This window comes from Pimephales promelas, chromosome 11 (assembly GCF_988280905.1).
Source record: "Pimephales promelas chromosome 11, fPimPro1.hap1.1, whole genome shotgun sequence".
NCBI classification, from domain to species: Eukaryota; Metazoa; Chordata; class Actinopteri; order Cypriniformes; family Leuciscidae; genus Pimephales; species Pimephales promelas.
In genome coordinates, this window is record NC_142779.1 from 18,214,078 (window position 1) to 18,494,723 (window position 280,646).

The window sequence follows — 280,646 nt, forward strand, 5'->3', positions numbered from 1 at the left end:
ACAGAAACACTTTTAGGGATTTTTGCAATTTAGTCATAATTCATTTGTAAAAAAAAAAAAGCCCTTTTATTATTTATTGATTTATTAATTAATGTTAATTAATGAATGCATACCTTGACACTAGGGGTCTAACAACTAAAAATCAAGTCAGGAATCTTGGTGTGTCTCTAGAGTCAGACCTTAGTTTCAATAGTCATGTCAAAACAATAACTAAATCAGCATACTATCATGTGAAAAATATTTCAAGAATTAGATGCTTTGTTTCCAGTCAAGACTTAGAGAAACTTGTGCATGCTTTCATCACCAGCAGGGTGGATTACTGTAATGGTCCCAAAAAGACCATAAGACAGTTGCAGCTCATTCAGAACGCTGCTGCCAGGATTCTGAGCAGGACCAGAAAATATGAACACATCACACCAGTCCTCAGGTCTTTACACTGGCTGCCAGTTACATTTAGGATTGATTTTAAAGTATTATTACTGGTATATAAATCATTTAATGGGTTAGGACCTCAATATATTGTAGATATGCTAACTGAATATAAACCCAACAGATCACTCAGATCATTAGGATCACATCAGCTAGAAATACCAAGGGTTCACTCTAAGCATGGAGAGTCTGCTTTTAGCTATTATGCCAGCCGCAGCTGGAACCGGCTTCCAGAAGAGATCAGGTGTGTTCCTAGAGTAGTCACATTCAAATCCAGACTCAAAACACATCTGTTTAGCTGTGCATTTACTGAATGAGCACTGTGCCACTGTTCGTCCGACTGTTACGCACTTCATTTTATTCTAAATGGTTTTAATTTACTGTATTTTATTTTTATCATAATTTTTATTTTTCATTATTTCTTATTTTTTATTCTAAACGGTTTTATTCTGATTTCTTTTTTGGATTATTTTAATTTCTTCTATGTAAAGCACTTTGAATTGCCATTGTGTATGGAATGTGCTATATAAATAAACTTGCCTTGCCTTGCCAATGTTATAGACACACACACTGCTGTTCAATTGTTAGTAAGATTTAAAGAAATGAATACTTGTATTCAGCATGGACAGGGCACAGGTGATATTACATATACTTACAAAAAAAAATTCAAATAAATGTGCATTAATCAAAGAATCCAGAATTAAAAAAAAATATATTTTTCTACAATACAATTAAGCAGCTCAACTATTTTCACCATTAATAATAATAAGAAAAAAAATCTAATTTCTAATTTCTTAAATGTTTATTGCACACCAAATCAGCATAGCATGAATAAATAACCATACACTTCTGTTGTATGAATATCTCAAATGTTTTGTGTTTGAATGAAGAAAGAGAATGATACAGAATTTGAATGCTATAGGATGAGGAATCATTTTTGAGTGAATAATTTCTGGAAGCATTCAAACAAGGAAATGAAAATCAATATATGTATACATACATTGTGAGAAGGTGACCTCCAGTTAATGAGAATTGTGTTAATGTAGAACCACCCAGCTGAAGGCCAAAACGGGAGATGGAACACTAGCCAAGCATGTGACCTCTTCAACATTCGAAATTTAATTCCAGAACTCCTGGTGATTGAACACGACATCACACCAACCCAGCCAGAAATCTATAACATCCATATCAGCCCTGCAGAACAGATGGGTTTGGGTTTAGCAAAGTGATCTGACAGCTGACAGGCAATCTTCAGATTGTGAGAAACAGGACTGCTGTGAGCTGGAAGTACTTATAGTTTCAGTGAGGGTTGGAACGCTGTCATTGTACCAGTTACATTAATCAGCAAGAAGATTGGCAATGTCGCTTTCAGGGCAGCTGCTGTATTGATTTTCTCATGTCACAAAATTATTGAATCGTTCAATTTAGTTTATCAGTGCAGTACAAATAAAATGAATCTTTATATGGTTTATCAATTATATGTGTGTTTTTGATCATTATGATCATGCCAGTGTCTAAACGTATAATGATTTGTGTCGGTGTGCGTGATCGTAAATATGACAAGATCACTTCTCCTAATGCTTAGAGTCGGGATCACCATAGAGAAACAGTGTTCACATTGATGCACCTCAACACTTCCCACAGAAAAGAAAAATCACCTCTGTGTTTAATCTAAAGCTTCAGTCACTTCTTTTCACAGCATTTTTACTCTATTTTGACCCATTGATAGATGGACAGGAGTGTGAGGTCGGGTAAGAGAGAAAAGAAGGGAAAGTGGGAGACAGAAAGAAACAGTGGGAGAAATGGAAAGAGAGACAGTATGAGGGTAAATGGGATGCGTACTGACCCATGTAGAGGAGGTGGCAAATTATTTGAGGCAGGACTTTATTCGGTGCTTGAAGATGTCATGCTTCAAAACTCACCAGTTACACTGTCATTTGGCTGGTGATTTATGCACTCATGCCTAATCTTCTGTTCAAACAAAGTTTAACTAGAAATTGTTATCAAGGTGGTTTCTCATCCAAAGAAACAAATAAGTTGACTATTACATGTGCATCACACTGCTAGATAGCTTCTCTGGTTTGCATGTGGCCTCTGTTGAGAGTCAAACAAAGTTGATTCGGTTATGCAATCGTTTATGACAATTAAGCTGCAATATAAGCTAAGGAAAGTGTTTAGAAGTGTTTGGGCTTGTTTATTGATGACAGGATTTCTGATTAAATAAAGACGAGATGAAAAATGTACAATATGATGGCAATTAAAATATTTTAAATCAAATTAAAACATTCTGTTGATGAAAATATGACTAACCCTAAGGACCAAAATGGTACTGCTAGATGAACACATTTATTCGTTGAAGAAGAAGAAAGAACATAACAAATAATTAAACCATGTCATTGTCCATTTTGAGCTTGTTTTCAACAATTATAAATTAAAAATGTCTTTAATATTTCTATTTATTATTATTCTTTGATAAATAGAAAGTTCAGAGCACCAGTTAAAGCTGCTTGTGATCCGATCATCTCTTCCTTCTATTTCTTTAGTAGTATCAAAAAAACATGAATGAACATAAGAAGGAATGTTGTTTTAACCACGGAAAGGCGTCAGTACATTCCGTTTTTCCAAGTTCAAATCCTTCCACGTTAATCTACCAACTCTCTGGACTGCTTTGTCGGACAAAATGGCGGATGGCGAAGTATGATTGGTCAGATCACCTGTCAATCAAGCTCCCTGCGAAGGCTCAATTGAACACTTCACTTCTAAAGTACCTCAGGCTTAAGTGCTGTTACTTATAGAGATGCAGTGAAGGTAACTTCACTGGTTTGTGGATTTAGCTTTCCCCTGGGTTAAACCCACATCCTAAACCACCAGCTCATATTAAGACAGTGCTGTGATTGCATATATTTTTGAAAACAACATGCTCAGATTTGTGCAGGTTGTCCAAACCAAAGCTTTGAACAAGAAATGTGACTCTCTGTGGTGGCTTCATATTTCTAGCAAAGAGGAGGGAATGAAGCCACTCTACCACAATACATTACATAAAATCAATATCTGAAAGGAAATCATTTCTTTAAACTGTTTCCTTATATATAACAACAAATAAATGAAACATTCACCTCAATCCTCCACACCACCACCAGGATAGTCCCTTTCCATACCACCCATGGGGTCGGCTGCACCCCCGCCTTCGTACCCTCGGATTGCGAGCAACAGACTATGCCAAAGAACTTCACAATACTTGTTTGCTGAGCTGTTAATAAATGTATGCTTGTTTCATTTTTTTCCCTACTGAGTCTTTCTGGTAGAACTAGCTTTCTCTCAAGCATTTTTGCACTCTGATTGTACAATCACTATCAATGGAAGCATTTGTATGAGAAGTGAAATAAAGGACGTTTCTTTTATTCATAGCCATGTTCCACTTCCCCTTGAAACATCACCAATTCTCTGAGTTTGCTCAAGCTGAAAAGGGTCAGCTGCACCATTCGTGTAAGTCATGAAGCATTCAGGTCTGCCCTTAAACACTTGAGCACACAAGCGTGACACATTGATCAATGGGCACGCCTCAAACAGAGGCCGATCTATCTAAGTTAAAGCCACTTGCCAAACGGATGCCGTTTCAGCAGTAATACATCCACCCATGGCAGACAGCCCTAACATTTGGACCTCTTTTCCTGTTCCTAATACAGCTGACATAAGTCAGCTAAAAAATGAGAGAGACAGCAAATTAGAGAGAGAATGTGTTCCCTCCATGCAGAGGACAAAAGATAGGTGAACTTGATGCTCATAAGGGATTATTGATAATGCAATAATGAATAATGCATTACTCAATAGACAAAATATAAAGTGAGAAAACCCGACCGTGAAGAAGCACTTGAAAAAGAATAAAGGAGAGATCATCAGATTTCGGCATCATTTACTCACCCGGCCTCATCATCCCAAAGCCACATGACTTTTTCCTCTGTGGAAAAAATAAGACAAAAGATATTTTGAAGAATCTCCATGCAGGCCTTTTCAGAATTATTGAGTCAGTAAAAATGTGTAATTCGTTAGATTTCTATATACGTTCAAAAATCTGGGTTCAACACTGAAATCAATTCTGCAAAGGTTCTCAAATGAAAGGAATAATGATGAAAAAGAAATAGTGTTCGGAGAATAGTGTACTACGAAATGAGGCGGTGTAAATAATATCAATTTTCATTTTTTGGTGAACTATCCCTTTAAGGTATTTCAATCCATGCAGTGATTTCAGAATGAAGCAAAGTGACTCAAATATGCTTTACATCAACACTTTATTCAACTGTAACATCTCTTCCTGCTTTCTTCTCCACTTTCTCTTGTGGCATGTCCTCACTCGTTTAAATATGCATGCAAGCTTTCTGTCTTCCCCTCTCTGATAGACACATTAGGGAGAATGGTGTACACCAACATGCCATCTGAAGTCCAGTATTTTAGATGCTCTCACTGCCTATTAAACATTTAAGCATAGTTCTTTTCCCCCAGGCACTGCAAAAAGACGTTTAATTAAATTAACAGCTTGCCCAAAGGATAAAAAACACCTGTCAATCAGTGCTATTAATTGGGAATATAGAGCATCAATGTTACTGTTAACACTGAGCTGTTGTTAAGATAGCTTCCATAGCAGGTTCTGATCCATAAATAATGGAAAGCTTGAGAAGATTTCACCCTGAGAACTAAAGAGAAAAAGTGCTGTTGATAGAAGGTCCAGGAGTTACCCAGTTAGAAACGAGAGCCTTGAGTCTTAGATTTCTTCTCGACGTGCTGCAGATCTGTCAGAGTAAGGGTGCTTTCACACCTGAGTGTTTGTTTCAGAACCTGGTGTGTTTTCTCCCTTGGTTCAGTTCATTTAGGCATTTGTGAACACAGCAATCGCACCAAAACTATTGCTTTGAGACCTGACCGAGGTGGTCTCGGCCCGATTGCAAACGGTTCGCTTGAGGTGTGAAAGCAATCCGAACCAACGGGACCACTGAACCAAATGGTATTATAATACCAGGAAATGTGCAATATAAATAGCAGTAGGGCCTGATTCTGTGAGTGAGCACATTAGTTGTTGCAGTTGAAAACCAAAAGAGCACCTGTTCATCTTAAAATTTTATGTGATGGCGGTTCTCTGTGTGAGAATGCTGTCCCTTGATTCCTGCTCAGTTGCATTATAACATTCATATACTGTTTGCTTGTGTCACTGTGTCTTGACACAGTTAACCTCTAGAATGCGCAGGGGGATTCGAGAGAGAGCGCGTTTGAATTTGCTTCAGTATTAATAAAAATGTTGAATATAATTTAACAGCGGCAATGACGGCTATATTCGTATTACTGCTGAACCGGTTTTGAAAAAAAAAAAAAAATCACATGCAGAGAAGATGCTGACCAAAAACAGGACAGTTTTCCTCACATGTGACTTTAAAGGTTACCCTTTAAAGGTTACCTTGTGAAAGCGAACCAAACCAAGAAGAAAACATACGGTATTTTACACTTAAAGCCCTGTTTTAAGAACGTTTCTAATGAAATGGAACGGTTAAGATTGAAATTTAGACACATGCTGCTGCCGAGAATTTTCGGTTTCTGTGGTAGCCCCCCACCTCCACAATGCTTGCATAAGTGCACAGGAACAATCCTTCCTAAAATGCATTAAACTTTAGTTTACGAAGACTTTAAACTCATCAAGTGGTCTGGGAGGTTCACTGATATGCTCACACAAAAATCAATAGGAAGGATTGTTCCAGTGCACCTATGCAACCATTGTGGATTTGGGGGTGGTTCAACCACAGAAACTGAAAATTCTTGGGCCAGCATCATATATCCGATTTCAATCTTAAAGGGATAGTTCACTTTGAAATAAATTTTTAATATGTTTTAGCTTACCTCAAGGGCATTCAAGATGTCTTTGTTTCTGCAGCATTTTCAATTTTGACATTTTTTGCTCAAACCGTTGTTGTCTGTCAGTCCTATAATGCAGTTTTAGGGGGTCCACCTCAAAGAGCATGCTCAGAGAAGTCCAAATTAAACATGATTTAATGACTCGTGAATGCAAGTACACACTGATGGCCTAAGACACGAAACGAGCGGTTTGTGTGAGAAAACAAACAGTATTTATATAGTTTTTACCTCTTGTTAACAGCCGTCGAACTGATCTGAATCAGAAGTCCAACTGAACCGAACTGAACCGTCTCCAGATGTTGCGCCGGAAGTGATCTCTCTCGCGTGTCTACATTACGCAATGTTTACACTGATATTTCGGGAGTTTTACCTTTCACTAAACATATTTAGATATACAGGAAATCGAAATGGAAGAGGATTTCGATATATTTAAATAGGTTTAGTAAAAGGTAAAACTCCCGAAATCTCCGTGTAAACATTGCGTGACGTAGACGCGCGAGAGATCACTTCCAGCGTAATGTTGGAGACGGTTCAGATCGGTTAAGTTGGACAACTGATTCAAATCAGTTCGACGGCTATTAACAAGAGGTAAAAACGATATAAATACTGTTCGTTTTCTCGCACAAACCGCTCGTTTCGTGTCTAAGGCCATCAGTGTGTACTTGCATTCAAGAGTCATTAAATCATGTTTAATTTTGACTTCTCTGAGCATGCTCTTTGAGGTGGACCCCTTAAACCTGCATTATATGACTGACAGACAACACCGGTTTGACTGAAAAATGTCAAAATTGAAAATGCTGTGGAAACAAAGACACCCTTGAGGTAAGCTAAAACATATCAAAAAATAATTTCAAAGTGAACTATCCCTTTAACCGTTCTATTTTATCAGAAACCATCTTAAAACAGGGCTTTAAGTGTAAAATACCGAACTTTTTGAACAAAACAAACGATCTATAGGTGTGAAAACGCCCTAAGTTTCTTCTCGTTCCATTCATTTGTGGTTGTGCATATTATCGTTTATGTCGCTTTGTCGGCCTGTGGCATTAAAGCAAGGCAGACAATTTCAGCATCTGGAATACTGGAAGCATCAGTGGCGTCTCCCTCGCTCCCTACGCTACTCCTGGAGGATACGCTGTGTGCCATAGAATTAATCTTTTGGCTGTATAGATCTCCTATATGAAGAAAAGGCATGCTGGGATGTGGCTGTTTTTCATCCTCTGACTGGAGCTGGTCAGACTCCACCAAGGCTTTCTGTCTCTGATAGTACTTTGAGAACTTGTTGAATATGATGGAGATAGGAAGGGCGACTACAAGCAGGCCGCAGATGATGCACAAGGTGGCGACGAGTTTCCCAGCCAACGTGACAGGATACGTGTCGCCATATCCCACCGTGGTCATGCTGATTGTCGCCCACCACCAGCCCACCGGTATGGTCTGTATTTCCGACTCCTCGTCCTCTCTCTCCACAAAATAGATTAGCACTGAGAAAATGGAGATTCCCACAGAGAGGAAGAGGATGAGGAGTCCGACCTCATTGTAGCTGTGACGGAGAGTCGCCCCGAGCGAACGCAACCCAACCGAATGCCTCGCCAGTTTGAGGATGCGAAAGATACGCATGAGGCGCAGGATCTGCACGACCCTTCCCACGTTCTCAAGCTCCGCGCTTTCCTCAGCATCGACGGTTTCGAAGGCCAACGTGGCATAAAACGGAACAATAGAGGCAAAGTCAATGACGTTTAGCGCATTGCACAGGAATTTACGCAAACATGGCGTAACAGCTAATCGTAGGACGAACTCGATGGAGAACCAGAGGACACAAAAGGTCTCGAATGCAGCCAAAACTGGGTCCTCCACCTCTTTCTCATTATCGTCCTTCTTGTTGAACTCGGGCATGCTATGAACGCACATGGCGGCAATACTGATCAGTACCACACTCAGCGAAAACACCGCTATTATTTTGGCAGAACACGAGTATCCAGGGTTTTCCAGTCGCAGCCAGAGTTCTTTGCGGTTCTCAGAGCACCAGGTGCCCTCGAACTTTTCCAGGTCCTTGTCATATCCTGATAGCTCCTCCATGGATGAGTCTAAGCTGTCCTGCAGCTGGTTCGGCGGGTCATCGTCATTTCCCCAGTCGTGATCTCCTGAGCCTTCTTTCTGTTCTTGAAATCTGTTGCTGCAGCAAGTGTCCAGGTGGAGCTCCTTAATGCCCCAGTATTCCAACTCCTGGCTAAAACTAAACACACACAATTGTTCCATCAGGTGGATCTTTCCAGTATAGTAGAAGTTCAACACATAGCGGAAAAAGCATGGATTGCGATCGAAATAATATTCGCGGTCGGCCGCTGCGTAGTCGTCGCAAAGCTGGAGAATAGCGGCCTCTGAGCTGCAGTAGAGCAACCGGGCCAGCCGCGTGTGGGGGAAGCGTTGGAGGACCACCCGTTCCACTTGCTGCTTAAAGCCGCCAACATTGAGGTTGATGAAGCTCTCCTCTGGCCCTCGGTGGTGCAGGACCTGCCCATACAGCATGATGGATGCCAGTACATGAAGGAGTAAGTGGGACTGTTGGGCTTAGCAGGTTTGGAGAGGCTAAAAGGGATCAGCTATGGCTTCATTCCTATATGATGGAGGAAAATAAATTTCTGATTAGCACTTTGAGAAGAAAAAGTTAACCTGTTGCTACTGAAACAACATAAATTCCTGACAATTTATTTTTTCAGTACTATTTGACAGTTTACTGTACTGTACCCAACTGTATGACAAGACAAAAACTTAATCAGATACGCAGAGAGACAGACAGACTGCTTCTAACTGTAAAAACTCTGATGTGATAAAAGCATTCCGGGGCCCAAATCAGCCTTTATAGCTGCTAATGGATATCGATTCTGTACAGTGTCGTAAACAAATCCTCAGTGATCATTATGAGCATTTTAACACGAACACTGACTTTTTCTCCTAGCAGTGCAGCTGGGCACTTCAGCAAAATCACATCAGAAATTCTGGACATTCAGCGAATGCCTGACTGTCACGACAGCAGTGCTTTTGTAAGGTTTGTAAAATGGAAATTCTTATTTTGAGATTATTAAACATTTACAGTATATGGTTTAAATGTGAGACCAAAAACGGTTGTATTAGCATTATTTTGAGAGAGTTTACATTTTTTTTTTTTTTAGAAAAACAGCAGCAAACACATTTTAGCGACAAGTGACATTATTTTCAAAAAGTCTTTTCAAACAATATTTGGTTTTCAAAAAGTATTTGGTTTGTCACTCTTCTGCTTTATTGACCGCAGCACTCTAGCTGCATGAGCTCCACAAGAACTCCTGACCATTTTTACAAATACTGATATGACTAAAGCAAACACTTCAATATTTTTTAAATTATTATTATTTTAGATTTATACTATAGAACTATAGATTTTCAAGTTGATTAACTAAAGATTTAAGACTTTTGGACCTCACATGTGTATGTAATTATTTTAAATTGTACTACATACAACGTAAAGAATATTTGGTTGCAACAGAAAAACAGCATTCACACATACCTACAAACATTTAACTGTTAAATTTGGGAATAACACCAAATTTCTGACCAACATATATGGATAATGTTAAGAAGTTTCTTGAAGACAGCACGTTGTAGAAGTCTTTCAAACTCTAGCACCAAGTTTAAAAACAACACTGCGTAACACAAACTACACTGAAGCAAACATAGCATTTTACCTCTTTTCTTAATTTTCTGATGGCATCAGTGGACTGCAAAGACGTTTGGTGTGGATATTGCCATCCTCCAGCGCCTTCCTTGGTTAAGCCGTGTCCGGTGTGTGCTCGTACGCAGTATTTGCCCCATGTCCCGCAGCGGACTGTGTCGGCTGGGACAGTTGGCACATAGTGTGCCACTAATGCACTCATGGTGCCTCGGGGCAGCTGCGCGTCCGTGCGTCACTGGCCCGTGGCAACTAGTGCGCGCAGCGCGCTTGCGCTTTGCGTTTGAGGACGCGCCTCTCAAGCTCCACGGTGCGGCTTTTCCCCTTTTGCATTAGAGGTGAAACGGGAGGGACAGTGATAGAGTGAAAAAGAATGGGAGTACGGAGGGATGAAAACAAGGCTAAAGAGAGATACTCTGACCACCCGTGAAGGGCAGCTAAAGGATTAGAAAACTAATGAAAGACTGAGATTAACGATCCCTCGAGTTTAAGGAGAAAGACAAAAGAGGTCCGTTAAAAGAAAAGTAAAGTAAAGCTATTCTGAAAAGTTTGTGGGGAAAGAATCAATCGCCATCTACCTGTTTTGATTAGCATCAGGTGTGTAATATGAGATTTAAAAATAATTTCAACACAAATGCACAAACACAAAAAGAGCAGAAAACTTTAACACTCCTTTAGTTTAAGGAGTGTCAAGTCATTATACCATAGCAGCTAGTGATTCGTCAACACGTTGACTTTCCTCAGAAGCAGGCAATGTTCTCCCTCTCACAACAGCAGCACCTGTCGCACGTGCACAGAAGAATTGACAGATGATGCCCTCTAGGGGCCGTCATGAGTGGGCTACGTGCAGACGCCTCTTTAATGTTGCCCTTTAAAACATGCAGTGTTGGTCAAGTTACTTTTAAAAAGTAATTAGTTACAGTTACTAGTTACTTCTTCCAAAAAGTAACTAAATTAGTAACTCAGTTACAAATTTTAAAAAGTAATTAGTTACTTAAGAAAGTAACTATTGCGTTACTTTCAAGTAAAATTAAATTTTAAATGCTCAAATGTGACCCCACCTCTACCCCTATTTAACAGAACTTAAAACACATGTGCATGTTCAATTATTTATGAAAAATCTGAATTTTATAATGAAATGGACACTTAATACAATACATTAACAGAAACATGAAACTCGACGCAGAAGTATAAATTGGCCTTTAGTCGACTTCCATGGCCAGCCGTTTTAGCTTAAATTGTACCCAGCCTTACTCATCATAATTTCATTTTTACTACTAAGAATTCAATTAGAGAGCTTTACAATTCAATTCTAACTAGTAACAATTATGATTAGGGAGTAATAGGGATGTAATTGCAGAGCTCTTTAATTTAATTACAGAGCTCTACAATTGCATTCTTACTAGTAGGAATCGAATTAGAGAGCTCTCTAAATCAGTTTTTATATGGCAAGCCTCGTTAGCTTAAATTGCACTTCTAACTCAAAAAATGAAATTACAATGAGTAAGGTTGGTTACACTTTAAGCTAAAACGGCTTGCCATATTAGAGAGCTCTAATTCAATTCTTACTAGTAACAACTCAGTTGCAGAGCTCTTTAATTCAATTAGGGAGCTCTCTAATTCAGTTGTTACTTGTAAGAATGTAAATGCAGATGCCTAATATTAAATTCTCAATTCGAATCAGAACAGACACGAGTGAACATGAAAGTTTGATTTATTTTAAAATAATCAAACAATAGAACAATTTGCCTGTTGCCAGGAGGCACTGTTGAATTTTTTTCATTTCTTTACTAAAAAAACCTCACATACATACCACATCATATTAGCCAGATGATTCATTCGTAACTTTCAGAATTAAAACCCATTCTTTTATAAATTGTCAAATTTAGTTGAATGTGACGATTTACGCAAGAATGTTTTACAGTGAAAAAAGTATATTATATTATATATAAAGTGAAAATAATGTAATTGCATACATAAATATATGAAAAAGACATATACAAATGTTACTTTGTTCGAACATCCAAATGACATATTTTAAGCTTACTAACCCTATGGCAGAGTTTGTATCCTACTACAGTACATCAAAAAGACATTTGATGGAGCAATAGTTGAGCTTTGGAAGGCGACAGGAACAGTTTATCCCACTGGGGAGTGACAGAGAGGACAGAAGTTGTGTTGTGTGACCTCTTGCTCCAAAGCACAGTGTTTGCACACGCTGCACATCCAGAACTGGTACTCAGATATTATTCTTCCTGTCACTATACAGGTGGGCAACTTGCCCTCCGGCCTGAGGAAAAGAACAGGAAGTAATAGAATAAAAGACAAAAAGAGAGAGAGGTTTAGTCATCAAGTCAGAATGCATCATCACACACCCTAACCTGTTTAAGCAGTTTTACATGATTTTATTTACATAATTGGAACATTTAATTTACTGCTTCACATTTATGTTTTGTGCTGATTAATGGCTGTTTCACACCAATAATGATCACTATAAGGATAACTACAAACTATAATGGCATTAGCATCCACACCAGTGGACGATATTGTTCTGTTTATTAAGCACGCACTGCAGTTTCGTTTTATGCCGCTTTAAATGCTTGAGCTCTTTAAAGCAGAATGGATTCTGGCTGTTGATGCTTTTATCGTTTATCAGCTGGAAAAAAAAAATTCTGAAAGCGATTCCAACAATATTCTCTCTCTGTGCTGTTATCTTTATAGTTGTGGTATGGACTGCAATTTTTTTTTATATTTACAATGACTTTGGAACTATTATCTTTATCGTTATCGTCCTTGGAGTGAATGGGCTTTTTTACTTGTATTCTCATCACATTAGGCCAAAATAGGTCGAAACAGAAGAACTTTGTGAGCAAATCTAATGCATTGAAATCAGTCAATTCATGGAATAATTTTACCCTGTAAATGTGTGATGTGTATTTGTAACAGAGAACTTCAGTGAGGGAACAGAAAGACTACTCAAGTAAAGTTTGGGGTCAGTAGATTTTTTTTGTTTTTGAAAAAAGCAAGGATGCATTAAATCACCAAAAGTGACAGCAAAGACTTCTACATTTCTGCAAAAAAAAAAAAAAAAATTATCAAAAAAATATCTGTTTCCACAAAAATATTTTGATCAAATTGATGACAAGAAGAAATGTTCAAATTAGCATATTAGAATGATTTCTGAAGGATCATTTGACACTGAAGACTAGAGTAATTATGCTGAAAATTCAGCTTTACCATCACAGCAATAAATTACATTTAAAATATATTACATATATATTTTTTAATTGCAATATTATTTCTAAATAGAAATATTTTGACTGTATTTTAATCAAATAAATGCAGCCATGATGAGCATAAGATACTTTTTTTTTCAAAAACATTGTAAAAAAAATTAAGGATTCCAAACTTTTAAACAGTAGTGTAATTCCCATAAATAGTTCCCACTGTTTTACTGCAGTTCTTAGAGAGAACTGTGCTGATGTATCCGGCACACTGCAGTGATACGATAAGTCATTCAAAAAAGATGAGCCTTATGCCACTCATCTCACACTATTTTTACACTTGCGTCACTGTGACCGCACATCTCCGTCAACAAGCCATAACAAAGGATCGGCTTCAATTATCGGTTAAGCGGATCCTGAGTTTCCAGCGGTTGTGAGGTTACAGCACATCTCGTCATTGCGTTCCTGGCTTACCCGTCAGTGAGGCTGTCTTGCTGGCTTTGCCGGGTGTCTCTAGGGCTGTGTTTGGTGAAGATCTCCAGGGCCAGGTCTTCATAAAGCTGCCTCTGATCTGGAGTCAGTGTTTCCAGAGATTCCAGCTTAATAAAGGCACGTGAACACGTACCAAACGCACAATTAGCAGATGAGCAGATGGCTAGCAGAGAGTAAATCTCCACAGCAGGGATAATATCCTCATAATCACGGAGATGGAGAGCTAGAAATTAAGAATAAAAGTAGTTAATGAATTGCTGTTCACTTGAGGAACAAAAGATTTTAATAAGGGATGTTGCTGCCGCCACCATCTAATGCTCACTAAAAGGAGAAATCATTTAATAACACTTTCAAATTTTATTAAATCTCAAAATGAATATACATTTTTCATCCTGTACATTCTAAAAGGTGTGATGCATTCACTTTTACAAAATTCACAATTAATTTTTAGTGCTTTATTTAGGCAAAATGGTACATAAATGTAAAACTGACCATTTATTGGTTATCTGTCATAAGATTAAAATAAATATCAGTTTAACAATATTTATCATCAGAATGTTAACCTAACTTAAATCATTTTTAATAGATCATTTTAAAGACTTTAATAAAAGTATACAATGAAAGCACAGCTTTCATTGTATACTTTTTCAAGCTTTCAGCTTTTTCATACTTTTTCAGCTTTCAAGATACAATTTGAAAGACAAAAACATTAATCCACCACAACACGTACAAGCGTGGACATAACTTGTCCAGGTGGTCCTGGATATGGATGTAATCTGTGGTTTACACATTTTGTCTAGACTTTCGTGTAAGCAAACGTCTTTTGTAATAGTGTGTGCGTGGACTAAACGCTGTAAAGACTGCACTTTGAGTTTGTTTTCTCTGTTCAGGAGAGCGGTTTAACGCTTTATGTGCGCAGACGAGGCCAGACATACCATGCATGCATTCACACGCACACAGATTTACAATACTCAGAATATTCATATGGACATCATTACTGCGGTCTGATACCAACAGAGAAAAAGTGTATGAGGTGATAATGAATTTGTTCATAAGACCAAAGTCTATGTTTCACAGCTATTTGTTTGTGTAATATTCTAACTGGATTGCAAAATGAGTGGTAAGTGAATTACATTTTACAACTACACAAGCACCGGCCACTTTACGCCTTGCTAGTACCAGGTCAGACCCACTTTTGCCTTCAGAACTGCCTTAATTCTTTGTGGCATAGATTCAACAAGGTGCTGGAAACATTTCTCAGAGATTTTGGTCCATATTAACTTGATAGCATCATGAGGTGAAGCAGATTTGTCTGCTACACATCCATGATGTGAATATCCCGTTGCACCAAGGTGCTCTAGTAGTGGACTGAGATCTGGTGACTGGGGAAGCCATTTGAGTATTTTAACTCATTGTCATGTTCAAGAAACCAGTTTGAGATGATTTGAGCTTTGTGACAGGACGCTATCCTGCTGGAAGTATCCATCAAGATACAATTGGGTCATAAAAGTGATGGACATGGTCAGCAACAATACTCTGTGGCATTTAAACCATGCTCAATTGTTACTAAGGGGCCAAAGTGTGCCAAGAAAATATCCCTCACACTATTACACCACCAGCAGCCTGAACTGATGATAAAAGGCAGGGGGGATGTTGTTTATGCCAAATACTGACCCTACCATCTGAACGTTGCAGCTGAAATCGAGACTTGAAACCATGCAACGGTTTTCGAATCTTCGATTGTTTAATTTTAGTTGGGCCTGTGTGAATTGTAGCCTCTGTTTTTCCTGTTCTCAGCTGACAGGAGTGCTGCTGTAGCTCATCTGCTTCAAGGTTTGACGTGTTGCGAGTTTAGAGATGCTCTTCAGAGGTCTGAAGATCTGGATCGATGGATGATTCAGCTGCGAGCTCCATCTTCTGGTGAGATGCGGGAACTAATTCATGCATGACCCTCACAGTGCATTATGAGTATTCTCTATCTGATGAGTGTACCTCAGTTGTACACTCGTTATTGAGGTGCATTGTGGGATCGAATGAGTGCACTCTATATTGTCCACCCTATATTGTTTGGATACCACTACAAATGGCTGTCCCCTCAAATAGTGTACTATTTAAGGGTGTAGGGGCAATTTTGGACACAGCACCTGTGTTTTAAAGACAGTTAACATTAGGGTACCAGTTGACAAACCTCAACAGATTGTGCACTAAATAATGTAACCTTTAAGAGTGTATAAGCTATCACAACTCATTGGGTTTTAATGTGTCACCTGTCCTCATGGCTGCGTCCACCTTGCCATCGTACAGCTGTCTCTGCGCAAGCAGGAAGAAATGATAGGCCTCTGCCCCTCGCCAAGCGTCATCCAGGATACGGCTGTCTGAAGACGTCTCATCTTCCTCTAACAGCCCTGCTAATGCACTGGTGGCCTGAAATAAATCACACACACAAATTACCCACCACTAGGCAGTAAATGAGCACTTTATCACAAATGATTTCCTGCCCCTCTGATGCTGTCGGACTCTGAGTCAGGCTGCAGCTGCAGACCATGGCACTGAGAGTAACTTAACAACTACCACAGCTTTTTGCGGATTAGAAAGTAGAAAAATCACAAATGATAATAAAACTGTAGTTGGTTATCCCTAAAAGCTAAACTATATACAGCAAGCAGAGCATTTGGAAACAGGAGAGTTTTAGCATGTATTGTAGGATTATGTTTGAACAGTTAAAAAGGTGCATTGCGCAAGTCTCTGCGTTTTTGCAGAACTATGCCCCCTCTGGCGACAAGCGAAACTGCAACCAGAGGTGTGCACACTCATAGACCACACGGACACGCACGCTTGCATAATGTCTTCATAGGTATTAAATTTATAAATCTGCAAGTCATTTTAAATATATGAAAGGAAAGGCATTTGAGTAAATTACACACTTATGTGTGAGGGGAAAACGGGGGTAGGAGAAAACTTCGGTTTTTGTTTCCATCTATCTCCATGTTGAACTGTTTTATGTGCGTACTGTATCCAATTATGATTGTATTATTATGGAAACACGTTCATGAACAATACAAGTTTATTACTTTGTATAGGATCCCGTTTGAGCCTAGAGCAGTCCGGAGATCTGTCCATTTGTTGAAAGCTTCCCGATGTTGACTCTCGTCTTATTCTGACGTCTGGCACTAGACAAAAGTTTTATTTTCCTTGTCTTACGTGGAGTTTGCGTTGGGGTTTGGAATGAACTACAAGCCTGTCTCTTTGAATCCATCTTCTACTTTTGTCGAAAGTTGACTAAAGTTTTGTCGCTCGAGTTGTCTTCGCTGATACGGAGAATGGCGGCGAATACACAAACCTGCCAGACATCGCCAGGTGAGCGTGAACCCGCATGAACTCACGTCCAGTCTCAAATTCCGTCCCGAACCCCTCTTATTTATGTTACTGTACAGGATTATAGAGGCAATCGAAGAGAAGGGCTCATTCAGCCCATCAGGCAATTGTTTAAGCATGTATGGATTAGAAAAAACTGTATTTTTAACATGAAATGTTGCACAATACACCTTTAAAGTACCTCTGATTTCTTTCCCTTGGTTTTGCTTTGCTGTGAGCTTTTGATCTGGGTATGGAAGTTCTCCACCAGCAAGGCGGCGAGCACATATAGTTTCTTCACTCGCAATGGTCGAGTTCTCTTTTTTGCCTCATCTTCAGCGATCTAAGGTAAAACAAAGATTGTCAATTAAAAACATTTTACAGTTACAAAAATATTTTGCCATTAAATGTTAACAGTCCACTAACAGAAAATGAAATCTCGTGACTGGGTAGGGCATAACAAAATAGTTTTAACAGAAACAAAACATTATTTTTCCATTATTTCACCATTTTGTCGCATGGAGCTAACATTGAACACGTTCCCCTGGTTTCACAGAAAAGGCTGAAGCTAGTCCCATACTAAAATGCATGTTTGAGCTGTTTTAACTGAAAGCAACTTGCACTGGCACTTTTTCTAAGGCACATTTATAAAAGCTACTTAAATGTCCTAATTGAACCAAGGTCTAATACTGGCTTAAACTAAGCCCTGTCTGCGAAACCAGGCATTTTCCTTTAAAGAACACCTATTATGTTTTTTACATACGATTTCCTTAGAGTGTAATGTGTCTGTTTCAGCATGAAAAAGGTCTGTAAATTTACAAAGCACAAAGTCCACTTCAGAAGGAGTTAGTTATTTACTATATAAGTAAGCACTGTTTCTGAACTCCCTGAATTTTTTTGATTGTAATCTTGAGGTTTCTTCTGGAAATGAACACGTCACAATATTCAGCATATAAATAATTTCAGTCTAAGGCATGTGCAAAAAAGGGGGGCGAGGCCTGGTTGAGTTGCATTAGTAGTGTGTTGAAATTTGCAGTTATGGTAAGGGGCATGACATTTCCAAATCATGCTTGAAGTGGTTGGCCAATTGGGCCTACCAATTAGAGTGCATTACGCTTTTAGGAAGGAATGGCTTCATAGAGCTAGGAATGACAGTATTCACTGGTTTCATAACCCAAGGATCTCCAATGACATTTGTTTCTTACATGAGCTAATATAGACATACCGTAAACATGAGTTTGGCAGCATCCAGGAAGTGATGGGCTTTTCTGTAGAGCTCCACAGCCTCTAGAGTTTTGTTTTTCTCCAGCAGATGTGAGGCGTATTTGGACAGAAGAGGCCCAATTTCCTTCATACTGTGGTTTTTGGCAAGTTCCACAGCTTTGTTCCACTGGGAAAAAAAGCATACAATTAAAATGTATTTTTACTGTTGCTCATTTGTTTTTAATCAAGCATCTAAACATTCATCACAGACAGGTTTCATTAGCAGGAGTATGATGATGTAACAGCTGCAACTGGATCTTTCAGTACAACTGATGATGTTCACTGTGAACTCTCTGAACCTCTCATTTAAACTAATGTGTCATTATCTCGACTCTCGAATCTCAAGAAAAGGCAGTGATTCAGAATGCATTCAGTGAAGAGAGGATGAAAAAGATGTCTTCTGGTAAATGCACATTAGAGCTGGAAATGTCTCAATTTCTTTAACACAGATAACACATTTATGTTCAATTTAAAAGGATAGAAATGCATTAACTTAAAAAACCCCACAGATGATTAATCAGGATTAAATATTGACAGCACTAATATACTGTAATATCAATACAATTAATGCGATTAATATAATATTAATACATGCTAAAAATGTACCTTCATAAGATATCAAAACCATGCAAGCTAAAGTTCTGTGTATTGATTGATTGAAGTTTGTGCATGAACTCTCACCTGGTTTAAATGCACACAGGCATCCACTGCTGCTTTGGGCTGGTTACATTTCAGAAATGCACTGACAGCCTGCTCACACATTCCCACGGTAACAAACATCTGACCAATGTCCTACACATACACACAAACATACAATAAAGCACAGTTCAAGCCATTTAAGATAATGTGAACCAAACACTGCTGATTGGTCTGCTGACAAAGCATAAGAAAGTAGGAAAGAGAGAGCACTCACTGGTAGCAGTTTATGGTTTTCTGGTAGGGAATTTGCAAGTTTCTCCAGACCATCATAGTCCTCCAGCATATAATAACATTCAGCCAGACGCTCCTGATTACGACCCTGCAGGTAATACTGCACTGCATTCAACCTGTGGAACACACATACTTCAAGTCTCTGAGTCAACTACCAAATGAAACAATTTAGCAGTACACAACCAGTCAAAAATTTGCTCACACTTTAATGTGTCACATTTGTGTTGTGTTTTCATTAATCTCTTTGGTTACTCATTGATTAGTCATTCTGTTCAGCTGGTCATTCCTTTGTCCGTTATCCTCATTGTATAGTGGTTGTGTTTGCCTGTTTTCCTGTGCTTCCGCTGCATAGATTTAATACAGTCAGTTTGTGGTTGATTTTCCTTCGTCCTCTGTAAACCACAGCCACATGTGAAAGAAGATTGGACCACAAAAATGGACTATGGAGATTGCTGCTGCTTTCTCTGCTCTCGCCTGGGAGGGACTTTCTTTTTTGGATTATTCTTTGCGTTTCTGCCAGCTCGCCCCGCGAACGGCTTTTGATGATGAGACTCTATATGTTGGATCGGGGTGAACTTCACAGCCTACAAGACCTCCTGGATATTAAGGAAACGAAACTGCTGCGATGGTCACGCATGCCGCGATGAATTAGCAAGAGCCTGAGAGGACGACGCTGATCCCGCCCATCCTCCCTTTTCTGCCTCCTCATCCTCATTCAGCCAGTCCTTCGCTGGTTCCCTTCACCTTCTCTTATAACACAATGCTGTGTGAATAAGCCTCAGGCTTTCCGTCATCCAGCTCCTACCAGCCTCCGCCTCCAGCCACTGTTCCCGTCACCCCACCATGGCCCGTTGGCCTGACTCCTTGGCTCCATCTCCATCTCCATCGGTGCTATGGTACCTCAGTTTCTCAATGAACGGTTGTCGCTGTAGATCCATCACGGTCGCCAGGACCAGCACGGTCCCATCAGTTCTCCATGTGCGCCCGGGGATCCACCACCATTGGCTCCATTTCCATTGCTCGTCCCCATGATGTCATTGAAAGCTTCTCCACCATGGCTCCTCCCTCCCTCAACAGCATTATGGGCCTCCGTCAAATTAGTGTATAACAACAAACAAATACTGTACGACAGGCATTCAGCTGCATGGCTTTGCCTGGACAAACACATACATAAATATGAGAACACCTACTTTTAAGCAACCTACCATTTCTGTCTGTCTGCAAAGTAGTCTCCAATAGCATTGTAGGCCTGCTCCAAAAGAGCATCATCAGAGTCACCTGATCCTGTCTTCAGCAACTGCAGAACCCTGAACCAATCACCGAGCTTTATACGCAAACTGATCGCCAAATCCCTAGAGACCAGAGGGAGAAATAAGAATGATGAACATTCAAAATTAATTTATTTTGTTGCTTTTTCAACTTAATTAAAATGTTGGACATTACCACATAAACAAATGTACAGAGACACATTTGGAAACTGATGTGAGTGTTTTTTTGTTTTTGTTGTTTTTTCATCTAGGTAGTCTATATAATTTAGCACTCCATTAAATTAAGAAATGGTAATTTATTGTATGCAAATTCTAGAAATATAAATTATTAACTTTTTTATATAGTGTTCAAGTAGACTTTATCAGCAAAGCATAGGTAATGCACAGTGTTTATGATATATGGTGGTGCATATATATGCAGTATATACAGGGTGTCTACAGATATACGTTTTAAGACACTTTATTAGAAAAACTTTAAGACATTTTGGAACTGCGGCCACCTTGATGTGTATTTGATATATGATATAGTTTATAATACTGTAGTTTTAGTTGTAAGTTACGATAATAACTGAATATTTCGATAACTATTTAATTCAATGGAATTATTACGGAAATATTCATTCAAATGTGTCAAAGATTCAATTGTGTAATTTTTTTCTCAATTCAATTAAATTCATTCAACATCAATATTTTTTGAATATAGAGTGGATGTTCAGAGATTTCACACAGCATGAAAACACGTATTATCTGTGTATACCTGCGGTCCATGTCCAAGTACATCCTCTCTGCCTCCTCGAACCTGCTGAAGTAAGCAGCTACCTCGGCCTGTTTCATGGCTTCACTCTGAAGGTTGCTCAGTCTCTTGACAAATTCAATGCCCTGGTAGTCCCTACAGCGCACAAACGCCTGCTCAGCCATCTTCAAATCCAGCTTCTGCAGGGCTGCTTCTGCCAACAAACGCCTGCAAGTGCACGCATACATACAACTGACTGAATTTTCATCTTACACTGAATTCCCCAAATCCCATATTTCCAGAATCTGACACATTAGTTCTGATGAAATCATTAATTTAAAGTATTATTAATGTATTTATACAGTATTTGATCTCAATAAAGATTTTCCTCAGACCTTGCAAGCTTAAACAACATCAAAATGTGGACATTCCCAAAATGATACTGATAATGATACTTTCAGTTGCATATGGCTAGATCTGTTTTACTGAAGACTGACAGAAAATGAACAAAGAGGACAAAGCGAGTCTCTCTGGGATCTTTTCATGTGCTCATTTAAAGCTGAGTAAACGTTTGACCTCTGTCACGTTGACATGTTAAGGATGAGCACAATCAAACAAAAGAGCCTCTGAGCTCTAACACTTACATCCAAGCAAACACACAGACTGAAAGAGAGAGCTGACACATGGCTCTTGCTTTCTTTACACCATATTCCGACAGGATTCCTTCTCCGGTTCCTGTCTGACAGTATAAACAGCAACTTTCCTCACTTAATAATGTACTGCCCAGTAGTACTAATGTACTACCTACATTTCACCCCAAAATCAACAAAAAAAAATAAGGATTGACATTTTTATTTAAATCTGTATGAATCAAAGGCAAAAGCAAATACTGATATACAAATACTTGCATAAAATTATATAGATATTCTTGGGCAACATTTTATTTTGATAGTCCACATTAGACATTCATAAGTAACTTTGCAACTACATGTCAACTACCAGTCACTAATAATCTAATGAGAGTTAGTTGACATGTAGTTGCAAAGTTACTTATAGTTAGCAGAATGTCTAAATTGTACATTTAATAGGGAAAAATTCTAAATGTAACTAATGAGACTTAAACAAAAAAAAGTCTTGAATATAGGGTCAAATGTGACCTGGATGTGCTCTTGACACATTACCATAAATAAATTATGATTCTTTGTTTGCGATCAGATCATTTTAAGCAGCTAACTCTGGGAAGGTTTTTAGTCAAATGATCCAGAAAGTGAATTTATTCTAACAATCAGTCCAAAACAGTGCTAATGTATAGAAAACCAGGCTGATCACATCAGAGATAGCAGAGAGAATAGAGACTCGCATTGCGTTTTCAGTGAATTATTCATTCCAGAGTGTGTCCTGTCAATTATGTATGTTAGATGAAGGTGAAGTGCTTTGAAGCACTGTTAAAGAACATTAAACCTAAGCTAACTTGACACTAGGGTTTTCCAACCTTCATCTGTAGCAAGAGCCCAATCTGAAATTCCTCCTTGTGCTGTGAGAACTGACAGAGCCACTAAAACTCCAGAGGGCTCCTAAATCAATAGAGCCGCTCCAAAACTTTATAGCTACAGTAAACATCTCTCTGTCTTAGATGAATTTATTTTTATTTTTTTTAATTAACATAACCATAAATAACTGCACATAAATGTGCTTTTTTATATTACATTTACAGCTTATTTTATTCCACTTTTTCCAGATGTCGTTCTCAATGGTCAGGCATGTATACTAGGAAATAGCACTCCAGAACTGTGCTGCCTTTTTGGTTTTATCTTGTCCCGCTAGTGCCAGGATCATCATTCAAATCATAAAACTGTACCTCACCCAATACATTCAGACTATTTAATTGCACCTCATACTTCCAGGACACACACATACACAGCCATGTTGCACACACACAAACTCACACAGCATGTTTCAGCACACGCTTCCGTACTGCCTCACTCTGCTTTTATTACCGTATTCCTCTGTGTGTGTGAAGGTTTGCTTAAATAAATAATCACACTGCCCCATTTATTGTGTGGAATGTGTGTCTGTCTCTCACCAGAGGCGCGGATGGGGATTGTCCTCAATAAACTGGGAAGCATCTTCAATTCCAACTTTCTCAATCAGAGCCCTGCTGTCCCTCAGTGAGCGGATCTCAAAGTTTATTAAATAATCTTTATTTGGAACCTCTGGATCCTAAAGAATAAAATTATATTCAGGGTTTACACAAATTTTGACAAATGTTTTATTTTTTCAAAAATAATTTTTTATAGAAACTATAACAGCTATAAATTAGCATTTTAAAATTTAGATTTCCAAGAATGACTAACACACACACACACACACACACACACACACACATGTATATAGATTTCAGTCTTGGAAATCTCAAATTCACTGACTTTCACAGGTTGAAATAAATTCACAATCAACTTTGAAATTAATCACACATATGTATGTATTAATCACACCAACCCTCATAATCTCATCCAAAAGAACAGATTTGATCTCCAGATCCTCGAAGTGGCAGATGAAGCCAGATGTTTGAATTGGTTCCTGTGTTCAAAACACAACACAAATATGAGCTTGTCAGGAGAGAATACTTACACTAACACTGCTGCAAATTAAACCAACCAAGAAATCAATTTTAGTTAGGCTGATTATTTATGAGAATACACTTTATATATATATTTTTTTAATCAATCAGTTCAAATGAATATTGAGTGGAATCCATAAACCAACTTCCTGCTATTTTTCTGTGCGGGTAGAAAAAAGCTCTGTTAAATCTCTGCAGTGGGTGGTCTGATCTACAGGCCATGTGCAGTGTGATTTACTGAGGCTGGTGTGTATGTGTGTGTGTGCGTTTCAGGTAAACCCTATGTTATGGGGACAAAATGTCCCCACAAAGATGGCAATCTTTGAATCTGAAATCCTTGTCTTTGTGTGGGGTAATTTTTTGGTTTCCATGAGGAAAACAGGTCATCAATCATACGTAGAGATGTTTTTGAAAATGTAAAAATGAAGAAAGTTTTCTGTGATTGTGGATAGGTTGTAGGGTTAGAAGATATAATATACCATTTATACAGTATAAAAATCATTATATTTATAGAATATCCCTATTAAACTTAGAAACCCAACAAACATCTTTCTTTTCTTCCATTAATGTGTTGTTTCTTTTTCTTTTCTCTTGCCACAATACTGTATATGCATGGATATGCTTATGCAACTCATTTCTCTATGTCTCACCTCAGGATCCAGGTTTCTGAAGACATACATTCTGGTTTTCTCCATCATGGAAAACAGATCTGGGTTATCATTAGCCCATTTCATATCCCAGACATCCTTGCGCTCAAATTTAGATGGGTCTCCGGCTGTGGACCCGCCTTCAGCGTCCCCTGACGAAACCCGTGTCTCTACATCCAAAAACGTCAACACACCTGTAATGTCTATTATAGCCAGTCGGCTGGAAACATAAAATACAGGCAATCTCACTATACAAGCAGTAAAAATGAATGAATAGTCTAACAATGATAGCGCCGATATGGTCGACAGTTACAATTGGATAGGACGAGAGAGGAAAAAAGAAAAGAGAGTGAGAAATCAGACCTGGAGTTACAATTCAGCGACAGCTGATATGGTCTGGACGTGAGAGAATATTTCTGCAGAAGGTTGATATTGGGTAGACTGTATCTCTGTAAGATACCAGACTCACGACCCTGCGGGCATCACAACCACATGTCAAACACAAAAAAGCTTTGGGTTGAGAAAGCGTGTGTTCTTGTGTAAATCAGACGTACCACTAGAAGCATCCTGTCTGATGCTGTGATGCAGCAGATCGGATCTCTGGTGGCCTGAAACAAATGAATCATAAACATGTTTCACTCTCATGATCCTTTCTCAAAGCCATTGTTTGAATGTAGGCCAGGGTGATATTAAAAAGGTGAACTGAAGTCTCCATAGTGCCAAGACACATTTTCTAGCATTTGCGTTCTTAGAGGAGTTTTTGATCTATATATAAAAATGAAGCAGATCAAGAAAAATACAACTAAAGTACAAAAATAATTCATAAACCAACAGAGATGGACAGTGTTTTATGACACTTTCCCCACTAATCCTCTCACGAGAGGTTGAGAGAGCCACAGGTAAGTGTATGTGAGGAGTGTACTCACTGTGAAGGCTTTGGCAAAGTTCATTGTCCCATCCGATGTTCCGCTTGGACTGTCATCGATGTGATAAACCCTAGCGAAGACAGTCATCAAGACAGAGTGAAGAGAGACAGTGTGTGGGTAAAGTGGAGCAAGAGAGGTATTGCCTCAGTATATTTCTATCATGTGGAAGGGAAACACGCCTGGTCTGTGTGGGTCACAAGATTTCATCACACAGCCTTGAACGGAACTTTTCTAAACTGCTGCCGTCATCGAGCACACCCTCACACCGCATCGATAGACAGACAGGCAGACAGGTCTACCCACAGACTGTAGGCATTAAGGAACATCACTTCATCTGATGAAAGCTCACATGTTGCAAAGATCTGTTACTTTTATTCAGACGCGGAGTCTGAGATGGGACAAAGCGTTAATAATATAAAATCGTTAATAAAATGAAACTTGTTTTGTACTGACCAGACAATAAAATAGCAACTGTATTTAATATGCGGGTTATGCAAAATATAGTGCTATATATCTGACTGCTGGTGACAACAGACAGAGCTGAAAAGCAGTTTTAAACTATCCTGTATCCTCACTTGTGAATGCTAGATTCGTCAATATTCGTGATTAATATTTGGCACATTATTTTTGTGCCTGCTAATAATGAGTGGGATGAAAAACACATTTTGTATGATAAAAGGAGCAGCAGCAGATTGATCATATATATATATATATATATATATATACACACACACACACACACACACACACACACACACACACACACACACACACACACACACACACACGCACACACACACGCTCACCTAAAGGATTATTAGGAACACCTGTTGAATTTCTTATTAATGCAATTATCTAATCAACCAATCACATGGCAGTTGCTTCACTGCATTTAGAGGTGTGTTCCTGGTCAAGACAATCTCCTGAACTCCAAACTGTCAGAATGTAAAAGAAAGGTGATTTAAGCAATTCTGAGCTTGGCATGGTTGTTGGTGCCAGACGGGCCGGTCTGAGTATTTCAAAATTTGCTCATTTATTGGGATTTTCACGCACAACCATTTCTAGGGTTTACAAAGAATGGTGTGAAAAGGGAAAAAACATCCAGTATGCGACAGTCCCGAGGGCGAAAATGCCTTGTTGATGCTAGAGGTCAGAGGAGAATGGGCCGACTGATTCAAGCTGATAGAAGAGCAACTTTGACTGAAATAACCATTCGTTACAACCGAGGTATGAAGCAAAGCATTTGTGAAGCCACAACACGCACAACCTTGAGGCGGATGGGCTACAACAGCAGAAGACCCCACCGGGTACCACTCATCTCCACTAAAAATAGGAAAAAGAGGCTACAATTTGCAAGAGCTCACCAAAATTGGACAGCTGAAGACTGGAAAAATATGTTGCCTGGTCTGATCTGTTGAGACATTCAGATGGTAGAGACAGAATTTGGTGTAAACAGAATGAGAACATGGATCCATCATGCCTTGTTACCACTGTGCAGGTTGTTGGTGGTGTAATGGTGTGGGGAATGTTTTCTTGGCACACTTTAGGGCCCTTAGTGACAATTGGGCATCGTTTAAAGCTCCACTGTGTGATTTTTTTTTTTTCCCCCATCTAGCGGTGAAAAGGTATAGGACCATCCAGTGAATATTAGTTTCTGTTCCTCTCAATTCCGATTTTTGTTTTAACTCCTACGGTGGCCAAAGTAGTCCAAGATTAACATGGCTTCCAGTTCGACCTCGCCCATGAGTGTTAACTCAAACGTAAAGGCGAAGCTTGAATTAACGGGTATGTCCCAACGGGTATGTCAAAGCTCGAATCATTTCAAATTGGTTTCTTGAACATGACAATGAGTTCACTGTACTAAAGTGGCCCTCACATTAAATTAATTTTTTAAAGATATTCAAATTGAAAGCAGTTAATATTTCACAATATTACTGTTTTACTTATTTTTTAATCAAATAAATGCAACCTTGGTGAGCATAAAAGACTTTTGAAAGGTAGTGTTTTTTTTGTTTTTATTTTATTAGACCTTTGACCCTCACCTCTCCCGACCTTCCTTTCTTGTTTTGGTGACCTGGTTGATCTCAAGAGCAGTGAGTTTCTTAGCCACACGATACTGCCAAACGTAAAACACCTCCTTAGATGCAGTGATCACGTGAGTCTTCGTCATGGTGACGTACAGAGGGTCTGTGACAGTGGAAAAGTGAACAAAAACATTAGGGAAAGAACATCTAGAATGCTATTCATTTCACACATTTCATCTATATATCAAAGCTGACTGTCAAAGGTGTGTGTGATTTCAAAGGCTGTTGAAAATTACACAAACGTCTACATTATATTCAGACTGGGATTTTTTATTTTTTTATTTTTTATGAGTAACTACAGATTCTGTTTTGTGCTGCTGTTCAGGCTCTGGAATCTGTCCAGGGTGAGAGACCAGGGTGAACGTCTGTCCCTCCCACAGATCTGCTCTCCCAACCAGGGGAGGAATTTAGCGGGATGCTAGTGAGAGTGAGAGGAAAGGAGCCAGGATTCCCACCACAGCTTTCACACTGTATGTTGGTGTTATTCATTACAACCGCAAGCCGTCAGCTTGCTTATCATCAAAGAAACAGTTCTGAATTATATATGTTAAATATAGCTCAAACCTAAGATTAATAAGACTATTCAGGCACATCCATACATCTCCGTAATAAGTCAAAGACTGGCCACTAAAGTAAAACCGTAGGTGTATCTCTTGTCTTATCACACTGTGTTGTCTAGGGTACGTTTACACAACAACGATGAGCTAAAAATGGAAAAGTTTTTTCTTCGTACAGATGACGTTATCAAAACGATCCCCGTTCACAGGGATCTGCAAAGACAACTAATAACTTATATTATACATGTCAGACAAGTTGTTGGCGATGTCACTTTTTAAAGAAAGACTACGCACCTACGCATTTTTACTTAAGTGCACTCAAGCCAAACGCACGTGGCTAAAGATACAAATGACATAATTTATCTTTTTTTTTTTTGGTCTTAATTTCATGGATGTCTATCTTGATAATACTGTATTATTACTTTGTCTCCTGGGTAAATCTCAGCTTCACAAAGCCAGAAACTTTCACTGCAATCCCAATTTTAGAATGTTCTCTTCTGATTTAAAGTCTTTTTACTTCCTTTAATAAAATGTCAAAACATTTGAACACAAAGGCTTCGGAAACATATATCACCCTTGAGTCTGTTGTAAGGAACCCTTAATTTTTCACGATGACAAAATGTTGTATTGTGTTGATTTGTGTAATTCTTTTAACGACTTGTGATGATGTCCTTGACCTTGCACTAGAGTATATTTTGCGATAATGACCGGATGACTATGCATGATCTCTTATGAATAGAATCAGTGAGTGTGTCCAATTGCTTAACTCACCGACGTCAATATATTTGGAGTCCTGTGGGGTTCCAATGGAGTTACACAACACCAGAACATACTGTGGACAGAGGACAGACAGACAAATTTACTGTCTGGGTACACTTAACTAAACAGCATTAAGGAAATATCTGAGAGGCTTCTTTTGCAGATGTTCATAATACCTTTCTCCTCCTCGACCGATCCTTTGAGGTGTTTTGATTGAACAGCTCATTAAATGTCTGTGTTAAAGCGGTTGCATCTGACGCTTAAGAATAGCTTAATAATAAGTCTAATTAAATGAAATTCAACATTCAAATATTATGTCTTTCTATTTCTCTGTCCTATGGCCTGCTGAATGAAGCTGCTTTTAGTAATTTTGTCTTTTTTTTCACAAAACATCATGATATGCAGCCTGCAGGTAATCACATCTATATATTTGATCAGGTTTCTCAGAGTTTTTGAAAATGGCTACAGTCATGTAGTACTATTAACTCTCTTCTGAATATAACTTTCAATTGTTTGTGATCAGAGTGCATATGGTATCATTTTCACAGCTTTTAACACTGGAATTAGTGTAGTAAATTATTAGTATTAATAAATGGAGTTAGTCATGAAATAGTAAAGAAGTAGGTGCCTTTACCATAGCTGATCCAGCCTCAGCCTCAGTGTCCTCCTGTTTGTGAAATGATAAAAACATCAGAGAATTTGATGCAACACAAATCACAGATATGACTAGTTAACACAATAAATCAAAAATGATTTGATTTAAAATAATATTCTGAATTATTATTATTATTTTATTTTTTTTGTAAAACAGTTTTAGTACCTGTGGATGTGTGTCATCCGCTTTGGTTGCCAAGATGCAATAATCTCCACACGTGGTGATGGACATAAGACTTTTGACATATTTTACAAACTTCTCATTATTCTTAGTGTCCCAGAACACCACACTGTACTCCAGCCTATCAGGCCGTGTGTATGCATACACCACCGTATTACAGCAGTAACCCCACTGTAGAGACAGAGCAAGATATTAGCTCAGACAGAGACACTGTTTTGTTTTGTTTTGTTTTTTACAAAACTGTATCTTATAGGCATTATTTACAGCTAAATTACTTTGTAATCTGGTCGAATGTTGGCAAAGTAAATGTAGGAATCTACAGCCAGGCCAATTCGGAGTCCTCCACCTTCCCATGATACAGCAGTCATCTGCTTGCCCGGAACCTTCAGAGTCCGCAAGTGCTAGACACATGGTGACATCAGACATGAGTGCATCAACAGGATCATTGCCATTAAAAAGTTTGGGATTTATATATTTATATATATATATATATATATATAATTTCAAATAAATTATGTTCTTTTGAACTTCAAATTATGTTCTTTTGAACTTTGTCATCAAATAACCTGCAAAAGTTATAAGTTTCCAAAATATTAAGCAGCACAACTGTTTTAATACTGATAATAATGTTACTGAAGCATCAAATCAGCATATTAGAATAATTTTGGATCATGTGACATTGATAACTTGAGAAACAGACACTGAAAATTCAGCTTAATTCAGGAATATAGGCGTAAGACCTTCATAAGTTACTTTCAAAAACATTACAAAAATCTTACCGACCGCATACATTTCAACAGTAGTGTAGGCATGCACAGATTAATTATATTTGTAGAACTTTCATACTGTTTTTCTGTACAATACATGTGTGAGATCTGAACTCACCTCTCCAAATGGTGCGTAGAACTGAACAACATTTAAGTCTTTCTCTGCTCCGCTGGTTCTGAGTGATCCTGCAATAGCTAGAACACTGCCACAGTGATTCCACTGGATACTGGCCACATGCCACATACCCGTCTCAATGATCACAGGACCTACACACAATCAATAATTACAATTTTCTATCTCCTTCGCATTCATACTCAAAAATGTACTAGAATGTATGACCCCAGCATTCACAAACAGAGATAAAAAGTCACTAAAAAATACACAAACTCACTGTCATCACTCTCATGCCGCAACACTTGGCAGTGCCCGTTAGTAAAGCAAACAGCCAGGCAGGGGCAGTCTGGCTCCAGATACCCCTCTGTGCCCGTGTACCAGTGGATACCTGCTATACTGAGAGCACCTGTTACATTTGCCAAACTACTCATGGTCATCTTCATCTGGGCATGAACACACAGACACACAAAAAGGAAATTTGTGAGTGAGAAGGCATTGAGTTACTAAAGCGCTTTTCACACTGACTGCACTTATAGTCACTCTACACCCTGCTTTTAACTACAGGTTCTGCAAACTTGTGCAGTGTAAAACGATGCATTGTTAGAATGTTACCACTAGATGCTACGCAACAGACAGACAATTGTGTGCCTCATATTAACATGCTTTGGAAAGAGTTTCAATGTTTGAGGGGGGAAAAAAATGGAGTAAAGAAGAGATTGTTCCATTCTTACTTTTTTAGTCCAAAAACTCAATATTACAGACTGCATTACATGTATAAATTAAGGATGCGCAATGCTAGAGAATTTATGTAAACAGGTCAAGAGCTGCATTCGTCCAATCAGAAAACAGCATCTTATGATTACAGAAGATTAACTGTTAACACTGGGTAAATTATGAGCAGTGTGATACGTAAAACAAGATAACCAATGAACCAGGGCTTAGAATGATCCAGGGATAAATATTTCAAGTTTGAAAAGTTGTTCCAAACCTGTATGAATTTCTTTCTTCTGCTGAACACAAAAGAAGATACCCTATTTTGAAAAATATGGGTAACCGAACAGTTGATGGGCCCCATTGACTTCCATAGTATGGAAAAAAAAAAAACATACTATGGAAGTCTGTGGGGTCCATCAACTGTTTGGTGACTGACATTCTTCCAACTATTTTCTTTCAGTACAGGTTTGGAACAACTTGAGGGTGAGTAAATGATGACAGAATTTAAATTTTTGTATTTAAATATTGTGTATTTCCAGGCTCTCCACACTCACAATGAAGTTTCCCTGGTTGTCGTAAATGTGGATCTCTCCATTGGCCATCCCAAACAGCAAGATCTTACTGTCTGGAGACCAGGCCACATGTGCCAACTGGGTCCCTTTCAGTTCTTTACCCCAGATTCTGTTCCCTGTGTGATCACAAAATTATAAAACACATAACCAGACAAACACACACATTTATAATCACACAAACAAAATGTTCATGAAAAAAAATTCAAAAACTATATGATACAACATTAAACATCTACATTTTGATGGCTTTGTTGCCTTCTAAAAATAATAATTTAAACATGAAAATAAAAAAAAATATATATCTATAATAAAATGTCCATTAGTGAGGGTAAATCTGTGCTCACCATCCACCGAGCCCACGATCACAGCTCCGTCCTCATACACAATGCAGATCTTCAAACCATCAGCGTTCCAGCTCATGCTCCTCACCACAGATTTATTCCTATTATTAATCATTTCTTCATACCATGAACCTGGTTGGTACACAAAGCCACAGTTAAAGGCAGCATTTATTCCAGAAATTGTTCACTTAAAAATGTCATCATTTACTCATATATATATATATATATATATATATATATATATATATATATATATATATATTTAAAAGAAAGTCTTTTAGGTTTTGAACAACATGGGGATGAGTAAATGGTGACAGAATTGTCATTTTTTTAATAAACATTAAGATAGAGTTTTAAATAAATTAAATGTTATAATACTTTCTTAATGTTTGGTTATAGGACTGTGCACCTTTATAAAGCATCCAGACAATGATGAGGCCGTTCTGGTCACTGGTGGTCAGTTTCTGATACTGTTCATTCCACGTCACAACCTGCACTGAACCTGCATAAGAAAATCAAAGCTTAGAGTCAGCACACACACACACACATACACACACACACACACAAACAAACTGTCAAGCATATCTTTCTTACCACTGTGGCCCTCCAGTGTCTGATTCATAGAGAGGTTGCTGGGAGCAGCCAAGCCTTTCATTTTGGCATCATCTGGGGAAAATAAACGTCATTTAATAATTAATTATTGGTTGAATGATGAATTTAATTCAAGCATTCATCAATGCTGAATATATATAAATAAACAACTGTTGCTCTTATTTTGTCCGTCTATATAAAAATACTGGTAGCTCCAGGTTCCCACCTGTGTAAGTCTCAAGTTTGAGCACTTTTAACATGCCATCCTCTCCTCCACAGGCGATGAAACCCTGATCTTTGTTCCAAGACACACACTTTAAAACGGTATTGTTCGGAATCGCAATCTGGGGACATAACAGACAGCAAAACCAACAGCCCTGATAAACTGGTCGTGTATGCAGAAACAACTGTCATTATCAGCAGCAAAGATCGCCTTTTTAAGAAAAGTAACTGAAAAATGACGACAGCTAATCTGCAACATATAAATTATCCACGCTCAATCTGGGAAAATTACCTTCTTACTGAGATAAATAAACATCTTTGCTTTAGCTTAGCCAGCTAGCCTGCCACAGCGTTTATGGAGCGTTTTTTGGATGCTATATCAGGTTTTTGGTCCCGCGGTGACTGTGGGTGATTTCAGCGCTGTATTCATTTAAAGGAACTTTATAATAAATCCGTTATTCAAAGCATTTTAATTTTCTGTGTATTTTCCATGCGTGTACGCTGCTGTGCTGAAGAACGGTAACGGTTTGCTTGGTTTCTAGGTAACCAAAACCCGGAAATGGTGTTGAATGATTGCAGCGTTCATGGTATTTGTAGTGCTCTTTGCAATTATCTACTCATTCTTTTTCCATTACTCTCGTTTGTGATGATACAGCTGTAAATTATTGTCAAATTAATTATAAAATTATTAGAATATATTCTGTTATAATTATGGGTTTCGCAAAAGTGACATTTTGAAAAGTTGACATTTCCTGCAGTGACCAGCTAAACTCCATCTCAAAGCATAGGCTATTTAAACAGCATTTTTCTAGTTATTCAGTAATGTTTAATGTGTAGTATTCAATATGTTCAATAAAACATGTTAATCACAGGGACTAGTAAAGGAAAAGTGGTAATTAAAAAATAAATAAATAAATAAAAATAAACTTGGCCAGGCTACAGTACTTTTATAGTAGTCATACCAGCAAGACTCTAAATAAAATTACTTAAAAATATACACATAACTTACCTTTATAAGTACAAAATAAAAAAAGGTTTAGGTTGTTTAGCTTATGCATTAACTAATGTATTTTCCCAATTACTCATGTATTTGAATATGCAATGCAATTAGAATATTTTAATATACATACAAATACAATCACAAACCCATCATTAAATATAAAGATATCATAGAAAATGACAGAAAATGACATCAAAGTATATTTTATTTGTTCATGTATTTGTACAAGTATCCAAGATAAAGAACAGTATAAAATAATGTGCATATACTTTACATATTACCATCATTTATATGTATTTACTTTTACTATTTGTTCCCAAAATAAAAGGAAATTTATTCTGCAAAACAATTAACACGTTGTGTCAACATGATATAGTATGTAGATAACTCAAAGATCTCATACTCAGAACATACTGAAATCTATAATAAGAGCAATTTGAAACAAGACATTTATCAGATTAAACAAAGAAAGGGAGGAATGCTTCAATGAGCGATTAAATAAAGATTTTTGTCTTTTGGGTCCCATTCTCCACTCTAGGCATGACGGATATCAAACTGCTGCACTCTGTTTGTGATGTCATCCAGTATGTAGCTACAGTTAAGAGAAACGCATCATCACACATCATGATAATCAGGGTTCGTTTCCTGAATCTTTACCCATCTTTGGACAGAAAACTAACTAAATCATGAAATGTCTAATCACTATGCAATAAATCAAAAAATTGAATAACAATGTGAGTGCTACAAAAAATCCCACAGCATTGAATGCTACTCTCTGGACACAGGACGTTTATCACACTGAGTGGTTGAGGTGCTCTATTAATCTGAAAGGATATGTCTGCTGGTGAGGGTCTGTATGCTGGTGTGAACCTTCCTCTGAAAGGCCATTTGAGCCTCACACATGCAGGCATTCTCGGTCAGATCTCCTCTGGCCTCTTCTGAAAGAGAAACAGACATGTTTTACTGTATGTTAAACATATTTCCTTCACTCCTTAATTTATAAATTACATATAAACAACGTTACTGCATGTATAATGAGAATTATAAAAACAAACTATCAGCAGATGTTCCATAGCACACATCATTTCTCATTCAACATACTTATTTAAATGATTTGATGTCAGATTATGATATTGAATTTTCTGTGTATTTTTCAAGCGTATACGCTGCCTGCTATATTGGATTTAGTTTGAGAGAAAAATATGTTCAATGTACAATAATTATCTGGATGCATTTCTTTAGAATGCATCAAATTCTTTACATTATGCATCAAATTTTTCAGACAATTTGATGCATATTTGTATATGACAAACCGTTGGCCTGCTTAGAGCATGTTTTCTTGTCAGAGTTGATGACGTATCCCTCTCTGCACTTGCAGAAATAAGACGCATTGTTGTTGACACAAATATGTTCGCAGTTGTGCCCAAGTGCACAGGCGTCGAAACCTGCAAAATCAGCTGAATGAGCAAAAATCTTCAATGAATATATTAAATATTATAATATTGTGTTATTACATAATTAAATATAGTTGCATAATAATGAAATGTTTATATAAAATATAAAAATATTTTATAATATATATATTTTTTTATTTTTATATTGCCTTATGATTCTAGATTTAAATTTGATCCAATTGAATCTGAGCTGTTTTTCCCCTTTATTCTCTTACCACAGAGTGTCTCCCTGAACTTGGATGTGAGTTTCTCAATCACGCCGTATGTTTCCACATAGAACACATGGTCATCAAGAGGCTGACTGGCCATCAGTTTAAGAGACCGCATTTCTGCTCTGTCCACTCCAATGGCGTATATTTCAATCCCAGAAGCCCTTGCTGCTGCTGCCACCTCTTCAACTTCATCTTGCGGTCTCCCATCCGTCACAATAATGGCCACTTTACCAATGTTCTTTTTTAGGGGCCGGGCCCCAGCAGTCTCTGTAAAAACCTGCTCCATGGTGGTTTTGATGGCCAGGCCAGTCATGGTTCCCGTTGAGAGCGGATCGATACGTGAGAAGGCCTGCTTGACCTCAGCCTTGCTAAAGTACTTTTTCAAGAGGAACTCAATGTTGACGGTGCTGGCGTAGTTGACCAGGGCGACTCGTGTGGCGTCGGATCCGACGTCTAGAGAGTCGACCATTTCAGAGAGGAAGATTTTGACCTTCTCGAACTCTGCAGGACGGACGCTACGAGAACTGTCGATGATAAAAACCAGGTCTAGAGGACGGCTCTTGCAAAGCTCTGCTGGAGCTGTGAAAGAGAAATAATACATTATATACTGAATATTTGTGTCACATATTATCATTAAAAACGTGTGTGATGCTGAAAGAGATTAATATGTAAAAATGTTGTTTGTTTATGAAACATAAGAGAGGCTCCTCAGTTAGCAATGCAGCACTGTGACTGGAAAATGGAAAGAAACTGATCCTGTTAAACTCGTTTGTTCTAAACATGTAAACAAAAAGCAGAATATGAGGACAATATACACAATTAGCATTAAGGCGATAAAAGATGTAGTCACAGAGGAATGATATTGTTGAGGAAAGATAAAAACATTGACAGCCAATCAGAATCCATCCTGCTTTAAAGACTTAAGCATTATTATTGCAACACATAGAGTGTTATTGTGAATTGTTGTAAATGCTGATGGTTATCGTCATAGTTATCCTTCTTAGTATGAACAGGCCTTTAATGACTAATGTACTCATGCTAATGTCTCTAGTGCTAAATTAGTTTAAAATGAATAAGCCTATTATTCCAAAAATAAATAAATATTCCACAACCCTGCTTGTTTTAAGCTAAACGACCATTCTTTTTTTCTTGAATTCTCCTTGAAAAGAGAGAGAGAAAGAAGAGAAAAATATTAAAAGGGACTGAGGAGGACCAGACGGGTCGTCTGCACCCGGTGGCGTGGGATTGGTCTACCTGGGTCAGTGGGAGGTTCGGCAGGGGCAGCAGTTGTGCCACGAGGGGTACTGACCGGCTGTGGGGTGGTTGTAGTGGTCGCAGTCTGTGTTGGAGGTGGCGGGGGGAGGGTGGCTACCGTGGTGAGTGGTATGGGCACTGTAGGGGCCGGTAACACCACTGGCATTCTGGGCAGAGTGGGCACTACTGTCCGGACAGGTGAGATGGGCTGGACAGGTAAGACAGGACGGTGGTGGATAAAGGGAGGACCCTTCCAGGGCGGCCGCTGGTGATGATGTTGATGAGGGCTGCGATGATGATAGCTGTAAAACCTGTGATTAAAGCCATGAGCTTTGTTTGGTTAGAGAGAGAGAAAGAGAGAGAGAGAGAGAGAGAGAGAGAGAGAGAGAGAGAGAGAGAGAGAGAGAGAGAGAGAGAGAGAGAGAGAGAGAGAAATGCATAGGAGGAGAGATATATCCGTAGACAGATGAAAAGGAAAAATGGAGGGGAAGCAGAGGGGGAGAGAGAGATGCAATAAAGCAATGTGATATTGATGTGGGTTTTGAAGGCACTTTTTTTGTTAGTAGCATGAGCAAAGTCAGTGGTCTGTTCAGAAGTTCTCTGTGAATGACTGTAGTTCTATATCCTGTCAACCTGAAGGAGAAACATGCACCTCCTCGTTTTTTTAAGGGACAATTATCAGGTAAAATATGACACAAGGAAAAAAGTTATTTGTAGTACAACTTTGATATGTAGAAAGTATACTTAAATGCATAAATCATGTAGATTGTAATCAATAACTTAAAATTTTGAATATAAGTTTTAAGTTTAAAGTACACTACCAGTGGACTACACAAAAATGTACATTATCAGAATTAGGAACATATCAGTTTTCAATATTTTCAAATGTATTTAAAACTATGTAAAAAAAAAGTATGAATAGGCTACTCAATCAAAAGAGTATAACAAGTCAAGTATAAGAATACAACATAATTATACTTTTAAATATATATTTGTCAGTATAAGTCAAATATTTATAATTTTAAGTATATTTCTAAGTACAAAAAGTAGCCTATATATGAGAAGTGCATAAAAAGTAGACTGAATGTATACTTTCTTAGTGTACTAAGACTGGCACAATTGAATAAACATATTTTTGTAAGGGTTGATATTTCATATTTTCCTGTAAAATAGTCAATAGAATCACTGCTCATGGTTTTAGGAGTCTAAAGGTCTCTGGTCCGTCATTAAGCCTTTGCTGACAAAGAAAACTGTAATAGGCCTACTGTAAAATGGAATGTCCAGTGTATTATTATAATTTCAAGGGACTATAGGTTAGTTTTTGTTCCTGACAAATTATATATATATATATATATATATATATATATATATGAAGAGTTCAGATGCAAAAACCTCTAAATGCCATTTGAAATTTTCTTCTAAAATGACCGTTTTTATCAAACTTGTATGTTTAAGTTCAGTAATTTCACTTAAATAACAATTAATAGGTAATTATCATTGCCATTTAAGTGAAATTACTGAACTTAAATATACAAGTTTGATAAAAATCATCATTAAAGAAGAAAATTTCAAATGGCATTTAGAGGCTTTTGCATCTGAACTCTTCATATATATATATATATATATATATATATATATATATATATATATATATATATTTCTAGTATATATATATAGTTTAGTTTCTTTCATATTTAATAGTTTAGTTTCACTCACTTGTTTTTTTTTTTTTTTTTAAATAAAAATTCAGTTCTTAAATTTAAATCAAGGCTTGAAAATAATTGCAAGCATAGATTTCGCTTGTTTTTGTTTTACTCCATCCAACGAAAAACAAGCAAAATCTATGCTTGTAATTATTTTCAAGCTCAAGCCTTAATTTAAATTATGTTTAAAAGATAAGCACTGAATATTATTATTTTTTTAATGTGTGTGTAATAATAATCATTATTATAATTAAAAAATATAAAAATAACAGAAATACAATGATTACCTCCAAAGTTGATGGAGTTGCCGTGTCCAGGAATATTGGGGGAGAGGTGAGATCTCTGCCGGTGCGGGTATAGCTGGTTCTGGTGGTTCCGTGCATAAGGGCCATACGTGCCCTGCGCCTCCATTAAAAATACAGACAGGTAAAATACAAAGATGCAAATAAAGAATGTCATGTTGATGAAGATCGATGCAGAAGTGTTGTGTGTATTCCGCCTCAAGGTGAGAGTTTTGACAGAAGGAGGCGCTCACATGATGTTTTAAAGCCGCTGGCCCCCAGATGTTCAACGCCAGCCACCAATCCAGAGAACAAGAGCGTTTGAATGGGCGGGAGTTTAGTCTTCTATAAATGTAATGGAGAATCAGTAGAACAGCATAGATAGTACAAATAGTGCACAGAGAATTCTGTAAATTCTGAAGAAAAAATAATACTACTACTAATGCTTATTAGCTGATGGACAAACAACTTTATGATATCATGCATTGTGAAAAACAATTCATCCCGACTCTAGATGGCGCTGTAATAAGGGCACTACTACAGCAGCAGCGACAGCTCTGGTGTGTTTTCCATGGTGTTTTCACTGTGCTCGTTGGTCGAGATTAGAGAGTCAAGGGGAGATATCTCAACTCAGGTAAAATTCGTCTTTATGTCGTTGTTTATCTCAAAACTGTTGATTGTGCATTTGTTGATGGTGACGTATCATTAAGTTTTGCCCTGAACAGTGGTGTGGGGAAGTAGCACATTATGAGTTGCTGTCTAATATGCAAAAATTCTAATACTGTCATGAAAATGAGTCAGATCTTTACAAACTGTAACGTTAACGTTATTACGCTATTCCTTATGTCTATGTCTGTGTCTGTATACTAAATATAATTTCGGTTCGCACTTCAAATTTAAAATTCAAAATTAGTTATATATTTATGTAACTTACGGACAAACCCAGGGCATAAAGTTTAGATTATTTGAAAGCCATGTCAATAGTGTCTGTGCCGACAGCTGCATGCCTTCCAAAACCATTTACCAAAATTGTTGATTTAGATGTAGAAATTCAGACAACTAAAAAAAATATATCATTATTTACTAGAGGCTCTGACAAAATGTTCATTTAAAATGTTTAATTAATCAGAATCAGAATGAGCTTCATTGCCAAGTATGCTTACACATACAATGAATTTGTTTTGGTGACAGAAGCATAGCAACGAGCCGTGAATAATAAGAATAAAATTAAAATAAGTGAATAGAAATAAGTATATAAAACAGTCAGAATATACAAAATCGACAATATATTTATGTACAGGTCTGTTGATCTTTTCCCCTTGTGTCTGTGTTCAGTGTGACAGTATGCAGAGCCTGTCAGTGCAGGCACTGGCTCTGCGGCAGCTGGGCAGACTAAACTCGCTGCAGCTGCTCTCACCGTGCCATGGCTCTGGCCTCATCATGTGGTGCCCACAGACTTTACATGCTCGTCAGCTGTGGGGTTCAGCCACTCCCCAGACGCATCGGACAGCCATGTGGCCAAAATCGTGGGATGCTCGGCAAAGCTGGTTGCTCCATCAAACGCGGCTCAAGAGCACGAGAAAGAAAGGGAAGCAGAAAGTAGTGCAGCAGGAGGAGGAGGAGGAGGATGAGGAGCAGCAGGATGCAGAGGCTAGTGATTATGAGGACGAGCTTCAAGATGACCCAGGCCTGCCAAAAGACTACAAAGACCATGAAAAAACTGTCCCGTCTCTACGTTTCGATCTGCTTTTGAAGGCTGGATTGGATATTGCACGACAGTAAGCCAGAAATACCGCTCGTGTTCTGAGATTAATTCTGTCTCAGTTGCAAAGTAGTGTTTTCAGGTCCAATTGCAGTTGTGATGAAGTTTCATGATCTATATTTTAGCTCTAATAACTTTGACTGTAACAGTTCGGAAAAGATAAGCTGCCTGTTATTAGGACAACTCCTCAGTTTTACCTCATAGAACCCCTCCAGAGAATGGATGAGTTATGTACACCTTCGTTGCACATATTGCTCCTTTATTTATTTTCTGTACTTTTAGTGTGTGGTGTTTTGGCCACTGGTTGTGACTAACATACTCCATGTATCTCTTTTACAGTGGAGTGGAGGATGCTTTTTATAGCCTCAAATTGAGACTGAATGGTCAAAAGCTGTCAAAAAAGAGCAAAATGGTGAGTCAGCGCCCTCTAGTGGTATGGTCAGACGAACTTTCCTTATAAATATGTAACAGTAGCTTTAATTATGAAAGCAGTAAAGAAACTTACCCTGCTTGTGGTAGACGTCCGTTACTGTCTTGACTAAATTTATCTGAGTTGTGATTAGTATAAGCAGAAATGGTACCTTATTAATATAACAGTCGATGGTCTGCTGCCTCCTACAGGTTAAAGTGGGGGATACACTGGATCTGATTCTAAATGAGGACAAGGAAATGGACACAGTCTTGCTGAAAAGAGTGATCTTAAAAAAGGTGGTTGGAGAGACAAAAGATACAGAAAAGCAGAGAGTCATTCTAAGAAGCTGGAAACACCTACAACTTCCCAGAAAGGATGTGTACAAGCAGTGAAGACCAATTCTATTATGTTTAATATGTGAAAGGTCAGAAGCTGTGACAAAAGTGGTATTTCATATTCCACTCTCCAGCATGTAATTCTGAAACTGCAGATTGTTAATTCAATGAGGTGTTTTCTCTGCACAACAAAAACTTTATCATAACTGTTCACCTGACAGTCGTTCTCATAACTTTCATACTATTGGAAGATGGATTTAATAAACTTTACAGGTCACAAATGGAACACAAATACATCCAATTATTTAGAGGTATTTTATGTTATGTGCATTTTTTTATTATTATTTAGTATTTACCAGATTCACAAAATTACTATTGTGAGATACAGTAGATCAGACAGTGTTTGTGATATCAAATGTTTTCAGGATTTCTGATCCTTTGTTCATTGCTTATTTAGCTTATACTTTATGACATTGGTAGATTTTCAGTGAGCAGTTTTTTCAGGAAAAGTACAGAGTGCCTCTGCATACAATGGAAATATATTTATAAATATTAAGCCAGACTTAAAAAATATTTTGCACCACGCAAATTATTCAAAAGTGAGTCCAAATCCAAACAAATGCAGGTTCCAAAACTGTATTTATAACACAAAGAAAACAAATTTGATCAGTCTTCATAAACATCAAAAATGCAAATTATCTGTCCTACCTTAGGTTTTGTATGATTTCCTCTGACCCTCACTTTGTATATTTGGATTTTAATAAAAAGGATCATGAAACCCATCTCAGCTAGGAAGTGATTTTTTATTTAAAAATATATAACATATAACCTGGTGCTATAGTTAAGTACAGATGAGTAAGTTTGACTTCTTGTAAGGCAAGGCATACTTCAATATGTTGATAATTAGAAAAAGCCAGTGTTGCAACATTGCTACAACTTAAAACAATATATATATATACTGTATCTTCTTACATATATATGCATCTTCTCTACCCTCACCCCAAACTAAAGTGACCTGTTATTTTTTAAAGTACTAAATGTTTACATTTAAGTTGATTTAAGGCTAACTTTAGCTTATATATTAATCATTAGAATAACATCAATAATATTTTGGCATATAAATAGTAACACTAATATCTATCAAGTGATAGTGGCTTCAATCACAAACTTTGCTGTCACCTACTATCCCATCCTGTTTAAAGGCTAAGGACTTGAACTGGACCTTAAACAAGGACAAGTTTCAATATGCTTCAGCTTATGGACTTGTGCAAATAACAGGTATGTTGTGTAAAATATAGGAAAACAGGTCTGCACTTTGCAGGAACATTGATTAAGAATAACTCACAGTGTTTGATCTCTTTGCCTTCTTTAGAATGTCACATTTCTTGCGATTGGGGCGCCTGCAGCGTTCGTCAATGCTTGGCACGCATTCATAGTGCCATACCTCCTCCATTTTGTCAACAGGGTAGACGGCCTCCACGTAATGACGAATAAGTCGGAGGCGCACAGGGTCCAGCTGTTTCTTGTTGCAGGCCCCAGAGTGGTTGTACTGCAGCCGTAAATTGTCCTGCGTGAAAAGCTCTGGGAATAGACGAACGAGAAGGCGGGCAGCAAAATTACCCACAGACAGACTCTGTTGGACAATCTCCCTCACTTCAGCATCTGTGAGCAGGTAGTCAGAAGGCACTGGGAAGTCTGGGGTAGACACCGAGAGGTCCTCCAGAGGAATCTTGCAGAAATCTTTGCTGCTTTTCTCCAGGGGTGAAGACAGGACTTCAGAGTCCTCTTTCACACGATCTGAAGTGAGAACATTGAGTTGGCCAGCAGTTAGCAGAGACTCTTTTGGGTCAGGCTCTTGGTCAGGCGAACATGCCTTCCGTTGTTGCTGGTATGAACGTCGTTGGTCAGTATCCCGTCGCCTGCAACGCTCATCAAGTTTGCCGACAAACTCAAGAGTCCACACGCGGTCGTTCTTCGCTTGTGGATAGAGTAGCTGGACGTAATGTCGGATGAGATTGATTCGTATAGGATCCAGCTGCTTCTTTCCTAGAGATCCGCTGCAGTTGTAGTATTTTCGGGCATTCTCGAAAGTGAAGAGCTCAGGGAACATGAGAACCAGGAGACGAGATGCAAAGTTCCCAATTGATAAACTGCATTCGTAGTTGCCTTTTAGCTGTTCCTTAGTAAGTAAATACTCCTGCGGAACAACAAAGTCTGGAGGAGGGATCTGTAATTTATCGAAATCAACAGGCTCGAGCCAAGATTTTTTAGACCTGCGATTTGGTTTCTCATAATCACACAGGTCACCGATCTTAACAATGGAGATGTTATCAGGGAGACGGGTGGTATCATACATCTCTCGGGTGTCACGACCACTGCCATTTACTGAAGAGTTCTCCAGTGCTTCCTCCATTCGTTGCACACACAACTGCAGCCAGGTTTCCTCTGGGATATCAGGAAAATTTGCCTCCATGTATCTTCGTATAATTTCCAGTCTGTCCGAGTCAATGATCAGCTGTCCAATGCTGTTGTGGCCCTCTGGCAACTTGCCCTCCTCAAACACCTCTGGGAAAAGTCTGTTTAACAAAAAAACAACAAGCTCCTCTGGGGACGTCAAGTCTTCAGAGTCGTCCCCAGCCGCCTCATGAGGGTCAAACGCTATATCGGAGCTGGCATTATTAGGTTGAACATCATTGTTCTCTCCAGAGTTGAGGGAAAGACTCTCGTCCTGGGCATCTTCACTGATAAAGTGGAAAGTGTGATTCGGTTCCATGTCAAACCCAACAACCATCGGAGCCTGTCTGTCACACATCTGACCACTCTCCATGTCCTTCTGAGCCCAGAAACGATTCAAGAAATCATTGATCTGCAGCAAGCACTCCGTCTGCCAGACATTTTCATTTTTTACCTGCGGGTAGCAGACTTCCACATAGTTACGTATTAACTGAAGGTGCAATGAATCTAATGTCCGTTTAGTTGTAATGCTGCATGTGCTGCAGCTGTGCATGCATTCCTTTGCTGTGAAAAGTTCTGGGAACAGTTGAACGAGGAGTCTGCAGCCAAGCTCGCCCGCAGTGGACGTGTGCTCCATCAGCTGGGTGAGCTCGTCACTAGTCAACTGGTATTCAGGAGGAGGTTGAAATTCCATGACCATCTCAGAGGGCTTCATCTGCTTTTTAATGCGCGTCACTTCCAACGAGAGCAAGTCGACCTTACTGTGCAGTTGGGTCATACTGGAATTCAGTGTGTTGAGGAGGAAGAACATCTTCTCGATGAGCGGGTAGAGGTGAGAGTCCAAGGCAGCAGGAGAACCTGTGACCCCCACAGTAGGGGAGGCCTTAAACATGTGATGCTTTCTAGAATTGCCCAGTTTTTGAAACTGGACACCATTATGGCTTGCTCTGACTCCATTGAGTGCTCCGTGCTGGTCCAGATTGGATGCAGCTTTGCGCTCAGAAATACGATGCGTGATGCTGTAGAGTGGTTTCCTGTATGAAGAGATGGATATCTGCTCCTGAGGAGATAATCTGTGGCCACGAGAGCATGACCTGCTTCCATCATCTGAACTGCCGACAGGATGTTCTCCTGCCTGGAAAGTGGGAAATTGCTGTTAATAGTTTGCACCAAAAGAAATATCAGACCAGACAGCTCCTGACAAATTCTATCCCAAATGCAATGTTTAATCTGTAGAAGAATTGAAGTCCATTTTCATCTTACCTGTGTTGTCACCTTGACCCTCTTCCCGCTAGTGGACCGTTCCACCTCGGGGCCTGCGTGTGTTGCTAAACGTTTTGTAATGCGCTTAATGAAGCTCTCCATCTTTCCCTCTGAGTTTTCAATAATATCCTCGGCATCTTTCTCGACTTTAACTTCTGAAGAAAAACCCAAGTGTTCATAACTATTCAAGAATGCTGAGAAATGCTGATATACATTATCTCACACAATTCTGCACAACTTTAATGAGGTTACAGGATAGTTGTTTACAGAAAACTTGCCTTGTTTACACCTGGTTTTAAGATCTGTCTCAAGTGATTTATCACAAATTATCAGCTTAGAAAGTTTAACATTTACAGCTGGAATAACATGCATCTCCATTTACATTTTTATCTTTATCGGGCACTTGAATTTACCAAAAAATATGATGTGCAATAGTCAACACTACAAATATTACAACATTTTTCAAATTTGATTTCATGGTGACTTTAAAGTTAAGGCAGTGGTTGATTTTACATGCAATTTCATTCCTTTATGACTCCATCTGATGTTTTCTCTGCTAAATGTTTTTGATTATACCTGTATTTAGTACTGCCTACTTGATTTTTTTTTGTCAGGTGATTTCTGTAAATTCATGCAATCACCAGTGAACCTAATACCAGGTAAACTTTCAATTCAACTTCTCCATTTGAATGCTAAGGTAAGTTACTGGATCATTTGATTTGTTTATTGTGAAAAAATGCATTTTAGTACACAGAGAAAACTGTATTGTTCAGTGAAAGTTCTAAAGGGGCATTTAGTGTGAATCGAATTTACATACTTTTATCAGGCACTTGTCCGTCTGCATTAACCATGCACACAGAGGAGCTCATATCCTGGGAAGAGACACACAAGACCCATGACTGATTACTGATATTGTCTGATAATCATACATCTAGTAGATTTCTTTTGCACTTTTCCTTACACTTGTCAATCATAGGCAGCAGATGTCCATGGAATGCAAGTTTAGGAATATCTCACTAACATATCTTTCTGTATAATGGTTTGTTTTAAAAAGAGGAAGCACTTGGCCTGCTGAAAGACAGTGAAGTCAGCTTAACACTGAGGACAGGTGTCATGGCAAGCGTGAAAAAATTATGAGGCGTATAAAACTTTACATTCCCTGAGTGATTTTTTGAAGTTCTGTGAGATTGTTTTCCTATTTGTTGTTTCATGTCTTGCACCGTGAAGTCTCGCCAGAGCACCGGAGAGGCGCTGCTTCACCGTACTGACCCCCATCCACCGGCTCCACTTCCTCATTCTTCCAGTGGAAACCCCACGGATTGGTACAACCGGGGAGTCAGACAGACAAGCGGCTCCCTGCTGCGGTCCTTCTGTGGACTGCATATGCCTTAAGGAAATAATGTACACTTTATGTTTGTTTTTGTTTTTTGCAGTAATACGGAGATCTGCCCTTCTCTCTCGTTTTTCCCCTCCCTCCCCCGTAAGCAACTCTCCCTCTTGCGTGACGCGGCAAGAAAAACATCCACCGATGAGTTTTCGCTCCGTCTCCCGCAACACGGCGCGCTAAAACTACCTGCGCGGCTGAAAACAAACTCACCTTTGCGACGCCGGGAAGCCGTGTGCTGTAAGTTAGGAGGCATCAGCCATGGTCGCGTCTTTAAATCTAGTGGATTTGTCCACGGATAACTGTTGTCCGTGTTTCTCTCCGCTGCTTTTTTTTCCTCTTCTTTCTCTAGTCAGTGCCCTCTCGCGTGACGTGACGGTACTGTGTCATTTCCGCACAGCTGTGGGTTCGCTGTGGGGTTTTTGCCAGCCCACCCCACGTGAATCCTTGAGCTGCGGCGCCGTGGCCGTGAAATGAGTGAAGTGCGCACTGTGGCGTGGGACTTCTCTCGTGACTCTCGGTCATTTCACTAGGCCCCACGAGTCGCGCGCCTCCACGAGTGTATAATCGCCCACACGTCATTGACCCGCGTGACAACACAAATATATTTCAAAGTTTATAGTTGAAGTTGTTTTAGATCACTTTAATAACTATTTTTTTATTACTACACGGCACAGAATGACTACAGTATGAATAGTCTGATGCATATGAATATATTCTCTATCACGCAAAATAGCTAAGCCTTTTTGTTCATGTCAAAAGTGCATTCCGTTTTATTCTAAAACATTAATTTGAAATTGGTGCAGTTAAATAAATGACGTTCTGCAAATTCTGAGTAATGAGATTGGAAATGTAAGCAACACCAAGAAAACCAAACGATAGGCTACCACGAATTGTTTGGGTGTAGGCTACTTTGTCCTCACAGAATTTAATATTTGAATAGTAATTTATACTAAGGACATATTTGATGGAGCAGGTCTTCATAGACTAGTAGCCTATCCTATTACTTGACTCACAATTATTACGTGTTTACTTTATGAAAAAATGTTGCCGAAAAATAAATGTAGCCTATGGGCTCTATGCACGGCGTTATTTCCGGTGAAGCATTAGGGATGCTCGATAACTTCCGCCGATCATAGAGTCCAATGCAATACCGAGAATTTATATTGAATTTTATACTCCATGGTTATACTAATGAAACGTTAGTCACAAAAACAGATAAAACAGACACCCCTCGTTGTATTTATGCTTCTTTTTAAAATTATATTAAATAAACATAACTATATATAAAATTACGTCTAAACGTATGTACGTTTCATTTCAAAGACGGGAGGACAGTAAATATTGAAGACTCTGCCATAATCCCGTTTTCTCCGGTTTTCCTCTGCTTTAATCTACACAACCGGAAATGGACGAGCATCCTTACGTCAAATGCGGAACTTATGCGTGCATATAGCCCATTGCATATCTGTAACATTCAGAAAATTTTCTTTTGTTTGAACCGTCTATTTAGACGCATTCTGTAGCTATCACATTGCAACCCGAAATACGGTTAGCTCGTATTTTAACTTTATCAGCAACATAAATAGGTTATGTGAACTTTTCAGTCTTGCCCATGATACAACTAGCGAACTATGAACTGTCCCGCTTTTATGTTGCCGTTCACTGCCAGTTTAACAAAGGGGACTGCCGTCTAGTGGATATGACAAGTAATGCATAGCAAAAATTCTATTTTATATTTGTCATTAATTTATTTATTTATATTTTTAAGCATTTGTTTATTTAATTCGTATTTTATATATTCCATTCAAGCATAGAATGTCTAATTAAACTTTACAGCATATAAATATGTAAGCTATTTATGGATGATGCAGGTTGTCTGTTACAGCACTGGCAAAGAGGTGAAAAGTCCACTGCAGCTGTCCTCGTGCGCGCACGCAAAGGCACACTCCGAGACTGTTCTCATTCAGACACTCATCAGTTTGCACCCGATGTGGCCAATGTCCCATAACGCGCATTAGTGATGTCTGCATTAAGTCACGGTCACGGAGCCGTGGCTCTTTGAAATGTGGGTGTGATGAGACGCCGGTCATTATTCAGGTAATGTGGGCTGTTTGATCCATCACGCGCTCATGCGATGGCGCTCGCGCAGTAAAACGAGAGTTTTGCGCTGCTCGTTAAAGACTAATTTTAGCATGCGCGCATCTCTTTTTTTATCTTACGAGAAAAAAAATATTTTATTGATTTAGTGACAAAATAAAGAAGAATACTACAATACGAATACATTTCAAAACTGCAGTAGGCTACTTCAAAGACTCTTAAATGGATATATCCTCAAGAGTTAACTGCTATTCAGTTCATTGTTTTTATAGGCTATTAAAAAAATGCATGCAAATGCCTATAATAGCCTACATTATTAAAAAAAACACAGATAGGCCTAGGCTGTAATTTTTTTTTATTATTATTGTTATATATATATATATATATATATATATATATATATATATATATATATATATATATATATATATATGTATAAAGGGTGTTTTTCCTTACTGTCAGCCAACTAGCCTAACAGAACACACATTAAAGGGTTTTTGAACGCAACAGGAACAGAAAATGCTCGATTCCTTGAAATAATAGGAACGAGCATTGCATGAAACACTCTTTGGGGAAACACGGTTTTCTCAGAATACTGAAGCCTGATTAGTTAAAGTTTTAAACTGCACGAACCTATGGCATTTCAGCCTGCCATACCGGGCCAAAGCCGACTATAAGTCGGTGAAGAATGCCGTAATGTCAGAATCTTTCGACTGCGGCAGCACAGACTCGTGTATAGCACGGCTGGGTACACAATGCTCGTTCCCGTCATTTCAGGGAACCGAGGTTAAGTTAGTAACCAGATCGTTCCCTTTCGAAACAGTCTCTCAAACTGCGTGAAACACGCTTTGGCGAACGATGTATTGATCAGACACCCACATTGAACACCCAGAGCGCTGCATGTCGTCCACGTGTGACAGACGCTAAAGCTAGCAGCTGTCTTCAGCGACAGGGGCCGTAATCCGGCCGCTTAGAGCAGCTCAAACGGAGGGCCTCATTGGACCCCAAGGATCACGGACAGGACCCAGATCAGAACAGTACAAGGGTTATGCGGGTTATGTCTCCTGGCTCCCCTCAAAAATTTGATGACCATGTCATTCCTTCCTACAGACTGGCCGGCCACGAGGGCGTCACATATACCTTGAGCATGGAAGGGGTACACCCCTTATTTAAAGTGGTGATGAACTGAGAAATCAAATTTTCCTTGAGCTTTTGACATCCAAGAGGTCATCATATTATAAGAATATCCTGTAATTTTCAGAACTGAAAACGTCCTTGTTAGTCCAATAAAAGCTTTTATTGACACCAGCCTCTGAAAACGACTCGTTTTTAAAAGTGGGGAACTATGACGTCGAAGGGGTTAAAACACCACCCCGCAGAAGAAGATCAACACCTACAGTACTTCAACACGGCCGGTTTAGCCCCGCCCACCGATTCGCGCATAAGTAGCCTAACATACATGCCTACCTCGTGATGACGCTCTACGATTCAGTGCGGGGATGCCAAATGGACTCTCTCTATGAGAGAGAAGGTCTTTCCTCAGCGGAATCGTCCACGATCAGCTCAGTGAACACAGATGGTTTTGCCAGAGTGGAGCCACCAAGAGAACAGAGCATCTGGTCTCCCTAATTCACCTGATGACTTGAGGGAGCAAAGGCGTACAGGCAAGCTTTAGGCCAATCCTGGGCCAGTGCGTCCTGTTCCCTTGAGAAAAAAATTGGCCACTGAGAGTTGTCTTCTGAGGCGAAGAGGTCTACCTCTGCCCTCCTGAAGATCTCCCAGATCATCTAAACCGATTGGTGGTGGAGCCCCCATTTCCCAGTCTGTGATAAGGTGCTTTTTGGATATGAAAGTAAGTATCTTTCAGATTCACAGATAAGAACCAACCCTCTGGGAAGACCTGCGTGAGGATCTGCTTCAATTTCAACATCCTGAATACCCATCTCATTAATCCGTGATTCAGGATCCTGAGGTTGAGGCCTGAGTTTAACTGATTTACAACAAAGAAAAACAAGGGTTGGTAAATTGTCTGGGGCAGAAGTCTGCATGAAACCGCAAAACAAACACATTCCCAAACATAATGAACAAGAGAAAAGCAGCAATAACACCTGGGCTTGCACTCATTTAACCCCACATGCTCCTAGGAGGAGGGAAATGGGAGAAAGCGAGGGCCGTCTTCAGTGAAGAAAGGTATCTGTGAGCACAAAGTGGAGATACTCTTGCTCCTGCAATGAGAGCAGTCTGTTACATTGAACGCTGCCTCAGTGTGAGCTCAGCCCAGGCAAGCAATACACTCACTGTGCTCGCCTGCACGAGTCACACTCGTGGCGTGGCATTTTGTATCAAAAGCTTATAGGCAGTTGGCTCTTCCCATTTGGGTGGGCTGAAATGCCATCGGTTCGTGCAGTGTAGAAACGTGAACAAATCAGTATTCTGAGAAAACAGAGTTTCCCCAAAGTGTGTTTCACAAAATGTGAGAGACTGTTTCGAAAGTGAACATGATGACGAGATGCGAGAATGGTCCTGGAGAGTTTAGATCTGTGCGTAGATGGGGAGACTAGAGCACAAATCGTCTGTCATATATTCCTGAAGCAGACTGGTTTTAAAGGTAAAGTCTAATGAGGACACAAAATGCAAGAGTCACATATAACAGTTTTACTTATAAAATAGGATAGATCTTCTTATTCATTTATTATGCTTAAGACCTAAAACACGTGTCACATTAAAATATAAGAAAAATCTAATTAATATTAAGTTTCAGAATACGAAAATCAAATTTAATCTCAGACCAGGCTCCTCATCTCTGACCCAAACACATAAACGAGAGGAAGAGCCACCTGTCTGAATGTAATAAATGAGTGTCATAATAGATTTGAGCTTTGCTGAAGTTGAGCTGGTATCCTACACGCTCTCTCTCTCACTTGCTATACCTGTGCAAATCCAGCCACCATGTCATCAGGGGCTCGGATTGCCACAAATTGCCAAACCGCAAAAATCATTTCTATGCGCAAAAACAGAGACAGTATTAGGTTACCAGGATGCTTATACTGAGTAAGTCTGTGTGTACGTCTGAATTTCGTTAGGCCGCCATCTGACCCCATAACACACACACACACACACAGTTTGTTTGTTTGTTTTTTAAGAAAATAAATGGCCAAAATACCAACTGGTTGTACATTTGTGTAAACACTGGCACTATCAATTGACCATTCTGACCAGTATCAGCTGAACCAATGTCGTGAGATTTGGGGTGGGACTATGGTTTTTTTCCTGCGGAATTGGGCTAAACTGTTGCAGCGATTTGTTTTTCCCCCTGTGGGTTTAAGGTTTAACGTGTATTATAAATTGTATTTGACTGAAATACTTTATTTGATTGATAAACCAACTGAATTGAATTGAATATAAATGAATGGTTGAAGGAGCCAGTGTGCAGAAATCAATGAAAATAACCATGAACAAGATCTTAAAACTATACAAATCTTAAAGATGACAGACTGTTTATATATTACTGTATAGTGATTTGAGTTTAAAACTTGTTTGTAATGCATAACAGACTGAAAAGTATTTTATCTATGGGACTGACATATTTTGAGTTGTGGTATTTGTGCTAGTTTTGTATCAGAGTGTTTCTGGTTTTGTTTGTTTCTTTCAGATCTGGCAACCCCGCTAGTGGAGCAGAAATTTCACTTCAGCTTAAAAAACAACCACCACCCGAGAAACCTGAGAAGTGTCAGTTTTACAAAACAAGCACATCAGTGTTGCCAAGTCTACTTATTATTATTATTATTATTATAAGCAACTTTGGGCTAGGTTTCCCACCCACTTTTAACCATTTACACATTTCATTTCTGTATTAGATATTTTATGTCATTTCAGCTGCTTGACTGTTTCCTTTTTTTTTTTTATGACGTCATTACATTGCTGACACCAGACAATCGCTGCATTGCTCATCATGATTGCGAGTATCGATATACTGTATATCTGCCCATTCCAATGAACACAAGAACATGCAGTAATATTAGACAACTTAATGAACACAAGAACATGCAGTAATATTAGACAACTTAATCCAGATATTGGTAATACTTTACAACAAAGTCTCCTTTGTTGACATTCGTCAACTACAGTAGTTAACACGAACTGACGATGAACAATACTTCAGTATTTATTCATCTTAGCTATGTTAATCTCAACATTTAGTAATCAAAAGTTCTATCTGTCAACATTAGTTAGAACTAACTTGGATTTCTTTTTATTAACAAAGGTTAAATAATGCTGTAAAAAAAGATTGCTCACTGTTAGTTTTTTTTTAAATCAAATCCGCAAATTAAAAAACTCATTTAAAGAAATTAGCCAGAGCTCGATCATCACAACTGAAGATCTGGCAAGCAGTGTTGTCTTGTGTTGTTCCTGCCAGGAATAATCAACTTTCAAAAATTAGCAGAAAATTCACCAATACATTGATCTTTAAGTGTTAGCCATGAGCCATGACTGATTAAATGATTAAAATGTGATTTGTACAATCTCAATGAGGCCCAAAACCGACTTTTCCTACAAATCTTCAACACTTTGTGAGTTTTACACAGTAATTCTAATAATAAAGTCTGAACGAACTCTGATCAGGATGAGACGGCACAAGTTTGCCTCTGACATGGTGGTGTTGTTATTGTGTCAGGAAGGGTTGCTTGTTCTTTATTTCTGTCCTTGTTCTCTTCAGTTTTTCACTGCGTGTTTTCTCAGGTCTGCTTGAGGCCAAAATGAATTTTTCATGTATGACCAGAGGGCTGTCCTGCTCCTACCGGGGAAACTTAGTGTACTATCCTGCCAACAAATCTGAGGCCAGAAAGAGACATGGAAGGAACTCTACTGATGTTCCTGCATAAATGCTCTTCTCTTCCCTCTCTGTCCTTCAAGCGTGGGTGTGTGTGGTCCAGCGGCTGCCGGCAGTGACCGTCACTCCCCTACGCCTCACTTCACACTCTAGTCGTCCCCCCCGTGGTCACCCGGGAAACCACATGCTGCCCAAGCTGGCGCCAGCTCTCTCGCTGAGCTGATCAATACTGCAGCATTTCCTGCCCATTCACTCAGGTCACACACTCACCTCATTAATTATTACTGCCAACACTGCTGCTGGAGCACCCCGGGCACCCACAACACACACACACACACAGTCATCGGTTTTCGGACCAACATTTTGGGTAATGCCACCCCCATCGTACTAATAAGTTTCTCTATCATCATATCTTACAGTCATTAATGAATCATTAACATTAATGATGTTTGTCTTTTGTAACGTGCTGTATAGATATTGACTTCCGTTAAATATCACAGGAAATCCGAAATTTTAAGAGAGATGATGCATGTTAATTTTTTTTTCTTCAAAAAGACAATTTTATTTTAAAAGATAAAGCTGATTTGGCGACCAAACGTAATCAACAGTCGTCATTACTACTGTACGTAAACATCATCATCATCATCTGTGAAGCAGGTCAGAACCACAAACATTCCAAAGAAAGTCCTCTTTATGAAGCACCAAAAAAGTGAAAACTCCAGGAGGACAATAATCAAGAGCATCAAACTGAATGGGTTCAGATTGAAACCATCTTTAGAACTTGGTGACCGCACAGGCCATGTTCTCCAGCGCCGACCGAGCCTCTGACGGTGGGAAGCACTTCATGGCCTCTAAGGCCTTGTTGCCATGGTAACTGCACAGGTCAAGTGCCTGGCTCACGCCTCTTTCCATCTTTATCATGCCCCGGAGCTGCAAAACACGCAAGAATGAGGAGAAATTTAAATATTCCATCAAACTAATAAAACTGAAACAGTAGAGGTAATATTCTTCAGAACTGAATTTAAAGGCAAGGAATTTAAAATCATGGGATTAATGGGATTAACTTGCAAAACAAACGATAGTAACACTTTATAATAAGTCAACATTAATGTGTTAGGTATCGAACTAACAGTGAACAATACTTTTACAGCTTTTATTAATCTTGGTTAAATTTTAAAATTGTAAAAAATGTCAAATTGTGTGAATGAACATTAATGTCGTATATACACTGATTGTATCTTGTACATTTGTCCCACATTAAATCAATGGCTCCTTGACATGGTTCAGGCATTCACACAACTGAATTGTAAGACTGTACAAGCGAGTTAACAAACTTGTAGCTAGCAATAGCACACATTAGCATCTTAAATGCAAAAACATAAAATAACAGTTAATTACAACATTTACTCTCTCTTCATATGCATATTGCCATAGGGAAAGCATGCTGGGAACTAACAAGCACCCAAACGAATTAAGTAAACTTCAATTTGACATATTTAAGTAGATTGAACACAATCAAATTAAGTTAGGAACAAACGTATAGCAACAACAAGCACCACTTCTTTTTTTTTTTCAGAACATAAATTAAAGTAACACCAGGTATTTTTTTACTCTCGGGGTCCCTCTACTGTTGGGAAACAGTATTATCCTCTACTGCTGTCGTAAACTCTGTCATCCTACATGCACGCGCATTTGTTGACAACAACAACCATGATATAGCCCTGAACACTGTAGTAGGAGGTCACATGCAGGTGTTCTGCTTCCGTCGCGTGTGAAATGTCTTCATGCCAGGTACAGTGACATATTTCAGTATGTCATATGAATATCATTTCATGGGTTTTATTTTTTTTCTAACGACAAATGATCACGATGCTCACGTTTACAAGCCAGCGTCATTATAGTAGCCTAGTCTATTGGTTACCGTTTTACTGAATCTATATGATACTTCAATGCAATGTTTGAGTGGTAGATAACCATATATCGTCAATATTATAAAATCAAGCTACCATAAACGAATCAGCAAAATCGATTTGCTAATATCACAGACATGTTAATAGGTATCAAAAAATATGATTTTGTACATCTTATATACACTCACCGGCCACTTTATTAGGTACCCCATGCTAGTAACGGGTTGGACCCCCTTTTGCCTTCAGAACTGCCTCAATTCTTCGTGGCATAGATTCAACAAGGTGCTGGAAGCATTCCTCAGGGAGTTTGGTCCATATTGACATGATGGCATCACACAGTTGCCGCAGATTTGTCGGCTGCACATCCATGATGCGAATCTCCCGTTCCACCACATCCCAAAGATGCTCTATTGGATTGAGATCTGGTGACTGTGGAGGCCATTTGAGTACAGCGAACTCATTGTCATGTTCAAGAAACCAGTCTGAGATGATTCCAGCTTTATGGCATGGCGCATTATCCTGCTGAAAGTAGCCATCAGAAGTTGGGTACATTGTGGTCATAAAGGGATGGACATGGTCAGCAACAATACTCAGGTAGGCTGTGGCGTTGCAACGATGCTCAATTGGTACCAAGGGGCCCAAAGAGTGGCAAGAAAATATTCCCCACACCATGACACCACCACCACCAGCCTGAACCGTTGATACAAGGCAGGATGGATCCATGCTTTCATGTTGTAGACGCCAAATTCTGACCCTACCATCCGAATGTCGCAGCAGAAATCAAGAGAGGAGATTGTCTTGACCATGTCTACTTGCCTAAATGCACTGAGTTGCCGCCATGTGATTGGCTGCTTAGAAATTAAGTGTTAACGAGCAGTTGGACAGGTGTACCTAATAAAGTGGCCGGTGAGAGTATATCTTGAAAGAAAGAATGTAGCCCCTACCAAACTTGTACACGCCGTTTAGAAGTTAAAACGCCACATAGGATAAGATATGGATAAGATAGCTTCCATAACATAGTAAGGCAGACAAAAAAACAAAGAGAATACAGATAGGCTAGTATGCAAGCAATATAGCGTACTTAGTCCATAAGCATGACAGCTAAGTACGCATCAGTTCGCCCCCATCCTCCTCCTTCAGCTCACGCCAGAAAACACTGGCTGATCCTCGATCCTCGAAGTCGATCCTCGTTCTGCCTTTAATGTTATCACTTTCTCTTTTTCTCTTTTTGCTTTCGTCCGATAAAACCTTTGCTTTCTTGTTTTTCTGCGCTGCTTCGGCCATGACTATAACATTTGGCTAGCACGTCCGATTTTAAGGAAGTGGGGTGGTGGTGGAAATGACGTATATGATGTCAAGCAGTCGAATTTTGTAGTTCTCTTTGTTCGCAGGGTTACTACCCGAAACCCGACGTTTAAAAGTACGATTAAAAACGCTACAGACCCCGTCAGGCTATGGCAGACGTGTAATTCCATGTACCATCACAAGAGACTGGAAATATATTATGAAGGTTGAAAAGTTACCTGGTGTTACTTTAACTGAGCAATAGCATATTTATTTGTTTAGTGTTTGTTCCCTAATGCATAAACTAATGTTACAAATATAATACAGTACAAATAATATACTACTGGTCAAAAGTTTGAGGTCTGTAAGATATTTAATGTTTTTGAAACATTACAAGTCCCTTCTGTTCACAGAGGCTTTATTTATTTGACCAAACATACAGTAAAATCAGTAATGTTGTGAAATCTTATGACAACAATTCTGTTTCAATCTTTGTAGAAATGTACCTTACTAATGCAAGTAGTCCTTAGTGTCAATTTTGATCAATTTGATGCATATCCTGTATATATATATATATATATATATATATATATATACACATACATATATACACACACACACACACACATATACACATATATATTTACACACACACACGCACACATATATACATATACACACACACATACATATATATATATAGAAAATTATATATAAATATATATATATATATATATATATATATATATATATATAGATATACACAAACACACAATAATTACATTTAAAGCCAGATTACTCCACTCTCTCACTCACTCAAATGGTCTTGAAGTCCTCCACTGTTCTCTATAAACATGTTTGCTGGAGGCTATTTTACCAAATGAATTCTGGGATGTGTTGTGCTAAGAAGCCCTTGGAGGCCTAGAGTTAAAAACAGCAGAGACCTGCTTTCACCAATGTGAGCGAGAGAGACACAGATGATGACATCAACTGCTGACTGATTTCTCACTGTTGTTTGTATGGCTACAGTTTTTTTTGACTAATGTACTAAAAAACTTTCATATTTTCAGTTTGACAGACCTCATGAGTCATGTCCCACCCAAGACACACTTTAACCCCCCCAAAAATAAGATATCAGAGCGAATATTGGAGAGATTAATGTGGTATTTATGTGCTGATAACAGAGATATGTGATGTGTTTGTGTGTGTGTGTGTGTGGGTGTGTGTGTGGGTGTGATGTGTCTGTCTGTGTCCTGTTGAAGGAGAATCTCGTGTGATGTTGCTGTCAAACCGTCTCTCTGTCTCCTCTACAAATAAACCTGCCACTCTATCTCCTAATATCGTGTTTCTACGGCGACCCGAGCCGCTTGTGCCCTCCTCCTCCTCTTCCTGCCCCCTCCCCACCTCATCTCTGCCTCTATCTTTCTCCCCTTCATTCTTTCTGTCCAGCTTCTCCTTCTGACTTTGGAAATCACATTTCTGAACTTGCTATCAGTTACAGAGAACAAACACCTCCAATCAACTCACTGTAACCACCAATATTCAAAGCATCGATCAACATGCTCTATCAATGACCGATTCTTAAACTTTTACCCTCCAATTTACATATTTGATTACACTCTTGAACTTGATTTGATATCCTGGTGCAGCCACTGACTAATTATTTTTATGCTGTGCTAATGATGTTTGTTGGCAACCCCCAATCCGAAATCTAACTCTTTCTTTTTTCTTTTTCTTTCTAATCTTAGACTTTCATCAAGATATTATTTATAGGGCTGTGCAAAGATCAATTGCGATTAATCACATTCAAAATAAAAGTTTGTGTATACATAATGTATGTGTGTGTGCTGTGTATAATTATTTTGTATATATATATATATATATATATATATAAATACATATGCATGCATGTATATTTTTAAGAATTATTTGCACGAATTATATATATATGAATACCACATTTTCTTAAATATATACATGCATGTGTGTGTGTATTTATATATACAAAATAATTATACACAGCACACACACATATATTATGTAAACACAAACTTTTATTTTGGATGCTATTAATCACAATTAATCTTTGCACAGTCCTAATTATTTAATATGTTTATTAATCCCCTCCTGTTTATTATTTTTTTCCTCATGGTAACCATTGGTTGTGACAATAATAGGTAATTTCAGGTTTCACTATCTTAAAAAAAATGTATAATTAAATAAACGAACAACTTTTTGGTTCATTTTTGGTATTTACTGGATCATTAACTGGATATTAATTAACCTCTCTTTTTGTGTGTTTGTAAACATTGACACACGCTGTGAGCTTGGGAACGACTGACTCCTAGGAAATCGATCTGTATCATATCTGTATGAATGTTTCATCAGACGCATTGTGGCTGGATTCATTGATTAGTGGTTTGACCAGGAGGATTGATTTCTCTTGAATTCGATAGACAATCTCACTTATTCATTGGCTGAACGAAAATAATCAAATGATATAGTGGTTTATACTGTAAAACCCATAAACACAAGTCCTCTGAATAAGAAGACACTAGGACACTAGGCTGTCGTTACATTGTTTTCCCTCTCTTCTTTTATCAAAAAATAGGATTTGCTCACCTCTGTGTAATCAATCTGTCTAGCCATATTCTGGGCCTGAAATAAAGAGAGAAAAATGTGAATCCAGAGAATGTCATGCTGACCCAATGAAATCTGAACCGTAATGGTGTTTGCCACCAGTCTAGGGGCTAAAATCCCATTGAATCACTTCAATTAATGACAAATACTGTCTACAATATCAATTATACTCCAGTAAGATTAGCTTGACTGTCTGCTAGCTGAACTGAGACATCACATAGCTCAATAAATGACATCTTGACTCACATGACTTTTTCCACCACTGTAATGTGAATAGACTCAATGAACTGTTACCAATCAAAAATTTGTGTCAATAAGGTCACTTATGCGCACTAAAGCTGCATTAATTGGGTCAAAAATACAGTAAAAACAGCAATATTGTGAAATATTATTACAATTTAAAATAACTGTTTTAATACATTTAAAACCAAAATGTATTCCAGTGATGGCATAGCTGATTTTTTTAGCATCATTACTCCAGTCTTCAGTGTCACATGATTCTTCAGAAATCATTCTTATATGCTGATTTTCAAAAGGAAAAGAAAAATGTATCATTTTTTTTGTGGAAACGGTTGATAATATCAAAAGAACAGCATATGTTTAAAAATTTTACTTTTCTAACATTATAAATGCCTTTACTGTAACTGTTGATCAATTTAATTCCTTTAAAAACATGTTGAACAGTAGTGTATGTTGTATTTTCTATTCGTTTTTTCAACATGTTATATAACTGAGTCTTTGAAGCATCACATTTGCTTCAATGTCATTTCACAGCTTTCACTTTGCTACCAGTGTTAGCGTGCTGGCTTCTACCATTTTGATATTGTTTTCTGGTACCTGTTTTAGCTGATGTCGCCATCTCTCAGGTCCTATGATCTGTCTGTGGAAGACAACAGGAGCCGAATCCAAACTAAACACAGCTGGCTCTGACTCGCTCTTCACGAACGGCTGTAGATCAGAGTTTAGCTACAAAACACACACATATATTTCCATGATTGTTATGAAACACTGTGTGTACAGTCTAAAGAAAAAAACAGGAGAATGAAACACACGCAGACAGGAGGCATAGAGAAACAGCTTGTGCCCATAATACACTTGTGCATACACACCTTGTGTCCGAGAGTGAGGTGTTTTCCGTACTGGAAAGCCAAATTCTGAGCCTCTGTACCGTGTTTGGCCAGCTTCATCGCAGCTTGACAACTCTTGGCAAGCAAAGCACCATGGGACAGGAATGTCTGGTCTTCCCAGGAAGCGAGTGTTAGACTGCCCTCCTTCAGAATACAGAAAAACTCAATCAAATAAGCATTAATGTTTTATATTTAATGATGTAGCTTACAGTAAAGACATTATTAATGTTACAAAAGATTTCTATTTTAAATAAATGCTGTGCTTTTGAATTTTCTTTTTATCAAAGAATATTGGAAAAAAATGCATTAAGGTTTCCATAAAAATATTAAGTAGCACTTACTGATTTCTGATTTCAACATTGATAATAATAATAGTAAATGCTTCTTGAACACCATATCAGCATATTAGAATGATTTCTGGGGATCACGTGACACTGAAGACTGGAGTAAAATCCAGCTTTGCGTCACAGGAAAAAATTATATTAAAAAAACATTAAAATAGAAAACACTTGTTCTTTTAAATTGTAATACTTCTTCACAAAATTATTGATCAAATAAATGCAGCATTGGTGAACATAAGAGAAAAAAATATTTTAAATAATCTTGTTGAACTTTTGAGCTGTATTGTTTGTCGAGAGAGAAGTGGAGAGTTAAATTATATCATTAAACAAGCCTTCGAAGACCACAACCAAAAGAAAGCTTTTAATTAAATTAATTTCAATTCCTAAACAAATATAATGTTGCAGGAAACTTTAAGGATGCAAAACTTAAAGGAAATTCAAAAAATGAGAGAGTAAAAAAAAAACCTGATGGTATGAGGGGGAGGGGGGTGTAACCGAAGGAAGGAAAGTTGATGCAAACATCTGCTCGGAAACGTCTCCTCTAAAAAGGGTAAAAGAAACTTGAATCTCTCTCTCTGTCCCTTGTTGCGTTTCTCTCACATAAATGCGGTCCTCTCCATCACTTTTCCTCGTTCTCGCCTCGCACAGGAAACTTTATCATTCATTATTTACTAGTGGTTTGCGATGTTTTAAGTCTTTTAAGTCAGCCTGTGTTTCGCTCTGTTTGGAGATGTTTTGCTTGTCCAGTCTTATAAAACATATAAAACATTAAACACTAAAAAAAGATTCCTCTGTAACTCAATTATAATTCATTTATGTGAAAAACAAAGCTTACCGATGAAAGATATTACATCTCATAGAAAGCACATGTATATTAAAGCAATAAACCACAGAAGCTTTGAGTGGTTGCTTTTACATAATAGGCAACACAGCTGGAATATAATAAAGCACAATGTTTCATAAACACATTACTGTTAAAAAGTTTGGGGGTTCGTAATATTTTTTTAATGCTTTTGAATCAAGTCTTTTATGCTCACCACGGTTGCATTAATATGATTAAAAAATAATAATAAATAAATAATAATTTGAAATTTTTCAACAGTTTAAAAGATAGTTAGTGTCCAAATAGTAGACACTAACACAAATAGTTAGTGTCCCATATTGTGCCTCTAGTGGCTATATGTGGTAGGTGAAGTGGGCTGAATGCCGTACCTCTGCAGAACTCGAGCTTTCGTGATAGATTCCTTGCACCACATCTCCAATAGCACTGGAGATCAGCTCCACCACCTATAACAAACATAACATCAGAACACTTAAATGAAGACTCAGAATAACACTGTTAATATCAGCCCCATCTGTTCTGAAATTAGCATTTGTTAGGCCATGAGCTGTTTGGGAATATGGTAAGACTTTTTTTCCAGTCCACTCAGTCTAAAAGAGCATCTGAGGGACAGATAGAATAACCAGCACTTCAGTTATTAAACAGATGGCCAGTCAAAACAGTGCAATGTCCAGAGGATACAGAGCTTAATGAGGACTCTGACATCTGCACTAGCTTATTGATTCAGTTTTTGACTCTTTAAAAAGACACAAGCACCAAACTGCTCACAGCACAAAAACATTCAACACCTACTGAAAATCATCTGATATTTCAGTGTTGATTGGGCTGTTCTATTGAATAGCAAAAATATGCATGATGAAGAATACACACGTAAAAAACCCTTGTCACAAAACTCTAAACAAATGCAAAAACAGAAAATGAATCCAAAAGGATGAATTTTAATTAAGACAAAGCAAAAAAAAAAAAAAAAAAAAAAAAACTTTCTAAATCTCTTAAATAGCACGGTTCCTAATAGGACTACTGCAATTAGCAAAAGGATAAATCGTCCAAACAAATATGCAAATATTTTGCAGAAACACACACACACACAATAATATACAATAATATGAAAAATAAGAATAATATAAATCAACATTTTATCTATCCATGTTTAGATGTTAATAGAGTTAATAATTAGTTTATTAACTAAATATTAGTTATACTTTTTTTCAATGATTGATTAGATAACATTTTAGTTATAAATGATTAGATTCAATTTTAGTTATCTTACGAGAGGCTCTCTCGTACTGCGTAATATCTTACGCTAAGGGAAAACCTCTTTTCCATGAGATACTGTAGCCAAAAATTACCCTTTATTTTTAAAATAATGTAAAACGTGTTACGGCAGCATGCAGACATGGGCAAGGCGGCTATTGAGAGAGGCCCTTGGTGACGTCAGATCCAATGGGGCCGCTTTGCGCATACTACGTCACGTACCGCCGAGACGGGCATGGCCTGGGTCTATAATTACAACTCGATGCGTTTCCTGCCTGGGTGAGAATCATGCAGTTCTCGTGCTCGTTGATGGCGGTTGCCATCATTGCGAGTTATTGCCTGTGGCGACTCTGAGGACTCGCCAGGCATTTTTCTCAGAGACTGCAACTCCACCCACTATAGTGCCGTGCCGTCAAAAGCGTTGCACTTAGTGGGTCTCCCTGAGCCTTCTCCAGCTTGCAAAAGCTCCCTGCTAGGTTCGCCTGTTAGCTTCACTCGGGTCGCTTACCGACGGACAGTGGCCGCTGCCATTGATGTCGACGAGGCAGCTGTATCTGCGGAGGAGACCAGATGCTCTATCCTGGCATCGGACAGTTAGGAATTGGCAAGCTCTGTGGATACCCCTGTGGAGCTATGAGGTTGAATCCTCCCAGAGCCCCATCATTCCCCATGTGGGATATTTCAACGATTTTGGAATATATATGAAAGTTGCCCTGTTCGAGCAAATCCATTTATCAGAAATGAAACATTTGTCGTTCAAGACAGTGTTTCTTATGGCTCTTGGAATTTGGGCCAAATGACTCGAAAGTCATACTCAAATCAAGGCATGGGTACGTGCCTAAATCCCTCAACAAACCGTTCAGGGATCAGGTAATTTCCCTGCCTGCCCTGTCAGTTTACAACGAGGGCGTCAGAGCGCACTCCACAGGTGGGCTTGGTCTAGCAGAATTACCCTGCAGGATATCTGTATGGCGGGAGACTGGGAGGCTACATTTATAAGATTTTATAACCTAGAGGTTCCCGCCTTACAGGCTAAACTACTTTCGGTCTAAAGATCAGTACTGTCTGCTTCGGCTCAGAATACTTAAATGAGTAAGACCCATAGTGTTACCCAGTTGAGGCTGAACATTTTCACCATGACTGTGTGGAACACTGTTGATGTAATGCTCCCTTAGGATGATACGTATTGGGAATTATGCTTCTAGCCTCTCTTCTTAGACTCCCAGTGAGTCCCTGGTGTTTATGCATAGATTCAATACCGTTTTCTTAAGCCAACGATTCGATTATTTCCGATACTTCAGAATTTCCCGCGATACGATTCGATACAATACTAGATATTTTTACATGATATCTATTAAGTTTCAAATAAATAAAAAAAATATAATCAGCCTTTTATTGAAAATGGCACAAGATTAGCAGTGTCAACTCTTAAGTATTTGAAGACGCGTCACCCCGCAGAACACGATGACAAGGGCAGAGAAGGATGAGCCGTGCCAGAATCAACAATCTCTGGAAGCTTCATTCAAACAAAACTATTTCTGGACTTTAAGTTATAAAGAGGTTATTTTCTTACATTATTTACCTATCATTTTTAGATTCCTATATTTATTTGTTACACTTTTTATACAGTTATATTGTAAATCTAAAATCAGTTTAAAGTATTACATGTGTGGCTGCATTTTAAGCTATTTTTCACTTCAAAAATAAATAATATATTGCTGTCAAGTGTATATCAGATAATAAAAATACTCTAGTTCACTGTATGCATTTGTTATGTTTAATTAAAGGATTAGTCTGATGCACACCATAAAACAATTCTATCAATTAATATAGGGCTAGTATGAATTGCAGCTGTATAAATACACACCCAGGTATCGGAACAGTACTTGGTATCAGCCAATAGCCTGAGTCCAGGTATCGGAATCGGAACCGGGAAGGGAAAAAGGGTATCGGAACATCTCTAGCGTGAAGCGCCCCCATTGGATCTGATGTCACCTAGGGCCTCTCTCGATAGGCTGCTGCAGTTGCCGCAGGACAGCCAACAGGCACGTGAGCCGTCTTGTCCTTGTCTGCATGCTGCCGCAACGCATTTTACATTAATTCAAAATTAAGGATAATTTTTGGCTTCAATATCTTGTATATCTTCTTCAATATCACAGTACTTGTTCCCTCTTCTAGAGAAAACCGAGGTTACGTTAGTAACGGAGTACGTTATATGAATTTAAAACTGAACTGCTTTGAATCATGGTTTGCATCTTTGTAAGCATCCTTCCCCATTGTTTGTAATTGAAAAGCGCTAGAACAATATATCAGAATTCCTTTTGTATTCCACAGAAGACAATAAGCTGTCATGAGGTTGAATAAAAACTGTCTGAATTTAATAAAACTATTAACGAATCGTGTAATGCCTACAGTGCTCCGGAGGGGGGCGCTACTCCGTCACAGGTACAGCTACTCCACAACAGCAACTGACAGCTCCATCTTTCATCTAATCACATGCTTCGCTATCCCTTCCTTCCATCCTTCGCCCTAGGCTACATTCTCCACCTTATTTTCACCCTCCATCATTCTTTTTCCTCTTTTCCCGAAAGACCTGCCTGTTGAATCATAAGACCACAGGCAGAATCTCCAGGGAACTAGAATAGCAGAGGCCTTCCATCCAGACACTGCTATTCCTCGGCTATTCCTCAAATTCAATATTATGTTACTCTTCTCCATTCCCCAAACTTTCTCTCTCAAACTTTGTTTTTCTCACTCTTTCCTTCTCTCTCTCTCTCTGCCCTCTGAGTAACCAGATCTTTGAGGAAACAGTGAGGAACTTGACTCCTCTACACAGAGCCCAGAGAAGACAGAGAGCCCCTATAGCGCAGCCAGATGTGCGGCTTCACACAAACTCCACACGGAGAAATTAAAGCATGTGTGTGTGTGTGTGTGTGTGTGTGTGTGTGTGTGTGTACACGAGTATAAATGTGTGTTTGAACCGTGTGTTTGTGTACGTCTGTCTTTCGTGTGAGTTTGTGTGTGTGTGTGTGCGTGTGTGGGGGGGCTTTTTTTGGAAAGTATCAGATAAGCTGCCCTCCCTCCGTCTCGTCTCATTCCCAAATCCAGCCGGAGTCGTGTTTCGCCGACAGGTCTGTGAGGAGAAGAAAGAGGAGACAGCCGCTCACGGATCCCTTTACCGTTTATACTAGTGTCGAGCCAGAATCCCACTCTCTCTCACTTACACACACACACACACACACACACAGTCTACTAAGTCAGGATCCCACTCAAGGCCACGATACATAATACAGATCAATCAGGAGGAAAAAACGCTTTGCTGTGGACTTGGAGAGAGAACGTCTGATTTCCACCGCTAATGCTCTCACGCTAACTGAATCGCTAATGCAATAGGGCCTCGCCCTCATTTACATAGACGGCAGTATGAACAGGGTGATGCGTTCGGATAGTTCTGGCTGGGTGACTGTCAGTTACATCAAGGGAGTAGGTGAAACACTTAAAACATATATTTTTTAATCACTAAAAAATATATGGAATGTTTCCATACATATATGGACGTTTAACCAGCAGCTAAAGAGTCTGATCTCTGATTGGCTGGTCATCCTGTCAGTCAGTCACTACTTCAGTGAGTCAGAACAGAGCGTATGTGGCTTTAAATCACAGTTCGTTGCACAACAGGTTCAGTTTCACACACAAAAAAGGATTTTACTCACACTCTCTTCTGTGTGTGTGTGTGTGTGTGTGTGTGTGTGTGTGTGTGTTCACTAAAAACGAGGGCTCAAAATGACCTTCTATCCACAGCTGCCAATGGTGAGTGCAGGGAGAAATTTGGCATATATATTTCTTACTGATCATGAAACATTTTGCATTATTTATTTTTTTATTTTTTTAATTCAAAAAGACACATTCTTGTTCTTGTGACAATAAGATTGAGCTGTTTTTGCATATTAGTATATAGAGTACTGTTTAAAAGTTTGGGGTTTGGTAATGTTTTTGAAAAAAGTCTCTTATGCTCACCAAGGCTACATTTTATTTGATCAAACTAAAAATAACTGCATTTATTTGAAATATAATTATTTTATAACTTTTTTAATGCACTTACTGTAACTTTTTTACCATTTAATTTTTATTTTTTTATTTTTTCAAAAATAATCTGACTGACCCGAAACTTTGAAAACTTCATGTCGCCAACTGTCTGTAAAACTACACCTGGAACAAAATCATTTACATCAGTAAGGACTTTTAACTGGGTTTTTATAAAACGTCACCGACCGCAGTAACATAAAACAATTTATTAAATGTGTATTCAAAATTAAACAAAAGAAAACAAATCTTTAATCTATAATTCTAAATCTCTAACTTTATAATCCTAATACTCTAATTTAAATATTTACACTAGTATTGAGGCATCAAAAACACACATGACCTCTAAACAGGTGAGGAATTTCCAATTTCGGCCACCAGGAGGTGCTATAGAACACGCCAATACAAACTCCTAAACTGTATTACTCCACATTATCTACCTAAAGAAGAGAGTGTGTATCAAACACAGACACAAAACCAGCAGTGAGTCTGGACTATAAGATGTATGGCTGTTTGAATGCTGAGCTCCTCTTGAGAAAAAACACAGAATCTGTTCTTTATATTAGTCACCACAATCTGCTGATCACCTTAATCCCCTGCAGTCATTTCCACGTCCACTCATGCACACATTAAAGTGCGTTTGAGTGTGCGTGCGTGTGTCTGAGGCTACGCAGAAGGAAAAGAGTTTGTTTTCCTCCACGGGGAGAGCTGCATTCTAGAGCTGCACTTGGTGACAGATCCTGTCAGCGTTCTGCCGCTTAGTGCATCTGAGTGTGTCTGTGTGTATTAGCGGGACAGAGAGAGATGAAATGTTAGGGTTTCTAAGTGCAAATCCTTTTTACTTAGTCTGTTAATATTATGATATGGCTAGCAATATCCTCGAAAAACAGTCAATCCCAACCAGGGGTATGTGTACTTAACCATTTTTTGCTTTTGCGTTGTTAAATATCTCTAAAACATAAGAAAAAAATACTTAAAAGGTTATATAATCATAAAAATGAATGAATTCATTTGCCAACAATATGCCAAACAATATGAGAGAATACTGATTATAAACACACTTCTGTTCAAACGTTAGGGGTCAGTAGGTCTTTTTTGATACATTACATTTCTAAGACTTTTACATGCTTATTTTTATTTTACACACTTGTTTTTAATTGTTTAATTTTCATGTTATCACTGTGAAGCTGCTTTGATACAATCTGTATTGCAAAAAGCGCTATATATAAATAAAGGTGACTTGTTTCAAATAAATGGTTCTTTAGAACTGAAAAAGTTTGAAAAAAAAAATGTATCACAGTTTCCACAAAAATATAAAGCAGCACAATTGTTTTAAAAATTGATAATAATAACAAATGTTACCCGAGAACTAATTTACCATATCATAACGTTTTCTGGAGGATCATGTGACACTGAAGTCTGGAGTAATGATGCTGAAAATGTATTTACATAAATTACATTTAAAAAAAAATAAGAGACTTCTGAGCATAAGAGCATAAGAGACTTTCAAATACATAAAATCATACAGACCCCAAACTTTTGATATTTTACATTCAAAACCATTCAGTCATAAAAAATGTAGTTCAAAACTAATTAAAAAACTGAAAATACCCCATATGTACTCAATATTTTGCATGCTATTCATTTTTAAACGTATTGAAGTAATGTGGTGTTAGCATAACAACATGCAAATATTATTACACTATTAGTACACTATTAATATTACAGTATTATTATTATTTTTTTATATTCCCTGTCAAGTCACATGTTTTCATTTTATGTAATTACTTGAATTGATTGATGTATATAAATTATTTCTTACAGTAACTGTTATGATTATGTAAAGCACATTGGGCTACCTAGTAGTGTTGTCAAAAAACTCGGTACTTCGGTACCAAGTCGGTACTAAAAAAAAAAAATGTTACGGTACCAGCTTTTCTAGGTACCGAATACCAGGTTCGTCCAGTTCTGTTCTAGACGCGATGTCTGAAACGTGCACAGTTGCGTCCTCTTCATAACGCTGATATGGCTCTCTCTCTCTCTCTCTCTCTGAATCCACTTGTTGAAACGAAAGGAGGAAAGAGCCACATATGGAAATATTTTGGATTAGGCTAATGTCACGTTGCCATAAGAGGCCGATTACATGCAAATTCGCAATTTCAAATATAGGCGCGAGGCAAGCGCGCTCATAATAAAAACTCGTTGGCGTTGCATAGCAACGACAGACGCCGCGTGAGAGCAAGCGCTTTGGAAAGAATAAGCACGCGCAAAAATATAATTAAAAAACACGCGCGACATGTGAACGGCCTCTAAAGTGCTTTCGGGGTAGTTTTACGAGTACATGAACACAGTAGTATCTACCCGACACCAGAGTACTATGGTATTAGTATTGTCATTTAATGTCAGTGCCAGTTCTAGGCGTATTCTTGCCTTTATAACTCAGCAGGTTTAAAAAGCCTTTTTAAAATTAAATATGAATGCAGTTTTAGATTAAATAAAAGGACAGTCAAGTCAAATAAAACATGTTTTATGGTAATGCTACAAAGATACCATTCATAAACATTACTTAGTTATCAACACATTGAGTGAACAATATATTTTTACAACATTAATTAATGTTTGAAAATGTTATTTATTACAAACACCTGATTGTTAATGTTTGTTCACTTAATTCATTGTGCATTAAATAAATAATGGATTAAAACTTTACAAACAACTTTAAAAATGTGTTAGTGTATAATATTGTTTATTTTAGGTCATTTTATCTAATCTTTTTCTAAAGTGTTTATAATACAAATGTACAGTTTCCATACTTGTAACCGTGATAAACACTTAAATATATGTAAATTTAAACTAAGCTTTGGTACCGAAATTGGTACCGAGAACCGTGAATTTTAACTGGTATCGGTACCGAATACTGAAATTTTGGTACCGTGACAACACTACTACCTAGGTATGAAAAGGGCTATATCAATAAACCTGAACCTGAACACTATGGAAATAAATAATTGAGTGTGCTTCAGATACAGTGTGCTATTTGTATAAAGCATGGAGTTGTTGCCTATGTAGAGAACTTATGAGGGTTCATTTCAGTTTGAGCCGCTAGAATGGAGCGTTAGATGTAACACACTTCAGGTTATTTGAGCCATATATTATCAATAGGGTCCAAAAGACAAAATAAGTTGTGAAACAGCGCTCTAAAATGTCCTGAGGTAGTCTTCCATCCTTCTACATCTGAACTGGCCATTCATAATGCTGTATGATATTCAGAAAGATGTTCTAGTGAGACGCTGTAACCCTTAGTGGAGAGAGGCAGTGGCCGCGTGCAGTTAGACGGTGCTTTGACTGCGACTCTAATTAGAACTGGAGGAGAACACTGACACTTAATGAGGGGTGTAGGAGACGTATGCTCACACACTCACGCACACACATAGAGTGCAAGAGAATGTGGGAGAATATGCAAGTATATGGAAATTAGCAAGAGAGGACAGCATACAGCCTGGCGAACAAAGTCTTTGAGAACTGAAGTCAGGAGCCGCTGAAATGATTGTATTTTAGTATTATTTTTCAGTGCTTTACATAAAAACAGAAATGTGATGGGAAAAAAAAGCTTACACCTCCAGCATGAAGGTAGTTTATTTTTGGTAGAAAAATACCAGAAGTAAAATCTGACAAAACCTCTATTTGGGGATGTCAAGGAGGTTCTTTGTTGGAAAAATCTTAATAGTGATATTTATATTTAATCCTGTTTTAGGGTTAATGGTAAATTAAATTTGAAAAATTAAAAAAATAATTGAAATCTATGCTTTTGTCCTCTTCTAAATTCTGAAGTTTGGGGCCGGTAAGATTTTTTTAATGATTTCGAAACAAGCCTCTTATGCTCACCAAGGCAGCATTTATTTGAAAAAGTGAAATATTATTACAATTTAGAATTATTTATATCTTAATATATTTTAAAATGCAATTTATTCCTGTGATGTCAAAGCTGATTTTTCAGCATCATTATTCCAGTCTTCAGTGTCACATGATCCTTCAGAAATCATAATAATATGCTGATTTGCTGCTCAAGAAACATTTATGTTTATTATTAAATTTGAAAACAGTTGTGCTGCTTCTTCAAAATCATGATATCATTTTTTAAGGATTTGAAATAACTTGGTTCAAAAGAGCAGTATTTATTTGAAATACAAATCATTTTTGTTCGATTGACTGAATAAAAGTATTACTTTATTTAAAAAAAAAAAAAAAATCTTACTGACCCCAAACATTTTAATGGTAGTGTATAGATTGCTAAGAAAATTTTGTAATGTTTGAAATGTCAATTTTTGAAATGTTTGTACTGCTTACTTGTGCACTTTTTTCTTTTTTTCTTTTTAATGGTGGAGCAAACTTGAAGCAGGCTTTCTTTCATTACTGATTATGTTGTAAGCAATGGAAAAAAAACCTGGATTGGACAATTTACGGAACGTATTTAGTACCTTGGTGTCATTGAGCTGGGCCAATCCAGTGCACGCATTCGCCAACAGGAAATCACCGCTCAGAACGGCCATCTTGTTCCCAAACTGCATGTCTTTGAGGGGGCCATCCGAGTTAGTCCACTCCTTCAGATTAACAATCCCACGATGCACCAGGAAGGCCGTGTGAATCAGCTCCGTGATCTCAGCCAAGTTCCGCTGACTGACAAAGAGAGAGAAAGAGAAATTTTACGATTCTGAGAGGAGATTAGATCTATAAACAGTCCAGATTCTATAGCACACTTTATACAGGAAGTAATTTTAGCCCAAATGTTCTTCTGCAGAACAAATAACCCAGAGAGAGTGTGAAGTGTCCTGGTGACCATAATGCACTTCACAAACTACCAACTGCCACTGATTATCAGATGAGCCAGATTATCACAACGCCATCACACGGACGTTATAATCAAATGTTGATTTGGGTTCAGAACCATAATCAGCTGAAACCATTGAGATCTCAGCGATAACCACCTTCCAGACACGAGAGAGAGACGTTAGCACTGATGACCACTTACCCCTCCTTAAGAGCAGACAGGGGAAGAAAAGAGGCTGAGAGAGTGAAGAAAAAGCGTCTTTGATGAAGGGATTCTCTTCAGTTTGGCAGTATGAGAGGAGCACTGTGGCATTTTCTGCTCAAACACACACACACACACACACACACACGCTAGTGCTTGGGTAATTACAATGCTCAGCAATAATTCTTGTTGTCATTAAATGCTGTTCATTAATGGACCATCTCCTGAGCTCAATCATCCCTATTGTGCAGAACTCTCGTTCACAGATCCGCTGATCCTGGTCAGATTCACGGGCGCATGTGCTGGGTAAATACTGATGTTGATGAGATTTACAATGGATAAGGATGACTGGGGAAACTCAAACATACTTTAGAGAAGTGTAATTGCATGCATCCAATATCTCAGGTCAAGAGATGTAGAGTTTACTTGTCCTTTTTTATCTAGGTGAAGTGTCCACTTTTTGTCCACTTTCTGATTCATACCCATAACCCTACACTTTTGTCAATGAAAATCCTGTTTACCACAGGCATGAAAGTGATGTTTGTGATCTCAGATCGAAAAAGTCTTAAGAAAAGGGTTATTTTCACATGTGACACTGGTCTGACACCGTGAACAGGCCAAAATGTGTTAAGTGTGATAATTGAATTAAAATTACAAAATTACATTAAATGAACAATTAAGACTAAATAAATAAAGAACAAATAAAAAAAATTGCACTAAATAATAATAATACTAAATTAAATATAGTGTGAAAAGACCAAAATCATTAACTAATTAAAATAAAATAAAAAAACAATGCAAATAAAACAAAATTCATTAAATGGGACATTTTAATTTGGATTTAATCACTATAAAAAAAATAATAATAATATAAATGCAAAAATTATATTAAATACAAAATTAAGAGTAAATTTAAAAAGTTAAAAATACAGTGAACAGTCTGAATTAATGTGGGTGTTATCCATAATAATTCACAAGCATTGGCATGCTTAATTTCTATTAGGGTGGAAGACAATGAGTCTACAGAATGGCAATAATACAATTTCAGCCTTTTTCCACCTCTTTGACCCTGTTCTTAATTGATGTGTAATTTCACCTCAGCCTCCATGGGACATCAGCTTCATAATGATTGACTCCATTTATTTAATTCAGATTAACATGCCCAGATTGATTCTTTTAATGCCACATTTAAAAATTCAGGATAAAAAAAAGAATATGATTTGGGCCACATTCAGCTGCATTGTGGATGTAGCCAAGGTGTGTGTGTGTGTGTGTGTGTGTCCTTCTCAGTCCCATGACTGCCAGTATTGAGTTGCTGATTTGATACTCATTAGTGATAGTGAAGCTATTTGTAATGAACAAAGCATTTTTGAATGAACAGTTTTCTGTCCTGTAATATTTTTTTCTTATATATAGTCTTTGTTTCCATCATCCTTGGACTAGCTGTAGTGTTTTGTGTGCAGACAGACGGATTTGAATCAAAATCTAATTTTCCCCCAAATCTGCAGCTATGCCGTTTATGCTTTTTTTTTCTTTTTTTGAAGTCAGTGGGAGGAGCAGCACAGGGAGTATAAATAGCCTCAGAACTCAGTTGCATAGCAACCGATGCCATGGCGCAGAGGGGTTCCGCCCCCTGACACGCCCCCTTTCTCAGCTTGCTCCATTTCCTTTGCCAATTTAACCCTGAAGCACAGTCAAGCGTGTGCCTGCAAGCTCACAGCACATCAGCCTTAGAGGTCAGGGTGTCAGCTGACCAAAAGCAGCACAAAACCTGTCACACACTATCTCAGCAGGTGATGTTTTAATGAAAGATCATGAAAGATTGCAAACTTATGAAACAAGTTCACCTCTTGACTCAACACACACCAAATAAGACAGTTTAGCCTGCTCTATTCAGCATGTGTATGTGATATGCACTATGTTTTAATTAAATACGAGTATAAATTCTACAAAATTTTAGGCTCAGTAAGATTTTTTTGTTTGTTTTTAAAAGAAGTCGCACCAAGGGTACATTTAAAGCAGCACTATACAGTTTTTTTTCCCTTAACTGAATAGCTTCGGAGTTATTGCAATGTTTATATGACTATTTTCAGGTTGAATGTTGGGCGTGGAAATTTAATTTATATCTTGGTCTTTCCATCCTTTCCATTTTTATGTGGAATCCCAAACTTTGCATTAAAGTATGTCAATGGAAAAACAAATGATCCACAAATGTCAGAACCACCAGAAACCTTAACCAACAAACATTTAGTGACTTCAATGCTTACCTTACAACATACCTTTAAAAGAAATGTCGCACAATTATTCAAACAGATGTCTCTCTGCGAAATGCACTTGTGCGCATATGCGATCAAACACAACCACTAACCATGATCATTTCTGTCAAAGAGAACACACACACACTTACAATCTACCTGACATGCACACAACCACACAACACTGTGTGTGTGTGTGTGTGTGTGTGTGAGAGAGAGAAAGTGACTCGAAGGGACATTTTACAAATGCTGCATGTCAAGGAGGAGGAGAGCAGCACAGCAATTCATCCATCACCACCATCAAACACACCTCTAACCAGGAACGAGAGAGCGAAAGGTGTCAGTGGAGGAGGGAGAGAAGGGGGAAAGTTGAAAGAAAAGATAAACGACCGGCAAAGAAAGAGAAAAAAAAGAGAAAGGGGGAGAGAAAAAGCTCTAGTACATGTATGTGAAAAAGATAACTATCACAGACGTGTTTAGTCTTTACTCACGCATGTTGTTTCAAGCTATGTAACTTCTATTGTTCTGCTGAACATAAAAGGAATCTTTTTCTGGTCCATAAAGGTATGAAAAAAGTGGTCCAGATGACACGTGCATCATATATAAAGCCACCTCTAGATAACGGTTAACAGAATCACTGATTCATAGAGTTGAACAGGTCAGTCATTCAGAATGATTCATTGTGAAACAGATCAGCTGATTCATTTAAAGAACAGATTCAAAAGAATGTCTGATTCATCAACAAATTAGAACGACTTCTCTCTTCTCTCTATGATTTTGGTCTATTAGTCACAAAATTATACTTTTATGGTGGAGTTTTTTCAGGATTTTGTTCAAAAATTCCCTTCTTGCATTCAAAGGAAGAATTAATTGATGTAAATTATTTTTGTTGGGCTGAACTTTCTCTTTAAATTTGTGCATTTGTGGGTCACCTCACCCTTTTTGACACACACACACACACACATACACACAATGGGTCAGTCCTGAGTATTACAAGTCTCAGGGCAACTACATCACCATCTTGTTTCCATGACACCCACATCCCAGCTGTGGAACTACTGTATGAGGTCACTTCCTGTTTGGAGGAAAACGCGGGGTTTGTATAAACAAGAGAACGAGGGGGAAAATATATAGGAGTGTAGAGATTAGTGCCGGTCCCTCCGCTCACTTGCTTTGACACTCTCTTTCCCCGTTCGGTGAGAGAGAAAGAGTTCATTCAGACAGCTTACACACACATACACATACACACATGCTGCCAAATACAACAGCCGTTTCTGGTAACTCCCTGGCACTGCAGCCAAATGACTCGCACACACACACCAGCCTGTTTAGAGCAAGAGTCCTTCAGAGGCGCAGTGATGGAGTGTGTGTGCTGGATTTCGTGTCCTTAACTGGACATAATTTACCCTGCACGCCTTCATATCCTGTTTCCGATGATCTGTCTATTACACACGCACATGCAACAACAAGGTAGTTACCATTTTCTTATAAAACATATCCTCTCAGAATTCAATGCAATGTTTTTAAAACGAAACAAGTGGAAAACACTTATGGAAAGTGAAAGCGGCTACATTTCTAATTGGCCTCAGGTGAAATCTAAACCTCATCATCTCGGAAATTAAATCTTCAAGAGCGTTCAAGGTGTCCAAATGAAAAACTTCTCTAAACCTGATGATGCCCAGATACCAGTCAAGCATACGTTGTGATTTTTAAATTCTTATTAAAATCGCTCTCCACCTTTCGCACCAACGAACACACACAAGCGGCCACTTATACACTGACATCAAATACTTTTGGGAAGTTGACATGTCCTGCGGTGTGACATGCTATACTCCTAAAACTGACATGCTATAGTACATCTAAAACTACTGTAGATGGTGGTCTGTAAAACGAAATAATTGACATACAATATTAAATCGTCTACATTAAAATAGAGCTAGAAATAAAACCACAACCAGTGCATTGCAGCTTGACGATCCTTCATAAGGGTGTGGATTTCAGCAAGCAAACTTTATTTAAAGAGTTGAAGACAACTTTAACAAACAGTGTCTGCTGAAATATAATACCCACAACTGTGTTAGATTTATTCCAGAGACTGCAAAGTCTTCTCCACAGAACTGCAGAGGTGATAACTACATCTTTTTTGATTGCTTAAACGTTTTCCAATACTTTTGTAATAACTATGACCTATCTTGCCCTTGAAAGATTGGTACTTTTAAAAATGCATTTGTCACAACACCAGACAAAGACTGATATATGAAATAAAATGTATCTTTCATTTGTTTTATGCTTGATAACATCTGGCTTTTTTATGGTATGATACAGTATGATATAGAGGGAACCGTCAGCCGGAGTGCCTGTAGTTACTCACAGTGAGTGGAAAAAACACTGAGCGGCTGTATTTGTTATTAGCGTGAATGCCGCGAAAAAGTAGGAAAGAGCTTTTCAATTGACTGTACAACTAGATTTGACAAAAAAAAAAATCAAAGGTATATTTTTACATACTGCTATAGAAAGAGGAGAAAATGGATCGCTGCAATTCACAGAAACAACTAGTCAGCGAAAAGTGGATTTGCAGTTATCATTTTGTGTCAATATGCTGAATTTAGGTGTAAAACCATTCCCATATATTTTGTATTGTTATATATATATATATATATATATAACAACTCATCAATTAAATATTTATCATTGCATATTCTGCATCATTGGATGTTTTTAATAAACACTGACCAAAAAAAAACTATAAAGTTTTAGGGCTGGACGATATGATGATATATATAGGCAATATTACACTGATATACGCAAGTGATCACGCGGTTTTAGACCTACCTATATTGTATTTATATAAAGCGTTCACAGGCAAATTTGCTTAATGTTGAGGTCTATACTGCTTTTATTTCCAAGGTGTCGAAATCAGGCAAACATAAAGGTCAGGCAACACGATTCCTGGCTGCATGTCAATATCCAAAGATCACTGGATCTTTGGTAAGTTGTAAGGTACACTATATTGAGTCCAACATTTAGTTTAAATTGAAAAAAAATGTTTGTTTTAGTTGCATTTTCGCAGTTTCCCCTATTAAATCCAGTCATGCAGCAGATCTTTTGCCACTCAGTCAGGCTGAGCGGGGTTGTTCCGGCGGGAAAGTGACGTCAATGCATTCCCTCTATAGTGAGAATATGTAGAAAAAATACCTCAAGTTAAACTAAGTGAAAATATGCAATTTGATGCAGATGTTGTTATTTACAGGGCCAAAAAGAAAGATGAAATTCTAATAGCTTGTAATAGGAATCAATGAGTAAAGTTGTGTGTAACAGTATAGCAGACTACTTAAATCAAATGCATATAGTTAGGATCCCCATGGCCCTGAGAGAAAGAAAGGCATGTCTTTACCTGGGGTAGATGCCGCTGATCATACTGTCATGAATCGGGTCGCTGGTACTGGGACTTGGACCGGCTGCTTTGGACATTAGCAGCACCACAAGACCTCGCATCTGTAGATTATTCCGGCTGTCGAACACAAACCCTCTGTGTATAAAAACAAAAAAACACAGTATTACATTTTAGAGTCGAAATGATAAAGGATTTTGAAGGCCGATACCGATACAAATATTTTTGGGTTTTAAAATCTGATATTCCGATATATTGGCCGATATTTTTTTTTTTTATTAAATATTGTTGGATTTCACACACGTGTAAAAGAAAAGTTAACTTTTCTGCACAAGATACATTTGCTACTTTTTCTCTATGTTTAAATGTTCACTCCTCGCAAGTATAACTTACATTTTACAATGCAGGGACTGTAACTAGAGATATGCTAGTTATAAATACAGTAATCATTACTTTATTTAGGCAGAAAAAGTTCACAGTGGTTTCCAAGCTCATTAATGTTAACGTTAGCGGTCTTCCACTGATGATAGTGGCATTAGCAAGCTTTGTGGTTAGCTAGTCTATGATGAGCCATAATTTAGCAATAGATGACATCATACTGCAAATTGTAAAACATACATTTTCAATATAACAGGCCAAGGAGAGATGATTGAAGCGTGTTTCGTCCGTTTTTATTTTATTTTTTAAATATTCATTTATCGGCCATTATAAATGCCGATACCGATATTTTGGAAAATGCCTAATATCGGCCGGCCGATATATCGGTCTGGCTCTATTATATTTCACATAACATAAAAAAAGATGTTTTTTACAAATACCAAGCAGAAACCCACTGATCATTTAAAAAGAAACTCAAAACTTAACATGTATGCAATTGATTATAAAAATTGTATAAATACAATACAGTTAAAAAAAAATTAGGGTAGGTAAGATTTTTTTAAGTCTCTTCTGCACACCAAGGCTGCATTTATTTAATCAAAAATACTGTGAAAAACACTAATATTGTGAAATATAACAATTTTAAATAACTGTTTTCTATTTCAATATATTTTAAAATGTTATTTTGTGATTCTTTTTTTTAATAAACAAAACAACAACTGCTTCATTTTTGTTCTCCAAAGTGTTCCAAGACAACTTCATATGCAAGATCAATTGATAAGTCAGGTTAACTGTTGCAGGCTAACTGTTCTGAATGCTGCGGCTCCCCATCAAACCTTTCAGAATGAGAACAATTGCAGATTTCTTCAGGATCTGCTCTAATCTGGATTGGCACTCCTGTTGGGACACACTGGCTCACTGAAATGATACTTGCCCTCAAGGCATATAGGAACAGCCACAATAAAGAAAAAAAATAAGAATTTTTTATTAATATGTTGTTAAATGAATCAAAGTACCGTATGCCATATATATCTTATCAAATAGCTACAACCGTCTAAAAATTGTCTGAAGTCAATATGGGTCTGGATCTGTCTAAACCTGTTGAAAGATTTAAAAACAACTATAGAGAGTTAAATATAGACATAAAATAAGTAGACTTGCACAGTATATTTCACAGTGTTTGGAATTGACAACCGTATTTACTAGCAGGTGAGACTCTCAAAATATCCTGTAACAGCAGCCAGGAACAGCTTGTGTCAAGAAGTCAATAAAGCGAATCCCCATTTCTATTCTCATCATAGCTGTAAATATGACCTGCAACCATAGTGACAGTGACTAAAGTAAATATAAAACATAAAAGGGTTAACCAAATTCCATCAACATTTGGCCATGAAACTGATGAAAGTCACTTCAGTATAACTGTGTTAACCATAAATCACCTAAAACTGGACTGACTTGGACCAATTAAAATAAGGTTATAAACAGTAACGCGATGCAAGCGCAAAGCGTCTTGTGCATGCTTACATAGAAAAGCAATGGAAAAGTAGGCTAGATGTGAATCCCCTCGGGGCCTGTACACCTGGTCACAAATAGCTATCTGATTTGTTAAAACGGTTCCATTTACACTTGGCCACATAAATGTGTCTCAGTAAAAGGAATATAAATCAGATTGAGTTCCCGACAACAGAAGCAACAGATGAGCTGCATTTCATTTATCATCAGCTAATTTTAAAATCAAAAGCCGCAACAGGAGAGAGAGACATAGCGGCTTCAGCACTGGTAAGATCATAGTCTCACTATTTTTATGAAGATGACTGTTTTTTGAGCGTCAGCTACTTTTTGCGGCAGTTTTCATGTCGGCTTGCAGAAGATATCTGAAATTGCCCCCTTAACTCTCACTATTCCCTACGTTAGTCCACTAATACTGTTCACTTGAAGGAGTGAATGAAAAGAAGAGAGCGAATTCGAACAGCTGTTGAGTGCACATCGGTGGTACACTCTGCAGTGCAATGTGGGATTGAATAAGTGCACTCAATAATGTCCACTATGGTTTCGGACACCAATAATATGTCTGTCTCCTCAAATAACGCCCTATTTGAGGTTATAGGGGGTTAATTTCTGGTTCAGCTATACTCAGCTGCAGTAGCTCGTCTAAAAACTTGTCAAAGCCTATAACACACTCTCACACGTTTATTTTTAAATATTTTAGGAGGAGTAAAATTTACATACGTGGTATCAACAACCAGATGCATTTACAATTGTCCAGTCTGGAATGAGTCACAGACAACCTCCTGAAGTGGTTTCATTTAAATGCGTCTCGAACATGTTTCGGAGGGCATGTACACCTGGTCTATTCACGATTGGATAGCTATCCGATTGGAGAAAACGCATGAAGTGACCAGTTGTAAACCAGGGGGGTAATCCACCAGCCAGAAACTGAAGCCTCCCTTGGCTACAGTAGCAAGCCTTCACCTGCTGTTAGCATTCCATTGACTACCATTCATTTTTGCATCATTTTAACAGCAAATAACTTTACATATGATGTGTTTTAAGACTCCATTTATCCATTATAGACCTTGCCCCGCCCCTTTTCAGTGCTGCGCTCATTGTCTTTTGACTTCCGGTCTGTAATTTGACAGCGATCTTGCATAGGTATGAATGAACTGCTAATAAAAAATTTCCTGGTCGACATTTGTTAAGACATCTGCTTTACAATGCTTATGATATACATTACACTGCTTATGATAACTTTTGTTAACTCTACAATAAGTAAATCCACTTCACCAGCTAATTACTCCTCGACAGCGATGCCATAGAAATATACAGAGCGACCGCGAAACCGGAAGTTCAAAGACAATATTCTAAAGATGACGCCGCCCACGTTTCTCTGGTGCATAAGGTCTATTTATTTCAAAAGAAACACGACAATGTATAAAAGGCTTACCTTGTATCTTTTGTTATGGCCTCGTAGAAGCAGTTTTTGTAAAATAGGGTAACGCTTGCGTCATATCATGCGACTCTGTCGCACAGTACAGAAAATACCGTATAAACGAGAGGAGAAGCTCGCAGGAAATCGGGGGGATGGGGAGGCATAAAGTCAAGGGAGAAGCCCATAGAGAGTCATAAAGTTGATTAGAGCACGACCGATAAAGGATTTTGAAGGCCGATATACCGAAACAAATATTTTTTGGGTTTTAAAATCCGATATTCCGATATATATCGCCCGATATTTTCTTATTTTTTTATTTCAGAAACGTGCAACAAAACATTAACAGATTTCCCTAACATTAGTTATTTGTAGTTATTTATGAGTTTTAACTAAAATAAAATGATAATGCATTTTAAAAAGACTCTTGTTTCTTTTATTGTCACAAAAGAACAGACTGATGATAGTGGCATTAGCTAGCTTTGTGATAAGCTAGTCTATGATGAGCCTTAATTTGTCAATGGTTTAGCAATTTAGCAATATTTTCAATATAAAGGAGAGATGATGCGTCTCATTGCTATAACTGTCACGCGCTATTAAAGAAATACTTCAGTCACATTGTCAAAAGTTAAAAGGACAGTCAGTCAACTACACTGTAACAACGTAACGTAACCATTACTAGCTAAATCCGCTTCACTCTCGGCTTATTTAACAGCAGCAAAACTGGACATGATAATCATAAATTTTGTCGTGCTTAATTGAGTTAAGAGAACTGAAGCAGATGTTCTTTTAATTGTTATTCAAGCAATGTATGTATCGTGCCCAACTCAACGAGTGTTGCCAACAGGAATGGTGTAGAGTGCCCTCTGGTGGACAAACTATAACTTGAACACTCATGACATGGTTCAAGCGTGTATCGTCCGTTTTTATATTATTTTTGAAATATTAATTTATCGGCCATTATAACTGCCGATACCTAGAGTTTGGAAAATGCCTAATATAATATCGATAATATCAGACCGATAATATCGGCCTGGCTCTAAAGTTGATCCTGCTACTGTAGCTCACGGACAGCTACTACTCGCGCTCTCCGTCTCTGTAATATTCGGAAGGGAATGATTCAGATTTCTCTTGGCACAGCTAGAAGACTTATAACTGTCAGACAGGTTTCTCATGTCACATCTACGTCGAATAGTTTAATATAGGGCCATTCGCACAGAATGCATTTGTGTGTTTAGCCTAGTGGAAGTGAAAACCGCAAGGACGACAGTTGAACTTGAAGATTTTTAGAACGCTGTTTCACACGTCAGGCGCAAGTGCATCAGTGAAACATACATTTAGAGACAAACAGAAAAGCAGTGCTGTGTAAAAAATGTGTTCTGTATGAACGGGACTAATTCTGTCACCTGGGAGCATTATGAAAATATACGTTTCTAGTATGCGAGTGTGTGATCAAGTGTGTGACGTTGGGCCGCCTCACCCAATCCTAATTATGTTTAAATGAAATGCACAATGCCGAACTAACGAGCCAGCATGTCGTTCCAATACAGTCTTACCCTTTTTTCACCCCCACCCCCCATCACTGTCTCTCTCTCTAAGAAGGAGGAAATAGACACACAAAGACACTCTCAGGCTTGTTAATCACAGTTCCACAAGGGGGTCTTGAAGGCAGAGGTCATCACTGTTATGAGCTGGCCTGCCTTTCAACATCATGATTAATTTGCATCTGTGTGACAGTTAGAGGCTGGTTCTGTGCAAAGGCGTCCAACCCCACCGACCCTTTACTCGGCTCAATTTAAAATATACATACAGTAATGTGCCTGAACGCGTTCATATTTTGGGAAAACGTGAACTGAAATGAACTGTGAACGCGTTCATTCTGGTGTCTGTGAACGCACGCTCTCTCAGTTTAAATTCGTGCCAGATTAAAACCCGACTAAAACACACAATATGGTGGGTGACCAATCAACACCAGCAACCAGTGTCGCTGCCAGTGTTGTGCAAGTTACTTCCAAACTGTAATACATTAGGTATTACTTGTTACTGTTATTTAAAAGTAATTCATTACCTTACAATATTACTGTCTCAGAATTGTAATGCGTTACATTACTCATGTATTACTTTTGAGTTACTTTCACCAAAATAACTAAGTAGAACTTAACTTTTGGGCTGTAGCGATATGCAATATGAAACCGAAATCGCCATTCGCCACACGACTTAAATCCACGAACCTACAGAATCGCGACACACCTCTTCCAACTCCAGCGTTATTCTCCTTACCGTCCATATCCAATGCTGCCTTATCTTTAAATTAGGCTATTAGTATTATTTGAAGTTAACATTATAAAATACGTAGACCTACACCACAAAACTAGTTGAGGATAAATTATTTAAAATTGGGGAAATCCAGCATTATGGACATGATGACATTTGCAGTCAAAACTTGAAATAAAAATTCTCAGAAAATACATGTATTGAAACGTATATACTATAGGCTACTTCCTTAAAGGACTCCAGACATTAGACAAATATCAGTCTATGTTTTATTTTTAATATTAGGGAAAAGACGCACATTCATGCGTGACAAAAAAATAGGAGGCAAAATATATTTTTTGTAATTCTGTTAATTACACTGCGCAAATCGAATGAGGAAGGGTTGGCTCTCCAGTCTCCATAGAACTTAAAATATTCATTTTATTTTAGTTTTCGTGTTCGCATTTATGAGGAAAAAACAATGTTACAGACGCGACCGCTCTGAACTGGCACTACAAGACTGCTTTAAAACTTTCTCATAGTCTGTTGCCTTTTAAGAAGTAAAAGCAGACAATACACTGTAATACAACTGTAATACAAGCCTCACTGAACATGTAACGAGTAAAATATTACTGAAAATTGATTAGTAATGCCTTACACTACTGCGTTATAGCAAAAAGTAATATGTTACTGTAATGTATTACTTTTGTAATGCGTTACTCCCAACACTGGTCGCTGCACGGTCGTTGCACGCGTCCTCAAGACAAGAAGCAGCATGTAGTCGACAAAGCATCGAGAAAGCGTTGCATCGTATGATCAGTTTTAAGACAAGGTCGGTGAGGATGGGAAAAATCGTACATTTCTGTGCAAACATTGCCCGCTGATAAAAAAAATTGTTGTAGTGGTTGTAAATGGGTTGTGGCAATAAAAAAATAAAAAATATTTTATTTTTAAAAAAGCTTGCAGCAACATATGGAAAAAAGAACTATGAACTAGTTAATTTTTTGGAACGTTGAACATGAACTATGAACTGAACTACTTCATTTTAAAATTTGTGAAATGAACTGAACTAGTTCATGTACAAAGTGAACATTCTCACTGATAATACAAATAACTTTCTTAGAATTGCCTCCTAATGTCACAGCAGCACAAAATGCCTCTTTCCTCTGAGACAAAGATTCAGCATTGTTAATAAATCTTTCAATTTCAACCAACACTCACGTCGCAACTTTTTAAAATCCCAATCCTTTTTAAAAAGAAAGTTGTCAGAAAAAGCAGAGACACGTAATTTATCCATTATATAAAAAAGAGCACCCTGCAATTCTATCATATTACAAACACACCAAACTCGGACCCCCTATTATCGATATAACATCATTTAAACCCCAGTGAAAAAAAAATGCTATATACTTGCAGCAAGACTCATTTAGAATACTTTAAGTGTGTTAATGATTAGTTACCTTGAAGCGTGTTATTTTGAAACAAGCAGCCTAACTTTGTACTAAGTATATTTTAGTTGTGAATTAAATTGCAGTAAAGCATAACTTTTAAGTGTCTAGTGTAATTTTGTGTGCTAAATTGGAACAACTTAGTTTACTTAGTATACTTTAAGTATAAGTGATATTAAAGTGTACTTTGTTTGTGTTACTAAGTACTTTACAAATTCACCTAACCAAGGCTGTCAGCGCCGACCATAAGTGTATTATATTTTAATAAGAGGTATATGCTCAGTAATACTATTGGCTTATTCCAAATACTACAATTTGCACACTTGGTCTTCAATAGCAAATGCACATTAATAAACAAAACTACTTAGCTATACTTTGGACAATATAATATTGTATACTTTAATGTATGTTGAAAGTAATACAATGATTATTTCCAGCAAGGTTAAAATTTACCTAAAAAAATATATTTGTAATAATGTGCAAATAAATACACTATAAAAAATAAACAGAATTTTCACTTCAAGCATATTTTTCTAAAATATATATTTAGAAAATATACTAAATAAAAAATATGAAAATAGTATGACGCTAATATACTTTTAATATATTTAAAGGTAGTAAAATGTGTTAGTTTATTTGCAATGTACTATTGAAAAAGGTAACATATTTCCAATACAATAAAGTATACTTTTTTCACATAGGGAACTCTAGCTTAAACAGCTTAAACAGTTCAAACGCTGTTGCTGATCATTTCCATCCCTTTATGTCTTCTAATGGCTACTTCCAGCAGGATAACACGTCATTTCTTAAACATGACAATGAGATCAAATACTCAAATGCCTCCACACTCACTAGATCTCAATTCACTAGAGCACCTTTGGGATGTGGTGGAACGGGAAATTCACATCATGGATGTCCAGCCGACAAATCAAAATCTCCAAGGAATGTTTCCAGCACCTTGCTGAATCTATACCACAAAGAATTAAGGCTGTTTTGAAGGTGAATGGGGGTCCAACCCAGTATTAGCAAGGTGTAAATAATAAAGTGGCTGGTGAGTGCTGAAAAACAATAGAAAAGCAGTGCCCCTAATAGTTCTATAATAACCTGCCGTTTCAGTGAGGAAGTTAGTCCACCAGTTGAGTGTTTCATTGGCAAATTGGGCTGCATCTTGTGCTGTATGTTTGATTGTGTGACAACTCAATATAAAGTTTAAATCCAGACTGTTATTAATCTGATGTAGTGATGTGCATATTACAAGCATTCCAGAGCTACAATAGTCTCTGGTTGCTGGGCAATGAGGCATAATGCAGCTCCTGTGACGACAAAGGCTGTAATCCCGTCTCCAGGCAGAGAGTCACTTGTCATGAATCACAACTGTGGTAATCGAGATGAGATGACACCTAGACACGCCCACTACCAAAAAGCCCAGAGAGAGAGAGAGAGAGAGAGAGAGAGAGAGAGAGAGAGAGAGAGGTGGGCAGGATATTTCATGACAGATTGAATGAATAAAGGAGAAACGGGAGACATTTAAGGTACAAACGAGAAATAGAAATACAGAAAAGTGGCATAGCAGAAGAATCAATGAATGTGGTTAGATATATCATCTTGCTTAGATTTCGCTTAAAAATAGACCAATAACATGTAGTTGTCGTAAACTGTATTATTTTATCTGGTAAAGGTCATAAATGGTTTAAGTGAAACCTGTTCAGCACACACCCGTTACTCAGTTTTCAGCGTTCTGAGTGGCCAGTGTTATTTTAGTATTTACAGTGAGGAAAATGAGTATTTGAACACTATGCTATTTTGCAAGTTCTCCCACTAAGAAATCATGGAGGGGTCTGAAATTGTCATTGTCAAATAAGTATTTGAACAGCTGAGAAAATCAATGTTAATTTTTGGTAGAGTAGCCTTTGTTTGCAATTACAGAGGTCAAACGTTTCCTGTAGTTTTTCACCAGGTTTGCACACACTGCATGAGGGATTTTTGGCCCACTCCTCCACACAGATCTTCTCTAGATCAGCCAGGTTTCCGAGCTGTCGCTGAGAAACACGGAGTTTGAGCTCCCTCCAAAGATTCTCTATTGCGTTTAGGTCTGAAGACTGGATAGGCCACGCCAGAACCTTCATATGCTTCTTACAGAGCCACTCCTTGGTTATCCTGGCAGTGTGCTTCGGGTCATTGTCATGTTGGAAGACCCAGCCTCGACCCATCTTCAATGCTCTAACTGAGGGAAGGAGGTTGTTCCCCAAAATCCCACAATAGATTGGTTCCGGTCATCGTCTCCTTAATACAGTGCAGTCGCCCAGTCCCATGTGCTGAAAAACACCTCCAAAGCATGATGCTACCACCCCCATGCTTCACAGTAGGGAATGTGTTCTTGGGATGGCACACATCATTCTTCTTCCTCCAAACACGGTTAGCGGAATTATGACCAAAAAGTTCTATTTTGGTCTCATTTGACCACATGACTTTCTCCCATGACTCCTCTGGATCATCCAAATGGTCATTGGCAAACTTAAGACGGGCCTTGACATGTGCTGGTTTAAGCAGGGGAACCTTCCGTGCCATGCATGATTTCAAACCATGATGTCTTAAGCCACGTTTCCACCGCAGGAACTTTCCCCAGGAACTAGGAACTTTGGGGTGGTTCTCGGTGTGTTTACACCGCAGGAACCAGGGTCTAAATGAAGTTCCGGGTAAAAATCCCGGAAAAAATCAATGTCCGCTGATAACAAACGTCTACTCTTATATCTAGCATTACGAGCTTTCTGAATACGCTTTGGGTGCTCGTATATTTTCAGCCGTTTTGTTAATTACCTCGTTAGCAAACCAATAGCACACTAAAGCAGCACAGCTTGAATCTCCTCCATACAAACTCAAAACAAACGCGCAGGCTAGGAGAAGCAGTCGCACGCAGTTCGTAATCTTCCCGCCCCAGACCGGTACTTTAGTATGCGGTGTAAACGCAGTAAGCAAGCAGTCTGGGGGAAAAAAAGTTCCTGTGAAAAAAAGTTCCTAGGACAAATAGTTCCTGGTAATTACGGTGGAAAATTACGTTAGTCATGTTGCCTTTAGCTAACATTTTAAAAACACTGCTAGAAAGGTCACACTAGAGAAGTATGAAATAATCTGGTCACATTCACCCCCCAGAAACGCACACCATCCTGAACCATAAGCATATTTACATGTCTTTTATACTTACAAGGCTCTAAACAAACTTCCAAGGGGGCCTCATAATGACTTAAATTGATTTTAAATAAAAGAAAAAGAAAAGCATTACAATGGGCTAAAACAACTAAAAATCACCATATTTTTATAACGAATATGGTGGGGGGGTTCATATATTGTTAACATCTTTTTTTTTAAATACACTATGCTTCATTTAGCTGCTATTACCACATTAGTGTGTCTTGTGTGAACTAAAAGCTAAAAAAGTAAACTGCTGTAAATATCATTCAAAACGCCACAGCGAATGATGTCAGTGGGAAAATGTGGCATTACATCACTGCACTCTGTTCTCTTGGAATATTATGTGTGTATGCAGCAGGGCCGTCTCTTTAATATATGGAGACGGTCAATGAGACAACATTTTACGGGTTTTCGAACTGGGGTCTGTGTACATTTACATTTTACATTTATTCATTTAGCTGACGCTTTTATCCAAAGCGACTTACAATTGCTATTTTTGTCAGAGGTCGCACGCCTCTGGAGCAACTAGGGGTTAAGTGTCTTGCTCAGAGACACATTGGTGTCTCACAGTGGATTCAAACCCGGGTATCTCACACCAAAGGCATGCGTCTTATCCACTGTGCCATCACCACACCCCTGTGTAAATAATAATAATAATAATAATAATAATAATACAATAATGAATTAAAATGTAAATACATTAATAACAGTACTATAACAAGTGGAACATTTTAATAATGTGACGTGATCAGTGTTGGGAGTAACGCATTACAAAAGTAATACATTACAGTAACATATTACTTTTTGCTATAACGCAGTAGTGTAAGGCATTACTAATCAATTTTCAGTAATATTTTACTCGTTACATGTTCAGTGAGGCTTGTATTACAGTTGTATTACAGTGTATTGTCTGCTTTTACTTCTTAAAAGGCAACAGACTATGAGAAAGTTTTAAAGCAGTCTTGTAGTGCCAGTTCAGAGCGGTCGCGTCTGTAACATTGTTTTTTCCTCATAAATGCGAACACGAAAACTAAAATAAAATGAATATTTTAAGTTCTATGGAGACTGGAGAGCCAACCCTTCCTCATTCGATTTGCGCAGTGTAATTAACAGAATTACAAAAAATATATTTTGCCTCCTATTTTTTTGTCACGCATGAATGTGCGTCTTTTCCCTAATATTAAAAATAAAACATAGACTGATATTTGTCTAATGTCTGGAGTCCTTTAAGGAAGTAGCCTATAGTATATACGTTTCAATACATGTATTTTCTGAGAATTTTTATTTCAAGTTTTGACTGCAAATGTCATCATGTCCATAATGCTGGATTTCCCCAATTTTAAATAATTTATCCTCAACTAGTTTTGTGGTGTAGGTCTACGTATTTTATAATGTTAACTTCAAATAATACTAATAGCCTAATTTAAAGATAAGGCAGCATTGGATATGGACGGTAAGGAGAATAACGCTGGAGTTGGAAGAGGTGTGTCGCGATTCTGTAGGTTCGTGGATTTAAGTCGTGTGGCGAATGGCGATTTCGGTTTCATATTGCATATCGCTACAGCCCAAAAGTTAAGTTCTACTTAGTTATTTTGGTGAAAGTAACTCAAAAGTAATACATGAGTAATGTAACGCATTACAATTCTGAGACAGTAATATTGTAAGGTAATGAATTACTTTTAAATAACAGTAACAAGTAATACCTAATGTATTACAGTTTGGAAGTAACTTGCACAACACTGGACGTGATAGACAAAATATTTTTCATATAATATTTTATTTGTAAAATTAAATTTTCACAGTGTAAATTGGACCTTTATACAAAAAACTAAATAGCTGCCTTTTAAATTTTAGGATGGCGGTCTCTCGGCGTAAAAAGATTGAAAAGCCATAGAGAACCTCTGTGAGACCACCCTGTCACAGTGCCTGTGGATGTGTGTGGAGAAAAACACATCTGCGTGTGGAACTGTGAAGGTCTTCCCCTGACGTGTCACAGACATCTCCGCAAGCTCTTGCCGCAACCGCAAACTGCTCTGAACTTCGCTGAGGTCTGTGTTTTTTTTAAAGAATGAACCGAAAGGCAAAGCGGAACGTGAGCTGGCATTGCCCGACTCACCAGCCTGCAATTGTGCATATAAATATCTGTGGCGCGTCTTAGGAGACGGCTGAATCTGCACTGATGCTGAGGAGAGAAGACAGGGTCCCCTCCCAAATGGATTGTCATATCAGATTTAGGTGTATAGGTTATTACACCCTTGGGCTACTGTTTCCAGCACTGTCGTCTGGATGGGCCAGATTGAGTTTCCGAACTCTCTCTCCCACTAAAACCAAGCGCGCGCACACACACACAAACACTCAGTCTTTATTTCCTCTTAAAACTTTCTGTATGTCATTCAGTTAGACAGCACTCAGGTGAAAAAGAGTTCAAGGGATAGTTCACCCAAAATTTAATTCTGTCATCATTAACTCACCCTTGTCTTGTTCCAAACCTGTATGACTTTCTCTCTTCTGTGGAACATAAAAAAATATGTCTATATGCTATATTTCTCTTTGCCCACACAATGGAAGTCAATGGTAACCAAAAACGTTACCAAAATTCTTCAAAATATCTTTTTTTGTGTGTTCCACAGAAGAACTAAATACATACAGGTTCAGACAGAGTACATTTGGACAAAATTAACCCTTTTTTTTTTTTTTTTTTTTGCTTCCTTTTGGAAAAAAAAATGTTTGTAATACCTAGTAATTCATGATTCAGATTCAAATTCCAGTTACGCCTCTTGAGTTCAGACTAACTGATCAGAAGGTTTGGGTCAGCTAGCTTATTACAAAAAACCTAAAGATAATATTCACACACGGCACATCACAGGCTAAATGAATGAATATAGTCTATAGAGACAAAGTGAAGCTCACAGCAGTGTAAAAATAATGGAGCATTATACTAAAAAAAAAAAGTCTAAGATCTATGGTATCACACAGTGGGCTATCGGTCTCAAAAGTTACACAAAATCAGACTGGAACTGCAAATGGCAGCCACTGGAGGGAGCCAGCTTTAATTTGGACATGGCTACTTGAAAGTGACTTTTAAGTACTCTATTTCCAGGGTCTATGTCCTAGGAGTAACCTAGAGAGGTTAAGTGCCTTGCTCAAGTGAATTCAATAAATCTCCCATTTCTAATTCGCCCCAAACCGGAACTGAACCGTTGACTTCTGCAGTCAAGATGGAAAACCATTAGGTAACGTTCACCTGTAGACCAAGGAGAGGACAAAAGTCTCATTTATTAAGCCTTCCACGCTCAATGAACATACTTTAACTGGACTAGCCTGAAAAATACAGTTTGTGCACATTATTTGACATATGATTTGTAGTTTCCATTTCATTCACCAACAAAACAGCTTTATAGTATGTGTGCTACATGATTCAATAGCACAGGAATATAGTGAGGAATTACAAGAAAACATCAGCAGCCTATTGATTTATCGAAGATATGACTAGACTTGCATTGCTTCTCAATGAACAAGCTGAACAGGTCAGCACCCAGAAAATCAGCATGATGTAAAACTCTTATGATGCCTTTTAATTTGTCCTCTGAGAGCCCAAAGCCACTTGTTTTAATGACCTGCATCTATTCTTTAACCACTATATACAGGTGATACTCTAGTGTGTAAATCAATGTGTCACTTGAATGCACATCAGGGGCTTTTTTTACACACTACCATCTTTCAAATCCTGCTAAACTGAAGGCTTGGTTCATGTAACCTGTTAAGGCTGCAACCCCACTTTTGAAAAATCCCCAGAAATTGCATACCCAAACTGAAACAGATACTGTTCATGAACCCTTTGCACTAAAAGCACAAGTATGATCTCTTTTGAAAGCTGATACCTGGCACTTTATTTTAAATATAGAATTAATTATTGTCATAATGGGAAAAAAATGTTATAAATAGCTATGAGTTATAAATAGTATACATTTAACAAATGTATTTTTATGAAACATCTTCATGAAAATAAAATTGAAGTAGGCATCGTATCGATCTAAAAATACTCTGCAGCTAAAGCCACGTCTAACCATGTTATATTTGAAAAAATTGAAGATAAGTCTAAAACTCTGTATTTAGTTAAATGTTTTTAAAGATCATGTCATTTGACTTTATTTTGATTAGACATTATAATCAATTAATAATTGATTAGCATTATAATTAATAACGAATGGCTATTCATGCTGTTTTAATCCCTAATTTCTTATATCAAAGTTCTCTCTTCACCTAAACACTATCAAATGACCTCAGCAAGCATTCGTCTTTAGAGAAAACATCATAAAAATAACAGCTAGGTGGCAGGTGCACCTAGGGCTAGCTAGCATGTTAGCTTAGCACACCATCAATACATGACAATTTCTCAGATTAAAACCATGTTTGTGTTAAAAACTTACTTTATAACGCAAGTCGAGTGTTTTAAATAACCTTCTGTGACCTGATTTGGCTTCAGATAAAAAAATAGAAAAGAATCAGACAGAAAATATATTATTTTATAATATTCAGAACGATGGCAAAGTCTATATTGATTAGCATTACATTATAAATATAATCTATTATGATGAAAATACCTGATATGTCTCAAAGAACACAGGTAATTCAATAATCATGTTTATTGTCTACAAAACATCTTTATCTGCATGTTATTGTGATCTCTGTTAGCTTTGTTTGTGTCAAGGACTACCTGGAATGTCACATGATTATGACACTTCTTCATGTGTTCCATTTATGGACTGCATGTGCATGAGGCACCCTCAGGCTGCCAGTATGCATTGAAAACACAGTACATCAGAGTATCCAGCGCTCATAATTATTCCAACGACGCATTTGGGTATAAATTCAAAAAATATTCCTGAATCCTGTAACTAATGTAAACCTAAATCTGATGTAAACCTATGAGAACCGATCAATATTTCTCCAAATCTGCACATTTTTGAGCAAAAAGCCCTGAGGCACGCTGTTTTGTAAAGCACTGTTATGACGACAGCACAGTTCTCATACTGCATAATATCTTATGCTCTAGGGAAAAACTCTTTTCCACGAGATATTGAAGCCAAAAATTATCCTTAGTTTTGAATTAATGTAAAACGTGTTGTGGCAGCATGCAGACAAAGGCAAGATGGCTCAGAGCCAATGGGGGTGCTTCGCGCCCACTACGTCACTTTCCGCCAAAGCGGGCATGGCCTGGGCCTATAAATATATCTCTATGGGCTGATATAATCTGATTTTGCATCTGCGAAGCTCACGCATCGCTGGATCCGGAAAGAAGAATCCGCGGCGTCTGAGAAAAGCTTTCTGCATGACGAGCCTTTGCATCTGAAGCCGCTGGCCTTCATCTTGCCGCCTTCAGTCGCCGTACCAGCTACTCTTTCCGGCGTTCATATCCTTTCACTCTGCCGAGTGTTTGCCACTGCGATTCACACTCTCTCTTTATCTAAAAGAGCAACGCCTTTTTTTAAGATGCCTTGTTCCTGTGGCTCACACTCAGCGGTGGGACCGCCATTTCAACTACGTTTCCTGCCTGGGTAAGGATCATGCAGCGCCCCCATTGGGTCTGACATCATCACCAAGGGCCTTTCTCGATAGGCTGCAGCAGTTGCAGGTTTTCCCAGAGCGTAAGATATTACGCAGTACTCGTTCCCTCTTCTAGAAAGAACCGAGGTTATGTTAGTAACTGAATACGTTTTTTTCTGAATGGGAGCGGCTGACGCTCATAATTTATTTTAAAGGTATCGACTCATTTTTTAATAACATAACTTCTGGCACAAATTAAGACATAACTATCAATAATTTTCTCAGAATACAATAGTGGTCAAATACTGAAACTTGAGTCTTATATTTTTTCAATGATTGTTCTGTACAAAACTTTGAACCATTTAAACCAAAAAAAAAAAAAACGCTTCAGTGAGTCCATGTTCTGGTGAAGCTTAACAGGTTTTAACCAGGTTACGCTATACTTAAAACTGATTGGCTGAAGCGCAGAAGATAGTAAATTGGCACATGGTCGGGAATTAATTTGAGCAACGCACCTATTAATTCATTAACATTAATAACCTTTTGTAAGGTAGCAACATCAAGATGACCTAATCAATATTCATGAACTAGGCCTAATCCATATAGGGTTGATAAATAGGCCCCATGACAGCTAGAAGACATTGCATGTTGGTTATGGTAAGTTTGATTTGAAAGGAACTGGTTCATTCGATCATAAGAAACAACACAATTTATTATATTTAAATACACTAATCAGAGCTGTATGTATACATCTCTCGTTAGTTGAAAACTTGCACTTAACTGTAATTGTGAAAGTCTTTATATCAAGTGATGCTTTAATTTCAATTGACAACATGTTGCAGAGTTGAAAAAAAAAAAGCTTTACAGAAAAAGCTCTTTGTCCTTGTGTGCTTATACAGTTGTCAATCCTACAATTTACACCTGCTGTACTTCTAGTAGCTCTGCTACTTTAGGTTTTTGATCACGGACTCATTTGTCTAAACTGTAATACAGTCAGAAATACAGGGCAGGATCAATGCATGCATAAAATATGAGCTGTCTGATTTGAGATATACACCGACAAATAAGTTTAAAACAATTTAGCTTGATCCTTAACATTCTTTTTTTGTTTGTTTGTTTGTTTATCAAATGTTTTTTGTTTTTTTTTTGAGGAATGTTGTTGTCTAAAACCAAACTGATGGTGGAGGAAGAGGTTACAGTTTATTAATAGTTCTGCTACAACAATCATTGACATGATTGTTGTAGCAGACATGACAACTGGTAAGATTGATATTAAATGTTAATTGGAAATCAGGCTGGAAATTGAGTTAATACAATGAAGGAGATTAATTTAATCACCAGAAATTTAAAAATAGTAAGTTACCTGAACTATATAAATTATCTTAAATTAAGTTGATTTAACAAAAGAAAAAAAAAATGTTGTGATTACAAATCATGAAACTATTTGAGCTATAATCAAGGAACTATATTTCTGAAAAAAATTAATATCCAAATTGTAGATATAATTTACTGTTGGTAATATAGTTTTACTTATATATAATATATATAATTATAAATACATTTCAAAAATAAATATATCAATATTATAAGTGTAGCTTCATTTATTGTTGAGATGGCGAAGCTGAATTTCCAGCAGTTTTCACAGTTTGCTGTAAAATAGTCTTCACACACGATCCTTCTGATTCATGCTGATTTTGTGCTCAAGAAACATTTTTTATTGCACTTTGTAATATTCATAACAACCAAAAAAAGTGTTTCTGTCTGGTGGCCAGAAAACAGTAATGAATAAAAACACAGTACCTGGCGGTGTTTAGCAGAGGATGCTTCGTCCCCACAAGCTTCCTAACATGCATGGCCACGTTGCTGAGCTCGTCACTTAGTAAACAGCGTAAACTCATGAATGAAGTTGGATATCCTACGATCTTTTCCGCATCAGACACCACTTTAGTCCAGTTAGAGGGAGAAGGGTTAGAGAAAATACTCAGATGCCTCCATCCAATGTAAGACAGCCGTGACCTCCAAGCCATTTTAAAACAAATAAAACTAATAGACTAGTTATTTAAATGCATGAATGTTCATTGGTACTTTCAGATAAATTAACATCAGGAATCTGACAGTCTTTCACTTCTTGAGTGTCAAATCCAGCAGCCTCTGTCCTCCCCAATGTCACCTCCTTATGGAAGAAAACGGCATTTTCTTCAGCATAGAAGTCTCCTTCGCTGACCGAGTGATGGTCTCTGGTTAATTCATGTACACTTGTCCAACCGGATGGTCTGTGCTGTTTATAGAGTGTCCGTTTCAAAGAAATTAACTCTCACGTTTTGACAGCTGCACCGGGTCGCCATCTTCTACGAATCAGTTTACGGTCTGTCGTAAAGACTGCGCGCTTAACCCCTTCGTCACCATAACCCTATTCACTTCAACAAAACCTTGAGACAATACATTTTGATATCAGGCTAAAGAAAAAAGTTTTACATTTCTTAATTTTTTTTAACCTTTTGGAAGTAGCAATCTTTTCAATGTTTTTGTATCCATGTTTCTTATTTTACATTGGACATTAAAGTCCCCATGAAATCAAAATTGAAGTTTTTTTTTTTTTTTTTTTGGCTTTTAGTATGTTAGCCTTACTAAATTCGCATTTAGAAGCTATAAGTATATATATATATATATATATATATATATATATATATATATTCTGCTGGGTAAGTAAAAAAATAAAATAAATAAATAAAACAATAAAACTAAAAAGTGAATTTCTTTTGTTTACAAAGTGTAATGATGTATATAAAATCTGCAGTCAAGCCATGTCATATACAACTAGTTTTGCTGGTGCTTCACTGGAAGCAGCAGTATGATAAAACGTACCAGAATCAGTCATGTAGCTACAGATAATGTTATGGGGAAAATGCATGGTAACGACAGCTATATTGAATAATGATGCAGTTTCAAGGCACTTGGGACTTTAAGGGAAAACAATGAAAACTAGATCATCTAAAAAACATCTTCATAATAAAAATGATATTAGAATAACATTGTCTACTCCTTTCTTCTTCAAACAGTAAAAATTAACTTCTTGAGTGGTAACTTTGTGGCCATAAAAGTGTCACCATCTGTGATAGGTTTTAGCAGAAACGTGAATTTCCCAACAAAGGCTGCAGTGTCCAAATAAATACACTGTCCTTCAATTACACAAATCAGGTTGTGTAAAAAGTAACTTTTGACATCATTAATGTTCTGGCGCTTAAGTGAAATTCCCTCCTGGCTTTTGACAGTTGATACAGCTGAAGCTGTTATCCCATGGGATTCATTTGACTGGCATGATCTCAATATGGGGATTATCACAAATCCAGAATAATCACTCTACAACATGCAATACAGAACAGTGTTTCTCAATCGGGTGGGTCACAACTCAAAAATGGGTCGCAAGTGTTTTCTAATAGGGTCATGCAGGCGAAACAATGGGAAGTGCAAATAATAGAATCCAACTAACCATATAATCACACATGATTAGTATGCCTTATCAACCTTAAAAGAAGGAGAAAATCCACAAATGACTTGAATTGAACTAAACTGTGACCTTGCACACTATATTTCATGCTATAAGATATAAGACAGTGAAGTTGATTAAGATTAAGATCACTGATCCAGTTAAGTCTGGTAAACTGATGCCTTGGGTCACAATGATTATGTGATCTGGTTCATTTTTGCTATTCTATTTGACTCAATTGCAGGGCATCTTTCATTTATTTAGATATTTATTAGTCTTTTAGCACCTACACCTACACCTACAGTATTAGCAGACTGGTAAGTCGACATGTAGTTGCAAAGTTACTTATAGCGTTGGAGGACCATCACAATAAAGAGTTAGCAAATATTAAGCCGACAGTACACCAATACTCTGATGAGAGTTAGTTGACATGTAGTTGCAAAGTTACTTCAAAGGACCATCAAAATTAAGTGTTACCATATTCACTCACCTTAAGGATTATTAGAATATATACAATTCAATTTCTCATTAATTATCTAATCAACCAATAACATGGCAGTTGCTTCAATGCATGCAGGGGTGTGGTCCTGGTCAAGACAATCTCCTGAACTCTAAAAATGAAAGTCAGAATTGGAAAGAAAGGTGATTTAAGCAATTTTGAGCGTGGCATGGTTGTTGGTGCCAGATGGGCCGGTCTGAGTATTTCACAATCTGCTCAGTTACTGGGATTTTCACGCTCAACCATTTATAGGGTTTATAAAGAATGGTGTGGCGGATTCTTTGTAAACCCTACAAGGCGGATGGGCTACAACAGCAGAAGACCCCACCGGGTACCACTCATCTCCACTACAAATAGGAAAAATAGGTTACAATTTGCAAGAGCTCACCAAAATTGGACAGTTGAAGACTGGACAACTGGAAAACTAGGCTACTTCCAGCAGGATAATGCACCATGTCACAAAGGATGAATCATTTCAAATTGGTTTATTGAACGTGACAATGAGTTCACTGTACTAAAACGGCCGCCACAGTCAGATCTCAACTCAATAGAGCATCTTTGGGATGTGTTGGAACGGGAGATCGTGCTCTGGATGTGCATCTCACAAATCTCCATCAACTGCAAGACGCTTTCCTATCAATATGGGCCAACATTTCTAAAGAATGCTTTCAGCACCTTGTTGAGTCAATGCCACGTCACACAGAACGCTGCTGGTATTGCATAATGATACCCCCGGACAGACACCGTCTGCAGTACCCAAACATAACGAGAATTATTGACGAGAACAGCCAGGCTGCAATGGTCTCTTGACTGTGGGGTAAAACGAGTCTGTGAGCAAACTGGCCGGTTGGCTTGTTAGCTAACTTAACACCCGCAGGCGCTCATAGAGATTCTCACTTCTGAAAACGATTGAGCACATTTTCGATTCGCCATACATTTTCGTAAAAATTTCAATATTTGAAATCTACTCAGTTGATTTTAGAAGTGAATTTAGTGATGAAATAGTGTACGCAATATTAGAAAAATGAATTACTGTATTGACCTGCCTCTCTTGCCTCGAATGCCGAATTGAATGCTGGGATATTTCTGCCGTCAAGTTAACACAAGTTACCAACCAATGCATCCTCGGTAAAATGGGTGTGTCAAGAACACATCCGAGATTTTTAACTGTTCTTGCCAAAATGCAAATTTGTGTATTGGGACAGTACTTGGGCCACAAAAGATGACGTTTCACAAGAACACAAGGACACAAGTACAGACAAGATCACAGATTGAGAAAGGCCCATTGCTATGAAGATGCAGATGCACGTAAATGCCCAACGACAACGGAAGTTCTGGGAAATTGTGGTTCAGAGACACCCTTTAGTTGAAGCATTTTTTTTGCTATGTCCACTTACATCTGTCTTTGTTGACACACCCGCCATGTATGCGCAAAAAGAGCAGAAATACTGGGCGGAAATGAACTAAAACTGCAACTATAAAATTACCTTGAGTTAAATCGCAATTCATTATTTATTCGGCAAATAACGTTTTTTTCATCAGAGTTTATCGCATAAGCCGTATATCGATCAAGATAAGATCCAATGAGACCGAACGTATATTTGAATCAATATTCGTGAAATTCAATCAAATTTTACAGTTTTCATAAGGCATTTTTACATAAGGCCGTCTGTAAATCCAGGTACACACACTTACTCACTGCACTCTACTCCAGCTTGGCAGCTTTCAAGGTAGACTGTAAAAAAATAGAGTAGTAATACATAAAACCGTTGGGTCATAGCCATTTTATCCATAGACAGTAAAAGTGTTTTATCGTGAATAATATATTGTTATATATATATATATATATATATTTGTATATATATTTGTAATATATAATATATTGTTATATATATATATATATATATATTTGTATATATATATATATATATATTTGTGTTTGATTATACAAAAATAATATTGCAAGTATATATGATCAAATATATTTATATAAGTACAGTAACTGCTACAGTACATTTCTTGCCATATACGTGGATCCCGCTGTTTAAGAGTATAATGCAAACTTGTGGCTTTGCTTTTAGCGGGGATCAAACTGGCAATTTTGACATGAAAAAAGAACCTATAGGTTTGAGAAAATTGAAAGACACTTATAAAAGCAGGAAGATGTTTAGCAGAGAACTCCATGTGAATTACACATGCTGCTTTGGGCAGAAAGAGAAGAAATTAGGGTCTCTCTGCTCTCCTCTCCCTTTGAAATTCAATAAATTCTATTTAAGACTATAGGTTGCATTACTTTAATCAACAACACATGGCACATGAATCTCAGATTCCACCAAATACCCCTCAGCTATTTTACAATTAACTGTCTAAGAAGTTATTTACCAAAAAGACTGTGGTAATGCTGGTAGATGCATGCCCTTATCATTACTGATATAACTAATATAATTTCTTAACAGTGGATCAATAAAACTGTTATGAGTTTTCAATATCTGACTAGACTGGAGCAATTTGGTGTATAAACCAGGAACCAAATCAGTCCAGCCTCAGAAACTGTTGACTTATGACATCTCTGATATATCAACAGCCCTATTTTGTAACCTTCACGTTTTGCATAAAAAGTTCTGCTCATTTAACAAACTCCTCTTCGAAGTTCAAAACATTGGTGTTTCTAATGGCACTCTACGAAATTATATCAACCCAAATAACCAACCATCTGCTACATGATTCCTGCAGAGCTCTGCTTTTTGGGTCTCCACGTTCAATTCACCTGTCGTTCTTTATTTGCTGCAGTAAAGTGTTTGCTCACAGCTTCATTTGTCTCTTCGATCTAATCCTAGTCATTCTTTCAATTGTTGTCACTTATGATTAATTAACAAATTAAAACTGTAATCATCACATAATTAAGAGGTCTGTTGTACTCCAAGAGGTAATTTAATCAAACTGAAACTTCACAAGCAACATTTGTCTTTCTATAGAGTTGTGTTTATGGGACTGGCGATAGCCTAACCAAGACAGCAAACTGTTGTCAAAAAAAGTTTGAAAGTTCCTATTCATGGTATCTGGTGTAATGGTAGATAGAGAGATAGAGAAAATAAGTTGGTTACAGTAGAAATACATAAACATATATTTGTTTAGTTTTTTTTAAATACAAAAATAGATGATATTTTGAAGAATGTTGCTAACCAGACATTTGACGGTAGCTATTGACTTCCATAGAATTTTTTTTTTTTTTCAAATACTAAGGAAGTCAGTAGCTACCGTCAAATGTTACCAACATTGTTTAAAATATCTTATTTTTGTGCTCAACTGAAGCAAGAAACTACAGGTTTGGAACAACTTGAGGGTGAGTAAAAGATGATTTTTGGGTGATCCATCTTTAAAAACCTGGGGCGCCAGTTGTTTTAATTTAAAGAAGTATGTAATTTATCTGAAGGAAAAATGGAAATTGGCACGTCATTAAACAACTAAAAAACAATCTGCACTGGAAGCCCACTCGCATGTACTTTTCAAACAGCTGCTTTTCAATTCCCTCATCTGTTGACCCTCATCTGACGGCTGTTGTGTTTTTCAATGGAAAGTTGTTTTGCATAGTGCCTGCAGGTGATCCGAGTCCCATTTAAAGATAAAGTGAGTTTCTGCCTTTAAATGAAGGGAGGAATTCACTAGTGTTGTATACAGTACGTGAAATAAAGACATCATGCTCGGCAGATGAGCCTGTTGTACGTACGCATCTCAGAGAGAAGCTTCATCTGTCCCTGTGATTGTAAAACGAATGTTTATTTTTCACAAACCAGTAACCAATTCTGCATCCAGCTGTTTTACATTTACTTTTAATTCCTTTTGTAATACTTCCCTCTTGTAGAAATCCCATAAGTATCTTTTTGAAATGGAGACCCGCTAACACACGCATTCTCTCACACACACTTCAGCGGACACAATGCACACACCATATAAACAAGCAGGGATTACAATGAGAACAGAAAAGGCTGATGTTGTCTCATGACCACACTTTTTCCACCAGGCGCTTCCCAAGAGACGAAAATTCCATCCTCTAATCTTATTTGTCATTGCATATTAGGGCCTTACTTGTGTTTACAAACCATATTCCTCTGCACTTGATACACAAGGCTAAGAGCTATGGAATCGAATCGGAGTGAAAGCCAATCCATGCTGGAGAAAACACAGTTTGGGCTGTGAGAGAAACGGGTTGAAGCACCTCCTCTAGTATCAAGAGGGGTAACAGTATCCCTGCTAGAATGTAACTGTTTATCATGGGCTAGTGTTCGGCAGGGGCTGCCAGAGCTGTGTGTGCTAAACAATGCACTCATTCAGGCCGTCGCGCATCTGCTAGTGATCTGGGACGGGACGTCGATACGCTCTCAAGGACGACGGCCTCTGGTCCGATCCAGAGGAGAGAGGAGGTCTCGTGCCACCGTGTCCTACATGTGCCATGCTTGAGATTGGAGGAGCAAAAAAAAAAAAAGATGAGGAAAAAAACTGGGAGTGATGTATTTTGGTTAAACATTCAGATTTTTCTTCCTTTTACATCGAGACAAAAAAAAAAAAAAAATCACCTGTGTGACTTTCATCTCCATCTTTACAGTCCATTAACTCTTTCTGTCAAAAGTTGTAGGCTTCACAGAATATCAGGTTTGGTTGGTGTAAGAGATCAACCTTACCTTACCTTAGAATCAGGTGGAGCTGTGTGCACTTTTATAAAATGCCCCCCGCCCCCCAAAGTGGTTATCTATGTGAGCCAAAAATGGGTCACAGGTTTGCTTTGATAAGGCTGCAGGACAGCAGGTGGAAAATTAGGTTAGGCATATTAAAATGCAACTCACCATGCAATCAGAATGAAAAATCTTTTTTTTTTTTTTTATTAGCATCAAAAGTCATCTGTCACTCAAATAATGTTTTAATATATTTTGCTGAAAATTCACTGGTCTTTAATACTAATATAATATTTGTTCAATGTTGATATACAAATGTATGAATATGAATGTATCAATTTTTATTGTCATGTTTTGCCACATTTGTTCATTGTTGGACCTTTGGGATTAGTGATAATTTAAACAAAAACAAAAAAAAACAAAAACAAAACAACCCTGATTCTTAGAACTCTCTTGTTTGTAACACATTTGTTTGGCCCCTGTAAAGTATTGTCTGTCACTCCAGCGTGGGTTTTAATTACCTGTAGATATCTCTCCATACAACCCATAATGACAATTCCACCCGTGCAAAGATGTTTAATTAAAAGCAAATGATTAGGACCCCTTGACTGTTTCATTTCAATTAATTGTCTCGTACGACAATATCAAGAACCCCCTGCGGAGCTCTGATAACGCGCGCGGGGTGAATGATAACACATCAGACAACGGCACCCATTCACTCCTATCGCGCGACAACCTCCGCCACGCGTGGAGTCCTGAGTGAAAACCGATCTGTGGAAAATTGGGGAGGAAATAGCCTTCCCGGGATCAGCGTGGCCGTATAGAGTTGCGGTGGAGGCCCCTCCCCCTGTCTGGCTCGCTCTTTTTTTTTTCTCAACCCCTTGGTTGGCTTTCCGAGAGGGCTCGATCCTGCTCACGCTCAGACCGCTGAGAAATAGCAGGCAGAAGATGGCTGACTCGAACGGGCACGGTGAGCCCGCAACACCAGCACCAGCACCAGCACCAGCATCAACTTCACTAGGGCTTCTCGCGCGCCTGCCATTCGCTGCCACTCCGCAACTCTGAAACGGCCCCGCCTCGCTCCGTGCCGTGCGCCCGCGGGGTTTTTACCCCCAAATATTGACAGAGATTTAAAGAAAACATGGCTGAGATGGAGAAAGAGGGAAGACCTCCGGAAAACAAGAGGAGCAGAAAGCCAGCTCACCCCGTGAAGAGGGAAATTAACGCAGAGATGAAGGTAGGTTGTGCGCGCGCTCACTCTCTTACTGGCGCCCATAAAGGCTTGTCATTTTTGGATGCGTTGAGCGCACCGCCGCTCCGCCCTCGGACTGAATATAGAGAACTGATTCATTCAAGCGCTGTGTGTTTGGGGTTAATCTGCTAACTTTGATTTTTTTTTTTTTTTTTTTGGGTTGGAGGGTGGGTTGCAGAACAGGTCGGCATTATTTCCCTCCCGTTTCTTTTTTAGCTTAATTAACGCATCTTCCAGACTACTCTCGTCTCGCGTTCCAGTGCTTGAGGAATATGTTTTTATATATTAAATTGTGGGTTTTTATTTAATCACATATGAGTTTATAAATCATATGCACAGTAAATCTAAAATGTCCCCAGTCACATCACGAGATGGTTTAGAGTGAAATCCCCTTGTTGGCTCCACTGTAGTTGATGGAAAATCCAGTGCGTCAGTCTCCGCGTCAAATTGCTGCGTTACTATTACTACTACTACTAGCGCGTTACTATATCTCTGGTAAACACCACGTAAACATCAGAACAGAGTAAAAACTCAATAATGAAACGGAATGCATGTTGGAAGGGTGCATCTGTCCAGCTGTTCTGATGGCAAGCGCCGGTCACTCCAGATGTGCATCTGTTCACTGACTGAGCGCTGTCTGCTCGTCACAAATGCACATTTCAAAGGGCTTTTGGGGCTATTTAAGATCTGGAATTCAAGATCTTAGTTTATTCAAGATCTGGAAGACTTTAACTTTTTTGTTCTGTTTGAGGAGAGCCGTGTGTTTGTATGTTTTGAAGGCGCACACAGGCGCTTTGTCTCCCGGTTGTGCTGTGCTCATTGTTTGAAGCGTTTGCATACGCTGCCATGCAGCCTAATGTTTTGGAAACGCCAGAATTTATTTTGTGCTCTTTATCAGAACAAGCTACATTCATTTTGATAGCAACATCGTGGTGTACAGGGATGCATTTCATTAATATTATAATTGATCTGATTATGTTTCGGTCACTGTAAACGCGCGTGTGGCTTTGGTGATTTCACTGCGTTCGCTTTCTTTCTTGTCAGTGATTATTTGACTGAACCTGCGCGAGGCTCACCGGTCCGCCGGGGCTCTAAATTTGACAGATATTGATTGACCTGTAGCGGAGATACAAGCGTGCGTCTCCCCGGTCTCCTTAAAAGCTCACACACAAACACAAACGCGCGCGCTCGCTCGCACACACACGCACACGCACACACACACACACACACACACACACACACACAGTCACAGCAATGCTGTACTTGCAGAAACTGACTTATTCCGGAGCTGTGAGGTGTGAATTATTGGGGGTTTCTGGGGTCTGAACTCCTCTGATATCATTTCCTGTTTATGTCAAATGACAACAAAACATCTGCGTGCATGCTGCATTTACTGCTTTTTATAGAAATAATAATAAAACTAATAATAAATGATGTCAATTTCATTTTTAAAAATGTACAACTTGACACCCTTTTCTTTTTTGCAGTCGTCTTACAACTGCACAATTGCAGGATGTTTATGATTATCAAAATCAATTTTAAAGCAGAAATTGAAAACTGCTCATCCAAAAAGTTATTTTAACATCAAAATTACATTTAGAAAAAAGAAAAAAAGACCAGGCCAAAAAAGTCACATCTTACCTATGAACATGGGTGTTTTTTGTATGCTTTTTTCAACGAACAGAGTAAATTAAATCATTGCCTTTATGTAACGAATTTATTTGCACTGTCTTTCACACTGCTGACCTTTCCTTTAACAAGGAATCAATTTTTGTACAGTCAGTTTGGCAGTTTGTGCTTGCCTTCCATTATGTCCTTTACATTCCTTGATATTGTACTAAAAGTAGAGTATAAACAGATTTGGTATTTGCTTAGAGCTTGAGGATGAAACCCAACTCAAGCTGTGCTTTGGGTTACTAAATAAGAGAATACAATTTGGAAATATGTGCACTTCTCTTGTTTGCCGTAATAGTGGACAATTCAGTGATTTCTCCCAATACTTCAAATCTGTAACACAGTGTTTAGTCTTTATTTTTTGCACAATGCGCATCTCCAAAGGTCTGTGGTGAGTGTTGGCCTTGTCAGCGGTGTTGTGTGTACAAGTCAGGCACAAATCTGTCATTTCATCCGTAGAGTTGTCATTTTGACCACAGGGCTGTGGATAAAGCTGATCTCTGCCTTGATTTTGACAGGGACCAATAGAGTATAGGAGGTCATCCAGCATCCAACAGTTTTAGCAATTCACCTTACTGTCGGACGAATATACATAATATGATAAAATGGTCACACACCATGACAAAACATATAGTCGGTGATAAGGCACTACTTTCTTTAGTAACATACAACATGCAAATTTAACAGCAAATCAGATGAGTCAGATGGGTAATGGGCAGTACTACTGTATATATACACTATATATACACGCACATTTAAAATAAAAAAAAGTCTGAGATATAGCCTATCAGTTTTGTTATTTATAATGTACTAGGTAAGCTTCATCATCATGGTATTCCTTAATCAATTGACTTTATGCACAGCTGCACTACTTCCTGAACTTAAGCCAGCTCCTTGTTTCCTGTATGCCATTATTGGCCAAACTTGATTAATTCAGGTGTGACTGACCTCAGTAGTCACGGCAACAATAATCAGACACACCTGAATTAATCAAGTTTGGCCAATAATGGCATACAGGAAACAAGGAGCTGGCTTAAGTTCAGGAAGTAGTGCAGTTGTGCATAAAGTCAATTCATTACAAACAATGTAACAAAAACAATTATAAAATAATGCCTGTTTTCCCATAAATTTTTTGTACAAAATTGTGTAGGTTCACTAATGACCCAAGGAGTGTAAGTGTAGGTATATTTTGAAGGATTAATTGGATATATTATATATTTGATGACTGAATAAGTGCAATTAACCTTTATTTCTTAAGGTGGCAATGTCTGATACACAAGTATGAAGTGACGTTTCACTCATGTTACTACAGACATAAAACAAAAGAATAGGAAGAATCATCAGTAAAACTTGAAATGGCAGAGAAAATACTGAACACAATCAAATATTAGTGTCACTGTCACTTGATGGTGGATGAAGAAGCTGTCAGCGATTAAAATATTGATTTTGAAGATGTTGAAAATGATAGTTTTGAGAATGTTTTTGAGTTCACGAATATGAGTCAGATGCTGAATGCACTGGGAAATGAGCTCTGACGTGAACAGTGATGATGGTATAAAACATCTGGTAAAACTGAACCCAATTCCAAACTCCAAAAATTTTATTCTTCTACTCTTGTTACTCTAATATCCAGAGAGTTTTACATTATCGCAATAGGTAGAGATCCATTTCTGTTATAACTTGATTGTTGAAACATTCATGCATTTAAGGGTTAAACGTTCTGTTTTTCTGTTCTGTAAATGAAGAGTTCAGATGCAAAAGCCTCTAAATGCCATTTGAAATTTTCTTCTAAAATGACCATTTTTATCAAGCTTGTATATTTAAGTTCAGTAATTTCACTTAAATGACAATTAATAGGTAATCTTCATTGCCATTTAAGTGAAATTACTGAACTTAAATATACAAGCTTGATAAAAATGATCATTTTAGAAGAAAATTTCAAATGGCACTTAGAGGCTTTTGCATCTGAACTCTTCAAATGAACATATTTTTACCTGAAAGATAACTTAAAATTTCATACACTCAGAATTTTTTTTTTTTACAAAAGCTGTCACTGCGGTGCTACTCTTTAAAGCTGGAGTCCGTAGCTTTTTTTTTTTTTTTGGTTTAAAAATTATTTCTAAAAAAATATATAACCAGCCAGTGTTCAAAACTATCTGCTTGCCTTAATAGCTCGATTCAAAACGGGAAGCTTGTTATAATGTTTTTAACTCCTTTTTGCGGGAGATTCAAGCATGTCTTTGCGTCATTACGTCTTGGCTAGTTGCCTATAAGCTATATTGCGTGTGAGGATTTTCTCACAGCACTGAATAATTAAACTAATCAATTTGATGGCAGATCCAGAAATATTCTAATGACAATCACCAGTGACAACAGATTCACCTGCTGTAAAATGGAAAAGACTTTGTTCGGACTTCAGAGTGGCTACAGAAAAAAAAGACTGCAACCGGACCCATGTGAAAACAAAGACAATATCGGAAGGAAATTACATGTAGTCACGCACAATGCTGACGTTGTTAACATTAACGATTTGAGAACAAAGTATAATTTGCACGGTTTTGCGATTATAAGCGATTGTTAGATTTAATCAGTGCGATTTACTGCAGTGTCAGAACCAGAACAAATGTGGATGTTTCTCACTAGTTCAGATGACATTTTCCGGTGAAAATTATTATGTTGGTCATACTTCCAAAAAGAATAATCTGTGATTCTGAATGCCAGTATCACACCGACGCGGTGACTGACAGTCCCACAGTCTCCTCAAACATTGTGTTCATCCACACTTTGCCGTGTCGAGGGTGTCGAAGTACAACTCGCGTAAAGTTGATAATTCCGCGAATGACTGTAATTGCAGATTTTGAACAGAGATGGCGACAAAGAGGAATAACTGCGGACTGCAGCTTTAAGTAGGTACTATTTAGGTACTAATATACAACCTTTAGGGGAATATAAGATACAAAGTTGTACCTTTTAAATGGGTAATGCCCCAGTTAAGGCTTTTGCACATTTGTTCTGTACCCTATAAAAATACTATGTTTACATTTAGCTGACGCTTTTATATAAAGCGACTTACAATTGCTAAATATGTCAGAGGTCGCACGCCTCTGGAGCAACTAGGGGTTAAGTGTCTTGCTCAGGGACACATTGGTATCTCACAGTAGATTCGAATCTAGGTCTCTCACACCAAGGGCATGTGTCTTATCCACTCGCCATCACCACCACTATGCGTGTATAAAGATTCTACTATAAAAGCAGGGTCGTAACCACATAGGCATTAAGTGGGACATATTTCCCATGGAATTCAAAAAAAGCAATATTCAAAATCAATGTTATTTTTTCAAATACTATTTCTTAAATAATAACTTTTGGAATTTAGAATACGTGGTCACATTCGTACATCAACATCCCATTCATCTTCACCAGACACATGCAGGTGCCCTATACCCCATGCAGATACCCCATAAAGAACTGAAGATAGACCACAGAGACACCGGGACAGCTGAGGACGGTGGTCCCCCATGCGTATGCAAACCGCACCGATGAACAATGTGCATGTCTTACGGCCCATGTAACATGAAAAACAGGAAACAGCAAAGTCATGGAGACGAAACAAAACTTTTCCCCAAACATTTGCATCAACAGACACAGATCAGGTTCTGTGGAATCAAAGCTAAATTTGATATGCGGTGTAGAGTAACCAGAGGAGGGTTTAGAGCAAGGGTCTGTTTGAGGGGTTTGAGATACACGAGCGAACAGGTGTCGGAAATCGCAGCGAGGCTGAATACTTCCATCCCATCTGTATTATCAAAATGCGTCTACCGGCTTTCACTCATTTTTTTCGTTCTTTCCCTTCCACAAACTCATTGAGTTCATGCTTTCCACTGTGAACTCTAGGAAGTCAAGTTGCTTGTTCTTTAAAGGTGAAGGAAAAGTGTTTTCTCACAGTCACTTCCTATTTGACGGCCGCCACCTATGTAAATAACTTGTGACATGCACAAACAAAGCATACTGTAACACTTAAAGAGCGTGTGTGTACAAATATAATCTGCGTTTTACTCTGCACTTCCCTTTTATTGCCTCAGTGAGAACTTGAGACCTGAGCATTATGAATTTCTCCCTCTCACGTATCAGATTTCCACCAACACACACACCCCGACTATGAGTCCCTTGCTTTGGTGTGGTTATTTCTCTGTTTAATTTTTCTCTTACTTCCAAGAAAAGAGACAAAAGAAACATGGCAAATGTAAGAACAAGAGAGATACGGAAGATTGTAAACAATGTGGCCTTGTGGAGGATTATACCTCTGAGAGAGATACAGAGAAGAGGCGTCAGACAGTGTTGCCTTCATCTCCGTCTGCTTTCATGTGCAGCATGGTAAAATAAGCCCCGTGCTGGTGATTGCCCCGATGGAGAGGGGGATGAGAGAGAGAGAGAGAGAGAAAGAGAGAGAGAGGGAGAAGAGAAAGGAATGTATACAGCAATAGGCAGCCTAAGCTGTAAAAACTGAAAGCTGAGAATACAGGCCGGATCGAATATCAAGGAAGGTAGATGGAAATGAAAGCAGAGCATAGTGGTGGGGGAGAAAAAAAAGGAGAGAGAGAGAGAGAGAGAGAGAATATGGAAGAGAGAAAAAGAGTGAGAGGGACAAGAGAAAAAAGCAAGAAGGGAATGAAAAAGTGTGGGTTGGGAGGAGAGGAGAGAGAGAGAGAGAGAAGACTGGGAAAGAGAGTTTGGTCAGAGGGAAAGTTGGTGAAGGGAGGAGGGAATTTTATCATGGTGTACAGTGACCTACTCTTGTTACTGCGCGCAGGGTGTCCGATTCCCCCCGCCGTCACAATCACGGCAAACAGAGAGGGAAGGCGGCAGAGAGGGAATGAGATTTGCTGCTTCGTATCTTGTAACTTTTCTCTCTGATGTTTCAGTTTGCCGTGAAAAGAGTTCTCTCTAAACGTGTCTGATTTGATTTCGTCTCTATAGGGGAGCAATTGTGATTTTTTTGGTTTTTATCAGAGCATGTGTAATTATTGGGCAGCCTTCAGAGGGGATGAGTGCTGGGAATTTCAGATTGTAATTTTGTGGATGGAGTGACATTTAGTGCAGAATCTAGTATATTTGACAGAAATCATGCCGATGCAACACTTAAAAAAGACAAACACACTACAATGATGCACATGAGGACGTTTTTAGTGTTAGTTTTCCTTTGTGCTTTGTAACATTTTCTAAACATATCGTAAAACGTAATCGTTTTTTTTTTATTGGTCACGTGCATGCATATTTGACTATGCAATTGGATTGAATGATTAAAAAAACATTCTAGTTTTAAAGGATACACTCTTAGAAGAAAAGGTTCTATATAGAACCTTAAAATGTTCTACACTCTTAGAAGAAATGGTTCTATTTAGAACCAGAAATGGTTCCATCCCCAGTTTCATATATGGAACTCCAAAATGGTTCTAGAACCATTTTTTTTTTGGTAAAAGGTTCTATTGGCCAAGTACGGAACCCTTTTTTTTAGAGTGTATTTAACCTTTTAGGGGTTCCAAATATGTAGCGCTGATAGAACCTTTTAAGGTTCTATAGACCATTTCACAAGATGTAAACAACACTGGTCCAGAAGCACTTCCTGTTTCAGTTTTTTAACACTAAAAGCTGGGATAAAATACAACCAACAGAACATTTACAACTGAATCAAAAGTTAAACAAACATCTTTAAGATGTTTTCTTTACATGTGAAATAAAGAAAACAGTTACAAACTGAAACAGGAAGTGTTTCTGGACCAGTGTTGTTTACATCTTGTGAAATGGTCTATATAGAACCTTTTCTTCTTAGAGTGTATCAGTGCTACGTATTTGGAACCCCTAACAGGTTCTGTACAGAACCCTTTTTAAGGGTTCAATAATAAGAACCCTTTAAGGGTAAAAGCCAGGAAAAAGGTTCTATATGGAACATTTTGAGTTCATTCATTATCATTGTTTTTGTCCTTTCCGGATTAAATACTTCATATTAATGGCAAACATCAAGACCCTAAAATGCATGTGAATGATCACAAAATTCAAGATATAGGGGTTAGAAAATGTATATATTTATATCATTTAATGTAGTTAATATCACACTACATTAGTGTGCCATTTCAGTTTTTCTCCTCCAAAAATCAGCATGATTAAAATGTGTTACAACAGTTTAATAAACTATAATTTAATTACAACTACAAAATATAGCAGAATAATGTAATATATGAATAAATAATTGCCTATAAGGAGGAATAAAAGGTTCTTTGGAGTTGAGTAAAGAACCCTATATGCTTCATATATAGAACCACAATGAATTCTAAGAGTGTAGGATAGCTTAGCATGAACTTTTTTAGCTTTAATAGAAGGTTACTTACTTTAAGTTAAACCATCAATATTTTTTTACAGTATGAATTGAAGGGTTTATAGTCCTTTTTTTTTTTTGAAGACACATGATCACTTTATAGGATGAACATGTTTAATTTAACATATAAACTTTTATCAACCCACACATCAGTTGAGGTAAACTGAAGCTCAAACATTGACGTGTGAGAACCAATTTTTTTCATTATAAAAAAAGTATCAAGCAGCACAACTGTTTCCAACATTAATAATAAATCAGCATATTAAAATGATTTCTGAAAAAAAAACGTGACATTGGCTGATAAAAACTCAGCTTTACATCACAGAAATAAATTATAATTTAAAGTATATTAAGATAGAACACTATTATTTTAAATTGTAATAATATTTCATATTTCTGTGTATTTAATCAAATAAATGAAGGCTTGAGGAGCATTAGAGCCTTCTTTTTTAAAAGCATAAAAAATAGTACATTTTGACCAGTACTGTATACATATTGTTAACGCTACAAGTCAGGTCACTGGAATTAAGGAAATTCTGTGCACCTCTGAACTCAGCTCAGACAATCAGGACTCCTGAAGTGCCCAAAAACACTTTAGAGGGGAGCTCAGGTGATTCTAGATTGATCCGCGCTGTGCTGATACTGTCTAGGAGGTTTTCCTGTGGACAGGGTGTGATTACTGCTTTGTGACTGACCTTGTGAACTCGATCCTAAAACAGAAGCCTCACCTTACAGAGACCAGAGGCAGTGGCAGGACAGACACCTGGTGGTCATACAGAGGAAGTACAAGGGAGGAGTGGAGAACTACATGTGCTGTGTGCTTAATATATGCTGTACAAATATTCAAGAGTAATGAAAAATGATTTGTTTCCTTATTATTCCTCAACAAGAGCGAATCCCTCATCCGGCCTGTTTTCTTTTAGATCATATGTGTGTGTATGTTTATTATTATTATTGTGTAGTAGTTTACGCTGGAGAGTAAAATTGTTACTGTACGGTGTGGTGGTTTACTAAATGTTAAAGCCCATGCAAACTACATTAAATAAGTATGTATCCGACAACACAGAACAACAGTAAGCCTTTGCTGCTCGACAGTTTAATGCGATTGACTGACAGTTTCTATGTTTGATTGACAGTTGTTGACTGGTGTTTCATCAGGTCCCGTCCAATCGGCCCCTCCCAGGGGTGGGGCAGGCAGGCAATCTCCATGGCAACTCGCCCTACTTGATGGTGAGAGCCTCCCTCAGATTGACTAAAACTGATAACTGACAAAAATAAATAATAAATATATAGAAATAAATAAATATCTGAATGTTTAGATGCTCATTTACTGTATGTCTTATAGATTTTAAAACAGATGGGGAAAAATAAAATTATAATTTAATATAATTTACATATTTAATGTCATTTTACAATATATTACAATTACATGTCAACTACCAGTCATTAGAGTATTAGTATGTTGTCTGCTTAATATCTGCTAACACTTTATTTTGATGCTTTCAAATCAGACACCATGGTCTAAAGCAACTTTGTAAAGCAACTTTGCAATTATAAAGTGCAATTATTATTCTACTAACCCGAACACTAACACCCAACAGTCTACTACAGTCTACTAATACTCTAATGAGAGTTAGTTGACATGTAGTTGCAAAGTTACTCGTGTAACCGTTTATTTAGACTTTTATTCATTAAGCAAACATTTACAGATATTTGACATGTATAAGTACGTTTTTGAGGTGATTCCTTAAAATTAGTCTGCTTTGAAGATTTGAATAGGGCAAATGGGTATTAAAATCTAAACTCAAAGTATGGCCCATGTTGTTTGTCTAGTATGTATGTTAAAGCTACATGATTCTGCTCTTGTCCGGTTAGCTGATTTGTTAATAATGTGTCTTCGTTCTCTGCTCTCTGGTTGTCTGGCTTAAGTGTTGTTTGCAAGATGTTTGTTTGATGCCCTGGTCAGTTCAGCCTCTCCAGATTTCATTCTTAAAGGGATATGGAGCTGAAACGACGGAAGCTATTTACAGTCAGATTTTGAAAATCCTTTTGGCCCTGGTTCACAGTATCCACGCAAACATAAGATTCCCTGTGGAGACTTTTGTTTATCAGCATTGCAAAAGCTGCCACTCACTAGTTTGTTTTCTTTTTTACATTGATTGTGTCGATGCAGCAACACCTCCCAAACAGACTGTAATTATTTACTATTTAAGATTCCCTCCGTGTGTGTGTGTGTGTGTGTGTGTTTGTTTGAAAGTGAAATCTCTATGTATCCTTGAAGTGCCTTGCTGTTTTGACCCTTCATATTTGGATCTTGTTTTCTTTGTAATGTATTTCAGATCCAAATAAAAGCATTCAAATATGTGTGTGGGTATGTTCAGTAAGAATGCATTATGAAATCAATAATTCTGTAATATTTATATAAAAAATGGTTTTAGTCGATTTAACCTATGATGCATAAGAAGTATCTTCAATGTCATAAATTTGTTGAATCCTTACAGATTAAAAAATAAATAAATCTAAATTGAAAATTGCATTTTAAATTGTTCTCTCTCTCTGCAGAGTTTTGCCGAAAACACCATGAATGAGTTGCTTGGATGGTACGGATATGACAAAGTGGAGTTACGAGACTCAGACGACATAGAGATCCGCAACTACCCTGACGGAGAAATGCGGCAACACATCTCTGTCCTGAAAGGTGAGATCTGACAGAGATAGGCCCTCACAACCCACGGCTGGCAACCACATATGATTTAGACATAGCAAAGAGATGGTCTGCACTCACAGATGAAAAACCACATTAGTACAAATTTGAAAGTTAGGGGTCAGTAAGATTTAAAAAAGAAATTAATACTTTTATTCAGCAAACATTAAACTGATCAAAAGTCACAGTAAAGAACATTCAAATCGTTCATATTTTTACTGTATCAAATAAATGCAGCCTTGGTGAGCATAAGATACTTGTTTCAAAAACAAACTTGTTTCCAAAATCGGTAACACTTTATAATAACTACATGCTAATTATCATTAGTTAAGCGTGTTAATTCATCCTTCATAGAGCATTAGACATTAATAAGAAGTTTATAAATACAGCTATAAATGCTTTCTTCTTGATTTAAAAGCATATCTATAATTTGTTTAATAATTTTATTTTCATCCTTTATTAACGATCAGTTAATCATTTCTAAATGAAGAATTGCATTTTTTTATAAACCAGTTATTTAAGAGTTTTCAGTGGTTCATAAGATGTAAAATGATTAATAAACTATTTAAATGTACATTCATACATCTTATTATTCAGACATATAGTGATGGTTACTTAGTGTGTTAATAAATGCTTTATTAACATGTATTTATTCTGTAATTAAGGATTAATTTGGGTAGTTATAAAGCATAGTAATGGTCAGTTAACTATGTTTGAGAGCTCATCTAAAGTGAGGACTATTCATGCCTTGTAAAGCAATTATAAAGGCGATTTAAAGGCTGTTAAATATTTCTATGTTCTGTATCACTGTGTTGCATTTGTTACATTTGACTGTTTAGAAGATTGATGCGCCTTTAAATCTCCTTTACAAATACTTTACAAGGCATGAATAGTCCTCACTTTAGATGAGCTCACAAACATAGTTAACCGACCACTACTAAATGCTTTATAACTACATTTACTTACACTTTCTAAGTGATCTTATGAATGACTGACAACTCTTAAATAACTGGTTTGTAAATAATGCTATACTTCATTTAGAAATTATTAATTGATTGTTAAAGTATGAAAATGCAATTATTAAACGCATTATAGATATGCTTATAAATCAAGAAAAAAAAACATTTATAGCTATATTTATAAACTGCTTATTAATGTCTATTAATGCTTTATAAATGATGAATTAACTGTTTACTCATGATTAACAAATGATTAATAGCGTGCAGTTATTATAAAGTGTTACCCAAAAATCTTACCAACCCTAACCTTCTGAATGGTAGTGTAATTTTGATTAGTTGTCAAGACAATTTGATTATTTCATGCACCATGGGTGACTGAACTCTGCAACCCAGTAATCTTCACACTTACGTATTCAGAGAAAGTTTCAGTATCTAAGAATACCTTCTGGACCCTCTGAACACTTGACACTAATATGCAGAACTTGCTTTCATTTATTTTGATCTTATCATCACTTAATTCCCCATAGATTCTTTGTATCGGGTTAATTTCACAAACCTGTTTGCAGAAAGAGCCCAGAGGGAATCCCGGGATTTAATAATAAGACACAAAATCCTGACAAGGAGAGGACCCAAAACAAGGACTGTCAGATTTTAAATGTTGTTTGAAAGAGAACGCACTGTTCAATTCCTAAACTTCCTCTGTCGTTCCCCCGAGAGCGCTCCGATTAACCCGCAGCTTTATCTTTGCACCCTCCATGGTGTCTCCTGGCTAGCCTCCGTGCCAGAGCATTAGAGAGTCTTAAACTGTCAGCCATTTTTTTTTCTACGGCCCTATGAGGACATAGAGAGAGATGCCGAAACAATGAGCTGGCTAATTCCTTGCTAAGTCCATACTCCAGCCTCCATTAATGAAAATGATGATTTATGCTTTAGACGGTTCCCAGCTAACATGCACTCAGCCACATTTCTCCAACCCACCATGCCTGCCATGTGATGCTCTCCGTAATTACTTTCCTTCCGTCAGACAAATCCACAGCCGCAGATTACGATATTTCACCATTGTTAGTTGACGTAGCTGGAAGTGGAGAGATTAGGCGAAGGACAATGAGACTTAATTAACTCGTTCAGCCGTGATCGTCTTTATACAATCCGTTAGAGTAACAAATGGGCTTTTTTCTGCTATCTACCAGTTATCTATTTGGGTGCTCATGTTGAATCTTGTCTTATTTGCTGCAGGTGGATGTACTGTATGTATGTGTAGTATGGGAATGTCTTCTCGGGACTCTGCAAGAGCTATTTAAATCAGATTTCTGTCATGTAACAGGTCAAAACAGTAATATGGGGTGTGCGTTTGAGATATCGCTAGTCTCAGGCCCCAGAGTTCTGAATGGCTTGTGAATTTAAAAATGAAACACTATGTATGTACTATAACATCTTCATACACAGTAAATATTGAACATGCATGCCAAATCTTTAGTCAGTTTTTTTACTTCTGTATTGTGATATTTTTCAGTAAAACAGCATATTCAGCAGGAAAAAAGGTAAATGCTACTAATAATACAAATTTTATCCATCAGGAAATTATTCGATAGTGTCAAATGAGTGTTATATACCAGAATAGAGCCAGACCTGAATGTGAGATTGTTAAAATAATGCCCAAATAACTATATGGCTTTTTCCAAGTTATATCAGCGGAAAAGAAGCAATTTCAGAGAGTCATTTTTTTTTTTCGGAAAATTTTGAATAACATGGACCATGGTTTGTTTAGAATGTAAATGATGATTTCTTATTGACTACAATGTAATAATCATGTCCTTTTGAATTTGACGACAGTCAAACCCACTAATGGCGTTTTGCACAATAGATCCCACTAACCTCATGTAATTCACACTGTGACCGTGTTGTGAGACATAACCAACTCGCCATTATCACTCTCTCCTCTCTAGAGAACTCTTTGCCAAAAGCATCCACAGTGGAGAACAGCAGTGGTTCTCCTCCACACGCCAACAGCTCTAGCTCTACCCCGACGTCACGGAATGGAGTGACAGGCGAAGCGTCTGTAAACCCCTCCTCCTCTAAAGAGCACGGAGGCCTGCCAATCATAGTGCCCTTAATCCCACCCCCTCTGATTAAAGCACCAGCAGGTAAGCAATACTATAGACTGTATGTGAGTATCTAACACACACACACACACAACACTGTACAGAAGGCATTACATTCTTTCTTTTTAATGCTGGGTAAATGTAATCCCAGGTTACATACTTTAACCATCAGGTGTCTAATATTCACACTGAACATTTGTGAACCATGCATTAAAGTTGTTAATTGCATTTTTATGAGATGTTGATTTAATAATTGCTTGACCATTTGTGTAAATGTCGCCATGCGTATTTGCTGTGTGGCTGTGACTGTCATTCTAGTTAACACGTTTGCCAACATTTTTAACTTTTTCCCTCAGAGGCAAATGCATGAAAGTTTCTGCGACTGTACAAATATCAATGAATATAACATCTAAGTTGACACTACCCGAGCTGGCATGTAAGTTTGCAGTCCGAATTGAATTTGAGATACCATATACCAATGGGAAGAAAACATTGATTTTTCCACTGGCTGAACGCAAAAAACAAACACAGCTTGGATATTGTTGTTTGATTCATGAACAAATGACTCTAATGAGCAAGTTCTTTTTTTACTGAATCAAAAACATTCAATGGAACCTGTGCTTTCCGACTCACAAATAGGCGACTTCTCTAGTCTTTTAATTAATCGTTCAAAAAGACTTGTGCTGCATCATAATATACACACTTCCCTACTTTAAAGGTAAAAAACTGAATGTGAAAGAAGTAGTATTTCCGAATTCATAGTCTTCATGAAACAGTAGGAAAAAAGTACTCGGAGGACCTACTAACGCTCTTCTAAAGTTGTGATTACCTGCCCGTTGCATTCAAGTGCTTTGTTTTCAGAAAGAACAGGAATCATGGAGGACACTAGGTTTATTTTTGTCTATTTATTGGGGAAATCTTCAAAATTCAAAATGATATTTAGAGTCCCATTCATTGATAACCATAAGCACATGATTTGTAATCACAACATTTTTTCTTTTGTCAAATCAACTTAGATAATTTATGTAGTTCAGATAACATAATATTTTGAGTTTCTGGTGATTAAATTAATCTCCTTCATTGTATTAACTATTTTTTTTTTCCATTTCAATGAACTTAAAATTTTAAGACAACCAGGTTACTTATTTTTTTTAAGTTAAACCAACAATATTTTTTTACAGTGTAGTTACAGGTTTGAATCGGTCTGCCGAATCCTTTATTGGATTAACTCTTTGAATCATTCGGACTGATTTCTAAATCATCATGTGATTCACTTTCAGTGAGTTCTGTCTCGAAATGAAGCATGTTTTGTGTAGAAGGTATATAAGGTATGAAACGACATGTTCAACATTCTCAGTCAGTTTTTATATTTAATATTATGCAGTATTATTTATATATAAAATTGTCCTTGATGATAAACGTAAATGAAAGTCTACATTTTTTGTTGGTTGAGAGTGTGTGTTGTTGCGCAGCAGACTACAGTTATGGTGTCTAATGGGACGGCACCATGGTGAGGTGCATCCCTAAACCAGTGTACTGTGCACTGGTGTATTTGTGTGTGTGTGTGTGCCTATGTATGTGCGCTTGTATTTATGCGTGCGTTAATGTGTGTGATGTGGTGAGAAACAGATGGTGTAGACTCGCTAACTACCACGGCAACAGAAGCCAACTCCCCCCATCCCCGCCCCTTGCCTGTGGCCCTCTTGAATAATTCATGAGCATGCGCATAGTGACAGAGGGCTTTTGAAGTGCAGGTATGTGCTGCTCTACCACTGGATGTTCCACAAACACACACACACATTTGCACAATCTCTCTTAAATTCAGGTTTCGCAATGAGGCTGTGCTGAGGAAAAACAAACAGAAATGTCATGGCAACCGTTTTATATTAGGATGTTTGTATTTTGAGGGTCTTAGAGAAACACTTTGAGTCTTTGTTGCTCTGTATGAAGCTGTTTGTTAGGCAAGCTCTTTTAATCTTATTTTTTATATATACTTTTTCCAGCCTGCTGAATCAAAGCTGCTATTGCCGTTTCTTTAAAGTAATAAAAATTGCTTTAAGGCATTTATTAAATGCACAAAAAAAACAAAAAATTACTGTATATTAGAATTTTGAATAAATATTCAATAATATTTTTAATATTGTTTTTAAGCCTGATTATTAAATAGCTTATAGTCCAAATTTTGAAATTATAAATGAATAGTTATAATTAGTCTTTTTATCATTTACTCATTCTATTTTAAAAGCAAATGACTTTCTTTCTTCTGTGGAACAAAAAAGTATTTTCTTTTGCATAATGTTCTTTTGTGCATCTGCAGCTCTTTTAAATGGCAAAAATGCACTATAAACATGTCAAACATGCACTATAACAGTGGGTGAATTCAGATAATTTGGTCCACACTGCAAAATAAATCATTTTGTATTCCATAGAAGAAAGACAATTCATTTGGAATGACTCAAGGGTATGTGCTTACAGAGTTTTTATTTTTGAGTGTTCTATATCTAGGCCATAGGGCCTAATATTAACGGGCCAGCGCTGCATCATCACCAAAATTTAAAGCCACACTCACAATGTTTAATCGCTCTCGTCACAACCTCAACTAGCTCCTCAAACGCATGAGACTGAGGTGGCGAATCCTCAGTATCACCACGCCAGCGCCATTGACCATAGCCAGCGCCATTGAGCGCCTCTGACGTTCCGTCACACCATTGGACTGATGTTACATGTACTTCAAGACATCATCACGCAAAACGCCCCCTTAGCGTCAATCGACAATCGACAGTGCGAGTTCCCTTGAAAGGGAATAGAGAATTTTCACAGATATCTAAAATTTTGGTTTCATTACTGCTTGTTTTGGCAAAAAGTTTTAGGCCCTGGTTCTATCCCTATTACTTGTCCATCTCACCATCTCACACCATTGGTGGAGCAAATGCTGTAGTTTCAACCTAGTTGGGATGCTTAAACAGATTGCAATTATACTTGATTTTGGGTTGTGGTCTGACTCTTTTCTACTCCCCTTGCACTGAATTTAATTTGGTTGGTCAGAAATGGATCTGATCACTGAAGTACATTTTATGCTCAAGTTGAAATGTTTAACATAATTCTGAATAGATTTCTATCTTAAAATATAATTTGGTCTACACACTCATTACAAAAGACACAGGAGAGAGAGAGAGAGAGAGAGAGAGAGAGAGAGAGAGAGAGAGAGAGAGAGAGAGAGAGAGGGGTGAAAGGAAAGGTTAAGTCTAATGGGCAGACATTTTCTCTCCACACACTTAGATTGATCTGATCATTAAGCAGCTGCTAGAGGGTGAGAGTGTAAAAGATCTCTGAGGAGAAATCATTTGACATGGGCAGATGCATTAAAACAATCACACACTCAATCTGAATCTGAGGTTGGGAATCTCAGAAGATTGAAAACAACAACAAAAAAATTAACAGTTTTCTGTTGTGGCAATGTCGGTTATATGTTAATCAATGTGTGTGTGTGTCTTTGTGGTCCTTTGAAACTCGCTCACCCCTATTCCCGAACACACACACACACACGTGCAAGCAACACACTTCAAACATCCAAACCCGAACACTCGTGCCCCCAAGCCTTTGGTTGTTAGTGGAGCATGATGGGAAAGATCTAATATCTTGTGGCATGTGATGTAGGCACATTGACTGACGCACACACACCAAGAAACATGTGTATATATTCTTGAAGTGTGTGGGGTGATGCATGATGACAGGGTTCTCTTAACCCTTTGTGGGTTTGTGAGGGAAAGATTCCCTTTAGTCATTAAACACACTTTACCTGGGGTTAAAAGCGAGGTTTAGAACAAGGATGTCTATGGGGTTGAGCCCTGAGTATATGTGCATCTGCGTCATATACTGCCTGTCTGTATATGTATATATGAATCAGTGTCTAAATGTGTAAGGGTGGAAAATTAAATAGTTGAGGTGACTATCTGGTATATGACATTACAATTCTTACAATTACAGAATTGTAATGTCATATACCAGAAAATCACCTTGACAACTATTTAATTTTCCATCCTTACTTCAGTCTATCTCACTTCTCTGTTTCAGTCAACATCGATGCATGTTTGTAAGCTATGTACAATTTAACTGTTTCAAATAGTTGACTGAATAGATCCTTATATATTCTTTATTTCTCTGTTTCTCTCTCTCTCTCAGAGGAGGACACCTCTAATGTTCAGATAATGTGTGCGTGGTGTCAGAAGGTGGGAGTGAAGCGTTATTCTCTCAGTATGGGCTCTGAACTGAAGAGTTTCTGTAGTGAGAAATGCTTCGCTGCCTGTCGACGTGCCTACTTCAAACGCAACAAGGTAAACGCCCAGTCTCCACCTCTTCCTGTCCCCTCAGCCAATCAGGCTCCTTCTGTCTGATGTCACTTCTTCTGTTCTGCCTTAACCTTTTTCAGTGTTACTAATCTTTGGCTCAAAACTGTAAATGACACATTATAGATTTTAAGCAGGTATGACATATAGTGATTCACTCATAACTGTTACAGTATTTTTTTTTTTCCACAAGTAGCAGTATGACTAGAGTCCTTATTAGGTTATTATTCTGATCAGCTGAAACACTAAGTTATTTTTTTAATTTTCATTCGTTGGTAGGCCTATTTGTACTTTACTGATACTTTTGAACATGGTTGGTTCCCAAAGACAAGCTGATGGCATGGGTTATTCCTATTATACAGTACATTTGATGTTCCCATCAAACATAACCGTATACAATTACAGAAATTATAACTCTCTATTATAATTATAAAAAATATAGAGATTATATATATATATATATATATATATATATATATATATTTAATGATATATATATAAATATAATATATAATTATAAAAATATAGAGAGCTAACTCTCTATATCCCTCACAGAGCAATTGCTAAATTTATTTCCATCCTGTTAATTTTCTTAGTTATGATTAATAATTTGTAATATTTCTGAAAGTCTGATTTACCCCCAAAGCAAGAATATTCAGCAATGAACCTCATTTAGAATTAGACCTCATGCCATCAGAGTGAGACAGATATTGATTGTGTGTTTTCTTTTCTATCTAAGCTTGGATATGTGAGGAATTGCAGTGTAAGTATACTGTGTTTGGATTTCTCCTCTCCTCGTGTGTGTTAAAGACCTGTGCACTTATTCACACACTGATGGAACTCATTATATCATGGACGCATGCAAACACACTCCCAGACATACATATATTATGCACATACACAAACACAGGCTTATGCACATGTATACAAAAGCAGACAAATTCACTATAACACATGCATACGTACACACACAAGAGTCTCACATGCATGCGTACACACTCCCACATGCATGCATGTTTGTTCACAGCCACCCCTCGCTTAGTGTGTGGTGTGTTTGAGGATAGAGTGGACAGCATGAAGAGACCAACAAACATGCAAACATGACCAGAGTTTTAATGAAGCTACCATACACACGTACAAACACACACGTATACAGTAGTCTCACACACACATACACAAATCATTGGGATACACAAAGCAGACACAAACAATTGTATAAATGTCATGAATAGAGCAGTGTAGTAGGCCAGGGACATAAAGAAAAAAAATGTAAAAAAAAAAACTATGGTGTGTTTTTTTTCTTGACTGTAGAAACCATAGACTGAAATGTGTAAAAATCATATCATTCACACAGCTGAATTTATAGATGTGTGGACATATAGATGTACACATATATTCTGTTTCTAAAAAAAACCACTTTTCAAAAAAAGAAATAAATCAGTCAGAAAATGAGATATAAATAAGCGCAGGCAAAAAAAAATACACGAGGGACTTATAATTTCATGAATTTACAACAACGGTCAAGCCATTTTCATAATGTTGGGTTATTTTTCAACCTAAAATAAATATTTAAATGATATTTAGTTGAAAAATGAATGGTCTACTCTAGAAATATGAAGGCTATTTTAATTAACCATTAATTTAGCATTTCATGACAGTTGAACATTAATTCATTATTCAAATATCTATTATTACCATAGTGAAAAAGATTCTCTTTCTCATTACTGTATTAGAAAGAAATCAATGAAGTAAAATATGTATACAGTATTTATCATATCTGCCCTAATTTATGCAGATTAAAAAGAATACTCATTGCACTAGAGTAATGATAATCCAACGACAAATCCAACAAAACAAAACAAAAAACCTGGATGTATTAAATAGTAAAGAGATTTTTGTGGGGGAAATGTGCTAAAATAAAAAAAAAAATAAGTATGATTTTTAGTCTATTTATTTTGTTGTTGATTTTGGGGGTGGAATGTGACCTAAGCTTTATGAGATTCGCCCCTTTTATACATTTGTGAAGTGATTTTGTGCAATGTTAGTTTGTGCAAACTGTTTCAACTTCATTAAGTCATTGCAGGAATATGGCCTGGATATGTTTTTGTGAGATTCACCTGAATATTGATTGAACCGTGTGAAGTTCACCGCGCAAGAGCGTTCACGTGCTGTCTAATTTCCATTGTCTGTGTTTTTATCGTAGAAATGTTAGTACGGCCCAGGTATTAAACGTTTTCTCGCACATAATGAAGAGAACAGATAGTGTGTGCCGTATCATGATACGGTCAGTGTAGTCTGTTATTGTTCTAGTGTAAACTGTGAGGTCGTTTTGGCACGTCTGTAGATGTTTGGATGCTGTATCTCTGAGGAGACACACGTCTGTGGAATGCCAAACGAACGTCTGGCAGGAGCATGTTCATTTCATCCCACCAATCATAGAGCTGTTTACTTCGCTCCTTTGACGATTCTCCTGGCGTTCTGCCACCACTGCGACTCCACCTTTATTTCTATAAATCATTAGGGGGGGGGGGGGGGGGGGACTTTATTACGCTCTTAGTCAGATTATATGAACATTTCCTCTTTCTCTTTTGTCATATACACCACAAGGTCAGCTGCAAAGATAAGCAGTGTTGAGTATGTGTGAAATAAGACACTGGGAGGGGCGGTGGGTCTGATGTTACTGCAGTAGATCTGCAAAACCCGTAACAGAAAAAGAGAAAGCATACACATAATACATATCCTTATTCTCTATCGTCCCACCGGCCCAACTTATAGTGAAACATCCTCACACCGGCTGCTTCAGGTGATTATAATTAAAGGTGTGTGTGTTTGTTTTATGTGTAAATATGGAGTGTCTTCCTGAGAGGAAATGTGGTAAACCTCTGTCAGACACACACACACACAAAACAGTATTGTTAATGTATTGTTTTTATTGTGTCAGATGGTGGGCTCGTTTTATGGTGTCCAAATCCTCCTATTTGTGTGTGTGTGTGTATGTGTGCTGAGGTAATGAATTTTGAAAAGATATTTTTAGGCCTCATGAAACCTTAGAATAACTGAATATTTTGAATACAGAGAAGTGTGTCCATATATGGTTGTTCTGGAGTGAGGTGAATAGGACTGCAATGTGTGTTTGTGATGAACAAGGCTGAATAAGAACGAACTTGGGTTACCGTGAGAGTTTATTGTAGGTCTTCAGTGGTAGCTGCCATTACAATTATAGTCAGAATATATCAAGGACAAGGTTGGAAAGTCTTGTGTTAGCCATCAATAGGAAATAAGTGGAAATCGTTTCTATAGTATTATTTTCTTCAGACATGTACACGTTTGGGCATGGTATTTTAAGAACTTTGGAGTACCATGTAAAATACCATTTTATAGAACAGATAGTTAGAACAGACAAGACAAGTTTCAAGTTTAATTTAAGTGAGAGAGAGAGATTATTAAATAGTATTACAATTTATTATCTTTAATATTTTTTAATGTCATTTATTAATTTGATGGAATTTGAAAAGCTACATTTTCAACATCATTAGTCTTCAGTGTCCCATGAACTTTCTGAAATTTTCTCGAAACAATAAGTTCCTATCTTTTAGTTTCTTGTTTAGGACAGATTTTAATTTCTTATTGCACATATTTGTTATGTGCAAACATTGCACTTTAACAATGTGATGAAACAGTGATGAAAACTGATGTTGATTCTTGGTGAAATTGTCTTCACAACTTCTAAATATTATTTCATTATTTGAGCCATCTCATGCAAAATGGTCATTCAGTTATCAAAATCTGTCAGACATACTGTATATGTATTTCCCATATGTGCATATTCTATTCCGGTGTACTATTGACTTTTCCTAGTAAACTTTGTTAAAATCTGTATTAAACTCTATAACTGTATTTGACACAGAATTTGACAACATTCAGCTTGACAAAGAAAAAAAAAGTAAAACAAAGATGCAAAAAAGAATTTTTCTCTTTTTTGTATTTCCCGGGCTGACTGCCATGGTGAAAAAAAAACTAACTTCGAACAGTACGGCTCACACGATGATAAACACTTTTCATTTGGGTGCCATTGGCCAATTTCCTGATACAATAACTGGTTTTAGAAGAAGTTAAATTAAATGTTCTGGCTGAGATATTATATTTTGCAATAGTTGGTACATGATACAGGATTTACAATAAATAATTATTGTAATAGATAATCTTTCTGACAATTCTAATTATTCTAACTAATGAATTCAACTATTTACTAAACATTGGTGTCTCTTAGTATAATGTTGTTGGCACCATTTTATAAAAACAAGCAGCATTACAGTGATTTTACCATTTAGGAATGCTTTAGTACAATCACTGTAATGCATGGCCTTGCCCTTGAGTTGCTTATTGCTTAAGTAAATGATAATGGGAATCATTAAGTACCATGGTACAAATCAAAATACAATGTGTTATCATTAGAAATGATCAATGTCCTCAAAACTGTCAAATTAATTAAAAAGAGTCATTCAAAGAAAAGAGTCAATTAAAGAAAACATACAAATGAACTCGAACATCTGGCCAAAACGACCATTTTACTAACAGACTAGCCGATGGACACACCGACAGACAGTCACACACCAGTTTGTGCTTCATGCCATAAAACAGAATTAAACGCATCTCTGCCTGCCAATAAGAGCAAGAGAAAAGATGCTGAAAGGATGTACTGAATACTGAATGGCCATACGCTGTGTGTGTGCGTGTGTCTTTGCATGTGTGTGTTGGAGAAAGTGTAACTCTTAAATATTAAATTTGATTACAGTGTTTAAAATCTGACGAAGCGTAAATTATCAGCCTGTAAATGGTGATGTTGATTTACACCATTTTCAGCAAATGCGAACATGCATAGATCTATAACTGTTCGACTATTTTCAATGTTGGAGTGCAGTTTCTCAGTCTCTGAAACAACTCTTTAACAATGTGTCTGTGTGTGTGTTGGAAGCTATTGGGCCCCTGCTTCCCGAGGTCTTGTTGCCATGGCGTTGTGACTCATGGTGCAGGGTGATTATTTCATAGCTTCTAGCCAAGAGAACAAACATACACACTCGGAAATCGCTCTCTCACACATATATTGACTTACACACATTACGGACACACCCTGGGCAACATGTCAGAGCAGTGGAGAAATGCTTATAAAGAGCTAAGGAGTTAATGTCAACTGCCAAAATTCAGGATTGATGGATGAATATTGTAAAATGACAGACAGACAGATAGAGACAGACAGACAGACAGACAGACAGACAGATAGATAGAGACAGACAGACAGACAGACAGACAGATAGATAGAGACAGACAGACAGATAGATAGAGACAGACAGACAGATAGAGACAGACAGACAGACAGATAGATAGATAGAGACAGACAGACAGATAGAGACAGACAGACAGACAGACAGACAGACAGACAGACAGACAGACAGACAGATAGATAGATAGATAGATAGATAGATAGATAGATAGATAGATAGATAGATAGATAGATAGATAGATAGATAGATAGATAGATAGATAGATAGATAGGTATGGACGTACGGACAGATAGAGACAGACAGACAGACAGACAGACAGACAAACAGACAGATAGAGATAGATAGATAGATAGATAGATAGATAGATAGATAGATAGATAGATAGATAGATAGATAGATAGATAGATAGATAGATAGACAGACAGACAGGTATGGACGTACGGACGGACGGACAGATAGATAGATAGATAGATAGATAGATAGATAGATAGATAGATAGATACGGACGGACAGATCTCTCTCTCTCTCTCTCTCACACACACACACACACACACACCTGGGCTGGGTTGTGTGATGCCCAGATGGTCACTGGCAGAGATGTGGTTGAAATGCTAAAGGCCCGGTGGCATAATACATACAAACTGCTAGAATTTGGGGCATGATTTACAATAAGAAGGTACAGAGTTGTTTTCATATACTATCCATCTCAGCCGCTCTGCAGTTTTGGTTACTTAAGCCGTCAGGTACATTGAGTAGTGTATGTCTGCATATGGCTTTATCTGCGTGATGGTGTATGAAAGAGGCTGCTTGGCGTGTGTGGTTATTTCTTGGAGCACCATCATGCCTCAAATCATTAAGACTGCGGATATGCCGTGTGTGTGTGTATGCAGCCTCATTAGTGCTATATGTAAATGAGTTGGCTCGAGTCCAGAGGGGTCACAGACACTACTACGCAAAATAAAGACTGAAGATTTCACAAGTGTGTGTATGAGCAGGCTGATGTTGTTGATCAGTATTTTCGTGTGTGAGATGATTGTCAGCAGTGGTCTTGAGATCCTCAGAAACCTCAGACAGAGTAAATCATTGAGAATATGAAGGATACACAGTAAACCACATTGCTTTCCTTTTGTAAGATCAGTTTTCAGTGTTTTTATGATTTTTTTTTTATTTAATATAGTGTTGCTTCTTTTTTCAGCACTGCTTTCCCCCCAATTTTCCAGAATTTTTCTGAATTAAAACAAATTGTGCTTTTGAGATATTTCAGTGTTAGTATTTAAAACATTTCTTGTTTCAATCTACCAGACTATGCAGTGTAACATTGTATTACAGACACAAATAGGCACACACTCACACACAGAATGTTTCTTTTCTCTCTATATATGTCAGTTCAGCACATGTTGTTTTTTTTTATCCTCTCACTCAATTCCCTCATTCACATCATTCTTTCTTTCTTTTCTACATCTGTTATGTATGTGTTTATTTTCAGTTTTGGCCATGCATAAAAAGGGACATTATGTTTTTCCTTTAGGCCAGAGAGGAGGAGGGCGTTCCACACCACAGCTTGTCCAAAGACACGCCCAGACTTGTCCTCAAGACAAACAGCGATGTGCTTGTAAGATATAAACCATTTAACACCCCAAAATTAGAGATGTAGAAACAGCATATGAATATTGAATAATTGAAAAATTGTGTGATTGTGACCATGTCTGAAAGTCTTAAGTCTGAAATATGGTGTGAACAAATCTTTTGACCTATTTGTTAAAAAAAAGAAAAGAAAAAGGAAGCACTTTTTTTTTTATTGTGACATTATTTTATTCAAGTATGCTGTATTAAAATCCTAGCCAATACTGATAAACCAATAATTATTGTAATGTTATGGATAATTTGGTTGATATTAAAATTAATTCTATAAATTAATGTTAAAAAAGCAGTAAAAAATAAAATCTGTCATTTTAAGTGTTACAGATTACAAATAATACATAGGCTAAATTATGAAAAATAACATGAATTTTTACAATGTATATTTAGCAGTGATATTAAATTATTAAATGAGTGTTTTTAAAGATTATTTTTAATATTGATACCTATAATAATAATAATAATAATAGGTATTATAGGTCAGATATCATTCGTTAGTCAATATTGTGATGAGACATATGCCAATCATATCAACTTTACAGCAATTATCATTATATATTTATATATATATATATATATATATATATATATATATATATTGCATTACAGTGATGAGAATAATGTCACATTCAAAAACATGATGACTCTAAATAACTTCTTAATGTGGTTGTTATATTTGGGAGTGAGATATGACCCATTATTTTATAGTGCAAAAACAGCAGAGCAAAATTGTTTTAGCTTCTGTTGATTAAGACTTGACACAAGACTGGTCATATCACAACTGCAATGTTAACTCAAGACTAGGTTATGAAGGTGTTCTGCGTATCTATTTTATTTGCTGTAAAATCAGTTTGTTATACATCTCTAACATTCCATTTTTCATGTTTTTATTTAAACATTGTCAATCTGCATTGAATGTTACTGTTTGTCACAAGAATGGATAAGTGGGATATGTGCATGTGTGTGTGTGTATAAAATCAGCATATGGCTGGTCGAGAACAGACACATTCTGGGGGCAGAGGGTGTGTGTGATGGGAAAAGAAAAGCATTAGCACGGAAACTTCCTTTCTAACATTGAGTTGGCAGCCGTACGTTAGCAGGTAATTGCAAAAGAGCGTACAGCTACACACAGCATGGTCACGGACATCGGCTTAACGGCTACAGCAGAAGTAAATGACAGTAATTACCTCTCAACCATGTTAGAGAGAGAGAAAGGCAAAATAAGGGTGAGTGAAAGATTAAGAGAAAGAGAGATAGAGAGAGAGAGAATGAAGTCCATTAGGGTAATGTGCAGTAAAATTTCTCTTAGAGAGCCATGACTCGTTAAGTGGTCTCCATCTGTCTCGCTTTTTAAACTCAGGAAATATGAAAATCATTTATAATTGAGAATATCCAGGCTCGCCTTGAGCTGGTTTGTGCTTGTTAAGCACAGCTTCTATATTTTAAACTTCATTAGAACATCACATAGATTCATGAATGAGTGGCGTCTGTCAGCCATATTTCAGGCAGCTTCTTTCATATCAAGTCGATTAAGATTGGATTACTAGGCTTATGAAAAATGTACATTTGTATGTAGATAATCTATAATATTGATTTGATCTCCTCAGGTGCTGTATGTTATGTCAAAATGGATTTGTTTATTCTTAAATCATTTTATTCATCAGTTTTTTACTGTAAAATTATCTAAACATCCTTAAAACAACATAAATGTTTTCACAAAGCACAGTAATATAATAAGACTTTTCAGAGAATATTGCTTGAAGTTTCCCAACTTATTTTAAACAAAAACCTCATTGTACTAGCAGAGCTGTGCATACAGCAAGAGAAAAAATCTATTTGTGGAGTAAAAAATATAAATAAATAATTCAATATATATTTTATATCTGAAAAGACTTATTTTATGCACTTATCTAAAGTAAAGTCATTTTGTTTTGTTTTTTGTTTTTTACTGGATGTGTTTTTGTTTTTGTTTTTGAATGTGTGAAAATGTGACCATGTCTCATCCAAGCCAGTGATTTCACATGATTCAGCTTTCCCTTCCTTCCTTCCGTCCTTCCTTCCTTCCGTCCTTCCTTCCTTCCTTCCTTCCTTCCTTCCTTCCTTCCTTCCTTCCTTCCTTCCTTCCTTCCTTCCTTCTTCCCTTCCTTCCTTCTTCCCTTCCGTCCTTCCTTCCTTCCATCCTTCTCTCTTCCTTCCTTCCTTCCTTCTTCCCTTCCGTCCTTCCTTCTTCCCTTCCTTCCTTCCTTACTTCCATCCTTCTCTCTTCCTTCCTTCCTTCCTTCCTTCCTTCTTTCCTTACATCCTTCTTTCCTTCACTCCTTCCTTCCATCCTTCTTTCCTTCCTTCCTTCCTTTTTTCCTTCCTTCCTTCCTTCCATCTTTCTTTCTTTCTTTCTTCCCTTCCTTCCTTACTTTCATCCTTTCCTTCTCCCCTTCCTTCCTTCCTTCTTCCCTTCATTCTTCCCTTCCTTCCTTCCTTCCATCCTTCTTTCCTTCCTTCCTTCCATCCTTTTTTCCTTTCTTCCATCTTTCTTTCTTTCTTTCTTTCCTTACTTCCTTCCTTTTTTACTCCCCCCTCTCTCTCTCTTTCTCTCTGTTTATCTGTGTGATGAATGTCCATCATTGACAGTAGTGGCATATGATAAATGCCTTCATTATCTTCAGTGGAACTCTGGCTTTGGCAGTCAATTCACTAGTCTTAAGAGAAATCTCTGTCTCTGCAGTCCGCTCAGGCAGGCCTGGGGCAAATCAGATTCAGATTCAAAAAAGCAGTGTTGGTTTTAAAATCAAAGGTGTACGGTTGCCAACCATACACACTTTTGAACACCACACATATCAAAATAAGCAGGCATAGGAGTTTGTTGCTATTAGATTTCTATTGTGTTCAGCGTGTGTGGAGATACGTATGGAAGCTTGTTTCCGCCACAATGAAAAATAAAAATGTAATTGCAAGATTTTTCGAGAATTTTACTTTTTTTCTCACAATTGCGAGATATAAAGTCAGAATTGCGAGATATAAAGTCGGAATTGCGGGATATAAAGTCAGAAGTGTGAGATATAAAGTCAGAATTGATTGATATAAAGTCGCAATTGCAGGTTATAAATGCAGAATTGCGAGAAATAAAGTCAGAATTGTGATATGTAAACTATTCTGAGGGGGAAAAAGTCATTTTTTAGAATTGGCCTGATAACTCGCAATTGTGAGTTTGTCTCACATTTCTGAGAAAATATGTCAGAATTTCAAGATATAAACATTTCGAGATATAAACTCGCAATTATGCGTTATAAATTCAGAACTGCAAGATATAAACTCGCAATTGTGAGAAAAAAAGTCAGAATTTTGAGATAAAAAAGTCTCAATTCTGTCTTTTTTTCTCGCAATTGCGACTTTATTTCTCAGAATTGCGACTTTATATCTTGCAATTGCAACTATATTTCTCACAATTTTGACTTCATATCTCACAAATGTGAGATAAAAAGTGGCAATTATTTTTTTTTATTTAGTGGCAGAAACAAGCTTCCAGACAAGCCTGCATTAGATTAAGAAGAGTAATTTTGTTTCTACCTGATTTTGGGGCAGATTCACCACTGCAGCACTTGCATGCAGTGTTTTAGTGCAAAACATGTCGGTTTTCTATAATAATTAGACTTGTAATGGATAGCTATACCACAATCTAGCACTTAGAACTGACTTTAGGAGAATTTTAAGTATAGGGTGTTTGCACCATTACTTAATTTTCATAAATCTTTAAGTGAATTGAAAGCTTTAAAAAAAAATCTCAAAAAGTTCATGCAAATAAACAATGTAATTCATTCTCTGCAAATTCCCTCTTCTGTCTGCAGTTAGTTGTGTTGCCAGGTCTGTCTGTGTCTACTTGTCTGTCTTTTTGACAAGCCAAATGTTTGCAAACCTCTTTCTATGTACTCTACTTGCCAGGCCTAAGGCAATTTTTTGTTTGTCTGCACTCAACTACTTCAACTGACCTCCTCTCTGGAGATTGACAGATCAACTCAAAGACACTGTTGTTGAGTGGTTAGACAGATAAAACTATCCTGACAGAAAGAATGTCAGAGAAAAAGTGAGAGACAGAATAAGTGGTTAATCATTTAGTACTTTCTTATTGGATATTCATGTCTATGTTCATCTTTCTATGTTTTGATGTTTCTATCCCCCTGTTAAATTACTCTATTCTTGGTGTTATCAGAATACATCATATCCTTTAATTACCCAGAGTTCCATCTTCCTTTCTATTCTGTCGCGCTCATACACATGCTCACGCAAACCAGGTTTAAGCCCCTCGTCCCTGTCTATCTCAGTCTGTTGTCACTGTCTTTCTCAGTTAGTGTCACCTGCTGTGCCACAGATACACACTCACAAACACACTCAGAATCCACATGCATAATTGCCCCTTGAAGGGAAAACCTTTTAGTCGTAGCTGTCAGTTTGACCCTGCAGCTTGCCTTAGGCAGCTGACTCCTGACATCTTGTAATGAGCGTGTCTATGTGAGTATGAGGATGTATGTGTTAAAAATACAGTTAGAGAACGTTAATCAGAGAAAAACTCCTTTTTAAAATTATACTCTCCTTTAGCATCTTTATGTTTATTATTTGAATATTTAATTGCAATATTAATTATCTCATTATAATGATTTATTTTATAATTCATATATTTTTTATTATAAAATATTACTTTTGTAATCTGTGAGAGATGATCATCTGAGAGCTTTTTTTATTTTAATCTTTCATGACATAAACCACATTTCTCTTTACACTTAGGTGGTTATAATGCTCTTCTTTTATCCCCTAAATCTCTTTTATCCCCTAAAACCTATAATCTTACATTGATCTGACACGGTACAGGGCACATACGCTTCACTGCGTTCTAAATGGCTCTCTTAGTCATAAAGAAGGACAACCATACTCTTTTAATGTCTTAGTCCACGGAGAGTGTTTAGATTAGAACTTGTATACTTTAAAATAGACATTGTGAAAATAAAGCTCTTGTTTACATTGTTCACTTTGCGGTTGTTCGTGTTACAGGTCTGCGATTGGTGCAAACACATCCGCCACACTAAGGAATACCTGGATTTTGGAGCGGGTGAGAGGCGGCTTCAATTCTGCAGTGCAAAGTGTCTGAACCAATATAAGATGGACATATTCTATAAAGAGACTCAGGCCGCACTGCCAGGGGGTCTGTGTAACCCTCCTCTCCCCACGAGTGATACGAAATCAGAAAGTGGAGGAGGTGTACAGCTCCTTACACCTGAGTCCTGGAGTGCACCTCTAAGCGAGCTCCGCAGTCGTAGGGTACCTTCACCAGCGGGTGCCATCACTGTGGCCGGACCTTCTGGATCCACGTCGGGGTCACCATCTGAAACCGGAACTGTGTGTTCCTCCTCGTCCTCGTCATCCTCGTCGTCATCATATACGAAAATCCCCACACCACGGCCACACGAAAGCCCCGCATTACCACCACACCCTCCACCACATATAGCAGGTTTACATCCAGCTCTGGGGATGCCTCCTGGCAGCCCGCCGATGGTCATGACACCCCGTGGCCCGGTCCCTCTCCCTCTCTTTATGGAGCACCAGATGATGCAGCAGATGCGGCCTTCGTTCTTACGTCCCCCAGGCCCCAACAGCCCTCATTCCAATCCCATGATTCCTGGCATTGGGCCGCCACCACCTCCTCGGACTTTGGGTCCTCCATCAAGCCCCATGCACCGCCCACTCCTTTCCCCCCATATACACCCGTCCTCCAACCCAAACCTTTCTGGGAATCCTACAGGTATGATGCCCCCTCACCATGCCGGCCACATGCCAGGCTTGCCTTTCCCCCCAGTTAACATGATGTCAGCTGGACCCATCCCAGTTCCGCCCATTATGAATTTTGGCATGCCTTCTCTGGCCCCCTTAGTGCCACCACCAACATTATTAGTGCCCTATCCAGTGATTGTGCCATTACCAGTCCCCATACCCATTCCGGTGCCCATACCGTTCAGTCCGCAGGCATCAGGTGACCGACCGCGAAATGACGGGACACTTCCGAATACTGCAAGCGAGCGGAGCTATTCAAAAGCGCCGCCGTCATTTTCTCCCGGCTCCTCCAGAGGGGAAGAGAGGGACTTTCACCAAAACCCTCCCACCTCAGATACACTCTCACCGGGATTTTCCAAACAGATGGACCAGGGTAGGACAAACATGGCTGATCTTTTGGTTAAAACAGAAAACTCTGGTAACAAAAGCTCTGGACACTCCCATAAAGACACACCAGCAGACGGTGTCATTGATCTAACGACCAGTTGGCGTTCCCGACAACAGCTAGTGATCCAGAGGGCTGTATCCTGCGTGCAGATAAAAGCAGAGCCCGGGTTAAGCCCACCACCTGCACTTTTAAGTGAAACTGAGGTGGATGGGTCAGCTAGTTCTAGCATAGTTGCAATAGAAGATAACATCAGAGACAGAAATGCCGAAAGCCCATTGGCTAGTGTGGCTCTGCCTTGTGCTGACCCGTCCTTCTGCAGCGGCACGCCGCCACTTTCTCAACCAGTCACGTGCAGTGCCTCCACTGTTTCTAGCAACACCACCACATCTAAAACGGAGCCTGCCTCTGCTACTCCCTGCAATGTGATCGTTAACGGGAGCTGTAACGTGCCTCCAGCAGAGAGTTCGATTAGAACGCCTTCGCTAGAGCAGCGCCCTCTGGTGGACCCCTGCCGCAGGACTCCTGCTGCGTGCGACGAGCCTGCGGGCGCAGATCTAGAAGGAGAGGACCTGAAAGAGAACAGCTGCTTGGCCACAGAAAGAGACTTGGCAGGTAAGAGAAGCTCAAATGACCAGTCTGCCATTACAGCAGGAACAGGGGAGGACAAACCTCAGAGCCCTGAAGATGACCCATCTGGTGAGGACCATGCTTATGCCCTGCCCCTAATGCCCAAACCTGGCTGTGTCATTCAGCCCGTGCCCAAACCTGCTGACAAAACTGCTGCCAACTTGCCCTGTGGCTTGACAGCACCATTAACGGGAACCGTTCCAATGGAAATGGAGCCTCCGCTGAAGAGAAGGTGTCTGCGTATCCGCAATCAGAACAAGTGAAATAGAGGACAGGTGAGAATCAGATTTTGTCAACTTTCTTGGTAGTCATACGTTTAGTCTTTTTTCACACTATGATTGCTTTGAGCACAACAAATGCTGTCAAAAATATCTGTGCTTTGTTACAAATTAGGTTTAAAGGAATTATTTACACAAAAAAAATCTTTAAAAAATATCACTAAAAAGCCCATGCTGTATCGCATACTTGGAGAGGATTTGTGAATGGCAGTGAAGTGACACAACTGATATTGCAAAGCTAAATTTTCAGCAGCCATTACTACAGTATACAGTCACAGATGTTGAAAACAACACTGCTTAATTAATATATACATGGTATGTATATATTAAGTCTTTAAAATCACTTAAATTGAATGCACCCTTGCTGAACAATGTATTCCTTAAAAAAAGATCTTACTGACTCAAGAGTAGTATATTATGCATATAGTCCTCCTATACAATAAATATGTGTTATGAACAGAGCAAAATGTTACATTATAAGATGTTATAAAACAGCGCTATTATACAGTACATGGGGAATATTCCACTCAAGTGGGTTAACCGTCTGTCAGTTGAACCCACGAAGTTTGTCAGTGAGTCAAATTAACGAATTAGCCATTTAGTCTTGTTTTTGAACTAGATCAACTGATTCATTGTTCAATACTCTATCCCTTTAATACTCTGAGAACTCCTACATTTATCTCTGAATTGTTCATTTAGCCACATGAACTATTCAAACTGATCGAAAAAGACCAACAAGGCTGAATGTAATAATTTACCCATCACTCTCTCTTTAATTTTTCCCACCTCTCTTTCATAGATGTTACCATCTCACCAAAGGGAAAAAGAGGACTGCACTATAGCAGAGACCATCAGCTGTCCACAGGCTCCACAATTCAGCCAATCAAGATGTCAGCCTAGTTTCTCCACCTTTTCAAGCCCTCACATACACACTCTGACTTAATATGCCCAAAGATCATCCAGATTGGACAGAAGTCAGCTTCGTCTCCAACCCTTTCGGCTAAACAAAGACTGACACAAAGTGTTAATCTGGGAAGTAGATCGGCTGTGATGTTTGACCTCACTTACGATGTCTTCAGGCATAGTCTGTTCTCAGTCTGCTTGTTGATGAAAGATATATTTCCCGTCCTCTTCACCCGACCCTCCACCCATGTCTTGTTGTTGAGAAGATTTTCCCCCTACTGGTTGGAGGCGGCATTGCAGTGCAAGTCTATGGTGTACATATACAGATTTCAAAGAGGGCAGAGCTAAAGCCAAACACAATAGGTCTGCCAGGCTTCCAATCAAACATGCTCATGAATATCTGAAATTGGAGCAGGGCCTGTTAAATCCTGCCACAGATGGATGGAGCAGTTTTCTGCTTTGCCTGTGCATTCGAAAAAGTTTGGTTTAATCTGTCTGCACGTTTGTCGTCTGATGCTATCAGTTTGAAAGACTAATACAGATGCAGAGCCGGTGTCAAAGATGGACAGAAACCTATCTGAAAAGTACACTCAAAACTTTCTCTCGCTCTACCCCTCACTTCCTCTGACTATATCAGTATCTGCAACACCAGCAAAACACTCTGTAGTCTTTCTTAACCTCTTTCCTTTCTGTCCTTTCTGAGGGAGAGGTGTTCCGGAACTGGACACCAAAAAAATAACAGGAAGAGAGAAACGTGCACAACCTGGAGGGAGTACCAAAATCACAGCGGGAGCACAAAAACAGAAGGATGGACTGAACTTTCATTTCATCGCTGGGAAGATGCTGGAAAGTCATCCACCGTTGGAGAAGAAAACTAGAAGATAAGTAGTCTGCACTACTGGAGAAACGTGTTTGTGGATTGTTTGCTGGTTTAGTGTGAACCAATGAAAATTCATTTACTCGTCGATTTGACTTGAGGATTACAGGGTACAGACCTCACCAAGCATTTTGGCAAACTGTAAAAATGGCTGCTAGCTTTGTAGCCATTGGCTTGGAGACTGTCCCACCCAGTCTGTTCCATCACACAAACGCTCATTGCCATGCCGCATGGCTCAACCAAGAGTCTGTCTAACACTGCTGGTGGGTTGTGTACACACTGCCCTGATGTATCAGATGGCTGGATTGAAATCAGTGTCCACAGGGGCATTTGGGTTGGATTTCTCATTATTTCTCATTGTCCATCATATTGCGGTGCTCTTATTTAAGAAAAATACCCTCCTGGGTTTCCTATCAGAGTACAATCAAAACCAGTGGAGAGGTCAGTAAGTGATTCGGGCAGCAGTGAGCTGGTGTCAAGGGTGCATTCCTGAGGTTCATTTGTGGTTTTTTTTTTTTGCTTTTTTTTTTTTTTTTTTTGCCAAATCCCAATCAGTGCTAAATTATGTTCATCACTTCCTTTCCAGCTACGGTTACAGGAACAGTTCAGTTAATTCCAAGGTGCCCTTAGTGTAGAGTTCACTTACACCAGATGCCAAGAACATTTTGCTTAAATGTGGACTGAGTTGGCTAGGTGGAAATAGAGCCAAAATGATTTTAGTTACATAGAGTACTGTAAGATCCGAATGCAGGGTGAGCACCTGAGTGCACAGGTTATTTGTTTTGACTAAAGTGGAGGAGTTAACCTTAAAGCCGTGTGTGTGTGTGTGTGTGTGTGTGTCTGAAACTCTGGGCAAAAATATGTCATGCAAGGTGATAGAAATCACAATGAGGATAAAAACAATTGACACAGATCAAACACACTCTATGGCGATTTGACAATTTACAATAAGGTTAATTGTAATTGAACAATGAGCAATACATTTGTTTCAGTATTTATTAATCTTTGTTAATATTAGTCAATAAAAATACAGCTGTTCATTGTTTGTTCATGTTAGTTCAGTGCATTAACTAATGTTAACTAATACAACCTTTGATTTTAATAACATATTAAATGTTGAAATTAATAAATGCTGAAGAAGTATTGTTTATTCGTAGTTCATGTTAATTAAGGTAGTTAACTAATGAACCTTATTGTAAAGTGTTATCGACAGTACTTATGAATTCTCTCTGAAGGGCAAACATTTCAACATTTCTGAGAGCAGAATTTAAGATTCTACATTTTTAAATACATTTGTTTACTTTCCTTTTGTATTTTTTTTTTCAATTAAGTTTTCTGTTTTTGTTTCGTTTTTTCTTTGTTTTGTCTGGTTTTTCCCCTTGTCTTTTGTCTTTGTTTTGTTTACTTTTTTATTATTCTTTTTTTATTTTAACTGGCCAACACTGACCCAAATCTCCCCTCTCTTGCCTTCAACCTTTACCACTTCTCTCTCCCTCTGTTCCCCTACCCCCCCCCCCCCCTTTTTTTTTTTTTTTGCTCTCTGCTCTTGGACGATGTACAAAGCGGAGTGCAATCCTACCCCTCTGTACTTTTTGTCGAAGGATTCAGTTTCACAGTGGTATATTTTTTTAAGAGTGGGCTCAGAGGTCTAATTGTGACTGGTTAGAGTAAGGACTTGATTTCTCTCTGGGGTTTGTATGTGGCGGAGTCTTATTCCAGTGTCAGATTTAAACACACACACATTCCTGTGTCAGATTTATTTTGTCAGTCCTGATACGGCTGGCTGACCCTACTTCTGGATTGAGGAGTTACAGAGAACAGATTGATAAAAAGGCCAAAATGTCAGCAAAGCACAAATACACACACCCAAAGTGCACAGCCAATCTCTGTGTTTGTTGTGTTTATGTGAGCGCAAGGGAGAAACAGTGAATCTCAGTGTTGATCTGTGTGTGCGGTGAAACCAAACGTACATTACATGTCTGGATTGGTCGTGAGGAGCCAGCAACAGCATCATATGTCGCTCTCATTATTGACTCAAATTTCCTCGCTTTTTCCCCCTCTCTCTCCTTCTCCTCTTTCATACTGAGCCCTTTTACTTCTCCATTCCTATTTGATTTCTTTTACTTCTCTAAGTAATATTTATTAAGTTAGCATTTCAAATATTCCATATGTACTATACTGATGAAAGCCTGTTTTAATCTTAAAAAATTGTAAAAAATAAAAAATGTAATTGTGAGAGTTTAACATAAGTACATAAATCACATTGTGAGAAAGGAAGTCACACTGTGGGATATAAATTCACAATTATGAGAATTAATCGCAATTGCTAGATTGAGGGTCCGTTTACACGAAACCGGTTTTGTCGGTTTTCGGAGCCTGAAAAAAACACAAACTTTTGAAAAATTGTTTCAACGTGCGAGTTTTTGAAAACGATACCGTGTATGAAACGAATTTGTGAAAATGGTGACGTTGTGCACAATGCTTAGGCTATTATGTGTTCAAACTATAGTTTTTCTTTACAAAGTGACATCACCAACTACGGGCCTGGCAGCATAATACAGTTTTTAGTCATTTTCTCGGTTCCATGTGCATGGAGATCGTTTTGACAACGCTGTCATCTGTATGCAAAAACGCAAATGTAAGATCGTTTCCGTTTTTAGTAGGCCTACATCGGTGTTGTGTAAATGTACCCATAATCACATTGCAAGACAGAGTTGCAATTATAAAATATTATGTCTCAATTGCAAGACATAAAGTCTCTGTTGTAAGATACACAATAGCAATTTAGCTAAATCAAAGTTGCAAAGGAAAGATAGTCACATCGTCACATTGTCAGAAAGTCGTGATTACCTTTTTATTTTTATTACTCTGATATCCAGATGTCCTGAACAAATAAGGCTGATTAAATTATTCACTCTGAACTATACTATTTTTCCCCATTTTCAAACTTGCTTCTATAATAGTTTGCTCTTAAAAGAAGCTCAGATGTTGATTGATAGGGTAAATTGAAGGACAATTTAAGGTCACATCTTAAAGAATTCACTCTTCTTAAAGCTGCACACACCACCCAAAAACCCATTGCTTATCTCACAGACATGAAATATGATTTTTATCACTTCCCTGTGTGTGTGTGTGTGTGTGTGTGTGTGTGTGTGTGACCTTGCTGTTGAAACCAGAGCAGCACAGACTGGGCTGGTACAGATATATCCCTGAAACCCAACACTGTTGTAGTGTCTGCGGTCCCACGCAGACAAGACAATGACACCAGCAAAACGCGCGTGTGTGTGTCTGTGTGTGGGACATAGCAGATGAAGTTGTCCTTGACAACAGCAGGGATACACTGTGTGTGTGTGTGTGTGTGTGTGTGTATTGCATGGAAGAGATAGTCACTGCACTCATGGTAAATACTGTAAAACTGGTGTCAACTATTATAAACGGCCTATATATACAACCATTTTTATTGGCTTTCCTTCGCTTTCTAAATGACTTGATCCTGAGTTTTCAGAGTGAGAAATATTCAGTGTGTCCATTACAGGGTAGTCAGATCATTCTAAGAAAAAAAAAAAAAAAAAAAAAAAAGTCAACCTGGTCCGATAAATCAAGCTCAAAATGTATTTCACAATTTCACTTTAGTGTTACATCCTTCAGAAATCATTCTGATATGCCGATTTGGTGCTGTAAGTCTAAAAATAAGCCGTTTTTATACTGAAAAAGGACAAAATATGGGACGAAAGGAGTAAAACAAACAGTTGTTGGAGATAATTATCAACTGCTGCTAGTGATAAGGTCACACTTTCATGTAAATAAATACAAAAATCTGGAAATGAACCCAAAGAAATTGCTGTATTTGTAAGTGACTTAAAAAAAAAAAATCAGCAAAATGGCAACATTGGCCCACTAGAGGAAAGTGAAGTGTGCTCTGTCAACAAGAGCAAAGCAGGACAGATGAGGGACTCAATGAGTTAAAATGAACTGAAATAGCAAACCATAGAGCTTGAGTGCAATACTGTAATCCAAGAGCGTTTCAAAGGATTTACATGAGAGGCGCCTGTTTTAGAGGCCAAAGTGTCTTTCAGTCCTGAGGCTGTGTACAGAGAGAGCATTTGGCTTTTTCATTCACCAAAATTAGTGAGTTTGAAATGTTTGGAGGGCTTCTGTTAATCAGACTGAGGGAACATGAGCACTGCTGTGGTGAAAGATCGGCCACATGCACAGTAACAAGATGGAGACGAGGAAACTCATACAAACCCAACTCAAATACCAGCAAAACCAATCAATCAGTGCATCCCTCATCGAGCAGTGTTACACAACTCAAACAAAACAACCACCTCAGCAATGTCAGCTCTGTTGTAATGATGCAAAATCAAGAAAACTGGAAAAACCGAGAGGCAGCTTATGTGGGTTTTCATCTTATACAGTATGTGACAAAGGGGTCAGTAATATCACAACCTGTTTTCCCACCATTCCTGTTGGCGGTATTAAGAGGATGGCTTTGACAACAGCCAGAATTATGCAACAACAAAATCTTATTTCTGCACTCTGTGTGAGAGGCACTATGTCTGTGTAAAATAACGAGAGCAAACTGCAGTTTCTAAGGAGTTTCAACTTTTTTGAGGCGAACATTTGAGCTGCCTTAATTATTCTTTGTGCTCTGTAATTAACAACGCCTGCTTGTTTTAAAAGAACACTTTGTAAACACACACATACACACACACACACACACACAAATAATAAAGTCAACTTTGTTATCTGGCTAGTATGGATGTATAGATGCTTGTCTGTCCTGTATGAATCTGAGATTTTGTTCAATTTGCCCACCCTCAATCGTCCCACCCTTATCACCCCGAAACCTTGTACATTTACCCTTGTTGTTGTTTCTCAATCTTTTTTTTTTGTGTACTTGCAAAACATTTTATAGTATTATTTATTACTGGCAAGCCTTTGCATTTGCAAATAATAAAAAGCGCGAGAGAGAGTTCTTTGAACAGGGTAGCAAGAGGCAGCAAAGCTGCTCAATGAAAAGTATGTCTGTTTGATTTTTTTTTAAATTAAGGAAATGCAAGAGAAAAGAAAAAAGATAAACTTGTCTTTTGATTATGAAGTTGTTATAAAACTTGTTGCTTTAAAATGTATCATTTTTGTGTTGTAACAGTATTTGTTTAACCCAGTGAATTGCTTATTAAAAACAAATAAATAGAGGCACACTTCAATTCTCATTTCTCCAAGAATGTTCTTCATTTTTATTCTGATCTCCAAGAATGTTTATTCATTTTAGTCATTCTCAAACAATGTTGACTTTGTAACTTGAACAACTGCTTGATTTATTCATGGCAACTATAGCATCAAAAAAAAAAAAAAAAAAAAAAAAAAACACTGATCCGACTAAAATCAATACAAAATAACATTAATTTGTTTTAATTCAATGACACAAACATGAACAGACACAGAACTCATTATAAAGTGGTCATGAACTGACTTTTTAAATTTTATTTCATTGATTTCTGAGGTGAACTTACGACGCTCGCTAGGTTTTTGCATTCAAAAACATAAAAAATGAATAACTAAAGCTATTTTCTACCCTAGTTTTGAGACCAGCTGCTCAGAAACGCATGGATTTCATGAAGACGGAAGTAAACTCCCACTGCTGAGTGGATAACAGTTTTGTATAATGAGTTTTTCAACTTACCTCGTCAACTTACCTCAAATTCGACTCAGAGTCCGTGTTGCACAATTCCTGTAAGATCCAGACGGCACAGCACCGTTCTTTACTCCTAATCGGTCTGCAAATCCAGTCTTGTTTACAAAACAATCCTCAGTGAAATGAAGCGAACAGACGGTTTTACCCTCATCAGCTGGAACGTCATTAAAAATAAAGTTAATCCATGCTCCTATTGGAATCCAGAGGAAGCATATGCAGCCACTGTCTTCTTCCACAACCAGGCACTGTACAATATTTTGTATTGCTCGGTAGCTCGATCTGAGTTGTCATCACGAGGTAGGCCTATGTTAGCTACAGTATGTTTAGCTATGCGTGTCATGCGCGAATCAGTGGGCGGGGCTAAACCGGCCGTGTTGAAGTAGGAGTTCATCTACTTCTGCAGGGGTGGTGTTTTATCCTCTTTGATGTCATAGTTCCCCACTTTTAAAAATGAGCCGTTTGCTGAGCCTGGTGTCAATAAAAGCTTTTATTGGACAAAATGTTTTGTCCAAAAATTAGTGCCAATTGGGCATCATTTAAATGCCATGGCCTACCTGAGCGTTTCTGACCATGTCCATCCCTTTATGGGCGGCAGTGGCTCAGTGGTTCATGTGGGTTGTCTACAAACCGAAAGGTTGGTGGTTCAATCCTCGGTTCCACCTGACCAAGTGTCGAGGTGTCCATTAGCAAGACACCTAACCCCAGCTGCTCCCGACGAGCTGGCTGGCGCCTTGCATGGCTGACACCGCCATCGGTGTATGAATGAGTGTGTGAATGGGTGAATGTGAGGCAAATGTAAAGCGCTTTGGTGGCCATTAGGTCTATGAAAGCGCTATATAAATGCAGTCCATTTACCATTTTTATGGCCAACATGTACCCGTCCTCTGATGGCTACTTCCAGCTGGATAATGCACCATGTCACAAAGGTCGAATCATTTCAAATTGTTTTTTTGAACATGACAATGAGTTCACTGTACTAAAATGGCCCCCACAGTCACCAGGGGCCTCATGCATAAAACTTTGCGTAGATTTCATCCTTAAAGTGTGCGTACGCACATAAGGCAGAATTTGCGTACGCACAAAAGTTTTCAGATTTATAAAACCGTTCGTACGCCAGAACCTGCGCAGAATTCACTTTATAAATCCCAGTCAGCGGGAGATTATGCGCACGTGCGTCTCCTCCCCGAAATAACCATATATGGAGATTACAACGCCTAGTTTTACTATGCATATCCTCATCTGCATATCATTTGCATACGATTATTCATCCACGTGATACCAAGTTTAACGGTACAAGACGTTAGGAAAATATGAAATGCGGATGTGCCGTCACATTATTACAAACATTTTTTTTTGTAGCCTATATCCTTGCCTTGTTTTTGAATGAATAAATCAAATAGTGTTAAATACATTTCAGAGAAAGTTTTTCTCAATCTTTTCCACTGGCCAAATAGTATTTTTAATTGATTTATATTTTAATGGATAATGGAAGAGATTTTAATGGAAGAGATAGACATGGTTGTGCATTATTTGCACGAAACAGTTTTCTCAGACAATCTCTAGTTAAAACATTAAAACACAGCATGCCAGAAGAAAAGTGTTCAAAAGCAATGTATCCACAACAAATAGGTCTTTTTCTATTTATTGAATATATATATATATATATATATATATATATATATATATATATATATATATATATATATATATATATTGTAACTTCTCAGTAATGATTTCATGTAGTTTAAGAGTTTAACTCCATTAATGAGAATGGCATATTTAATCTAAATGTTTATATCAGAAGTAAAACATAGTACCATTCTTTTATTTATTTAAACTATTATTGTGAATATGGACTGTATTTATGATTTGGACTCATAATGAAGATTTACGGTTTTACTCCATCTGCCGTTAGATTATAGGCTATATGTGCGTCAGTTTCACCAAACGGCCCAACGCGCGTGCTGGCGCGGTCATTTAAGAAGGGATGGATGTTTGCTTCAAGTGATGATAGGTTTGTGAAATTATATTTGTATTATCTTTCTGTAGATGTATAATTTTCTTTAGATTCTCTGTCTAATAGTAAGCAAAAAGACATTTGACTCCAGCTCACCATCGGTGTCGCCAAAACCCATAATCTTCTAAAAGAGTGCGTACGCACGGTCAAGAGCATCCTTACGGTGCGCACTTATTTACGCCAAGTTTATTTTTTATAAATCCCGATGTGCACGTGGAAAAATGCGTACGCATATTTCTATGCCCATTTTGTGCGTACGCAACGTTTATACATGAGGCCCCAGATCTCAACCCAATAGAGCATCTTTGGGGTTTGGTGGAACGGGAGCTTCATGCTCTGGATGTGCATCCCACAAATCTCCATCAACTGCAAGATGCTATCCTATCAATATGGGCCAATATTTCTAAAGAATGCTTTCAGCACCTTGTTGAATCAATGTCATGTAGAATTAAGGCAGTTCTGAAGGCGAAAGGGGGTCAAACACAGTATAAGTATGGTGTTCCTAATAATCCTTTAGCTGAGTGTATATTCAGTAACAGTCAAAGGTTTGTAAAACATTAGCTTACTATTTTTTGTTTTTGAAAGAAAACTCTTATGCTCATCAATCAAGCCTTTGTCAAGCCATAATTTATTTGATGAAAAATAGTCTACAGAACAAAACGTAGCTAATATTGTGAAATATAATTACAATTTAAAATAATGGTTTTATATTTTAATATACTTTAAAATATAATTTATCTCTGTGATACAAAGCTAAATTTACAGCATCATTATTTACAGCAAATTTACAGTCTCCAGTGCATGATCCTTTAGAATTCATTAATATGTTGATTTATTTATCAATGTTGCAAACAGTTGTAATTAATTGAAATAAATTATATTTAGGCCTATATTAAGATTATTAATTATTATTTTAGTTTTTTTTTTTTTTTTTTTGCTCACTCGTTAGACCTTACACTAAACCAGGGAAAATCAAGTGAGTAGATAAATTTAAATATCTGCAAAACCTAACAGTAAAAAAAGTGTTTATTATTATCATGTTTGGTTGTGTAATTGTACATTTTAAATAGAAATTTCTTATCATTTAAAAAAATGTTAATAAAGGCTCATTTGTCACCACACATGTTGCGAATGACCAGAAGGTATGTGCAAACAACAATCACCACATCACCATCACTTTCAACAACAAACAGAAGCGGTGAGCTACGGGAGCTGTGGAGGGTCAAATCTCGCGCGCTGTTGTGTGCGGAAGTGCAGTTGATTCGTGTAGTACCCCGGCTTCGTGCCAGAATCACAGAAGCGGAAAATAGAGGGGAATTAAAGGACCAGAAGTTTACAGAGATGGACGGCAACTTGACGTTGAATTTGGCCAACTTCAGCACTCTGTTTGTGTGTATGGTGCTGAAGTTCCCGCAGATATTCGTACTGATGCGGGCCAGAACGAGCGCTGGAGTCAGTTTGAACAGTCTTCTGCTGGAGCTGGTCGGGTAAGAACTTCACTGACAGTTGATTGAAATTAATATTTTAAGGACCGATGCATGACAGGTTAGAAAGAGACATCCAGAATGAGCTGCATCAAACTGCCATTTATGTGTGCGTGGCAAATGACATTGAATGAAAAATGAGTTTCGAGCATGCATACACGCTTATGTGTGTTGCATACAGCCTATTATAGAGTAATTTTCATTATGCATTTAAGTCTAATCAAATTTAGTTTTTATTATATGCACAACATTAATGTTGCACAATGCGCATATGATGTTACACCTAATGTCATATATTGTATTACAAAGCAAGCCCCAAACCATTTCAAGGTTATTTGTGATCGAGGGTTTGTAAACCGTTTTTTATAGAAATTGCGTAGACAACCATAAGATATTTAAGACCTAAAGTCTTTATGTGTGTACGTGTGTTTTAGTTTTCTAGTGTTCATGTCCTATCAGATGTACTATGACTACCCACCCCTCACATACCTGGAGTATCCCATCCTCATTGCACAAGGTGAGCCGCCATTCAGATGCTTAATCACAAATGAGACTTTTGGTTCTGAGTGCTTATGTTCAAGCTTGTGTGTATGTCCACAGATGTCATTGTGCTCCTGTTGATCCTGCACTACAACAGAAACCTGAAGCACAGCCTCATATACGCAGCACTGTATCCTTCAAGGTTCAAGCCCATATCTAATATTCTGGACAGAGTGAAAAATAAAAAAAATAATGCCCCAATAACATTCAAAACCTGCCTGATTTAAAAATATTTAATCTATATCTCCTTAACTTAGAGAATCAGGTTTGTCGGTGGATGGCAACTTCTTACAGTACAGAAGTGGGTGATTGATCTGGCCATGGTGAGAATATGCAATATAATTTTTCATTAGTTTCAAATTTACAATTGATCTTAATTTGAACATAATAGGTTAAGATTAAAGGAAAAGCGTCTTTTTGCATCATTATAGTACTAAACAGAATTAAATTACTCAACCCATTGCTTGAGCAAATGTTGTCTAGTCCAGTCATGCAAAATATAAATAAATAAATAAAAATAATAATAATAATAAAAGTTTATTGCTGCCCAAGAAACTATTATTATTATTAATATTATTAATGTCAACAACAGTTGCGCTGCTCAATTTTTTTTTTTGGGGGGGGGGGGAACGTTAAACATTTCAGAATTCTTCAATGAATTAAAATTTCAAAAGAACATTTTTTTTTTTAGTTCTTTTTAAATAGAAACATTATAAATGCCTTTACTGCAATTTCTTTCAAATCTTACTGTCCCCAAACTTTTGAACTTTTTTCTCTCAGAGTCTGTGCACATTCATCAGCGCCAGCAGTAAACTGGCACAGCTTCAGTGTCTGTGGCGCTCAAAGGACTCTGGGCAGGTTAGCACTCTCACCTGGGGTCTGGCCACATACACATGCATGGGTAAGTGACACACACACACACACACACACACACACACACACACGGAAATGAAGCACTTCTCCAGTCTGTCATGTTGATATTGAGTGTTTGCTCTATTTGTCAGCGCGGATCTTCACCACCGTCATCACCACAGCAGACACACAAGGTCAGTAATAGCTCAAGTGTTGATTGTTTGGTTAAGATGTCATCTTTACCTCTCCTCTCTTTCTTCTCCAGTCCTCATTCGGTTCGTCGTCATGACCATTCTGAACATGTGGGTCACGGTTACTGTCATCTACTACAAGCCCCATGCTATAAAACAGGATTAAGACTTCGCACTTTTTTGTTACATACCTTTTTTAAAGAAATGAACTGTATTCAGATCAGTTGCTATTGGATGTAGCACTATATGGCAACGCAAAGGATGTTGAGATTTACTGACTGGGAAAGTATGTACTACAACCAAAAACACGTTTTATCATAATGCTTTTCATATGATTTAATTAGTGCTTGCAAGGCACCATTCATACTTTTTTGTAGAGAATTTTAATCGAAGGTGAATCTGATCTATTTTTGTAAATTTAATACTTAAGAAATATTACATTTTGAAAATATCCGATTCTAAATACAACAGTGATGATGATATTTGCATATTGAATTGCAATTTCTTTTTTCATAAATCTATTTGAATAATGAACTGCAACTGTCTCTTTTTTTTGGTATTTTTCTGCCTTGCAAGCACTGGTATTTTCTTCAGGACATGCAAGTCTAGTTTGTTTTGAGATGTGGCTGGGGCAGAGAAATTTTCTTTTCAGTTTATTTGCTTTGAATCTCGGTTGTGGAAACCAAATTGATTAATTACATTTGTCACGTCAGAAGTCGGACCAAATAGTGTTATGAAACGGTGCATACGTTCCTAATACCCTCTCCTGATTTTCCATTGTTAATACTACTATTTCCAGTGAGGTTTCTTCCCTGAACTGTTGTTTCAAGCTTTTGTACAGATATACTGTTATGGTATTTAAATTAGAAGTTTGGTAATTGTCTTTTTTCTTCTTCAGAAAGGCAAATCATTTGGGACCAATTTTCTTCTGAAGAACTGTTAAAATTGATTAATGATATCAGGTTTCTGATCAGACTGTTTACTGTAGTTCAGACAGGGATGATGTTTACATATGCTGAAATATGCAGTGTTTTGTATTGAGCTGTATCACATGCTAATATAACGAAGGCAGGGTTTTCCGGACAGCTTTTACATATTACTGATGTTGTGATAAGCCTATTCACTTTATAATATAATTGAAGACTCTTTGCAAAATTGATTAATGGTGTACTCGCTCATTGTATCATTTTTGTATATTTTGAACAAAAAGTTATGGACCGCAGCTTTTAATGTTCATTAATTTTTCAATGATTTTAGGTCTAAAGCACAACGGCCTCTTTCGGAAGTACTTTAAAGGGGTAGTTCACTTTGAAATTAATTTTTGATATGTTTTAGCTTACCTCAAGGGCATCCAAGATGTAGGTGTCTTTGTTTCCACAGTATTTTCAATTTTGACATTTTTTTGGTCAAACCGTTGTTGTCTGTCAGTCACACACTGCAGGTTAAGGGGGTCCTCCCTCGGTTCACCTCAAAGAGCATGCACAGAGAAGTGAAAATTAAACATGATTTAATGACTCGTGAATGTAAGTACACATTGATGGCCTAAGACACGAAACGAGCGGTTTGTGTGAGAAAACGAACAATATTTATATAGTTTTTACCTCTTTTTAACAGCCGTCGAACTGATCTGAATCAGATGTCCAACTGAACCGAACTGAACCGTCTCCAGACACCGGAAGTGATCTCTCGCGCATCTACGTCATGCATTGTTTACACAGAGATTTCAGAAGTTTTACCTTTCACTAAACATATTCAGTTATATCGAAGACAACAACGGTTTGACCAAAAAATGTCAAAATTGAAAATGCTGTGGAAACAAAGTCATCTACATATTGGATGCCCTTGAGGTAAGCTAAAACATTATCAAAAATTAATTTCAAAGTGAACTATCCCTTTAATAGATCTTTTTTTTTTTATAAATCAAACATTCCTTTTGTGGAAATGTGTTTTTAATCATTTTCAGAGCCCAAACGAAAAACACTTACCCCAAATAATGAAAGCAAAAGATGTATTTAAAAATGTTAAAGAATAGTTTGGTTTAAAAAGACTTTTTGTGTATGCAATAGCTATCATCAGGACTGATGACATATTTGTGTTAAATATAATAGAAATAATAAATAAATATATATCCTGATGATAATTAATGGATCCACAAAAAGTCCATAAAAAAATTAAAGAATATATTATTGTGTGTGTGTTTGATATAAGCAGACAGAAAAGAATAACCACATTGTTTATATTAAAACTTTACTTCCTTTTACTACATTCACAGCTATAGACCTATTTAACTGACTACTTTTGTTTACAAAAATAAGCAAATGTTATACAAGATCTCCAAACAACACGGCTACATATGCTTTTCATTTTATGCTCAAACAGTACATCAATATAAAACATGCAAATCTGGAGGCAACGCTTTAAAATAAAAAAAGTGCCCAGACCTGTATAAATAGCAAACCACCTGTTAAGATGGCAGGTCAAATATACGCTGTATATTCATATATATATATATATAATGTGTAAAAGAACACAGATATGCATTCACAGCACACCCATAGATACACACTGTTTGCTAAGGTGAAGATACACAAAAAACAAACGGAACACTTCAAATCACAAAAAAAAAAAACTCCTCTAGTAAATTTAAACATGGTTTTTAGACATTCTACCGTCTTATGAACATTTCAGTTATGTGCTTGGAAAGGTGAATCAGTTTTTAGTCTCAAATTCATAAGATGACCAGCCCAAAACAGACTGCAGATCAATTTGAAATCTGGAAACGTTTGAAAAACTCCTGCCCACATGCACAGCTTACATCTAGATATTGGTCACTGTTAATCACATCCATTAATAAAGCTTCCTCCTCAAAATACAGTCAACTCATTCTAGGGAGTGAGCCTCACAGGTGTCCAGGAGAGCATTATGGGATGCACCCGTGATCAAAGAGGGTATGATCGGACGTGGGGGGTAAATAAAGATAAAAACACTCTACAAGAAGAAAACGGCAGAGTTGCACTTTGCATTTATGAAGGAATGAGAAACATATGTAGTGGTGTTTTCTAGCCGTTTATGTGGTGTGTTGCACTACCGTCTATATTCAGCCATGAAAAATAAAAAATAAAAGACTACGGTCAGAACCAGCTGTCGTCCACATTCTCTGGCCGGTTCAGTCTTAGCGTTCAGGTCAACTCTGGCCTTGAATGAATAAGAAGTTTGGTGTGACGCTGACCCTTCAGTTCTGTGTAGATCTGTTGTGCTCTTGAAGCCGAAGCAACCGCATGCCCAGAAAATAAAAGCCATATCACGCCAGCAAAGCCTTCCTCAACATTTGTGTATCTCTCACTTTTTTGGGATTTGCCAAAATGTGCGAAAAGTAACGTCATTTTGTTGATGTGACAGGAAGAACCCCAAATCACCATGTAGCAGCACCAGATTCCCAATATAAGGTTAACTAGAGAAAGAGGGAGAAATCGAGAAAGAGAAAGACAAAGAGATAGTTAGTTTCACTACATTTTAACCCAAGAGGAAAGAAAAATCCTTCGGTAATAATAATCATTTAAAAAAAAGCACCACAGCGTACATGCCATCACGCTCAAGAGAAGCAGATTAATACACCTCCAAACACACACAACAGTTGCAAACTTTTATTGCAAAAGGGAACAAAGAAAGACCTAAAAATAAAAATACTGTTTTGCACATGCTCTCATTCTTTTTCCTTTTACAGTACAGTTGAAATGTCTTCTAGTTTGTAAACACGGTTAGCCAATGGACTCATTTGTTCAGAATGCTGTTGGAGGAGTCTTCTCGCCTCATCTTTGGAGCGTCCATTCGAGGGGGACTAGGACAAGAGGGTCAAAGGTCAAATAAGAAACAAGCAGGCCAAATACCAATTCTCTGCACAAACCTCCTCTCCTTCAGTAGTAAATGGAAAACTATTCAGCTTTGTATTCATGAGTGCCTTCCTGTGGGTTTGGAGTGTGGAGAGGGTGTTTATGAGCAGAGGAATTGGTACAGAAACGTCTGTTTGGTGATGGAAAATTCTCCATATCCCATCTTGGCCAAATTTTTCACACCAATAAGATTAAACATCAACACTTGCATGCTTAAATTTGCTTCAACAACAAACAAATCCCACTGCACTCGCTGACTGTTCCAAAACCTTGTGTTCAGCCTAGAGTTTAGTGTAGCACTTTATTAATGACATGATACTTTAAAGATCATAAAAATACAAATATAGTCCATTTGATTTAACTTTTTATTGATTAGATTTAATAATGACATTTACATTTATGATATTTTTTCGGCTGGACTTATTACTCAGCACTGTGGAATACTTTATTCTGATTGGCCAATCGCGCCATCCAATATCTATGTTATTCCCCAATTACAACCGCTAAAAACTAACAACACAGGCTCACCCGTGTATCTGTCACTGACGTCGGCGCGATTGCTAGGAATGTTTTTTTCTTTTCTTTTGGAAGTTTTGCTTTTGGTGAGATGATAAAATATTAAAACTCCGGTCATATTTTTGGTAATATTTTGTGCAGTTATTTAAAAGGGCACTTGGCAACTCTAGTAATTTCTTCACTGATTTTCACTTTTGTTGTCGCATGTGTTGTCATCAGCGCCCCCTACAGCTGTGCGGCGTATATTTTCACAACACTGTCTTCCTCTCGCTTTCTACCGCTGCTTATGTGCTTTTCTTATTATCGGAGCCGGCCAACTTTATCGTGTGGAGCTATGTCTACCGAGTGGGTAATACAACATACCCTGTGTTATCATAGAATTATGTTGAAATGCCACAAAACACATTCTCGCTTGTTCTCGCTTCTCACAAGACTTCTATTTCCAATTTCCCAGGACGTTAGTCCCGATGTTGGGGATGCTGGAGGGAGCGGGGGAGGCCACCACTCTCTCCAGAACAAGTTATTAAACCATTCAAATTATTTCTAAATGGTTTTATTAAGTTGAAATAATTGCCAAGTGCCCCTTTAATTAGACCATCCAATATCATGGACACGTTTTCATACAAACGCAGCTTCTGCCATTTTGTGACTATTGTTTTGCACACTGTAATGAATTATAACAAACAGGTAAGATTTTAAAACAGTTTCATCTCAAATCAATATCCCTCATCCCCATAATTATTTACAGTATGTTGCCAAATGCTGTGTAATATGTGGTATGACTATCGTATCCCTTAAATGTACAATTAGTTCGAACTGCTTTCTCCGCATTTAAAGAGCTAATAAAATATTTCAACTCAGATCAATATTTCATGTGTAATTATTTACTTATGTGGCAAGTATGTTACAAGTTATGTGCCACAGCTTTGCATCGGGGTCCTGATCACCCTGTCTGGGTTTATTCTGAGGTAACAACCAGCTGGATGTACATTATCCCTTACATACAGTACTACCGTTCAAAAGTTTGAGGGTAGTATGATTTTTAATACTTTTATTTACAAAGAAAGCACGAAAATTATCAAAAGTGACGTTTTTTCTTGAGCACCAAATCAGCATATTAGAATGATTTCTGAAAGATCATGTGACTCTGAAGACAAATGTTTTCAGAAAATTCAGGAATAAATTGCATTTCAAAATATATTCACAAGAAAAGTTGAATGATAAAATATATTATAAATACTTATGAAGAGTTGCCATTTGAAATTTTCTTCTAAAATGACCATTTTTATCAAGCTAGTTAAATATACAAGCTTGATAAAAATGATCATTTTAGAAGAAAATTTCAAATGGCACTTAGAGGCTTTTGCATCTGAACTCTTCATATATTCCTTCAAAAACATTAAACTTTTGAACGGTAGTTTGTTTTATTGGTAAATGTTTGATATTAAAAAAGTAAAATTAGTTATCACAACATTATAATCTCATTAAATCACTAATGTTTTTAAAATGAGCTTAGTGTGTATTTGATGTCAATCTAAATCCAGCCAACATACTGTAGGTGGCTTACAAGGTTTTGGAACAGAGCCCCTATGTAAGCAGATACCCTGTTTCTTTCAACCCTAAACATGCTCCTCAGAAATTAAACGTGTGGTCATAATCTACATCATCCACGTCATCCAGAGCCCAGTGCCAGTCCTGAAGCTCCAAATCCAGAGGCCTGCAGGTGGAGGAGAGAGCATTCAGCCAAGCCTCCCTTCACCAGTCTCCCCACAGTGAGGTAGTTTGCTAAGGTCAAGCTTAACCTTTGCACATTAGAGGTAATTAGGCGTAAAAAAAAAAATTGTTTGTTTCCGGTTTCCGACCGACCCTGTCAATTTATGTGCGACCCAAAATTATTTTATGAGCTTGGGGAAGAAATAATAAAAATTAAATAAATACACAAATACAATTTTTTTCCATCTTCTGCTGTCTATCACTTCTTTCGCCATGTATTTGTTCGTTTCTTTCATTATTTTATGCAATCCAAAACACTCTAACCTGCCGCGGTTCGTATCTCTAGAGCCCGTCTAACTTGTCCGCTTTTCCGGGACAAATGGATTTTTGAAGGACAAGTAAAAGAGAATTTTACTCGCCCCAACGGACAAGTAGCCTGATTAGAACATCAATAACAAACAAAAAAATAACTAGGGAATCACTAAACCGAGAGAATGATTCTGATTGTATTAAATTTATTGCAAGTTGCGATCGATTGTGGATAATAAATGTAGCAGGCAGCAGCTACTGTATTACTGATGGTAAATTTGCGCTGTTGACGCTCGCGCAGAGAAATCTACACACATGAGCGGAGCACACACACACACACACACACACACACACACACACACACACACACACACACACACACACACACACAGTTAACAACATACTCTGCCTATAAAAAATCTAAATGTGGAGTTTTTATATTTTAACATATGTTAAGCACTAAGCAGCCTCAATTATTTTTCCTGAATACCATCACGATTGAAAAAGTGACATTGATTTCCTACAACAGTTCAATAAACAGTTAAGATTAAGTCACTTACTGTTTATAAGCAATATTGGGTGTTTTTGTTCCATTTCAGCAGCGAAAATAGTTCCAAAGAAAAGTCACAGCAGAACAACGACGCATCTCACAGGAACTCATCCTGTTTTCATTACTGAATGATTCAGCATTTTGAACGAATCGGTTGAGTCAAAGATTCAATGACCCATTCATAAACATCAACAGCTGTCTCATTCTTGAATGAATCAACCGTTTGAACGAATCGTTTGAATTAATGAATCAATAACTCACTCGTTAATACGGCCGCCTGCCGCCACCTATTGGCAGTTTAGTGTTATGTTTATAAGTAGCCTAGTATAATTCTTTCCAATATTTCTTATTTGCACATTTAAATCAATTTCATAACATTATTTTATGAAATTGTAATTTTTCATTGTAAATGATTTAATTTGATCAGCCCTACCTAGGGTAACAGTATGCTTCATCTTTCATTTTAAATTCCTAAATTTGATCAATAAATTCAATTATTTAGAATAATAAGACACTATAGGGCATTTAATAATATTGGTGGAGGAGATGCTCTTAAAGGTGCAGATATTACAATATGCCTTTTTAAATATCAAAGCTGATTGAACACTGATGAGAATATTGCTTCAGAATAAAAAATAAATAAATTTAAAAAATCCGGACAAGCAACTTTTTACTCAGACAAGTGATTGACAGATTTACTTGTCTGGAGGACAAGCACGTGAAAAGGCTTGAGGGGATAGTTCACTTTGATATTTTTAGTTTTGACCAAAAAATATCAAAATTGAAAATACTGCAGAAACAAAAACACCTACATATCCCTTGAGGTAAGCTAAAACATATAAAAAATAATTTTGTGAACTATCCCTTGAATTTCCTACCCATCCCTTGCTGCCACTGAAAAAAAAAAACAAAAAAAAAAAAAAAATTCCCTACCGACCCATGACCTCAACTGACAACCAACCGGAACCAAACTTTTTTTTTTTTTAGGCCTTACTATAACTGAGCTAAACCACTTCACCACTGATCAAGGACTACTGAAGCTTTGAAACCTACATACATCTGTATGCATTTGATGGCAGATGTGCATTAAAGGTGAAGATCTGTGTGAGAAGTTTTAAATCTTCTGATGCATACCGTAAGTATTTTGCCTTTAAATTCAATGTTACTATTCACAATCAAAAACCTGAGTTTGATGCAAAAGAGAAAAAGTGCTTTGTTAATGCCCAAGCTGTCACCTTGCATCCCAAGTTACAAAAAGTAGCCCAGCGTAACACTGTTCAAGCTTTACATCCGGTTAGGCATCATAAATGTTGTTAGGCTAGTTAGGCACCGAAATTCAAACCATGAATGCTCTTGTACGATGTTTCTGAAGCATCCTAACGCGTTCTGCAATAAACATCAATACTTTTTCCGTCCAACTTCCAGGTCGGTCGCGCTCTCCTCTCACCCAGTGCTGAACTGGTCTGAAGCACAGGGTCTGAGACCTTCATCTCTCTTGTCCATGTGCTCTTTGTGGCATTTGATCTGGCATCTCTGGCATTCCACAGCCAGAGGAGGTTTGAACATGTTCCACAGGGGTTTGGTACAGGCCTCACAGTTGGCAGGGAAGTGGTAGAATAAAGGGAGAAACTCATGACCCTTGTGGTAGATGAAGCCAGATTTCTCCACACATGCTGTCGGTTCCTTTACGTTGTGCACAAACCTGTGTATCATATAGAGTAGCACTCTAGTGTGTAAACCGGCGCCAAAGCTTCTGCATTGATTTTATGCACGGCCATCTTTGAATCAGACTTTACAGAGCAAGATGTTAAAGGTACAGTTCACACAAAAATGAATGTGTAAATTGTCATCATTCACTCACTCTCGTGTTGTTCCACACTCATTCCCGCAGGTCTGACATTCTAATCATTCCCGCAGGTCTCTCATTTATAACACGGGATATTCCCGTGATCGTAATCCACACAGATTATAAAATCAAATCATTCTTTTAACAACTATCTGCCAGACGCAATTCCACAAACAGCGCGAGTGTTCAGTGGTGCCGCGTCTTCCAACTCTTCTCTCAAAATGTGTTGTGCAAGGCAAGCATCAAGGGACATTACAGAATATTCACTTACACTATCGGGCCAGCAGCGCATCGTGAATGAAGTTTACCATTAGTCTTACCAGTTTAAACATTCAAGCGATTTTAAACTAATCAGTGCTCGCGCGCTGTCTGGGATGATTTTCTATATGCGCACATTCAAACAAAATACACCTCAAGAACAAGCTGGCCAGAAACAAAAGTTATTTTTCACAGATTATATTGCTTTAACACGCAAAACTGTGTCAATTTCGGTCTTCGTGGGTATACTCTACAAACAACATAGTCGGTTTTGTCTTTAATAAGCATAAAACGCATGCCAGTATAATGAAAACAGAATCCGTGCACTAGCCCTTAAAGTGACGGCAGCCATATGTGTCGGTCATTAATTTTGTCGTCAAAAGAGAGCTTTAAATTAAAGGAATCAGGATTAATAGCCTATGTTTTTTATTTATTCAGGACTAAAATACTACCCAGTGTTATTTTCCATTTGATAACTTTATTCAGTTTCTGTCTATGAATAGTGTTAGACCTATTCAAAAACTTTTCTGTAAAATCCAAAATCTCAAAACACTTCAAAAGTGCTCTGTTCTGTTTTAAAAACATTTGGTAGTGTATGTAAAAGTGGATTGGGTATTCTGCTAAAACCAGGAATGACGTGAGGTTGAGTAAATGATGACAGTTTTCATTTTTGAACAAACTGGTCTGAAAGGATCTGGTCACCAAGTGTGAATGTAAACCAGGCCTTTATGTACTCCGCTTACTCAAAAGAGTAGACAGACACTGACACAGCATAAACTCTACATTTGCCACATGAAAACACAAGATAGAGCAGAACACAGCCACATAATTACCAAAACTTTGCATAAAAATGTGAACTTCAAGGCTTACTCCTAACCTGGGTTTGCCTGAAGGTATTTGTCGGCTGGGTCTCCTCATGGATTGACTGCTTTGTACTTTAGCTGGAACTCTGGGAGAGGAGCGGTGAGGGGCGTCTGGTGCTGGAGGTTTTTTGGGAATCTTCTTCATGAGCCGACTAACCCACTTCTGCTGGTCCTCCTGAGACAAGGCTAACAGCAGCAGGTTTTTAGCAGTAGACACGTCGTAGTTCACTGGGGGGTGGAGAAAGCAAACACGGAAGTTAAACATGAGAATGGGACAAATGAGTTCAAAAAACATGTTTTTGAAATGGTCCCTCAAATGCATACCAAGGCTGAGTTTATTTGATCAAAAATACAGTAACATGTACATGTTGTGAAATATTATTACAATTTAAAATAACTTTTCTCTTTTTAATACATTTTTTGTCATGACATTAAATATCATTTATTCCTGTGATCTCCAGTCTTCAGTGTCACATGATCCTTCAGAGATCATTCTAATACACTGGTTTGCTGCTCAAGAATAATTTCTTATTATTATCAATGTGGAAAACAGTTGTACTGCCTAATAATTTTGTGGAAAACACAATACATTTTTATTCTTAGGATTCTTTGATGAATAAAGTGCTTAAAAGAACAGAATTAAATTGAAATAGAAATCTTTTGTAACAGTATAAAATGTAAGTCACTTTGATCCTGAACAGTATTACATTTTGTATTACCAATACCATTTTCACCATGAATTTTCCAGCCATGTGTGATGAATCAAGGACAAAAATGTAAAAAAATAAGTTGTTTTTTTAAGACCATTTCATAGTACTTTTGCGCTCTCAAAATGTAATTTTTCCTTGAATAAATACTGAAAAAAGCTATATATGACTATATTCCAAGGTTTCCCAGGTCCCAGGAAACCATACAGAAACATATGTAAAAAGCAATTTTGTAAATGGGTCATTTTAGTTTGAACTTTTTCACACAACATTTACTTAATGAAAATGTATATAATGTAAATAACCAGCAAGGGATGTGGTCTGGGAACCACATGTTGATTTTCTTGTATTTGTGGTTTACGAATCCCCAGAGCCATTTATTGGGTGCTACGAATGTTTATCAAATGCGCCTGTACGTAACCCATAGCCAATTGTTATGAAATTGTTTAACGCTAAAAGCTGCTCTTATTTCAAAATAAACTTGCGTTATAAACTACTTAGAACAATATCCAAGGCTGCATCTAAAGGTAACTTCGCGTTTGCTGCCATGTTGGATCCATAAAAAAACTGCTTCAGTGTGTCGGATAGACGTCGTCATCGTCTTGCTGCTCCCTCCCCATTCTGTGATTGGTCTTCTCAAAAATCGGTCAAAAATCCATGAAATCCAGGCTGCCTAGCAGCATGAATAAAATTGCGCTGCACAAAGGTAGCATGGGGAAACCCAGGCTAAGTAAGGGTAGTAAAGAAGTGAGCCTCTTCTCACCTCTACAGGGGGCGACGATTTCTTCTTTCTTGTCCATGTGGTCTTTGTGGCACTTGATATGGCATCGTCTGCATTCCAAAGCTGGAGGTGGTTTGAACATGTTCCACAGGGGTTTGGTACAGGCTTCACAGTTAGTGGGAAAGTGGTACAGGGTAGGGATGAACTCATGACCCTTATGGCAAATGTAGCTGGACTTGTCCCCAGGAAGAGGTTCCTCTTGCTCTTTCTTGCTCTCACCCTCATTAGCATACAAGATCTGGAGGAACCAATGACAAGAGATAGTCGTCACCCTTATGCCTTGTGGCTTATCTTATACAACTTCAACAGGTTTCAAGATTAAAGAAACCTTGATACCCTGCCTGTGATATCTGTGGTGTGCCATTATACCTGAAATATTCTGGGGATCTCTTTGGCGTCAGCTCGATAAACGTCCGTCTGAGTTACCGAACGCACATGGAAAAGTTTACTGAAGAAAACCAGAGAAATTAAGATAAAGAAAAGAAGACAGAGGACACAAGTCAGTCAAAATGATACAGGATAAGACTGAGACAAGCTTATTTGATTTAAAGAAATGGATTTGAAGGGTGAAAGGACTCACTCTATGTCCAACACCATGTAAGGATTGGAAAGCTCTTTGTCCTGCTCGCTGTTGTAGAAGAGAATCTTCTTGCTGCTCACCACAACATACTAGAGGAGAGAGAAGAAACAAAAGACTCACTGAATCCTGCATGATGGGGTTGGATGGGATTTCAGATGTAGAAGTATCATGGAACTGAACTGCAGTCTAACACTGCAGCTCTAGTGGTTTAGTCTTGTTCACAAAGTCATTTGAGGTTTAGTCCTAGCTATTAGTATTTGTCATGTGGTTGCAGACAACATGAAATTGGTTAATTATTCAAATAAAATGTGTTTATTTTATTCACTCACTATTATTCAGTTTTCACTATTTAAAAAAAAGTAAGCACTGATTACTTAATTGATTGGTCCATTTTGAAGTCAGGGTTCCTGCTCATTTTCCAGGTTCAAATTCCCAAACCTCTCTGTTGACTTTTCAGACCATATTTAAGAACACATTTTTCAGCATTATATTTTGTATATAAAACAGTCAACACTAAATAGTTTTTTTTTTTCATTGGTTTTCATAAAGTGATAACATGCACTTAAATGTTGAGAAGAAACATTAAATGCTTTAAAACCTGCGTTTATTCACCTCCGATACATCGGTTTGATACTGCAGTGTGTGGGTTGAGTGGCACACACACATTGGTTTAAAAGAGACCCATTTATAATAAAGACAAACAGTTTTGCACAATGAAATTGTGTGCCTTGAATCAGTTGTGTTCGACAATCACTAAACTTGTGTAATGATAACGCTCCGCTTCTACAACACATTTATTTTTAGAAATTCTTAACATACTGCGTAGGAACCCTGTTAATAGCATTTTTTAGCATCATAGCATTCATAGCTATTTGCTTGCTTTAAAAATGCAATATGCTTATCTAAAAACGTACCTTCTTTTCCCACCCAAAGCGTTTGGTGTTGTTCCTTACTGGTATAGACAGCCAACCCTCCAGTCTGATCTCTGCACAACAGAGAGGAAGACATGTATAATAAAACAGAGCAGCTTTATAAAAATACTCCAGAGAAAAGCCTGCCATGATGGCCAGTCAAGTCTTAAGAGGTCAAAAGGTCATGCACTGAATGCCATGCAGGTCACCTTCGGGCTCAGGCTCTGCAGTGAAGTGAAGGGTGAAAGTTGAACTGAATATCGGAGTAATACTAAGCAGAAAACAAGGGACGGTGACAGAAAAATGTGGAGAAAAACAAAAAGAGCAATGTAAATAAAATAAAAAGCTATGAAAGAATAGAGAGGGACAACAGAATGAAAAGAAGTTTGGAAAAGACCTCAACAGTACCTGGTAGTGACTCGTCAGTGTCCATGTCTGGGCCGCTGCTCATACTGGCCGAGTCGAGCGACTGGACGTTGAGAGAGTTCAACAGGCCACGAAGCTGCTCGATATCACTGTCTTTACTGTCGAGAGCCATCTGCAGCTCGACACGCACCTGAGACTCTTCCGCCCATTGCTGCAGAAATAAAAGAAGAGTAAGAAACGAGTATTCTGGCTGCCTGTGGAGCATTCTTCGGACACTGAATAGTGCTCATACTGCTTGCATGTCGTTGATTTCTCTCTGGTATTTGATGATGGTGCTGTTGAGTTTCTCCCTCTCAGAACGAAGCTCCAGCTGCAACTTCCTGTTTTCTTTCTCCTTCCTCCTCACGTCTGTATCATTTCCACGGCGACTGCCTCCACCTCTGACCTCCTTTCTGTTCATGATCTCTGCCAGCTTGTTCACCGCCTGATAGATAGAAAAGAGCCAACAGAAAAGAGGAAAAATAAGTATCTGACTCAAATTGAATTTGATTTGTTCATTTGCTCAAAGGAAACTGTCAGAACCGGTAGTGTTTTTGAAAAAATACCGGAACAGTTTCGGTTCTGAAAACGGTTCTGGTGCGATATGTGGGCAAAGTGCTGGGAGTAACGTTAGATTATCCTTTGCGGAAGTTGCGGTTTGCTCCCACACACGCTGCATTTGCTGCATGTATACAATGAGCGAGTGCATCATGAATGCCTTTTTTCAAATCTTGTTTTTGTCTTATCTTGAATCACTAGGTTAAGCCTGTAATAAGCGTTAATACTCGGACTTCTTGTTTAGAATGGCCGGCGGATCACAGCCGCTGAGGAGTAGCCCAATGCCTGCGTGACTCGTCATGGACATAAACAGAGAAAAGTAGCTCTGGTAACAATTTTCTTCCGCAAGACGCATGGAGTTCTGTTTATTAACTGCTAGAGTGCCGATTTATCCAGTAATGAAAAGTAAAGTCTTTATGAATCAATCATTCAAACTTTTTTAAAAGATAATCATTTCTATACACATTTTACATGTGTGTTCAAGCATATTCTACCCCTTCTGAGAGGGCATTCTTCACTGTTGGAGACAGTGGAGGTCCTAAATTATTCTAGAGAATGCAGAATTTTTTTTTCCTTCAGATTTTTTTTTGTGCAAAAATTTCTTAACAATATGTTGAATTTGTTTACATTACCAGTCTGTTAAACTCATTTGTCAAGTACTATAGGAAATAAACACAAAAAGGATTGAGGATTTTACTAATATTTTTTTTTTAATGAATGGGAACTGGAACCAGAACCGGAATCGTTTGGCGGAACCGGAAAATTTCTCACGATTCCCAACCCTAGTCATGGTGTACCTGTGTTTTGAGAGTTCTCTCTGACTGCAGCTGTTTCTCAAGGGCCAGTTTCACTTGAGTGATGGACTGCTCTTCATTCTTCAGATTCTGCAGGTCTGAAAATCAAGTTTTTACAGTTACAGTGATATCCCCAAAAGCTATCTATCCTGAGTTTGCTAAGGATGATGAGGGTCAATGTTTTTTTTCTAGGCTGTAAAAAGTTCCACACAAATGTGTAGAAAAATTTGGTATGTGCAGTGAATATCTTAAATATGCTACTGAAACTGTGGAAATGTTAAATTACTCCTATGTGAACAGCTCTGAAAATGTAAAAAATAGAATTATAAATTATTATATAGTATACATAGATGTCAACATATTCTGCCACTTACAGTCTTGTGCCTCCTTTAGCTTGTTGTTGAGCTCTTCCTTCTCATTGGCCAGGTTTGCGACATCATTTGTCAATGTGCGATTAGCTTCCTCTAACTGTATAGAGATGGGACAATTAAACCCAACAAGTTCCTCAACTCTGTGAATGGCTTATAGCTGAAATGCAGTGTAACTCACAGAGGTGATGGTGGTGTCTTTTTCAGCGAGCTCCTGTCTGTGTCTGGCCATCATCTCTTTGATCTCCAGCTCTTTCATGATCTTCTCCTTCTCCAGGTCGGAATACTGTTCCTCCGCAATGGAGCGTGCCAGTTGCTCGGAGTCAGCTTTCGTTAGTGTGATCTCCAACTGGGCCGCAAGAGAATCCCTGAAAAAGGGACAACAGAAGAAAAGGTACATAGAAATTAAACTAACATACACTTTAGTCTTTAAATTAGCAGTGTGACAAAAAGGTTATGTTTTCTGGCATTTTGACCCAGAAATGTTATATACATATGGTTTAACCATATTGTAATGCATATTATTTTTTGTTATAATTATTCAGTAGATTTAAAAACTTGTTTTGTACACTAGGCTGTGATTGTTCTGCTCGTAATTGGATATAAATCTCACCTTTCCTCCTGTAACTCCTGGAGATTCTGCTGCATGTCTTTATAGAGTTTATTTTTCTCCTCACACTCTTCCTTCAGCTCCCGCACCTGTGTCTTATACAGCGTCTACACACACACACACACACGTTAGGTTTCAATGTTTTATGTGAATTTTCCATACACATAATGATTTTTATATTGGACAAACTCCCCTAATCCCTAAATAACCATTGCAGAAAATTATCTGCATTTGTACATTTTCAAAAAGCATGATCCTATTTGATTTAAGCTCTTTTAGTCCTGGGGACCAAAACGATCGCCACACACACACAAAATCACCACTCACACACTCAATCTTGTTAGACCTTGGAGTATTAGATTTACTCTGCAAGGGAGAGAGTTTAGACTTCTTACGGAGAAATACTGCTCTGCCTCCAACTGATCCTGCAGTTCCTTCATCTGTCCATCTGAATCCTGACGCTCCCTAGAAACACACACAGAAAATTATCCAATATTTAAATGATTTAAATATATTTGTTTATACCAGCCACCAGCTATTAAGATGTGTCTTTGTGTGCACAATAAGTTCATATGCATGTGTGTTGCATACTTGCGCAGCTCCATGTTTTGTTTTTCCAGGCTGCGTTTGATTTCCAGCAGGTGGTTGATCTCCTGTTTGAGCTGTTTCTCTGATGTTCGGAGGGTGCTGAGCTGCTGGTTTTGAACCTTCAGGTCATTCTGAGTCAAAGTGCGTTTCTGAACTTCTTGCTCAATCTTCAGACTAAAATTCTTCACCTAGACAAAGAGAATATGTTAGATCTGTGTACTTTATTCCTGTGATGACAAGTAGCCATTACTTAACTTTTGTGTGTCACATGATTCTTCAGAAATCATTCTAATATGCTGATTTGTTGCTCAAGAAATTCTTATTACCTTAATTTTTTTTTTAAACCATTCAGGATTATTTGATGAATAGAAAGTTCAGAATAACAGCATTTATTTGAAATAGAAGTATCCTGTAAAATTATAAATGTCTTTACTTTCACTTTTGACCAATCTTCGAAAAACGAATCTTAATAAATGGAAAATAATAGACATTTATGGCCAGTCAATTTTCTTAATTAACCGGCCATTGGCAGGGGTAGCAAAAATACATAAATCCACTGCAGTACCTCTTCTGTGAGTCTCTCTTTATGTCGCCGCAGTTCCTCTAGTTTCTGCAGTGACTGTTTATAATCACAGTCAAGCATGGAGTTCTTCTTCTCCAGTTCTAACACCCTGTTCTCCACACGCAGTTTAGAGGAACGTTCCTCCTGCAGCTTTTGTTCCAGGTCTAGATGAACACACAAAAACAGACATGTTAACAAGCAACAAAATCCTGTAATGTTTACGAAAACCAGTAATACATCCTTTAATCAATTCTCCAATGTATGTCTGGTCTTGTCTCCCTTAATCTAAACCAACAAGCTTTTCACTGCACCCTCAGTTCAAGTTCAAGCACTATTCTTAAAATGAAATCAAAATTGTTATGTGGCTTTTAGTCCATTTCTGTTCGTTTCAAGTAGCGTCTTTAATTTGTGTAAACTCCCTGTTTTAATAAGGAAATACACCAATAGGAAATAATCTACATTCAAAATTTGTTTCATAGGATCACTAAGCTCTCCTACCCTTCACAGCCTCAGATTTTGCTCCTTCAATGGACTCGCTGATCTTGCTCTTGTCGGCAAGTCGAGCTTTTGTGGCCTTGTGTGCCGCCTCCTCCTGCTCCAAACTCTGCTGCAACACCTTCAGCTTATAGGTCATGTCAATCTGGTTATTGCTCTTCTCCTATTGGGCATACACACAGACAGATATTAGAAGAGGGGCTGACCATAAAATGCTATAATACGAGAGAAAACACCAGTACATGAACTTTATAGCCTTCTAGTGAATGCTGGGAATAAAGAAGGTATAAATGATGTTTGAATCCACAAAAAAAGTACAAAAAAGTATTTGTTTACCTTCTCCAGGTCTGTTAACTTCTCCTGAAGCTGCCTCTTCTCTGTCTCAGCTTTAGATAGGGCTTGTCTCACCTGTTTTACTTCCTCCTCCAAACCAGAGATTCGTGCTACGAATAAGAGATGGAATGTAAATGAACACTGTTGCGTGTGAATTAAGATGATACTTCCAGAAGAAGGGATCCACACTTACCCAGTAGATCAGAGATAGTCTCAGAGCCCTGGGTGTGCTCTCGTTTCTCTGAGTCCAGCGCTGCCTGCAGGCTGATGTTCTCTCTCTCCAGCGTGAGCTTGCTGTTCTCCAGCATGCAGCACTTGTCCTGCAGTTCTCTTGCATGAGCGTCCAGCTGCTGCAGCTGTTTGGAGCTCTCTGTCTGAGCTTTACGCAGCCGTGCAGCCGCATCAGATTCTGCCCGCAGTAACGCATTCGCCTCATCCAGCTGCCAGAGAGAGAGAGAGAGACACGGGTTTGTCATAGAGAAATGACAGTATAGTACTAGGACTATTCTTTTACTTTATAACACATGAGAAAGACAAATAGCAACAGGTTTCTTCAGGAAAACAGACCCATAATTCTGGGAACTTTACTTTTAAGAAAGTTGCTTTTAACAGACACTGTATTCCAAATGACACAAAATAATAAAATATTGACATAAATCTTTTGTGAATCAAATCTTGACTGAATTACTTGTCATTCAAAAAATAAATAAAATACCAAACAAACTAATATTCAATATACAATATTCATGCATAAAAAAATATTTTAAAATGTCATTTATTCCTGTCATGTCAAAACTGAATTTTCAGCATCATTACTCTAGCTTTCAGTGTCACATGATCCTTCAAAAATCATTCTAATATGCTGATTTGCTGTTAAAAAACCTTTCCTCATTATTATCAATGTTGAAAACAGTTGTACTGCTTAAAAGTTTTTGAGGAAAACCATTACTGAATAGATTTATCAATTTAATACATCTTTGTTCAATAACAGTATTACGCACTAATTTCTTAAAAAAAAACGGTAGCATGTTTAATATATAATGTATACGAGTCAAAATTGGCTAAGGGTTAGTAATCGAACAACAGTTAAAAAGTGATTTAAAAAAAAAACCAGGATCTGCATTTCCATGGGTTTAAATAAAATGTTATGAGAGAATAAAAGCAACTTCAAAACCACTTCTTTCTTGGTAAATAATAAATAAAATAAAATGTTTGCTTGATTTTCAAAAAAGTCAATGAATTTGCGACAGCTAAAATGTAACATTTTTGACAAGCCAAACATTTTCTCTTGAGTAACATGTAATTTGTTCATTTTTACAAATTACATGTAATTTGTTCAAAATAAACTTCATTCAGTAAAATAATTACATGGAACTTCACAAAAAGCAATTAGAACATCTCCAGCACATTTTATAATTACCCAAAACACAAGCATAGTTCACCCCTCACGCACATTATCACGTCCGTCAAAATCTTTGTCTGGCTGTCGGTTGGAATATTAAAACTAACATAACACACTCGTGGGCAGCAATCACTTCACTGAATACTTGCCGTCTAAGAAATAATTATTACCTTACGATCCATCTGTTTTCAAATCCACATCATTTGAATATCACGACATCGATGTCTGTCAAAAAAATAACGTGCACAATACATGGTAGTATTTACGAGAAGCAGAGGTCCAGGGAGCACACGCATTTCCTGGAAAACCCACACTACCGGATGTTTTGAATGCGTTATCACTTTCCGAGAAGAGGGTGAAAATGGCAGCCTGACCGGCTTCAACATGCTGTCTGTCAGAGATGATAACGTACCCAATACATAATACATAAATTGACTTTCATAAGCAATGATTTGGAAAGTTTGATCATTATCTTCTCAGGTTAAGGCAATCATTTTTCCATGATTTGTTACATTTGTCATGACACTGCTGGTTGCGAAGAGATTTACACACAGCTTATAACACTTTAACAAATGAAGCCACTTTGATCATCTTCAAAAAATGTTTATATGCTCTTGAATTATGAACCTGAATGACAGAGATAGCATGTTTTCTGGATGTCCTCAAACCCACAAACCTGTTTCTGCAAATGGATGTTCTTCTCATTGGAGATGTGCGAGTTCTGGTTTTTCTTCTTCATTTCATCCAGCTGATCCCTCAGACCGTTCACTTCATTCTCCAGGCAGCGTTTGCGGTCGGCTTCACTCTCCGCTCTGCGGTGACTCTCTACGCTCTTGTGCTGCAGGAGAGCTTTCTCTCTCTCCAGCTGTCTCAGAGACGTCTCCAACACTTTTCTGCCATTTATCTATAAACACATGTGCAAAGCACCAATGTAATGTAAACATCCACAAACACACAAAAAATAGACTGAGCTTGTCAAAATAGACTGAACCCTGGCAGTTGAACATCCATATCTATATTTGGACCAGAGAACTACATGTATGTCGTGACTGATGCAGTAAGATCACTGTATATTCCTACACACAACTTTGCTGAAGTTCCAGACACGAGACACGCGCTCACCTCTTCATCGAGCTCTTTGGTGATCTTTTCCATGCGGGTGCAGTTGCTTCTGAATTTTTGCTCCAGCTCATCTTTGGCCTGCATTTCAATATTGAGCTGCTCTTCTAGAGAATGAAGTTTCTTCTGGAGCTGAGTGGAAAATAAAGCGATCTTTATTTAATATGTCATCAGTCTCTTAAAATAATAAAAATTACCTAATAAGCTGTGTATTAAGGAGAGAGACTGAACACTTACTGCTAAATTGTCCTGTGTGTAAAAAAATAATAATAATGAAAAGATTAGTTACAACCAAATACACAAGAAGCACTAATCAGTTTAGTCCTGCTTCAAAAAAAAAAAAAAAAGGTTTTTTCCAAGTCTAATATGAAGTTTCTAACCAGAGTCTACTGTATGAGGTAAATCCAGTATATAAAGAACATAAAGCAGTTAAATTAAAATAAACTGATGAAGATAGGAATGAGTCCATGCCGTACCTCTCTCTTAGATACTGGGAGATCATTTTTCATTGCTGAACTGTTAACAGCATTCAACAACCTGCACAAAAACACACCAGATTATCTGTGACAGTTCTTATAGACTGGTTTTGCTTCAGAACATCAAGTGGAGATCCAACACAAACAAACAGTTTAGAGTACAGAATTAACAAAAACAGAAATCTCTTACTGGTCTTCTTTAAAGTAAGTGAACCCCACGAAGGGAAGCTGATTGCCAACAAAGGCTTTGGGTGTAGGAAAGGTCTCCACTTCTCCTTTATCCTCCTCTATTTCGTCAAAATTACTGGTGTCTATGTCACTGCTCAGCTCTGGAACCACAGGGGCTGCAGCTGGGGAGAGAACAGGGAAAAAAATGGTTCTGTGTGTGTGCTTTTAACAGCTGAGGTAAAGGGCGCTAATAGTAGCGATAGCTAACATTGCTCAAACATTAAGATCCCGCTTACAGGCTTGTTTTGGTTTCAGTTTGGTAACACTGGAACAACAAATGTGTATTAAGCACAGCTATTATAGTTATGGAACTTTTTAATTTGTATTCCCTTTTCTAGGTCAGTGTAGTGTGAAATGTGTATGACATGTATTTGAAATTGAATTCTAAAATCTGTGGTAAAGTGGGGGAAGCAGGTGTTTCACTCACTCTCTCTAATGGTGCTGAAGGTCCACTGGTCGTTTCTAAAGAAAGGATTTCTTTTAATTTCTTCTACGCCATTTCGACCCAACCGAATCTCCCTACCAAATTCAAACATCCACAAAAACACAAAAAAGAGAGAACCCTGCCAGTTGAACATCCATACAGACCAGAGAACAACATGTATGTCGATCTGTGCATGTAAAAGGTCACCTGTCAGTTAGGAAGGCACAGATGATGTTTTTGGCTTCTTGAGAGATATCAACGTCATCAGGGAAGTTAAGTGAGTTCTTATGGTCCATAATCTTACTGTAGGTCCCCACCAAAGAATCAGCATAAAACGGTGTATCACCTACGCACACACACATTTATCTCATTTAATAAATCAATACAACAGATTTATCATTAAGACAAAGACACGAATTCCTGACTCACCAACCAACATCTCATAGATAAATACTCCCACCGACCACCAGTCACACTCGCGTCCGTAGTATCCATCCCCTCCCTGAGACTTGAGAACCTCCGGCGAGATGTAATCAGGGGTACCAACCGCAGTGTCACAATGAACCATCCCCGTCTATAATCAATCAACCAATCTATGGGTTAAAGGATGCCATCTATCTATATATATAAACTCTACACAGCAATATAAACAATCTATAATAGTGAATTAGTAGTTAATAATAGTAGAACCTGAGATAATAATAGAAGAAAAAATATTCAACTTCATTTTCTTGTAGTGTTTAGTACTGCTTCTGTACTGTAGATGGCACTGTAATCTCACACAAACAGTTTGTCCAGCATTGGCACTCATGGGCAGGGGCAGAATTCAACAAGGATATTTTTTCGGGGGTGGGGGGGTTTGGTGCTGCCAATAGAAGTGACAGAAATGGCTCAAATATGTAAAATGTGGGACAAACAACATGTCCTTGAAGTGAAATTCATATACTGGTATGTTATATAACATTTGATGTATTTCATAACATTCTATTCTAAGCCCATCTAGTTTGAGTTCAGTGCCCCTGCAGACACAGTAGCTATGAAGTATCTACAGTACCATCTCAGAGGTCATTGTTGTTGAATGAATAGCTAATGTGTAATGCAGTTACATGTAATGTGGTTCATATGTTAAACGACAAAACTTACAACTTAACCGCTAAAGGTGAATAACAAATTCAGCAAACTTAATACAGCATACATATTCAAATATTACTGATAATATACAGAAGAGATCTCAGCAGACTAACAGAACAACCAGACAACGATTTCAAATGTATTCCGTTCATAATAACTAATATAATTATAATGTTCTGCACATTTAAGGCTACTTTTGTGTTCGATGTGGTGGTAGTTTGTGGACAGTGGTTCTGAGGGCTCAACAAACTTTCAAGGGGGCCACAGGATGACTTGAAGTCAATAAATTATTAAGTAAGTTGATAAATTAGTATTAATACATTCAAATAATTAACTCTAAATTAAAATGCTAAAATATATTGGTTACACTACTTCGATAGTCCACTTTAGACATTCTACTAACTATAAGTAAGTCTGCAACTACTTGTCAACTAACGCTCAGAGTATTAGTAGACTGTTAGGTTTGGGTTAGTAGAATAAATTGACATGTTATTTGCAATGTTACTTATAATCAGTAGAGTGTCTGTTGGGTGGGCCATCAAAATAAAGTGTAAGCATATATTAAACCTACACTGTGTAACTCTTTTAGTTTATTCTTAGCTAAAAACACTTAGTTCTTTCAAAAATATATGTGCTCATTAATCTATATTTACTTTGTTCAAGTAATAAAGTATTCTTGTGAGTGTATAATATGGCATTAAAAAAAAAAACGGGTAAGGGGTTCTAATGTCGGTCGCCATGTTGCCCCTCCATCTTTAAAGTACATTAGCCAAAGAGGGACATACCCATTAATTCAAGCTTCGCCTTTCGCATTTACATTTGAGTTAACACTCATGGATGAGGTCGAACTGGAAGCCATGTTAATCTTGGACTACATTGGCCACCGTAGGAGTTAAAACAAAATGGGAATTGAGAGGAACAATAAAACTAATATTCACTGGATGGTCATATACCTTTTCACCGCTAGATGGGGGTAAAAATCACACAGTGTAGCTTTAAAGGGTTTGTTTACCCGAAAAAAAAAAAATCTGTCATTAATTACCCTCATGTCGTTCCAAACCTCTTCAGAACACAAAAGATATTTTTGATGAAATCTGAGAGCTTTCGGTCCCTCCATTGACAGCTACACAAATGACACTTTGACGCTTCAAAAGGTTCATAAAGAGATCGTAAAACTAATCTATATGAATTGAGCCATTTAGTATGGTTTAGTGAAGAGACTCAGCCAATTTATATGAAGAACAGATTCAATTTAGGCTTTTATATTCACATATAAACATTCATCAACTCACACATCAGTTTCTGGTAAACAGAAGCTCAAGCATGTTAGCATGAAGTGCGAGAACCAATGAGGTTAATTCTTGTGTTATGAGCTTCCGCAAGAGGTTTGTTCTCGCACATCAAGCAGACTTGGTTGAGCTTCTGTTCATGTTCGCTGATCAATGTTAACGTGAATAAAAGCCTAAATTCAATCTGTTCATCATTTAAAGCGATAGAGTCTCTTCAGAAAATTTTGACTAATACGCTCAACTCATATGCATTAGCTTTACAATCGCTTTAGGAACATAAATGTCAAAATAATTAATGACTAGGGTTGGGTATCGTTTGAATTTGAACGATTCTGATTCCGATTCCTTGTTTCGATTCCGGTTCCTAACGATTCTCGATTCCGATTCTTTTAAGAGGCAGGGTCAAAAAAGTTTAGCTAACCAACGGTCTTTCGGAAGGAAATAATCCTTTCTGAAGGAAATACTCCTTCTGTCACAAATACTCCTTTTGTCACAAATTTTGCATTTTGCCGCGATTTCGTTATTTTTAGAAAAGTGAAGCCACACTTTGGACCGCCGACGTAAGCTACTCATGTTCGACTCGCGCGGTTATGCCAACACTTCCGGTAGACGCTTCTTCGTTGGTGTTGTTCAGCGGTTTCTTCTTCCGCTCGGCAGACTGTGAATATCGAAACTAGGAATCGAAATTTTAACTTTTGAACGATTCCGGGAAAAACGAAAAGTTAGTCCCGGTTCCAATCGATACTCGATTCTCGATACCCAACCCTATTAATGACAGAATTTTCATGTTTAGGTGAATGATCCCTTTAATTTTAATCAACATACAGTAAACAGCTTTTTAGCCCCAGTATGACCCTAAACCTCTGAAACCACCAGAGGTCTTCCTCATTCAGAGATAAAGGAATGAGAGGTTTTTCTTTGGTGCCTTGAGTTTGGACAAGAACTGGCATGTGCTCAAGGTATTTATCATGCAATTACATCCAGGAGTGAGCTAGAAATCCCTGCGCTCAGGGTGAAATGCTTGGTCAGAAGCTGACCAGAGAGAGCCTGCAGTTTTCACGGAGCCTGTGAACAACAAAACTTTTAGTATTGCAATAACTGGTGAACCCTCACCCCATCCATTTTCATGCAGGTCCCAAAGTCGGCAAGTTTGAGGTGTCCGTTGCGGTCCAGCAGCATGTTGTCTGGTTTGACGTCTCGGTGAATAAAGCCCATAGAATGAATAGCGTCCAAAGCCAACACAACCTCGGCAGTGTAGAACTTTGCCCACTTCTCTGGAACGTCGTATGTGCTGGTGAGATTGACTAGATCTCCTCCTGGCATGTATTCCATTACCATGTAGAGAGAACGGTCATCCTGGAAAGCACAGCACAGCTGAGGAGAAGATGAGAAAGAATCAAGAAAAGAGGAGAAAGGGGAGGAAAAAAGAAAATATGTTTATTTATCTCTGTAGTCTGACATTGTGTAAGTTCACAAGCTAGAGATGCACTGGCATAATATTTGTGGTCCAATAAAAATAGCACATAATTTAACTTTTAACATGTTAACTTGAGCAGCTAGCGAATTAAAAAACAACAACACTTGCATGAAACAAAATAGTTGTTGAATGAAAGCTTAAAATCTGAATGACTCACTGACCCTTAAATAAGAAATTTACTCTTAAAGGGATACTCCACTTTTTTGGAAATAGGTTCATTTTATAACTCCCTCAGAGTTAAACAGTTGAGTTTTACCGTTTTCAGATGTATTCAGCCGATTTACTGATATTTAGAAGAATATCAGTAAACAGACAGATTCTGGTCTCATTGACTTCCATAGTATATTTTTTTCCTACTATGGAAGTCAATGAGACCAGAATCTGTCTGGTTACTGATATTCTTCTAAATATCAGAAAATCGGCTGAATGCATTCGAAAACGGTAAAACTCAACTGTTTAACTCTGAGGAAGTTGTAAAATGAGCCTATTTCCAAAAAAAAGTGGAGTATCCCTTTAAAAAAAAATGTAAAAATGTTTTTGAAAGAAGCCTTCACCATGACTGCTTTTATTTGATTAGAAATACTGTGAAAAGTGCAATGCTGGGGATATTAATACAATTGAAATAACTATTTTTTTATTTTTTAGTTAAAAAATTAACTATTTTAATTTTTTTATTTATTTTAAAATGTATTACTGTGATAGCAAAGCTGAATTCTCTTTATATTACATGATTTATTTCTGAAATATTTCTAATATGCTGATTTGGTGCTCAATAAACATTTATTATTATTATTAGAAATATTTAAAACAGTTTTGTGGAGACCGTAATGCATTTTCTAGGCTTGACTGTCACTTTTAAACAATTAAATGTGTCCTTCCTGAATTAAAGTATAAAAATCTTACAGACTCTAAACTTTAGAATGGTAGTGTACACCCACATTGGATAGTCATGTGATATTTAATGTTTGGAAAGAGCACATTCTTTTTACACATATCAAACCATAGAGAGTATTTGTGTATGAAAAACCCCTGCTGCACATTTAAGGCATGCGTACACACACAGGACAAGTATGTGAGGAGAAAAAAACAAAACAAAACTAATGTCAGCACATCATACCTGTACGACCCATGGGCTGTCGGCAAATGCCATGATGTCACGTTCCTCCCAGAAGAAGGCAGAATCTGAACGTTTGATCATTTCAAACTTACTGAGCACCTTCATTGCGTACACCTTCTGAGAGGCCTTATGCCTAACCTACACAAACACATCATAACAAAAAACACATCACATACCTTCTGTGAGACTTAGGCTAATTCATTGCTAACACACTCATGGACCAACATTTGCAATTTCTGTCAGATCTTGTGCATAGCTCCCAAAATGATTTAAAAATACCACCAATGAACACTCTGTCAGAGGCTGTTTTGCCTTAGACACAGACAGCCACATTTTAAAGCACGGTCCTCTGTTGTTGTGCTTTAGGTTCAGCGCACCCACACAGCCCCTGTCAGACAACTGACAGAGGAGAATACTGGGTAATCATGTTGTTTGTGTTTGCAGGCTTGTTCAGACTCATCCCCACTGCATCTCTCCCCTGACTTTCACAAAACACACACCCAGAGTGACGACACAATACAAAACTACACATGGTCTCTCCATTGTTTATACATCTGACATGTACATATACAATTACATGGGGTCATTTAACAGGAAGCACACTGAACAGTTATACCAAATAGCCTACTGCAAGTGGTTCTCACTTAACACATACATACAGACAGACAATTACACACTACATTTATTTAAATTGTGGAAGCTAATAGATGAAATGATTGTAATTAATATGTGTAGTTAACCATTCAAACCTGCTCATATTTGTCTTAATATGTATATTGTGCTTTCAAAATGAGAATGGATACAGGAGCATATAATGTTCTATTAATGCCACAGAGATTGATTTAAAAGTATGACTTGTGTGCTTTTATACATTTGCTGAGTTTTGATAATTTTATTATATCATAAAAAGACTCTCTAATGTATTTTACCAGGTTACCTGCAGGGTTTACTTTTTATAATCAAATTTAAGGCTTTTAAGACCTGTCCTGCACAAATAAAATTAATAATGTTATGCATAGGAGGACAATGTCTATGGTAACATCCTAAACCATAAAATGACCACAATTTAAACAACTTTATAGCTCAAGAACAGGTTTGGAGAAAAACAAAAAGTTTTATAAAATGATAACACAGCCCTTTAAACAATTCTTTGCATGTATGATTGAATTTTATATATATATACACACACACACACACTCTATATAACCGTAAGGCCTATCAACAAAATTTTCCTCTGATTCCAGAGCTCATGACGATTTGATCGCACCCTCTGACATCATTTTCCGTCATAAAAATATGTCCGCCATTTTGAATTGTCCAAAAAACCTACTTTTTGCGAACTCGTCCTAGATGGTTTGTCCGATTTTCTCCAAAATTGCACCAGATCATCTACAGGCAGTGTCGACAAAAAGTTATGGAATTCAAGTTGATTCGTCAAACCGTTTTTGATAAACGCACAAACAAATTTTACGTAGTGCTTGCGAAAACAGGCTTACTGTACTTTCACACCGCCGCCAACTTGAGCTTCCAAAGCAGGCCGGAAGTCATTCATTTTCAATGGAAGCTGGCTTCTCTCAGCTGCAAGGAGCGTCAAATCCATCGGCGTTGTGTTTTAGGCATTTTGAGCGTCAAAAAAAAGTTGAAAGAAGTTCAACTTTAAGGTAATGAGCTGTGACACGGTTCAGCAGCAAGCAGCGGCAACGCCAGTAACCAATCGGAATATAGACGTCCTTTACACTGGATGATTCCGAAGAAACATACAATGTAAATGTTCGTTTCTACCAAAATATTAGTTCCAAGAAAATGGAAGAGAAGCCAATAATCGCCGTTGCTGGGCTGTCTGGTTTCCTATCAGTTATGGCATGACGTTGTTTGCTTATAGACCGCATGAGCGCAACTTTTATTTGAAATATTTACGAATACTCGTTTTAAAGCGGGAATGCAATTAATTTGCTCATGGTGACAACGATTTGGCCGCAATTAATAATAATAATAGCTAACTATATTTTTCCCGACCAAATGTGACCAAACCGGTTATAAAAACGCTGTCATTATAAAAGGTTCCTTTCTTTATCTATTGCTTGTTTTTTCTGTTTATTACATTTTATGTTGTGACACTTCTATTCTCCCTGCAACGTCGTTCAAAGCGTCCAAAACGTCAACAAGTTTCCCCGTACTGTTTGACAAGCGTCCCTGACAGAGCGGCCAGAGCTTCTTTGACGCTCAAGTCGGCGGCGGTGTGAACGTACAGTTAAGGCTGTCTCCACCACCTACTGGTCCCGAGATACGACATTGTTTTGCTCATAACTTCTGAACGGTTTGTCCAAATATCATAGTGGTCTCGTTAGATTCAGGGCATCATGCCGGGTGACTGATATCGAATTTTCCCAGATCGACCGTTTTGGCTGTCGGCCTTTTTAAATTATGTACTAAAATGCTGTATTTTTTGAACACATGAACTAATTGTTACGAAACTCGGTATGGGTCATCAGAACGATTCCCTGACGGAGACTGAGAAGTTTCGAAACAGTACCACCTAATGGTAAAATTTAATTTTAAAATGCTTATAACTCTGGGTGTGGTTGACTTATTTTCACAGGAGTCCCATCTCATTGGGTTCCTGAATCATTGCCGAGTCCACAGATACAGTAGATGCTAGGTTTCATTTTATGGTTTGTGTAGTATTGTGATTTAGCGATTAAAAAAACAGTTGCCAATATCTTTAAAACCGTTATTTTTTTAGATTTAGACCGTTAGATTTTGCCTCTTGGTGGTGCTAAAATAGAACAAAACATGAAATTCCCATTGACTTCAATACAGATTTGTGACATAAAATGCTGTACTTAGCAAATGCTTTCCCAGGTCGTTTGTCTAATTTTCACCAAATTCGAATCGTATCATCTCTAGACTGTGCTGAATAAAAGTTATGGATTTTGTGTTGATAGACGAAACCGGTTTCTTATATTGCAGCAGCATATTTAAGGAATGTGTCCAAAAGGACTATACAAGCTTTATATCTGCAATGCCTTGACATATTGACACCAAACTTTGTATGTGTCATTGTCACCTCACTTTGACCACACCACATCAATTTCGGAACTGCGCCAGCTACTAGTCGAAAGTTATAATCCATTAAATCATACTTTTTGTTATGATTTTTCAGCCATTTTACCAAAATTTTCTAAAAATGTCTTTAATTGCTCCTTTCTGCAGTTGATCTGCCACTCCCACCCATGATGGCATTTGTTGCCGCTTCTTGCGCTTGGCCCCGTTAATGACTGCTTGCAGCTCTACTTTATCCTTTATGGGCCCTGTTGCAGTCTCTTTTTTTCTGAAGCCACTCCGAAGTCTTTTGCATTTTACAACAGGTGAATCTTCAGTTGTCACTGGTGATTATCATTTGAACATTTCTGGATCCGCCATCAAATTGATCAGTTTAATTATATCAAGTGCTGTGAGAAAAGGCTATAAATCTCCACCCCCAACATCCTCACACGCAATATAGCCTACTAGCCATGACTCCTTTATGTGTACAGAAATGACGTAATGATGCAAAGACATGCTCGAATTTCCTGTGGAAATCCACCAGTACCACTGGAATAAAAAAAACGTGATGTTTTGATTAAACATTTTTTAAACAATTGTCATTGAGTATTTATAAAATAACAATGAAAAAACATCACAAATAAATAAAACTATAATAATAATACAATTCTTTGAAAATTAAGTGATTTTTTAACTGCAAAAAGTGAAGAGCTCTGTCCTAGTCTATAGTAAGTAACAGTCACAATCGCGCACCTGACCACACCACACGCTGCAAAAAATATAACTGCTATCTGCCACATAATGAAAAATCCCAACAAAAGCTCTCGTTTATACAGGCTTTATATTCTTCTTTACTTTCAAAGCTATGGGTTAACTTTAGTCCTGACGATCAAGGCGTTTTAAACTACACACAAAAAACCCAAATAACTTAAAAACAATCCTATTAATAGGCTGTAGGACCGCATATAGGTTTATTTTCGTTTTGTTGCATTATTTAGGCTATTTTCAAATGCGTCAAGTGTACAAATAAAAACGAAAACATTAAGAAAACACAATCTATTGAGTCAGCATGATATAGCCGTTAAAAGGCTGCTCACGTCTTTTGCGCGCTCAAGTTCGATTTCAAATGTAGGCGCGCGACTTGCGCGCTCATAATGGAGCAACGCGATCGCCTCCCTCAACAGTCTTGTCGTCTTTGTTTTAAAATGCAGCCAGACAAAAGATTTAGATTTCCTGGACATTTTGTCGACTAAAGCCAAAACAAGCAGTGTTGTAACTGAATGAATACAGCATCCCTTACCGAGCGCGAGCAGCAGCGCAGCCGGCCACAGGTGCGGTTCCCGAGTGCATTATGTGTGTGCGCTAAACTGTGGCGCAGTTACAAAAATAGCCTAAATTAAAGCATTTTAAAGTTGGGGACAAAGCTTAGGCTAATTATATTTAGAACACAGTAATAAAAAACTGCTTATAAATGAATAACTATCAAGGAGTAAATCATTGAAAAATTATTTCTATTGGTAAAAAAAAAAAAAAAATGCAAATGGTCGACCAATAAGAATGTCAGTCGACCAAGACGGCATCGACCGATTAGTCGACTAAACGACTAAAGTTGACAGCCCAAAAGCTAAGGCAAGCAGATAGTTTTGAACACTGGCTGGTTATGTACTTGCTCAAAAAAATTATTTTGGATAATTTTTAACCCCAAAAATTTACGGACTGCAGCTTTTAAAACATTTAACATATTTATTCTTGTAAGTTATCTTAAAAAAAAAACCCCAGAAGAACCACGTGAACCGGAAGTTGTGACGTTTTTTCTTAGAGAAACAGAATATTGAAGGGGAAAAATATAGGCCGTGGTGTGTTTTTTTCCCCCCGCTAGGAACTGATTGGATCTAGAAAAGTGGGCGTTCCATTCAGCTCGCTGTCAAAGCTCACAGGAGATCATTGGAGGGGATGTTCAAACTGACGCCATCAGAGAAGGAAGGCCATTCCAGGGAAGTACATTTTCAGATTTTGATCAAAGATTATAAGACAAAAAAAATTTGTTTTTTTGGTGTGTGAATCAACTTGCACAGATGAATTGTTCACCACAAGACAACTAACAAAACACTAACAAAGTAAATAGGGTAAATTTTGATTTAATATCAACACTTTTGAATGTACATACATATTATCCTGAAATTATCTCACACAAACACACTCACCAACTGGACTTCTCCGAATGCTCCTCTACCGATCACCTTCACTCGGTCAAAATCCTCTGGCTTCATCTGCAGCTCTCTTGTTTGGGCCATGACCTTCTCATCTGTACACAAAACACATCAAAATCACATTTCCTTGGTCATGTCATGATTAAAAAACTAGAATTTGTGTGATCTATCGGTTCTGTAAATGGTAATGATAGTTAAACATTTTAAACCTGAAGTGTTTTCAAATATTTATGAGTAAATTCTGTGTACTGTACTTCTCATTTGCTATCATTAAATTATACTAAATTATATTATCTGATACATAAACACATTTGATTTATAATCGGCCAAATTCCATAATGGTTTCTAGATATAGCAATTGGCAACTGAAAAACCCAGAATGTTTCACCACTACTTAAAGCTACACTGTGTAACTCTTTTAGTTTATTCTTAGCTAAAAACACTTAGTTCTTTCAAAAATATATGTGCTCATTAAAGTATATTAACTTTGTTCAAGTAATAAAGTATTCTCGTGTGTGTATAATATGCCATTGAAAATACATACGGGTAAGGGGTTCTAATGTCGGTCGCCATGTTGCCCCTCCATCTTGAAAGTACATTAGCCAAAGAGGGACATACCCGTTAATTCAAGCTTCGCCTTTCGCGTTTACGTTTGAGTTAACAATCAAGGACGTGGTCAAACTGGAAGCCATGTTAATCTTGGACTACATTGGCCACCGTAGGAGTTAAAACGAAATCGGAATTGAGAGGAACAGAAACTAATATTCACTGGATGACCATATACCTTTTCACCGCTAGATGGGGGTAAAAATCACACAGTGTAGCTTTAACAATGCCCAACAAAAATACCCTCACACACATTTTCAGTATTGTAAAATGGAGTAGTTATTCATTAAAATATTGAGGACATCGACATCAACATCAGGAATGACAGTTATCAAAGGCCAGTAGAGAGGGTACGCAGTCTGGATGAGAGGACCGTTGAGTCACTCTCTCATCCAAACCACACATTATTACATCCGTACAGCCCTATGGTCTCCATGACAACAAGCATAGTCAGGAACAAAATCGGGACAGAATGTGATAATTAGTGAAAAGTTTAACAGTGCATAAATAGAGCAAACAGACACAGATGCGTTCACACAGGCACTTAATTCAAACAAATATCAAAGATCTTTAATGACAACAAACTGAATATTAAAGTCAATGAATCGTTCATTTAAACCAATTTTTAATAATTCATTCAAATTAAACATTTTAAATGGAAGGCAGAAATTAACATTTTGCCAGACCTAAATTCGATGTTCAGAACCGTGGGACATTCGTGATCTCCATCCTCAATTTATCCCGAATCGTGCAGCTCTAGTATGTGCTGACAGTTCATTATTTATGTGATGAGCTTCAGTGTTTTAAAGTGAGGGATTTAAATTAGGAAGAGCCACTCAAAACATTTCAATTCATTTAAATGCTGTTGACATTGTAGCAGGAAGCAGCCTCATTGTAAAACATGATGCAACCATTAAGTATTTCCTTTACCCACAGAATAACACAGAACAACAAATCAGAGAAAATCTGAGGTCTGTTAAAAGCAGATACTCACATCTGTTCAAGAAGGTCTCAATGTTCTTATTTTTACGTAAGGCCGGAGAGTCCAGATCTAAAACCAGGGCATTCATGGAGTCCTAAAACATAAACACAAACACTTGGAGTAAAACATTAAAATAATGGCCTTTATGCAAATAATATTCATGGAAAATTAGGTCTGTTTTTATTAGAAATTTCTTATAAGATTTTAAGAAATTTCTATTCATGGATTGATCACATCCATTTTCACAATAGGCTACTTCTTATTTACTTTGACCTTTGTCAACCTAAAGCTAAAATTGTTGTTTTCTACCTGATGCAATTTCATTATTGATTTGGCCATATATATATATATATACACACACACACACACACACACACACAATCAGAATTGGTACATGAAATAACAGGCATTTTATATAATTAATAGGGCTGGACCCGAATATTCGTTTCGGCAGGTTGGTATTCGATTTGAAAATATGACATTCGAATATTAGTTTTTTGTTTGTTTTTTTGGACACTTGGCATCCCACTTGAAACGGTTCTCATTCTACTTAACATATAACTTTGTTATAGCTAATTAATAAATATATTTGCTTCTTCTTGGACTACTAAAACTGTTACTGCAACGGGAGTATTCTCCGGCTAGAGCGAAAAACAGCGAAGTTTGTATGGACAGAAGTGCATGCCTGAGCTTGTATTTTGAGCTGCGTTGCTTTGACGTTGAGGAAAATAGAATAGAAACAAAATGTCTTATCCTTTTTACCCATTATTATCAATCTAAATTAATCTACAGAGAGACTTAGAAATTTTACAGGGATGTCGCGTCAAAATTTCGTTTTACTTTATTTAAATTTCGTTTTTCTGTACTTAAAGGTTCTCTAAGCGATGTGGGGCCAAAACATTTTTTGTCACATACATCAAACGTCTCCTCACTATCGGCTAGCTGCCTGTCCCCTAAACACACTGTAAAAAAACGCGGTCTCTGTAGACACCACAGGCTCCACAAACGGCAACAAAAACAATCATGTCTCACCCGGACCATGAAACCTAACAAACAGTGTTCCAGCGTGCACATGAAGGGGGTGTGTGTGTGTGAAGGAGATAGAAGCATCAGAGGGAAGTTTGAAAAATGGCCGACACGACCAAAGAGACGTCGTTCTGAAGAACAAATTAAAAAGAAGAAGGAGTCGGATAAAGAACGTGCGAAGTTCCGAATTTACATCGGTAGCAAAGCTTTTGAACGATGCCGAGAACTCCGGCGGCAGAAGGGCTTCAAGCCCGACATTCAGGTTGCTCTGTTTTTGCTGGACAGGTGGGTAACGTTAATTGTTTTTTTCTTCTAAATTGACGCTTATGTTCGCCAAACCCACACAAGGATATAATTTGCAAGAAATGCACGTTTACAATTATTTCAAGAAGCACGGAAGGGAGGGGGAGGGAGGGTCTAGCTAGCCTCCGATTTGTTTGAAAATATTCCGAATGTCAACACCCAGGATCGCTCAGAGAACCTTTAAGTTATTTGTTTTTTATAATTATTATCGTTTTTTTTATTTTTTTTTATTTTGTTTATTAAATAGACGTGTGAGGCGCGTCACTTTATTTAAATCTACCCTACTTAGTCAGTAATTTGTTAGTGAGAAAAATATTAGACTAACCTATTAAAATATTGGTTAAGTTAACAGACCTGTGTGTGTGTGTTTGTATTGTTTTCGGAGCATAGAATCCCTGCGCGCGCCACTTCTTAACAGACCTCTGTGTGTGTGTGTGTGTGTGTTTTGCAGTGTCCGTTCTCAGAGCATAAACTCTGCTCGCGTGAGGCATGCCGCTTCCTGCTCGCGCTGTTCTGTCGTTTATTAAAAGTTTATTAATTCTGAACCTGTCGCGTCTTGCCTTTCTATCTATATTGCACCAAATACGACACTGCACTTCCTTGTAAAGTCGTTTGGATAACGGTTCTCAAAATAATCAAAATGCAAACGGACAGACAGATATCTAGAGATTCTGAAGCTTCGAATATTCTATGTTTATAGTACCAAAGCTTCAAACTGGTATTCGGACCAGCCCTAATAATTAATTGTAGCTTAAAGGGTTAGTTCACCCAAAAATGAAAATTAAGTCATTAATTACTCACCCCCATGCTGTACCAACCCCGTAAGACCTTCGTTCATCTTCGGAACACAAATAAAGATATTTTTGATTGAATCTGAGGGCTGGATGACTCTTCCATAGACAGCCTGAGGGACTGCCTCTTGACGGCCCAGAAAGTCATTAAAAGAAAAGGTTTAAATATTCCATGTGCCTACAGTGGCTCAACTATAACTTTATCAAGCGACGAGACTACTTTTTGTGCGAAAAAAAACTTAAATAACGACTTTATTCGACTTTCCATTACTTCCTTATGGGCGCATGCGCGAGAACTGAGACGAGACCGTTCTTCTTCGACTACTTTTTGTTACCGGCTGCTCACCGCTTAGGAGTTTTACCGCCCCCTACCGTATAAGATGACGTACTGCTTGTAAACAGAACGTTTTGCGCCTCCGGCTATATCAGTACGTCATCTTATACAGTAGGGGGCGGTAAAACTCCTAAGCGGTGAGCAGCCGGTAACAAAAAGTAGTCGAAGAAGAACGGTCTCGTCTCAGTTCTCGCGCATGCGCCCATAAGGAAGTAATGGAAAGTCGAATAAAGTCGTTATTTATGTTTTTTTTCGCACAAAAAGTAGTCTCGTCGCTTGATAAAGTTATAGTTGAGCCACTGTAGGCACATGGAATATTTAAACCTTTTCTTTTAATGACTTTCTGGGCCGTCAAGAGGCAGTCCCTCAGGCTGTCTATGGAAGAGTCATCCAGCCCTCAGATTCAATCAAAAATATCTTTATTTGTGTTCCGAAGATGAACGAAGGTCTTACGGGGTTGGTACAGCATGGGGGTGAGTAATTAATGACTTAATTTTCATTTTTGGGTGAACTAACCCTTTAACACAATTTAACAGTTAAGAAAACTAATCCCATCTGGTTACTGCTTTGGAAATGTCTATCTGTGTGAGAAGATATGGGTAAACAAATGCTATCGAGTGATATCTCTTATTTAAGCTCTGAGTGAAATTAGCTACAGGCATACTTCAAGGACAGAAAGTTAAATGGCTAGCAGGACTTCCAGCCTGAAGAAATCTTAAGATTGATAAGTCAGCAAGGCTTTATAAAAAGATAATAAAAGAACACACACTGCTGATGTAGCTCAAGTCATAAATAAAAAAAATAAAAAAAAAATTAACTGCCTTTGTTACCCAGAACACAGTTCACCTTTTTTGGGCATCTGGGTGATGTCCTGTCCTAAAGGAATGCAGCGTATAATGAACGGAAATGCATTTAAAATAATTAAGCAGATGTTGAGACCACCAGAGCCATACATTTGTTTCTGCACATGCAGACTGAGGTGACGGCCGGTGGTTACTGCACTGCTGCGCTTGTAAAGTGATTTGAAGCAAGACCAGGTCTGTTGTGACCAACATACCAGGCATGGTCTTGCTGGAAACCCTTACCGGAAAAGCAGTCGGAATGTCCAACAGCCACACCTCTCCCCCTCCTCTCTATTTTCACTCTCTCTCCTGCCCTGCCTTCAACTCCCAAAAAGTTCCCTTACAGCACAATGTGAAATCTTATGGACTTCTCTCTTTCTTCTTAAGTGCATCTGTCAAGTCTCACTTGACTCTATCAGACATTACTAACAACATACATTTTTTATGCATTTTTTAATTGGCATTTAAATTTAAATATAAATACTGCACCAGTAGGTACATTTTGCAACATGTCATGACTTGTGAGAACACAATATGGGTGCTTTCATGCAAGCACTTTTGGTACACACAGATTTTAGAGTTTGTTCGTTCATTCGTTTGAATGAGAGCCGCCCGATTCTGGATCATTCGAGAATCACGTTTTTTGGTTCAAATAGAGATTATGATTCTGAACAGACAACTAAACAAAGTAACGTAATTTACCAGAGGTTCTGACAAAATGTTTATTGCTGCAGTCTATTTAAAATGTTTATTTTGAATGAATTCTTTTTCTAAAAAGGTTTGTATGAATGATTCAATGACTCACTTAGAAATACTGGTTTCATTGCTGGAGGAATTATTTATTGAAATTTTTTTTTTACAGTCACTTGTTACCATCTAGTGATGTAACAATGTAAATCAATGCAATCGTTATTTGAATAATTAATCACAAAAGGTGTCTATTTTGATCATGATCGTAGATTTCCATGCATTTTATTCGTGTTTATATGAACAATAAACTTTTATCCCAGTAATTCTGTAATAATTCTGTGTAAACGAAGAAAAAAACAATACTGTGGTTGAAAAGATGATTTTCTATAGTAATAAAACTCATTTAGTTCAGTTAGAGAACAGACACTACAATTAAAAAATGAACATGTCCACTCATCAGCGTGATCTGAATGAGAGTCGCAGCACAGTCTAGCAGCATGAGTTAGATTTAATTTATCACGTGACGAGAGTGAGGCAAGCTGACTGACAAGACGGAAGATTTGGTTTCAAAGTGAAATGTAAAATCACATACTTGGCAATATTTTGCATTTAAACCCAATGCTAATAGGGAACCTGCAAATGGTTAGTTGTGTTTTTCACTAAGAATAATAATGAACCCAACATTCAATAAATTGCCGGCCTGAATTGGCGCTAATTCGGGTCCACTGGCGCAGAGCAGTGGAAGCATTTTCAGTTTATTACTATGGAAGTTAAGCTTCACGCTTGCACAACTTCCATTGGAATTAATTAAAATCTCTTTACTTTATAAAGTTTTAAATATGAATATTTTTCTTACACAAACTCAGCATTGCTTAAAAAGGCCTTAATTAGGCGCTCATGTGTATTTCACCAAACGTTTATCGACCTATTTTACGTCATGCTCTTTAAGGTCACAAAACTCTGAATATTTGTAGTACCTAGGATATCTATCTCCACTAAAGGAGGGAGAGCATTTTCACATTTGGCTCCTAAACTCTAGAACTGCATTCCTGATGATGAAAGACCCTAAGACACTACCCCAGTTTGAATCTAGATTTAAGACATCTCTTTAGCCAAGCATTCATAATATAGGCTACCTCATAAACCTTGTACTCCAGTTATCCCAGATCAAATGCACAAATGATTATCTTTGCCCAAAATGTTGAACAGCAGCTACGCTAATTATTTACCATTTACTTCTGTTTTATCTCGGGAGGCCCATCCTGAGGTAACAAGAGACTACACGCCAGCTCCAGTTTGGATCCAGCCTCTTACGAAGACTGGTGACCCAACACCTGTGAAGAGATGACTCCAACTGCTGCCAGGGACGCCAACTCTGAACCAACATACACCAATGCAAAATCTTCTTCTATTATATATATATTGTATAATATATATAATATTCTATTTAATATATTGTAATCATTGTTCAGAAATTGTAATAATTTAATTAGTTGTTGTTGTTTCTTGTATTGTGAAAAGCGGTTTCTTTCTTTTTTATTCATGCATTATTGATAATCTAGCAGTGTTATTTTTACTAGCCATTTTTTGATTAATTTTCAGAACACAGTTTTAATTGAAATATTTTCATTATCGGCCCCGCCACTGAGTATTTGTTTTTGAGCCCTATCAGTAATAGAAATAAAACCTTGACAAAAATGCCCATACCCTCGCTCTCTGTAAAATTCATTGCACGTAAAGTTAAACATATCATGCTTCCACACAAACAATTAGATATGCGCACATTCATCTTCTAGGTTAACGTTAGAGTAAACAGCCATGTAAACTGGCTAATGTTAGACTACTAACATGTTTCAAATGGTAAACCATGTCTGAGTTTGATCAATAATAGGCGAACACTTAGATTTCCTACCCAACACAACTAGGCCTATCACATCATGGACCAGCAGTGTTAACGATCTGTCCTTCCCAGAATGCGTGACTTCGCCAATTCCTGTGGAGTCTTTTTATTTTCTGTGACCAACCGCCGACTATGTAAAATTTGGTCGGCTAAACCTCTTCTCGTAGATTAACATTTGGCTGACTATGGGCAGCACTAGTTTTGACATTGTACTTATATTTGAATAGGCTAATACCTGTGTAACTTGGTCATTAAATCAATATTAACTACACTGTTTACTCTTCCCTTACAATCCACCCTTAAACTTAACCGTACCACAAAACTTGTGCCTACCCTAATCCGTATCAAACCTCAATAACAGCAAAAGTGTTTTGCTGTACAACATGAACACAAAAAGTACATTGCACCTAACAATTTACTTTTATGCAAGTACAGTATAGTTAAAGACACCAACCTAATATTAATTGGGACCAATAATGATTTATTTATTTTAAAAAAAGATTCAGAGTCGGTTCTTTGAATGAATCAATTTTGAAAGTTTGAATCAATTCAAATTGTTAATTCAGTAACTGCTCTGGATTACACTTTAGTTTAAGGAGTCATTGTTACAGTGTAAATATAGAAGTACTGAGTAATAATAATTAACATGTAATTCAGCATAATTTACTCTTATCACTGTGGTAAGTAGGCTACATTCAACATACAGTATGTAACAATGACACTGTAAAATAAAGGGTTACCCTGCTATAACATATTCAACATGTGACTGACTATTCTGCTGAACTCTGCAGGAAACGCTGTGTTGTATCATGGGACAAGAGCTGACATAATGATTGAACTCCTGTGCGTACATTATATTTTAACGATATCAATACCCTATTTCCCAGTATAGGCCACACTTCAAATATAAAACTTCTATTTAAGGAAAAACACACTGTCTATCTCAAAGCACGCACAGACAGGAAATGACACCTTCCACCAGAGGCTCCAGTGAAACTGCTGTAGTGTCACGGTGCAGTTCAGAGATGACATCATTTCTTCCTGTGGCCCCGTTCTCCTATACAGTCATCAGAGACATGAAACAGAACATACCAAAACACACCAAAGTAAACATTTAAAACATGAGGATTGTGTGAGTGCTGAAAAGCCCACTCCTCAGGCCAGAAATACAAGGGGCCACCGTTACTAGACTACCCATGAACACACATGCAGACCACCTGTACAAACACCAACATATGTCAACCACACTGGATCTTCAGGTTAAATATGCAGCTCCATTTTAAATCCAACATATGAAGAATTTAAACTGCTTTTGTCTTTGCATTGCTTAAAGTTTAACCTGAATGTGTGTCATTTTTTGCACCACTCATGTGCCATTTTGCACATTAACCTGAGACAAGCATTTTAACACTTAAACTTTAACTGAAAGTTCTTACAGAGCTGAACAAACCTCTGCTGACAAGCAAAAGGTTAAACTTGACCATCTCATTTCAGGTCTGCAGGCAAAGCAAACGCTAAAAATTAAAATATAGAAATTTAATTTAATTAAATTTTGAAAGCAATATGGGTTGCACAGTCCATTTTATGTTGACTTTTAATAATTAATTTTATTTTATGATTATACCTTGTTGTTGACTGAAGGCGTTTTTACACTGGCAGTTTAGTTCAGAACGGGGCACGGTTAGCATGAAAAATTGGTCATGTGAAAGCGGTCATGTGGACCCGGGTGCGCACTGGGGTACCGAACCCCAGACTACCTTTAGGAAGTGATCCGAGTTCGGTTGCACTCGCACTGTGGCGCGATTTATGTGAAAGCAACACAGGTTCCACACTTGTGCAGGAAGTAAAGTAACCTGCACATACGTTTTAGCCGATTACGATGTATTTAGTTCAATAAAACACATCTATGGTATGATAGTGTTGCTGATTTACCTTGGATATGAGCCAGTGTGAGCCTGCAATGTATTCGTGCATAGCAAGTGCAATCAGGGCGGCAAATGAATGATAATCCACGGTCTCCATAAAAGAGTCTTAATGCAAAGCACATACAGTAAACCCAAGTGTTTCCTCAGCTGTGCATAATCACCAAATTAATAAAAAACACAGTATATTACATTTAATGTTTGTGATGATGCAGATGAATGCAAATGCACCAGAGTTTGACTGAATCAAGTTGAGTGTGAAACTAGACCAACGCTGGAACAATCCTGCTTAGTCTCGAACATCAGCAAATGTGCCCAGTGTAAAAAAAAAAGCCTCGAGTTTCTAGTCAGTGTTATTGTGTTAAACGTTGTATCTGCGATTTCAGGCCCAAACAAAAAAAAAAAATCACATTCATCTAATCTTTCCTAACAATCCGTTAGCTGCCCGCCCCATAAGCATAACGCGTCTCTGTGGGCAGCCTAGGCTCTGAGATCTGCACACAAAAATAAATGGGTACAAACGCCACTCAAAATCAAAATAAACAGTGATCTAACCAATCACCGACAGGGGCGGGTGTTGTTAGTGCATGGCGCCTGCACGCAAAGTCGGAGCTGAAGAATATTCCAACGTCTATCAACCCTATGCTATCAACGCACCAGATACACTTAACATGGAAGAGGCAAACCGCAGGAAGAGGAGGAGGATTAGGGCGAGGGAATACCGTCGTTTTTCGTCAAAGAAACAATAATAATAATAATAATAATTGGGATGTATATAATAATAATAATAATCGGGAAGGCTTTTGAACGGTGGAGAGAACTCAAAGAATTTAACATTTTTAAATCAGACGCCGAGGTTGCACTGTTACTTCTGGACAGGTGAGTAGCTTCTAGTGCTGACTTTTTTGTATGAACTGTATGTAAAAATATAATTCTTTAAAAAACATGAGTGAAGCTCGACTAAACTTGGATAGCTCTAGCGAATATCAGATTGTAGGGATTTAGTGTGTGAGTTGTGCTTGTTATACAGTATGTGTCTACTTTGATGTGTAGCCATAACATGATTGTACTATTAGCAATAACACTAGCCTACGTTCAGGACTAACGTTAGTCGAATAATAATAATAAGCTGTTATTAAGCTAATATTATTTCAGATAGCTGTTGTTACCATGAGTTTTCCCCATAACGTTAGATCTGTAGCTATAGGACTGATTCTGGTACGTTTCATCATACTGCTGCTTCCAGTGAAGCACCAGCAAAACTAGTTGACACAACCTTTAACACTCTTGTAATTGGTGCCTTCAACAAGAAAATCTTTTTTTGTTTGTAAGTTACTATTTGCTTGTATTTATTTTTGTTTTATTGTTAATTATTTGGCAATGGATTAGAAGAGAGGTGGGTGCAATTCCATTTTGATCTTGTTTTCTCCTGTTTAAGCTAGTTGGGTACTTTACACTTTTATAGTACTTTTTTCTTTTCTTTTGTAGCCATAGTTTTGTAGTAGGTTAGTTTCTCCCTACTAGTTAGACGGTTTATGTTTGTTGTTTTGGCCTTGTCCCCTCTTGAAGCCTTGGAATCCTCCCACATTTGGTAAAATAAAAGAACCTGTTTTTGATATTGAGTTGGTTTTGGTCTTTATAAAAGCACTAGGGTTGGGAATTGAACTTTGCTGCCTTCACACATCACACAATTATTATTTAATTACATGTTCCACCATTCCTAGACTAAAATGGGGACATAACATTATTTTAATATTAGGCGTATCCTGCAGGTCTAAGCACCATCTAAGTATTTAAGAGTTGCCCAGAATCAACCAGAGGAGATGGTGGGGAAAAACCTGTTCTCTGTCTTTCAAACATAGATGCAAAGATTGCTTTTCCTCCATGAATGAATCCTTTGACTTGCATATAAGTAGAGATGCACAAATACTACATTTTTCCACCGATAACGATATTCAGAATGACATCTGGTGATAGAGATAGTTTTATTTTTTTTAAGGAAAAAAAAAAAGCTAATGCTGGAAACTACACTGGGAGCTCTATCATTTATTGGTACATTACTAAAATATTTAAGGTGAAAATGAACAATAGAGTTATTATATTCAACTGCTATTTATTTTCAGGTATAATAATAAAACAATGTTTGCATACATCTCATTTACACATTACATTTCTGTACCAGAACACTACTGTTAGACCTTTATTTGTAGCTCTGTCATTTTCTATTTATCTATGCTTGTATTTAGTGTATTGGTTCTTTTTTTATTACGAACTATTTTCTTTTATCTTTCAACTTTATTAGGCAAGTAGTTTTTGCGTCTCTGAGTGCACAGGAGGATGCCTAGAGTCCTCCTGTGAGTGTGTAAGGCTGAATCCCAATTCACCCCTTGGCCCTACCCCTTGTTTTCGAGTGTACCCCTTGGCCCTTAAAACGGAGTTATAAGGGCCAAGGGGTTGAAATATTCCCCTACGAAATGGAACAACCCTTCATGAACCCGATACGTCATCAGTCGTCGGTGATGGCTCTGCCGTTACAGAGTTTTTACAGGATATCTCCATGACAACAACTGACAGTCAGCGCAGCTGCTCTTAACTTTGAATAAACATGATGATTATAACATCCCTTTCTCGAAATATATGTCTTTTCTGAACGGAAAGGTAATTTATTATACCATTTCTTAATTTAAACGACTATAGTGTTATTATAATATCCATTCATCTCGCCGGGGATTTGTGATGCATTCTCTTAGTAACTTTCTCTGTTTGGAGTGTGCCTCTGAAAAATCTCCGTTTCGAGGGCTATGTAGCCCTACCCTGGCCAAATTTCCCCAGTGGCCTCTGTCCATCATGGCCTCCTAATCATCCCCATATGTACCAATTGGCTTCATCACTGTCTCCTCTCCACCAGTAAGCTGGTGTGTGGTGAGCGTTCTGGCGCACTATGGCAGCCGTCGCATCATCCAGGTGGATGCTGCACACTGGTGGTTGTTGAGGAGATTCCCCTCTCTATGTAAAGCGTTTTGAGTGCCGAGAAAAGCGCTATATAAATGTAATGAATTATTATTATTATTATTATTATTATTACCCCTTCGCCCTACCCCTCGATCTCAACAAGAATCGGGACACCCTACCCCTAGACGTGAACGCACAAAATGGAGGGGTAGGGCCAACGGGTAGGGCCAAGGGGTGAATTGGGATTGAGCCTAACATTGTCACTGTTTCTGTACCACAGTCTATTATAAACCACATCATGGATAAAGTTTACAAAGCCATAGCCAGGTGAGGATCAAGGGTCTTAATTTATATTATAATACACAGCAAATTTCAGGAGTTGAAAAATCATGAGTTAGGCAAAAAAGTGTGAAAGAGTTAATTTTTTGGAGTTATTTTTTTAACTCTGACTACGGTTTGTGTTATTGGATACTCCCCGGCTGTTGTTGTATTTTGGAGTTCATTCATTGGTGTTCAGGAGCGTGTTTTAACACTACACCTGGAGTTATTTTTGAGAAGTGCGCCACGACACGACCCTGCCGCTGCACAAAGGAATAATGGACTTATGCTTCGTCGTGAGGTATAGGTAAAAGTGTAACTTATATACAACTATTTAAAAAATATATTTTCTGACAAACACGTTTGGTCATTGCGTAGCTGTTACGTTACAGGCTAGTTTGTTTACTAATTAACGTCAACGACCATGACAAACTTGCTGTTGAACGCATGTTTAAATGACTTGTTTCAATTTTTGAAATGGCTATTTGCGTGGGTTTTTTGTCGATGTAAACGAGTTAACATTAGCTAACCGTCTTTCCATTCTCCGTGTTTCTGAAAATGAGTGTTTTGCCGTGAAATTGATGCATCAATGCATTACAGGCAATTGAATTGTAACAGCTATGTAACGTTAGGCTATATTAGTGGTGACCCACGATGTGCGTGATTTTCAGCTTATATATTTTTGCATTCTCAATGAATGGTGCTAGATTATATTATGCCTCATGCTGTTGTTTTTGTGATCTTCAGACGACTGTCCTGCAGCAAGCGGTTGAAGGTTACTCCTCCTCAAGTCTGAACCAAATGGATTTGCTCAAATAAGGGCAGTAAATCAAGAGTATGGTGTCCAGTGTAGTAATTTCCACACAAAACATTATATTGTGTTAAATAAATGTTAACTCTAAGAATTGTTAAACTAAACTGGTAACACTGGTAATGAGTTCATATAATTAATTTTAGAGTTACATTTACTCTCTGTAGGATTAGTATTTTAACTCCATTTTAACTCTGAAAAAAGTGTTAAAAATTCAACTCCAAGAGCAGAGTTATTTTAACTCTGTGCTGGAGTCTAATTGATGGTCTCACATGTACACTCAGATTGAGTTGATTTTAACTAACAGGGAGTTTATTCCAAAAACCAGAATTTGCTGTGTAATAGTAATCAGCTGATTGTCTCACAAACGTAACCAGCACATTTCTCTCCATAGCAAACCCATAATACAGTGAGGGAGAAGAACCACATGAAACTATGCAACTATATATTTTTTTCTAACAGGATAGTAAAAGTTTAGCTGGCTAAATATGAAAATATAAATACAAAAAAAAAATACTGTCATGTGTGGTGTTTGTCAATGTGCATTTGGATAGAAGTGAAAGTGACCACTCGACTAGTGACGATACTTCGGGAAATTAGAATTGATACCGTTCAGATATTTAAGTATCGATACTGAAATATCAATATTTTTGACAACACTACGATTTATTGAAGTCCCTGTAAAGTCAAAATTAAGTATGTGTTCTGAGTCTGTCATACCACAGAAAAATGTGTTATTAGCCACCCAGCCAAATTTGAATGATAAAAAAGCCGGCAAATACATAAAATAAGCTATCAAAATCATGAAAACGCTGGGGGCGTGTCCGCTGGCTGCGCTGAAACCACGCCCACTAGCGGGAAAGCTGTTGACGGTGATATTAGCTGATTAGCTTTTGGAGACGGGAGGATGAACACTGAGGCGGGAGATCGTCGTTTCGCCCCCGTTCACCAGTAACAGCGGATTATCAGTGAATCCAAGTTGTCTCTGAGGAAAGTTTATACAAAGATCCAGTGTAAAACGATCACTACAGAGGCAGGTGTTGGCGGTGATCCTCAGCTTTTCATTAACAAGGTTGGCTCTCTAAAAACCTCTTCTTGATGTGATCGTTTTTAGGGGAATTGAAATGAAGATACCGATCTGTTTTGTACATGATCGCATCCAGGTAGTAGCCCATGCATGTCTGTGTCGAAGGCATAGCTAGCTAGAAAACTGTAGGCTCTGCTGTAGTAACTAATAGTACTGACAGTCACTCGCGATTGAGCAGTGAATGCGAATGTGCTCGGGGAGTGTGTGTGGAGAGGGGGAGATCAGACTCTGTGCGTCATCAAATAGGGGGGTGTCCAGCAGCTCATGGGCTCCAGTGCGTCATCGAGCACTGTTTTAGCCCCGCCTAATTAATTCGTAAAATTGCAATGGTGAAAAACTGTTTAACGGTCTAACTCCACATTTCAGTACTTCACAGTTCACAAGTCTTTGTAATATGCAATACATATGTAACATTTATAATGTGTTTAGAACTTTTAGAATTGCCTTTACAGGGACTTTAAGTAAGTTCTTTATACACCACTGAAAACATAGCTATGGCTGTCTGTTAACAGGTACTCAATTTTTACACATTACACCTTTAAATGGACCACTAGTCGACTACAAAAATCTTTAGTCGGAGACAGCCCTATTTATTTTTATGTTGTTTTTTTTTTTATTTTAACTGGAGAAACTCGCACATTAATGAAAAACAACAGCATGGTTGTTATGAAAGTGCATGGAATGCTTAACAGCAATACAAGTGAATCCAAATGGCAAATGAAAACCCTGAAACCTGAGTGGGAGTTAAAAATACTGCATCTCTCTGCATTTTAACATTCCCTCATACACACACACACCACACAAACTGTGAGTCACTCCCAACTACACACAAATACACCACCTCCAACACTAACTGCAATAATGACAAATGATTATCCACGCTTCAGTTAAACCCGCAGACATCCTCTCGCTCTGACACTCCTTCTCACTCTCACACTTTCAACCTCATGTAACTAACAACCTCTTAGTTTATTAGCTCCCCTGAGTGTAACAATTAGTATATATACTGATGTAACAGGCATTTGAAATAAGTATCTGTCAATAAGATAATCTGAAGTCTGAACTGAGACCAGGGTTTATTTTTTTTTATCTCTTTTTTTATAAAGAAATTTAAAATAAAAAGGAAAGTGAAATATACAAAGATGAATATTTCTAACATTATTGCCCAAAAAAATTCATTTCAAAAACACAATTCATTTAACACACCACCTTGTGACATGTAACATATTTGACAACATGCCCCAATACAAACGTTGACAACCAATTGGTGAGTTAATTGGCGTGTTGTTTTTATTGAAAATGAGAAATCTGTCGCATCTGCATGCTTAAATACATTTTGCAGTAATCCTTCCTCACCGTTGCACATCCTGTTGTATATAGTTAAGAGTGGTTTTAGGAAGCCAAAACACTTAAAATGAACTGATGCTGATGCCAGTACATAGAGATAAGGGTGGCAGATGGCTGATGTAACATCAATGTTTATACGTAATAAACTTTTATAATAACAATCGAGTAATGCTAAAATTAAAATGCACAACGTTGCAGAATATTACCTCAAAATTAAGTACGAAAACGTTTACTATTTTAGAACAGACAAAATGGGAACTATACTTCTGTAAATCCACCATGCAGTCTTCCATCAATGTAGATAATCTCAAAATGGAAAAAAATCTGGTTGTTTAATTGGTCTAACAGATACATCAATGTGTCACTAGCACCAAGCTTACACAGTTTGTCACACTACAGTTTGGCTCATTTCCTGAAACCTATCACACATGACTCAAAAAATACCAAAACTAAAATCAGAACCTCAAAGCTTCATGATAAAATCGATTGACAAAATTGATTTTTGAGCTGTTCGCACCAATCAAATTGTCAGGGCGCGCTTTATACGGTGATGGACAGATGATCAACAGTAACAATCATCCACGTCACCAAAGAGCGCTTGGGTTGAATTTGTTTACAACAAAGGTGGCTGCCACTGGAGAATTGAGATGTAGATTCCGCCATCGCGTCTGTTATAGAAGATGTCGACAGCGCACTCATTTCAAAGGAGGAACAGAGAACTGCCTCAAGGCATTTGCCATCCTTCATACGTGATTTAACATATGTCATTTACTCCATTGCTCTGATTAGTTGTAGGTCTGTCCAATTGAGTGCAGAGGCATTTTCTTTCCTGGTTCGGTTGAAACACGCCTCATAATCATAGCCCAATGGATCAATATCAGACTCATATTCTCACTAGAATCCGAGTATGATGATGTCAGGCTAGTGATTTCCTAGCCTGGTACATTTCATTGGTACAGAGACTCTGGCCTTGCTCCATTGGCAAGCATTAACCTCCTTGTAGGCAGGTAGTCTGTTGCAGTTTAAAACTATTGGATCTCCCCAGAGGCACTCTGGATCTGCCATAACCAATCGCTAACGTTTGGTTGTGACGCATGCCGACTCAAACCACTCAAACGCACGACATTAACGTCATCGTTCTCAGCCACTCCCTCTGTTCGCTGATTGGACCAGTAAAAAATTGACCGGAGAAAACCAAAGATAGAGCGGAAGTACGTAGGAGGGCGGAGCCAAGCTAGTGATTTCCTGGACCTGGTCATTAACTATAAGCAGACAGAGAGAAAGTGTCACAGGATTTCTGTAACATTTCGAGAGCATTGGGGAAAAGGTTTCCTGGTTGTTTTGACTGAGGGGGCGAGAGGAACAACTGCTGTTCCCGGGTAAAAATGGACAAGGCCACTATCACACCACCTTATATGGCAGTGTTTCTCCTATCTGCCCAGAGAGAGAGAGAGCAAATGAAAGGAGGGAGGGAGCTGATAAGCTCTGGAAAGAATTAAAAAAAGTCAAACTTTAAAAGATCTTTTTAAATATTCATCTTCACATTGAAGACAAAATACACAGTAAAACTCCAGTGTAATAGTTTGCCCATCTCAAAATCTGCAAACAATGTCAAAGCTTCTTCATGAATTAACTTAACTTGATTCTATATCTCTCTCTCATATTGGGATCCGTTGACAAATGACAATTTCATCTGCTTCATTCCCACTTGATGACCTGTCAAAACAGACATAGGCATTCCTATCCATCAAAGTCAGAGTCGTCTCCAAGCACCCTTAGGACAAGAACTACAAATGTTTTTGTAACGCATGCCTTTGAAATGTAATTTGATAACTGTCCAACAAACTATTTCCACTTGGGGTCTCTCTTGAAACTGTGGTAGCAAAAATAAAGTGTTCCACACATCCATCAATTGATCTTTCCTGCAGCGGCTATTTAGTGAATTAAAATGTACTGATGATGAATTAGACGGAGTGCTCCTCCTCCTCCCTTTGGCTAATGAATGCGCACAGGCATGAAAAGTCCAACATACCCACCTGTGAAAAACAATGAACATTGCACCAACTATCCCAACCTTGCAAAAGAAGCACCTATAAATCAGCTGTTTTTAACAAAAGAGAGGCTTTATAGTCTCCCTCCCTTTTCCACAAAAATAAAAGCATGTTGATTTAATTCTTTGAAAATGAAAATATTCTTATTGCAATATCACTGTTGTATTGTAAAATGTAAAAAATAAATAAATAAAACTATTTTTCTTAATTACTTATTTAATTTCACAATGAAAAAAAAGAAAATTTTTATCAGCAAAAAGAAACCGCAATTGGATTTACCCAAATCATATAGGCTAGCCATGTGGAAAAGCAATCCCATAACGAACTGTGACCAGTTTAGTAAAAAAAAAAAATCTGGAATATGATCAATAAACATGGCAATATTTAAAAATGGACTACATTACCCACATGTGAGAGTACTGCATTGATTGCTCAGAAATACTGTATGCTAAAGCAAAAGCCTTTTGCGAGTTTAGTCCTAAATTTCGCTATTTGTTTTTTCGTTCATTTCAGTTATTATGATGCCACCTTAAAGACAGCAGCCTTTTATGTATGTGGACGTCTAGGTTTAAGCACAGACCAGCCGATGTATGACGCCACTACAGGGAGATCCAGTAACTAAAAAATGATTCATTATTTATGAAAAGTGACTAGAGAGCGACAAATAAACCATTAAACAGCTGCTTCAATTTAATGCAGGATTACATGATTCATCAGAGATCAGAATGCAAACAATGTACACAGGCTCGATAGAAATAGAAATGTGATGATAGGTACTGTAGGTACGCCACATCACTTCCTGCTAAGACACCTACCCACCACCCAAACACACACACACACCTAATGCAGCAGCTCAATAGGCCATGCGTTTATTAATGTCAACCAGACAGACTTCTGTACAATGTAGAGCAGTGGTTTTCCAGTGTAATAAAGATCATTAATCATATCTAATTCCAATAAAACGGTGAACTCAACAGCAAGAAGTTGGTCAGCGGAAGATTGCACCAGAGTGATTAACAGGATTTTCCATCCTCCAGTTAGTCACTTTTGTATTAGTATAATTTGCTAATGCCACTAGTCCAGTTAAAATGCATCGTTTAGTTCAACACACAAACGAGAGAGAGGATTAAGTGTACACAGTAGATACCACAAGCAATATTTCAGTGGAAACTGAGACATGCACAACGAACATTCAAAACTTCTGTTCAAAAACCCCACCGATAACGATCCGTTTCAGTCAAAATGGGAAACACCATGTCAAATTTAATAAACAAGTCAATAAACCATTTAATAAACAATTCAATAAATTTCTCGATAGGCGAAACACTGCTAATTGGGCGGAGTGATTACCACAGCACCTGGTTGGGAGCAGAGAGTTCGTTCAGAAGATTAATAGAAGCAGTGCTTCGCCTTCTGAGAATATAGTTCCCAATAATATATATAGTTAAAAGATGGCTGTGTCTCATATGACCTTGTTATTTGTACACTATGTTACTATACAAATCACTAGGGATGCACCGATACCACTTTTTTGGAAAATGAGTACGAGTAAAATAATAATAATAATAATTCGTTACATTTATATAGCGCTTTTCTGGACACTCAAAGCGCTTCACATAGAAGGGGGGGGATCTCCTCAACCACCACCAATGTGCAGCATCCACCTGGATGATGCGACGGCAGCCATATTGCGCCAGAACGCTCACCACACACCAGCTTACTGGTGGAGAGGAGACAGTGATGAAGCCAATTGGTGTATATGGGGATGATTAGGAGGCCATGATGGACAGAGGCTACTGGGCAAATTTGGCCAGGATGCCGGGGTTACACCCCTACTCTTTCGAATAACATCCTGGGATTTTTTATGACCACAGAGAGTCAGGACCTCGGTTTAACGTCTCATCCGAAGGACGGTGCTCTTTTTGACAGCATAGTGTCCCCATCACTTTACTGGGGCGTTAGGACCCACACAGACCACAGGGTGAGCACCCCCTTCTGGCCTCACTAACACCTCTACCAGCAGCAACCTGGCTTTCTCAGAAGGTCTCCCATCCAGGTACTAACCAGGCTCAGCCCTGCTTAGCTTTAATGGGCAACCAGTCTTGGGCTACAGGGTGATATGGCTGCTGAGTACGAGTACTTGCATTTCAGTACTCGCCGATACCGAGTACTTAATAAAAAAAAAAAAACATGATTTAAATATTTTTATATACGGGTTTTTAGGTCCTTGATTAAATTACTTGGGTAACACTTTATTTCGATAGTCCACTTTACTAACTATAGGTAACTTTTCAATTACATGTCAACTAACTGTCATTAGAGTATTAGTAGACTAGAGTATTAGTACGATCAGCTTAATATCCGATAACACTTTATTTAATTGGTCCCCCAACAGACATTCAACTGACTATAAGTAACTTGGCGACTACAATTAAACTTATTCTCCTAACCCAAAGCCATTCACTTTGAAATTGTTCCACGGGTTGATCCAAAATGAGCGGGTGCCTGCGCCGCGGTCACCCGCAGTTACGGGTCATCCAAAAATATTTTTAATGATATTCGGGTCGCGGTCGGTCAGGTCGTTTGGAAAAAGATGCCAATTAAACCTTTGTATTTATATAGTACTAGATACAATTTTCTATGAAATATATAGGCCGAATTTATTTATTGGCTGAATAACTGGCACGAAGATGACACACAAGCTCAGTCTAAACAGTTCTCAGTTCTGTACTGGTGTGATCCGAGAACCGCTGTACCTCTGCGTTCGTTACTACGCGGATGCGCAGTATCAGCTGCTCGTGCTCATCACTTCTCTCAGCTGTGGCAACAACATGTCTCAGTTCAGTGAACTTCAGTAAGATATAATTCGGGATATTGGTTTATTTCAACTCGGAGGGACTGTCAGGCATGTCTGAAAGTGAGTAACTGTAGTAACTTGTGGATCAGCACTGACGCAAGACGTGAACTGTTGCGAATGATTCAGTTCGATTTAGCGTACTGGTTCGACCGGTTCATTAAAAAGAACCGATTCGTTCACGAACCGGCCATGTCTATGATCACTAGTCTGCAGAGAGATGGAGGCGGCAAGAGAAAAGGTGAAGACTGGGGAGTGGAAGCTCCGCAAATACACAAATAGAAAGAGTAAGTGTGGGAGACATTTACCGAAATAATGAAAGATGATGACCAAAGTGCTGCCTTTGTTATATGTAGGCTACGTCTTCTTGCGATGCTGTGTTGTTACAAGTTTATGGCCCAATGACGCTACGATGAGCATGTACTACTTTTAAAAAATACTAGGGATGCACCGAAATGAAAATTCTTGGCCGAAACCGAAAACCGAAAAAGAGGAAACCAAGGCCGAAAACCGAAAACCGAAACACCGAAAGAAATTATGCCAATTATTAGTATCATTGCATTTATGGCTATGACTGTGTACAAACTTTACTAAAATCAAGGCATTGCAATTGTATAAATTAATATAACATTTTCAAAGAATAAATCAATTACAAATTATGCAAATATTTATTTAGCACAATGCACAGTATAAAATAAAATTCAAACTAAAATGTTTAACTTGACCCCACTCATGTGTACACTAAATAATAATCTACTGGCCTGCAGAAAGGTTTTAAAATGAAACGTTCTCTCAAAAACAAAGCCGGGCGCAAACTTCTCATCACACCAGCACCCAGTTTGCATGTCTAAATTAGTTACATTTTAAAAATTTAGCATACAATAGCATAAAAAGCCTTTTTAAATGAACAATGGTCCATGTTTAATACAAATGTACATGAAACTTAATGAAACATGTTTAGTGAATGTAGAAAATATTCAAGAGAGCATTAATTTAGTTCTATACATACATGTTCCCATACATTATTTTTTGTAATGTCACAAGTAATAATCTCAGGGTTTACTGGGTTTTACATGATTATTTTTGTATTGGTGCGGAATACTAAAAAATAAATATTGTCATGTATTTATCTGTCTTATTCTCACCGATTCCTGATGGTTAGACGACAGTTACTGAGTCGTCCCCTGTCGTTTCAAGGAATAGTACAACGGAGAGCGCGTCAAGTATAAACGCCTCGACCGTTTGGAGCGGTGCGCGCGCTGTCTGTGGAGACTCGCGCTGCCTTGTTTACTTTCGCCTGCCTCCGCAGCGCGAGTCTTATTTATAATTTTTAATTGTTTCATCCACCTATATCTGCTCTAAACAATGCGTGCCGCCATGACGACGACTCCAGTTGCGAGCAGGTCAAGAGCGATGCGCGCGCTGTCTGTGGAGACTCGCGCTGCCTTGTTTATACTTTCGCCTGCCTCCGTAGCGCGAGTCTCCACAGACAGCGCGCGCACCGCTCTTGACCCTCTCGCAACCGGAGTCGTTGTCATGGCGGCGCGCATTGTTTAGAGCAGATATAGGTGGATAAACAAGGTTTCCGTCTCATCGCGGGTTCAGATACACTGAAATACGTCCACACCACAGACATGTTGCTTCAGACAAGCACGTGCAGGTCGCGGTTTCTGTTTGCGTCATCACAACATTTCGGCCGTATTGTTTCGGTGATAAAAGTCTTTCGAAAATTTTCGGCGGCCGAATATTCGGTGCATCCCTAAAAAATACGGTCAGGAAGAGGGTCGGGTACAATATTTTCTTACTTTTTTTGCGGTCCGAGTAGCGGGCGGGTAGTTGAAAACGTTGGTAGTGTGCGGGTTGTTTATACATTGACCCGCGCATCACTGTTCCACACGGCTGACATGTCTCCCCGCTCTGAGCTGCAGCCGGAGCCTGGGGGTGGGCACTCGGCGCCTGTGATTAACCCATTTCTCAGAACATGGTATCGGTCCCCGGTATCAGGGGACTTTTAACGAGTACGAGTACTTTAGAAAATGTGGTATCGAGGCCGATACCAGATACCGGTATCGGTATCGGTGCATCCCTACAAATCACAACATGCAAATAGGAAAATGTTTGCATTATTTTGTCAGTTATTTAGGATTAGTATGTTAATCCAACCATTCACATCCAGTCTTTGTGCTAAGCTAGGCTAGCAGTGGGTGCTTCAGACGGAGTTACAGCACGCACGAAGATGAAAAAGGTATGTATGGATGACTTAGGCCACCCTTAAAAATATTCTTGTTTGCCGTAACCCGACCGACCCTGTCAATTTAGGGCCGACCCAATTTTTTATTTTTTTTTCCTTTTAGTCCGACCGACTTGCCGGTTGTAACTTGCGTTCAGACCGACCGATTTTTTTTTTTACTCTTCAAACGACTAATTCAAATTCAATAAAATAATATTAATTATATTTTAGTTAGTATTTTGAAAGTTGCTTGTGCCTACATAGCCTACAAACGTAGGCTACGTTCTTTCTTAAATAAAAACCCTTGGCGTCATATTCATCAGATTATGTTTACCATTGGTTTAACGTTAAGCGTGTCACTATATGGCTTGTACGTTCGCTCGTTTCAGTGTTCCCGCTTGGTACCCGGTATTAAAAGGGCAACGGGGCTGAATATCAACCATTTCTATATATAATAAAAATATTAAACAATTTGTCTGTGATGCAATTTTGCTATTCGCAGTCCAGAAGAGAGAGCGATCTCTCACCCGGAGCCACAGCGAGCACAGCACGACAGCCCTGCTTAATGAGTGACAATGAGGACAAAACGTGGTTACACTTTAGATCTGGGATATTATTCTAATTGTATTTTAGATTTCCGCTTTCAAAGATTATAAAAAGAAGATATTTGAGATGAAACCATTACAGTCAGACGCATTCTGTCTAGCTAGCGCAACTTCCTTCCCTTCACAGCGTTGCGCTGTCATTTCTTCCTAAACCCCAAACGTACCGTCATAATCAGCACGATCGGTGATTGTTGTAAAATGCAGTCTGTACTGTTGCTAAACTGCGGACACGTTCAATCATTAAAAGAGCTATTAAAAGCACAAAAGTCTGCGCAAGAGACGTTGTTCACGACGCCCGACAGAAAAGTAGGCTATCGCCTCATTTTGGGCTTCATGTGCGCATCTAAACCATCAAATATACATAAAATATAAAATGACCTGCTCTGAGATTCATTTAAACACAGTTTATGTCTTAATTGGACGTAAGTTGGGAGAAAATGATGGTGCATCAGTCATCTATTACAGTAGAGTTCTGCATTCGGTCTTAAAGGGGCAGTAGTCTAATAAACGTGACGATTGAGCCAATGCGAATCAAACAACAAAAGGCAGATAAAAATCACTCACAGCTCTTGAATGAATAACTTAAACTTTAATAAGCATTAATCTAACTATGATAAACTATGCAGTGTCATTTTACATTTGATTACTAGCTAAATTTAATTTCTTTTCAGAGAGAGCGACAGACTTAACTGAAAAGTAGCTAATTTTAGACCTTCCTGAAATTAAAGCACTGTGTATATAGGCTAATTTATATCTTTGTTTAATTGTATTCTTTGTTTGACCATGTGTTTGTACTTGTTTTTGCTTATCTCATGTATATATGCATAACAAATAGATATTTTATACATTTTGTGACTAGCCTAAAATGTAACTGGTCGTATTTTGCATTAACACCTAGCGGTGGATGCACAGTTTGAAGACCCAGTCAGTGACGTCACAATATGCTTTTTTTTTTTTTAAATTCACGATCACCATCTCCAAAATTGTACCTTTTTTTTTACACTGAATCTTGGAAAAAAAAATATAGACCTACCTACCGACCCTTTTTAAAAAAAAAATTGCTGTTACTGCAAACCAAAATATTTTTAAGGATGGCCTTATCTAACTCTAGGGGATATGGTGAATAAGCCAAAGTCCCAAAAAGTCGGAGTGTTCCTTTAACAACGCAACTGTTTTTTTTCTGTATTTTCTTTTGATCAAATAAATGCAGACGTGGTGACTGGTGAGCATAAGGGACTTCTTACTGACCCACAATTTGAATGGTTAAAACTATTTAATAATTAGGCTATATAACAAAGGTTTTCTTTGAACACTGCTAAAAAGAGGTCTTCAAAACACACAGCCCCTGAAGATGACACATCTCACGTCCACCAAAGCAAACTTAATGACAACGCACAACAAGGGTGTGGAACTTCTCGACAGCACAATTTCATGCCATAAAAAACAAACAAATAACGCTGTGGTTCTAACAAACATGAAACCATGTTAAAAAACAAGGTTAAGTCTAGACTACAGTGTGCATCTTTAGCTGTACTGTTGTGATTAGTCTAAGCTCTGCATTAAATTCATCTTGCTCTGAAGTACCAGTTCCCCTTAAATCACTTCTAAAACCACTGTAGGGCAGTTTTCGATGTGGTTGATGCATTCTGGTATTATATACCAACAGGTCTGGTATAAAGAAACTAGGGCTGTATTCAACCAAAGAAATCTTTAGTCGACCAAAGTCGAGTCCTGCTCGACGATTAGTCGACTAAAAAAAAAAAAAAAAAAAAAAAACGTGATATTTTGATTAAACATTTTTTAAACAATTGTCATTGAGCATTTATAAAACAACAACGAAAAAACATCACAAATAAATAAAACTATAATAATAATATAATTCTTTGAAAATTAAGTGATTTTTTAACTGCAAAAAGTGAAGAGCTCTGTCCTAGGTCTATAGTACAGTCCCAATCGCGCACCTGACCACACCACACGCTGCAAAAAATATAACTGCTATCTGCCACATAATGAAAAATCCCAACAAAAGCTCTCGTTTATACAGGCTTTATATTCTTCTTTACTTTCAAAGCTATGGGTTAACTTTAGTCCTGACGATCAAGGCGTTTTAAACAACACTCAAAAAAACCCAAATAACTTAAAAACAATCCTATAATAGGCTTTACCGCGTATAGGTTTATTTTCGTTTTGTTGCATTATTTAGGCTATTTTCAAATGCGTCAAGTGTACAAATAAAAACGAAAACATTAAGAAAACACAATCTATTGAGTCAGCATGATATAGCCGTTAAAAGGCTGCTCACGTCTTTTGCGCGCTCAAGTTCGATTTTAAATGTAGGCGCGCGACTTGCGCGCTCATAATGGCAACGCGATCACCTCCCTCCACAGTCTTGTCGTCTTTGTTTTAAAATGCAGCCAGACAAAAGATTTATATTTCCTGGACATTTTGTCGACTAAAGCCAAAACAAGCAGCGTTCTAACAGAATGAATACAGCATCCCTTACCGAGCGCGAGCAGCAGCGCAGCCAGCCACAGGTGCGGTTCCCGAGTGTATTATGTGTGTGCGCTAAACTGTGGCGCAGTTACAAAAATAGCCTAAATTAAAGCATTTTAAAGTTGGGGACAAAACATAGGCTAATTATATTTAGAATACAGTAATAAATAACTGATTATAAATGAATAAATATCAAGGAGTAAGTCATTGAAAAATTCCTTCTATTGGTAAAAAAAAAAAAAAAAATGCAACTGGTCGACCAATAAGAATGTCAGTCGACCACGACGGCATCGACCGATTAGTCGACTAAACGACTAAAGTTGACAGCCCTAAAAGAAACCACACTGGCCAAACCCTTAATTTCAGTCACCATTTCTGTTCTAGGAAGGAGGTGTCCGGAGAGAACATTTTGACAACCCAATCTTTTCACAAAAAACATATTTCAGAAACTAGAACAAGTTATATTTCATTAGAAGATTAGTTCACCCACGAATTAAAATTCTGTCATCATTTACTCACCCTTATGTTGTTCCAAACCATTAAGACTTTCTCTGGGCCGGTATTAATAAAGTTGAAAAAAACTAGGGCAAAGTAGCTACAAAAAGCATGCAAAAGCATAATAAAAATGACTACAAAGTGGTCCATGTGACTGTGCACTGTGTTAGCACTTTTTTTTTTATTTTTATTTTTTTATTCAATTTAGTTTTACAGGGACATTGTACATTAATAAAACATTCCAGTAAATGTATCAGAATTAGCCAAAGGCTATTTTTCATCCGTAGTCCCTGGCAGCTGTTAGCACAAGTCGAATTTGAAAAGTGAATTAGCTGATTCGATTTTTTTGCACAATACCCCTTTAAATGTTTTATAATAGTAAAATTACACCACATGTTAAAGTATTTAAATATCAGGTGTCAGAGCAACCTGATCATTCTTGAGACTAGTTTCAGGTTTAAAAAGAGAAACTTCGAGGAGGATCAATCCCTCTTCCGGAGACATGTTTCCATTTGCCTCCAATCACCCACCCACCCACACACACACACTCAGAAGCAAAACTTCTCTGATTCTCCTGCAAAACAGTAACACCTGCTAATGGTGTTGACATAAGCAATATGATACCCGGCTCAACCAATAAAAGACACAAAATGTTTACAAGAATATGGGGAGGCCTCATCAGCACAGCATCCAATGAAATTCCATTTCCAGTGTACAGGGAAAAACACAGGACAGGTATGGATGTTAGGCCCACGAAACCACCTCTCCTGATGAGTTTAAACCTGCTGTGGACTGATAAGATCCAACAAAGACAGCAAACAATAACAGTATCAGGGTCCAGCTGGACTCCTGCTTATCCCAGATGTTCCTGGATAAACTTTACAAACACAATAGCTTTCACAGGAGTGTGTACTCCCCGTGACAGGGAAGAGCCAGCATCAGTACTACAGCTCCGTTTTTGCTTCAGTGTGGAAGACGGGCCAGAGGTAACGCTACTGTAAGTCAGTTAGTCTATCAGTCTGCACAGATACAGTTACAGTAAGAATGAGGATTCAGAGACTCTAAGATCTAATGTCTTTATGTTTCAGACTGAGGGTGTATGTTTTGTTTTTTCAAAGAATATGTTGTTCTGAACCAAGATAAAAACAGTAACACTGTGAAATATATTATTACAATTTAAAATAATTTTCTATTTTAATTTATTTTATTAAGTAATTTATTCTTGTGATGGCAAAGCTAATTTTTTTCATTATCATTACTCCAGTCTCCAGATTCACACGATCCTTCAGAAATCATTCTAATATCCTGATGTGCTCAAAAACATTTTATATTATGATCAATATTGAAAACATTTGTGCTGCTTATTATTTTGGTGGAAAGAAACTTAGATGCTTTCAGGATTATCTGATGAATAGAAAGTTCAAAAGTATCATTTAAAGGTGCCATTAGGGATGGGACGGTATGAAAATTTCATATCACGATTATAGTGTCCAAAATAATCGTGATTATCAATATTATCACGGTTTTGTTAAAAATTTATGAAAGTGCTCAAAAAGAACTAATGCTCACACTGAAAACATTTCAACAAGTTTTATAATTGAAAATCAACAAACAACAAATAAAACAAGCCCCTCTATGCAGTTTTTTAAGCAAGATTCTATTCTATGGCATTTGCTTCTTTATAATGCCCGTCGTCAATAGCAACGCATTATTACACAGCGCACTTTCATATCACAACGGACGCGCGCTCTTGTTTCATTCAAATACAACTTGCCGTCTTGCGTCTCCTGTTTTTGATTGTATTGCAAAAATCAAATCAGAGTTGATTTATTGCTTACAGAGTTTGATAATATTGGTGTGATGTATCTTGTCTGGACGATTGTTTGACAAAATGAATTCATAAACAGATTTAAAACATTAGCTAATTTCATTATCAATTCAATATGTTCCCGTAATTATGTGGTAAAAATAAAATCGGTTTAATACGTGATGTATCTATACTTTACTATCCCTTAAAATATCACTCTTAATAATAGTCGTGTTTGAAGTTGTTCGTTCGTCTTTGGCTCAAATCCACTTGCTACAAACTTTTCTTCGCGGAAGCTTCACGTCTATTTTAAGTGAGTGACATAAAATGTTTCAACTCAAAACAACATTTCGTGCCCAATTGTTTCCCAGACGTAGTTTTGGTATTAAGGTCAAAGTTAACTTGCCTTGCGTTCGGGTGATGATCACACAAGACGACTCAGCAGATTTGAAGTGTTTCTATTGCAGTGACTTTTTGTTCGGCAGACAGGGTGACCATCCTCGATCAAGTTTCCCTCAGGACTTTTGTAAAACCCAAAATATGACCACACCTCAGATTTGGTCCTCTTAAAAGGCTGAAAAATCTCCTGAGCACGGTCACTGCCTTCCGCCATTCCTTCTCGAATAGTAATTAAAAAAACTATTGCGTGCTGCACGCCTGCGTCAGACTGGCCGACAGGATTCAGTGAGTCATTAAAATCGCGATAATCAAACACGGTTTTAATGATAATTAAATTTTGAACGATAATACTAACCGTCAGTGCATTTTATCACGGTTTATCGTGAAACCGGTTATCGTCCCATCCCTAGGTGCCATCTGTAAAAATTGAGGTTAAAATATCCCAAAAATGAGCTACACACATCAAAAGATTGAGAAGAAATAAGGTTGATGAGGTCATTAAAAAACTGACAAGTTATAGTGCTGCCGAGATATTAACCTGAATTAGCATGCTAAATTACTAGCCCCGGCCCGGCAGGTGTCGTAATACCAGTTTCGGCCATGGGAGGCGGTATGCAGGCGGGCAATGTTACCACTAGCCAAACTGCAGTACACGAGTGAGTCGCGCTCGCGCCGGCTTGTGTGTACTTGAACCTGATGTCAGTCGTGTGGAAAATACAGCCCACTACTAAATTTCAGTTCAGGGAAGAGTTAAAAAAATGATTGGTCGATATTATGCATGAGGAATACATTTTGGTAAGTTGTAACATACTGTATCTTTCAACAGTGTTCGTGTTCTTTTACCATTAGCTTGTAGAGATGATCGGTTCACGTGCGTTAGGGATCTGTTGTGTAAAGCGCCAATACTGTATTTATTGTTTGAATTGCGTAATAAAATTAACAGAACCTGAGAGCTGACATCGGTCTCCGTGTCCTTTTCTGTGCATGACAATATTGATGTGTGGCGTGAGAGTGTGTGAAAAGTGTTGTGAGATTTAGCAGCTCTGAAAGACACTAGCTTGGTCCACATCAGGGAATGCTATCTGTCAAATTAATTATAAAAATGTAATATGAACAAAACGAATATCATAAAACTAGAAATAATAGCCTGGGCTTTAATTTTCCCATATCGTCGAAATGCACCGACTTGTCTATGAGACAGCCTTTATAATTTAGTGTTGAGATGTTGTTCATTCATCTGTAAAAATCTTCAAATGCTCCACGTGAAACTGCGGTCTTCCAACCTTTTACTATCATGTCAATTGATTTGTTTAATATCCACGAGGGAGACAGAGCAACACAGCACTCGCCCGTATTGTTTGAAGACATGAGAGTGCGCGTGGCCGTGGAGGTATTTCTGGAGGTATACTGCCCCCATCTGGTATGGAATATGTTGTATAATTTGATTTTAAAACCCAGAAGGCACCTTTAATGCATCCTTGCTGAATCAAAGTATTTATATTTATTTCTTTAAAATAAAATCTATTTGACAACCAAACTTTTTTTTATGAATATGCATGGAAAAGATTTTTTAAAATGTCAATTTTTTGTTGAACGGGAAGTTATGGGTGTTTCTTCAACTATGGCATTTTTGGTCATGTGATCACAAAAACTCTAAAATGCTCTCTCTCAATATTTTTAGTTTGTCTACATACAGTGCATCAGGCATGCAATCAATCCCTAGTACTTATCCAAAGCTTAATGACAAGAAAATGTTTAATTAAAGGCAATGTACATCCAAAAAATAGAGTTACAAAACACGGGTCTAATGTGACCGTGTGGAAGAAGAGTGGTATTTGAAGACTGTGGTCAGCATCTCTTACCCACTGCAACCACACAAACACACACAAGCAGATGCTATCCACACACACCTCAAGGAAAAAAGAGAACATAGATAAGGCCCATCAACATTCCAGCCTACAGCGTGACCGCCGGTTATCTTAGCTCAGGGTTGCAAACTAAGTGTCTAAAAACACCCCGCAAGTGAAACATTCCACTTTGACCCAATCCAAACCACACGAGACATGGTTTCTATCAATAAAGAAAAGCAGTCTGGTTTTACGGTTCACCTAGGACTGTGTCCGCTAAAATTACTTTGCAAGTGTTGCCTCTCTGACAGCCACTAAATAAATGACAGACAGGTTATTCATTAACCTTCTTTCCTGAGGCTGACCTTTGCCCTATCTCTCAGACCACGCTGCCATCTGGCAATCTTAAATAAGCTATATAACTGTACAATACAACCAGCTTAATGATCATCCACCATGCCGCTATATGAAATATCATTTGTTTAAACATGCAAGAGTTTGTGGCAAACCTTCAATCACTTTATCTCAGAGACAGTGGGTCTGTTTAGCTGTTGACTTAAGTTTGCATGTCCAGCTGCTGCCCTCTAAATTTACCAGGAATATGACATGACGTTCAGGTGAAGTGGAGAAATCTGCTATCTGGAATGTTGAAACAGGTGCCATTTCTTAATTCTCTTCATTTCAACAGGTCACATCTGGATTATAATACTGTAACAGAATATGTACGTTTAAATGCATGTTAAAAGCTTGATTTCCGTCAGACTAAAACAATAATTTTTTTCTAAATACACATTTTTTTCTAAATAAATTTTCTAAAGATCTTATTATGAATGAACGATTTGTTCATGCACATGTTTAATTAATATGCTGGACTTTTTCAATCTATCAGTGTGCATAAACCCCGCCCCTTCTGCACAATCGACTGCGAGCTCACATTCAGATCTGCCTCCATCCGATTAACAATGATGAATAGAACCAAGACCTTACCTCACCCTACAGTTTTATTCTTTTCAATAATCCTTTACACTTGGATCCATTACACTACGTCACAATAGAGAATAAAAAATCTGTCGCTACCATAACACTAAGATTCGAAATGATTGGCATGAGCTGATAGATTTCTATTTGCCTGATAAGTGGTGATGGGATGGTGATGTCGCAGTGGATAAGACACACACCTTTGGTGTGAGAGACCCGGGTTTAATTCCACTGTTAGACACCCATGTGTCCCTGAGCAAGACACTTAACTAGGCATGTGCCGGTATCAAATTTTCATGCTGCGGTTAATTGATGAGCTTTTATCACGGTATACGGTATTATCACGATATTTTAATGAAATTATATTTTAATGCTCAAGAAAAACAGATGCATTGTGGGTCTCTAAAAAAACCTCAACTTGTATCACAATGTGTAATTGTGATTTTCGAAACATATGGTAACTAAACCAAATTGTTTAAAGTTTAGTGACAACATGTTACAATGACTGGTAGGTTACTGTTTGTATTATTCAATTAAATTCTTGGATTTGATTTCAGTCTTAATTCAATATTGACTCATTTGGATAAATATTAGGTAGGCCCTAGTCTGTTAATGTTTCTCAAGAAAAAAAAAACCTCACATAATGCTGTAAACATACAGAGAGAAATTAAATATAATATTTAGCAAAATACTCCTTGATATTTTTTTCTAGTCAACTAATGTGCTGGTCATTAAATGGCTTTCCTGAGGTAAATGTAACGTTTTGTGACACAACTGTTCTCCTGCAGTGTTACTGACCTCTTTCCATGTTTGAAAACACTGATTGATCGTTATTATGTACAAGTAAATATACCTTTCGGTAAGTTATACTGTATCTTTAAATAAAAACGAAAGTAACATGATGATCAGTTTACTTGAACTGAGGAGCAACGATCTGTGATCAGAAGAGCTGATTTATCAACTTCAATTTATCAATAACAACTTTCATATCAAAAGTAACCTGCTCTGTCTAGTCTGTCGGTGTCAGTGTCCTCTTTGCCCTGTGATTTTTCTCTGTGGGAGAGCGTGTGAAAAGTGTCAAATGCGTTAAGCGCCTTTCAGACAGGACGCGGAATGCGCGACGCTGCGGCCGCTTGGTTCAGCGTTGCCCTTCAGATACAACGCGATTTGCCATTTTACGAATAAAAAGTTGAACTATTTTGAACTTTAACACCGGCGTGGTCGATGCAGGTCAACGCAGCAACAAAACAACCCTGCGCGTCGCGCGCGTATTCCGCGTCCTGTCTGAAAGTCTCAAGCTTGAGTCTCAAGCGGAATGTCTGAGAGTTTGGCAGCCCTGCGGGGATAAATCGTCAGGAGTATTCCGCCATGCTTGATCCATGTGAGGACTGTTTACATTAGACTAGTGCGCACTGCTGCATGCACACAGTGCTTATACATAATGGGGATTGTTTACATCAGAGTGCGCGCGTGTTCTGCGCAGCACGCAGTGTTTGAGCAGTTGAAGGAAAATAAGCAGCTAATGCGCGCTTTAAAAGTCTAAATTCGAATCTATTATTTTTTACGGTATTTTGAAGAGCCCGCGATAACAATATCGTGCATATTCATTACCGCGATTTATCGCATTACCGAATACCGGCACATGTCTACACTTAACCCCTCTGACATGTATAACAATTGTAAGTTGCTTTGGATAAAAGCGTCAGCTAAATGAATAAATGTAAATGTAAATAAGTGTCAGAAGCAAGGCATTTATTTTGTTTTCCAGATTGTTACTTTTTATATCGTATAGACTAATAACGTATTAGAATGAACTGTTAAACAGATCAGAAACTAATAAAGACGAGAATGGGATCGCTGTGTGCTCGGGCTCGGGCTCTAAAGTCCACCGCATTGTTCCTACTGGTAGTGTAAATGCAACCAAGAAAATGGCCCGAAGGGAACAGTTCTAGGGGAACCACCCTGGTGGCTAGTTCCTTGAACTACCCTGTGCGAAAGGGGCTAAATTCTTAATGAAATCTGACAACAACTTCTCATGCATTTAAAAGTTTGTTTCTGAACACTCAATTGCTTGAACCAACAAAAATTATTGTGCAGTCATAAGCATGGGTCTTAGAACAAGTATTTATTTCAACTGGAGCTTCTAACGACAGCTGCAGTGACTTTACGAATTGATGTTTGGCTCTTTTATTTTGAAAGTGGCAATTAATCCAACGTATTGTGTGATGCACTTTCTCGCATTTAATATGAGTGCACAGTCTTTCTATTTATAGGGCCCTATTTTAAAGATCTAAGTGTATGTGTTTGAATCCACTTTAGCTAGTTTAACAACGGGAAAAAAGGTGGGCATGCGCAGCGCGTGGTCTTTAAGGGTTGTCCATATTCCCTTATGTGTAATGGGGGTGTTGTGGGCATAAGGTGAGAGTCTCACCGCCCATTCCCTTTAAAAAGCCAGTTGTGCTCACACCATGGCAGATTAATGACGGAATTTGCAAGCGGAAAGACTGAACGCTACTCCAGCGAGAGGAAACGGATCAGCTTGTACGTTAAAGTGCGCAAGCAGACCATGTAAAGGACAAAGCAGGATTCCACCATATCTTTATATACACAATAATAATCGTTTACATTATAATCCAAAAAATAGCAACACAACAACCATGCGCCTGAACACACCTCGTTTTCAGACCACCACGGACCATGGTCGCAAAAAATGCATTTGCTATTTAAACAACGTGGCGCAGGACGTGGAAATAATATCTGCGTCGGGCTGAAACTAACAAAAAAAAAAAACACTTGCATCGCTCTTGGCGCTTGGCGCCAGGTGTATGAAAGGGCCCATAAAGTTTTTTTTGTCTATATTTTACAGCCATTTCACTGTGCATTGTGTACTGTACGTGAAATTCAAGAACTTTTGGTGCCATCATGTGGGAGCAGTTTTGTGGGACTGAAGTTCAGGGTGAAAATGGGCCAACATGGCAGTAAGACAATGTAATAAATCACAGTAAAAAAAGGAAGCTTAGCTTACATTACAGTAGGGATGCTCCGATTAGGATTTACTGACTTCTGTTTTCTTGGCCATCATCGTCGTGATCAGCTGATACCAATCCTGATCATTCATACTTGACATAAGTGATATGTAAGCTCTCTGTTGACTGTCACTGTTAACACCTTACCCATTTTGATGAATGATTTTGCGTGATTTCAAGTGGCATCCTTAAAAGTAATGGCTTATAACTCTACAAAAAACAAGCTATCATAAAGTACATGGTCTTATTTGATCTAACCTTTCAAATTTGTAAGAAAATAGATTTCAATCACATTTGGAGGTTCTTATTTTACAACATAGCTGAGAAAACCCCAGAAAATGTGATGCGATTTATTTTGTTATTATTCATGCTTGGCATGATGACTATTACAAAGTATGACGGGTTGTAAAATCATTAAAATGTTTGCAATCATGTCAGCTGGGGCCAAGTTTTGTGTTGATATCTCAAAGCAATCAAAAGTTATGGCATTTGAAACCAAGGATTTATCATAAGTTCAAAAATAAAGTCAACAGCGTTTTACTGGATATAAGAAAAACATGTTTGTTAGATGAATAGATGGATAGAGGCTATTTTCATGGCAAAAATTAAATTTTCAAAATACAAATATCATAAATACAATAAAACCATGCATCACATCAAGTCATATTATCCAATTTCTTTTTCAATTGTCATATGATTACGTATGCACACTACAGCTGTAAAACAGTGTCCGATTGGTCTTGAAACATTGTACCCCGTACCCACCATATTTGAGAACCAGTTTCCATTGGTTAAACTTTCAAATGACGTTGGAAAATCATGATTGAGATGAGAACAAATCCAGGAAGTCCTATAGCTTTAGCCAAGCTTTTTCAAAGATCTACCCTACCCTACAAAGCAGAATGTGGCTCAAAAACCTAATCTGTATACTGTTTACATGCACGTCGACAGCAAGTTAATACTTTTTTTTTTTTTTACGTCATCAAATTTGTGAGATCGGCCAAATTTAGTGATTACCAATTTAATCATATAACGAGATTATCAGCTGATACCAATCTGTGGCCGATCGATCGGAGCATCCTTTGAACTAAACATATGGAAAAGTGCTTTTGGAAACAAACTTGGAAAATTCCTGATGGATTAACTTGGCATCATTCTGCCAAACACACACAGACTGGCCAAAGCGGCTATAATCTCAGGCTGAAATGCTTGTTTTAAAGGCCTGAAACCAATCGCATTATGCTGGATAACTGACAGTAATCAGCTTGGGCTAAAATTAATGACAAATTAAAGAGTTCATGAGGGAGTGAGAGCAAATAGAGAGAAAGAAGCAATGAAAATATCGGCGTAATGCGTTTTCTAGAAGCCTCTCGGTACAGCTAAACACCCTCAAACAGAGCTATCTCCTGCCCTGAGCTTAACCAGAGAGGGACTTGGGCTATAAATGGCATAGAGAAAGACAGAAAGAGAGAAAGAGAGTGAGGCTTGTTCACTCCCACTCACTGCTTCCCACTTCTCCTCTGCTCATCTCCTTCTCAGGAAACACACACATTCTTCAGCAATGGAGAAACTCTGTCACCAAAACTCACAGAATTGACAGCACGCACGCACACACACACACACATCTCTTTGATAAACACCAATTCCCTCAGAAAAGATGACCCATATCTTTCTCTCAGACAGCTTCTCAGAGTTTAGACCAAACTCAGGCCCAGATACGGTGAGTCAAATGATGCTTCATCGAGCATCTGCCGAGTATTGTTTGCTTTTGGACCAGATTAACTATAATCAGTCAAACAGATCTGACATGCCATTTTTAGATCAGTTTATACATTCAAGAACATCCAGTACCAAAAGAACAGTCTCCCTGACTGCCTAATATGAATCACTTCACTGAGAGCAGTAAGTGTTACACCAACATCCAGTACCAAAAGAACAGTCTCCCTGACTGCCTAATATGAATCACTTCACTGAGAGCAGTAAGTGTTACACCAACATGATGCATCTGCTATGATGTTCAAGCACACATGCACATGTTAAAAGTTAAGGCTTTTTATTTTAAAATACTTTCTTATATGCATACAAATAGATTCTCTTATCCAAAATAATAAGTAAGCCATTGGTAGGTTGGTTTCTCTGAACAGTGTGAACATTTGTGCTTTCAAATCATGGACTAGTTTAGTTTATGCACCACAACCAGCTCGACATTATCTGTTGGTCCAACTAATGGTTGATGAGAAAAGGGTGTGTCATCATTATTTTGTGTTTGGCATCAGCAAATATCCTAACCAGTGCTGTCAAAATGCATATTTTCGGTCCTATTTTATTTATTTATTTATTTTCTGCAAATTGCCATTTAAATGGATTACACTGCCATTTAAAAGTTTGTGGCCAGTCATTTTATTTTATTTAAATAAGTCTCTAATGCTTACCGAGGCTGCATTTTATTTAACCAAAAATATAGTAAAACTGCAATACGTTAAAATCGTATTAAAATTAAAAATGACTGCTTTCTATATTTTAATATATTTTTACAAGTAGTTTATGGCAAAGTTTAATTTTCAGCATCATTATTCCAGTTCCATTTCACATGATCCTTCAGAAATCATTTGAATATGCTGATTTGCTGCTCAAGAAACATTTAAATAACTACCAAGTTTAAAACTGTTGTGCAGCTTATATATTTGTGTGAACTGTGATACAATTTTCCCTCAGGATTTTTTGATGAATATGAAGATCAAAAGTAGACCATTTATTTGAAATAGAAATTCTACCTACAAATCTTTATTTTACTTTTGATCGATGTAATGGTTTTTGCTGAATAAAAGTGTTAAAGGGTTAGTTCACCCAAAAATGAAAATTCTTTCAGTATTTACTCACCTTCATGTTGTTCCAACCCCGTAAGACCTTCGTTTATCATCGGAACACAAATTAAGATATTTTTTATGAAACCTGAGAGCTGGATCACTCCTCGATACTAGTCCATTGGCTTCTTGAGGAATTGAAAATTGCCGTCCTCGAAAAGTTATTAAAGACATCGCTAAAATAGTCCAAGTGACTTCAGTGGCTCAATCTTAACTTTATCAAGCGACGAGAATACTTTTTGTGTGCAAAAACAAACAAAAATAACGACTTTATTTCAACTATTCACTTCTTTCTCTATGAGCCTCTAGTCAGTAAACGTAGTATGATAGCGTAGAGCTACGTCACACGTAGGCTCACTATTGGCCGATGCTGGTCGTGTGTGATGCGTGTGACGTACAATAACAGAAGCTTACGCTATTAAACTAGTAACCTGACTCGAGGCAGAGAAAGAAGTAAATGAATAGTTGAAATAAAGTCATTATTTTTGTTGTTTTCTTGCGCACAAAAAGTTTTCTCGTCGTTTGATAAAGTTAAGATTGAGCCACTTGGACTATTTTAATGATGTCTTTAATAACTTTGAGGCCAGCAAGTTTCAATTCCTCAAGAAGTCTATGGACTAGTATGCAGGAGTGATCCAGCTCTCAGATTTCATGAAAAATATCTTAATTTGTGTTCCGAAGATGAACAAAGGTCTTACGTGGTTGGAACAATATGAGGGTGAGTAAATACTAACAGAATTTTCATTTTTGGGTGAACTAACCCTTAAATTCCTTTTTTTTTTTAAATACCGATTACAAACTCCTGATTGGTAGTTGTATTCTGTATGGTAGTTGTAACTCCTAATTTAATTGTATTAGCCTAGATCACATAAATATTGCTCCAGACAGTGTCAATCACTGAAAAAACTATGTTAATCATTAAAATTGACTTCTATTGTTTGCAAATAAAGAATTTTTTCAAATTATTTCCAATTACGAATACATAAATATATGGTAATGTAAACGTAATGTTCTGTATAATGTGATGTCCCCAAAAGGAGGCATTAGCTAAATCAGAAATAAACCGATTGACAGGCTCGCCAAATATTATGACTAGGCATCAACTGTTCTGCCGTGTTATGGGCCATTACGTGCCCACAAACACACACTGAACTGGCACTATCAGTCGACCAAAAAAAAAAACATATTTAATTTGGATAGATTAGATCAGCCTGTAAATATTCCTGCGCTCCGAACTATGTGTCCAATTCCTTCACCTGCACGCGAGTTAATGGCAGAGTCTGCTTCCAGAACCAAACAACCCTTCAACAGCAGGAAGGGGGAATTACGAAATTGTCATGTTGCAGGCCAACAATATTACTATATTTGGACAGAGGCAACAGATGAACTCAGAATTTGACGCAGCAGAGTTATTCTAATATGGCAAGTGTACATGAGAATAGTTTTATACGCGGAGATTGGGACTTGAGGTTTCCCGCAAGTTGTTGACAAGGAAAGTAGGAAACGGGAGCAATGTTTGTGTACAAATGCCGAACACAATAAAAGAGACATCAACGTGCACACAGAGCTTCCTCACAGCTCATTGTGACGTTCACTACACGTTCGTTTCTGCAAAGCACCATCGCGGTTAAGTTGTTCGCGTGCTATTCCTTCCCCCCCTCGTATCACTAGGCAACGGATCTTCGAGGCGCATTAAACATTCATGAAAATGACGGTGAACTTACCAGCAAACTTTCCAAGTTGATCGCAGACCGCGGCTCTTTTATCATGGCTTCCAGTTGTCTCAGCCGGTTTTCCATCCTTCTCTCCGCTCCTAGCGACATTTTTACCTTGTCCTGGCGCCAGTATGAGCAATGAAGAGCGATCTGCACAACTTTTCTGGTTCACATTAAAGACACAATATCTTCTTTCAAGTGGTCGAGCAGCGGGCCTAGACAGCCTCCGACTCGCCGCCCTCCAAAAAGTACCCCGGGCTCGTCCAGAATAGAGCAAGAAAAAAAATAATCCAATGGGAACAACTGAGGTTTTCCAAACTTCCCCTCAAAACAGTCTGTTAAATGGTTACTTTTAAAAACTGAGCGGGATGTAACTTCTCATCCTTTCATGTGAGCGTACCGTCAATGGCGCGATAAAGTTTTAATTTTGAGAGGATTCGGCAGCAGGGCGTTTTCTGGGCGCCCCTCTCCTCTCCGCCTCTCTCGCTCTCTCTATCTCTCTTTCTCCTCCCTCCCCTCGTCTCCTCTCTCTCTCCCCCTCTCCCAGACGCTCCGGACTGGCTGAGCCTGACTTCAAATCTTCCCCAGTTCATAAACAACGCTGCTGTTGTTCAAAGGCGAGCATCTGTTGGAGTCGAACAAACTCCAACGCATTCCTGCAACACACTTAACTGCGACGTGAAACGGAACCAGCGCGTTTTATGTGTATAAGTCTTATAAAGTTAATTTTGTTAAGTAATAGACAAGCGCTTTCCTAAAGAGTCTCCGCAGGTCGCTCGCTCGCGCCAGTTCCGCGGATTAGTTCCTCTGTATTCCAGCAGGCAGCTCGAGCCTCGAGTTCGTTATGTCCGATCCGTGAGCGAATCGTTCTTTTGACTCGGATCATTTAAATGAATCATTTGATCCGGCTCAAACAAGCGATTCATGTGAGCGGAACTTCTCAAATTAGCGACTAATTGATTCAAGTTCTAAATCACGGAATTAAAAGGTAAACAGCATAATGTGCCTTAAATAAAGCTTTGTGTTAAAGTTTTACCGTTGCCATGCTAAGATATCAAGGATCACGTGATTCGCGTTCGCGTCATGACGTGAACGAATTGCTGAATCATCTTTGTAAACAATTCTATGGAATGAGTTGTTCAAAAGAGCCGATCCGCTTAAATGAATCCATCACCAACGTCGACGATAACAGCAGTTTATACCATAGGTCTTTACCCTTTTACAGTCTATGGTCTTTACCCATGAGCCCCGGCCAATTCTGTTTGTCTCGTCGATGAAGCAGGACTGGAGAATGGAAATATGTGGATAACACTCTCAAGCCTACCTCAGAAGAATCACAGAACATAATTACTCGGCTTTTGTCACATGTCATCCCAGAAGTCAATTAAGTAGTCCTATAAAATGTGAGATGACTGAAAAGTTGAACTCACAGTGAATGTTCCTTCAATGATGTACATTGTAAATTGCCTTTTTAGTTAATTATGTTTAATACATTAAAATGTATTTATTTGGTGAATGTAAGTAAGAATTGCATAGATTTTCAAATTAAATTAACATGCCGTGTTAGGTCTCCACTAATGGCCTTTTGGCTTATTCATAAACAACTCGTCCATCAAAATTGTAGAGTCCTTTGTGATTGTAGTCTTAAACTAGAATGTACATTTCCAGAAGAGAATATGAACTGGTGCTTGCAGTGGCAAATCTCATCACCCTGTTGCTATTGTGTGGTTCATGATTCCATACGAGCCAACATACATGTCTGTACGATGTTCTGGTGCTGAGATGTGGCTTATTCATGTGTTCAGTGGTTGCAAAGCGGTTGCTAGGGTGTTCTGGGTGGTTGATATAGTGTTGCTAGGGTATTCTGGGTGGTTGCTAGGGCTTTGCTAGTCGTTTGCAAGGGAGTTATCTATGGTTGATATGGTGTTGCCAGGGTATTCTTGCTAGCTTGGTGGTTGCTATGGTGTTGCTAGGCAGTTGCTATGGTGTTCTGGGTGTTTGCTAAGCGGTTGCTAGGGTATTGCTTGGCGGTTGCTAGAGTATTTTGGGTGGTTGCCATGGTGTTACTATGTAGTTGCAATAGTAACAGATGTTTACTATTGGAGTCCTTTACATTTTCTTGGGATAATTTAGCACTTACCTTTTTGCTATTAGCATGTAGCTAGTCACATTCACACTAGCATGTGTAGCATGTTGGAAGTCCTGTTTGCTAGCATGGGTCAAAAGAGCCAACCCCCATCTCTATACGATGTTCTGATGCAGAGATATAAGTCTTGTGAAATGGTTGCTAGGGTACTCTCTTTGGTTGCTAGGAAGTGGCTTGGCAGCTGCCAATCATGAAACTCCAAAGACTGAATGTCAGTGTGAATGAAACCAACCCCCATCTCTATAAGATGTTTCGATGCAGAGATTTAGGTCTCTCAAAATGGTTACTAGGGTACTCTGTTTGGTTCTTGGCAGCTGCCAGTGAAAGGCTTCTTGTCACTATGAATGATATAAACCAACTGCCATGCCTCTGTTGAATTCAGAATGGAAGACATCCCTCTTTGGATTTTGGTTGCTAAGGTGCTCAACAATGGTTGCTAGCTTGTGGCTTGATAGCTTCAGTGATCCTGAGAGACTGATTGGTCGTCTGAGTAAAATGAGCCTGCCCCCTTGTCTCTATGACATTGTGATCCAGAGCTATGTTCAATACAAAATCCATTTGCAATTTACCAGGAAAAACACATGCACTTCATGGGCCGTCCTTCACCATAGTTAGCCAGTGGAGCAACTTTGGGCAGCTCCTGCCCCCAGGGGTGCAACTTTTACCCCATTGTGAGGTATGTTCTTACAGAGCCTGCAGCCTCTTCAAATGTGATAAATTACATCTTTCTGCGTAATCATCGCTCAGAGCTAATCGCTTTGACGCCTCATTTGTGGGTCTGTAACAAAAACTGCGCGAGGGAACACTGAAGAACCAAAAAACTTCCCAATGAGCGACCTCTTGTAGGTGCAAGTACATTCTGAGGTAATGTTCACTTGTTGATACAAATTGAGGACAAATTCTTCCACTAGAGGGTGCGTTTTGTCCAGTCTATGGTTTTATCTCTAATGGCACATACAATAAATAGGCTAACCATGGCTCTACTAATATTACCTGAATGGTCTCACAAGAATGGTTAAACTGACCTGCTATTTTCTGAATTCCTAACCTCCCTCAAATTTCAACTCAGTTGCAATTATTATGCATCAAACTACTAGAAAATACAAATAAAAGTTCGAACTGTTGCTGAGCTGATGATCTGGCCTGTGCCATTTCCCATATCTCATCTACACCCCTCTTTCTTTCAAACTTCAAAGAAAAAAAAACAGGAAAATATATTAATGTTTATGACAAATATATATATATATATATATATATATAGGCTATATATATATATATATATATATATATAAAATATATTAATGTGTATTAATATTAATGACGGTGATGATCACACCTTCAGAACCAAAAAGAAGGCACACATACATGTAACCTGTTTAAAATGAGAAAACCTTTATTAGATTATAATTTGGCAAGCTTTTTTAAAACATTATAAATGTAATAGGTCTTGGCAAAAATATTCCAGTTCTATTCCTCCTAATGTTTCATGGATAACATATCTGAATTGGCTGATTATATGTAAACTTAACTGTGAAGAATAAACTAACACATCTAGCCTCTTTTTCTCTTGAGAGAAAAAATACAGAGTACAGAAAAATATACCACAGAGCTCTGACAAAATAGTTTTAATTCAAATCTGAAACTAATTTGCAAACACTGAAAAGTGTTAATCTAAAAAAATGAATACGTAAATAGTCTATTCTAAATAGGGTCATCTTTACTGCATCCACCAGCATAGTAGCCTATACTCAGAGAGATGCATAATGTCAATTGTCAACACAAAATCTAATAAAAAAAGCTCTCGATACACTGCCAAAACATACTGCAAAGACACATACACATCCAAAAATGCATCCAAAAGACAAACTGCTACCCACTGAACCCTCTTGAGTATAAAAGCAAGATGAGAGAAGGGATCAAATCTCTGCTACAGTGTTTTTAAGATCTTGTGTCTGCTAAACCTCAGCAGGGCTGCATCTCTGGATTCCTTTTGGCCTTGCGGTGGTTTGCTGTCAGGATTAGCAGGTTGTCCAGGCGAATCATCTCCTTGCCCAACTCGGTGTACAGGCCGCTGCCGAACATTTGGTTACTGGTGTTTGGGACTCTATCTGAATATAAAGACCCAGAGCTGGGGAGAGAAGTTTCTGTACGCGGATGACCCTTTGAGGTTGACAAGGGTAATACAACTAATTTAACAAGAACAACATTTGAAACTGAACATCATTAATCTGACCATGAAAATATTCGCCATGTTTTTATTATTAATTTGTTTATGTTTATTTATTTGTTAATAAAATAAATGCATTTGGATTCAGCTCTCCCTCGTTTTTTGAGTTAATATAATTACAGTATCATAAACTATATAACAGTAAAATAAACATATCAAACATGAAAACCATGAACTAGGAACAGAATGAACACACCAAAACACTGCCATGAATGAGAAAGTGAAAATAACTTTTTCAACCAAAAGATGCCGATTTTTTTTTTAAAGAAGTCTCAAAGGCTCACCAAACCTGCGTTTTCTTTTTTTAAATTGTATTTATTTATTTATTGATTTTTGTTCATTTAAAATGCAGTAAAAACAGTTATGTGGTGATTTGGAGCTCAATAACAATTTCTTATTAATGTTGAAAACAGAATTCATTGATGGATAAAAAGTTTAAAAGAACAGCAATATTTTTGAAATAAATCTTCTGTAACAAATATTTATACTGTCACTTCAGATCAATTTACACTGCTGAATAAAAGTAGCTTATTTCTATTTATTTATTTTTAACTTACTGACTCCAAACTTTTGAAAACTAGTGTAAACTAGGCTATATTTACATTTTAACAACATTCTAAAAAAAAAAGAAAAAAAAAGAAAAAAAAGTGAAACTTATCAGCAACAGATCTGTATTATTGCCAGAGACAGAGAGCATCACTGATAGAGGGTTTCTTACCAGCTGGTCAAAGTTCATGAGGAAACTCCAGTTCTTCTCCCTGTCATAAAACAACCAAGAAGAATTTACAACGGGGTATTTATATAAAGGCCTAAGCCTACCTATCTCTCCAGACGACACGATTTAGAAGCTAAATCATCATCGTTTTATTAGCCTATATGATGGTGGTTTTGTGTATGTAACCACGGCGGTGTAGCCTACTAGGCTATATTTATTTGGTAAAGAGGATGCGTAACCGTAACGCACACCGTCCAGGGGGCGCCTGGTCAACCACAATCTATCCCGTATCAAATAACGGGTCAAACAATGGCACATTTAAGAGGGGAAAGAAAAGATTAGTAACGTAACTCCAGGGAAAGTGAGTAACAAACATGCAACTCCACTGAAAGTGAATTAAATCATCTTTCTTACCATTCTTTCATACCGGTTCGCTCCGCGCGCACAAACTCTTTCCAAACCTGGTCTTGTTTTACCGGGTCTCGGGTATCATCGCCTTGCGTCGGTATGTCACTGGTGTTTCGTGTCCTGCCCGCTGAATTCCTGAACACTGAGACCGAGGACTGAGAGGCGAGGGGACCGTTTGGTCGGTCCGGTAAACGGTACCCAGCCGAAGTGGCGCGCCGCGTGTTTCCTTTTCTGTCCATCACTCACAGACCTTGAGCTTGTCAACCAAACAAGTTTAAGCCACTGTAAAGTTCATTTAACCTATTTAGCCAATTGACTTTTAAAATCAACTCAACATTGACTCAACGTAATAGACTTTCTTTTTGGAATAGAGCTCTGTGTTGGTCTAAGGTGGATGGACGTGTCGCGCGCGCAAGCAATCACAACAAGAGCCTGGGCTGCGGCTGCTGCTGCTGACGCCCGGTTGCGCGGAGATTCGCTCTTGTTTACCCAGGACGTTTCCCCGGGAGACAGCCGGGCGATGCTGGGATACCCTCTCAAAGCTTTTGTTAATTCACGAGGAGGCGAGACATCCGCTCCAGCAATGAGAACAAATGAGCATTACAAAAGAGAAAGACTGACAGGTTGGGCTACATATCAGCACATGTAGGCCTATTTAAAAGAGCACTGCTCAAACATGAACATTTAAGGGGAAAACACATTGACTATTTATCCTTATAATGTTCTAAATTAGCCTACATGCGGCAGACAAACAGTAGCCAAACCTGATGAAGTTTGTGGCAGTTAATTCATCCAACGCTGCAGTTTATGCGGGAGGACAGTTATGCCAATGAGAACAAACATGCCTGCTCAATTGAAAAAAAAAAAAAGGCTACGACTTCACACTGAGGTGATTCTGATACTGGGAAAATCCTTTCCCAAACAGATGAATTGTGCCATTAGACATTTGACCTCTAATTGAGAAGTTACTCAAAGTCCTGCTCCGTTAACATAAAATATATCTCCTGCAGCCCTTCTATTATTAACTTAAACATTAAGTGCATTTAAATAATTGAAATAAAATAAACATTAATGAAAATAAAAATATAAAAAACTTAAAACTTATTTCGTTTCAGCTATTGCTAAGGCAACATTTCTCATTGCTCTTTAGTTTAAGCAAAAGTACTGAAATTACTAAAACTAAATACAGTAAAACTATAGACTATATATTTTAAAACAAAAAATAATTAAAAAATGTCAAAAACAAAATATAAAAATAAAATCTAAAAAATAAAAACATATTTTAAATATATATATATAAATGTTAAAACTCCTATAAAACAAGGATACTAAAACAACACTGCCTTTAACAATTACATGTCTCTAACATTTTCTATTGTAAAACATTTTATAATATTTATATCAAAGTGGACCTGAGCAGTTGACCAGATTATTGACCAGCCAAGGCCCAATAATAGACCTATAGACATAGTTAAGATTCTTATGTGAGTGTGTGTTGCTTAAAATTAGTGTCTGAAATTAATTTTTATTATTTTACAATATTTTCAGTACTATGTATTATTTATTTTTTCAGGCGTCTTTATTTTAAAATGTATAGCCCTGTAGCCCTGTAGGGGGCGGTATACTCCATAATTTGCCTTCTAACTTGTAAGAAGCAGCAGGTTAATCACAAATATGTAAATGAAAGAAGAGAGTAAAAAAAAAAAAGAACAATTTAAGCAACATTTTAATTTTCATAATTAAATGCTGTGAGTTCAACAGTTTCTTCTGACATATTTTAGAGAGCAGTTTCTGATTTTCTCTTTCTTGGCTGTGGGCTGAACTGAGTTCACATACTGTATCATGGCATTAAATAATTTAGCTGAGTCCAGTAAAGCTTGTGATTCACTGTGACAGTAGTTCTGACTTCAGCTTTTGGGGTGCAGGTTGTCATGCAGTGAGTTAGATTAGAGTTAGGTCCGGTTCCGCACACCTAATAGAAATTGAAGGACAAGAAATAACATTGGACTGGACTTGAATAACCTGGTTAAAACTAATAATACAAATCTTTTCCATACATCTGGGATTTATCTAAATCAATAAAAGGAATGGCCAACTTTGTACCATAGCAGTATAGCCAGCAGCCCATCTAAATCCATTTGAAGAGTATTTTTTGCTCTGCTGTTTGACTCAATGGAATTGAATCCTAATATGACTGGGTTGCACACAGTGCTGTCATGTGCATTTATCATGCAAAAAAAAATAAAAAAATTCATGCAAACACAAACAGTTGATTTAGAAGAGATTAGCCACTGAATTCATATCACACAATGCATATCACACAATCACAAAATACCCGCCAAAAATAGTAACTTGATGATAACAGATAATATATGATGTCGAAGATTAGAAATATTGCAAATTAATATCTGATACTGTCAGACAGATTAAGTTATTCATAGAAAATGAGTTTTCATCTACAAGTTTTAAATGTCTTGACCTTTTCCTTTGAAGTTTAATACTGATATTTTTTTCAGATACATTTTCAGGATTAAGCATCTCCTAACCATTACCGATAATTGTATGGGAACCCCAGGCATGTCAGACGGTCACACCCAATGCAGGGGGAGATGTCTGTAAGTTCCATCTTTTAAACATCCTGCCAACCTCTATATTGATTTGCAAGAGCCTTGTGAGGTGGTACTATCGTCTTCAAACGCATTTTAAGCAAGGCTTACTCGTTACCCCCCCAAACAATTACTGCCTTTCACCATGAACTCATTTAATGATACGATTTAGAGCCAATTTATCCAATGGATAGATATCCGATTCCTGACGCACGACGCCCACACACATTCCCATCAGCCTCATTCAAGGTGACAATTGTTGGTAAAGGTGAAGAGAGAGTGAGGGAGATGAAATCCCTCCAAGAATTGCACAATAAGATCAGAGAATGACTATTCCAGGATGCTTGTTTATTTAAAAGTCTTTTGATTCAGACTGGCAGGTCCTCAGTTCTATCAGGACTTCGCTTCTCTGATCTGGTCTTTCGAGACTGCTAATTTAGAAAGTTTATCCTCATTTCCTCAAAGGACCTCCCACACACTGACAAAGTGACTATATCAGACCAGAGTATGATATAAAGTATGCGTGAGGCAGTGAGACAAATCAGCATTAAAAAGGCAGACAAACAGGTATAAAAAGTATGAGCATGATCTGAGTGAGTCAGTGTGTGAGTACAGACTGAAATATTCACTGGCATGAGAAATTGCATGTGGGTGTTTAGAGGAAGATGTGATTTCTTTGGTGTATCATTAATATATCTAAAAAAAATTAAACATTACTGTGTCCCAGGGCATCACCTAACATAAAGTCCTACGTGGTATGACTGTACAATACAACATGTATAAAGTATTCCACTGAAGGCAAGTTGTAGAAAGAACCCAACAAGTGCAGTTTATTTGCAAACATAAGATAAAAAAAACAAAAAAAAACATGGTGTGGCATGAACTCAAAAACATGAATGTGACACTTAACAACTGTGGAACAAAACCTAAAGACACACGGCAAACATGAGGGCTTAAATACACAAGACTAATGACAAGGGACACCTGTGAACAATGAAACAATGAACCAATGGCAGCATGACACATCAGACAAGGGAACACATGACTTGAACAGGGGATCACATGACAGACAGGAACAGAATCTGAAACAGGAACATGAAACATAAAACAAAGTCCCAGAGGGCGGTCTTGGGGGAGGGATGGTGGCGAGCGCTCTCTGGCTCTGTCTCTTCAGGCGTGACATGAACGGTCTCTGGCTCTTCAGGCGTGATGCGAGCGGTCTCTGGCTCTTCAGGCGTGATGCGAACGGTCTCTGGCTCTTCAGGCGTGATGCGAACGGTCTATGGCTCTTCAGGTGCGCCGCAAATGGTCTCTGGCTCTTCAGGCATGATGTGAGCACTCCCTGGCTCTTCAGGCGTGATGCGAACGGTCTATGGCTCTTCAGGTGCGCCGCAAATGGTCTCTGGCTCTTCAGGCATGATGTGAGCACTCCCTGGCTCTTCAGGCGTGATGCAAATGGTCTCTGGCTCTTAAGGCGTGAAGCGAACGATCTCTGGCTCTGGCTCTTTAGGCGTGACGCGAGCGCTCTCTGGCTCTTCAGGCGCGATGTGAACAGTCTCTGGCTCTTAAGGTGTGACGCGAGCACTCTCTGCCTCTTCAGACGCACGCCAGCGCTCTCTGGCTCTTCAGACGTGACGCGGGCGCTCTCTGGCTCTTCAGGCGCGATGCAAATGGTCTCTGGCTCTTAAGGCGTGACGCGAGCACTCTCTGACTCTTCAGGCATGACGCAAGGCATGGTCTCTGGCTCTTCATGAACGATGTGAATAGTCTCTGTCTCTGCCTCTTCAGACGCGACGCCAGCGCTCTCTGGCTCTGGCTCTTCAGTCGTGATGCGAGTCCTTTCTCGCTCTTCAGATGTGACGCAAGCACTCTCTGGCACTTCAAACGTGACGCGAGCACTCTCTCGCTCTACCTCTTCAGACGTGCCGTGAGCGCTCTCCGGCTCTTTAGCCGTGACGCGAGTGCTCTCTGGCTCTTCAGACGTGACGCGAGTGCTCTCTGGCTTTGGCTCTTCAGACGCGACACGAACGCTCTCTGACTTTGGCTCTTCAGACGCAACGTGAGCACTCTCTGGCTCTTCAGACGTGACGCGAGCGCTCTCTTGCTCTTCAGACGTGACGCGAGCGCTCTCTGGCTCTTCAGCCGTGACGCGAGTGCTCTCTGGCTTTGGCTCTTCAGACGCGACGCGAACGCTCTCTGACTTTGGCTCTTCAGACGCAACGTGAGCACTCTCTGGCTCTTCAGACGTGACACGGGCGCTCTCTGGCTCTTCAGACGTGACACGGGCGCTCTCTGGCTCTTCAGACGTGACGCGAGCGCTCTCTGGCTCTTCAGACGTGACGCGAACGCTCTCTGGCTCTTCAGACGTGACGCGAGCGCTCTCTGGCTCTTCAGACGTGACGCGAGCGCTCTCTGGCTCTTCAGACGTGACGCGAGCGCTCTCTGGCTCTTCAGACGTGACGCGGGCGCTCTCTGGCTCTTCAGACGTGACGCGAGCGCTCTCTGGCTCTTCAGACGTGACACGAGCGCTCTCTGGCTCTTCAGACGTGACACGAGCGCTCTCTGGCTCTTCAGACGTGACACGGGCGCTCTCTGGCTCTTCAGACGTGACACGGGCGCTCTCTGGCTCTTCAGACGTGACGCGAGCGCTCTCTGGCTCTTCAGACGTGACGCGAGCGCTCTCTGGCTCTTCAGACGTGACGCGAGCGCTCTCTGGCTCTTCAGAGGTGATGCGAGCGTTCTCTGGCTCTTCAGACGTGACGCGAGCGCTCTCTGGCTCTTCAGAGGTGACGCGAGCGCTCTCTGGCTCTTCAGCCGTGACGCGAGTGCTCTCTGGCTTTGGCTCTTCAGACGCGACGCGAACGCTCTCTGACTTTGGCTCTTCAGACGCAACGTGAGCACTCTCTGGCTCTTCAGACGTGACACGGGCGCTCTCTGGCTCTTCAGACGTGACACGGGCGCTCTCTGGCTCTTCAGACGTGACGCGAGCGCTCTCTGGCTCTTCAGACGTGACGCGAACGCTCTCTGGCTCTTCAGACGTGACGCGAGCGCTCTCTGGCTCTTCAGACGTGACGCGAGCGCTCTCTGGCTCTTCAGACGTGACGCGAGCGCTCTCTGGCTCTTCAGACGTGACGCGGGCGCTCTCTGGCTCTTCAGACGTGACGCGAGCGCTCTCTGGCTCTTCAGACGTGACACGAGCGCTCTCTGGCTCTTCAGACGTGACACGAGCGCTCTCTGGCTCTTCAGACGTGACACGGGCGCTCTCTGGCTCTTCAGACGTGACACGGGCGCTCTCTGGCTCTTCAGACGTGACGCGAGCGCTCTCTGGCTCTTCAGACGTGACGCGAGCGCTCTCTGGCTCTTCAGACGTGACGCGAGCGCTCTCTGGCTCTTCAGAGGTGATGCGAGCGTTCTCTGGCTCTTCAGACGTGACGCGAGCGCTCTCTGGCTCTTCAGAGGTGACGCGAGCGTTCTCTGGCTCTTCAGACGTGACGCGAGCGCTCTCTGGCTCTTCAGACGTGACGCGAGCGCTCTCTGGCTCTTCAGACGTGACGCGAGTGCTCTCTGACTTTGGCTCTTCAGACGCGACGCGAACGCTCTCTGACTTTGGCTCTTCAGACGCAACGTGAGCACTCTCTGGCTCTTCAGACGTGACACGAGCGCTCTCTGGCTCTTCAGACGTGACGCGAGCGCTCTCTGGCTCTTCAGACGTGACACGGGCGCTCTCTGGCTCTTCAGACGTGACGCGAGTGCTCTCTGGCTTTGGCTCTTCAGACGCGACGCGAACGCTCTCTGACTTTGGCTCTTCAGACGCAACGTGAGCACTCTCTGGCTCTTCAGACGTGACACGGGCGCTCTCTGGCTCTTCAGACGTGACGCGAGCGCTCTCTGGCTCTTCAGACGTGACGCGAGCGCTCTCTGGCTCTTCAGACGTGACACGGGCGCTCTCTGGCTCTTCAGACGTGACGCGAGCGCTCTCTGGCTCTTCAGAGGTGATGCGAGCGTTCTCTGGCTCTTCAGACGTGACGCGAGCGCTCTCTGGCTCTTCAGAGGTGACGCGAGCGTTCTCTGGCTCTTCAGACGTGACGCGAGCGCTCTCTGGCTCTTCAGACGTGACGCGAGCGCTCTCTGGCTCTTCAGACGTGACGCGAGTGCTCTCTGACTTTGGCTCTTCAGACGCGACGCGAACGCTCTCTGACTTTGGCTCTTCAGACGCAACGTGAGCACTCTCTGGCTCTTCAGACGTGACACGAGCGCTCTCTGGCTCTTCAGACGTGACGCGAGCGCTCTCTGGCTCTTCAGACGTGACACGGGCGCTCTCTGGCTCTTCAGCCGTGACGCGAGTGCTCTCTGGCTTTGGCTCTTCAGACGCGACGCGAACGCTCTCTGACTTTGGCTCTTCAGACGCAACGTGAGCACTCTCTGGCTCTTCAGACGTGACACGGGCGCTCTCTGGCTCTTCAGACGTGACGCGAGCGCTCTCTGGCTCTTCAGACGTGACGCGAGCGCTCTCTGGCTCTTCAGACGTGACACGGGCGCTCTCTGGCTCTTCAGACGTGACGCGAGCGCTCTCTGGCTCTTCAGACGTGACACGAGCGCTCTCTGGCTCTTCAGACGTGACACGGGCGCTCTCTGGCTCTTCAGACGTGACACGAGCGCTCTCTGGCTCTTCAGACGTGACGCGAGCGCTCTCTGGCTCTTCAGACGTGACGCGAGCACTCTCTGGCAATGGCTCTTCAGACGTGACGCGAGCGCTCTCTGGCTCTTCAGACGTGACGCGAGCGCTCTCTGGCTCTTCAGACGTGACGCGAGCGCTCTCTGGCTCTTCAGAGGTGATGCAAGCGTTCTCTGGCTCTTCAGACGTGACGCGAGCGCTCTCTGGCTCTTCAGAGGTGACGCGAGCGCTCTCTGGCTCTTCAGACGTGACGCGAGCGCTCTCTGGCTCTTCAGAGGTGATGCAAGCGTTCTCTGGCTCTTCAGACGTGACGCGAGCGCTCTCTGGCTCTTCAGAGGTGACGCGAGCGCTCTCTGGCTCTTCAGAGGTGACGCGAGCGTTCTCTGGCTCTTCAGACGTGACGCGAGCGCTCTCTGGCTCTTCAGACGTGACGCGAGCGCTCTCTGGCTCTTCAGACGTGACACGGGCGCTCTCTGGCTCTTCAGACGTGACGCGAGCGCTCTCTGGCTCTTCAGAGGTGATGCGAGCGTTCTCTGGCTCTTCAGACGTGACGCGAGCGCTCTCTGGCTCTTCAGAGGTGACGCGAGCGTTCTCTGGCTCTTCAGACGTGACGCGAGCGCTCTCTGGCTCTTCAGACGTGACACGGGCGCTCTCTGGCTCTTCAGACGTGACGCGAGCGCTCTCTGGCTCTTCAGACGTGACGCGAGCGCTCTCTGGCTCTTCAGACGTGACGCGAGCGCTCTCTGGCTCTTCAGACGTGACGCGAGCGCTCTCTGGCTCTTCAGACGTGACGCGAGCGCTCTCTGGCTCTTCAGACGTGACGCGGGCGCTCTCTGGCTCTTCAGACGTGACACGGGCGCTCTCTGGCTCTTCAGACGTGATGCGAGCGTTCTCTGGCTCTTCAGACGTGACGCGAGCGCTCTCTGGCTCTTCAGACGTGACGCGAGCGCTCTCTGGCTCTTCAGACGTGACGCGAGCGCTCTCTGGCTCTTCAGACGTGACGCGAGCGCTCTCTGGCTCTTCAGACGTGACGCGAGCGTTCTCTGGCTCTTCAGACGTGATGCGAGGGTTCTCTGGCTCTTCAGACGTGACGCGAGCGCTCTCTGGCTCTTCAGACGTGACGCGAGCGCTCTCTGGCTCTTCAGACGTGACGCGAGCGCTCTCTGGCTCTTCAGACGTGACGCGAGCGCTCTCTGGCTCTTCAGACGTGACGCGAGCGCTCTCTGGCTCTTCAGACGTGACGCGAGCGCTCTCTGGCTCTTCAGACGTGACGCGAGCGCTCTCTGGCTCTTCAGATGTGATGCGAGCGCTCTCTGGCTCTTCAGACGTGACGCGAGCGCTCTTTGGTTTGGAAGGACTGACGTGAACAGTCTCTGACTCTTCAGGCGTGACGTGAACGGTCTCTGGCTCGGAAGGGTGGCTCAGAAGCACTGAAGTGAAGAGGCTGAGCAGGCACTATAGAATTGTGGGGCTCCTCGATCCGCAAAACCCAAGGTTAATGAGGAGCCACTCAGCAGAAGTCAACATGACACATCAGACAAGGGAACACAAATAATATATAAAAGATATAAAAATCAACAAAAAGTTGACAATGTCACTATTGGCTGTAAAACCAAAAATAGATAAAAAAAAAAGAAAATGGAAAGGTTGACTGAAAGGTTATATCTAGTTTAAGGGATCTAAGTGATTCATTAATTCACATTATAAATCACAATGCCTAAAAATGTCCTGTCAGTTTGCAATAGCCTACTACATGTTGGTTTGATTGAAGCTATTTTCAGAAATCAAATGGAAAGCAACAAAAGTCAACGAATACACTAACCATTACCTGCTTCTGAACCTATTGTGAACTATAGATCATATCCTAAAATAAGAATCACTTGTTTTTGGTTCAAGTTATGGAATTGACACAGACAGACATGCACGCCATGTTTCTCCTAGTCACACAGGCTTACAGTAATATAGATAGAGAGATGGACAGAACACTCCTACATCTGCCCTCATCACACCCACCTGATCACAGGTCAGGTCTGGCAGAGTGTGCCGACAGGCCTATAATTTATTTAACCTTAAATAAATTATCTGGAACATGTTCTGAAGGTACAGGGAGAAAGGACTTCAACTGGAGCACAAAATGTCTGAGGAAGAGTCAAAAGGTTGCACTGAAATGTTAGTGTGTTTTTGGTTTGTTTGTTTATTTGTTTGTTTTCTTTGGTTATTATTACATTGCATCTGTACCCATATTTGGTGCATGTGCAAACACAACAACTACTTTACATTTAAATAATTTAAATTTAATTTATAAAGTTGACAGTCTCCATTGATAACATCAAGACCTCCTCTGAACTCATGTGAATGTTTCTTAAGGTGTAGGTTTATTTTCTTTAAGGTCAGTTGAAAATATGAAAAAGAAATAACAGTAAAAGATACAGTTCATCAGACAGTTAATTTAACATGATACAATGGACATGTTGTCGAAGTATGGGATAAATGGCATTGATCGAACAGTCTAGTTATAATTGAAAATTGAAAAATAAGTATGAACCAATAAAAAAAAAAGGTTTAACGTTGCTATAAAAATATCAAACAACAGTTTTGGCAAACAAATATAGTAATGATTTTACTATTATTGGCAGTTTAGTTATGAGAATCTCAGAATCTCAACCTCATAGTTGACCCTGTGGTCTGAAAGTATGCTACTGTGGTTGTATTGTGTTTACTGAATCAAGAATATGATTAAATTAAAATCTTAGTCTGAATGACAGAATTCACAAAACATTTTGAACTAGATTATCGAAACTATATAAAACCAGCTAAAACACTTGATTTGTTGGATGATTTAAAACAGTTACTGAAATAAAGCCCTTCTCTCACCTTCCTCGGGACAACTAGCCCCAGTCTTCCCAAATATAATAAGGAAAAAAATAATGACGGTGGCATGTTTTCTTTAGATGTTCTGTTCAAATATGCACAAAGAACACATATTCTACCAAGTGATTTAGTTGCACATATACACACATACAGCTAAAATGCTCATTGACTTCTTACTTTACACCCTTCAAGAAGTCTAGAGGAAAGTGCAAAAGACTGACACGAATCGTCTCACAATCAAGAGCTCACTTGACTGGAAATCACTTGAGTTTTTTTTAGCAGCACGAGCACTTTTCCATTTGTGATCTCTGATGAAGCCCAGGCACAAACAAGTCTTCCAAGCGAGGAAAACGAGAAAAGATTCAAACAAGGTACATTAGGCTAAAAGACAAAATATCTTTTTAATGGTCTACAGAAGAAATCATTTAAAAATAATCCCAGAAATGTCAAAACACAGATAAAGGGGTCAAATTAGGAATCAAAAGACCCCACGTGTAGTACTTCCTTTGATTTTCCTTAATTCTTCCTCCCACACACAAAATGGGGGCTTGCAGCCCACAACGAGCTGACCCCGGACTGATAATGATCCAGGGATGGCTTCCGCCGTTACTTTTTACAGCAAAATCGTCTCTCCGGGTTGCAGTCCAATGGCCCTTACCAAAGCTGTTATATAATTGCTATTTTTCCCTGCATCCTTTCCACAGAGAGATGGAGGCATGATGACTGTAATTATCCTGCCGCAAAGCAGACAAAACGGGCAAACGGCTGCTGCCCGCCTGACAGAGGAAATGGTAAAACCTTGTGTTCTTTATTCTCTTTCAGTTTCATTCTATCCCTTTCTCTTTCTTTGTGCACATTTTACCAATTACTTTTGCAAAGCCACTGAATATGAAATATTTTTGAGTGTATGTGAAAGATGGAAGTGTGCGTGTATTAATTAATATTAAGGATTAGTGTGGGTGTGTGCTTGTAGGTGCATGCGAGTTTGGTTTGATAACTTGTGGCTATTGAATTGAGCCCTGAATTTCCCTTAGATACAACTAATCAGACATTTATAATTACACGAGCCTCTGTTTGTATTCAGGCTTTATGGGCTTTTAGATGGTTGAAGACAGTAATTAAAAACCAGTTTCAGAGGAAGAGATGACAATGACAGAGCCAGGGAGAGCCCAATGATTTCAATAAGAATGACAGTACAACGCTTTAAAAGAAGCACTAGTCTGTCTTTTGTTTAAAGAGATTGTCATACGTTAAGTGCTTTCTTTTTCTAGTTTTGTGCCTCTGTTTCCCTGTATTGTGTTTTGCCTCCTTATTTTTCTCCCAACGCCTTAAGTTTCTTCAGGCGACAGAAAGCTTGAGCATAGGACTTGGTAACCAAGCAACAACATACCAACCACACTCTAAAATTAGGGAAGTGATGACGTCAAGGCAACCAAAACAAAATCATAAGAACATTAAAATGCACATTTAACAGCAAGGAACACTCACACTGACCAGCCAGTTTCTATACTTCAGTCAAAATCACATAACCATTTCTTCCCCATAATAGAGCAAAAATATATCTTCCATAAAGCTGCACATCATATCACAAAGGTAATACACCGCCAGTCATTCACGCTATTGATGCAATTAAGTCATGCATCAAAGAAAAGCAGTGTTCTTATTTTAGCATAGATATGGCACCTCAGACTGAACAGGCAAAGCTTAATTTTCAGTTCCAAATCGCCTTAATTACAGTGCTAATCTGTCCAAATGAGATGCATCCAGGGTATTTATTCTGTTAATCAGTAGGCAGAACTAAAAGGGCTCCAGTCTGAAGGATCTGTTCAGGGCCTTTTTTTGTCACACCTGGCCAGTGACTTAAGAAAATGGCCATGAAACTGATTTAGCAAAAACATACAGTAATAACACCATATTTTTAGAAACCAGTGGGGAAAAGAACACAATTATCTATTCCAATTTCGATACCACAGCGAAAACTAGCCAACAGTAACTACACCGTAAAAAATAATAGGAACAATTAGATATGACAACGTATAGGTTTTTACTTTGCTTTAATTCATCTAAATAAGTTAAGCAATTTTTCATCTTTTTAAATAAGTTATACAAGATTCAACTATTTTTTTTTTAAGTCAGTTTAATGTAATTTCAGTTGAAATGACTTAAACACCCAATTTGATTGTACTTAAAAAATTTACGGCAGCAACTTTTCTTTACATTTAAATTAAAAACATACATTATTAAAGACAAGTAACAGTTTTCAGGCAGAGACATTGAATAAAGTAATCAAATGTAAAGGATAGTCTTCACTGTATAAACATTGTTTAATCCTGATTGAAGTTATAAAAGTTATTCAGTCAAGAGCATGAGTGATTTTTTCTTTGTTTTTTTGATGTTTGATTAGCATTAAAAACACAGAGAGCAGCAGGATTTTCTTATAAGGCTAAAGCGCAAATCTGTTACACATTTTATTTCTATACTGTTTACGTCCACTTTAGCCATAACCGACAATGTTTACCATACTCACCAAAACAGGTATTTTTGACATAATTTTATTCAATTATGAATATATGTATCAATATTTTATTCTATTCAAGCACATGAAGACGTGAAAGGCTTTCTGGGTGCATGCTTCGGATGTGTGCACAAAACTTGAGTAACAAATTGAGTTCCCTTTCGCATCTTCTTGTGCTTGAATATTTAAATTGGTAAGGCTTAAACTTACGTGTGTCGCGGCATGTGTGGGTTGAAGAAGGACTCACAGGCAAAGGGCAGGTACAAACAGAAGGGTTCAGGCAGGCAGATAAGATAACACGACCATACAAGACTGAACAGAACAAACTAAATACAGACACTGATGAACCAGGTGATACAGATGAAGGTGATTAACAAAACACATGCAGGTGATGAAGGTGAACTAATGATGGTTGACATGGAAACAAAAGAGTAGCGGGAAAACAAAAGACATGTGACTAATACTGAAAACAGAAGATCAAAAGAGACACAAACGTGACAACATGACGATGCAGAGCTGGCCCTTCAACTGTCCCGTGCATCATTTACATTCATGTTCATACAACAATGCATTAGAATTCATATAAATGTTAGTGGCACCATTTCATTTACTTTTAACTCGCATTTGGCCCTTGGTGAGTGTTAATTTTAGGCCCTGGATGGATGGATCTATACATTCAATGAATCACCTTTCAAAGAAGCACATGGCACTTTCAACCACCTTGTCTGAGAGAGGTTGACCTTCATCTCAAGCAGCCAGACTTTTGATGTGCAGCTTGAGGTCCTCATTGCAGCTTATTCTGGCCGAAAACCTCCCACTAAGAAAGAGACTGTCTGACTGGCATCTTAAGTGGCCACCAACCATGAGCAGTTGTACAGAAAATACTGAAAAGATTCAAAGATTAAAAAACATCAAAGGCCTGCAGTCAATGATTATACAAATAGAAAAAAAGCCTGAAATTGTCAAAACACAAAAAAAGATGGTCACATTAATCAAACAAGGATTCTCAAGATCCGACCAGATCATTCTTCCTTTTTATTATTAAATAAAAAAGAGGACCAAAAGCGATACTACTGATTATTTCACAAACATAACTCAGAACTTGTGAACATGCTACTTAGTGCCTCAAACTAGCCTTAGCTGTGCCGTTGTTGTTGTGTGCAAAAAGTAATAGCCGTCAGAAAAAACATCAGACATTAGATGCTAACGTCTTCACTGTTATTATCCGCCAATGAAAAGAAGCACTACACAAACCAGACTGGTGTAAATGGGGTTTTCCCATGTCAGAGAGAGGGAACATGAGGTCTGGCACAAAGAAAGATGTAATTAACTCTGATAGTATGGTGTTTGTGTAAATTTGAGCAGCCCAGTAACTAGCCAGACTGTCCTTGACTTACTCCAACACTGCCAGTTTTCTTCTCTCAGGCCAGTTCTCACAACTCTCTTCTGACTCTCCCACTCTCTTGTTGGTTCTCTTTCTTCTCTCCCTCTCTCTCTCTGTGAATTTAATCCTTTTAAAGTTATCACCTCCACACCAGACCCTGCTCGGCTCCCAGCTCTCCAAGACACAGAGAATCTTTTCCAAGACACAGAGCAAACAGATTAACCCATGAGAGAGAGCAAGCGATGCTCTGATGGTGAATGGAAGGATGATGGAACAGTAATCCTACAAAGAAAAGTGTTACTCTGAAGAGCGAGGGAACGGTTTATTTGTAAGAGCTGTTAGGAACTCGTAGAGCATAGAATATCCTTGAAGGACATTTTGAGGGCTTGTTTATGTGGGTCAGGACAACATGAAAAATTATGTAATTCTGACTGTGGAGTTTCTCACTGAAGTAAGAAGCAAAGCACATGTTTGAGGAATATTAGAAATGCACAACCCCCTAAGGGGAACTAAGGACTTTTCCACATCAAATATCAAATGTGTGTACGTACGCACGTTGTAATGAGGCCCCTGGACTTTTTGGGAAGGTCTGTTTGAATGTGTGTCACTCAGAAAGTTCTCTCTTTTTTCCCGCTGCGATTGTCTGTGTGCAAATGTTCCAAGAAAGTCTGGCAGAGCAGTCTCAGCGCAGCCTGAGGAACAGGGCCTGTGGGAGTATCAGCACTGCCAGATGCCTTTCAGTCTCACAATAAACCTCTATCTGTTTGATATATTGATCTCATGCATTAGATATTTTTCTCAGGTGCCACATACATTGATTATGGGACACTGTTAAAATATAAATTTGGACATAATGCTGACAGACAACAGACAAACTGCAGGATGTGAACCAGAACTCTTGACAGGACTGGGATTCATTATGCATTATGTTCTGCACACTGAACATCAAAAACTTGTTACTCTGTGCAAAGTTCGGTTAGTTCTGTACAAAAGTTCTGTAGTAGTTTCCTAAATTTTTAAGGCCTTTAGTCTCACTATTTCAAAAGATCATTGAAAAAATGGCTTTGAAACAATTTTCACTCAGAAACATCTAGTATTGAATTAGGAGCCGTTTACACAACACATTTTTCAACTAACAACAGAAAACTTGGTATGAATAATATTTTATAAATAACATTTTAATAAAAAAAAATGTTTTTAATACAATGTTATACAATTTTGAATTAGAAAGACCTAAATAGTATTTTCTTGTCAAACAATAATAGCAGATGCTGTGAATTACTAGCAGGCAGACTATTGTGTTTACAGTTTTTGCTCTTATTTATTTATTTTTTTTTATTATTATTATTTATTTATGTTATTCAGAATATATTAGAAGCCTGTATCTTAGCAAATCCGGAGGCCTGAAATGACCTGGGATGCTTCTGGTAAATTCAGTCTAGGGAGCACAGCAAAATTTAATGAGAACAACATCTTCAAAGAGTGCCTTAAACACATTACATAAGTAAAGAAAACATCTGCACAAACATCATATATTTTACACATACTTTCATGGTTCTTTTAGATGTTTTAATAGATGTTTCTGTCCCTGTTAAGCATTATATTTGGTTTGTTTTATATTTTGCCCATGGATGGAGCTAGGAGCTAAAATAATCAGTTATAAATAACCGTGTGTGTGTGTGTGTGTGTGTCTGTGTGTGTGTGTGTGTAAAATAAAATAAAAACTTGATTTTGATTGTTTGAACATGGCATTGAGCAGCTTATGCGATTAGTAGTGCACAGCACCACAACTTACAATAACTAATTGTGACTCAAAGCGATTATCAGCCATGGTAAAATCAGTGTTAATTTATTGGTGACCATAAAACTTTCAACAGATGGATAAAAACTCACAACAAACCTTCCAGTGAGAAACAACAAAGAGTTAGATGGCAGAGAAGGTAAAAGGAGGATGTGGTATTTGCAGCTTGTTATGTTATCTTATACTAGTCTTTTAAAAGAAAAATATACTACTTGTCCTTATAGTTTAATTGTGAAGTTTTTTTTAAAAGTGTAAACAGTCTACAGTATTTCTCTGCTTAAAGAGCATTATTGAGCTCACATTAAAGCTGCAGTCCGTTTCTTTTTTGGGGGGTTAAAAATGATCCAAAATACATATTTGAGAAAATACATAAACAGCCAGTGTTCAAAACTATTTGCTTGTCTTAGATCTAGATTCCTAGACTCTAGACTACGTTCGAGTGATATGGCCCTGTGTTCTATGAGCTCTGAGTGTGATCGAGCTAGAATCAGCCAAGTAGTTCAAAACTGGCATGCCCCGAAGTTTCAGGGGTGCAAGAGCTGCGTCCATGCACATTGTAAATGTACGAGGTGCTAGGGAATGGCCGAACTGTGTGTTGGACTGTGTGTTGATATGCCTGGCCCTCGAAGGCGAATCTCAAGAAATGCCTGTGACGTGATGCTATTTGTATTTGGAAATACGCGTCCTTCAGATCTATTGACATAAACCAGTCCCCTTGGCAAATCTGGGCGAGGATTTTCCTGGTTGTGAGCATTCTGATCGGGCACTTTGATCACTTTGTTCAGCTGTCTTAGATCTAGAATGGGTCTGAGACCCCCGTCTTTTTTACAGCAAAAAAAGTCACAGCAGAATATATCTGCTGTATTGGCCCCCCTCACTCTGAGCTTGAGATAAAGGCTCTATTGCCCCTTTTCTCAATAGCTTTGCTATTTCAGCTCGAAGTAGATGGGCTACTTGTTTTTTTTTTCCGTAGTTTCGCCGCGCCGTGTAGCGGCGGGGGCGTCGAGCAAATTGCAGTGAATAGCCTCTTTTTATAATGTTCAGCACCCATTCTGATATCTGAAAACATTTGGTGGAAGTCTGGCTGCGGCGAGACTTGAACACCGTCATTTTCCAAGGAGGGCTAGGAAGACTTTGAGGCCTCAAGCTTTATCTCAATCTTTGGCCCACGTGGGGGGGATTGGCCGGCAGAGCGAGAGCATGGTCTTTTGTCCTGAGCCTGGCGGCAGGCAGAGGCTGTGTCTGTGGTTGCGACCTGCGGCGGAACTAGAGTGCAGGAAGTGCTTCATTGCCTGTGACGTCTCCAAATCCTTGACGGTTGATCCAAAGAGGCCAGCTGGGGAGATGGGCGCATCAAGGAACACAGAGCGATCCGAGTCCTCATCTCTGATATCAGCCAAATGTATCGCTCAGCAATAGTAAGAGAAGCCTTGGTGCACCCAATGGCTTGTGCAGCGGATTTCAGGGCGTGAAGAGCCAGGTCTGTAACGCTCCTTAAAACTGGTGCTCTGACCCGCTGAGTCAGCGCAGTCTCATCCCAAGACCTCATATAACTGAGAACTTATAAGCGATTGTCAGATTTAACCAGCGCGATTTACTGCAATGTCAGAACCAGAACAAAAGTGGATGTTTCTTACTTGTTCAGATGACATTTTTTCGGTGAAAATTATGTTGGTCATACTTCCAAAAAGAATAATCTGTGATTCTGAATGCCAGTATCCACACCAGCACATGACTGACAGACGCACACTCTACTCAAACATTGTGTTCTTCCGCACTTTGCTGTGTCGAGGGTGTCGAAGTACAACTCACGTAAAATTAATAATGCTGTGAATGACTGCAATTGCAGATTCTGAACAGAGATGGCAACAAAGAGGAAAAACTTCGGACTGCAGCATTAACTTATATAACTAACCCAGCTTTGTCACAAACAGGTAAACAGGGGAACACTTTGTCCAGACAACAGAAGAGATTTACTCAACCTCGCTTCTTTCCTCCAACCCACACAGCATCTAAATGATGATCAGCAGGAGTATAAATCACTCCAAAATGATGTGTGACAGCTCCTCAAATGGCGTTGTCCAGGCAACACGACCCCCAACTCTCTTTTTGCAGCCATACACGTACCTCTTAGTAAAGAGCTGTTATTTAAAGCTCAGGAACAAAAAGGGAACCAGTCATCTGTGCTTTCTACTCTCAGTCTGAAAAATTGTGAATCATGAGAAAAGCCTGAAAATGTTTCATTTTGATTCTCTCATTGGTTTAGTTTTTTTAAAGACATTCTGTGAATGCACATTTCTGTTCAGCTCACATCGGTGAATCAGTGTCTGATTCATTCAGGATACTCGTCCAGACCTGCAGACAGGAGACCTATACAGAGCAGTCAGCAGCTAACACACTCCCACTGACAGGTGAGAGGAGCTACATCTCTCTGTTACTAACAGAAAAGCCATAAAAGTGATGTATGTGTCTGCTTTAATGACAGAAACAGAAGAATGAGGAAAAATAACCATTAAAAACAGTCATCATTTGAACACCCTCATCTAGTTCCAAACGTGAATTTCACCAAAAAAGGGGGGAAGGGGGAATAAGTGAAGATGTACAGGGCTGCCAAGCTACAAAATGACAAAAAGCTCAATAAAAGTGGTCCACATCACTATATTTGAAGTATTTTGATGCCATAAAGAACAGAGTAAAACGTTTTTTGTTTTGTTTTTTCTAAACTATTCCTAAGTTTCTGAAAACGAGGTATGTTTGGGCACATTATTGGTGTGTTGCTATTTTGAGGCAACTGAAATAACTTTTTGTTACCTAAAGGGCGCATTAGTAATATGCGCCTATAGGTGGGTCCACAACAATGTTACTGGAAGTGCTAAAATGCTAACTCTGCATCTACGCCGTCATTACAGATGTATTATTGATACATGTTAAAAACTTTTATCAAACAAAACATCTTTCCATATTTCATTTTTTGAAGGCGGGCTAAATGATCAAGCGCTGTTACTGCATTCCTGACATCAAATACAGACATTAGAGAATACATAAAAAGAACATTTCAGTAACTTAAAGTAAAATATAAGCCTAGAGAAGTTATTCAACTCACGTGATGTTTAGAAGGAAAATTATTAATTAATTCCTTGATTATAATCACTCATTAGATATACATTTAAGCAGTAGTGGATTCCAGAATCCCCCCCCCCCCCTTCAGCTCAAATCCATTAAATTCTGTAATATTAACAGTTACATTTTTTTTTTAATGTTAGAAATCTAATAATTACTTAAGAAGTACTTTTCATGTTCAGATTAGTTTCTGGCCCCCAAGGGGCCAATTCAGTTTTACAGGCAACTTGTCAACTTTTCATTAACTAATGTTAACAAATAGAACCTTATTATGAAGTCTTATCATAATTCAACATATTCATGTTTGCTGGAAAACATTAAATGCTTTTTGCATTGCTTTACCTGAATGTACTTTCATGATCAGTCAGTATGCCTCAGTTGTCTTGTGTGGGAAATCTTCCTTCTATTGAAAAACAAACATGAAAAGCAGACTTAGACACAGAGTTCAACATGCAGTAATTTCCCACTTCACTGCTTTATATGCTAATTCAACACTATCTCACGACCAATTCGTACGAATTCGACGCATGATTAAAAAGTGGCTAATTCGTACTAATTTGTACGACCTCACACGTACTAATTTGTACGATTTGTCTATACCCACGTGATGGTTAGGTTTAGGGGCGGGATCAGGGGTAGGTCATTCGTACGAATTCATACGAATTGGCCAATTCGTAAAATATGTACGATTTAGCAAAATCGTATTAATTCGTACGAGTGAGGTCGTATGAATTGTTACGAATTAGCCACTTTTTAATCATTCGTCGAATTTGTACGACTTGGTCGTGAGATCGGGTTGGCTAATTTGTCATATGAAGTCTTGCCAGAAACTATGATCTTACATTCTGGCTGCATGAAGCTGAGGTCTGATGTGTATTTATTAAGGATAAACGTGACAGTATCCCTCCCTCCAGAGGCAGAACTCCTCTTTCACCTCTGTTATCACCTCCTAGCTGACAAATAATGTGTTTCCTTTCTCTCTCTTTTTTCCTAATGATCACTTTGGGGGGGGGGGGGGGGGGGGGGGCTGCTTCATACTTGTCATGTCCTCTTAAATTATTCTGACCTTGAACCTAGCACTGTCTGTAGGCACTGCAACCCACTGAAATCTGGTAAAAGACTCCCAAGGTTTCCCTGAGGGTTTTTTTTTTCTGCATATTTCTTATTCTGCTATACCAACCGGAGAGAAATTGATATTATTTCACAATCTGCAGAATCTGAAGAATCTGCCATGATTATCTCAGACTGCATGGATGCAGCAATATTTTATTCTTAAGTGTGTTTATCTCTGTTAGTATCGATCCGTTCTAATCCATGTTCTTCTGCTCCCCAGCACTTTTATGGTGTAATGTGTGCAGGCCCTGGGCACAGTGCTGAGGTTAATCAATTTCAGAGTAAGACTTAGCGCTTTAATTACCGCTGTGAACTTATGCTGTAATTCCTAGATAGCTGCACAACAGCCTCATGTGTTACAGAGAGAGAAGAGAGAGTGAAATGGGCTTGGTAAATTAGACAGATTTGGGATTTTGCAACACTATCTCACGACCAATTCGTACGAATTCGACGCATGATTAAAAAGTGGCTAATTCGTACTAATTCGTACGACCTCACTCGTACTAATTCGTACGATTTGTCTAAACCCACGTGATGGTTATGTTTAGGGGCGGAGTAAGGGGTAGGTCATTCGTACGAATTCATACGAATTGGCCAATTCGTAAAATATGTACGATTTAGCAAAATCGTATTAAATGTACGAGTGAGGTCGTATGAATTGTTACGAATTAGCCACTTTTTAATCATTCGTCGAATTCGTACGACTTGGTCGTGAGATCGGGTGTTATATTGTAAAGAAGAGAGAAGGGCTGATTATTTAATTTAATTTTTTTTTCCTACAGCATTAAGCCTTCTCACTGCATTGGATGGATGGATGGATGGATGGATGGATATGAGTAAAAGGTTTATGGTTAAAACAAGTTTTTTTTTTTTTTTTTTTTAAGGAGACCAGTTGGGGTTGAAACAGCCATCTGTCACTTAATTTTTGAGCTAGAGTGCTCAAAATTTTATACAAAGTACCCACATTTGTTTACAAAAGGCACAAATTCAAACCTCTGTTGAAATATAATACGGCCGACTGTCGGCCTGGTCTGTCCTGGCCTTATGACTTTGTATAGTTCTTAAGTTAATCTTGGAGTAATTCTTTTTGCCCAGGGTCTAAAACTAAATTAAGTTTTATTAACTAAGTTCGGGAGGAGCACGTTCAGATAATTAACACGAGTGGACAGCAATCAGCAACCAATGATAAGAGAGTACATATACGTAGACTCAGCAGTCTTACCTCGATCCATTGGCAGTTTGCAGCATCACTCCTCCACTCCTTCTCCACACTCCTAGTTCTCCACACTCCTCTTTCTAAAAATCACTTACGGGGGGACTACTCTGGGTTCGGACAGCACGCCAAATACGCATTGAATCTTACTCACTCAAAATTACATGTTGTGAACTCGTGAATGTTCAAATAAAGTGGTTATTTCAGTCCAAGTTGCTCCTCTGTCAGCTTGAATCAGTCGGCCCATTCTCCTCTGACCTCTAGGATCAACAAGGCATTTTTACCGCCGCATACTGGATGTTTTTCCCTTTTCACACCATTCTTTGTAAACTGGAATATGGTTGTGCGTGAAAATCCCAGTAACTGAGCAGATTGTGAAATACTCAGACCAGCCCATCTGGCACCAACAACCATATCACGCTTTAATTGCTTTAATCACCTTTCTTTCCTAATTCTGACATTCAGTTTGGAGTTCAGGAGATTGTCTTGACCAGGAACACACCCCTATATGCGTTGAAGCAACTGTCAATGTGATTGGTTGATTAGATAATTGTATTAATGAGAAATTGAACAGGTGTTCCTAATAATCCTTTAGATGAGTGTATTATAGAACTTGTGAACTTGTTGTGTAGGCTATATATTTCACACCCCAGAATTGATTTAATGTCAAGTGAAAGTCAAAAGCACCTTTTAATGTAAAGAAAAGTTGAACTTTAATGACCCTTCCTGAAATGTTCCCATTTCTGCCTAAGGGAATGCACTACTTTAAAAGCAATATGTCCATGATGACTGAAGTGTAGAGGTGCCCTTAGAAACTGCAGCAACAATGGATTGAAGGAAACTCCTTAAAGTTGCACAAAGACATGTGGCCTTCACTCTCACCACAGTCTGACTCCAGGAGTCCTTAAATAGAGTTATTTAGAAGCTTACTGCTATGAAATAAACTGTTATTTTCAGTGCCTTTCAGAAGTCCCTGCTGCTGTTAAAACACAAATGTCAACTAGGCACCATAGGAAGCCAGAAAAGATGGAAAACTAATGCAACTTCAGTGGCAGGTAAAGGCAACTGAATCACTGGTTTCTATTTATATAAAGAGGGGAGAACAAGTATTTGATAGGCTACACTGCCTATTTTGCAGGTTTTCCCACTAACAAAGCATGTAGAAGTCAGTAATTTTTATCACTCTTCAATTGTGAGTGGTGGAATCTAAAACAAAAATCCAGAAAATCACATTGTGTGATTTATAAGTAATTCATTTGCATTTTATTGCATAACAGAAGTATTTGATCACCAGTAAGAATTCCAGCTCTCACAGACCTGTTAGTTTCTCTTTAGGAAGCCCTCCTGTTCTCCACTCATTACCTGTATTAACTGCACCTGTTTGAACCCGTTACTTGAAAGAAAAGACAGACTCCAACCTCTCCACAATGGCCAAGACCACTATAGCTGTGTAAGGACATAAGATAAAATTGTAGACCTGTACAAGGATGGGATGGGCTAAATGACAATAGGAAAGCACCTTGGTGAGAAGGCAACAACAGTTGGCGCAATCAATTGAAAATGGAAGAAGTTCAAGATGATGGTCAATCTCCCTCGGTCTGGGGCTCCATGCAAGATCTCAACTCGTGGGGCATCAAGGATCATGAGGAAGGAGAGGGATCAGCCCAGAACTACATGGCAGGACCTGGTCAATGACTTGAAGAGAGCTGGGACCACAGTCTCAAAGAAAACCATTAGAAACACACTACGCCATCAAATCCTGCAGCGGACGCAAGGTCCCCCGGCTCCACAGGAGGAATGGGAGAAGGTCAAGGTCTGATGAGACAAAAATAGAGCTTTTTGGTCTAAACTTCACAGTCTAGTACAACCCCAAGAACACCATCCCAACCGTGAAGCATGGAGGCAGAAACATCATTCTTTGGGGATGCTTTTGTGCAAAGGGGACAGGACAACTCTGCCATGTTGAGGGGAGGATGGATGGGGCCATGTATCATGAGATCTTGGCCAACAACCTCCTAGCCTCAGTAAGAGCACTGAAGATGGGTCATGGCTGGGTCTTCCAGCATGACAACAACCCGAAACACACAGCCAGGGCAACTAATGGCACTTTTCCACTGCATGGTATGGTACGGCTCGGCTCACTTATGGCGCATTTCCACTGCATGGTACGGTACGGCTCGTACGGCTCGCTTTAAATGGTACCTGGTCTGTTGAGGTTCCAAGCGTACTGTACTAGTACTGAAATGTGACGTGAAACACTGCAGATCACTGATTGGTCAGACAGAATCGTCACTACCAACGTCATTGTATTTGCGACCAATAGACATTGACACGGGGAAACCAAACCCGCTAGATTTAAATAGCCAGTAACAGCCACCGCCTGTTATCAATCAGTCTATAATCCCACCCACTTTAAAGTAGTTCTAACTGCAGTGAAAAAACAACCGAGCTAAAGCGAACCGAGCCGTGCCGAGCTGAGTCGTACCACGCAGTGGAAAAGCGAAGCGAGCCGAACCGTGACGTGCCGAGCCAAACCGTACTGAGCCGTACCAGCAGTGGAAAAGTGTCATAAGGAGTGTCTCAGTAAGAAGCATCTCAAGGTCGTGGAGTGTCATAGCCAGTCTCCAGACCTGAACCCAACAGAAAATCTTTGGAGGGAGCTGAAAGTCCCTATTGCCCAGCAACACCCCCAGAGCACAAAAAGGGGAAACGACAAAATAAAATTCAGGCACTGAAATCCAGATTGGTTATTCTTCTAAAAGGAAACAATCCTTAATTAATGCTGTTGCTTTGAATAAAAAAAATTCACAGTTAGGCTTCAAAAAACAGTATCCTGGCTCTAATTGTGCCCCATGGCCCCATCACTCATAAAAACCTAATGTAGGCCTGCCCCTTTTCAGAGCTAGCCCAAAAAACAGAAGTTCAAACACGATATACTAAAGATGGCTGTGCGGCTGTTTCTCTGCTGCATTGGGTATAGACTCCAGAAAATATAGCCAAAATCTACACAAAAAAGCACATTAATATCTATGAAGAGCAGATTAGGTATATAGGCACCATCTCCACACCCAAATCTCACAGCTCTAAGATCTTCACCTGTTTGTTTTGAAATAAAGTTTAAGCTAGTAAATGGAACATTGAACACGGAGTGATCATCTTTTGTTTCATTTGAAATGAAACAAAAGCAGTCAATCTGAACAAACACAGCATAGACAAATCAAGTAGTCTAAGAAAAAGTAAAAAGTCTCACGCTCCTCCTCAGGTGGAGGAGAGAGGTCAGTGATAGACTAATGAAAAAGAGGAGTGGGGATAGTGTGAATAATTTAGATGAGACTTCCCTTCCTTCATTAACCTCTCACCGTGCAGACCTTCTTCTTCACTGAGACTCACTGAAAATAGACAGTCCTATTAAATGCTCTGGAGTTCATACACACACACGCACACACATACACAGTCAGAGTGGGAGGTGAATGACTCAACATCATACCAGACAGCTGTGACTTCAAAGGTCTGTAGACGTGTTGCTTTACTTGGCAGGGAGGTGATTTTTTTAGCCCTCAATTATTATACACAATAAAGGAGAGCTTATTACCATCCATTTTCTCATCCCTCCATCTTTAAGCTATGGAAATGGGGTTCAGAAGTCTGCATGAGAGCACTAAAAACGCTTTTGTTTTTGTTAGGAAAAATTAGGAAGATACAGATGAGGCAAAAGAACAACAATGGGTTAATAAGGGAAATTATATTGAAGGAAGGAAGGAAGGAAGGAAAAGAAAGAAAGAAAGAAAGAAAGAAAGAAAGAAAGAAAGAAAGAAAGAAAGAAAGAAAGAAAGAAAGAAAGAAAGAAAGAAAGAAAGAAAGAAAGAAAGAAAGAAAGAAAGAAAGAAAGAAAGAAAGAAAGAAAGAAAGAAAGAAAGAAAGAAAGAAAGAAAGAAAGAAAGAAAGAAAGAAACAGCCTTTAGATCTGTAGGTAGAAGCTGTTAAAGTGCAGTGCACTTTCAAATCTTGTTGTTTCAATCTTCTTTTGCCTCATATATCTAATAAATTATATTTCCAATAAAATATGATACAGAAGTAATTATAAAACACAAAACTTGGCAATTTTAATATAATCTTTTATTTTTTTAATTTTTTGTCTTTTGAAATCTGCCATGCACATACAGGAGCATAGATAAATTAATCAAAACCTATAGTCTCTAAAAATGTAAACCAGTGCAAACGTCATTATCATGTCTGTATATCAGATAAAGAAGCAGCCGTTTTACTGTTCCTGCAGATTGTTTCAAAACACAACACACAGTCATTTTCACAAACATATAGAGGCACTTTCTCCTAAAACGTTTTGGAATGCATCTGCTAAGAGCATCGCTGTACATGTTATGTTATAAAAGCTGCAGCAGCCACCAACACAACGTCTCCGTTAACTCTCACTAAATATTAAAAGCATGTAAATTGAGTCGTCTGGATTTGACTGGGAGACTGACTGGGAGAAATGATTGTGCCAAGGTTGAGTGGACTGACAGAAGGCTTCCCGCTGCTCCCCACATCCATCTGCAAGAGAAAATTCAGTCCTTCTCTTTCTCACTGAAATACATACAGCAACCTCTCCACTGAGCCTATGGATTATTGATCAATGTAAAGAGCATGCAGGCTACAAAATATAGACCCTTTCTCAAAATAAAAAAAAGCGAAAGAAAAGAAAAATCACTTTTCTCTATCCTGAACATGTTTTTCAGCACAGCAGGATACTCCAAATGCCACCAGGCTGTTGAACAGAGAAATTAAATGGAAAGAGAGGCAGGGCAGAAGGGAGTGAAGGATATTGCTATAGAGGGAGAGAGAGAGAGATACTGATAGAGGTGGGGATGAGGACATGTAAAGGTCAAAATATAATAGCCATCCAGTTTCACCTACTGTCCTCTAACAGATCATGTGAAACAAACAACACATGGGGAGAGAGAGAAAACAAGAGAGTGCATGTGCATCCTCCATTGCAAAGTAAAGCTTATTAGATTCATGCACAGTTAATGTTAAGTCGTTTAACAATATATCTCGTTTATCGTTTAACAATATATCTTGCTTTGCCTCTAAAACATCATTACATCAGATTATGGAGGTAAAATGGATTGTGAATGAACTTTGACTAAACAGGTAAACAGTATTTTACATATTGTCAAATGCACAAAACATCCATAAAATAGAAAATGTACTGAGAGTAAAAACAAAGCTTTGATGCAACCCGAGTTTAAACCCACCTTTCCCCCATCACATTTCAGGTCAGAGAGGCATTTATTTTAAAATATACAAAAATAAGATGCAAAAATATATTTACACTAATAGCTATTTGTGCTTGAGTAGCATCTGCCTCTATTTTAAGTCATAACATTTATTAGATTTAAAGGTTTACCCAAAAATAAAAATGGTGTCATACAATTATTTGTTCTGAACACAAAGGAAGATTGTTTGGAAGAATCTTCTTTTGTGTTAAGCAGAACAAATAACTTTAAGTTTGGAACAATTTGAGAGCGCGAGTAAACAATGGCATTTGTTTTTTTCTTTTTGGATGAATTAAATGTATTTATTAGGTTACCTGTCAGCCTTGATATAGTATTTAATGTAGTTCTATAATAGTGGTGTGATGTGAAATGGTGAACGTTTCTTCTTTCATTTCCAGCGATATTAAATAAGATGAACTTTACCCAAGACTCACTGCTATATACGAATCTATTTCAATATTCTTAAAACTCAAAATACTAACGGCAAAAGAACTTGTGAACCATGTGTGGTGGTTAGAGTTTTCCTGCTCTTCAAAACCATCTCTGGCTTTGAACCTGAAGTCAATCTGAACAAATTTGTATTTCTGCTTCCCCTGAGGCTGTATAGAAAGCTGCAAAATGTGAGAAGAGGAGGAAGACAAGGGAGAGCAAGAAAGATTATGATGAATATTATCAGCAGGGCAAGACATTTGTATCTATGCTGATTATAAAGATTGTATAATTATTTTAATGCTGAATTAATAATGGCATCTCTCACAAATCCTCAAGTTATTCCCTCTGCCACAATCACTCTCACGCAGTAACAAAAAAAGAAATCTTCACATCTCATGTAATTAATGCGTGTAATTGGAAATGTGTTAAGGTCGAATTAGCAGAGCAATGGCACAAACATATTTCAGTAAACACAATATAATGGGAAACATATCATCTCTGACCAAGATCTGACCAAGATTAATTGATGCTGTATTGGCTGCAAAATAATACTAATAATACCATTCTAATAAATGACTGTGGTCTAAAACAAGGTCATTCAGTTGTCCAACCCCTATATATAAAATAAAAATAAAAAAAAAATTACAAAATTTCTTCTAACAAATCTTCAAGTAAACATATATTAACCAAACTGTTTATCCTATAATTTTTACTTAATTTCCAATATATTGCATTTCCAAACACAAGCAGTAATGAGTTCAGAAAGGACATGAAAACATGCTGCAATGTGAGCAGTGCATACTCAGGGCGTGATGGGTTTACAGTCAATTACGAGCTCAAAACAGAACCTGAGAAATGCTTGAGATACAATCAACAAACTGCGCTCAGAATACGTCTGTTTTGTGGCAAGAAACCATTAAAAAGCATCATCATCTTCATTGTGCGTGTGGGGAAATCAAGTGATCCACCATTTTAAATAATTCACCTTTTCATTTTTAATTTCATTTAGACCGTGGAGAGTGATAATGAAACTGCTTTATGTTTTGCAATAAATTTGAGAGATATTATGACGTTCACAAATACACGCATGCACTGCATTGCGGCAGGCCTTGCTATAGAGCTGTTACACTGCAGGAATTTGCATTTCACACATCCAATTAAACACACACACACAGCTTTAAAAAGACACAAACATGCACACACTTTCACACTTCATGTGATGTATGTGTTTGTGGGCTGCAGTAATAGACAGTAAACCTCCACTGGCTTAGACATTCCAGTTTTTGCTTGTCAAAACAAATACCTGAGCACCTCTCTCTCTGTCCATCTCATAGAAGAGCAGCTTTTAGTGCTAAACAATACATTTTTATTGTGGATTGGTACAAAATATTTATTCATCAAAGCTCAAACAGAGGCTGAAGCAGAAAAAGAACTGACTTCATCTGTTCAAAAGCCTTTAATGCTAATACAATTCACAGAATTAGATAACACTTTCCTCACAATACAGTGATACTGTTACATGGTGAGGTTGAAGCAAGGAGGAAGCAGGATCCAAATGGAGCACATTTATTTAAATACACTCAAACTATACAAAGACTCAGGCAAGGGAACAAGACTCGGGAACAGAACAACTTACTGTACATCGACCGTGGGACGTGGGCGGACCTGGGCCATGGAACGGAAGAGGGCCAGGAGACTGTGTGATGACTGGTGGCCAGGGTGCAGGCAGTTAAGGACACTAGGGTGGACTATGCAGTTCAGGGGGCCAGGATGGAGGAGGTTGTGCAGGCGGCCACGGTGGCGGTGATGACCCTTCGGGCGGCCATGGCGGAGATGACCATTTGGGCGGCCATGGCGGTGATGACCCTTTGGCCGGCTTTTTTAGGCCCTTGGGTGGCCACTGCGAGGACCTATGGCCCCCCAAAAAAAATTATTGGGGAGAGTGACAGAGTCAGGAAGAGTCTCTGGGACAGGAACAGCCACCGACTCTGGAGATACTGGTTGACTGTTAATGACTGTAACAAGTATGTAACGAGTTAGTTTAAAATATATGTTTATATAAATAATTAATTTTAACTAATTATAATTAATTATAAATATTTGAATGTTTTAGAATTGACTGTAGCATAATTAATAGCACAATTATTTAATCAGTTCATCCAATGAACAGAAAGTTCTGAATAATCAATTATTAATTGAACTATATTATCTTCCTGGGCAAGAAAGAAAAACCTTTTCCATGCTAAAGTAAATGAAGTACTAACAAGGTAATAGCATAGGTAGCGAGATCAAGATGTTTAAGTGACTTTGATATTTTTGTGAGAGGCAAACACAGAGACAATAAAATGTGAATATAATGGTTTAATAAATGAAACTATGGTAGACTACACACACACAACTAAACTAAACAAAGATTGTATACAAAATCAAGAAAGAAAAATTAAGAAAGAGAGAGAGAAGAAAAAAGAATGGCAAGATTACAATCAGTTAACCACAACCTAACTGATCAGAGAATCAGGGTCACCTTAAAGGGGCACAATAGCTTAGAAATGCATCTGAAGGCCGCAAACGTGTCCTTGCATTGGTTTTGGTTGCTGAAAAAGCCCAGATGCAGAATATTCTAGATGATGATTTTGCAAGGCATGTGCTAAAGCGTTCGATTGGGTTTTTGGAGTGGTCCACGTTGAATCCAAATAAGTTAACTTGAAGATGAAGTTGTCTGAAGAAGACAGGAGGATGTTGTCTCAAAAAGGTTGATTCCAAGTACATAGTGTGCACATGGGGTACATACTATGTACTTATTGCTGTAATTACAATAACTGAGTAAGAACTGGGTTATAACAAGTACTAACCGTGAAATTACACCTTAACCCCTGTAGTTACCTTCTATTATTCTTAGGAAAGTACAAGCAAGTACACGTACTGTACAATAAAGTTCAACCAAAATAATAATAATAATAATAGTGAAAAAATACAGTTTGAAGTACTTCTCATAACATAAAATGCTCCAAAAATAACATGGTATTACCAGATGATGTTCAAAAACCCATGGTACTGCTACCACAGTATAATATTTTGTAACTCATGTGCAAGGTGTACTGACACTAAAACATTTAATAACGCTTCTGTTCTCTCACAGAATCTCTTTTCCATGACCAGCTTGAAAAAAGGTTCTCATTAACACATTTATCAGACGCGGAGACAAAAATAGGGAAGCAATTTTTTCTGAACAGGTCATCCAGGAGACATAAAATGTGGTATTGAGTTTCTGAGCTTTTGATACCAAGCAGATGTTGTACATTATGAGAGGCGCCACGTAGGATTAAATCAAACTTCGCTTATCAATACATACATAACCCACGTGCATATACACCTAAAAATTACTCGCATATATATATATACTATTGGATGTTCAAAATACATTTATGAAATACAAATGCACTCTAATATGAAATCCATACCAATGCATATTATGTTAGTAATGAATGCATATACACTTGTGAAGAACTCGCACGATTTATGAATTCGCTGTCTCTTTTTGCGTCTCATGTCATGTGTGTGTGTGTTTCAAGTGGGCGGTAGCTGGTTATTGCCGCTGATCAGCGCACCAGCTTACACTGATCAGAGTAACCTTTATATTCTCACTGATGTCGCCTTGTCTTTGTCAGATCGCTGTGGATGTTGTCGCTTGTGTTTCCCTGCCTGTTTCCTATGTCTTTGTGATCGTCATGTTCAGCAATCCTGGTTCGTCACTTCTTCGTCTTACGACACTCCGTTCCCGAACCAGCCTCTCGTGGCCTGATCTCTGGACTGATCATCATCATCACCTCCTTTCTCTCCGGATAGATCGGGTTGTCCACAGCGTCCCTGTGCTGCTAAGAGCTTCAGACCGGACTTCGCACCTTATGCTCGCTCCCAGCATCTGACCTGTTCTAAATAAAGAGTTTATTCATTTGCAATTGAATCTTCTGGTTTTCATTACAGAACGATCTGACCAACACGTTCAGCAAATGCAAAAGAACTGAATGAGTTCCTGTCCCGAAGCATATCCAGAATGGATCAACACAGGTGTCCGAGCTCACCTAAAAGCTTCAACACCTGGCTGGTCCGACTGCGCATGTTCCCCCCACACCATCTGCATCCAGCCGCCATCCTGAACCACACTTACCAACTCCCGAGTTTTATTCCGGTGAGCCGAACTATTGTAGAGCATTTTTGACTAAATATTCTATGTTTTTCTCCCTTCAACCACAGATTTTCTGCACGTGGGAGGCGAAGGTTCGTGCTGACCTTACTTTCAGGACGGTCGGCTCTGTGGGGAACAGCGGTGTGGGAGAACCAACGTCAATGCTGTTCCACGTTTCAGGCACTTTCCGAGGAAATGAGACCGGTCTTTGACCGAGCGGTTGCAGGACAGGAGGCAGCGCGTCAACTCGCTGACCGTCATCAAGGAGATCTGTGTCGGATTACTCAATTGATTTCCATACCCTGGCTGCCATGTGCCACTGGAACGAGGCCGTGCAGTAGGACATATTCCTACATTGGTTGGGAAATCTTCACCCTGGACCATTCGGAAAGCTTGATGGTTTCATTGAGTTGGCGCTGAGGGTGGACGCTCGCCTACATTTTGTGGAACACTGGACCAGGAAGACCCAGCTTCCCTCAGGCCAGTGGCTGTGATGTGGTCAGTCCCACTTTTTCGATCAGGAGCCTATGCAGAGCTCGGCTTTCCCAGGAGGTCATTGCATTTACTGAGACAGTTTTTGAACACTGTCCCATAAAAGACAGTAAACAGGAGGCTACTGTTGGGCGGGATCTCCACGGGCAAGACCTCATCCTCAATTTCCCTCTGGTAAGACTGCTTTGGACAACCCTGTCTTACAATTGCCAAGCTCCTCTGGACTCGGGGACGGAAGGTAATTTTATGGATTTAACACTAGCTCAAAGACTCAAGAAACCTATCACTTCACTCCAGGATCCTATCCCTGTCAGAAGTACTTCCAGACATAACATTTACCACTAACTCACTGACATTCGTTACATCCGGCAACCACACTGAACAACTCTCATTTCTCCTTCTATATTAACCCTTGGCACCCTTCGTCCTCATCATCCGTGGCTTGTCCGACACAGCCCGGGAGTTGAGTAAGAAAGTCTAGAAAGGGGGACAATTCTGTGAGGTTTGTTTGATGAAGATCGAAAGATCAGGTTTGCTGGACAAGCAGATGATTCGATCGTAAATGAATCCCCTTAAAGATTATCAATCGATCTATTTTAGACAATTGACATATTAATATTTCATTTAAATTCTTGTGATTGATTATTGATAGTACAATTGTTCGTTGCATTCAATCATTCATACAGAACATTGGCAACTTATTCCCTTACGGGTAATTTTATTGTAGGTGATTCCCGATTCCCGTTTCAAATGATATTCCCTGTAATAGAGCTAGTCCCGAGATTCCCTACATTATGTTTATAATTGATATTGATAATTCATTCAAAAACCCTGATTTATTTTGAGCTAGAAAGAATTTCTGCTTTAAATGATTAATTACACAACTTGACACTTGCAATAGGAACAATATTGGCCAATGTAGCTTGTAGTGTGTGACTAACTACTTTTTGTAGTTGAACTACTTTAAAACTTGTGAAGCTACAAGCTGCTCACGATCCCAATAAACTGATAAAACAGATTCCCCTGTGCATTTTTCTGTCTCTGTTTTTTCCTCTTCTCATCCCTGTGCAGCTCTATTTGGCCCCTCTAGCTGTTGTTACTGTGAAGAAGCTCAATTATTTTCCCTTAATTTGTGTACATCTTTTTTAGTTTCTTACAGAGAGGGAGAGAGATAGTCTTCGTTAGCTTCTGGCTGACTGGTGCAGACTTTATACAGTGACATTAAAGCAGAGGAAGAAGCAGAATCTGAATGTGGAGAGAAAGACCTAGAAAAAAAGAGATTACCATCATTTCCCCCTATCATTTTAACAGCCTTTTAACATTTAAGTCTGATACACTTCCACAAAGAACATATACTTCTGCTACCTGGAGAGGCTGATCTTTAGACTATAAAAATGGAAGGGAAAAAAAGTGATGATTTTCTGTTCATGGTTCAATGATGTTCACTGCATTTTACCTTTCTACTCGAGCATGTTTAGAGCTGAAAGCGAGCGCTTACCACTTTCTTTTTTTGAGGTCACTTTCAGGTCGGCCACTCTGAGATATGTGATTAAAATGTTGCAGCTGCTTAGTGGCCTTGCGATCTAGAAATTGCTGGACAGCTAATTGGTATTGATCTGATCTGCATGGGCTTCATTGATTCACTTCCCACTCACAGATTCACATCAAACATGAACCCCTCAACATCCTGATTAAAAAAATAGACAAAAGAAGTTAAATAAGATTGTCAAGGAATAACAAACAGACCCAGAATAAAGCACACAAGTGGTTTACTTTTATGGTCTTTTAAATTAATGCGCTTTGTCTAATCAAAATAATTGTAGCAACAGATTAAAAGCAATATTATTAATTCAATTTAACACATTAAAATTGAGTAATAATTAATCAAATTAATTCCTTAAAAGTTAACCATTTAAAATGAGTAAAACTTAAAAAAAAAAAAAAAAAATTAAGTCACCATTATGGTGATCTGTGTTTGTTTTAGGTTTGTTTTAAAATGACGGTTTTCTCCCTTAGTGATTCTGCTTGTTAACATCACGTGTCTTCAATGTTGGCAATATAAAATAAAGAGTTCTTAATTAATCTTTGACGTCTGTCAGATTGTTTAGTTTTTTGGTGTAAACTTTACTCATTTAAATAAATGATAAACGTTTAATGAATAATTTGGTTAATTATTACTCAATTCTAATTTGTTCAATTTAATTAATAATATTGCTTGTAATCTGTTGCTGCAATTTTATTGATTAGAAAAAGTGCATTAATTCTTACAGTGTTTATTTGATTTTTTTTTTAAGCTTTCTTCAAAGATTATCCTATTGTATTTCACACTCACACACACAAATAATAGCATCAGTTTGTAACAATGCTGTTGAGTAGCCTAAATTACAATTTTGGTGTTTCCTTTAACCCTCTGATGGTCTTCCTTTATGAGTCACGTCCTGGGCCTTCCAGGTCAGAAGTGACCGGAGGCCTAAAAATGAAACTTCTTCTATCCCAATAAAACCAATGCAATTTATTTTTGTTCTATACTATTATTATTATTTTTAATTTAGTATTTTGAGACAATTTGATTGAATTATTTAATATTTATGCAATGGTCTATTTTTCTATATATATTGTTCTATATATATATATATTTTTTTTTTTAAATATTAATGCAGTATTTTTGTTGAATATAGAGTCTAGGCCTTCAGAAAAAAAATATTTTTTGAAGAAAATTAGCACAATCTGGTTACAGTATAGAGAAAAAGCATAACCAAAGATGGCATGTACAACTCTCTATGGAGAGGCATGTGAATTCCCCAGCTGTTTATGAACACTTTTATTTATTTTTTTGGTGGATTTGAATATATAATTGAAACAATCTCAAAAACTATTTTTTATGAAAAAATTTGTAAAAAAAAAAAAAAAAAAAAAAAAGTGAATTTTTGTGTTTTTGTCAATTTCCCATTCATTTCCTTTGGGCGATCATTTTTGACCAAAGACCAAAATCGTGACTAATTTTTTTACGACCACTTAGCATGCTCGGATCATGCATTCAATTTTTTTGTGTGTTCACATACCTAATGTCAGAAATGTCACCAAGTTTCGTAACATTCAGATGAAGCTGTGATTTTTAAAAATTCAAAACATATTTTTTGTAGTCTGAATTTATTGGTGTGTATGTGTATAAAAGTGTGTTGGTATGTGTGTGTGTAAATTTTTTGCACTCTTGATGTTGTAGAGTGTCACCCCTTTACTGCGGTGTACTTCTTTTAAGAATCGTGGCCGATTCTCAGAATTTTTGTTTTTTTGTAAATTTCCCATTCATTTCCTATGGGTCGGTCATTTCTGACCGAAGACCACGAGTGTGACTATTTTTTTTTTATGACCACTTAGCATGCTCGGATCATGACCTCAATTTGTTTTTGTATTCACATACCAAAAGCCAAAAAAGTCATCAAGTATCATAAACTTCAGATGAAGCTGTGATTTTTAATAATTCAAAACAGAAAATTATTCGGTCAGAAGTGACCGAGGACCATCAGAGGGTTAAAGGGGATCAAGTATTCATTTTTTACCTTTCAGTCTGTTATAGCTGTTTGTACATGTAGACAATCTGCAATCATGTCACAAAGCACAAAGTCTATGCCAAAAGAGAGTTAATCTCTCGAAAAGAAAACGCCTGCCTGAAATGCCTTGTAGGTCCTGCTATTATTTCTGTAACGTGCATGGCTATGTCACCATGTAATAGGCATTTGCGTATTGCCCAACTTCTGGCAGTTTTGGTTCTCCCCCATTTTCCTAGGGATTGACATCATCACGGTTTGTTGGGTAGACTGTTAGATGACTAAAGTTTAATGAATTAAATATGATGTGTAAAGAAGCAAGAGACATTCTTAGAAAACCAAAAAATGAAAGCAATAAGCAGAGAGGCTATAGCTGAGGTTAGATACTGAATGCGCTTGCTAACTGCTCTGATCATGTGAATCCTGTAAGAAACCATTTTATAGAAGTCAAACTGAACTGACTCTAGTTATTCTTAATATAAAAACACTGTATATACTTCAAAGAGCGTTCGAGACTTACTGTCAAGAGGATAGCTTTATGGATTCTCTCGGCTTGTTCTCCACACAGTGTGCCTGTTTGTTGTGCAGAGGATGAGGTTGTTTTTCAGCCTGCAGGATGACAGAAAAAAACAACATGAGCTCTCATTCATAAACCCTTATTATAACACAGCTTCTCTCAAATGTCATGACGAGATCAAACAAACACTCAAACACAACACGCTGCTTTTTGCTGAAGCAAGGGAGATTTCGTTTGAACGCGCGTAGCCCTGTGTTTTTGTTGTATAGGACAATAAAGACGAAAGCCTGCTGATTGCGATGATACCTGGTGTGAAATTGTCCTTTCTTACCTCAAAAAAGTTTTTGTCCCATGAATCCTTTATATTTGTACACAGAGTCTTTTTAAAACAGTAATATTGTAAAATATACTTACAATTTCAAATAACTGTTGTCAATTTTAAAATGAACTTTATTCTTGAGGTGGCAAAGCTGAATTTCCAGCATCATTACTCCAGTCTTTAGTGTCACATGATCCTTCAGAAATCATTCTAATATGCTGATTTGGTGCTCAAGAAAAAAAATTCATATTATAATTAACCCATGGCCATTTTTTCAGGATTCTTTAATGAAGTGAAAGTTAAAAAGAACAGGGTTTATTCAGAATATTAAACTCTTTTGGGGAACATTATACATTTCTTTGCTGTAACTGCTAATCAATTCAATGCAGAATAAAGCTATTCCTGTCAGGGAAAAAAAAAACTTGCTGACAACAAACTTAGGGCCAGATTTACTAACAGCTTGGGCCAGCGCAAACCCTTCTTTGGCATTAAAAGACTACTGTCAAGATTTACTAAAGACAAACAGTGTTAAATAAATCATGCAAGGTGATTTACTAAGGTTTGCTCTAGTCAATTCATTGGTTTTTGTGCCTTCCAAAAAAGCATGTCTTAAACCAGAAGCTAATTTGCACTGTTCTTGGTAGATTGTGTTGGTTATTATGTAAATGATCCAGTAGATCACTTGCACAACTTTCCACTCCCATCTGCACCTTTTTTGGAAAAACAAAACCGACTTCCAAAAAGGACCAAAAGGTCGGAGAACTGTCTTGGTTTATAATGCTGCACCGCCAGTGACCAGCTCCCATCCAAAGTCAGTCTTATATACTTATAGTTTCTCTTCTCCAGGTAAAGTGCTTTGAAGAAGGAAATGAGTCAAGAAAAAAAGTCTTTCAAGGATTGCTGAGAATCTCAAGGAGCATTATTGAGGCTTTAGAGTAGAGAGAACTGTAGCGCTGAAAAGTTACAGCGTCAATATTTCAGCAGAGAGTTTTATTTAGAAGGAACAGAGAGGAGAAGCATGAAAGATTCACTCAGGGGACGATGTTCCCGCTTCTCTCATGTGTGTGCGTGAGTGTGCATTTAAATCGCCACTGGATTCTCTGGTGGATATAGCTCTGCCTGTGGGCACTGAAAAACAACCCGGTGCCCCCGCAAGTCTGTTAATTTAGAACAAAATGGACTGTCACTGCGTTTCATATCAGGTGTGTGTTAATGAAAGCGCTTTTTTCTCAGATGTTAGATCAGTGTGAGCAGCCTGGCCATGTGAAAGGACTGTGTTGACGACTGGGCTGCACATACAGTAATGAGAGATGAGCTTAAAACCAAAGCGAGAAGACAAGAAACGGAGATTTCTTTTGTCTATCATTATTTTTCATTATGTCTCTGCTTGTTTTCTGCATATCGTGTTTTTCTTTCTAAATCTTCCTTTTTAGGAAAAGACTACAAAGTTGCATGAACATCTGTAAGAGGAGCTATTCCAGCCCGTTCTCATCCTTTAACGTCATATAGAACGCTATATGCAAAAACGGCGCTATACTACGCACATGGCTCCCTTTATCGTTAATATAACACGCGAACCCAAGACGTTATAAATCCTTTAGCGTGAATATGACACGTACACCCCACACCTAAACTTAGCCCTCACAGCACGTGTTATATTAACGATAACGGGTGCCATGTGCGTAGTATAGCGCCGTTTTGTCACTAGCGTTCTATATGACGTTAAAGGATGAGAATGCGTTGGCTATTCATATTCTTTTATCAGATACTTTTATCCAAAGCAACCAACAAAAGAGTGATAATGAGTCAATGACATGAGTGCTAAGATACAAAGTTACAACACTGATCAGAAGAGTACAGGCTAGACTACAGATGAATACATAAATGCCACATCCCTTACTGTTATCCTTGTGTGTATTGTGCACTGACTGAATATAGCTTTACCACAGAAAATTAAATAATTTTATCAAGTCCCATTTCCTAACACATTTAGTGGTGGAAATCTAATTTTTAATGTTGTTTGTCTATGACAAACCATGTGCAAAATTATGAGCAAACACCATTGCTGAGTATTTTCTCCTCAAAAATGCAAAAGTTCGAAATTGCTGTTTTTTTCTTACATCACAAACTATACATTGTAACCAATCACGTCATGAAGGAGGTGGGCTTTTGCATATCATTAACTGCTGTGAAGAAGGGGAGTCTCAAGCGAAGCCAAGTTATCCTGGTATATTTTCTGTTGATATAAAATAATTGTGATTTTAACGGTAAAAGACTTTTAACGTTAACTGATTTTAACGTTAAATGGTGCAAAACTGTTAACAGAAAGTTTCTGTACATATGGTAAATAACTGTGATAGATCTCATGGTACATTTAGCGTAATTTTACTGTAAAAAACTTCAACCTAAAAAAATTACAGTTTTTGAAAGTGAAAAGAACAACTCATTGTATAACTTACAGTGAAAAAAAACCCCGTAAAAATGACATTCCCACAATTCCCTATACGACACTCCACATTTTATGTATTTTTGATCAAATACCTTCTGTGTTCTTAGTTTTCTTGTTTTTGCTCGGCAATCATAGATTGTGTAAAAAGGAATAACAGGTGTTGGTGGAAACTGCTGTGAATTGTACTGTATGTATTGGTAAGTTTTAGTAGTTACCACAAAGACTGAGAGCAGCATGATTTAAATCAGCAAGTTTTCCACTATAACTACTACACCCTACAAGAAAAATATCTGTCTCTGGTTTTCTTTTTTTACTCCCTCATTGTACTTTTCTATCTGTCCCCAATGTGTCTTTTTAACAGACTCTTAAATATTAGAGTTCCTCTAGTTTCCTCCTTACCCATGACTGAAGAAGTCATGCCACTCGCAAGCTCGCATGGGACATTAACCACATGGGACATTACCCACATCATTTCCCACATCCTAAAAAAGTTAAGATGTCACAGACAACCCACTGTGTTGTCAGACGTCTTGACAAGACACAGAGGCATCATTATCTTGACGTTACTATGGAAACTAAAAAAACAAGCCCTCATAAAGTGAGAAAATGACAGATGTGCGCACGCACGGACACACACACACACACACAAATTAGCTTGCACACACACCTAGACAGAGAAAATAACATTAGTTGATAGTTAAGTATAAAAAGAGGATACAGCCAATCATACAAACACATGCACAAATAATTACAAAGTCGTGTAGTGAGAGCAAGAGTGAAGGGAGAAGAGATTACAAATGCTAAAAACAAAATCTGTTTGTTGAGAGGGGCAACAACAGAGTTGACGGGGGGTTCAGAACATTGAAATACACTCTAAACAAAAATGGTGCTATATAGCATTAAAAGTGGTTCATTGGCTTGTAATCATAAGGGAACCACTTTAAGTGCCATAGCACTTATCTTTATCAAATGGTGCTATGTAGAACCATAAGAGGTGCAATAGAGCACCTTAACCACCCCAGAGAACCACTGAAGAACCAAACTGGGCTTAACAGGTTCTTTAAATGGTAGTGCTATATAGCACCATGACCACCACAAAGAACCCCTAAAGAACCGCTGAAGAACCTTTTTTTTTTAGAGTGTACTACTTGGCTCGCCTCAGCTGGAGATTGTGTTGCGTGTTGCATATGCAACATTTTATGCAGTGATTAATGGCTGGTGTTTCTCAGACTGGAATCTGATAGATATATCTAATAAATAAATACAACATCACATAAATCTGATTTGGCTTGCCAAGAAGAGCTAAAGAGACTGTAATTTAATTTGACTGACAGACCCTGAATAGTTGAAGTGCCGCGTGGGTCCAATGTTGAGATACTCCAGGGGATAAGTTGGAGGGCATACGTTGGTATTTCTATATTACAATTGTAAAAATGATCAAACAGACAGTTCCAAAATTGAATTCTAATTCTAAAATAATTCCGAGCTAAAGCATCAAACATTGTGTTCAAAAAAGAATGAGGCTACAAATAAAGTGGAGGGACAGCAAAGCATTCAGTAACAAATTTCTCCAGTCCCATTTCTCATTCTACAATCAGTAGTGAGAAAACACTTTTCATTCTATTTGTGAGCGCAAACTAATACTCATCTCGATCAGCATTTATTAAATAGAAATATTTTGAACATTATGTCTTCACTGTCACCTTTGATAAATTTAATGCATCCTTGATGAATATTTCTCTTTAAATCTTACCACAACTTTTTGAATGGTGTCACTGTTTCCACAAAAATGTTAAGCAGCAAAAACTTGTTTTCAACATTGATAATAATAATAAATATTAGGCTACTTGAGCAACAAGTCAGCAAATTAAAGTCATGCTAAATCATGCTGGTGAACATGATCGTCAAGTTTGACAAAAACTTGTGAAGTGCTGCTGTCATTAAAGCAAATGAGGGACAAATATACTGAAACATTTTGTAATTCATTAAAATATTTTCACTTCAACGTTCCATCACTCAAACTAAAAATGTCATTTAAATGTTGTATTAAGTTCGAAAAGATTGTTTCCAATTAGCATTTTCATTAGCGCTCTCAGACTTCCGTCGGAGTACGTCCGTCTGGTCTTCAGTAGCCTATAAGCTTAGATTCTTTAAAGAAGACTTTAAGAAGTCTTATTTGATTTGGTGTGAATATAAGTCAGTGTGCTATTGTTGGAGGAACGACAGGAGGAAGAAAACCCTTGTCATACACACACATACAACAATCAGACCACTTGCTGCAGGAAATGAATGTGCATCAGGGCGGACAGAGAGCCTGCAGACAGAATGGCTTCAAAGCCTGTTCACAGTGTGTGTGTGTGTGTGTCTGTGTGTATGATAGAGAGAGAGAGAGAGAGAGAGAGAGAGAGAGAGAGAGAGAGAGAGAGAGAGAGAGAGAGAGAGAGAGAGAGTGTGTTTGTTTCCGCCCCCTCAATGTAATTTTCACACCTGTTTTCTACGTGATAAGACTCTTCTCCTTTATTTTTCTCTCATGATAATAAGGGCTTATGCCTCCCTAAAACTCACACACACACACCTCTAAATTAGGACATACCTACAACTATGTTTTATAAAGCTAACTATAATGAATACAGAACAATTAAAATAATAAATAAAATAGAAAATGTATTTTATATTTACTTATTTTTGAAACCTTTATCATTTTGGAGCCGTGGGTTACACTAGCTCAAAAAATTGTAGAAAAATTGTGGCTTAATACACATAGTTCTTATTTGGATGTAAAACTGCAAAAATGTTTCTGTGATGGGCAGATTTATAATAGTACATTATAAAAATCATTATTTTACAGCATTATTTTACAATGCTGGCTGGTCTTAACTTTCTTTGTGGGGACATTTGGTCCTCACAGTTTAAACACACAAACACACACAATGGAGTACCTCTGCACATCCACTGTAAAATGCTTGTAAAACCAAAATTCATACTTCCTACAGACTCTTACTATATTCACATGTTGGAGCACATACATATTCAAGGACAATAAAACCCCAAACAAAATATCTGCAAGTGCAAAATGCACCAATTTTGCTTCCTTGTGCTGTTCGGGGTCAGCATAATACACAGACAAATAAATGACAAACTAACTACACACACAGATTGTAATATCCCTCTGCCTGGTAATGATACTTCTTGCTTTAATCTAACATCAGCTCCATCTGAATGGACAGCACATGGGTTTCTGTGTGTGTTTGTCAAAGAGATTACCAATGAATCTACATGATTGGTTGAACTTCTCTCTGTGTTAGCCAGCATAAATCTCTGTGATACATGACATGCATGCACACACACACACACACACACACACACACACACTTGTGTGTTTTCTCAACATCACTCTCTGATTAATGCATATGTGTCCCTGCTGTCCTTTAGCAGATTTATGGATCACACAAATGAATCACACATAAGAAGCAATACCAATAAATGACAGAATAGAAAGAAGGATGTAGTGAAAAATTCAGAGGCCACTCAAATACTTGTCTAGGCTTATGATTAAGCAAATTCATCTCAGACCATTCCAGCACATTAATATATATATATATATATATATATATATATATATATATATATATATATATATATATATATATCACACTGTTGCTCCCAAATGTAAATTATTCAGTGAGCAGACAAGTGGACCTACACACTTGAGAATCCATACATGAATGGAAAAAGACAAATTTATGACTTGAACACCCAGAGAAAACAGCCCATTCTCACCCCCAAGGCGTCACCTAACTGACGCCTTGGGAAGCATTTGGACATGCTTCAATATCTGACGCTTTAGGCGCCCTTTAGCGTCAGTTAGATGACGCCCTAGGATCGCGTGTACCCTAGCCCCACCCCACACCTAAACCTAACCGCGTCCTCTAACAGACGCTTTCCTTTAGCGTCAGTTAGATGACGCCGTAGGTTCGCGTCATGTAGGTGACGCTAAAGGGCGCCTAAAACGTCAAATATTGAAGCATGGTCAAAGGTGACGCCTTGGGGTGAGAATGCGTTGTCAATAAACATTTATTGTTATAAATATTGAAAACAGTAGTGCTGCTTTAAAAACCAAGATATTTCTGATGCATTAAAATTTGAAAAGAAACATTGTAAATGTCTTCACCGTCACTTTTGATAAAGTTATTTAGTCATTCACTACCCTCCTCATTCATTTCTTAGTATTCTGCAATCAATTCATGATAAACAATATAATCATATTTTTTATATATACAGTGATGTGAATAGGTTTGGACAACCATGCTAAAGTTGCTTAAAAAGAGGAATAAAAAAAAAATCTTCTTTTGGAAATTGATCTTAATGCCTTAATTAAAAGAACTAGGGAAAATACCTTTAAGGACGCAGTCCATGGGAATTTAACATTTACATTTAATCATTTAGCTGACGCTTTAATCCAAAGCGACTTACAATTGCTATATATTTCAGAGGTCGCACGCCTCTGGAGCAACTAGGGGTTAAGTGAGTTAAGTGTCTTACTCAGGGACAAATTGGTGTCTTGAAAATTATAATTTTGAGAATATGTTTGAGATGGTGAATATGAGACAGATGCTGAACGCACTGGGAAATGAGCTCTGATGTGAACAGTGATGATGGTATAAAACATCTGGTCAGAATGAACCCTTCCAAGCTCCAAAAGTAACAAAATATGCTCTATTTTACTCTTCTGTGATCGCTACTCCAATATCAGGAGAGTTACATATTGTAACGTGTTCATAATGCTTTTATGCTTGAATATTAATGTTGTACATTAATAATCTTCAATCTGGGGTTTTCCAAAAAAATAAATAAAAAATACTACAGTATTCAATGCAATTTGTGTACAAAGATAGAACTTTGATTTCCTTACATACAAAGCAGCAGAGGACATGAAATAGTGTGTTACAAGCAGGAACTAGATAACAAAGCAGGCATTGTTTGTATTTGGCTGGTAGCGGTAACAGTTTTTTAGTCCCAACATCAAACAGAAAATGTTCCTTTTTCACAAACAGAAATGTTTCTTTTTTTTTTTTTAACTCAGCAAGCAGTTCACCACTCTCTCGCCACCTCACAGAATCAACACACAAGTGTAATCTTTAAAAAAAGAATGCATGATCTCAATCTGGAAAGAGATTATGGAAAGATACATCACTCTGACTTGAGTAGAGCAGAGGCTCTGAGAACATCAAACATTGTAACACTTAAATATGGTCCAACGCGGATACATTAAAATATAGATGAATCTGCTGCGATGTAGATTATGCTTTTCACCATCTGCACACGATTACATAAAAAGTGCATTAACGTAGCAACAACAAGACTCCAAAGGCCAATTAAAAATAATTAAATTATCATTCAAAATCAACTGAAATAACTGAAATGTTAACTTTATCTCAATATTTTATCACTACAAAGAAATAATTAATGATCCAGATGCCAGGGCATGCCTAAATTAAGGAACATGTCAGACTGTATTGACTATTGATCATCCTATTCATGGTCTTTAGTGTGGAGAGAGATGCATACAGGGACAAAAAGGAGCCATTATGAATGGAGTTGCATCAATCAGCCCTGACACCTATACATTATTAGAATTGACAGATGTGCCACGTCCACCTTGCCCCTCCCTCTAAATCCCGCCTACTGTTTGCATTTCCAAAACCAGCAGCATCTTCGCAAAGCTCAGCATCCCTGTGTCTGTGTTCATACAGAAATCTGCACTGCTATTTCATGCCCTGCCAGGCAGTCCATAAGACACCTGCATGCTGTTCAAAACTTATCATTGATCTCAATGTGAATCTGCTGTCTTTTTTCCTTTCTCTATGAATAAATAAGTAATCCTTTCTCAGAACAAGATGCCAGTAGAGCACGGTATCAGTATTTCCCTTTTTTTGCATGATTATTCTTTGGGACTAATTAAATGCGACTTTCAATCATTCCCCTAACAGTGCCACTTCATGAAGGTTAATTAAATTGATCGGTTATTGATTCATTGTTTTGTCTATCTGTATAATATTTGATCTCCTGCCTCTTTTTAGACATACCAGATTAACTTGAGATAAATAATGAAATATACTGCTTTTTTCTCTCATTGGCAGTCTTTTGTTGAGTACTTCTTTGCCTGTCTGTCCAGGAATCAGTCAATAAATCAATGAGTTGAACCTTCTGACTGTTTTTCTTTCACAGCCCACACACACCTCCATCAATCATGATGTATTCAGTTCTCTCTGCTACACACACACACACACAGTCTTTGACTTCAACTGTTTTTATCCTGAGCTAAATATATTTTCTATTACTTTTTTTTTTGGGTATTTTGTATTTTCATTAAAGGTAGTGAAATTAATAGTTTTAATATTAAAGTTGGTACTGAAGTAGCAACAGATCCTTTCTTTCAAAAAAATCAAAATGAAGCTGTTTGTCAAGGAAAACAATTTAGGGCGGAGATTTGGTTCAATTCATCAGTTGTTCATGGATGGAGGCAGATCTGAATGAAAGCTTGTATTCGATTATACAAAAGGGGCGGTGTTTAAAGGTACAATATGCAGGATTTTTGCAGTAAAATATCCAAAAACCACTAGGCCAATGTTATATATTTTGTTTTGTTGATTACTTACAATATCTCAAATGTTTTCAACTATTTGTAAATCGTGAGAAAATCGCGATTTTAACGAAGGAAACGGGGCGTGTGAGCAGGGGTGAGGAGTCACCAGTCAATGGCGTCAGATCCGTGTTAGCCCCGGTTTCCACCAGGTTTGCGCTAGCACTGCGATGGTAACCATGGCGACAGACCGCGACTAACTTCGATTTGACAGATGCAAGTGTTGCATGTGCTTTATTAGAAAGGTGAGCAAATGTACATAAAACTAATTAATGTTACTTAGTTCAACATGATGAAATGTTAGAATATGATATGCATGTTATTCCAATGTTGATCTGCTCACTGCTAGTCTCATACAGCCAACACACAACTAACAACATTCAACACACTCAAATGCCGTTTAGTGTGATAGTGAAACTATTAAAGCAAGTGAAACAGCGCTGTTACCTCAAGTTTAATTCGGCTAATAAACTGACCTTTGTGAGTATTAATTCAGCACTTGTGTGTAGTTTGTCAGGACTCGCGTTGCGTGTGATGCTGGTATTCATCTAGCAATCGCGCCCTCAAATCACAGTCATGTTAAAAACATCAATGTTTTCACTCATCCATAAAAGATCCATCAGCATGATGACAAGATCCATAATTCCGCTTAATGCGGAATATACGTCATCATTACACGCCTTTGTTATTGTAAGAGATTAGCGACACCTGGTGGCGAAAAATTCCTGCATATTGTACCTTTAAGAGAACCATATGATAGACTTTAGTCCGGGTAGCGCCATGTTTAATTTTTTGACAAGAATGAAAACATAGCTGTTAAGAATAGAATACATTGCGTTTAATGGATTGCACTGTTGTTTAACAACAACAATCTGATTGTTTAGCTGACATCTTTCATGAAAAAAAAATTGGTTTCACTTTATTTGGATGGTCCCTTTAACACATTCAGTTAACTAAGTAATGTTGCACCTACATCTCACTAGAGAGTTAGGAGAGTATTAGTAGGGATAGAATAAGTTAACATGTAGTTGCAAAGTTACTTAAAGTCAGTACTGTCTGTTGAAAGAGCATCACAATATAGTCTACTAATACTAATGAGAGTTAGTTAACATGTAGTTGCAAAGTTACTTATAGTCAATAGGGTGCTCAAAAGGGACCATCAAAATAAAGACAAAAACTCCATAACAAATCTGCGAGTTGTGAAAATGACAAGATCTAAGACCTTTTTACAGTGTGTCCCATTGTAAAGACAGTACATCTATCCCCCGCAGCCTTGTTTTCATCTGTGTTAAATTCAATATAGCAACCTGATAAGGTCTATTGGAGAAGTCTGGCAAATGTCACCAGAGAGAAGTCTGTTCATCAGAGGATCTATAATTACATTTTGATTAAACATTACATGCTCAAAATCAAAAAATCAAACCAATAAGTATGGATGAATCATTCACAAGCTATACATGTCTTTTTCGGAAAGAGTTTTTACAATATTTTTCAGGCGTGTTCAATGTAACAAACACTTATTGCATATGCACCTGGAACAGTCTTTGAGACAGTCTATAGAGACGAGACAATTAAAGTCACAGTTCCAATAACTTAAAACATCTTTCAGTTGATGGAGATTTGTTGGATGCACATCCAGGGCAACAATGCTAAAGAAAAAAGGATTATTTTCCTACATTCATCTAATCATTTTCTTAATGGGTGAGGTGGTTGAGAGCCCAATGTGAAAAAGCATTTTAAAAAAGTATCTCAAAAAAAGAAAATCATTACTCGTTTCTCTCTTGAGCTCTTTGAAGTGAAAGGTCAAGTTGTTCTGTCTGTGTGAAGGACTGTGCCATGTTTGAGTAATTATCTCGGACTGGAATTGCCAGAGTTTTGGACTAATTATTTTTGCTGTTAGAACCCTAACGAGCAGCCGAACTGTAGGCGTGAGCTGGCAGAACATGATTAGTGCTTACAAATGAACACTAACAATCAGACAATACATCTAAAACACACGCACATTCAGCCAAGATCTATATCACAAAACAGACAGCTGTGCTTCTAATGTCACCTTTGCAGCGAGGACAAGAGAGAGGCTGAACTGAGTCTGGTCACACAAAGCTTCCACTTTTGATTGCAGTCTAGAAAATGGAGGTAAAAGAGATCTCACTCGTGATTTTTTCATATGAGACTGAAATCAAATAAAACTTATGGAGAATGGACGAACGGATGATTTCACCCAAGAAACTAAGAGCATTTTTACTCTATTAATGACTTCCCATTATCACAGAATTCCGAGATTCAATTCTAGAAACTTCATTGCTTATTAGAATAGACACCGACAACTATGCTGGAAAGCTTTTACTTTATCCCACATAATTTCAAAACACACTGAGTTTTATTTTTAGTGACACATTAAATGCCATTAAGTGCTTGAGAGTACACAGAATTGGATGTTTAAATGTCAAAAAACACTAGAGTCCCATAATGGCAGCTACGCTGCCGGAGGATAACAGAATAACTAAATTGCATTGCATTTTTTTTCAGCTGTGACTAACTAAAAGGAACGGAAGTTTTAGCAGGGCATTATTCTCTTGGAGCCTTTGACAAAAACACGTTGATACTCTGGTGTGACTGAACAAAAAAATATATACTGACCTAAAGTTAATTTAGTAAGGTTAAAGTGTGCAGGTTACATTTTTTATGAAGATAATGCAATGTGCTTACTAAACATAAAGATAAGAACCGCCCACAATTGTTTTTTTTTTGTTTGTTTTTTTATACCAAAATGCTGCATATAATATGAAAAGTTGGTACGTTTTACTGTGGTTTAAAGCACGCCCCCTCCCGCTCCACTAGGCTGGGCATGACACCATGAAAGGGACTCCAAGCTTTTACTGTCTATGCCTGGTCTATGCTCCAAGCCTATAGTTACTGTTAGTCTAAACGGCAAGTAGGCTAGTTATATTGGAGACCTAGCTAATAAACATGGTTAACTATTGTGTTTTTGAGGTATGTACAAACAGATCAACAACAGGGAGATTCAGATTTTTTTCTGTACCTCCAAATACTTTCAAGTTTGCCTACGTGTCGCCACCATAAACATCAGTATAAATGTTCCTGATAAATTATTTGTTATTAAACCATTAACACACAAACCACCAGTTATAACATAAAAACAAGCATAATAATTTCTAAATAATTTCATTGTGATAACACACATCTCTGTTATTATTATCAATTAATTTTTCATAATATTTACACTTTTTTTTATAATTTGAGGACTTGCCAGCATACAGAATTCATCGCTGAACAAAAAGTCAGTTGAGTGGTGAGGGGAGTCTATCGTAAATGCTTCTGATTGGCCATTGCATTCCTAGAAATCAACACATATGTCTGTGATTGGCTACATCGCTCAATGCTGAAAACATGTTATAAATAGAAACTCTGGACTGTAAATCATTTCTATTTTGTTTTAGTTGTTCTTGTTGCTTTTCGGCAACAGATGAATAAAAATGTATTAGTTTTTATGTTTTATTCATATATATTTCTAGTTTGCGGAAGGACTGCAAATCGTTTTATTCTCCCAGAGTGAGTGCATTACCGCCCGCCCGCGCTCCCTCTTATGACGTCATGACTCAGTTACTGTAAAAGAAAACATGCTACCTTTGAAGAAACCCAAATAAATGTTATTTTAACGCATTTTAAGACAGAATTTTTTTAATTTATACACATTGAGCACTTTAATTAACACATTAATTGGTTGTGGTGGTTAACCTGCAATTTACACTTAAAGGCATTATGTGAGAAAATATATGATATATTATTATAAAATATATATTATTATATGAAGAGTTCAGATGCAAAAGCCTCTAAATGCCATTTGAAATTTTCTTCTAAAATGACCATTTTTATCAAGCTTGTATATTTAAGTTCAGTAATTTCACTTAAATGGCAATGAAGATTACCTATTAATTGTCATTTAAGTGAAATTACTGAACTTAAATATACAAGCTTGATAAAAATTGTCATTTTAGAAGAAAATTTCAAATGGCATTTAGAGGCTTTTGCATCTGAACTCTTCATATATTGATGGGAGCAAAACTTACAAAATATAAACGATTAATACAAATATTAGTGGATTAATCGTGATTAATAGCATTTAACATAAAATTTTGTGTGTGTGTATTGTAAATACACATTTTATATATTTACAAACTTTTGTTAGATGTGATTAATCGATTTGACAGGACTAAAAATATATTAATTACACAAAGTATTATTATTATTAATATTAATTAGATGCATCTACTGTACTGTAGTTCCCAGCTGCTCACTTTTCTGCCTCTCTTTCACAAACACACTTCACGTTTCTAGTCTGTCATAGGGAATAACTTTCTTATATAATTAACATGCTGTGAACGTGCAGCACACAGCAGCAGAATAGCTGTAATCATGGTAGCATTAACTGGAAAGTGTAATATTCAGCTATGAAGTATGAAACCCTATGAGAATGATGTGAGAATGTGTCTGTCGGGACAAGAACTCACATGGTCCAATGCACAGATGAGATGTGAAGGCGTGAGAAGAAAAGAGAAGAGAAGAGAAGAGAAGAGAAGAGAAGAGAAGAGAAGAGAAGAGAAGAGAAGAGAAGAGAAGAGAAGAGAAGAGAAGAGAAGAGAAGAGAAGAGAAGAGAAGAGATCTTCGTTTAGATCCTGTGGCATAGATGTTCTGAGGAGTCCAAGTTCCCATGGTGATGGGGGCCCAAGAGAGCTGATTGGTGGAATAAAATAGGAGAACAACGAATCAGAGAACAGCACACGTGTGTGCCACTCAAAAATTCAAGATGGTGACCATTTTGATTTTTGAGTGGCACATACCTTTTTCCAAAAGAGTGTTACTTGAAGACTATGTCTGCCAAATTTTATGCTTGCGTCACCATTTGAACAATTTAAATAATTCATATTCTACAAACGGTGGCCATCTTCAAAAATGGCAGCCAACCATCTTGAATTTTTGAGGAACAAGCATCTTTTTCCAATAACATGTTCTTTAGAGAGTTTTTGTATCAAATATTATGCTTGGATCACTGTTTGAATAATTGATATAATAAGCATTTTAGCAATGGCGTCCATCTTGAAAATTGGCATTCCATATTGAATTTTTGAGTGGCCAACGTCTTTTTCCAAAATACTGGCCCTTAGAGAGTATCTGTACCAAATTTTAAGCTTCTATAGCAAAGTGAATTATGTTTTCCAGGTGGGAAGAATCTGGTAATTAGGGGATTTGGATTCACTCAAGGATAGTAAGCAGACTGGGAAGATGTATGGAAGAACTGGGGAAGTGAGACTACAGGACTAAAGTTTGTTTGAACACAAGGAAGGAGTCGGTGAGCATTTGTTACATTTAACATTATGAAGATTGAAATCATGATTAAAGGGTAAAAAAGTTAAAGCTGCTAGAGTTTAAGGTTAAATCATGCGAGCAGTGCTTCAATTGAAGTGTCTTCAATTTTTACTTATTTTTAAAGACTAATGTTCTAGTGTTTAAATTTAAGTATTTTGATTTTGGATGGTGATGCTTTATTATGGTTGCATGGGTTTATTTTCTTGATTTACTTGGGAAGGGGGGGAGGGGGGGGGGGTCAAATGTTAATTTTCAGCAAGGACCAGTGGTCAGGTATCTCTTCAACTAGTTTTTTTCCAGTCTTACAGTACACTCCGAAACAAACATTCAAACTATTCACACAAACCCACACAGAACATACTACTCACACTGTGAATCTAAACCATGTCAGCTGTCTCATCGCGCTTGTAGAGTAGCCATCTTGTCTGAGCGTTTCCAGGGTGTATGTGAGAACCCCCTGCCGTGCAGACATGTTTTAATGCTTCTCTATATAACAATCAGACCCACATTCCCTCCATAAACGCTCTCTCATGACTGACACAACAGCCCACATCATGCTAGAGGTCCTATTCTAGTGGCTCTTTGCTGAATTTCAGCATGTTTGTGTGGATTCTGACTCATTTGTTTTTATCTCTGTGCTGGATTGTTGAGTCAGGAATTGGACATCAGGATAAAGATGAGAGTAAATCTCTCGCAAGATGCAAAGCAACATTTCTCTTTAGACACCTGTTGTGCTGACCCTTTAAAGCTAACCTGAACAAATAGTGCACTTGACTTTAGGCGCAAGAGACTGCAGCCAATAGATCACTATAATAACTACAATGCAACGACAAAAGCCATGTTGTTACAAATGTGATGTGGTCATATGCATTTCTGACTACCTTTGAATTTGTTGCGAGTAATCACAAACTGTTTTGGACCCCATTTACAACTGTTTAGCACTGACCAGGATATAGAGAGTAAAAGAGAGAATGAGAGAGTTAGAGATTATGTGAATTGTTTAATTTGAAAAGACTCACCTCCGAGTTAGCTAATTTGCTTCGGCATAGATTTGGCCCGCATAAACAGCTGAAGTGTGGCCAGATAAGATCCGTGTTTGCTGGCCTGCTTACTTTTTAGCCAGAACTAAACCAAAACAGTGCCGCCTCATAACGCCGCCCATTGTGAGCCAAATAATAATAACAAATAATGTGGCCCATATGTGAACCTTAGTACACATAATATATTATTTAAACAAGCACATAGACCTATTACAAATGAGAGAGAGAGACTGCAAAAGAGAAAGTTAGAGACTATAAATTATTTAATTTGAGGAAGGTACAGCAAGACTCACCTGTAGCTCTGTCTTCACCCCAGTTACTCTTCCTCCCAGTAAAGAATGTCTGAGAATATCTGTATTTCATGTGTACATGCTTGTAAGTCCTTATAATACTGAGAATTTAAAGAAAAAAAAAATACCACTATTATAAAAATAGACAAAGTTGGCATTTACATGTCTGTCACAGCTTCCTAGCAATTATTTTTGAATTATATAATTATAATATTATATATTTATATATATATACTATTATATATTACACACACACACACACACACACACACACATATACACTCACACGCACACAAATGGACAAAATAATAACTTAGTTTTTAAAGAATTCAGTTCCTTTTGCTCACCAAGTTGAATAAATGTTTTAAAAAAATCCTGTTTTTGCAGCTCAATATATTTTAGGAAATCATAATTTTGTGTAACCTTATAAAGGGGGGGGGGGGGGGTGTATTGTTTTTTTCAGTAAAGACTAAAGATGGATTAAATTGATCAAACGTGACAGTAAATAATAATAATAAACCATTAAATACAGCACTGAAACAAAGCACTGAACACAAAATAAGCGCTTTATAATAAGCAATAGCTTATTATAAAGACATTTATAATGTAATAAAATGTTTTAAATAAATGCTGTTTTTGAACTTTGTTTTTAAAGAATGGAACCACAAAAATATTAAAATGTTTTAACATTGATAACGATAAGAACCCAAGCATAGAATATTTTAGAATAATCATACTGTTAATAATCAAGCACCAAATCTGAAAATTAGAATGATTTCTGAAAGATCGTGTCAAACTAAATACTGAAAGATTTAGTTTCACAATATTACAGTTTTACTGTATTTTGATCAAATAAATAATTTTTTTTTAAATAGTACAAGTAATGATGCTAAAATTTACCCCACTGGGAACAGTCGTAACACTAAAAAAAGTACAAATGTAACATTTTGTGCATTAATTTAGTTTTGTAAATAATTATTATGCTGCCAATTCATGGTTTCAGTTCAGTCATTCACCATTTCACAACTCAAATTATAAAAACAATATGTGGAATTATACTTTACCTCAGATTTGTTGTTTGTCCAGTAAATCCTTGATTTTTATTTTTTTTCTACTGTATTATTTTTTCTACTGTGACCTCGGGAGTATGTACTGATTTCTGTGTTTGTTGAACTTGAGTCTAAATATTTTATTGGCGCCATAATTATCTGAAACACATACGCATCAAGTTTAACATGCACTTTATTTAAATAAGACAAATTAACACTTTGAAGAGGAACTCATTTTGATGTCCAGTGAAAACAACACAAGCAGCTTAACGGTCACGTAGCAGCACAGCAGTTTATAGCACACAATGACCATAATAACACAAACTCTCGTAAAACTTAAAGTGCTATCGAGTTTTTCATTTGTATCCTAAGTCAGACTTTTCTTCTTCACGTGCTCCTTCTCAGTTCTGTGCGCTCCATAAAGGAGCGGGATAAATGTATCGCTACGCGATGCGCGCAAGGCACCTTCCCACGCGCACCCGGGCGCGTCAGACCTACGCGAGGCGCTTTTGACTGTAAGCTCGAGCGCGCGCAGCTCCATGAGTTCTAGCTCGTGCTTAGCGGCAGTCTCGAGCACCTTCTGCTTGTTGTAATAGATGACGAAGTTATTGATGATGGGGTGGATGGGCAGAGCTATGGCAATCACCCCGCACAGAAAGCTGATTGCCGCGTTGCACCGGCCCAGAGTGGTTTTTGGGTAGATGTCCCCGTAGCCGACAGTGGTCATGGTAATGATGGCCCACCAGAAGGACTGCGGGATGCTTCTGAACAACGTCTCCGGGTGGCTCTGCTCCATGGTGTACCCGAGTGCGGAAAACACGAAGATGCCCACTCCCATATACATAAGGAGCAGACCCAGCTCCTTGAAGCTCCGTTTGAGCGCGTATGTAAGCGTCTGCAGGCCAGAAGAATGGCGCGCCAGCTTAAAGATCCGCGCAATGCGCATGATGCGAAGAGCCTGGACCGCCTGCTGCACGTTGGCCAGTTCCATCATGGCCGTGCCGAGGTACGTGAGAACCAGCACAACGTAGAAGGGCAGAATGGCCAGGAAGTCTATCATATTCATGAAGGAGAGAGCGAAGCGCAGCTTGTTAGGGGACGATGCAAGGCGCAGCACATACTCTACCGTGAACCAGCCGATGCATGCCGTCTCGATAGCATCCAGGGTCGGGTGCTCAACGCGGTTCCCTTCGGAATCCTCCACCTGGAGGTCCGGTATAGTCCCCAGACACATCACCACAGATGAAACTAGAATGAACAAAAAGGACACGACGGCAATCACGCGCGCGGGAAGCGAGGAGTCCGGTTTCTCCATGAGCTTCCAGACGAACTTTTGCCACCTCTCATTGCGGCTCACGGCAGGGTCAGGGTACAAATCATCCAGGATCAGTTTCACCTTGTCTGCAATCTCCGCCAACTCTTCCTCCTTCTCGGTCAAGTTACTCTTGCAGCATTCGTCCAAGTAGCTCAAATCAATCTTCCAAAACTCCATCTCTTTAATAAAACAAATAGGGCAGATCCCGCGCTTCATATGGATCTCCCCAAAATAGTACACTTCTACGATGCATTTAAACGAGTCAGGGTCTCTGTCGAAGTAAAATTCTCGTTTCCCAGGGTCATAATCATCGCAGAGTGATGAAATGACATCAAAACTCCGAGTTGAGCAATTCACAAGTTCGGCGAGCCTGCTGTCCGGATAGCGGTTCAGAATGTCCCCGCACAGCACCAGCCGCACGCCGCCGATGTTCACGGCGACTTCTTTCTCGTCGCTGCTCGACGAGCCGTTACAGTGTGCGAAACGGGTCCTCGGTAGCGTCCACATCCTCGCAGTCCTGCTCTCAAAACATTTCAATCTTGTTAAATGTTAGCAACGGTGAGTAGTGTAAAGGCGCACGGAGACGCAGGATCCTCATGTCAAAAGAGGACGCAGATTGAGTTCAAAAATACTAAAGACATGCTAAAGAGTTCACTTAAATCATGTTTTTGTGTAAATAAGAAACAAGCTTCGATGAAAAAAAGAATCAGGAGACTGATATCTTGATTCGAGCAGATAATATCTGTGCGCCTTGGCGCAGTGAAAGCGCGCAGTTGGCACAGCAGTAACAGGTCTCCCCCTCCTCCGTGCGCACCCACCCTCCCTCTCGCTCTCTCTCACTCTCTCTATAACCCGACACTCGCCTGGCGTTTCCTGCATTTCCAGCCTTTTAGAGCAACTTACGAAAAATCAAGTCAATAGTGTGCGCATCCTAAAAATCATTTGATCCGTTTAAACGAAATTCTCCGCAGATTTGAAAGTCAAGCTTTTAAATGCTGTCCATGTCTATGTTGTTTTTAATATGCTTTAAGACAAACCATGTAGCTACAAATTCATTAGTCAACACAATTGTTGAGTATTTCCTCCATGAGCGCGCGTCCATGTGAAGACTGTGCGCGAGCCACAAGAAAACACTGTAGTTTATCAATGACACTGATAGCAGCGGCAACGATCACTTGCTTTAAAAAAACAACACATTTTAGCGCATATTACAGGTAGTCTACAACTAAAAATAAATGTATGCAGTAACAAACGCGACTGTTAAAGCGTTATTATTCGTAGTCATGATAGATTTATGTCGTGTATTTCCTAGAATGGGCAGTTTGTGACTGCGAAATAAATAACATAAAGTAACACTGGTATATTACCAAACATTCAGTGGCACATGGAAATCAAATAGACGTGACACAAATAACACGTTTGAAAAAAATATTAGCCAACTAACATTAATGCATTTAATTGATATTTAAAATATCAATATTAAAATTAAAAAGGCTATTTATTTAGGATTTTGTGTCACAATTACGTCAGCTGCTCGAGTCATCCGTCAGTCACCAGTATTGGAGGTGTCACAAGTTACACACACACGGCGACATGTATGTTCCGTGACTCGGTGTCGGTCCACCTGACCATGTCAGTGACAGTGACACATACATGCCAATGAAGACCGGATGTGCCAATACGCATAGACATGTCATGTGCCATTGACTTTTGTGCGTCAGATGCCACTTAATGTTAAAACTGCTACTGGTAGGCTACTAGTTACTTGTTCACTATTTGGCGACAGGTGAAAATGGGCTCTGATCATGTAGTCTTAAACATTAGTGATTACTGAAACGATGTTTGACAACAGTGGTAAAACACATAGCTACATGTAAACATCTTTTTTTCTCTCTTCTCAAACGCAGTTGCAACACGAGGAAATGACACCAAATATCCGAGTAGAACAGTTTGCATAATTAATTCACTGGTTGTTCACTTCACTCACCTCGAGATACTTGCACATGCAGGCCACGACAAGGATATTTCCATCAA

At 38.3% G+C, this 280,646-nt stretch overlaps 11 protein-coding genes and 1 long non-coding RNA gene across 23 annotated transcripts; 4 read left to right on the plus strand and 8 right to left on the minus strand.

The window, feature by feature from the left end:
- Positions 1-7,087: 7,087 nt before the first annotated feature.
- Positions 7,088-10,332, minus strand: kcns3a (potassium voltage-gated channel, delayed-rectifier, subfamily S, member 3a). Its single transcript, XM_039671696.2, has 2 exons — positions 10,047-10,332; positions 7,088-8,941 (listed from the first exon to the last, which is right to left on the minus strand). The coding sequence occupies exon 2, from the start codon at positions 8,851-8,853 to the stop codon at positions 7,345-7,347; it is 1,509 nt and encodes a 502-aa protein (XP_039527630.1). The 5' UTR covers positions 8,854-8,941; positions 10,047-10,332; the 3' UTR covers positions 7,088-7,344.
- A 1,394-nt stretch (positions 10,333-11,726) lies between these two features.
- wdr35 (WD repeat domain 35) lies at positions 11,727-33,581 on the minus strand. The gene is made up of 28 exons (XM_039672604.2): positions 33,337-33,581; positions 33,049-33,166; positions 32,826-32,897; positions 32,641-32,733; positions 32,235-32,363; positions 31,873-32,006; positions 30,882-31,047; positions 30,608-30,756; positions 29,998-30,123; positions 29,708-29,893; positions 29,522-29,554; positions 28,900-28,960; positions 27,530-27,674; positions 25,488-25,557; positions 25,116-25,169; positions 24,925-25,034; positions 24,565-24,781; positions 23,794-23,874; positions 23,378-23,514; positions 21,319-21,522; positions 20,499-20,645; positions 19,277-19,409; positions 19,045-19,155; positions 18,326-18,490; positions 17,303-17,443; positions 16,014-16,170; positions 13,729-13,969; positions 11,727-12,320 (listed from the first exon to the last, which is right to left on the minus strand). The coding sequence occupies exons 1-28, from the start codon at positions 33,358-33,360 to the stop codon at positions 12,170-12,172; spliced, it is 3,555 nt and encodes a 1,184-aa protein (XP_039528538.1). The 5' UTR covers positions 33,361-33,581; the 3' UTR covers positions 11,727-12,169.
- A 1,282-nt stretch (positions 33,582-34,863) lies between these two features.
- On the minus strand, positions 34,864-39,358 carry matn3b (matrilin 3b). Its single transcript, XM_089117407.1, has 5 exons — positions 38,955-39,358; positions 36,965-37,294; positions 35,714-36,289; positions 35,358-35,489; positions 34,864-34,982 (listed from the first exon to the last, which is right to left on the minus strand). Exons 1-5 carry the CDS (start codon positions 39,124-39,126, stop codon positions 34,864-34,866), a joined length of 1,329 nt encoding a protein of 442 aa, XP_088973533.1. The 5' UTR covers positions 39,127-39,358.
- A 140-nt stretch (positions 39,359-39,498) lies between these two features.
- mtres1 (mitochondrial transcription rescue factor 1) lies at positions 39,499-42,239 on the plus strand. Its single transcript, XM_039672047.2, has 4 exons — positions 39,499-39,582; positions 40,284-40,726; positions 41,050-41,122; positions 41,332-42,239. Exons 1-4 carry the CDS (start codon positions 39,520-39,522, stop codon positions 41,512-41,514), a joined length of 762 nt encoding a protein of 253 aa, XP_039527981.1. The 5' UTR covers positions 39,499-39,519; the 3' UTR covers positions 41,515-42,239.
- A 2-nt stretch (positions 42,240-42,241) lies between these two features.
- bend3 (BEN domain containing 3) lies at positions 42,242-47,131 on the minus strand. 4 transcript variants are annotated; one of them, XM_039672033.2, is made up of 5 exons: positions 46,772-47,130; positions 46,136-46,561; positions 45,992-46,046; positions 45,175-45,329; positions 42,242-45,046 (listed from the first exon to the last, which is right to left on the minus strand). In XM_039672033.2, exons 3-5 carry the CDS (start codon positions 46,041-46,043, stop codon positions 42,788-42,790), a joined length of 2,466 nt encoding a protein of 821 aa, XP_039527967.1. In that variant the 5' UTR covers positions 46,044-46,046; positions 46,136-46,561; positions 46,772-47,130; the 3' UTR covers positions 42,242-42,787. The 4 variants fall into 4 exon arrangements, with proteins under 4 accessions (XP_039527967.1, XP_039527966.1, XP_039527965.1 ...); XM_039672032.2 differs by lacking the exon at positions 46,136-46,561; XM_039672031.2 differs by having other exon boundaries at positions 45,992-46,561.
- Positions 47,132-48,029: 898 nt separating this feature from the next.
- On the plus strand, positions 48,030-53,308 carry LOC120479801 (uncharacterized). Its single transcript, XR_005622970.2, has 2 exons — positions 48,030-48,658; positions 52,311-53,308. It is a non-coding gene; the product is annotated as an uncharacterized LOC120479801 (long non-coding RNA).
- Positions 53,309-54,013: 705 nt separating this feature from the next.
- pdss2 (prenyl (decaprenyl) diphosphate synthase, subunit 2) lies at positions 54,014-95,752 on the minus strand. Its single transcript, XM_039672578.2, has 8 exons — positions 95,186-95,752; positions 77,648-77,782; positions 71,448-71,646; positions 62,004-62,078; positions 60,433-60,594; positions 60,161-60,289; positions 59,306-59,341; positions 54,014-54,419 (listed from the first exon to the last, which is right to left on the minus strand). The coding sequence occupies exons 1-8, from the start codon at positions 95,410-95,412 to the stop codon at positions 54,264-54,266; spliced, it is 1,119 nt and encodes a 372-aa protein (XP_039528512.1). The 5' UTR covers positions 95,413-95,752; the 3' UTR covers positions 54,014-54,263.
- A 6,882-nt stretch (positions 95,753-102,634) lies between these two features.
- On the plus strand, positions 102,635-142,471 carry sobpa (sine oculis binding protein homolog (Drosophila) a). 6 transcript variants are annotated; one of them, XM_039672424.2, is made up of 9 exons: positions 102,636-103,278; positions 112,499-112,570; positions 113,903-114,038; positions 116,950-117,147; positions 121,288-121,439; positions 122,191-122,214; positions 128,262-128,345; positions 133,412-135,478; positions 136,281-142,471. In XM_039672424.2, the coding sequence occupies exons 1-8, from the start codon at positions 103,183-103,185 to the stop codon at positions 135,464-135,466; spliced, it is 2,817 nt and encodes a 938-aa protein (XP_039528358.2). In that variant the 5' UTR covers positions 102,636-103,182; the 3' UTR covers positions 135,467-135,478; positions 136,281-142,471. The 6 variants fall into 6 exon arrangements, with proteins under 6 accessions (XP_039528360.2, XP_039528358.2, XP_039528361.2 ...); XM_039672426.2 differs by lacking the exon at positions 112,499-112,570 and having other exon boundaries at positions 102,635-103,278; XM_039672427.2 differs by lacking the exon at positions 128,262-128,345.
- A 3,718-nt stretch (positions 142,472-146,189) lies between these two features.
- On the plus strand, positions 146,190-149,265 carry slc66a3 (solute carrier family 66 member 3). Its single transcript, XM_039671619.2, has 7 exons — positions 146,190-146,463; positions 146,895-146,977; positions 147,061-147,130; positions 147,266-147,323; positions 147,781-147,901; positions 148,005-148,046; positions 148,118-149,265. Exons 1-7 carry the CDS (start codon positions 146,318-146,320, stop codon positions 148,207-148,209), a joined length of 612 nt encoding a protein of 203 aa, XP_039527553.2. The 5' UTR covers positions 146,190-146,317; the 3' UTR covers positions 148,210-149,265.
- A 1,008-nt stretch (positions 149,266-150,273) lies between these two features.
- rock2a (rho-associated, coiled-coil containing protein kinase 2a) lies at positions 150,274-219,699 on the minus strand. 4 transcript variants are annotated; one of them, XM_089117138.1, is made up of 32 exons: positions 218,883-219,699; positions 181,199-181,280; positions 179,593-179,693; positions 174,344-174,481; positions 172,863-173,123; positions 169,759-169,903; positions 169,537-169,675; positions 169,333-169,424; positions 168,868-169,027; positions 168,678-168,738; positions 168,439-168,450; positions 168,205-168,333; positions 167,759-167,986; positions 165,874-166,120; positions 165,684-165,790; positions 165,351-165,510; positions 164,856-165,016; positions 164,294-164,478; positions 164,098-164,167; positions 163,706-163,809; positions 163,274-163,460; positions 163,099-163,192; positions 162,728-162,822; positions 161,626-161,817; positions 161,376-161,544; positions 160,971-161,041; positions 160,057-160,145; positions 159,846-159,924; positions 159,459-159,714; positions 158,003-158,216; positions 156,469-156,723; positions 151,673-154,166 (listed from the first exon to the last, which is right to left on the minus strand). In XM_089117138.1, exons 1-32 carry the CDS (start codon positions 218,979-218,981, stop codon positions 154,082-154,084), a joined length of 4,467 nt encoding a protein of 1,488 aa, XP_088973264.1. In that variant the 5' UTR covers positions 218,982-219,699; the 3' UTR covers positions 151,673-154,081. The 4 variants fall into 4 exon arrangements, with proteins under 4 accessions (XP_039527757.2, XP_088973264.1, XP_039527756.2 ...); XM_039671823.2 differs by lacking the exons at positions 151,673-154,166; positions 156,469-156,723 and adding an exon at positions 150,274-151,494 and having other exon boundaries at positions 218,883-219,697; XM_039671822.2 differs by lacking the exon at positions 156,469-156,723 and having other exon boundaries at positions 151,673-151,881; positions 218,883-219,698.
- Positions 219,700-222,391: 2,692 nt separating this feature from the next.
- Positions 222,392-225,257, minus strand: cimip5 (ciliary microtubule inner protein 5). The gene is made up of 3 exons (XM_039672532.2): positions 224,376-225,257; positions 223,965-224,004; positions 222,392-223,179 (listed from the first exon to the last, which is right to left on the minus strand). Exons 1-3 carry the CDS (start codon positions 224,606-224,608, stop codon positions 222,982-222,984), a joined length of 471 nt encoding a protein of 156 aa, XP_039528466.2. The 5' UTR covers positions 224,609-225,257; the 3' UTR covers positions 222,392-222,981.
- Positions 225,258-277,472: 52,215 nt separating this feature from the next.
- kcnf1b (potassium voltage-gated channel, subfamily F, member 1b) lies at positions 277,473-279,404 on the minus strand. The gene has a single exon (XM_039672783.2). It carries the CDS (start codon positions 279,117-279,119, stop codon positions 277,665-277,667), a length of 1,455 nt encoding a protein of 484 aa, XP_039528717.2. The 5' UTR covers positions 279,120-279,404; the 3' UTR covers positions 277,473-277,664.
- Between the last annotated feature and the right edge of the window lie 1,242 nt (positions 279,405-280,646).

Coding starts and splice junctions, on each gene's coding strand:
- sobpa (XM_039672424.2), top strand. CDS start 103,183: ATGGCTGAGATGGAGAAAGAGGGAAGACCTCCGGAAAACAAGAGGAGC. Junction 112,571..113,902: donor GCAACTCGCCCTACTTGATG/GTGAGAGCCTCC, acceptor CTCTCTCTGCAG/AGTTTTGCCGAAAACACCAT. Junction 121,440..122,190: donor CCTACTTCAAACGCAACAAG/GTAAACGCCCAG, acceptor TTTCTATCTAAG/CTTGGATATGTGAGGAATTG.
- bend3 (XM_039672032.2), bottom strand. CDS start 46,043: ATGAGCTCCTCTGTGTGCATGGTTAATGCAGACGGACAAGTGCCTGAT. Junction 45,330..45,991: donor CGGACAAGTGCCTGATAAAA/GTATGTAAATTC, acceptor GTTTTTCTTCAG/AAGTTAAAGTCGAGAAAGAT. Junction 45,047..45,174: donor GGGTCAAGGTGACAACACAG/GTAAGATGAAAA, acceptor CCCACTTTCCAG/GCAGGAGAACATCCTGTCGG.
- kcns3a (XM_039671696.2), bottom strand. CDS start 8,853: ATGCTGTATGGGCAGGTCCTGCACCACCGAGGGCCAGAGGAGAGCTTC.
- pdss2 (XM_039672578.2), bottom strand. CDS start 95,412: ATGGCTTGGAGGTCACGGCTGTCTTACATTGGATGGAGGCATCTGAGT. Junction 71,647..77,647: donor ATCAGCGGCATCTACCCCAG/GTAAAGACATGC, acceptor TCTCTTTGTCAG/TCAGCGGAACTTGGCTGAGA. Junction 54,420..59,305: donor GACAGATTGATTACACAGAG/GTGAGCAAATCC, acceptor CGTGTTTTGCAG/CTCCGGGGCATGATAAAGAT.
- slc66a3 (XM_039671619.2), top strand. CDS start 146,318: ATGGACGGCAACTTGACGTTGAATTTGGCCAACTTCAGCACTCTGTTT. Junction 146,464..146,894: donor CTTCTGCTGGAGCTGGTCGG/GTAAGAACTTCA, acceptor CGTGTGTTTTAG/TTTTCTAGTGTTCATGTCCT. Junction 147,324..147,780: donor GGGTGATTGATCTGGCCATG/GTGAGAATATGC, acceptor TTTTTCTCTCAG/AGTCTGTGCACATTCATCAG.
- cimip5 (XM_039672532.2), bottom strand. CDS start 224,608: ATGGACAGAAAAGGAAACACGCGGCGCGCCACTTCGGCTGGGTACCGT. Junction 224,005..224,375: donor CGAACCGGTATGAAAGAATG/GTAAGAAAGATG, acceptor GTTTTATGACAG/GGAGAAGAACTGGAGTTTCC. Junction 223,180..223,964: donor TCATGAACTTTGACCAGCTG/GTAAGAAACCCT, acceptor TCAACCTCAAAG/GGTCATCCGCGTACAGAAAC.
- matn3b (XM_089117407.1), bottom strand. CDS start 39,126: ATGACATTCTTTATTTGCATCTTTGTATTTTACCTGTCTGTATTTTTA. Junction 36,290..36,964: donor CGAACCTCCCACTGACCCAG/GTAGACCAATCC, acceptor TCTCTTTCACAG/CTCCAGCAGAGCTTTGCAAG. Junction 35,490..35,713: donor GTTCAGGGAGACACTCTGTG/GTAAGAGAATAA, acceptor CTGATTTTGCAG/GTTTCGACGCCTGTGCACTT.
- rock2a (XM_089117138.1), bottom strand. CDS start 218,981: ATGTCGCTAGGAGCGGAGAGAAGGATGGAAAACCGGCTGAGACAACTG. Junction 159,925..160,056: donor TACATGGTGTTGGACATAGA/GTGAGTCCTTTC, acceptor GGTTTTCTTCAG/TAAACTTTTCCATGTGCGTT. Junction 158,217..159,458: donor AATCGTCGCCCCCTGTAGAG/GTGAGAAGAGGC, acceptor TCCACCCCCCAG/TGAACTACGACGTGTCTACT.
- kcnf1b (XM_039672783.2), bottom strand. CDS start 279,119: ATGTGGACGCTACCGAGGACCCGTTTCGCACACTGTAACGGCTCGTCG.
- wdr35 (XM_039672604.2), bottom strand. CDS start 33,360: ATGTTTATTTATCTCAGTAAGAAG. Junction 29,894..29,997: donor ACATTCGACCAGATTACAAA/GTAATTTAGCTG, acceptor CTGTCTCTACAG/TGGGGTTACTGCTGTAATAC. Junction 23,875..24,564: donor TCAGAAACCTGGATCCTGAG/GTGAGACATAGA, acceptor TTTTGAACACAG/GAACCAATTCAAACATCTGG.
- mtres1 (XM_039672047.2), top strand. CDS start 39,520: ATGGTGTTTTCACTGTGCTCGTTGGTCGAGATTAGAGAGTCAAGGGGA. Junction 39,583..40,283: donor GGGGAGATATCTCAACTCAG/GTAAAATTCGTC, acceptor GTCTGTGTTCAG/TGTGACAGTATGCAGAGCCT. Junction 40,727..41,049: donor GGATTGGATATTGCACGACA/GTAAGCCAGAAA, acceptor TCTCTTTTACAG/TGGAGTGGAGGATGCTTTTT.